At 45.2% G+C, this 288,358-nt stretch overlaps 3 protein-coding genes across 6 annotated transcripts in view; all 3 read right to left on the bottom strand.

Annotated features, from left to right (window-relative positions):
- cep85l (centrosomal protein 85, like) overlaps positions 1–30,390 on the bottom strand; it is a 72,004-nt gene extending 41,614 nt beyond the window's left edge. Inside the window, exons 1-3 of the mRNA XM_056294567.1 lie at positions 30,057–30,390; positions 21,671–21,832; positions 1–625 (exon numbers count right to left, since the gene is read on the bottom strand). The exon at positions 1–625 is cut by the window's left edge and continues 313 nt beyond it. Coding sequence (XP_056150542.1) covers positions 1–625; positions 21,671–21,832; positions 30,057–30,129 — 860 coding nt within the window. The 5' untranslated portion in view covers positions 30,130–30,390. The remainder of the gene's footprint in view (positions 626–21,670; positions 21,833–30,056) is intronic.
- A 20,928-nt stretch (positions 30,391–51,318) lies between these two features.
- On the bottom strand, positions 51,319–67,970 carry mcm9 (minichromosome maintenance 9 homologous recombination repair factor). Its single transcript, XM_056294203.1, has 16 exons — positions 67,806–67,970; positions 67,094–67,256; positions 66,337–66,443; positions 65,531–65,737; positions 65,214–65,295; positions 63,947–64,147; positions 62,330–62,455; positions 59,755–59,874; positions 59,223–59,397; positions 57,772–57,974; positions 56,710–56,913; positions 55,131–55,213; positions 54,704–54,849; positions 52,282–53,620; positions 51,888–51,976; positions 51,319–51,478 (listed from the first exon to the last, which is right to left on the bottom strand). The coding sequence occupies exons 1-16, from the start codon at positions 67,968–67,970 to the stop codon at positions 51,319–51,321; spliced, it is 3,570 nt and encodes a 1,189-aa protein (XP_056150178.1).
- A 9,003-nt stretch (positions 67,971–76,973) lies between these two features.
- Positions 76,974–207,235, bottom strand: fam184ab (family with sequence similarity 184 member Ab). 4 transcript variants are annotated; one of them, XM_056294859.1, is made up of 20 exons: positions 207,143–207,235; positions 206,463–206,702; positions 204,338–204,421; positions 203,666–203,917; positions 198,319–198,454; positions 197,178–197,371; positions 193,208–193,393; positions 172,458–172,580; positions 168,237–168,398; positions 159,999–160,120; positions 146,840–146,990; positions 131,112–131,324; positions 121,502–121,655; positions 118,496–118,623; positions 100,566–100,750; positions 97,897–98,043; positions 93,242–93,359; positions 92,990–93,094; positions 91,065–91,324; positions 76,974–77,070 (listed from the first exon to the last, which is right to left on the bottom strand). In XM_056294859.1, exons 1-20 carry the CDS (start codon positions 207,218–207,220, stop codon positions 76,989–76,991), a joined length of 3,120 nt encoding a protein of 1,039 aa, XP_056150834.1. In that variant the 5' UTR covers positions 207,221–207,235; the 3' UTR covers positions 76,974–76,988. The 4 variants fall into 4 exon arrangements, with proteins under 4 accessions (XP_056150834.1, XP_056150831.1, XP_056150832.1 ...); XM_056294856.1 differs by having other exon boundaries at positions 197,190–197,371; XM_056294857.1 differs by lacking the exon at positions 97,897–98,043 and having other exon boundaries at positions 207,143–207,220.
- Positions 207,236–288,358: the final 81,123 nt, after the last annotated feature.

Raw genomic sequence — 288,358 nt, 5'->3', positions numbered from 1 at the left:
AGCGAGGTGCTGTGGCTCAGACTCAAGCTGCTGGGCTTCAGAGGGGAGGACAGGGCCGAGGAGCGGGCTGAGTCTGTCCCATGTCGAGTACCAACCATCTTTCCACTCAAATTGCAGCGATAACGGGGGTCCGCACCGGGTGAACGGAGCAGCAGTCCGTGAGAAAGGTAGGAGGAAGAGGAGGATGAAGGGAGATAGTGGTCCATGTTTGATCCTCCAAGAGGCTCCTGCCTGTGCCCACATAACAGTACTCTGTCCAGGGAGCCATGTGGGTCTGGGTTGATCCAGCTTCCCGAGCCCCTACCAGAGCTCTTCTCCGCCCCGGCTGACAGCCTGGTGAGCGACGACCACCTCCGGACAGGCCGGGGGTCCTTCATATCTAGAGATTGCTGCCCGTCTAGCGGAGAAGAGGATGTAGGCATTATTAGCTGGAATGAGCTGCTCCAGGGACTGGCGCTGCCGGGCGACGTTGGTACGCTGAGCTTGACTGAGCCTGAGGAGGACGGGGAGGGCGAGGGCATGACATGGGCCGTAGGGATGGGGCCACCGCTACCCGCACCCTGAGTGGAGCGATGCTGGGTCAGTGGATGGAAGGACAGAGGGGTGGTGCTGGAACTGGAGTGGTCTGGGAGGAGATAGAGGGAGAAGAAGAACATGGAATCATTAGAATCGGAATACAGAATCGATCGTATCAGAACACAGAGAGAACCACAGACATCATCACATGTTGGTAATATAACTGTATTATCAATGCCTTGCTTTTAAGATGAGGCCTGGAAAAACTGAAACAACAAGACAAAGAAGACGATGCTGCACCTTAGCTAAGGCCTAAGAAAAAGGGAAAGGGTTGATTATGTTAATGTATCTGCTCTAAAGTGGATATTTCTTTAGATATCTCTACATACAAAACAGAGACTTCAACTCAACCGTGTGGGCCAAGCAACCAGTTTATCAAGCCACTCGTAGCCTTACATGATGCTAAACTTAGCACAGCTGCGCAGTTTCACGAAAACCCACAAAAGAAAACTCTATTCATACTACACGGAGCCGCCTCACAAATTTTGAATTGTGTATCACAAAGCATTGCAGCTCAGAGGAGGCTGTTTGGAATACTGCATTGTGAAAAAATGCAGTTTCAGTTTCAGGAAAGAAAAAAAAAAACACACAATGGAAACATGCAATTAGTTCCCTACGGTCACATACACGTGCTGCTTCAAAGCAGTATCGGCTAAGAAAAGAGCAACACACAACAGAATTAAGCATTATCAAACATTTTTTACTTTGCACCAGTTACACAAGACATGTCATATGATATTCTTATATATTTTTCATGTTTCGGTCTTCAAAGTACTTGACAGCATTTAACTGACGTTATGTGTTAGTTGGAGGATGATGTTTGTAAGCCTCATTCTGTAGGTGTACGTATGTGTGTAGTAAGAAACTAGAGTTGAGACAGGCTGGGAGGACTGGCCAAAGACTGGAGAGGAGCTGTAAAAAGTAGAATTCACCAGTCTTTTTGTCAACACACTGGTGCCGGGGAAACTGGCAAGCAGCTGGTCATGATGGTAACTAGGGTGTGTGGGTGTGTGTATGCGTGCGTGCATGCTTGAGAGTGCAAGATAGACAGATATAGATAGAGCAACATAGTAAACTACTGTAATTGTCTTTATATCGTAAACGACAGTGCTGAATCTTGAGAAAAACACCTATATAGATAACAACAGATAACTCCCTGTGAATGATAAAATGCTTTCCTTTATTCAACGTCTGCCTTTCTCAGCATTCAAGTGTACATCAAACATGCAAGACTGGGGTATAAATACACATCCCAAGCATACATGAATTAATTTGAATCAACTCATTGTTAACATGATTTGATATGTATATCAACTCGAGCCCTTTTGTTTTTCCATTGTTAAATGGCTGAATGAATAACATCTATAATCCTCGGAGGATAACCGACGGCCAAACCAGCTATAAAACCACGAGACCAGTGCTGATGTGGAAAAAGACAAATACAAAGGGGGGGGGGGGGCTTTTGCTGGTCACACCAAACAGACATCTGGGGGCGACGGCAAACAACAGCATGATCGTTTGAGGAGAGAAGTTCAGCTCGCGAATGATTCGGGATCGACTGAAACGGAGAGCTGCAGAGAAGGGAGGCGCTCTTTCCATGGCAAGGGCCGTTTCATCACCAGCAAATTTCTAAGTGGTGACAGCTTTGGCAATGGCAGCAAACAAAACAACGCTGGCGTTGAAAACACACTTTAATGACAAGGAACTCTTCCTTCCTCATGGGTTTCCTGATGGTGTTATGTTCCTACCCCTGCTCAGCAGTTTACTAGAAAGGAAAAAAGTATTCCTTTATCGCTCACAGTAGTGGAGTTTGTATTGTGCAGCACAACTTCCATTGAATGTGAACTTCACAGTACAGTGGGAATTGAATTTGAAATGTCTTGTAGCTGAATTAACTTAAGAGTAGGTGAGAAGGGGCAGGAAAAAATAAGTGTATACTTCTTCCTACTCCTTTTCCAACATGCAAGAAGTAATCTGATGCATACAGAGATTTGTTCACTGAGTTTGACGTGTGGATCACTTCAGATTACTGGCAATGGCTTATCTGTATGTGATATCCTGCTTATTTACATGTTCGAAATAAATCATCTTCATCATCATCTTCGTTTAAAGCGGAAGCTAGATAGACAGACAGACAGAGACAAAGACAGACAGAGAGACACATTGAGAGACAGACGGAAAGACGTAGACAGAGACAGACAGGCAGAGAGAGACAGACAGACAGAGACAGACAGATGGAAAGACATACAGACCGAGAGACAGACAGAGACAGACAGAGACAAAGACAGACAGAGAGACACATCGAGAGACAGACGGAAAGACGTACAGACGGAGAGACAGACAGGCAGAGAGAGACAGACAGACAGAGAGAGACAGACAGACGGAAAGACATACAGACCGAGAGACAGACAGACACAGACAGAGAGACAGACAGAGACAAAGACAGACAGAGAGACACAGACGGAGAGACATACAGACGGCGAGACAGACAGACAGAGAGACACAGACAGACGGAGAGAAGGAAAGAAAGACAGACAGACACAGACAGAGAAACAGAGAGACAGACCGATAGAGAGACAGACCGATAGATAGATACATAGATAGATAGATAATCTAAAAACTCATTAAGCAGCAATAACAAACAGGGAAATAATAAGTCATCTAATCCCACTGCGTGGTTCCGGATGAACAGCATAGAGCAGCTGTGATGTGGTGATGAGTTGTTGTGAAAGAGCGCGGCTGATTCTGAAATAAACACAGCACCGAGACAAACACACGCGGCCAGAGCTTGTGCTTCCAAAAATAATGTTGAGCAATCGCACACACCAACACGTGTCGAGCCCACCCACCAACCCCCTGTGGATCTAGTGTGTGTACGCGTGCAAGCATGTGTGAGACCACTTATGTATTCGTGGAACTGGGGAGTTGTGTGTTGGTGTTGCCATTCGTGCACATAAAAAAAAGGGATAAATGGGAGAGGAATGTTGGGATTTGAATGAAATGACGCACGTGAGAAAGGGAGACAGCGAAATGATGTCATTTAATGCAGGTGTGAGAATGTGTGTGTGTGTGTGAGTGATTGAGTGAGTAAAAGAGTGGGCGAGAGAGAGGGAAAGAGTCAAATTACCAAGGAGACAGTCTCCAGGGAAGAACACATGATCAAGGATGAGCGGCTGAAGTTTCAGAGTCGTTATGTAAAAAGACTTGGCCTTGCCAAACTGTTACACAGTGTAGGTATTCTGTGTGTGTGTGTGTGTGTGTGTACACACAGGGTTGCGTAGGCTACATAAAAATAAATGGACTCAGTTACTTTCCTTGGCTTGTTACCTCATCCAAACTGCAATCAGTAAATGTTTTTGGACTACTCGAGGGCTGCATGTAATTACTAATTTAATTACTTACTTTAATTATATAATATTTGACGTATGGATAAGATTTAGGACAATTTTTTTTTAATTTAAGGATATTTATTGCAGGCTTGCATGTCTGTGTTCTTCGATGATCTATTTTATTAGGATCATAGAAATGATTATGCACATGGAAAGAAATCTGATAATTTTCATTTGCTCACCAAGACACTGTATGTAGCACAATACATAAAAGTGACCGACAGGATGCGATTGCGGATACAAGCGGCTGAAATGAGTTTCCTCCGTAGGGTGACTGCACTCAGCCTTAGAGACAGGGTGAGGAGCTTGGACATCCGGAGGGAGCTCGGAGTAGAGCCGCTGCTCCTTCCTGTCGAAAGGAGCCAGTTGAGGTGGTTCGGGCATCTGATTAGGATGCCTCCTCAGCGCCTCCCTTTGGAGGTTTAACTGGGCACGGCCAACTGGGAGGAGACCCCGGGGTTGACCCAGAACTCACTGGAAGGACTACATGTCCAATCTGGCTTGGGAACGCCTTGGGATCCCCCAGGAGGAGCTGGAGGGCGTTGCTGGGGAGAGGGGCATCTGGAGTGCCCTACTTAGCTTGCTGCCACCGCGAACTGACCCTGGAGAAGCGGCTGAAGATGAATGAATGCGTGAATGAACAATACATAAGGACAGGAAATCATTTTAATTACATGAGTTTGACTCAAACAACATGACAAACAGAGACTGAAAATTAACATTTGATTTAATTGCTTCTTACATGTGAGAGAAGTCTGCAGAAATAACACCACATACTTCAGCTGAGTGTGAAATGGCCCGGATGAGAGTCAGCACCTCCAAGTCTGAGGTCATGGTTCTCTACCGGAAAATGATGGATTGCTCCCTCCGGGTTGGGGATGAGTTGTGGCCTCAAGTGAAGGAGTTCGAGTATCTCGGGGTCTTGTTCACAAGTGAGGGTAGGATGGAGCGGGAGACTGACAGGCAGATTGGTGCAGCATCAGCAGTAATGTGATGTTGTACCGGACTGTTGCGGTGAAGGGGGAGGCGAGCTGGAAGGCAAAGCTCTCAATTTACCAGTCAACCTTCATTCCAACCCTTACCTATGGTCATGAGCTTTGGGTAGTGACCAAAAGGCAGATACAAGCAGCTGAAATGAGTTTCCTCCGTAGGATGTCTGGGCTCAGCCTGAGAGATAGGGTGAGGAACTCGGACATCTGGAGGGAGCTCAGAGTAGATCCTCTGCTCCTTCGTGTTGAAAGGAGCCAGTTGAGGTGGTTTGGGCATCTGATTAGGATGCCTCCTGGGCGCCTTCCTTTGAAGGTTTACCGGGCATGTCCAACTGGGAAGAGACCCCAGGGTAGACCCAGAACTTACTGGAGAGACTACATGTCTAATCTGGCCTGGGAATGCCTTGGGATCCCCCAGGAGATGCCGGAGGTTGTTGCTGGGGAGAGGGGCATCTGGAATGCCCTACTTGGTTTGCTGCCACCGTGACCGACCCCGGAGAAGCGGCTGATGATGAGATAAGATGAAATGAGATATACTCTGAATTACTCCGGATACTCTATCGAAAACTTAGAGGCATTTACAAGCATGAATTTGAATGTTTTTAACTACTAAGGCGGGAATAGAAAGCTTTTGTGTACTGACCATGGCTTAACACGTATTTAGCCTGACCTGTCAGGATAAGTACAGACTCTTCTGTCATGCAGAAACACTACTGGGAAACACCTTTCACTACACAATGTACATTTCCAGGTGGAGGGAAAAACCCCCCACAAAGTAATAATAAATTAGTTCCATTCAGCCCAGTTCAGTTTATGGGCTTCCTGTGTGGGCCTGGGTATATGCCACATCACTACCCAGTCACATCATATACCCTGGGATTCACAGTGCATTATTTGCACAAAGCTACGTGCCTGATATTCAGACTGAATGGCCATTTCGTTACCACTCAATTATTCAGTCTTCTTTTTTGTGTATGTGTGTGTGTGTGTGTGTGTGTGTGTGGGGGGGGGGTGTGTCCAAGATCAAGTTCACTTTACTGTCATATACATGTAAAAAGTACCATGTACCTTTGAATGCAATAAAATGCATGTGCCCTGGCTCTCTCAGCCCTTAAAACTGTACATAAGGAAATAATAATAATAATAATAACAACAATAAGAATAATAATAAAAGTTATGTAAGGAGCCTCCTGTTCATTACTCTGAGGGCCTGGAGGTAAAAACTGTCTTTGGGAAAAGGAGGGAGAACAGACTATGTGCTGGATGGCTGGTGTCCTCCATCATACTTAGGACCTTCCTTCTGCAACAGGTGGTGTATATGTCCTGAAGCTGTGGCAGTGCTGTTCTGATGTTTTGAAGCCGTTTTAGATTAGATTGTTTTATTAGCCACACGGCCAAGGCCGGTGGAATTTGTTTTCTGTACACATTCAGTACAACTCTGCAGTACAATACATACATGGACAGCAACAGACACTCCACATATTATCATGAACACAATACAGTAACACAATAGCAGAAACAAACATATCTGGCATAACAATTATGTGAACGGTGGTATGCATGCTATTGGTGTGTGAGGAGGGGACTACAGGGAGGAATTCAGTCATTCTCAGATGTTTGTGGTCCTGTTCAGTCAGGTTGCCAAACCACACCAGCATGCTTCCAGTAAGGATGATCTCTATGGTAGTCTGATAAAAACTGACCAAGATTCTTGTGGACATTCAGAATTTTTTAAGACAACTCCAAGTAAAGCCTCTTATGTGCCTTCTTAATGACCCAACTGGTGTTTAGAGACCAGGAGAGGTAGTCTGAGATCTGAATGCCTAAAAATCTGAAGTTCTTCACAATCAACAGGGACACACGGTTGATTTAAACTGGTGTCTGAACAAATCAACAATTATTTCTCAACATTTAGGGAGAAGTTATCTTGACACCATATGGATAGGTCCCTCACCTCCTTCCTATAAGCATCTCCATCGTTGTCATTTATCAGTCCAATTACTTTGGTGTCATCTGTGAATTTCCCTATGCTGTTAAGATATTAGATTTTCCCTTACCGGTCACTATCCAGACGCACTTTCAGTTGATGTTAAGACTTAGCAAAAGAGTTAAGACTTAGCAAACAAGGAGGGGAGACATAAGATATATACGGACAGAGAGGAGGACCCTACAGATGGCTACATCTCCATATCTAGTCCCGGCAACGAAGATGTTTGATCGGCTCGTTTTTTTCCTCCAACCTGGGGCAAGATGTTGACGAGGGCAACACCTCACCTGTGAATCAGGACACCCTATTCGTATGTTATTTCACCCAGGGGATAAACATTAGGTGAAGATAACTGTTAAGGCTAGGTTAAGATTAGGGTTAGGGTTTAAGGGCGGCTTGGTCAGGTGTCCCTACAGACACAATTGGCCCTGTCTGCAGGTGGGAAGCCGGATGTGGTTATGTGTCCTGGTCGATGCAATGGTGCCTCCTCTGGTCGGTCGGGGCAAGAGCGTGATCCTCCCACGCGCTCGGCAGAGGAGGTGGAGCAGTGACTGGGACGGCTCGGAAGAGTGAGGTAACTTGCCAAGTACAATCAGGGAGAAAAAACGCCCCCCCCCCCAAAAAAAAGGTTAAGGGTGAGGTAAGGGCCAGGGTTGAGGTGGGGGTTAAGGTTAAAAATGATAAGGTATGAAATGGTCAAGGTGGAGTCATCCGGGTGAGATGGTGTACAAATACGGAGTCCACCTCTGAACCACAAAACAAAATTTGTAAGGATGGCCGGATGAGGGAATAATAAGTGGCTAATAGTGATCCGGGGGTCTGGAGACAGGCTACAAAGCTACAGGTTTTCAGGTAGTGCAACTAAACACTAGTTCAGTTTTTTGTAATAATACATAATACTGGTTGTGTTATTACCATTTAGTGTGTGTGTGTGTGTGTGTGTGTGTGTGTGTGTGTGTGTGTGTGTGTATTTACTAGGAATCTATTTGTGCTATACCTGTATGCTCATGAAATCAGCCAACATCTCTACAAATGCACAAAAAAAAAAAAACTGGTGCCTGATATTTACGACACTGTGCCAAGTTTGGAGACACAATAGTGAGAAACGGAGACATGAATCTGATGCTGGTGAGCACACAAATGTGTGGCAGAATATCCCCAGACAATAGGTAACCTAGTCACAATACTGAAATAGCATGGTGCCAAAGTGGATTTTCCATCCTGTAAAACAGGCAAGTCATGTAGTCTTGTTTTCAGCGGGGCCAGGAATCTTTTCTACTTGGCACAATTTATACCGCGAATAACCACAAAACTATGCTGTTTGTGTAAAAGACATATTGGCCTTTCTCTAGGAAAATACAATTACTCTGGCTGAAATGGATATGAATAGGGATCCTTTGTGTATGGCAGAATTTGCATGTTTGCACTTCAGTTTTACTTCTGTAGATGAGGCAGCTTCACATTTTAAAACAATGAAATAACTTTTCCATTTCCCGATCGAGAGCGACTATCACCGTCCTACTACTTCGATGGTGTTTTAAGCCCCAACGTACTCTTCCAGGCAGCACTGCATGGAAGGCACTCCCCGCCCCAAACAGTTTCATCCAATCACAGCACTGGTTAGGGTTAAGGTTAGCGCCAGTGCTGTTATTGGCTGAAACTGTAGGGGCGGGGACTGCCTTCCATGCAGCGCTGCCTTGAAGAGTATGTTGGGGGCTTAAAACACCATCGAGCGTCCTACTACAACACAGAAAGTGAATGTATTTCTGTCCGTTTGACAGAAGAGAGAGCGATAGAGACATCTGTAAGTAGAAACAGGAATTGCACTTTAAGTGTGGCTGTGTAACCTAAGAGGCACTCACTAACATCCAGTCTTGAGTAATGAAGGCTGGTGTAATGAAATCGAAGCCTCACCGGTGTTGCATCACCAGCGGTAAGTAAGCAACAGCACTGAGCTGTGTACCAAGATGGCTTGAGATCACTTCCCAAACAGCCAGCCAATATTAACCCTCGCAATCTGTGCTATACTTTGACCGTGGGTCTGGAAGGAGCGGGACTTCTGGACTTGTGCTGCTGAGAGACTGCAGCCTAGGAACACTGTGAGGACAGTCGCAGGAAAAGAGAGGGCACAATAAGACCGGCTGGAGATCGGGGCACAATGATGACTGCCACTGAGACAGACAAAAACAGAGAGACCGGAAGTAAGAGAAAGTTGCATTTCTATGGTAACCTATTCAATGGCAGAGGAAGTGCCAAGGGAATGCTGGGTAAATATCAACCAGGCATGGGTCCAACTTGCACATACGTACGTGCACACGCAAACCAGCGCACATACATGCAACTGCTTTAGTATAAAAGCTAGGTCTGAGGCTTTAATCTATATAAATCCTTCTAATTCCCGCTCAGATTATTTCCCACAAAGCCTTTAAAAGACGTTGAAATGAGCTACTCGTGAATATTCGGGTGATATTTCTTGAGAGACCCAAGCTTTGCTCTGAGAGGATTTTTTTTCTATTAAAAGATTATTTAACTCTTGCAATACTTTTGAAGAACACCACTAAAAGTGAGTGTTGAGGTTCACACAACTTTTTCTGATTACAAAACTGTTATATAGCAGCGTGAACACACATAAACCACCTTAAAAAGGATCAAAAATCGGAAATTATTTTAGTTTAATTTAGCACAACTGCTCATGTTATGAAGCATACTTGCTTCACTGTTGACATCTGTTTCACATCAAATGTTCACCCTCCATCTGAATGTCAAGTAACTTACATTTTATTTCATTTTCTATTACTTTTTAAGTGCAGCTTGTAACCGTGTTGGTTTTAAAGCCATCCAGTCGGTATTTTGTTGGTCATCTGCCTGGCAGTATTAGTGCCAAAACCTACCCAGTAACCCACACAGTGGCTGGAGCACCGTAACCTTCGGCACCATATCGGACCCACGCAAGTGCACAGATGCAAGTCCTATCATTCTTTAACAATGAAACAAAAGTCATGTTAAAAGCGGCCAAAAGCATTACACCATGATAAGACCACAAGGCTTCTTCTTTCTCTTCTCAAGTGTGTGTGTGGGAGACACAAATCACAAAAGTCTAAGTCATCAATAAACCGTGAAGAACTACACCACCTCTTCTCTCCCTCTCTCTCCCTCGCTGAGACATGGTTCTTGTGGATAGTTTTGTGAAATAGAGGGATGGTAACGAGCTGAGTCTAGGTTTGTGCATGTGCGTGTGTGTGTGTTTGTTTGTGTGCACGTTGCTTGCGTGTGTGTGTGTGTGTGTGTGTGTGTGTGTGTGTGTGTGTGTGTGTGTGTGTGTGTGTGTGTGTGAGAGTGTTTACACGTGTATCTTTTGCTGAGCCAGGCAGAATTAACAGCAGAACCTGGTGAAACAGAGGACTCTGCTCATTTATGACCCCCCGGTGAAACAAACAACATTAGCCCAACGGGGAGCGCTAGCCCCAAAAGGGATTAGCATACAACACCAGGCTAATGAGGAAACAGCAGGCCATCTGTTTCCTACAGTGCTGGACATTGATTAAAGGCTCATGATAATATGGACATGTGATGTCTGTCGACATTAATATTTGCCAGACTAACACACTGGTTTAGTATTCACAAATTCAAAAATAACGACAAAATAGATACATAATATCGTCACAATTATGTTCCCCAATTTGCCGGGGAGAAATCAAATCATGATCACATCTAAACCTCATTTGGTCTTTTTTAATAACTCAGCTTTCTGTGTGTGTGTGTGTAATATTGTATTAGCTACCCTGCCCCCAACAATACTGCTGAACCAGCTGCTTCCCTCCCAGTGACTACGGATAACTTGCCGTGGTCAGAACACACACACACACACACACACACACACGCACACATATACATACAAAGCACCCCAAAAAACCCTTCAATCCTCATTAGGCAAAGGTAATGATGGCGCTCAGTCATTCTACTAACAGGATGAGGCCATCCGGCGGGGTGCAGAGGACGTGGGGTTCCCGTCAGCTGTTGCCCTTAAATCCACTTTCTGAACCACAATGCTTTGCCAAGAGCCACCAAGGAGGGCAAATGCAATGACAATTTAAGTCAAGGAGACCTAAGGTAGATCTGCTTGCTTGAGAAAAAAAACAAAAAAAAACGATGAGCTCATTGTCCTCTCCCACTGTCTCAGATTTTTCTGAGATTTGTTTGCTAGCTAATCCCCAAAGGGAGGAGTGAGGGGTTATAGGGCTACGGTTAGTGGGATCGCATCACTGCAGGCCAAAAAAGAACAAAGAGGAGAAGAGAAGAGAAGAGAGAAGTGAAGTTACAGAATTTTATTATAATCAGAGACCATTTTTGGAGCTCACAGAAAGTTGAATCAGTTCATCTGGACACTGTTTATTGAGAGAGAAACGTTTCATCAATCATCTAAGTGACCTCTTCAGTCTTGACTGCAGGCGTCCCCACCCTTATAAACAATACAGTGGCATAACGACCGAAACCAATGATCGGTTTCATTTGCAAATTGCTGTGAACATTAACTTGAGTTTCGATGGTCATGTGTACTATTCACAAAGGATTGGGGAATGTTTGCAGTCACAGCATTGTAAAATGGCAACAGATGTACCCTTAGCCCCCCTTGGTTCAGGGATGGTCGTTCCCTCTTAACATGAATGGTCTCTTTTGCCCCTTTTCCACTGCTTGGTACCGGCTCGACTCTACTCGCTTTTTTTGGTTTTCCATTGGGCAAAAGTTAGGGATCATACCTAGTACCAGGTACTTTTTTTGGTACCACCTCCATCGAGGTTAGGGTGAGCTGAGCCGATACCAAAAGGTGACATGAAAATAATGCTATAAATAAATAAAAAAAAATATATGTATACTTATTTAAATATAAATAAAATCTTGAAAAGAAAAACTAGTCAACACACCCACAAATGACCAGCGGGGCTTTACCATGAGGGGATACTATCTGCAGTGGAAAATTAAATCCCAAAAAGTAAAGTGAGTAGAGTCGAATAGAGTAGAGGTCGAGTTGAGCCAGTACCATGTACTTGACTCCAAGTTCAAACCAGCATTCCTCCCATCAAGGATGTGCACACATCCTCATCCTTGAAAAAGTGCCTCTGTCGCCATCTTACAATGCTGTGATTGCAAACATTCCCAAATCCTCTGTGAATAGTACACATGGCCACTGAAACTCTAAGTTAATGGTCACACCCATATTTGCATATGAAACTGGTCGTTGGTTTCGGTCGTCATGCAACTGTACTGTTTATAAGGGTGGGGATACCTGCAGTCACTTTAGACTGAAGAAGTCACTTAGAGGGGTGATGAAATGTAGGCTACGTAACAGCGTGGGATCATGGGTAGACGTATAGCCTGTGTGTGTAGCTTTGTATTTATGAGAAAAAAATTTTCATGTTGATAATGCTTATGTATAATTGCATATGTACATGCATACATAAGATTTGTTCCACTCCCAGCCTTACAAACTCACAAACAAGTATTATATATTTTAATAATGCAATGTAATTATTAATTGAGAATAAAAAGAGATGGAAAGATGGAAAGCATGGTACTATATATTTTTTAAACATACACTAAGATGGTAAATATCTTGAGAGTGATGATAAAAATTAAAAAAAAAACCACCCAAGTTATATCTGCAAGCTCTGTGGCTCTTTGCGGAATGGTCTCACTCATAAGTGGCTCTCCTAAGAAAATTAGTGAGTACCACTGGTCCAGATGAACTGAATCAACTTTCTTTGATTTTCCTACCTGGATTATTAAGCATGTATAAAGAAATGTTTTGGAGATGACAAGATTTTCATTTCAACACCCTAATAAAGAGAAGTTTAATCTCTAAGCTGGTCCAAAATGCAGATGTAGAAGAGTTAAACAGTAATACAGCTTCACTAACTAAATAAGGAGCACTTTGATGAGGCACTACAGGATAGAAGAACTCCTCATTTTTGTGACTTGACGTGAAGTCCGAGTTTTGATGATGGGACCATACTGATCCCTAATGACACGTTACACACTACAATACAAGAATCCTACACCACAGTATCAACAACAGAAGTTGTGACTGATTCACAAATGTAGTACTAAATAAGAGCAAATAGCACCGGAGCACCGATATGCTATTCAACGGCTGCAACAGCCATGCAATCCTTTTGCGATTTCACCAGTGAGTGTTTTGTCAGAGTGATTGTTATTTGGGTTGCTTTAACTGTGCGTTCTCCCAAGTGCCTCTTGACACTCAAATCATGTAAATTCAATGACGTCGTTGGTCACCTGATCCAACTGCCCAATCGTGTCACACATGATCACTCAGTCACACTAAGGTGGTCGCTAAGTCAGTCAGTCAGGTCAGACAGGGGCATTCACATTTGTAGGTCTGGCCTGCCGGCCAGTCCAGCTAAAGAAGACATATTCGCATAACTTGCACATCTTCTGTAGGAGTTTAATTCCAACTACCATTAGCAATGAAACCAGTAGCCTTACATTCCCTGCTGAGCTGAAGAGGGAGCCTTCACCCTGACATGGCTGTAACATAATTCCACAGTTGATGATGGCTGTTGACGTAATGCACCAAGTGAACATGATGGATGGGTTTGCTGATGTGCCTCACACTGATCCTGTACACTGCCCCCTATACACTCAAAGCCTCCTACATGGTATGGGAGGCATCCTTCCCGAATGTCTCCTGCTCTCATCTGTTTCTATTTCTATAACTAACATGTTCCTCTGAAAGATGCCTTGACTTGGTCATTGGCTACCATTGGCTAAAAGATTAATGTGACAGTGTGGGCTCTGTAAAGTGTTTTAACTTTTCATTAGAAAACAAAAATAAAAACAAACATGCATAATTTGACCTGTCTTTTTTATAAACGGGGTCAATTGCCAAAAACTGAAGGGATTTTCTTTCAGCGATTTAAATGTATTTCCCTCTTCTAACCCCCAAGCTTACATCCAGTGAACTCATGCTATACACATGCAAATACACACGCATGTAACCTTGATTGTAAACACTTATGAACCACCCTCTATCTTCTATTATGCAACATAGCCTACAGAGTTGTTGTTTTTTTGGGGGGGATTTTGAACTCTATATGGATATACTTTTTTTGTCCTTTACCCTTTACCCCATGATGGCCCATATGATATTTCAAGATTCATAGCTACTCAGACTAAATACTCTTGGACAGTGTTAGTCTTCCTGATATTACAGTGTTGTGCTATGTCCCTTGTGTCTTTTACATAATGATCACACCAAGTCAGATTTCATCAAATGAGCAAACATAACTCGGCAACCAATGAAACTCGACTCTACTAAAAGAGTGACAGGATGAGCATGATGTTAGTGCCAGAATCTGCTTCAAGACGACAACATTTGTGAAGTGAAATATTGATGGCCTACCATAAATAAACCAAGGACTAATAACCAAATCCTTAAATATACTTCTGTCATGCACTGCAGATGCCACTACCTGTCCTGAGACATTATTCACCTCAAAACACTCGCTGTGAAACAGATTTCAGAGGTAAATGCCTCATCGTTACAGCTATGGCAATCTATAGTATGATTAGTTAGGGAGGGTGACAGGGTTACAAAACCAAGGAATTCCCTTATATCTTTTTCGAGGTCTCATGCACACGCACACGTACAGACTTATAAAGATGCTAGAGACAAAGGGATTCTATAGAAGGACTCTCCTGAGGTACAAAGAACTGTGTCATCATCTCGAGAGAGAGAGTAAGAGGGAGAGTTCCCTTTCAGGAGGGGACAATTCAGCACAAGCGCGCCTCTCTACAGAATTGGACTGAGATAATCACTGACGATAGAGATAAAAGATTCCGACTGCCTCCTGTAATCAGGAAGTAATTATGATGAATAAACTCTGATAGTTGCAAAAGTTTCAAGGTTACCAGAATTCCGAGAGACCCACAAAGTAAATTCCCACTGGGTACATTGTCCTCTTTCTTAGCACAACATAACACTATCACTACTATCAATAATAATAATAGCAATAATAAAGATAACTCCTGCTACAAAACGATTTTAGCATCTGAGGTAGCGTTTCAAATTGCTTGGTTTTCATAATAAAAGCTAAAGAAATGTGAGACCAATGCACAGGATTTCAGCATCTGCCATACATAGGATTTATCTGTAGCAGGCTGGTTGCCAATGTAATCATCAGAGAAACCCTCTGCAAACATATTCCCCACAATGTTTAAGTCAAATTACAAGTGCTCTAGGGGCGCCTCCGTAGCGCAGACCGCAGGGTCGCAACATCACTGGTTCAAATCCAGCCGGCGACCTTTGTTGCACATCATAACCCCCCCCTCCTCATTTCCTGTCTAGCTCTTCTCTGCACTGTCTAATACAAGTAAAATACCCCAAAAAAATTTACAAGTGCTAATATAGGCAAAACCCAAGAACATGTTGTATTTGAATCAGTATCAGGAGCTATGATGCATATCATTATCTCACCTGACCCTCTATCCTTTACCACACTTCTGTTCCATCTAAATAGCAGAAAATAACAAATAATAATGATAAAAAAAGTAAAGTGTTCATTTCACTGTATGCTTGTGTCCTTGGACTGCTTCACTCCTGCACCAGATTGCTAAATGACCTACAACCCACAATCCACCTGTATCTCTTAAATGTTAACAGTGAAATAACTGATTTTCCTAGTGTCTTTAGCAAAGGCTGCATGTTAACATAAAGTGGAATCACACTGTAACTGCACAGTAACTACATATCGGACATTTCTTCTCTACGTGTCGATTTAGTTTTAATCTGCCATTTCACAGAGGAGGTAAAAAGAGCTTTATAAAACCCGCTTGTCACACTCAAACCAGCTTAGGGTTAAACATCTTACATATTGTAAAGGGAGTGAAACTGCCAAAATAAGGATGTTTAAGAACATCCTCGCTGATTGAAACAATCAGACCCCGCCCCCCCCGAAACAAGAGCAGCGTGCAATCTAGACCTACTGTAAGTGTGTCGTGTTCAGTTGACCTATATTTACTTCCACATCAGTTGCTAACCAGCTGGATGACCCCTTTCAGCCACTGGACTGGACTAGACTGGGTTAGACACTGGACTTGACGACTCACGCGGCTGCAGATACACACACACACATCACATACATCAGATGAATGCACATACACAGAGCTCGCTATCGGAATTTGACCCCAAAACACAATTAATCACCAAGCAGCCTACATTTTATATAAACCAGGAATCTACCCATGTTAAGTACGTGATGATCTACAGCAATGTTCTCTTGAAGAGGGATTTGGGTTGGGTCCAAAGCTGCTCAATACATACAGGGCCAACGTAACAACTGCCACAAGACAGTTGTCCTCCATTACAAACATGTAAGGAAGGGATTTCTTTTGGATACTTTCATTAACAGGTTTTACACTTGGAGATCCCAGCTCAGATATATCATATGTGAGACAAGATACAATCAAAAAAAAATTGAGAAAAAAACCAGGGTGATGAGGCTGTGCCTATAGCCACCCAAACTGGCTCAGTATTAAGGCTGCTTATGGAGCGTTATCCCTACGACATATACAGTATATGGAGGTAATGTTGGGAATTGCGACTTTCTCCTTTGAAGACATCCAACCATTTACAAAATCTATGATCTTCTCCAGAGGACAGGCGGCAAGGAGACATCCTCACTCAAGGTCCATGGCTAATATAGATGATTTTCATTTTTTCGCTTGCTCACTCCTCCTACTCATTCCACCGCTTCATCCAAATCCAGACTTCCAAATCATTCAATTGTCATCCCTTATTAAAGCTCCGTATCCTCCTTTTCTCTCTACTCATAGAGAACACTGTCGTAACAGGAGCTGCTGCCCTACTTCCAAGTAGAGCTCTTTTCTTCACTGCTCCATCTCTCTCTGGCTCTCCCTCTCGTTCCCTCTCCGTTAGCTATGCTGCAATTAAACAACCTCTCTGCAGCACAGTCAGCTGTATAAACCACAGGACTGTTAGCTTTCAGATGTAAAATGCCAAGGATATCATTTTAAGTATGGTTTACCTCCGGTTCAAATCCACGACCAGCACAGGGCTGCATGTTTTTCATTTTGTGGGTATTACAGACGCAACTAAGGAATTTGGATTTAAATAAAGAAATTAATAAATGAACAGGGGAAGGGGATGACATCAATTTAGAGGTATGCTTAACAAAACCCAGACTGGAAATCAACAAGAGTAATGCCAAGCTTATTACTGCAATTTGCCAAAATAGAATCGGGAGGGGTGAAAAGGTGAGGTGTAACGGCCGGCGTCCACTGCAAGCCATTTTGACAAGGTGTGTGTGTCGGCATCGAACATGCAGCCATTTCATCCGATGTGGTTTTGCCTACAGGGCGTGGCTGACGTATGGCAAACCGGATGGAACATGCATGGCATTTTTAATGGTGCACTTTTCAGCTCCAAGTCTGGACCCGCATGCATCAGTGAGGTGTGGAGATACACTTGCGAATGTCATCTACCATATTATTCATTAAAAAGACTTTTTAAATAAAAGTTAATAAAAACTTTTTCTCAATCTTCTAAAACAAATGATTGCTATTTATTACCCGCCCCCCCATAGCTTTCTTTGTAACTTTGTTTTCTGGCTTGCTCTGTCTATCCAAATATGGAAGAAATCAATGTAACAGTAAATACAAGTTAACATAACAACCTCTCGAATCACTACTTGATCTCACTTAAGTGCAAAAACACCATAAATAACACAAAGCCTCACTGTTCTCTTGTGTCCCTGCAACTTGGCTAGTGGTCATTACAATTGTAAGCCAGATGGGAGATGACAGCGAGCCAGAGGCAAGCCAGTGAAACACTCAGCTTAAGCCAGACAGACAGCCTGAAAGGAAGATAAGAAAATCCAAGTATAAGGTATACCTGAATATAACCAAGTTAATAATGGCCGACACTTCTGAAGACCGCAGAAGTGTGTGGAGAAGCCCAAATAGACTTGGTACCAACAATGTTGGTTCAGGGTGTAAGGCTACCAGGTCGAAATGAGGGAGGGAGGGAAGATGTGAGAGACAGGAGAGAGGATTGGCACTGAACATGAATCAACGCCAAGCACTGGTGAATTTGTACCAACAGTGAAAAAGTTGTATTGTGCAATCCTACTCAACAATGGGATGAATGCATGCTTTGTTTGCTAATATATTCAATGGCCTTTCAAAGACTTCTCCATGACACAACAACTTCTATGACCAACATGTATTAAGTGCCTATGTTCAAGAGGCCTGTGTAATGCACTTGCCGGGTAGAGGACAGGTAGCGTTATGCTACTGTGTGAGAGTCTGGAGAAGATGAATCGTACCAATATGAACAACTAAAGAACAGAGATACAGCAAGCAGGATGAAGCAGGCTAGCACTTCTAAGCAAGAGTATTCCTATTTCTTATATGACTTATGTTGTGTTGGTAAGTAGCAACATGGACAGCAAATGAAATGCTGCTGTAGTAAACAGTTACTCTCTCAGTAGAAGCCAAACTTGAAATCGATGCTGTCATTGAAAATTATTAGACTGTCTTTTGTCGAGACGGTTGCCTCTAGCTGTGGAGCTAAAGCTAGCTGAAGTGAGCTAACTAATTTTGCTAAGCTAATCCAGTAGGTCTGGTAGAGTAGGTATGGTACTATATGGTAAGGTATGGTGTGGAGTTTGCATGTTCTCCCCGTGTCTGCATGGGTTTCTTCTGGGTACTCCGGTTTCCTCCCACAGCCCAAAAACATGTAGGTCAGATCAACCGGCCGTACGAGATTGTCCTTAGGTGTGAATGTGTTGGCCCTGTGATGGCCTGGCAGCCTGTCCAGGTGTCTCCCAACCTGCCGCCCAATGACTGCTGGGATAGGCTCCAGGATCCCCGCGACCCTGAGAGCAGGATAAGCGGTTTTGATAATGGATGGATGGATGTAGTAAACAACACTGAATGTTTCACTGGATGTTTGTCTTTATACATGCATGCTTAATAATCCAGGTAAGAAAAACAAACAAAGTTGAACCAGTTCATCTGGACACATTTATTGAGAGAAATATTTCATCACTCATCTAAGTGACCTCTTCAGTCTAAATTGACTGCAGGTATCCCCACCCTTATAAACAATACAGTGGCATAATGACCGAAAATGATTGCTTCCATATGCAAATTGCCATGAGCATTAACTAGAGTTTCAATGGCAATGTGTATGATTCACAGAGGATCATCATTCACTGGAGCACAAACTAGGTGTCATCAGGACGCTGTACCACCGAGCTGACAATGTCCCCACCGACACAGTGGCTGGGGAAAGGGAGAAATCCCACATTAAACAGACCCTTGTTAAGTGTGGTTATCCTAACTGGGCGTTTGTCAAAGCCAGGAAGATGCCCAAACAGTGCACCAGCCAATCGGAGAGGAGAAGGACAATGTGGTGGGAGTGTCGGAAAAGTTGAGACGCATATTTTACAAACATCGCGTCTCAGTTGCTTTCAAACCACAAAACATGCTGCACAACAAATTGGTCCACCCCAAGGATCGAGTCCCCCAACACAAACAGAGCAATATAGTGCATGCTGTTTAAGTGCTGGGAGGATTGCCGTGACCTGTAGATCGCGGAAACCACACAGACCCTGGTCAAGAAGATGGCACAACACAGGACAGCCAACATGTCAGGTCAGGACTCTGCAGTCTATACCCATCTACGGGCCAGTGGCCACTCTTTCAAGGATGAGGATGTGCACATCATTGATAGGGAGGAACGCTGGTTTGAACAGGGAGTCAAAGAGGCCATCTATGTTAATAGGGAACGACCATCCTTGAACCAAGTGGGGGGACTAAGAGTACATCTGTCACCATCTTGCAATGCTGTGATTGCAACCATACCCAAATCATCTGTGAATAGTACACATTACCATTGTAACTTTTATTAATGGATTATGGCAATTTGCACATGAAACCAATTGTTTTCGGCCATTATGCCGCTGTTTTGTTTATCAGGGCGGGGATACCTACAGTCAGTTGAGACTGAAGAGGTCACTTAGATGAGTGATGAATCGTTTCTCTCGCAATAAGCATCGTGCCCAGATGAACTGATTCAATTTTCTTTGACTGGATGTTTGATTTCCTAAGCACATATTCATGGTATTCATAAGCACACAAGTATGGTCATGTGTACTTGTTGTATCTGTATGTGTAAATGAGAGCAGGTGTGTTATAGGTTTCTTTTGTGTATGTGATTGGGTGTTATGTAATTTTGATATACCAACTGTACTTTCTTGTTCAATATAGAGTCACAAAACTTTTAAAATGTGTTGTCAAAAATGTGTCCCAATGAACATCCCATCAAGTCAAAAGAATAGTTACGCTAAAACTTACTGATAAAACCAATTTTAAAACCAATTCTGATATGTACATGTACATGTGGGTGAGCAGCTGCACATGTGTGTATGCATCTTGATGTAGATGCAACAGGAAGCACGTCTGAAGTAACGACTGGGTTATCAGGTTACTAGGTTACATAGAGGGCTTTGTTGTATGCAAGTGGCCTGGGGGCAAACGTGTGCTCCCTAAGAGACTCCAGCTGGGAGTGGTTAGGGTGAATGGAGAGAAACAGTTGTGTCTGGATGGAAAAGGAATCGGGGAGGCTGGATGTGAATGGAGATGGGGGTTGGGTCGGGATCCAATGGAGTTAAGAGATGTTCTGTACATCTTCAGGCTGCAGCAAAAACCACGGGGCTAAAACACCATCGACATGGTCCACGACCTATGTGACATTTTACCCTTTCTCACCATCTTCCCAAAAATGTTCTATCAATCATCAAAACAGGCAATCCCAAAAATAAAGCAGAAACACCAAAAAAAAAAAAAGTGTATAAAATACGGGCCTGGTAGTGGTTAGAAGGTTGGCTGCATGACTCGAGCTTGGCATCTGTCTTCTGAACACAAACTACGTTTTAATTACAGCTTTCTGGAACATAGATCTAGTTTTGGTTTGTTGTTCAAGTTTGTTATATTTAGCTAGGTAGAGTTGCACATACCAGAATACTATGGAGTGATGAGTTTCTTTCCTTAAATAGTGAAGCAGTAGCGTCCTAACAACCGGACGGTTAGGCTACTTTCTAGTCCAAAAAATGCTAAATGCTGCCTTGGGGGAGGGGAAAAGGAGGGAAATCAACCGAGAGGCTGGAAATGGAAAACAAAAAAAAACAACCCTGTAAATGAGGCGTAAAGAACCCGGGTGAAAGAGAGCGCGGATGTGGGGGTTGTTCTAACTACCATGTGGCCTGCGGTGCTTTGGAGGTTATGAGGGTGGAGCAAAGCTAGTTAAACTCAAGACTTTCTTGTTAACCAAAGGGTGTGCACACTGATACCACCTAACCTTAAATCAATCCAGAAAACCAAAACAGCCAGATAGACAGAGTGGCAGATGAATATGCAAGCTAACAAGAGCTGAACACTACTTTCTTCATGTGCTGTGCTGTTAAGAGAATGCTGTAAAACTGTGAAAAACCTTACTTGTCGCCGAGGCAAAAAGGTGACTGTATCGCAGGTCCTCACTTGCCATTATGCTTACTCCTTACCTCCTAAATACATACTCTGTGTGTTCAAGTAGGCCTAATTTTTAAGACAAAGTTACTTGTGGGAAAAACGGCAAAATGTGGAAAATGGCAACCAGAATAGAACAGAAAAGAGTAGAATAGGGATCTTACCTTCCACACTGTCGGAGCAGGAGGTGCCAATTCCAGTGTCTCCGCTGTCGGATGCTGTGCTATGGCGACGCCCATGGTTACTGTTGCCGGGGGCAGAGGAGTTGCCCTGCCATGAGGAGTCGCAGCCAGGCACCCATCCTGAAGAGCTGGTGCTACTGGAACCTAAACACAACAGCACCAAAGAGAGAAGGGAAACATTTATCAGTGATACTTGTCGTCAGTTTGGTTTTTAGTCAGGTGCCAACCAAAAAAATTATTCAATTTAAACAAAAAAAAATCAAACGGACCAGAAATAAGCTCTTGAATTAACTTATCGGGTAAATTAATTACTTAGTCTCAGGAAGTGACACCTGTTTTCAAACATTGTTTGATTTTTATTTCTTAGGTTAAATCCTATTCCAGTGCCAATTACAGTGATGCTTAAAAGAGGATTGGAGCAGTTGCCTTGCTCAACTGAATTCATGAAATTGTACAGTCTCTGCAGGACAAATTACAAGTAGGCCTATTAGGCCAAAACAAATCGGTTTAGTTACCTTTAGTACCACCACTCATTATAACAAAACAAACGTGATTCTGGATTGGAATGCTCAAATAGATAGGGCAAAAAACATTAGACTCTTATAATGGGCTTAAGCCTACTAGCCTAGAAATCCCAACTGCGGGTTTAGCTTAATTCTAACCTAATTCCTCCCACCACCCTCAGCAGGGGTTAGGCTAATACACATTATTAGCCGTGTTTCCATTAATTGTCGGACGAATCTTAAGCAAACTTTTGAAATGTAACAAACAAAAGAAGAAGAAAAAAAAAGAAAAAGAAAGAAAGAAAAATGCAAATTGGGCTTTTTTTCTTCTTCCAACAACTGGTTTGAAGCGAATACACTAGATTACACAAAGCGTAGTTTCGTCAGAAGTTGACGGTATATGCTGTAAAGCCCCTTGAGGAAAATCTGTCATTTGTAATATTAGGCTACACAAATAAAATTGACTCGACTTACGCATGGCTGTAATAAACAGAGTAGAAGTAGAGGTTGCGAACTGGAAATGACCAGTAACCTTGGCCATCTACCTGGTTCGCATAACGCGCATTTCTTTCTCTCCGTCTCCGGACAGCATGAAACATGGCCAATAACAGCTGACATGAAAGAACATCCATCCATCCATTATCCAAACTGCTTATCCTGCTCTCAGGAGCGCGGGGATGCTGGAGCCTATCCCAGCAGTCATTGGGCGGCAGGCGGGGAGACACCCTGCACAGGTGCGTTATTAGGAAATGCGTGTTATGCGAACATCCGGTAAGACAGCGGAAACAGCTGATCTTTTTTTTAACTTTATCTACAACAAACAGGCACACAACTGTCACACAGAGGGGAAAAAAACAAATCAGTCACCCAAGTAAAACATTCGCTACGTCAGAACTTTTTCGGCAAAGGTGTTTCTATATCCCATTTAGCTCAATAACTCTTTCGAAATAGGCAAAAACCACCTCAAGCGAGCGTAAAACTTTTTTTTTTGGCGAAATTAATGATGTTTTTTCCTGTTTTTCTTTTTCCGTTTGCATAAACCTTTTCTAATGCGATACTTCAAAATATATATATACATTATTGAAACACGGCTTCTCCCACCAACTTCTCTCTGTCTACCCAAGATCTGCTTTCTTTTATCACTGCCATTTTCAGCAGTGTCGGCAGTAAGCAAGCCAGAGCCATTAGAACAGCTGGCGTGAGGAATCGTTACAGGGACTGTAAAGGCTATTAGGGTTGTAGAGCTCCTTATTTAGCTGAGATAAACAGACGACACACACACACCTGACACGCAATATACTTGGGAGCACAACGGTGAAAGAAACAGAACGATGCCTGAACATAAAACGTACACACATACACACGCAAACAAATATAACAATAATAATATGATGACAATATATATTCTCTGCACCATTGCACTTTATCACCTCTTATTTCGCCTGTGTAAGTCAATGCTTGTGTATATCTTAAAATTGTTGTGTTGTTATTCTATGTTAAGTACACAGAGAGCCATGAAACCGGAGTCAAATTCCATGTTTGTGCAAACCTAAATGGCCGATAAACATGATTCTGATTAATTTTGGTAAAGAGCTGTAATTGTCTGTAACAGCAAGCACATTAGCCCACACACACACACACACACACACACACACACACACACACACACACACACACACACAAAGAGGACATCTCAGTTTGAACTGGTTTTAAATTGTTTTCTGGCCTACTTCTTGCAGCTAGAGATCCAGAAGGCTTTTAGCAATGCAGAGGATCATGTAGATTAGCCTCCGATACGCCAGTTGGCAGCAAACACAGAAAAAGACAGGGAAGTACTTGGTTCCTGTGGTTTGACTGGGTGGCTGGTTGTTTCTATCACTACTGGCTGAATGGTAGAATCAAAATAAAATAAAATAGTAACTCAATCAGTCTATCTATCCAACTTGCAAAATGCAATGTACCAAAGAAAGCAAGGTCAAAGTGAGAAATTAAAAAAAGTGTGAATACAGAGGGTGAATGTAGAGCATAAGAGCTAACTGCGGTAATGTATGTCTGTATGCATGTGTGCTGGGCAGAATACAGACCCAGGCTGGGGTAAAGGAGGGGGGGTCACGGGTAACGCTAGTCAGATACAAACCCCGGTTCAGGAAACAAGCAAGTGTGTGTCTGAGTGAATGTAACCCTGAAATTTACAAAGTCCTGCATGCTAAATAAATAAACTACTGCAACTATTGGCAGCTTAGCAAGCCATTTACTATCAGACATTTAAATGTGCTCAGCCGCAGTTAGCCAATTAGAATACCAGAGATGCTATTTAAGATGGGGGATTGTGCCTGGGCTGTATATGGAAATATGACATCCCTGCGGTGTACACCACTGTGCACAAGAAGACTATGAAGCCAAACGATGTGTATGGTCGCCAAAAGTTTGGGCAGTGAAGCTATCACAGGGCTCCATCTGGTCTGTGGGTCCAATTCACATGTTAGCTCTTCCACAAGAGAGTCACATGGCATGTCAACCTATATCTGCTCCTCACCTCATCTTCAGACATCTAAATAGGATAAAGACAGCGTGAAACTCATCTTGTTTATACTCTTTTGTCTCTCTCATAAAAATAAAAACAGCAACCATGTTTGCGATTAAAATAAAACATGCTTTTCACTGGGTGTTAAAATATGATACACAGCGTTAAATTAATGGCTTTTACTTAAAAAATAAGGGAGGGGTGCAATGGTTATTATTTGCATAATTCCCTCGTTCAGTTTTGCTCTTTCTTTTTTACCTGACAAGGATAAAATAACATATGGAATGTGCAAAAAGCGTGAAATGTTTAGAGTCATGTGTCCACCAGAGTTTACACAAGCAAAAACTATGATGCACTCTGTTGTTAAATAAGATTTGTCGCTTTCTGGGCACCACCTCAAACCTTTAGTAAATCTGGGAGTAAGTGTCAATGGTTGGTGGTGGAGTGAAGGTAAGGGGGTAATTTGTGTGTATAACAAGATAAAATCGTATAACAGGGTAAAGCAGAAAGGACATAAACCAGATTAGAGATAAAGTGGAAGCATCATTACATATACATTAAAACCAGAAGTTTTACAAAGGGCCCAGTGAGATGGAGATATAAGTTGAACTACAGAGTGAAGCGTGATGTTGAGCCAGGGAGCTTCATGTTCCCTGGTCCATCACGTTGTCATGGGTAGAAAATGGAGAGATGGTTCATGAGGTTTGGCTAGCTGGCTGATTGGCTAGATAACTGCGATTGGTTGAATTAATGAATGGTGGACCAGCTGCAAAGACGGCTAGCTGGCTGACTGGGTTGCTGGGTGATTGTCTGGCAGGCTAAATGACTAAATGAATCAATGAATGGATGTTTGGTCAGTAGGGTGGATAATTGACAGGCAGACTAATTTACTGGCTGGCTGACTGACTGACTGGGGCAGATTAATTCAAACGCACTAATGTGACACAGTTTCTCTGACAGAAATGCTGCACTAGGGTGCAGATCAACTGAGATATAAGCCAAGTCATTTTGGAGTTGTACTTGGAAAAAAAAAAGATTAAATGTTTTGGTATTAAACATGATCTAATATAACCTATATGCAATAACATGTGCAGCACATATAAGTGGCCATAGGCCAAAGTCAGCCTCTCTCAGACACAGTGACAAGATGTACGGTCAAAAAGGCTCATTAGATAATCCTAAACTTCCAGCTAACAGAACAGAGAGCAGCAAACCACAGTGCCCTGATTTCATCCAAGAACCGATCAATAACTGGGACAAGAAGAATGAGCACACAAGTTCATTTGGCTGCATTGGTGAACAGGATGTATCAGTACGGATACTGATGAGGGGTACCAAGCTAAAATGGCAAAAGAATTACCTAAATATTAAAATCTGATAGCAGTCACATGTATGATGTCATAAATCAAAGAGAGGCGATGAGGCCTTGATTTTTTTTTAATGCTTTGCGCTATCAAAACCAATTCAATGGCAGATGGAGTTCAGCCGAGTCGGTCAGCTATCCTTAAACTAACAGCCGCTATATTATACAAAAAAAGAAAAAAGAAGAAGAAAAAGGTGGATTGGTACTATATGATAATCAACATTTGGTGCTGAAAATCTGTCGTCAGCAGTGGAAAATTAGTAGCGGTAAAAGCCTGATCAATGGCATGAATCACTTACAGTAATATATTCTCTGACTTCAGTATTCATCAAGAACGCACAAACACAGCTCTGTTGTATCCAAACACAACTGAGAAGTTTGCCATTGTAATGTATGCCCTGTTCATGAAAAGTGGTAATTGAAGCAGCTTTTTGATTTTAACCATTTTTGTGTTGCATACATGTTTGTGTGCGCTCACATTTGTTTGTGTGTGTGTGTGTGTGTGTGTGTGTGTGTGTGTGTGTGTGTGCGTGCATGTGTGTGTGGTTGCATAACACTTCCAGGACAGAAACGGTATGTCTGACAGGCTAAACCTGAGGTCAGGTTAGTCATGAAGTCATGCCAGGCTGACTTAATTAAGGTTAATCCAAAGTCAGAAACCTTACATGGCCTCAACGAAGAAAAGCATCCAAAACTAGTTCATCTCGTATGCATGTTGTAAATACACATTACTAAGTGGTACATCGGAGATAAATGTAAAGGCACAGCCATGATTTTTTTTGGGGGGGGGGGTTAACCCTATAAGCCATTCAATGGTTGTTGTTTTTTTAGCTTATGCATATAGCAGCCTCCTACTGACCAAAAACAGATGGATCAACAGCACAGATTTACTTCATCCACTTAGGAGACCTCCAAAATAACCATCATGAGAGTGAATCACAGGAGAGCTGAGACAACATGAAGGTTATCAGTCTATGCCAAGAAGGGAGCAAACTATACCAAAGCCTTTTGAAATGCTGGCTAAAATCTAACACTGGCAAGCACAGAATGTTCTCCTTGATGTTTGGATCGATTTAGTACCAACTCTCAGAAAAATATATGAGGCCTGCCGTTAAATGTGAGACAATTCAGCTCATCGTTTTGCTCATTTCCTCCCCAACACTATTGAAAAGTCTGCTGCATCTTACAAAACAGAGAGTGACTGTTAGGAAAATCCACATGCGAGAGAGAGAGAGCAACCCAGTTAAATGAAATGTTGAGGGGATTGGATTGTTGCAAGGCAGGAATCTTGCAGGATCTCTGAAGATATCTGGCATAAGCAACATTCCCCCTACAGCACAAAATCAGGCAATGAGCATCAATAAGTAGATCAGCTATGCGCCTCACACAGTAATACACACATAATCCATTAAGTACACATGCAGTGGCCTTATGTGTAACTTTGTGCTTGTTATTTCACATTGTTCTTAATTCAATCCCTATGAATAAGAAATCACCACAGTTGTATATACTTTTCTGCAACTTTATTCGAACCTTGCTCAGAGAGAGGCAGCTGTTAAAACACACATGCAGCGGTCTATTCTGTTGCCTACCAACACAGGGATCGGCAGTTCGAATCCCCATGTTACCGCCGGCTTTGTCAGAGGTCCCTATAAACACAACTGGCCGTGTCTACGGGTGGGAAGCCGGATGTGGATGTGTCCTGATCGCTGCACTAGCGCCTCCTCTGGTCAGTCGGGGCACCTGTTCAGGGAGTAGGGGGAACTGGGGGGAATAGCATGACCCTCCCACACGCTACATCTCCCTGGCAAAACTCTTCACTGTCAGGTGAAAAAAAAGTGGCTGGTGACTCCACATGTATCGGAGGAGGCATGTGGTAGTCTGCAGCCCTCCCTGGCAGAGGGGGTGAAGCAGCGACCGGAACGGTTCAGAAGAGTGGGGTAATTGGCTGTATACACTGGGGGGGGGTCCCAAAACACACATACACATGAAAATGCAGTTTTAAATGTTAACATGAAAATTGCTGAAACATCACAACTGACTGGGCACTGGTGCCCAAATTCAACAAATCCTGACTATGCTTAACCTCCTCCATGAGACAGGCCTTTGTCTTTGGAGGTGGATGTCAATCTTAAATGGTGCAACTTTTAATAATTGTCGATCTGAGGGGTGATGGAGGCTCAACAGCCCAAAGGCTTAAATAGATGGGTGTTAAGAACGGGAAAAAAGTGAATGTACTTTCACACTATTAACCCAATTTTCAGACATTTACATTCTGCATCAACCACCAATAGACCCTGAGTTTATTTCAAACAAAAAAATGTATCAATCAAAATAGTCTTACTCTTTACAGTCAGATTGTGTTGTGGCATAGTTTCTGTGTAACATTCAGTTAGAACAATTTTACATTTCCTGTATCAGTAATGAAAGAGGGGGTGAAAGATGCAAAAGAGGACAAAGAATACTTTTTCTGACTCATCCATCATTTGATCTATCCATAATGAATACTGCACATGATTTTTTTTCTCACCCAATTCCCGAGAATGAGGTTAATATCTGTAAATCTAGACAAAATCAAATAGGTTAAAATGGCCAACAGGGCACATGCAAACAGAATTAATCAAAATAAGATGATAAGTCACTGGTAAATGGAGCCTAACAATCTAGTGGGCCTGGAGGATTAGCGTAAAGTTGACAGTAGGTGAAATCCATTTCAACAAAAGGGGGAAATGTATGTGAGAGCTGTCAGAGCTGTAATCCTACTTGCTGATCTCTACGTCGTTGACATTGTAATGCAATGGATACGGCCTGTCCAGCGGTTACGACACCCAAAGCATCTGATGAGTTGGTAGCACGTGTTTCATAGTCATCCCAAATACCCTTACCATGTAAGTAAGCAAGTACACACACACACACACACACACACGTTCGCTTTTCTATGGTTGTGAGGACCAATCATTGACTACATTCATGACCTAGCCCCTAACCCTGACCTTATCCATCAGAACTACGTGTCTAACCTTAACCCAACTTTAACCTAATCCTAATTCTAGTCTGGCCTCTAAACCCAAGTCCTAACCCTATAATAAGACCCTCGATAAAGTCAGGACCGGCCAAAATGTCCTCGCATTGCAAAAACGACCCCAATATTATGGATGGTTTAAAAAAATAAATCAAAATAGTCCACACAAATATGGCTAAACAAGACCACACACACACACACACACACACAGTCAGCCTTATAGAGTTTTGATGATAAAACTTGCTTTGATAAACATACTAAACATTAGTTGCGTAGTAAAGTATTCTGAAACGTAAAGCTTGTTGTGAGAGGCTGTGCCAAATGACAAAGAAGACAAAAGAATGACATCTTTGAACAAGAACGACAAAGCAATTCTCGTCTGATTCAGCACCGCCACGCACAGCCACGCTCAGTCACGCCACCACACTGAAAGCGACCCCGGGGAAGTTGCAGCGCTCATTCCTACCGCGTTTCCCCGCGAGTCTTCCACATCCTTCACCCTCGGCACTTCCCCGTGCGGAGGAACTCTGACCGCCGGCTGCCTTCAACACTAACAACGCAGAAAACCGAGCCGCTCGCCTGTCGCCATGACGACGTTCCGGCACGCGAACCAATCTATAGCCATGCATAGCAGCGACCTGGTTATACTGCGATGTGCTGAACACTGCCGAGCCGGGCCTTAACGTGGCGAGGCATCTCCCTCGGATGGTGGAGCTCGGCTACGAGAACTGTAGCCGGTCTTTTCCACGACATCTACGGCGTGTTTTCGACGTGAGCCGCGTCACGAAACGATTGGTTAACGTGGTTAGTTACCGCTGCCCTTACGTGACGACGGGCGGAGGCAGCGCGTCCTGCTGGTTTGGCTTCAGCCGCCTTGTGCCAGGTTTACCGTTACGCAGCCTCGCAACGGTGAGCCGCCACGGCTCGCCTTGCGCCTCTATCACAGCCTCCCTCACCTGTTTTGAAAGACTCGTATCCATCCTCAAAATCGCTTCTGCTCCACATTGTTGTTGTTGTTGTTGGTTTCATACGCCCGACGTGCCCCGGCAATTATTATCGATTCGCGGGCTATCCGGACAGAGGAGGTGGGGGGGAGAAGAAAATCTCGAAACGTGATCTCACAAAGACGGGGAGAATTCCTCAAAGACTCGACATGTTTCCATGGCTGGCCGGCGCTGCCGTCCAGCTGTATAATATTAAAAGAGCCGGGAACGGATCCCCTCTCATTAAAACACCCCCTACCCGAGTCCGGTATCGAATACAATGCGGATCGGCGGGGCTGAGGCTGCCTCAATCGACGGGACCATGTAAATCAAAAAAAAAAAAACCCCGCGGCCGCCGACTGACTTGCTGGCAACCGAAACGCGTCAGGACGTGAGCTCACAAATTGGCCCCGCCCCTTGTCTGCATACCGCAGTCGGACCGGAAAGAGTCTCTGCACGGACAGTCTCTCGAAAACCACGTGGCCAACACACAATTTACGATTCCCGCACGACTTGAACTTGAAGTTGTCGTGCGTCGCATACAAAGGGTGTGTTCTCACGCAGTTGCGATGGCGGCCACGGTTGTAGCAGATGGTTTTAGGGTTAAGGTCAGGCAGTGGTTAGGGGTGAAGGATAGGTTCGTGGTCTAATGAGACTGGCGCACAACGGTTCGGCTGTCGTTTAATCACGTGGTGTTCGAGAGAATGTCTTTGGAGACTCTGGTCAGGCGGGGGCTGTATGATCGGCGCCGGCGCTGTGTTTGGTGGGCTGAGAGAGAGAGAGAGAGAGAGAGAGAGAGAGAGAGAGAGAGAGAGAGAGAGAGAGAGAGAGAGAGAGAGCACCTTCAACAACCTAAGCTGATGGTAACCTACTTAGAGAGCTGTGAGTACCACTGCCTCCATTTCTGCTGACAATCAACCAACTGAGTCATAAGTGGACAAAAGCTCATCTGATGTCCCCAGATTAGTATATGACTGATTTTATCACAAGTACAATTTTTGTTGATTCAAATTAAAATGCCCCCTAGAGGTTCAGGTCTCCTTTGCAGTATAGGCGTAGATATAACAATGTGCTTTCTGTACGAGATCGTGTCACAGATACACAAGTGCCCAAGCGCTTCGTACTGCGCTAACACAGCTGCTAAACACAGCTATAGACTGCTGTGTCTGGCTTCAGACATGCGAGAGGAGCAGAAAACTCCCCAAATGACAGCAACATTGTGCTACATAGTTGGTCTCTCTCTCTCTCTCTCTCTCTCCTCTCTCTCTCTCTCTCTCTCTCTCTCTCTCTCTCTCTCTCTCTCTCTCCTCTCTCCTCTCTCTCTCTCTCCTCTCTCTCTCTCTCTCTCTCTCTCTCTCTCCTCTCTCTCTCTCTCTCTCTCTCTCTCTCTCTCTCGTCTCTCTCACACACACACACCATAGTGAAATACTGGTAGGCTAAAGAAGTAAGTTGTGGAGGTTTGCCTGATTGTACATCACATTCCTTACTGTAAATATGCAAATACTCTACTTTCTATCGACAAATCACACCTTATTCATACTTGTGTACTGCTCCCATATAATGGGACGGGTTACAAGCACAGAACACATTTCATTGTAACTGTACAATAACAAAATAAAGTGTCTTTTTTCCGCTTTCTTGTCAACCAAGACATGCTAGTTTTACTTATTATGAATAGAATTTGTTCTAATTTGACACAAGCATTAAAACGCATCCAGAAATCAACATATTGTTACAACTGCTGCAATCAGTTCCCAGAGCACCGTGGGAGCTCACCAAGATTTGCTGAATGAAACTGCCAAAGATTTGATTTTTAAAGATTTCTGAGACGTTCCCCAGCGGTTTTTGGTGAATGTTGCAAAACACGGCCTTTTCATAAGATACGTCAGCACTTCCTCTTGTATCTGAAATGAGCGACTGGTTTCCTTCATTTGGTGACATGCCCTGAACTTAGCAGCTGCACGTTATTATCAAATCAAAAGCAACTGTTTTCATGAGATGGTCACATAGTGAGAGAGCACAGAAACAGATCTTGATCTCATCTTCTTGGAAGAACTGCTCTTTTAACTGGAAAGATAGTTTGCAGATATCGGCCTTGAACAGTTTGTACTTCGTTCATTATTTCCCTCAAAGTACCTTTTTGCATACATCATTCCACGTCAAACCAGTTTGTGGATCGCTCACAGACATTGATTATGCCAATGTACCATGTACTGCTCCTGTTCTAATCACTCCCCCTCCCCACCCTCCCCAATTGTACTTGGCCAATTACCCTATTTTCCGAGCCGTCCCGGTCACAGCTCCACCCCCTCTGCCGAGGAGGGCTGCAGACTACCACATGCCTCCTCCGATACATGTGGAGTCACCAGCTGCTTCTTTTCACCTGACAGTGAGGAGTTTCGCCAGGGGGATGTAATGCGTGGGAGGATCACGCTATTGCCCCCAGTTCCCCCTCCCCCCTGAACAGGCGCCCCGACCAACCAGAAGAGGTACTAGTGCAGCGACCAGGACACATACCCACATTCGGCTTCCCACCCGCACACACGGCCAGTTGTGTCTGTAGGGACGCCCGACCAAGCTGGAGGTAACACGGGGATTCGAACCGGCGAGCCCCGTGCTGGTAGGCAACAGAATAGACCGCTACGTCACCCGGACGCCCGTAAAAATGTTGAGTTTGCCTAGCTCTGCCAGTCATAGTTAGGACGTTCGATAGTCGTGTGTTGGTCCAATGCCTTTATCTAGAGGCCCTGCATCACACTTAAGCTGGCCATTCGGTGTCCCGTCACAAATCTAATTATGTTAGCAGAGGTAACTGGCTAGGGAGAGCTGCATAGGAAAACAGAAACCTTGCTGTGAGTAAGCCAGCGTCTGTTTGAGCCTCAAGGTATTCTTGCTGGGGCCTAATATATTTAAAGTAATGCATAAATGAAGAGTTGCCCTAGTCTGGTAAGTTTATAAGGTGGCGGTGCATGCCTTTTCTAGTTTGGAATAATGCGCTAATGTGAGGACCTGAAGTCCTTGTTTCTGATGTAATAATGGAGAAATAGTTCAGTGTTAAGCTGATGCATTTCTTTCTTAAAAGTCTGCAGCGTTGGTGGGCCGGCTCAGTCTGACCTCATGGATGAAATATTAAAATCTGGGAGGAACTGGTGTATTGCAAGTCTGAGACTAAAACAGCCAGTGTGTTCTGAACAGTGAGGAAGCAGCCTACCTGGACTTCACTATAGATGGCTTAGGAGAGAAGGAGCCGAGGTATCAACCGATTTAGGTTCCCCGGACAGTACGTTGCATCGCCAGTCACTGTCATTTTCCTTAGCGCTTTTACTTCAGCGTTGCATAAAACAAAACGAATGCAACCAAACAGCAGGAACAAAAAAAAAAAGGAGGAGAAATGGGTTGCAGGCAGGTTGCCCGCATTACCTATTTAGTGGCTTGACTATGCACAGGCATGCTAAGTAGAGGGAGCTCCCTGTGGCAAACCAGCCCGGGGCGTCCAAGAACTAAAAAATCCAGAACTGAGTGCCTAAAATTCCAGCTGGGCTCAACACGGGTGTGGCGGCTGTGTCGTTAAAAAACCAAGCTCCATAACCATCCCTGGTACGTTCACCGCTATTTGCTGTGAAGCACAACCGTCTTTGCTTCGGCCAGCCCAGTAATGGGCCCCCACCGTGCTCTCGGCACCGACGTGAAACGGAGCCGGAGGCCCATCCTGTCCAGCAGCACTGTGTAATAAGCGCTTGATTTAAGCGACCCGTCAAAGCCGGCGTACGGAGAGAGTTACAACGCGGTGCAGGCCTATACTTGAGGTGAAAGGTCGTTGGGATGTAATAGGCTTCAGCTCAACAGTTCGGCTTTTGGGGGGAGTCCACTCATCTCCGGGGGTGCTCAGACGGAGGCAGAAAATGGGGAGGTGGAGGGGTCGGGGGGGGGGTTCCGACAGCATTTCAGTCTAGCCGGGGACATATGCATGTGTTCATATTCCTCCAGAGACGGCAGACATATTCTCTCAGCCGTCTCTGGGCACGGTTTAAAAGACAAGCCGCGGCAGTTGGGAGGATGACGTGCAAAAACAAAAAACAGCTTTGCAACGCACGGCTTACTTGTCATCACTCCCAAGTCGACAACTGTTCTACTGGGAGCCATTCGTTATTCATTCTCCAATTAGCTAAGAAAACTATTGCGGGCTGTGGGATTATAGGATTACAAGATTATCTCTTTGGAGTTTTATTCGAACCCCATCCCCTGTGGAAGCAGACAAAGCACCAGTTTAACTTGCGTGTGAAAAACCTTTTACATGTTTTATCCTCGCATTTAAAAACACCACATATTTAATAAAAATCCTTCTTTGCAATGTAAAATTTCTTTTTTTTCTCAAAATATTTTTCTTGTCAGAGCTTGCTGCAAAACTCAGACAAGGAACATTTTGAATATCTTCGATTCATGTAAATCACCATGTAAGAAGCCTGAGAGCGACGCGACGGTGTTTACACGCCCGGCTATGAAAACACACCATCATAAAAGCAGCAGCTGGGACAGAAGGCAAGAGGACGAATAGACAGACCCCCCCCACACCCCCACCCCCATCCCCACCCACACCCACCCAGCCGGTACTGCAAGACACCATCAGGACAACACTGCTTCTTTCAGCGGCAAAAAAAACCCACTCTGTGACTTTTAGAGAGCGAACAAAGAACAGTAGAGAACAACCGAGCAGTCTCTCTCCGGGCCGCCGTTGTGCACCGGCATCGCCGCGGCCCGGGTCTTCAGCTATTTTCAGCTCACGCCTCTTGGTGGCTGATGCCCGTGATGATGATTTCTCTAAAAAAGGGAGAGAAATCACACGGACATTCTCGGCACATGACAAAGGCTCATCAGAGAACAGGCCCAGAAGGGGAAACGCACACCCTTATTTCAGCTATTCCCCGTCCACTTTCTCCATCCGCCGCCGTCCCACCGCTCAAACCAAAACAGGATTTTGGAAACCTGTTTTCAAGACCTGTCCGCACTCCGCTTTCATAGCAAAAGTAAATATGTGGACTACGTTTTTTTTTTTTCCATGAAAGGCATCATTCATCTTTATACTGGTGATGGCTATATTGTTTTTTTTTCTTTTTGGGGTTATTTTTCCTCCCTTTTCCCAGTTGTATCCGGCCAATTACCCCCCTCTTCTGAGCCGTCCTGGTTGCTGCTCCACCCCCCTCGGCCGATCCGGGGAGGACTGCAGACTACCACATGCCTCCTCCGATACATGTGGAGTTGCCAGCTGCTTCTTTTCACCTGACAGTGAGGAGTTTCCCCAGGAGGACGTAGCGCGTGGGAGGATCACGCTATTCCCCCCAAACAGGCCGACCAGAGGAGGCGCTAGTGCAGCGACCAGGACACATACCCACATCCATCCGGCTTCCCACCCGCAGACACGGCCAATTGTGTCTGCAGGGACGCCCGACCAAGCCGGATGTAGCACGGGGATTCGAACCAGCGATCCCCGTGTTGGTAGGCAAGAGAATAGACCTATGTTAATTGAGCTATGCTAGCCGGAATGTAGCAGCTCTTGGGGCTGCAGATCCACCAACCTGCTGCTCCGTGAGGTTATCCGCCATGTGTTTATCAGTGTGTGTGTGTGCATGTGTGTGTGTGTGTGTGTGTGTGTGTGTGTATTGTCCACAGTGTCAATAGTCCTGTCTCTACCTGCTCCCGCCTTTGTGTATGTTTCCAATCACATCTGCCGCTCACTGTGGATAAATATTGCTTCAATGGTTTTCAGGAACATCAGCCAGGCTTCGAGCAAACAGATCGCTCAGCTCAACACCCTTTTCCTTGTTACATCAACACAACGCCGTCTGATAGCACACAAGTGTTGGGTTACGTACACAGGGAAAGCATGAGGCTTTAAAGCGCGCACGCCTTCTTAGTGAATACGCTGAAAAAACTGTCCGATCGTGGCGATTAACCTTTATCACGCGAGTCTTAAGCAGTACACGAGCGCTGCGTTGTGCGCTACACGGCGAAAATACGTGTGAAGGACAGCCGGCTCGTAAAGAAGCTAGCGGAGGCTTGAATCAGTGTTGTTGTGCGTTATCAGCTCATTGCAGAGTGCTGCTGGCCTCCTACTCTCTTCCTGTCTCTCTGCCAGGAAGCTCGAGTCTCTGCCTGAACACACAGCCACGTTAACACATTAACACATGCATACGCTCAGAGGAGGAATGCATTATATAATGTGCAGACATAAACACACACTTTCATATTACTTCTGTACTTGTGAGGACCCTCACTGCCTACATGCATTCCCCCTAGCCCCAAGACCCTTATCTTTTTTTTGGGGGGTGGGGTTCCCCCTTTTTCTCCCCAATTGTACTTGGCCAATTACCCTATTCTCCGAGCCAGGAGGACGTAGCGCGTGGGAGGATCACGCTGTTCCCCCCAACCCCCCCCCTGAAAAAGTGCCCCGACTGACCAGAGGAGGCGCTAGTGCAGCGACCAGGACACATACACACATCCGGCCAATTGTGTCCTGTAGGGACGCCTGACCGAGCTGGAGGTAACACAGGGATTCGAACCGGCGATCCCGGTGTTGGCAGGCAACGGAATAGACCGCTACGCCACCCGGATGCCCCAGCCAAGACTCTTATCTTAACCATCAGAAGTACATGCCTAACCTTAACCCAATCCTAAATGCTAACCCTAAAATAGCCCCTTGAAGAAGTGGGGACTGACTGGTCCTCACGAATATAGCTGCAGAAACACACACAACACACACACACACTGGTACACTCCACACGGGTGCCAAGGAGCCTTCTTATTTTTGCCCACTGAGCTACGACAGGTTAAAGCTCTTGTTATCCGTCCGTCGCAGTGACGAGGATCATCTAGTCATCCTGTGATGCATGACTGATGACTCGCGCGATGATTAAAGCGAGGAAGAGTTTGCGCATCATCAACCCCACTCTCTCGTCCGAGACCACCTGCTACCAGCGGCAAGACTAAGCGAGACGACTGGCAATGGAGACGGATGCAGGTTTTCCCCTCAGGGTTTCATCCCGAAGCCTTTCCCATAGACGAGTGTACCCTCAAGGCAGCGGAGGTTTTAAATCAGTTTTCCTTCTCCTGGATGAACTGCCCGACGAGGCTCACGAGCTTCATCTACCCGGGTTAAAGGTTAAAGCTACAGGACGAAGCAACTGCCGCATCAGCTGCTGTACAGACCACTGACTCAAAACATGAATCTGATAATACAGAAGGAAGGAGGCGTCTACTGTAAAGCCTCGTACCGCCATTTCTACACTAGACAGACACGGCTTCCTATACGTATATCGATTCTGGAACATTTTAGCAACATATTTGCGTACACACACACACACACACACACAAACACACACACGTTACTAGAGTGATGTATGAGTGTGTGCATGGAGGGGATTCTTGAACATAATTTCGAGGTAATCAGATTTTAATCACTCTCTCTACATGCATTACTAGGAAGGTATCGATAACTATCAAAACGTCAATCTGCCAAGTGCAGATTTAATGTGTTGAAAGAAAAAAAAATATATATATATATATATATATATATCAAAAATATTGTAACGATCACGGATGAATAGGCTTGGTAGCCCTTGGCTAACAGATCGGACCCTTTAGTCGACTGGTTAAGGCCGGACCCTTTAGTCGACTGGTTAAGGCCGGACCCTTTAGTCGACCGGTTAAGGCCGGACCCTTTAGTCGACCGGTTAAGGCCGGACCCTTTAGTCGACCGGTTAAGACCGGACCCTTTAGTCGACCGGTTAAGACCGGACCCTTTAGTCGACCGGTTAAGACCGGACCCTTTAGTCGACCGGTTAAGACCGGACCCTTTAGTCGACCGGTTAAGACCGGACCCTTTAGTTGACTGGTTAAGACCGGACCCTTTAGTCGACCGGTTAAGACCGGACCCTTTAGTCGACCGGTTAAGGCCGGACCCTTTAGTCGACCGGTTAAGACCGGACCCTTTAGTCGACCGGTTAAGACCGGACCCTTTAGTAGACTTGTTAAGACCGGACCCTTTAGTAGACTGGTTAAGACCGGACCCTTTAGTAGACTGGTTAAGACCGGACCCTTTAGTAGACTGGTTAAAGTTGTCGAATAATGTAGCGAATTCGGGGGGCAGCCCGGCCGGACCGTCACAGCCGGGACGCGAACTCGGATCTCCCGCACCGCGGGCGACAATGTTAACCAGTCGACTAAAGGGTCCGACCCGTTAGCCAAGGGCTACCGAGCCTATTCATCCGTGATCGTTACAGTATTATGGCGACTGACCTAAATGTGCTGTGTACTGTTGCGGTGAATACATGCCTATCGCCCTATAATTCCTTACATTACTGTATTTTAGATATTTGGACATTTCGATATTCTTATCTATATTTTATATAGACGATGGCGAACGTCCTTATTCATCACATTGAATGAAGTGTTCATGTCCTTGCATCTTGTTCATCCTCAGCGTATTTCAGGTACACGCGAACTTAACTATCTGTCGAAACAAACGTGAAGTTGACAGACTGGAGCTGCACTATACCGAATACACCATCTACCTGCTGACCTACAACAGAGGAACCAGAGGAACACCGCCTTCCTCCATACATACTCACGTACGCATAGCGGACCTGTTCCATCTCAATGTTGTGAATGTTTCGACATAGCCCATTTTAAAAGGCCGTGTCATGATGCAATCATCAACAACGATCTTAAAATCCTTAAAAAAAAAACAAACAACAAACTTCTATTCAAGTGTGTATCAAGCAAGGCGAAAACAAAAGCGGAGAAACTTACTCTTGTTCTTCTTCATGTGCTCGTCAGAAATGCAATGCAGAAGTAGAAGGAGGAAGTGCCTTTCAGGTTGATCTGTGCACTTGTGTGTGGTGACAGGAAGTAGGCTCGCCAGCCAAGCATACTGTGGTGAAGTCTGACTGAAATGCTCGACGATCACATCCCGTGTGTGTGTGTGTGTGTGTGTGTGTGTGTGTGTGTGTGTGTGTGTGTTCCTGAATATAAACTCTTCTGACAGTTACCGACTTACGGCTAAAGGCTTTAGCTTCAGTTCAGCATCTCAGCCTACCTCCTCCTGGTTCTCAAAACGTAACCCTCTCGGCTCTTTCGCCCCGGTTTGAAGTCGGCTTTAACGATGTGACTGTCAGTGTTTAGGGTGATTTTTTGTCTGACCCAGGAAGTAATCACTCGGATCAAAAGCCCTCGTCCAGCACCGTCACTCTAGAGTGACTCTTTTAAGAGGTGTCCGAGGGGCCAGACTGAGGGAAAACAGAAACACGGGGCCAGGCCTGCTTCACATGCACGCCCTCCGCTACAGCCTCGTAAATAACACGCCACACTAATGCGCATGCCACACGTGCACACGCACGCCACAGAGACCTCCTCATTATGTGGGAACCCTCTGCAAGCATTCAATGTTCCCACTGACCCGGAAGTGTACGGTAACTAAAAGTAATCTCTGCTACGCTCAAGTATTCCTCAGTAAGTCCTTCCTTCACAGAGAGGACAGCTCTGGGAAGAGCAGCCAAAAACTGCCAACGCCGGTTAGCCGCATCGCCTCCGTCCCCAACAAAGCGTTGGTTGCTCAGCACTGAGATGTTGCAGATGACCTCAGCAGCTCCGCTTCACCTCTTTCAAGGCGCCGCTTCACTCCCACTTAAAACCGGCTCCGTAATCCTCCCGTTTGACAGACGCTATGCTAACAAACATGATGCGAGAGGCTGCAGGAAATGCTGCAAAAGGTATCTTGGCAAATTTCTGTTTGCTCGCTGAAGTTTTAGAGAAAGCAATCCAAACTCACAAACCGCACTTGGACGCTGAAGCAAACACCATCTGTGAGGAAAAGGCCTCATCAGGGATGCCGCCTACATGACACACAAAACATACATGCATGCACATGATCGCCTCAGCTCAAATAGATCACATGAAGGCATCCAGGTAGCGTAGCGGTCTATTCTGTTGCCTACCAACAAGGGGATCGCCGGTTCGAATCCCTGTGTTAATCCCTTGGTCGGGCATCCCTAGAGACACAATTGGTCGTGTCTGTGGGTGGGAAGCCGGATGTGGGTATGTGTCCTGGTCGCTGCACTAGCGCCTCCTCCGATCGGTCAGGGCGCCTGTTCGGAGGGGGGGAGGGGAACTGGGTGGAATAGCGTGATCCTCCCACGCGCGATGTCCCCCTGGTGAAACTCCTCACTGTCAGGTGAAAAGACATGGCTGGTGACTCCACATGTATCGGAGGAGGCATGTGGTAGTCTGCAGCCCTCCCTGGATCGGCAGAGGGGGTGGAGCAGCGACCGGGATGGCTCGCAAGAGTCAAGTAATTGGCCGGATACAATTGGGGAGAAAAGGGGGGGGTGTCAGATGAAGCGGTTTGTAGGAGGTGCCACGGGGGTTTATCCTGTATGTGCCGAACTTTTCCACTCTTTCAGTACATCTAATCAGTGGAAAGACCACTGAAATAAAGTGTTATGCATTATCTGGAAGTGAAAATGTGATTTATACGATCTCTGGTCTATGTGGCAAAGTGTACATGGGTAAAACTGAGTGCCTTCTACAGGACCAGACTGGACACATGATCACTCTTAAATGACAGGATGGCAATAACCTTTTTCTTTTCAAGGCACTGGAAAGGTCTTGGGAGGCCACTGCTGCATATTTAGTGAGGCCTTGCAGAGGTCTAATTTCTACAGTTTTTATGAATGAGGAATTCAGTATGAAGGACTTACAAATGTGGTCATTGCAACCAGTTGTTTCAAGTGCAATTACACCACTTGCACTGTGCACATTCTGCACCATCCATCCATCTGCATGCATCCCATTCCACCTCCTCCAACCCTACAGTTAGTACATGCACAAAAACACAGCTTCTGCTGTTTTTAGTGGTGCAAATACATTCAGTACATATAATACAGGTTTTATTTCCCAGTCAACCGTTCAAGCTGTACAAAAAACCCCCCATCAAATTATCCATCCATTCACCCATTACCCAAACCGCTTATCCTGCTCTCAGGGTAGCAGGGATGCTGGAGCCTATCCCAGCAGCCAATGGGCGGCAGGCAGGGAGACACTCTGGACAGGCCGCCAGTCCATTACAGGCCCGACACACACACACACACACACACACACACACACACACACACACACACACACACACACACACACACACACACACACACACACACACACACACACACACACACACACACACACACACACACAGCCCTAGGGACAATTTAGTACGGCCGATTCACCTGACCTACATGTCTAGACTGTGGGAGGGAACCGGAGCCCCCGGAGGAAACCCACACAGACACGGGGAGAACATGCCAACGCCACACAGAGGACGATCAGGGACGACCCCCAAGGTTGGACTACCCCGGGGCTCGAACCCAGGACCTTCTTGCTGTGAGGCGACTGCGCTAACCACTGCGCCACCCTCTACCGCCTTAGTCAACAAGTAAATTACAGAATGCGTTTTAGCTGACGCTTTTACCAAAGTTAATCACACAGTAAAACAGTGAATTTAGCTTCAAGATTCCTAGATTGCCAACATTATATATACAATAAATAGTAAAGGCCAAGGCCAGGAGCCAGAGAACAGGTGCAACAAATAGTCATATGTACCTTGACTGATCATTAGTAATAGAGATTAGCTAGGGAGAAAAACACAATATATGAATCACTTTTTCTTTTTTTGTGGAAATATATTCCCTGGAAAATCCATCAATTTGAATGTGTTTTTGCACATGCAGCTGGAAGGGAGGCTCAAATCTCCACATGCATTTAGATTTTGACACATCAGCATAACTCTCAGAGCTGCCAAGTCACAGTTTTATGTTGAAGTGTGAACACAAAACATGGACTCTGTCTTTCAAAACCACATTTTTCCAGAACTCTTGAGAATGGCTGTTGATTTATTTCACCAAATCATGTTGTCCGTTGTCGGCGTGTATTTGTGCTTCATCACTTCAACCGTCTTGTGCTACCAGCTTGCATTAAACTGTCTCTCTTCTCGTTAAAATCTGTGTGACATTGAGAGAGTGTAAGTACTGGATAAAGTCTTGCCACACACAAATACACACAATGCTGAGGAGGCCTGAGAACAGACAAGTCTGAGTCACAGCTTTTCTCCAGAACACAAAGCTGAGAGGGTGGAGATTCAGGGCAGGAACGCGGCGCTACACCAACACGTTAAGATCTTAATGGCTGGCGTGAGATGAGAGAATCTAGATGATGAAGGAGACGACTTGATTGAAATGATACCTCACCGGTTTAGGCCAGAATGCCATCCATTATCCAGACCGCTTATCCTACTGAGGGTTGAGGGGATGCTGGAGCCTATCCCAGCAGTCATTGGGGGGTAGGCGGGGAGACAACCTGGACAGGCCGCCAGGCCATCACAGACCCCCCCCTCCCACACACACACATATACACACCTAGTATCTAGTAGCCAGAAGGCACGCTGTAATTAAGGTAGGCTAATGCTAAATCTATCAAATTTTGCCAAACAAGGTTGTAAGGTCAAATTTACACCTCAAAGATACCAAAATAATAATAAAAACTATTTGCAGCTGATTTTAACAAAATGCAAATACACAAATTTTAAAATTTGCATCTGCGTAGGTCTGACTCACCCTGAAGTGTGATGATGTCAGTGTCAGATGAGCCGAACTGGAACTGAACCCAGCAAGCAGAGCACAATTTAGGCTTGTCTTCACTGTCGTCTACAAAGTCACCTTTAATAGTTTTCGAGTCCTGTTTCATGGAACCACCTGGTTTTAGAACAAAAACACTCTTCTTGTGGTTGTTTCCCTGACAGTCATGTGCATTTGGCATGGAGCACCACAGTCAGCTACTCGAGCCTGCCAAAACATCCTGAGGGTTAGGGGTTAAGGTCAACGCTGGGGCACTGAAACAGACCTATTTATAACGTGCTACCTACCACAAGCACACTGAGCCTGCTTGCCACCCCAATAATTTTACACTCATCCAACTATCAATAACTTATCATTAATCAATGTGTTGAAGCCATTATACAACTAGTTTGCATGATGGTTTAGTGGTTGACAGCAGTGAGGCTCTGGGTTCAACCCGGTGTTGAAGTGTGTTTTCTCCAGACGCAGTCCAGGCATGCACCTTAGGTCAACTGGAGACTGTAAATTGCCTATCGGAGTGAATGGTATGTGAATGATTGCATGCGAGTCCTGCGATGGACGGGTGACCTGCCCAGAATTGTCTCCTGGCCTCTGACCCCAATGCTTTCTGGGAAAGACCTGGCCTTCTCACCCCCAATACTTTCTGGGAAAGACCTGGCCTTCTCACCCCCAATGCTTTCTGGGAAAGACTCCAGAACCCCATGACCTCGTGTCGCAGCAAGCAAGTCAAGGCAATGCATGTAGAAATTAATTTACAAAGCAAACTACGTTTGTTTTTTGTTTTATTGTTTGTTTGTTTTTATCCCCCCCCTCCTCTTTTTCTCCCCAGTTGTACTCGTCCAATTACCCCCCTCTGCCGAGCCGCCCCGGCTGCAGACCACCACATGCCCCCTCAGGTACATGTGGAGTCGCCAGCCGCTTCTTTTCACCCAACAGTGAGGAGTTTCACCAGGGGGACGTAGCGCTTGGGAGGATCACGCTATCCCCCCCCCCAGCCCCCCCGCCCGAACATGTGCCCCGGCCGACCAGAGGGGGCGCTAGTGCGGCGATCAGGACACATACCCACGTCCATGTCATCTACTTGCTAAACAAGATGGGCGCCGTGGGGTTCCTGCCCTGCTGCTGTGTCTACGGAAATACAACCGCGAGGAGTTGCTGTACACCAGGAGGACTAAAGTCTGTAGTTTGGGACTATCTGCCAACATTCCAGAGGATATACTGATAGTAAACAACACTGGATCGCCACTCTGGGCAAACACACCTAGCACAGGGAGACGGAAAACAGGGGTGCTCGCCAGGTTCAGGAGGCGGCCCTATCGGCCCCCACTGCCGGCACTGATCTTATCCAGTGTGCGATCCCTCTGAAACAAAATGGATGAACGTTTGTCTTTAACACGAACCTACAGAGACTGCTCAGCCTTCTGCTTCACCGAGACATGGCTGGATCAATCGGTCCCTAACCAAGCGGTAACCATTTAGCTAGGGGCTAATGCTAGCTAACGGGTCTGACACTTTAGCCGAGCGGTTAGTGGTGTCGCCTTGTGGTGCAGTACACCTCGTATCGAATCCCGCACCGGGCAAGAAAATAACCGGTTACATTACCTTCAGAGCCGACAGGTCAGTCAAACCATCTCACAAGTCAAAAGGCGGGGGTATTTGTCTCATGGTCAACAACCCTTCATCGCTGCTGCTCTTATCTTGAATTCATGAGTTTGACATGGAGACCACGTTACCTCCCGAGAGAATTCGCTTCAGTTGTATTAGTTGCTGTTTACATTCCCACCACAAGCTAATGTAAACTACTAATAAGGCACGTTAGCCCCTAGCTAACGGGTCTGACCCTTTAGCCGAGCGGTTAGTGATGTGGCCTTGTGGTGCAGTACACCCCGTATCGAATCCCGCACCGGGCAAGAAAACAACCGGTTACACTAACGCTAACACGGCCGCTAGCGAGCTCTCGCGACACGTTCCCTCTGTTGAAAACTCCAACCCATCGTGTTAGGTGATTTCAACCGTACTAGCCTGTCCCTCGAACTCCCGAACTATAAGCAACAAGTTACTTGCCATAGAAGAGACAACAGGTCCTTGCACCACTGCCACTGCTACATCTCTACGTCTCAGTTTCGAACGCTTACCGTGCATTCCCGGGGGCTCCACCGGGGAAGCCCGACCACGCCGTGTTACCCCTCAATCCCAAAATAAAGACAGAAGCTTAAATCCATCAAGAAAAAACATCCACATCTGTCAGGTCCTGGTCCATGGATGCCATTGAAACGCTCCGAGGGTGCTTTGGATGCACTAATTGGTTTATATTTAGTGCAGCTTGCGACTCCCTCGATGAACTCACTGGCACGGTGACGTCACACATCAAGTTCTGCGAGGAAATGTGCATCCCTACCAAAACAGTGACATTGTATGGCAATAAAAAAAAAAAACTAAACAAAACTGGTTCTCCAGAGAATTACATCTGCTACACAAAGAGAAGAACTGGGCATACAAAAACGGAAACAGGGATCAGTACAGAGCAGTTGCGTGCTGCAATAAGAAAAGCAAAGTCCAGCTATGCAACAAAACTCGGAACAACAATTCTTTCCCAGTAACTCCAGATCAATATGGAAAAATCTTAAGGAAATGACAGATTACAAAAAAACGCCCCCGCCCCCCTCCAGATAATGACCATAACCTCCCAGATACATTAAATAAGTTTTATGCAAGGTTTGAAAAAGCCTATTCCACCAGCCATCCTCCCTTCTCCCACCCAATGCCACCCTTCTGCATCCAGGAGGATGAGGTGAGAACTACAGTCAAGAAGCTGAACATTAGGAAAGCAGTAGGGCCAGACGGCATCAGTCCTGCTTTGTTGAGCCACTGTGCAGCACAATTGGCCCCAATATTTTCCACCATATTTAACACCTCTTTCAGTCAATGTACAGTCCCACAGTGCTTCCAACCCTCTACCATCATTCCTGTGCCAAAGTCCTCAAAGATCACCTGCCTCAATGACTTCAGACCAGTTGTCCTAGCATGTGGCCATAAAAGCATTTGAGCATATCATTCTGTCATACTTGAAATCTTGCACCTCCCCAATGATGGACCCATATCAATTTGCCTATCAAGCCAACCAGTCTGTTGAGGATGCAGTTAGCATAGCCCTGCACCATGCCCTGCAACACCTGGAATCACCAAACACCTACACATGCATCCTTTTCATAGACTTTAGTTCCACCTTCAACTCCATCAACCCACTCAAACTCTACCATACTCTTGGATATTAACATTGACCCAGCCGTATGCCACTGGATTCGGAGCTTCCTGTGGAACAGGCCACAGAGGGTGAAGGTTAATAACCTAACCTCACATCCTCTTACCCTCAGTACAGGTGCTCCTCAGGGCTGTGTTCTCTCCCCCTGGCTCTTCTAACTTTACACCACCCACTTTACATCCACAGACAGTTCTGTTAAAATAATAAAATACGCAGACGACACAACCATTGTAGGCCTCATCTCCAACAATGATGAAACCCAGTACTGCACTGAAGTAGACCAAGCTGTCACTTGGTGCGCAAACAGCAATGTTCTGCTTAATACAGCCAAAATCCAAGAACTCATTATTGACTTCCAATGTGTGCCGAATCCCAAAACACCCATACAAATAAATGGAGACCCCATCAATACCACCAACTCTTTTAAAGTCCTTGGAACATACATCAGCAATAACCTGAAGTAGAAAATTAACACTGAACACATCATTGCAAAAGCTCAACAGCGACTTTACTTTCTTAGGCAGCTTAAAAAATAACAGATCGAACATCAACTTCTCGTTCTGTTTTACCCAGCCATTATCGAGTCCATTTTAAGATCTTCCATTACAGTATGGTATGGCGACATGGGCAGTCAAACTCGGAAAAAAATGCAGCAGATTTTTAACAAGGCATCCACAATCATAGGCAACCCACTCCCCTCAGTTGAATCTCTACATACTCACCAGACTCTAAAGCGAGCAAAGATCATCTACGATCCCTCATATCCTGCTCATCCTCTTCCAGCTCCTTCCCTCGGGGAGGCGCTACAGGTCACTGTCCACTAAGACTAAACACTTCACCAACAGATTTTTCCTCCTAGCTATCAGGACTCTGAAGTCCTCCCTATAGTCCCCTCCTCACACACCATTGGCATGCATACTATCATTCCGCTAATTATGAATAATATGTCTATTTCTGTTATTGTATGACTGTATTGTTCATGATAATATGTGGAGTGTCTGCTGTTGTCCGTGTATGTATTGTGCTGCAGAGTTTAATGTGTACCGAAAACAAATTCCACCGGCCTTGGTCGTGTGGCTAATAAAACAATCTAATCTAATCCGGTTTCCCACCCACAGACATAGCCAATTGTATCTGTAGGGACACCCGACCAAGCCGGAGGTAACACGGGGATTCGAAATAGCAATCCCCATATTGGTAGGCAACGGAACAGACCGCCACGCCACCAGACGCCCAAAACAAACTAAGGTTTAGATGAGGCAATTAGCAAAGCTGTTTGTAAAACAATTATAGAAATGTTAACTGAATGAGGACACGATGATGAGGTTAAGTTTTTCATAGCCTTGCATTTTAAATGAGTTTGCAAAAAAACAAAAAGGCAAGATATTTCAATGTTAATTTTTCAAAATTACATTAAAAAATGTATTTTCACTTTATCATTAGATACCTTTTTATCAAATGACAGGTAAAATCCCTGATAATAAGGTAGTGACTCAACAAAGTCAGCTAAAGATGCATCTAAATCCTTTTCACTGTCCTTGAGATGTCTCCCCATCTTGATGGAGTAAGTTTAGGGGTCAACTTCATTGGCTAGACATTTCTTAACATTTGCATTTTCTTATATAGTGTAGCCTATTCCGGTGTAGTGGCAAACCAGAGCGTAAACGTTGTAGTTTTCGCGTTCACTTTTCTGCAAAACTGCAGCAGTGTTTCAGAGAGAAACAGAAGACTGCTCAGTATCATGGATGCTAATGGAGCGCTATCCCGGATGGAGCTCTTTGGACGACAGTGCACATCTGGCCAGAAATACTGCCATGAAATCTGAGGAACTGTCTGTGCAATACAGAGACAAAATTGTGTGGTGTCACATGTCCAAATACAAAACGACAGGCGTTCACGTTGACACCATTATTTAGAAATTGTAAGAACTCCTCCCTGAAGTGGTCACTGAATAACCTGAACAACTGGGCAAAAGGGGCTTTGGTCAGGGACATGACCTAGCACCCAAAGACCACCCTGACAGATCTATTGAGTTTCTTGGCTGCAATGTGAGACCCCCACTAAAGGGACAGAAGTCAGTGCGGCACTGGGCTGTCTGATAGGAGCTGTAGACTGGCTGGCAGGAAGCCACTCCTAAAGATGCCTTAAGAGAATGATAGCATGGCCAGGGTGCTGTTTAGCACCAGGGACTGAGACCAGACGTAACCACGAATGGAGCCAGAATATACAAGCAAAGTTACCACGTTCAACCCATCAAAAGATATTTGCTTGGAGGATCAATGATTTTTTCGCCCCAAAAAAGGACAATGATCCAAAGCGTACAGCCAAATTCACAACGGAACACTTTACAGCATGAGTGCTGAGCCCATGGTGAACATCTGTGGACGATAAAGATAGCTGTTCACAGACACCCCTCTCAGCTTACTTGAAAGAGCGGAAGAAAATCCGTAAGGAAGAATGGGAGAAAAACCCCTATGTCCAGATGTGTTGAGCAGACGTGTAGCCAATAAGACAAAGCCAGAAATTCTGCCAAAGTTATTAGTATGATAGTAATATGACAGGGATTCAGTACGGAGCTAAATGTTCAAGTACTCTTTCATTCCAAATCAATTCCCCTTTTTTGATTTATCATTAAGGGTTTTGTTTTTTGAACCATATTATTTTGCGTAGATGTTTAAAATATATATATATATATTTTTCTTTTAGTGGGAATACTTCAAATGCAGAAAACGTGTTGTAACCCATCCTGCATTCATGGCCGTTTGTCTTTAACATTTTTTTTATTTCGAATTTAAAAGGATTTGTAAAATGGACAAAACTCAGATGATGTAATTGCCCAATGGGATATTCACATCTTACATCTCAGAACCCTCCCAAACAGTACTTTGCTCTGATATGAATGACTCATTCATTTGGCTTGTGAGATAACCATTAGACACAAAGACAAGGACAAATCTGAAAGACGACACCACTGAATGGGTCCTAGCAAGAGTCCTGAAATTTAAGACTGGAGTCAGTGGCAGATCGATAAGGTTTCATTATTGATGAAAATCCCACTTTATCTGGAGACATTAGAGCCATTAATGGCTTGTTACCATTACACAAATCCCCTCTCGCACGCTCCCTCTCTCACACTTGTCTCCCAGCTGACTTGGAGTCGTGACCTTTATGAAATACAACACAGGAAATGCTTCAGACCAGTCGAGTTGGATCAATAAGGATGCAATGTGATCTTAACAGCAGTTATCTATATACAGACCTCATTTCCTGGCTTAGTGCTCATTCTCTGCGGATTCAAACCACAAACATACCCATCCCATAAGAAACAAATAGGGCGTAGTGATATGTCACACCCCTGGAGGGTTGACTCCACTATGAGCAATTGCACAGGGGGCAAATTTAGACCAAATCTGGTGTCCCAAAGTTGCAAAAACCTCATGTATTGACACATAACTGGTGAGTAATGTTAAGGTTCCACATTGGTAAATAACCTTTTCCGCAGCAAAGATGTGTATCAGTGCCATCCGTTGGCCAAAGCAGTTTGGTGAAGGCTGCAGTTAATAAAACAAGTGCTCAAGAGGACATAAAAATCAAGTGCTCTGTAGCTTTATTCTTTTTCAAAAACATTATTTCAATTTTCCATTCAGCCATTATCCAAACCGCTGGGTCGCGGGGATGCTGGAGCCTATCCCGGCAGTCTTTGGACGGCAGGCGGGGAGACACCCTGGACAGGCCGCCAGACCATCACAGGGCTTATTGAAGAATAACCACTAAGGTTTATATCGCTATAGCTTCAAACACATAATACTCTCCTTAAAAAAATAAAAGGAAAAGGGTGGACGTCAGGTTTTGGACTAATAAACCATCCAAAATGGACAAACATAATTTTAATGCAAATATATGCACTTTTAAGAGCATTCACGGAGCGGCAAGTCTGCATCTTTTTTTTCCTTCTTCACAAAGTCATTAAACTTTGAAAATCCAAAATGGTCAAAATGACCACCTTGGTCATTCTAGTAAATTTTCAAGTTTTAAAGTGAAGCAATTGTGTTACACAACAAGAAAAGATAACATTTTGTTAGAACTTTTGCACGTGCATTACATTTGAATACGTGCCTTGATAAAGCCAAAGTGTTGGGCCTAATTCTTAAATTAAATACATTTTATTCTCCAAATTTTGACTTAATCTTGCAGTTTTGCCCCAAGTCTCATACTCCCTTTTCCTCTCTCGTCAGGATCTAAACATTTCCATGTTAGGGTTGTGTGTTAAAAAGCATCATAAATTGCAGCATTATTTCATCATGACAAGCGTCACGGTGAAACCGTGCAGTTCAGTTCCTTGTAAAGGTTTATTCCACGAGTGAGGCGAAAGACAACAAACACCATAATTTCTCTTACAAGAGGTAGTAGAGGGTAACGGAACCCATCTCTTCAGGGAAGAAATTAAAGATGGGTCTAGTCTAAACCCCCCCAAAAAATAGACATTTCTGTTGTCTGGTTTTTTTTTTATTTCCCCCCCTTTTTCTCCCCAATTGTATCTGCCAAATTACCCCACTCTTCCGAGCCGTCCTGGTCGCTGCTCCACCCCCTCTGCTGATCCGGGGAGGGCCACATGCCTCCTCCAATACGTATGGAGTCACCAGCCGCTTTTCACCTGACAGTGAGGAGTTTCGCCAGGGGGACGTAGCACGCAGGAGGATCACGCTATTCTCCCCAGTTCCCCCTCCCCCCAAACAGGCGCCCCGACCGACCAGAGGAGGCGCTAATGCAGCGACCACAACACATACCCACATCCAGTTTCCCACCCACAGACACGGCCAATTGTGTCTGTAGGGATGCCCAACCAAGCCGGAGGTAACATGGTTATTTGAACCGGCGATCCCCGTGTTGGTAGGCAACGGAATAGACCGCCACACCACCCGGATGCCCGTTTTCCTTTTTCAGCAGCACAATATTGATCAACATCTCATTTACGCAAATAAAAGCTCTTAAATGCAAATGCAAGAGAACCCCCCCACCACCACTCTCCTCCACAAGGAGACAGAGACATACTACCAAATAAGACAGGGAAAAAACACAATATATTGGACCGGGGTACTCAACCATGTGCAATGGAAGGTCGAGAGTATGCAGGTTTTCCCTCCAACAGGACTCGTAAATAGGCGATTGTTTTGTCTTTCTATTTGATTGAAGGTATGCACATCAGTGAAATCAGCTGGAAGGGAGACCGGATGAAGTGAAAACTAGAATACTCTCAGCCCTCCATGGCATAGGGTTGAGCATCACTGCATTATTACACTTTGGTTCTCTTCCCAGCCTCTTGGTCCCAGTCAACATTGAGATCATCGTCACTGAAGTCTTCACAACTAAATAGAGACAGTCCAGAAAGTGGGGCCTTGCAACCGAGGCTGTCACTGCTGGTTGGAAGACCCAGCTCAAAGCACTTCCTTTTCCTAGGGTTGATTAGGCTTTCGTGAGTGACAGAAGTCTCACCGTTAACACTGCCACCATTAATCTTTGTCATGTTAACATGATTACTAGCTCCAGGACTCCCAGCACTGTGACTTCCAGTCACATGTCCTGATTCAGTGACTGCCCTCATTGCACTGCATTTTGTCAGAGTTTCAGTATTTGTCCATTGATTTGGTGGTTTTGTGGTTTTCATTTTAGATTCCCATCCTGAGGTGAACTTTGTGCCAGCGGACGGCAGTGCTCCTGTCACCCCATCTCTGGTAGCTAAAGATTTGTCTTTTTGTCCATCAACTGCTAAGGGAGCACAACTGTCTTTGGTCTTTGTGAAAGTATTCTCAACAGCAAGACTTATGGATTCCTGTCCTTGAGAGCTTAAACAGTAAACACTACGTATCATAGTTAATGGTTTTTGGATTTCTATGAAACTGGTGGTTGCAGGTTTTGGATCTACAGTTACAGCTATAGGCTTTGGGGAAGCCCTGAAAGAAAACCTTGAGAGTTTGACCAGTGTGGAGGGGGCCACTGTGGGTTTAGGCTGGTCCAATTTGTGTGGTGTTATTGAATCTTGCAAGTTTGTACTTTGTTCAAGTAGAAAGTTGTCAATAGAAGTATCTTCTCTAGTCCCCTTACCCACATTAGTCAGCTTGTTTAGAAGCTGTTGACATTTCTGTTCTGTATCATCTCTGTTTATAGTACCTACCCCTTTCCTTATTCCTGAAAACTGTGATCCATCATCTTTATTGCTCCGCTCTAGTCCAAAGCCAATTTTGTCTCCCCTCATTACCTTATCAATTCCTTTCTCCCCTTCTGCTACATTAGGTGTGCTTTCAGCGCGAGACTCACGCACTCTCTCATCACTGGGAGTTCTAATGTTTGTCACTGCGCTGCTGTCATCTGCTGGTGAATTCTGGTTTTGCCTCTGCTGACTTTTCTCTTTCTTACCTTTCTTACCTTCTCCCGGCCTGCCCCGGCCTATCAGTGAGGTGCCAGAGTCATGGCTGACTGCTTTCTGTTTGTGCATTAAGGCTTTTCTATTGCTGTTGGTGTGTTTATCTGTGCTCAGATGTTCAGGGTCAGCTTTGGATTTTGTGCTGAAATTTGAGCTTGTATCAGGGAAATGACTGTGGCTCGATCTTATCTTCTCCCTGGGTTTGAAGTTGAAGCCTGTGAACATGGTGTGCAAGTCTTTCTTTGTTTCAACTTCAGTTCCACCTCTCTTCCCCATCTCAGTACTGACACTTATACTTGTTGCAGTCCTGATCTCATCCCCTTTATCTGTATTCTGAAATCTGTCTTCCCCTAAAAGAGAGAAATCATCCTCAACTACACTGTCCATTGAAGAGCTTTTTTTTCTTGCCCCAGGTGTGCTGCTAGCTTGGGTGTCTAACAGTGCACCTGAGAAAAGCGATTGCTCTAAATCACTTATCACATCTTTTTGGACACTGATTCCTGAGCCTCCTCTTCCTCCTCCCTCTTTGTCCTGCTGCTGATGACTCATCTCGAGCTCCCTCAGCCGTTTTTCTCTCAGCTTCTTGGAAACCTTCTGGCACACAGAACCCAATACCTCTGCATCTGCTGATGGTGCGATTTCATCTCTCTCATTCTGCCTCTTTCTCTCACAATCCTGTCTGTCCTCTGGTGGTCCACGGGTCTGCTTTTGTCGCTTTTTGTCACAGTTTTTGCTCTCTGCTTGTAAAGCAGTGGTGGTTGTTTTACTAGAGGCATTATTCAGCACATATGCACTCCCATGGTGGAGGACTGAACCAGAGTTGCCTGGCAACAGTTCATTAGAGTGTTTCAGTATGATTTGGGTTTCCTCCAAAGGTTGACTGTCGGGTGGTTTGGATGCCATGACTATTTTTGGATATTTTGAGACCGAGTTAGTCTTTGGGTGTATATTGTTCTTTTGCTGTGTTGATGAAATAGGTGAGGAGGCAATGGCGTTTGGGGAAGTAAATTTGGTGTTCAGCGAGTTAATCCAGTCCAGCCCGCTCTCCATTGGAACATCATCTGCCAGGTGGTCTATGATGATGTTATTGCGGTCCATTAGGTGAGTTTCCGTGTGATGGGACTTGGGGGTCTCTGCAACTGTGGGACAAGAGCCTGGGATAGTCGTTTTCAGCCTAAGGGAAACATATGGATGAAAGAATAATCAGCAACACGATGGTTGGGTTGGTAACTACTCCAAAGAAAGGCATGAACTACACTAATAATGGCTAAAACAAAAGGACATGGAGAAGAAAAAGATGGGACTGTGGCGGGGTGGGAGGTGAAATGGTTGGAGAGGGCCAGGAAGGGAAAAGACAGAGAACTTGTGAAGAACACCAGAGAGCTAGTGTGTATTATGCAATAGAGACAGTGGCAACCTTCCCATTCAGCCAACTTTATACAGTTTACTAGAGCTGTGCGATATGATGATGTACGTATATCGTGTGACAATAGAGCACAATGCGAAACGATGACATTTTTCAATTGTTTATTTTGTTGTGTTGCAAATCACACTCTTTATGACAACGTTTTGTCGTTTGGAGTCCGTTCAACTTTTGCACGGATTATATTAGTAAATTAGCCTTAATGGCTTTTTACTCGTGAAGCTTTTATTGCACTTACAGTAATGTAACTAGTGTAGTGGTCATCAACTCTCCACCGCTGTCTGTCTCTCCTCCACTTAGCTCTGTGTGTGGAGGGCTGACCCGCCACACACACACACACACACTCACACACACACACACACACACACACACACACACACACACACACACCAAGGTGTCCTTGAGTAAGGCACTGAACCCCTAACTGCTCCTGATGAGTAAGTTCGCACCTTGCATGGTAGCTTCCGCCATCAGTGTACGTATACGTATATGTGTGTGTGAATGGGTGAATGCGAGGCATACATTGTAAAATGATTTGAGCGGTTGGTAGACTAGAAAAGCATTATATAAAATAAATCAAGTCCGTTTATCTAATATGAAATGACCGACATCGGGATATGAGATTTTTGTCATATTGTACAGCGCTACAATTTATCATGAAAAAAGTCGAAGGAAAACACTGAAATATAAACAAAAAAATCCCAATATATTACAAGACAACCACAATGTCGGCGTGAGTACAAACCTGACAAGTATTTCTAGTATGATGAGCAATCATATGAATTGTTCAGAGAAAACGAAAAACTCTTTGAAAAATCAATTATAGCAACTCACTTAGCAAGTCTGTCCATCTCCTTGTTTAGGAGGTGGGGGAGGTTCAGTCCTTCCAGCACTAGCTGACATTGGGTTTGGTACTGCTGGCCAGGGTCAGCCGGGAATGAGGTGTGTAAAGCATTCATGTTTCCCAGCAGAGCACCACCCTGAAGACAGGAGAGCAGAATGTACTGGGTTACCACAGCATATCCAACATTCATAAAATGGTGAATAGAGATATGGACCATTAGCGGAATGTATTCATGTGGTAAGTCACCTCTTAATATGGATTGAACATTTGTGATCTAAAATTTAAAGAAAAGCACTACACTACAGTCGTACAATACATGACTTATTAGAGATGTGGCAAGGCCGGTATATTTTTAGCTCATATGGTTTTGACTGACAGGTCCTCATCAGATCAACCTAAGTACATCAGGAAGCTCACCTGCATCGAACACTCCATGACAGAGACGGCCACCACTGCATCCTCTATGGTCACGGTCTGTCTATACATCAGCCTGGCATGGGCTTCAGAAAAAAATAAATGCATGCAAGATTTAAAGCAGTGTAACCAAAGTCCTACAGGCTGCTATTAATCTAAAGTCTACAAATGTGTGAATGGGCAGCAATGCAATAATAATAATAATTTTATTTATATAGCACTTTTCTAAAACAATGTTACAAAGTGCTTTACGAAGAAATAAAACCAGACAAGGCAAAAATAAGAGTAAGACCAAATAACAGTAAAAAATAAAAACACATCAAACATTTGTAAAAGCTTTCATAAAAAGTTTTAAGACTAGATTTCAAAGAAGCAAGAGACTTGGTTTGTCTTAGTTCAACAGGAAGAGAGTTCCATAGTGTGGGGACTCTGACAGCAAAAGCCCAATCACCCTTTGTACCAAACCGAGACCTGGGAATAACCAGCAGGGCTCCATCTGCCGATCTTCATAGTCGAGGGGGCATATACCAAGCCAATAAATCAGAAACGTATGTAGGAGCAAGACCATTTAAAGTCTTAAAAGTAAGCAATAAAATTTCAAAATCAATTCAAAATATAACAGGGAACCAATGCAGAGAGGCAAGTACAGGAGTGAAATGGTCATGCCTCTTTGTCCCGGTAATAAGCTGAGCAGTGGTGTTTTGTACCAACTGCAGACAGTGGGAGGGAGCCCTTGCTGATATCAGAATAATGTGCATTACAATAGTCAAGATGAGAACAGATAAATGTACAATTTTTTGCAGATCGGCAATTGATAAAAATGACTTAATTTTGGAGATTAGCTTGAGCTGGAGAAAGAATGACTGAACAACATGTTTGATTTGATTATCTAAACCGAGGTTAGCAACGAATATTACCCCAAGATTCATAGCAGCCTGCTTAAAACTACCTGACAGATCACCAAGATTATTAAGAAAAGGGCTGATGGAAATTTTGGGACCGAACAGAATGACCTCAGACTTATCAAATTTGGGAAAATTTTCGGACGTCCAGGATTTAACGTCAGAGAGGGAAGTTGTGAGATTTGCTAGGGTGCTAGGATTTGTGGGTTTTAGTGGCATCTATAATTGAGTATCGTCATCATAAATATGGTAGAGCACATCATGATTTTGAATGACCTTGCCAAGGGACAGCATGTATATAGAAAAGAGAAGGGGGCCAAGAACTGAGCCTTGAGGGACACCACAACTCAACTGAGCCATTGAGGAGGTAGAGCTACACAGAACAACAGAAAAAATTTTGCTGGTAAGGTAAGAGCGTAATAAGCTAAGAGCCGAGCCCTTGATGCCAACCCAAGCCTCTAAGCGATGTAAGAGGACGTTGTGATTGACTGCGTCAAAGGTAGCACTTAAGTCTAAAAGAACTAAAATCGAACAGTCACCTCTGTCTGTCAAAACAAGGTGTATAAAGTAAAAAGTAAAACCTGTGCAATAGTTAACAAATAATAGACTTAATCCATGCAACAAGGTCATAAGATTTAGGCAAACTAGCTTGAAAGTGATATGAAATTTGCCATCCATACCCTCAGCCAATCTGCTGAGGCTCTCCAGCATGCGAATGGTGGTGCGTGCTGCACTGCGGCTGTCGCTCTGTCTCTGGAGCTGGTAGTAGCGGGCCAGAATAGTGTTGGCCTCTTCAGATACCTGTGGCTTCAATTGTTTGATCACACAGAAGTAAGCCTTCATCTTTTCCATGGACCATAGAGAGGAAGACTCACTGGGCATTCCTGAGCAGAGAAGGGAACAAGAAAGTAAAAATAATAATAATAAAAAAAGCTGCAACACCCTACTGCCTTCTGGAGCCTTTTAGGGTCATTCTAAGGGTTCGGTTTAATTTCCTTATGTGGTATTTTCATTATTCTTGAGTACAGCAACACAGTATGAAAAATATCAAATCTGCACATCAAAATGCTGTTGAGTAAAGCAAATTAATTCATTTGACACTTAAGAATCACAAGGGTTAAATTTACAAGTTTTAGATTCAGTGTATGTCAACCAACAATCGGAAATGTGGTGGATGCCACAAGGAACCCCCTGCAACAAGACAGTCATGACATGTGAGTCATCAATTGCAATAAAGCCATATTTTAGGTATGAGTCGTATTTCCTTTGGAAGGAAGCCTTTTTTTTTGGCCTCTGCTCTCTCTACGTTATCATCATCGTTAAACCTTTTATCTCTCCTACCTCTTCCAAGGAAACTCTCAAGAGACGTTTGTTGTTTACTCATGATAGCTATCTAGTTATAACACGCACATCAAGTAGGTAAGTGGATGTCGACTGATGACCTCGCATGCATTGCATTACTCAAGTTCAATATCATTATCCTCATCCTGTTTTGGGCGTGACAGGGAATGGTGAGGAAAGGTGCAACACAGACATAGTTTAATGTAATTACCGCACAAATAGTCTATAATGTTGTTTATTTTTCAGGGTTTAATTATTTTCTCTCGCGGCCCTTCTCATACTCTTTAAATTGTTGCTGTGAATAACTGAAACACAAATTTAAGGAGAATGTTGTTTAATCCAATAACAACTCATATCTTTCTGGGGTATGACATTTGCATAGAGGCAGAAACAGTTACAACCTTGCTCTTCCAGAATGAAGGAGGAAATGATGCGGTCCCACTCAAAGTTTTTGGTGTCCAGAAGAACCAAAACTAAATCAAAACGGCTGAGCAATGGGCTGGCCAGGGCTACATTCACAGACACCGGCTCGTTGGGATTATACTGGCCTTTAGGGTTGGTGGCAGCCAGAATAGTACTGCGAGTGTTCAGCTTACACACCATGCTGTGAAGAGGAAGCAGAATTAAATCAAGGATGAGATATATGTTATGAGTCTTAATGTGAATGTACAGGGTATCAGCAGTTTCACTGAGACAGAGACATTTAAGATGGTGTTATTTCAACGTGAAACTATAAACAGGTTTAGACCTACCAGAACACAACTCCACATCTTATGTTTCTTGTACAAGAAATAACGATATATTTTACACTTCTAGAGGTAATTTGCAAAAGTTAAATGCTTTAATTAATCTCATTTCAGACCTTTTGGGCCTTGAGTTAGCATAATACAATTTAAGACATTTTCTATAACCTAAGAGCAAATGGCATGTTTGATTCTGTGGAGATTAATTGATAATCTCTTTCAGCTGTCAACTTGGTATTTGGCATCTTCAGTATCAGGAAGTGGTTTGCAATTATATATGAAAGAAAGAGAGAAAGCCACTTTATTTTGTCATTGTACAGTTACAATGACATTTGTTCTCTGCATTTAACCCATCCTATGCTAGGAGCATTGGCAGCTGCAGCGCCCGGGGACCAACTCCAGCTCTTCTTTCCATTGGTCAGGGGCACAGGCAGGAGTATTAACGCTAACATTCATGTCTTTTTGATGGTGGGAGGAAACCAGAGCACCGGGAGGAAACCCACGCAGACACGGGGAGAACATGCAAACTCCACACAGAAAGGACCTGGGACGATAGTCCGCGGTGGTGTAGCAGTCTAAAGCATCGGCTTTGTGTTGATGCGGTTGCCCACTGGGGACCGGGGTCCGTGCCTCAGTATCGTCAGATCCGACTATGGCCAGACTCGATGAAGCAGCAATAATTGGCAACGCTGTCTTCGGGAGGGGGGTGGGATCAGCTTGTGTTCGTCACGAGTGCATCTCTGTGTGTGTCGGAAAAAGCAGTAGTTCGGCCTGGATTTGCCTTGTCACGAAAGTGGCAAGGCGTCTCCTTCCGAGACTGCCAGCAGTTGGCGAACGCATGCAGTACGAGTGTGGGTGTTTTAACTAAAATAGGGATCGATTGGCCACTAAAATGGGAGAAAAAAAAGGGAAAAATCAGAAATAAATTAAAAAAAGAAAAAGAAAAAGAAAGGACCTGGGATAATACAACCTGGGGTTCGAACCCAGGACTTTCTTGCTGTTTAGTATATGTGTGTGTGTCTTTTGGCTAGAGAAATATTCTCTGGCTTAATGAATATAGGCATCACTGTTTGGATGAGTTTGATAGGATTTCTGTGTGGCGGTCTTACCCAGCTTTAGCTACACTGATAGTCTGTTGCTCCATAGCTTCATGAATGCTGGTACGGTCGTGCTCCTTGATGCTGTTAAATTCATCAATGCAGCACAGACCACAATCTGACAACACCAGAGCTCCTGCCTCGAGATGCCACTCACCTCCATCTCTCACAGCCGCGACTGTCAGACCTATGTGAAATTTAATTGTAATGATGAAAATGGATAAAATTTTAAGATTATTGCCCTGCCCATTTCAATTAAACTGTAGTAAGGAATTCAAATGTTCTAACATATTAACTGAGTTGTTAGACTTGTCTTTGCAAGCAAAAGATTATCAGATTGTCTCCATTTCTCACAACACATGCTTTTTGGTCTTGTTGTGGACTCTATAAATTTACTAATGATTAAATTCCTCCATCAAAGAGTTGCAGGATTTGAGTCAACAAATTCACTGGAATGCTCCTGCATGGCAGATTTGCATTAAATGTTAATAGCATCAAAGGTTTTATGACACAAGGACCCACGAGTCTAACCCCTGGAGTGTACCTGCATTTGTGGATCCGATTCCAGCTGTGAGCACAGAGCGAGGTGTGATCTTAGCTGCATACTTCAAGAACTGAGACTTCCCTGTGCCTGGATCCCCAACCAGTAACATGTGAGACTCACCTGGGGAGGACAATATAAATAACATCTTTAGGGCTGTGTTTGAATGAAGCAGCCTCTATTTGTGGTGGTTTCCAATACAAGTTACTTACTTCATGGAAAAAGTTGATTTTCTACAAGAAACATTACAGTCCTGACTACTGTAGTGTAAATTAAGGGAGTGACGAAGGACAGGATTAGGAACGAGTATATTAGAGGGACAGCTCAGGTTGGATAGTTTGGAGACAAAGCAAGAGAGACAAGATTGAGATGGCTTGGACATGTGTGGAGGAGAGATGCTGTGTATATTTGGAGAAGGATGCTGAATATGGAGCTGCCAGGGGAGAGGAGAAGAGGAAGGCAAAAGAGATTTATGGATGTGGTGAGGGAGGACATGCAGGTGGCTGGTGTGACAGAAGGAGATGCAGAGGACAGGAAGAAATGGAAACGGATGATCAGCTGTGGTGACCCCTAATGGGAGCAGCCGAAAGTAGTAGTAGTAGTATCAAGGAAAATATGTTGCTAGATATTGGGGCTGTTTGTGCATGTTTGTAATCCTGAGGGATTTGGTTGAATGAGATCCTATCTATGCACTTTTTGTGACATAACAGCTTGTGACAATTTTGCTTATCAGGGTGTCTCCCCGCCTGCCGCCCAATGACTGCTGGAATAGGCTCCAGCATCCCCGTGACCCTGAGAGCAGGATAAGCGGTTGAGATAATGGATGGATGGAAAAATTATAGACGTACATAAATGCTCATAATAATAGGGTCTGAATCTGAGATATCGCCTGACAAAGCGCCGTGAAACAGAAGTGCAGAAACAGCACACTAGCGTCAAAAAATGTTAGATCCATAAGATTTATAATTTCCTTATAATTTCTCAGCACTCGCATACACTGAAATGGAATTTGTCCTCTGCATTTAACCCATCATTACACAGCTGAGGTCTTCAGCATTTTGTCTTCCCTTTAACGGCCAAGGTGAACTAAGGCGTGATGTTCACTGTTGTGAGTGAGGGATGTCAGGTGGTGCCCAAGCTGAGATGCTATATGTTTCCACATTTTAACAGTGCAGTTAAAAAATTTAAATATAGTACAAGAATGTGTTGACAAAACGTATTTTGCAGTTCACCTTTATTGATAGCCCACATTTAGCAAAAAAACAAAACAAAAAACAAACCCTAATTCCAAAACGAATACCCACTCAGTGAACGAATACTTGAATAGTCAGGTCCAGCCCTACTATATACACACACACACACACACACACATATATACATACATACACACACACATATATATACATATACATACAGGGGTTAAAGCAAAAAAAAAAAAAAAATCCTGAGCCTGAACTTTTGTGTGTGTGTGTGTGTGTGGGGGGGGGGGGTTGTCATCCTGTGGCGTGGACACATTCACAGGGTAAAAAAAAACAAAACAAAACATTATATGGAAATAAATGATTGCAGATTATGGTGGGCCTTTTGAAACTGCAATAACAACAAAGGTCAGTAGGTGGCCATAGTAAAACGAACAAGGACATTGAGGACTTTTTCTATGTTCTGGTTGGTGGCTTCGTTGACATTTAAGGAAAACCTGCCGTTTTTCAGCTTTTCCGAAATATGACTTTTAAACTCTGGTGTTATGCCGCGTGTGTCAAATAGCTGGCATGCTGATTAGATATTGACAGTTTTGTCAAAGCAATTTGGTCTTCAGCTATTTTTTTGAATAAATTCACCAGGGGTTGAGAGAGCTTGAAAGACAGATCGTGTTCTGCAATGAACGTGCACACACGTATTTTCAAGTCACACACAAGGTCAGTTATTGATGCCGGTACATCAGCTGTGGTTGTTGCTCCCGGTAACCGCGTTGTGTGTTGGGGAGCACAAACAGCTGCTCTATGAGCGGGGTCTGACTCATGACGTGGTAGCACTTTTTCCCCACTAGTTGCATATACTAGCTTTCTCGAGCACAAAGTGCAGAAGCAAGCCCCTGCTTCTCTTAACTTCTTACACCTGCTACCAAAAGGCTTACCGTCCTTCTCTATCTCTTCTATCCACGGCCAGCGCCATTTATTTTTTAATCCTTTATCAACTAGGAGGGCATCTTCCCCAGGATTCATGAACTTACTCTCCATCCTACTCTCCTTCGACGTGACGTCTCTCTACTTGGGCATCTATGCAGCATAGGACTCAGTTGAAGCACATTTTTCCAAGACCCACCCCATTCTACTTCTGATTGGCTAATAATGTTAGTTTGAGAGCGGGAGAGTTGTGATCCTCTCATATCATTGGCAGACGAACTCATAAACTCGAAAGTGATGGTGAAGATATCAAGACGTTTTTTTAAAAATATAAGACTCCCCCCCCGGCAGCCAAACGCCGCACGCTGGAAATCCGGCACGGTGCCGGAATACTTTAAGCCCTGTATATATCAAGGATATTTTTGTTTTTAAAATAAAATAAGCAGGAAACTCACCCCTGACCTTGGTTCCAGATGTATCTGTTCTCTGCACACCACCTGCCAGCACCATCGCAACTGCCAATTTAACCACATACATGCCGAACACCTGCGGGCAGAGGCTCAACAAGATCTGGTTCCTGCCTATGGGAGAGAGTGAAAAAAGGGGTGAATGGAGTGAAAAGACAGAAAGAATAAATCAAATACTGTGAGTCATCAGAGTTGATAGGCAAACAGTGGAAAGTTAAATGTGACAAAGTGTTGGCTTTGGCAACGATTACATGAACTTGAGAGCACCACCAACACGTCTGCATTCCTACTCTTTTCCAAATCCTCTTATTAAGATTAGATGAAAATTGAATGATCCCTGTGGAAAAATTGATTATGGCCTCAGCAGATCAAAAGATTCAGCTGAGAGGAAAGAAGATATTAACAGAAAGAGCAAAGGAGACAAAACATAAACACAACACAGTTGACATAGCAACACAAGAAACATGTTAGTAAAGCAAAGGTTATTGGACCATATGAATTAACAGCGTATGTGCACTGTTACATGTTGATTAATGTATGAATGAACATAAAGCTTATTAGTTTATCAACATGTCCAATTTTCTAGTTCTTTATGTTAGTCAAGTAAGATTTCAATTACGAGCAATATAGCCTGATGGGATGCTCAATGTAAAGAACACTAAGGACATATCTAAGAATACCAAAGACCAGAATATCTAACAGAAAATATCTAGCGGAGGTTATCAAATTGACAGATAAGTAAACACACACACATTTTTTATTGATAAAAAGTTGTTTTTCCCCCCTTGCTTTTGACTTGTTCTTATTTTGAGGGCATTGCATTTAAATCGCCATGTAAAAAGCTTGACTAACCCACTGATCGACTAATCTGGTGCTTTTGCACTTCATTCGGAGTCAACACCGCAACTAACAGTTTACCACAAGGCAACAGGATGAGGCGCGAGACATCACTGTATCTCCTTGTGGCCAAATAAAGAACACCAGTTGAAATCAACCTCAATGCCAAACTTTGTTGATGGTATTTAGGCTTTTACGAATGGCCACCACACAAGTCTAAAATTCTATCTAGGTGAATGTGTAGACATTTAGTTAATCGAGAATATTTTATGTTTTATATTTTCATGTGGCACGGTGGCGCAGTGGTTAGCGCGGTCGCCTGACAGCAAGAAGGTCCTAGGTTCAAGCCCCGGGGTCGTCCAACCTTGGGGGTTATCCCGGGCCATCCTCTGTGTGGAGTTTGCATGTTCTTCAGTCTGCGTGGGTTTTCTCTGGGTGCTCCAGTTTCCTCCCACAGTCCAAAGACATGTAGGTCAGGTGAATCGGCCATACTAAATTGTCCCTAGGTGTGTATGTGTGTGTGTCGGCCCTGTGACGGCCTGGCGGCCTGTCCAGTGTGTCTCCCCACCTGCCGCCCAATAACTGTTGGGATAGGCTCCAGCATCCCCGTGACCCTGAGAGCAGGATAAGCGGTTTGGATAATGGATGGCTGGATGGATATTTTCATGCTAATTTAGCTTTAAGGAAGAAAAAAAAATTCTTGGAGTCCCTGCTGAATCAAATGTTCCAGTACATAAAGTATTAGTGCTGAGTCAAATTTTTTCATACCAGCTATGGGGTCATTTTGGTAGCTCTCCCAAAAGTCATTAAATTCTTTTTGGATGTCCTCCATCAGTAGAGCAGCAATAGCCTGCTGGTTGTTAACCTCTATGTTGTTAGCCTTGAGGACCAGTTCCAAATCACAGGGGGTGTCATCATAAAAGGGCTTCCAGCGTTGGCGCACCACGCCATACACCGTCACATCATCTCCTAGAGAACGTGAGACAAAGGTATTTGTACTGTGAACATTCACTGTCAATAGCATCAGTAAACTACTGTCCGCTATCACACTGAGTAAATAACAAGAGACCATTACACCCGAGTCAGAAACGCTGCCACATCACAGACAATCCCATGAACAAAGATACTACTGTCCATCCATCCATCCATTATCTGAACCGCTTATCCTGCTCTCAGGGTCACGGGGATGCTGGAGCCAATTTCCAGCAATTATTGGGTGGCAGGCGGGGAGACACTCTGGACAGGTCGCCAGGCCACCACAGGGCTGACACACACACACACACACACCTAGGGACAATTTAGCATGGCCGATTCACCTGACTTACATGTCTTTCGACTGTGGGAGGAAACCGGAGCGCCCGGAGGAAACCCACACAGACATGGGGAGAACATGCAAAGTCCACACAGAGGACGACCCGGGATGACCCACCAAGGTTGGACTACCCCAGGGCTCGAACCTTGGACTTCCTTGCTGTGAGGCGACCGCACTAACCACTGCGCCACTGTGCCGCCCAAGATACTATTGTATAAAAAACAATTAGAGAGAATGAACTTCATTCTCATGGGGGAATTCAGGGGTGCAGATACAAGACTCATTACAGCACAACAATGCAGACTTTAACAGCTCAAAAAATTAAAACAATATGATAATATAACTACTTTAAAAATTATACATAGTATAGTGTGGGCACGGATACCTTTCAAAGTGTCATCTTTATCTAAGTAATTAACAGACAGACCCCCAGGAAACAATGATGATGGATACACACAAATTGAAAATAAACAACATCACGTTATCCTTTAAAAACAAGACTGATTGAATTATGTGTACGGAAATATTTTTCAAATAGTTAAATATGCGCCTCCACATTGTCAGTGCTAATGGGAGGAAACAAGTAGTTGTTTTTGTGCTGTTGTCCCGAAGATATCTTGAGTCTCTTAAACTGAAACATTTGATTTTAATCTGGATCATATAACTGGGCTTTCATCATTAAGATAATTAACTCTATGGATCATTGGCATTAAAAGCTCTTACCAGATTTGCAGCTGTCTACCAAGTCATCTTCTAGGACGACCAAAATAGAGCGAGGAATACTGCCCACTGTCAGCCTTTGTGCCTGGGCAGGAGAAAGGGGTTGTGAGTAGTATAAATAAATGTTATATGCCAATTTAATCTTTAACCCTTATTTAGCAAACAAGTTGACTAAAACAAAATCTTTAATAGTAATGGCATTTCAACTGAGGTACAAATACATCAATATCTTCAATATCTAGAAAAGGGAAAGATCATGGCAGAAATTTTCAATATGTTCAAAATTCCCAGTTGTGATATTTCACACAAGCGCTTGTTACCTGCTCCTGTATCTTGATCTCCTGGATGTCCCTGCACACAGCAGGCTCAGATCCTACAGAAAGACAGGAGAACTTGTAGGAGTTACAGCCATTTTCATTAGGGCAGGTCTTGGGTGGGACGAGGGTATAGAACTGGTCGAAGTCAGCCTGAATGGAAAAAACATGACGACACTTGCAGCACATGTAATCCCGCTCGTACTCCAAAACCTATAGATTTAAAAAAAGAAAAGTGTATCATGATCAGAAGAAACTCGTTACACTTTTTAGTCACCGATTCTACAACTTGAAAATGATTGCAATAAAGACTTTGCCCCCATGAAACCAACACTTGGTCTTCTAGTGGTCATTGGTACAGTTTGACCTGTAAGGAGTGAGTTAACATCAGAGATTTGTATCTTTATTTGTCCACACTGAAGTATCTTTCTTGGATTTGTCTTTCAAAAGTATTTTTTGTATTTTTCCATTCGAAAGTTTCTTTCTAAAATTGTTCACTTGAAGGGCGTGGTTGTAAGGTAATAGTCAACGGACAACCCGAGTTTTGTTAAAATAATTCCGATACAACCATCGTCAAAATAACTCCGGTGTGGTAACAACGATTCAGGATATGGTTATGTGGGAATAGAAAGCATAACGCTTCAGATATAAATCAAGTATCATTATTAATTTATGTAGGGAGATTGAATTGTGCAGGAGCGAGAGCATTCAGAGAAAATAAGCATTTATGGGTGATTATGGATAAAACCAAAGAAAAGAGGCAATCAACAAAATATCACATGGAATGAATCCTGCATATGCCACCATGTTACCTTGGCAACACTGGTGCGAATGACAGTGCCAGTGACAGACAGGAAGTGTCCTACATCTCTGGACCTTGGGATGGTGTCTCTAGTCAGCTCTGGACAAACTGGTAGACCTTGAGATACAGATGAGGAGAATACAAACTGAAGAGTCATAAAAAAAGTAAACTGCAATTAGACAACCAGATTGTCTACAAAAATACTACAAGATATTGAACACAAGGTGGCAGCCTTTACCAACACATCTAGACTTGATTATGCTGCAGTTGCCAATTATGAAATACAGTTAGGGGGAAATAAACGGGTATAAATAAAAGTCTAAGCATAAACAAACATAGTAACACAACATACATGTTGATTAAAGTGATTTTAAAGTATATGACATAAGGGCAGATGTCCTTGGTGTGCAAATGCAGAAATATAACTAGTCACCATGAAAACACTAGAACATGAATATGAGCCTGCATGCCAAGCAAACTTGCCTCCTTCGCTATCAATACTAGAAACCCAGCTGTGTTATTGTGTTAAGAAAAAAATAGGAAATATCAGGACTGGTCTACTTTTGTACAACAAACGGCTGTTAAAGTGGCTAGTCAATATTCCAAGTATAGTATTAAGGAAGCTACAAAACAAAAATTGTATTATCCATACATTAGGAATTAGAATTCTAATTGTGGGTGCACCCAACCTTGTGTACATCTTTCTCATTTAGTCAGACAAAAATATGGTTTTCTGCTTTTAACAAACCACCATTTGCCTCTCTAACCTGTGATGCGGGCATGAAGAGTACATTTTCCCTTCTGCCCTCCTTTTGATCTTCCACTTTCCTCATGCGAAGCCTCTCGTCTCAACTCCAGTGCTGCCGAGTTCAGTGCTTCATCAAAAATAGCCAGGACTTCACTGGGATAGGCGTTGAAATAGTCCCCAACCTGCCCAGAGATAGCTAAGGATGCATTGATATGCCACTACCATTTCAAAACATATTGTGAGCATAAGAATCAGGTAATTTCTCTAAACAAATACAAATCTATATTTGTTTACTGATGAAGAAACTCTGAAACATTAGCTGTGGATAATTAGATATAAAATGCTTTATAAAGATCCAATTTTCTTTAAAAACAGATCTAGTACATTTTTAAGTGCGGAAAAAGACAAATAAAGTTAATATTAAGTACTTCTTTTATTCGCCTGACATATATTTAATACTACTTTAATGGAAACTTCTCAGACTGTACAGTGTGGATTGCAAACTGCTATATAAAAGACAATGCCTGGAGATGTAGTTTACTATTACAATTTCAATTGTAAGGTGTCTTGTACCCAACTCTCCGTGGTGCGTTCATGATCACAGCACATCAAAAACACGTCTTATCGCTATAACAGAACCTAGGCCACAATGGAGCAAAGTGCTTCCTAAATTAACTGAAATCTATTTATCTGGTTACTTTTCTAGTTAGGAAAAAAGTAGCTGCCATCACCTCCATATTGGCTTCAAACAGTGTCATGGCATTGACCACAACAGGTTGATGGGCATCTTCGTAAGAATCGGAGATGATTTGTAGGATGTCCCCTCGGTGATGCTCCGTCACATAGGCCTGGAACAACTGGCCAATCAGGGCCTGCTGCTCCGGGCTTATCAACATGCTGAAGGGACGGCTTCTAACTTAACTTGCTGGAAGGGAGGAAAGCACCGATTCACCACCAAGCGGACTGGGATCTTGATTAACACGCTTTTGGGCCAAACAAAATAATCATTCTGTCTTCTGAAGGGTGCAGAATGGATAACTGGGAAATGTGAGACTGAACTGGGTGACACCTTTCCTACGATTTAATCGCCGCCAAACAAGAAACTGACAGGAAATCATTTTCAACTTCGTGCTTTGTCTGAGCGCCAGGCGAGCGCGATGGGTGACGTCGTGAGTTTACCCGCATTTCAGGTCACTTCAAACGCGTAACCGCACATGGCAATTTCAATACAACTACAACCCGGTGTGTACGCATGCTCAGTAACCCAGGTAAGAGAAACCACAGAAAGTTGAACAGGTTCATCAGGACAAACGTTGTGTCCAGATGAACAGATTCAATCTTCCGTCATTACAACCCGGCGTTAGCAACGCCTGAATGTAAATGGAGTTGCTATCATATCGCAATACATAATTCACGTTCAACTTTTTTTTTATATGGGAATTAACCTACTCGCTTCCCACGTTAGTTACCGTTTTACACTACGTCTCTGGAAGGGAGAAATGTTTTCTGGATTTAACCTTGCGTAAACTCTAAAAGATGGCTAACGCTAGCGTCACATGCTAGCTCCGTTGCACTAACGAAACAGCGTTAACCACCAGCAAACAGGTCAGCGTCACCTTTAACTATAGCCAACAGTTACAACGCATAGAAAACAAACACATACCTAAAGGCAAATAGCGGGGGCATCGCCTGTGCGGGGTAAATATAAACCCCGTCCCTGAGCTTCATTCCCTGCTGAGAATCACGAACCGCCACCAGACGCGCTTTCTTTCGTATTTCTTCTTCTTCGTTCCCAACGGCCGACGATAAATAGCGAACTGACGCATTACCGCCACCATCTGGCGACAATGCAACACTCATAAAATATAACCTGTGAGTTTAAATTCCATCAACTTTGTTCGTCGACGAAGACATTGGAACAAAAAGAAAGGAGAAAAAAAACATTGACTACCTGAACTCCTCTGCAAAATATCTCTAAAATCATAGTTTAATTCTTTGCCTTTGCAGTCTCGAAATGGAATTGTGTCTTCCAACATCTTGACTACTTTGGATTATTACGCGATTACTCGTGTTCTCCAACCATCCACCCACCATCCACCCGTTATCCAAGCCGCTTATCCTGCTCCCAGGGTCGCGGGGATGCTGGAGCCTATCCCAGCAGTCATTGGGCGGCAGGCGGGGAGACACCCTGGACAGGTCGCCAGGCCATCACAGGGCCCACACACACACGCACACACGCACGCACACACACACACACACACACACATTTCACAAAATTCAACCCCATTGGTTCTTCTCTTGTGTTCTCTCCGTGGGCCTAATGTGATATTGTGGAGTTAGAAAACAACGAGACAGGAGACGTGAGAGTAGACGTAGTCGAGGTAGTTTACTAGCTCCAACTTTACATGTCATATATTCGACAACGACACTGAACTCCTTGGACCGGAAGCGGAAGTGCATTCTCTCTTAGGTGAATGTCTCTAGTTATATAGATGTGGGTCACCACACAGGCCCCCCCAGAATTCACCTACACAAAACAATGCAAAACAGCAAAAGCGCAACTCATGAACATAAAAATAGACTCTACAACAGAACAGTCAATGACAGTGCAAAGTCACGGGGAAAACAAGTGACGAGTCGGGGGGCGGACCCTGCGGCCATAACGGCTGCGCTTCACAGGAGGGGAAACAGATGGGGCCGAAACCCGGGCCATAGGCGGGGCCGAAGCAGGAACAGAGGCAGGTGCCGGGGCCGACCTAGGAGGGCGTCCCCGCCGCGGGGGTAGGGCCAATTGCATTGGCTCCCCAATGTCCAAGTGAGCAGGCTTGAGACGGTCTATAGCGACCCGCTCCGGCCTGCCCCCCATGTCCACCACAAAGTTCTTATCCCCCGCCTCCAGGACGCGGAAGGGCCCGTCGTATGGGGGCTGCAGCGGGGACCGATGGCTGTCGTGCCTAATGAATACGTACCTCGCCGATGGCAGATCCTTGGGGACGTAGGACCGGGGGAGGCAGTGTTGAGACATCGGAACGGGAGCGAAGGCACCGGCAGCGCTCCGGGACGCACTGAGGTGAGAGGCGGCCGACCAGGGAGTCGTAGCATCCGGAAGAAACTCCCCCGGAACTCGCAGGGGCTGGCCATACACCAGCTCAGCGGAGGAGGTCTGGAGGTCTTCCTTCGGGGCCGAACGCAGGCCGAGCATGACCCATGGGAGCCGGTCCATCCAGTCGCAGCCAGTGAGGCTTGCCCGCAGAGCGGCTTTCATGTCCCGATGGAACCGCTCACAAAGTCCGTTGCTCTGCGGGTTGTACGCCGTAGTGCGGTGGATCTTCATCCCCAGGTGCTCAGCGACCGCCGTCCAGAGCTCCGAGGTAAACTGGGAGCCCCGGTCGCTCGTGATGTCACCCGGTGTGCCGAAACGGGCCACCCAGCAGCCGATGAACGCCCGTGCTACCTCTGCTGCCGTCGTGGAGGACAAGGGAATAGCCTCTGGCCACCTGGTGGCCCTGTCCACAATAGTGAGGAGGAACGTATAACCACGGGAGGGGGGCAGGGGACCCACCAGGTCAACATTGACGTGGTCAAACCGCCTCTCTGGAACCACAAACGGCGCCAAAGGGGCCTTGGTATGGCGGTGCACCTTGGCGCGTTGGCACGCCACACAAGAGCCGGCCCAGGCTCTAACATCCTTACGGAGCCCAGGCCAAACAAACTTGACGCTCACCAATTTGGTCGAGGCCTTCACTCCCGGGTGGGAAAGGCCGTGGACGGTGTCGAAAACTCGGCGCCGCCAGGAAGTAGGCACCAGGGGGCGCGGTTGACCGGTGGAGATGTCACAGAGGAGGGTGGTGTTGGCCGCGTCGAACGTCACGTCCTCCAGCCGTAGCGCCGTAGGGGTCGACCGGTAGTCTTGAACGGTCGCGTCCTTGGCTTGGTCCGCTGCCATAGCGGCGTAGTCGAGTCCCAAGTGAACGGCGTTAACAACCGCCCGTGAAAGGCAGTCGGCGACGGAGTTATCCTTGCCCGACACGTGTTGTATGTCCGTGGTAAACTCGGAAACCGCCGCGAGATGACGCTGCTGACGCCCAGACCACGGTTCTGAGGTTTTGGCCATACAGAACGTCAGCGGTTTGTGGTCCACGAAAGCGGTGAACTGTCGGCCCTCCAATAGGAACCTAAAGTGTCTGGTTGCGAGGAAGAGACCCAGTAGTTCCCTATCAAAGGTGCTGTATTTGCGCTCGCTCTCACGGAGTTGTTTACTGAAGAACGCCAACGGCTGCCAGCCCCCCCCCACCCACTGCTCACACACGGCCCCCACGGCGTAGTCGGAGGCATCCGTTGTAAGGGCTATGGGGGCGGCAGGCGACGGGTGAGCTAGCAGCGCAGCGTTGGCCAGCGCGGTCTTGGCGGCCACAAAAGCCTCGTCCATCCCCGAAGACCAGTGCAGCTCGTCCTTAGACTTCTTACCCCGCAGGGCCTCATACAGGGGACGCATGATGTGGGCGGCACGGGGCAGGAAACGGTTATAAAAGTTCACCATGCCCAGGAATTCCTGCAGCGACTGTACAGTGCGGGGGCGGGGGAACATGGTGACAGCCTCAACCCTGGCAGGGAGGGGAACGGCCCCCTGTGGAGTGATGTGGTGCCCGAGGAAGGTGATGGACGACTCCCCGAACTGACACTTAGCTGGGTTGATGATGAGGCCGTGTTCGCTGAGCCTGTCAAACAGCTGTCTGAGGTGCGTCATGTGTTCCTCCGCCGACGCGCTGGCCACGAGGATGTCGTCTAAGTACACAAACAAAAATGGCATGTCACGGAGCACAGAATCCATAAGGCGCTGAAACGTCTGCGCCGCCCCTTTAAGGCCGAAAGGCATACGTAAAAACTCAAAGAGCCCAAAGGGTGTGATGACAGCCGTTTTTGGGACATCCAGTGGGTGGACCGGCACTTGGTGATACCCCCGCACTAAGTCGATTTTGGAATAGATGGCAGCGCCCGCCAGGTGGGTAGAGAAATCTTGTATGTGCGGTATGGGGTACCGGTCGGGGGTCGTGGCATTGTTTAGGCGACGGTAGTCCCCGCACGGGCGCCAACCCCCGTTGGCCTTAGTAACCATGTGAAGAGGGGAAGCCCACGGGCTGTCAGAACGGCGGACAATGCCGAGGCGCTCCATAGTCGAAAACTCCTCCCTGGCTATTGCGAGCTTGGCCGAGTCGAGGCGTCGGGCCCGGGCGTAAACTGGGGGCCCCACTGTGGTGATATGATGTTCCACGCCGTGCTTGGCCACCGCCGAGGAGAAGGTGGGTGTGGTCAGCTCGGGGAAATTTGCGAGCAGGCGTTGGTATGGATCCCCGGTGGAGAGTGTGTTAGCGAGGCACAGCGCTCCAGCGCCCCCAAGCGTGCAGGGGTATGACGCAAAAGAGACGGCATCAATCACGCGACAGTTTTTAACATCCACCAGCAGGTTGAAAGCACAGAGGAAATCCGCACCTAGGAGCGGGGTGGATACAGCAGCCATCACAAAGTCCCAGCCGAAACGTCGGCCGCCAAAACACACGTCCACATGTCTGATACCGTACGTCCGAATGGACGTGCCGTTGGCGGCGTCCATCTGGGGGCCGTGACTGTCGGTCATCGTGTCCACAGCTTGTGCTGGTAGTATGCTGCGTTGAGCGCCAGAGTCAACCAGCAGCCGCCGGCCCGACAAGGAGTCTCTGATGAACAACAGCTTGCAGTCACGGCCGGCGCCCATAGCCGTTAACGAGCGCCGGCCTTGGCGTTTCCCTGAACCCTGTAACTGCAGGGTTTGCGACACCGTTTTGCTTTTGCCCCAAACCTGGCATGGTAATAACAGAGCCCGTCGTCAGGTTGGCGGCGGGCTGTCACCGCAGCCGCGGTGTCCATATAGTCGTACACAGGTGGTGGTGGGGCGGTCTGGTGGGGTAGCAGGACATGCACAAACTGTTGCCGGTTGGCCAGGAAAACCCTGTCTGCTTCAGCAGCCAGAGAACGGTAGTCCTTGGAGGCGGCGAGAGGAGAACTGGCCAGTGCTGTGCGTACAGGTGCGGGGAGCTGCCTCAGAAAAATGTGTGTGAAAAGAAAGGCCGGATCAGCCGATCCCAGCACAGACAGCATTTTTTCCATTAACTCAGACGGTTTGCCGTCGCCGAGGCCATTCGGGGACAGTAAACGGTCTGCCTTCTCCAGCTCCGACAGTTCAAATAGCTTCAGGAGGAATGTCTTTATAGCATCGTACTTGCCAGCAGCTGGCGGAGCTTCCAACAGTGTCATTGCTCGCGCCGTTGTCGATGCGTCTAACGCCGCCACTACGTGGAAGTACTGCGTTGCATCCTGCGTTATCCCTCTCAGCTGGAACTGGGCTTCCACATGTTGAAACCACGGCCGTGGATTATGCTGCCAAAAGTCGGGTAGCTTCACAGTAGCGGTGTAAATGCTAGCGTTAGCAATAGCCATGTTGTTAGCACCGGCGTCGTCGTTGTCAAACATACTCGTATTAGTTGTTCGATCACGTCGGGGTCACCAATGTGGAGTTAGAAAACAACGAGACAGGAGACGTGAGAGTAGACGTAGTCGAGGTAGTTTACTAGCTCCAACTTTACATGTCATATATTCGACAACGACACTGAACTCCTTGGACCGGAAGCGGAAGTGCATTCTCTCTTAGGTGAATGTCTCTAGTTCTATAGATGTGGGTCACCACAATATACTCTTAACTTCATATAACCAGCACCCTGCCCTTTCTTCCTCCCGTAGTTTCTGCCATCTTCTCGTAATCTTATTTTTAATCAGACTTGACCTCTACCTGACAGAGTTTCACATTATTAACGAGAACCTTACTTGTTGCTCCCTTTGCAAGTTTATGTGTTAACTCAGGCTTGGTCAGGATTGACTGACCTCACCTATTTCAGGGGTTTCCAAAGTTTTGCTGTGACCCATCTGTGCAGATACTTTTTGCCCCCCCCCTATAATAAGCAATAAATTCTCATTACCTGCCAAAAGCCAATTTCATTAGCAATCTTCTCTATATTGTTCATTGTTGCAGTAGTCCTCTTCAGTCTTCAGCCATGGCCCAAATGAAACAGACATGTCAACATTATCCTTATATTTTGGAATAAATTGCATGTTTTCACTGACCCGAAAAGTGTAACAAATAAACAAAATGAAAAACAAAAATCTGTTTACAAAATTTGTTTATTGACATCATGGGACCTACCTGCTGTGACCCTCTTGTGGGTTGTGACCAAGAGTCTGAAAACCACTGGCTTACATGAACAACAGCAAACCACCCCTGTAGAAAAGGCTAAGCCAATATGATTCATATTTCTATTAGAATAGAATCGAATACACTTTATTTGTCATTTGTACATACAATGAAATTCACTCTCTGCGTTTAACCCATCCTAGCTGTGTAGCTAGCAGCAGCGGGCAGCCGCTGTGCAGCGCCCGGGGAATGGTTTACCCTTTCCGGGTACTGACAGCTGGGTAGACTGTGCCCGGGGATTTGAATTCAGAGTTTCCTTCTCCTAGCCTTTCCCTAAAGAGGCATCAACCCACAAGGTAGCAGATGGTTTAAATCAAGAGTTCCCTTCTCCTATCCCAATGTGTTGGCTGGACTAGGCACCATGAGAAGTACCGTACAGGCATGCAGGAGGACCAGATCTATCAGTAGAGACGTCATCCTTAGCCAAAGGGCCCTTGCTGAGGTAAGGTGCTACCCCTCTACAGCCTGCGGTTGCAGTTTAGTGTCTTACTCATTAAGCTCAGTGTTATCTTGTGGTCATTTTGCCTCAGCACAATCCTGTGAAAGAACCTCCTCATTTCTTCTCCAGCAGTGCATCTCTAACAGAAAGAAGAATATTCTACAGTTGCTTTCAGTTTATATTAACCTTCAGTTTATATTAACCTAAGGGTGTGTGCCCTTTCTGGCAATTTCATGCATCTGATCTGTAATAATGAGATATAAATGCTTCCACTAAGTGCATCAGAAGTACAGATGTAGTGACTAAGGCCAGTGCTCTCCAGTTTTAATGCCAATCTGCAGCGGTATGTGTCAGCTTTAAGAAGCCGGATGAACATCACTTTTCTCAATGAAGACAGATGCGGTGAGGCCCAAAGAAGCCAAACAGTCTGCGCCAATGGGCATGAGTAACCCTCAAGCATATCCCCCATATCAGCTCCAATGCTGTTGGGTAGTTAAGCTGCTGTATGTAGATTCCTTTCCATTGCATTATCCAAGCCGCTTATCCGAATTCGGGTCGTGGGGATGCTGGAGCCTATCCCAGCAGTCCTTGGGCGGCAGGTGGGGAGACACCCTGGACAGGCCAGGCCACTAGTCCATCACAGGGCCGACACAAACACACACATTCACACCTAGGGACAATTTAGTATGACTGACTCACCTGACCTACATGTCTTTGGACTGTGGGAGGAAACCAGAGCCCCCAGAGGAAACCCACCACAGACCCGGGGAGAACATGCAAACTCCACACAAAGGATGACCCCAACAGTTGGACGACCCCGGGGTTTGAACCCAGGACCTTCTTGCTATGAGGCGACCGCGCTAACCACTGCGCCACAATGGCGCTGTATGTAGATTATCATATAGAAAATATTAAACACTTACCGATGCACAAAGATAGAGAATCTGTTTGGCTAATGCAGACCTGTCTCACTATATCTTATCTGCAAGTGGTCTCACAGTTGACTGCAAACTTGAATATGATTCAATAACACATGTAGTCTCCTCTTTTTCCCACAATATCTCCGGCTAATACTGCATCAATAGCCTAATCATTTCAAATTGTTCGAATTCAATTAAAATAAACAGCCCAATCGTTGAAACACATGACAGGACAGCGCTGATAAATGTCACAATAATTATTTATTATTTAAGCATACACATTATAATATAAATATAAAATGCTATTTTTATTTTTAAAATCGGTGAGACATCATTATATCTGTGTTGAGACAGACGACCATACAAACAGTTTTTAGTATTCTACCAAAGTCTGAAATTTCTATGCAGCTGTAACAAATCGGTCACGATGGCCACCCTAAAGTCAGCGCCTGTGTTTCATGAAGCATCTGAGAACGAGGTGGCCGATCCAGGGGGGTCAAATGTCATGACCGTGTACATGTGGCCACAGCGCGAGGTGGTAAACTGGTCCTAGAAGAGCCCCTCTATTCCAACATGCTTTATGAAATGGGCCTATTGGTACAGAGAGAGGACAACGTTCACCTACTGTGTACTTCTTTATTCCTACATGTACCTGTGTGTCTTACCGCTTCCCAACTATGGTAATCAGCAGCATGGTAATGTGCGACTAATTGGTGTACAGTTTCAAGAAAACGGCAAAAAAAAAAATTCATTAACTGAACAAATAAAACAAACATCGAACATACTCATGGTCGTTTTGCTGTACAAAGAGAAGAACTTATCCACAGTGGGGGGGGGGGGAAATTAATGAACAAATAAATAAATAAATAGATAGATAAACAAACCAATTGATTTGAGAGAAGAAAGTGATGATGTCTGGTAGGCAGGTTTGAGTTCAATCCAATTTCGCTTCAGTCAAATCCCAAAGTGGACCATTGATGCGTTTCGACGAAGTGTAAAAACTTGTGACATCATATTCTTTTACTGTGTGCTCCAGTGACAGAGAGATGAGGCTCGATACTAATTTCGGATGAACTGAACTGCAGTTTAGGTTGACTGAATTTAAAGTGAATCAACCCCCAAATCTGCCAATGACAATAAACGACAATTAGCTTTTACAATTTTTTGTCTTTTTTTGTTTTTGTTTTTTTTGTTTCGTTTTTCCTCTTCATGTTTTTTGTTTGTTCAGTTTGGTTGACATGCTGAATCCTCGTGTTTGCAGGGTTGTGGCCGTTCAAAAGGAAAAGTACTGGGCAAACCACTCCTGGCGCTGCGTGTCCGGGGAACTGATGGGGGAGTCCTTCGTTTCAGGAGGGCTGAAAGAAACAGGCGCACAAAACCACCACCGCAGCAACAACAACAACAACAACAACAACACCGACAACAACAGTTAGGGACCAGGTTGAGTTCCTCCAACATTTCCAGCCTCACACTGGACTATGGGGAGTGTTTGGGTTGTCTCTTCCCCCCTTTCCTTGCCACGTGGCCTTGGTCTTGCCTGGACAGATTTGCTGGTAGGACCAAGGAACGTTGGAAAAAGGAAGAGCGTCTCGACAACTCAAGCACGACCAAATATTGTCCACTGAAGACTGCCAATTGTACCGCATCAGCCTCCAGCTTTTTCCGTGGAGACCAACATTAATAACTTAACATGACGTCTCTGTTAGAGACCATTCGGTTCCAGAAGAGGGCTGTAAAGAGGCGTTGACACATCATATAAAGCTGACGCCGTTTTGGAGCTTGTGTAAAGGTAACCGAGGTGATGTGCGTCTCATTACTGTGTCTTGGATGCGATACTTGTGCTTCTCACACAAAGAAAATAAGGTTTTCAATAGAACGTAATACTTCTGATGTCAGTGGAAACACTTTCCGGGGCACAGTAACTGGGTTATGCAAACCTCAATAACATTAGTTTTCTTTTCATTGCTCCCAGGTTTTCTTTTTTTAATATTATGTCAAACCTTTATCTCTGCTGGAGAGCCCTGTCGATTATTACCGAGCCCTGTAATTCAATGTGAGACCATGCGTTTCCTGTTGTTGCACACAAGGTAATGGGGGGGAAATATCGGCAAGTTTTAAATATTGTAGCGAATTCGCTACAATATTTATAAGTTTGTGCATTTCTCTAAAAAGTAAAACGCATTATGGCGCTACATCAAAAATCTGTATTTGGCTAGTTTTGAGGTAACAGTCACCAACTACTGAGTCACATACGTCTTTTTAAGAGGTATGTTGTGCCGACCTACTCAAGCATTAGGGGTTTCACAGAATAGTCGACTATCAAAACCACTAGTCGACACCGTGCGTAGTTGTAATGCCCCTTTTCCACAACATGGTACCGGCTTAACTCGACTCGAATTTTTCGTTTTCCATTACTGGAAAGCACCGGCATTTTGGTAATTGTTACCACTTTTCTGGTACCACCTTTGTCGAAGTTCCAAAAAAACTGGAGCGGGTAACAAAATCAATGCAGACCAGCTACACTGAGGGGGTCCTGTTACGGTAATGGAAGACGACACTCTGCAAACGAGTCCAGTCGGTACCATGTAGTGGAAAAGGAGCATAATTGTCCATCTGTGGTTCAGCACTGTGCAGTGATAAAGCAGTGGCCATGCATCTACAGCAGATATGCAGCTGGGGGCGCTGTGGTTCCAACATAGATTTGTTTGGTTTGAATAATTGCTTTCTATGTTACGTCATGTTGAATAAACAGAATATAAGTTTTTTTTAGAGAAGGACAGACTCCCGCTATCCCTGTGTTTCGGTTTAATGAGTGACCATGTTAACTGGTGACTTTAGTGACGGCAGCTGTTGAAAACATGAACAGAACATGTAGTGTCCTCCTATATGCCTTTACTACTACTACTATTACTACTACTACTACTACTACTACTACTTTCGGCTGCTACTGTTAGGGGTCACCACAGCAGATCATCTGTTTCCATCTCTTCCTGTCTTCTGCATCTTCCTCTGTTGCACCAGCCACCTGCATGTCCTCCCTCACCACATCCATAAACCTCCTCTTTGGCCTTCCTCTTTTCCTCTCTCCTGGCAGCTCCATATTCAGCATCCTTCTCCCAATATACCCAGCAACTCTCCTCCACACATGTCCAAACCATCTCAATCTTGCCTCTCTTGCTTTGTCTCCAAACCGTCCAACCTGAGCGGTCCCTCCAATATACTCGTTCCTACTCCTGTCCTTCTTCGTCACTCCCAATGAAAATCTTAGCATCTTCAACGCTGCCACCCCCAGTTGCGCCTCCTGTCTTTTCATCAGTGCCACTGTCTCCAAACCACATAACATAGCTGGTCTCACAACCATCTTGTAAACCTTCCTTTTAACTCTTGCTGTTACCCTTCTGTTGCAAATCACTCCTGACACTCTTCTCCACCCACTCCACCCTGCCTGCACTCTCTTCTTCACCAGTCTTCTACACTCCCTGTTACTTTGTACAGTTGACCCCAAGTATTTAAACTCATATGCCTTTGTCACCTCAACTCCTTGCATCCTCACTATTCCACTGTCCTCCCTCTCATTCATGCATAGGTATTCGGTCTTGCTCCTACTGACTTTCATTCCTCTTCTCTCTAGTGCATACCTCCACCTCTCAAGGCTCTCCTCAACCTGCACTCTACTCTCACTACAGATCACAACGTCATCCGCAAACATCATAGTCCATGGAGACTCCTGCCTGATCTCATCTGTCAACCTGTCCATCACCATTGCAAACAAGAAAGGGTTCAGAGCCGATCCTTGATGTAATCCCACCTCCACCTTGAACCCATCTGTCATTCCAACCGCACACCTCACCACTGTCACTCTTCCCTCATACATATCCTGCACCACCCCTACATGCTTTTCTGCAACTCCCGACTTTCTCATACAATACCACCTCTCTCTCGGTACCCTGTCATATGCTTTCTCTAAATCCACAAAGACACAATGTAACTCCTTCTGACCTTCTCTATACGTCTCCATCAATATTCTCAAAGCAAACATCGCATCTGTGGTGCTCTTTCATGGCATGAAACCATACTGCTGCTCGCTAATTGTCACCTCTCCTGTTAACCTAGCTTCTATTACTCTTTCCCACATCTTCATGCTGTGGCTGATCAACTTTATACCTCTGTAGTTGCTACAGTTCTGCACATCACCCTTATTCTTGAAAATCGGTACCAGTATGCTTCTTCTCCACCCCTCGGGCATCCTCTCACTTTCCAAGATTGTGTTAAACAATCTAGTTAAAAACCCTCACTGCCATCTCTCCTAAACACCGCCATGCCTCCACAGGTATGTCATCTGGACCAACTGCCTTTCCACTCTTCATCCTCTTCATAACTGCCTTCACTTCCTTCTTGCTAATCCACCGTACTTCCTGATTCACTATCCCCAAATCATCCAACCTTCTCTCTCTCTCATTTTCTTCATTCATCAGCCCCTCAAAGTATCCCTCCTCCTTCTCAGCCCACCCTCCTCACTTCTCAGCACATTTCCATCTCTATCCTTGATCGCTCTAACCTGCTGCACATCCTTCCCAGCTCGGTCCCTCTGTCTAGCCAATCAGTCCTTTTCTCCTTCCTTAAGTGTCCAACCTCTCATACAACTTAAAATACGCCTTTTCCTTTGCCACCTCTCTCTTTGCCTTATGCCGCATCTCCTTGTACTCCTGCCTACTTTCTTCATCTCTCTGACTATCCCACTTCTTCTTTGCCGACCTCTTCCTCTGCATATTTTGCTGTACTTCCTCGCTCCATCACCAAGTCTTCTTGTCTTCCTTCCTCTGTCCTGATGACACACCAAGTACCTTCCTAGCTGTCTCCCTCACTATTTCTGCAGTGCTTGCCCAGCCATCCGGCAACTCTGCACTACCACCCGGTGCCTGTTTTAACTCCTGCCTGAACTCCACACAACAGTCTTCCTTCTTCAACTTCCACCATTTGATCTTCGGCTCTGCCTTCACTCTCTTCCTCTTCTTGGTCTCCAAAGTCATCCTAAAGACCACCATCCGATGCTGCCTAGCTAAGTTCTCCCCTGTCACCACCTTGCAGTCTCCAATCCCTTTTAGATCACGCCTTCTACGTAAGATATAGTCCACCTGTGTGCACTTTCCTCCACTCTTGTACATCACCCTGTGTTCCTCCCTCTTCTTGAAATATGTATTCACTGTAATGTATTGGGACTTATGTTAATGCGCATGCTCTCCGGTTAGTCTTTGATGGGGGGCTCTCGCGAGACGAGACCAGGAAGTAATGTTAAATATGAGCCGAACTGGAAGAAATGCAGATGTAGCCTGATGGCTGAGTATCCTAAATTTGCTAAGTTCTAAGTAAAGAGTTCGTTTACAACCAATGTCTCTCTCGTCTCTAAGTCGAATCTTACACTGGCGACGAAGCGGATCCGAACTCCAACAGTTCTGAACAGTTGATTGATGGAAATCAGCAACCTCCGATATTCCACTACAGCTTCGAGGAATCTGTGAGTAGCCTAACGACATCACCATGACCACGCTGGGTCGTATAGAAGAGTTTGATGAAGGCTCCGGCACTGCCATTGAGGAGTATATTGAGAGACTGGAATGTTTTTTCCTGGCAAATGGAGTAGATGGGGAGGAGAAGAAACGCGCTATTTTGCTTAGCGTCTGTGGGGCTGCAATGTATTCTACACTACGTTCGGTGGTCGCTCCCGTCCTTCCTATGGCCGTCACCTATGAAAACTTAATATCAGCCTTGAAGCGCCACTACAGTCCTTCTCCATCACAAATTGTTCAGCGTTTTCAGTTTCACAATTGCAAACAAAAGCAAGGCCAAGGAATCTCCAGCTACATTGCTGAACTCCGTAAACTCTCAGTGCATTGTGCTTTTGATGACCAACTGGAAGCCATGCTGCGTGACAGAATTGTCTGTGGGGTGCTAGATGAAGCGCTGCAGCGCCACCTGCTGGCTGAAAAGGAACTCACATTCAAAGCAGCAGAGGAGAAAGCCCTTGCAGCGGAAACAGCCACGTTAAATGCGCGAATACTACAACCAAACCAGCTGGGATCACCACAGCCAGCAGAAGTTCATCAAACTGCACAAAGTCAAACCGTTTTGAAAGTGAAACAAACAGTAGCAGAAGGTGGTGCAAAGCCATGTTTTCGTTGTGGAGGCACACACAACCAACAACATTGCAAATTTACCTCTGCTGTATGCCACTATTGCAAAAAAGGGGGCACATTTCTCGTGTTTGTTTTAAAAAGAGCAGGGATGTCGCATCAGCGGATTCTTCTGACACAGTTCCTCAAGCCGAACAACACACACACACTGTTACGCAACAAGAAGAGGAATATGACATTTACACCATGGGCAGGCAGCTGTATGCTCATGTAAAAAAGCCATATCAAGCCACTGTGATCCTGAATAACAAAACACATGTAATGGAGGTGGACTCTGGAGCCGCATGCTCCTTGATCAGTGAGGGCAGTTACAACACCTTGTGGCCTGACCAGCTGCCTTTACTGCACAAGGACAGTAGTGTGCGTAGACAACGGTCACAAGCAGAACTACAAGTTAATGGGAAGATTTTTGTGGATGTGCAGTATCAAGGCAATCACAAGACCTTGCCACTGATTATTGTTCGAGGTCAGGGGGCAAGTCTACTGGGCAGGGACTGGATTGAGGCACTGGGCATTTCTGTAATGGGGGTGCGCCGAGTATGCTTACAATCTGTGGAGTCCATCTTAATGGAATATGCAGAAGTCTTCCAGGACCTCGGGGCTTCACAAACCCCTCCAATTGCTATTGATATTAATACGACAGCATCACCCAAGTTTTTTAAAGCACGTTCGGTGCCCTTTGCCCTTTGACCAAAGCTAGATGAGGAGCTTGACAAGCTAGTAGCTCAGGGTATTTTTGAACCCGTGAGACACTCAAGGTGGGCCACACCCATCGTACCAGTAGTTAAAAAGGATGGCAGCTTAAGAATTTGCGGTGACTATCGCTGCACTGTGAATACAGTTGTGAAACCTGATGTATACCCCATTCCTACGGTGGCTGAACTGTTTTCCAGACTGGCAGGGGGGGTGCTTTTCAGTAAATTGGACCTTAAACAAGCTTACCAGCAGCTGGTGCTGGACGACGAGGCTGCAGAGCTTCTCACTATAAACACCCATCGCGGGCTGTTTCGGGCCCGCCGCCTGCAGTTTGGAGTATCGACAGCTGTGTCCATATTTCAGCGTTTCATGGATACATTCCTCGCCGGTATACCAGGCGTGCAACCGTACCTGGATGATGTCTTAATAGCAGGAAAGACTGTTGACCAGCACAATGACCGTCTTCGTACAGTGCTGGGGCGATTCGCAGAAGCAGGATTGCGGCTACAGAAGGAGACGAGTGTGTTTGCTGCTGACCAAGTTGAATTTTTAGGTTTTCGTGTGGACAAGGATGGCGTGCGGCCGACTATGGAGAAAGTTGAGGCTATTCAGAAGGCACCTTCACCCCGGAACAAAATGGAGCTTCAGTCATTCCTAGGCCTACTCAATTTTTACAGCTGTTTTTTGGCAAACAAGGCTACCATCTTAGAACCGCTGCACCGCCTCCTGGATCAGTCTGCACCCTGGCAGTGGACTGATGCACATGAAAAAGCTTACACTGCTGCAAAACAACTGCTTCAGGCTGATGGCGTGCTCATGCACTATGACGAAACAAAGCCATTAGCCGTTGTTTGTGACGCTTCGCCTTATGGCTTGGGGGCGCTGCTCTTCCATATGGAGTCTGATGGCCGGGAGGCTCCCATCGTCTTTGCCTCGAGGACACTATCCTCCACTGAAAGAAATTATGCTCAAATAGATAAGGAGGCCTTGGCGGTCATTTTTGCTGTCAAAAAATTTCACCAGTACCTTGCTGGTCGCCACTTTGAGGTTTTTACTGACCACAAACCTCTTTGGGCCTGCTACACCACTCAAAGCCCATGCCACCTGTCCTGTCCCCAAGCATTCTACGCTGGAGTGTTCTTCTTGGGGCCTACGATTACGAATTGTGCTACCGCCCTGGCAAACAGCTAGCAAATGCTGATGCCCTCAGTCGCTTACCACTGCCCGCTGGTATGCGTGAGACCCCTCCACCCATGGAGGTGCTCTTACTGGAAATGGCGCCTGAAGCCCCACTGAATGCAAAACACATTGCCGCCCTTACTCGGAAGGATCCAGTTCTGTCTCGGGTGCTGCATGGCTGGCCAGTGGATACACCCGACAGCCGTTTCAAGCCGTTTTTCACCCGGCGCCATGAACTGTCCGCACACAAGGACTGCCGATTACGGGGGAGTCGTGTAGTTATTCCTAACCTGGCGAGGGAGGAGGTACTAGCCATGCTGCATGATGCACACCCAGGCATTGTGCATATGAAGGGCCTGGGGAGGAGTTATGCCTGGTGGCCAGGTATGGATTTAGCAATAGAACAGACAGTAAAATCCTGTGAAACCTGTCAGAGAACTTGTCATGCACCACCAACAGCACAGCTGCACCCTTGGGAGTGGACAACTAAGAAATGGTCCCGGCTACACATTGACTTTGCTGGTCCATTCCAGGGGAAGACATTTCTCATAATTGTGGACTCACACTCTAAGTGGTTAGAGGTTGCCATGGTGAGTTCAATGTCCTCCTCTGCAGCGATCAGCACACTGAGGCTCCTCTTTACAACTCACGGGTTACCAGATGTCATTGTTTCTGACAACGGTGCAGCCTTCACATCAGAAGAATTCAAAGAGTTTGCCAGACGGAATGGCATCAGAGCAGTGACTATGGCCCCTTACCATCCTCGTTCAAATGGCCAAGCAGAACGTATGGTCCAGACAACCAAGGAGGCCCTGTCTAGGATCACTATCGGTGACTGGCAGACACGCCTGGCTAGGTTTCTGCTGTCACAGCATGTGACTCCCAATTCAGCAACAGGAAAGAGCCCTGCCGAGCTTCTCATGAACCGGCGTCTTACCACGGCCTTTGATCGCCTTCATCCTGACTATGAAAATGAGATGCACCTCAAGCAGGAAGTGAGTGCAGAAAAGCTGCAAGGCCCAAACAGATGTTGTAGGCCACAGGACACTGTGTACATGAGGAGCTACACTGGGGGACCCAAATGGGTCCCTGGTGTGATAGCCGATCCTACTGGCCCAGTTTCATATAGAGTGCAGACTCCTGATGGGCAAATGCATCGACGCCACGTGGATCAGCTGCGTGGTAGAGCGACTGCACGCACGGATGTGGTCGCTGGAGAATCCATTGTTCCTGGTGAGCAGTCACCTGAAGATGGGCCGCTCGAGTCTACCTCATCTGAAATGCCACGACCAGAGACCAGCGGGTCTGTTGAAGATCCCTCTGGTCCTGTGTCCATTCCTGTGCCCGCTACCCCTCTACAGCGTCCGGCAAGAGACCGGCACCCTCCACGCCACTTGGCGGATTTTGTTGACTGGGGGAAAGGGGTGTAATGTATTGGGACTTATGTTAATGCGCATGCTCTCTGGTTAGTCTTTGATGGGGGGCTCTCGTGAGACGACACCAGAAAGTAATGTTAAGTATGAGCCGAACTGGAAGAAACGCAGATGTAGCCTGATGGCTGAGTATCCTAAATTTGCTAAGTTCTAAGTAAAGAGTTCGTTTACAACCAATGTCTCTCTCGTCTCTAAGTCGAATCTTACATTCACCACAGCCATTTCCATCCTTTTCACAAAATTCACCACCATCTGTCCTTCCACATTTCTGTCCTTGACACCATACCTATCCGTCACCTCCTCATCACCTCTGTTCCCTTCACCAACATGCCAACTGAAGTCCACTCCAATCACCACCCTCTCCTCCTTGGCTACCCTCTCCATCAAGTCATCCAACTCACTCCAGACTTCTTCTCTCTCGTCCATCTCACACCCAACTTGCTATAAGCAAGTCCACCTATAAGCCTTTAATTATACTTAATCAGTTCAAATACACACTCATCTGTGTTTAACATCAAGCTAGCCATTTACATAAGTTAGATTGTGCTCTGCAGAACTCATTCACCTCTTGTAACATTTCTTATAATGTGGGAAACAAATCGCAGCTGGAAGTGCAGATGTATTTCATGACACCCACGATCATTTAACCTGTAACGTTACAGTGTCAAATTACCCATTAGAAGCTACCTGCTCTGCAAATCTGTTTTCCCCCCACATCAAAAGTCCATCCATCCATCCATTATCCAAACCGCTTATCCTGCTCTCAGGGTCGCGGGGATGCTGGAGCCTTTCCCAGCAGTCATTGGGCGGCAGGCGGGAGACACCCTGGACAGGCTGCCAGGCCATCACAGGGCCAAAACACACACACACACGCACATTCACATTTAGGGACAATTTAGTATGGCCGATTCAGCTGACCTTCATGTCTTTGGACTGTGGGAGGAAACACTGAAAGTAACTTCAACAAATGTGAATACCTTGTTGGCGATGCTGTTTAATTTACACAACGTAGGGGGGAAAAAAGGACTAGATGAATTTAACATTGAATTTAAGATAATTTAAGGCTTTTCAACAGTTGCTGTCACCACGACAACCACGGACGAACTCGGCTGAAAGTCGCCAGTTAAAGTAACATTATGCAACTTTTTTTTTTTACCTTGAAATAATTTCAGGATCATTTTGACGGTACACTGACTTTGCCATCCTAGAGGGAAAAAAAATATCGCTTGCGGGAGATCATACCCACTCAACCAAAGTGCAAGAACAGGTGTTTGGGGCGCGGAGTGGAATGTAAGAGAAACCATTCTCCCTATCACAAGTCAGTGTACCATCAAAATGATTTCGAAGCTGTTATTTTTAAGGTAAGAAAGTTGCATAATGTTGTTTACACGGGGTCAGTAGTTAATCCAAAATACCCGCGAGAAATCAGCTGCATATCTCCAGCTCAGATGAGCGTGCTGGGGTTTAGTCCAATCAGATTGCGGATCATTTTAAACAGCATCTCAGAGCCAATCGAGGACTCCGCTATTTCCTCTACCCCCAGTTTGGACCTGCCTACATTAGTCAGCCCTTTACTGGTTGTATATGAAACCTTTTAGACAAGAACTGATAGTTGTTATTGGGTGAAAAAAATATATCTCCTGCGATTAATCGACTATTTGACTACTTTGTACTTTTAGGGAGTAGTGGACAACTACTAAAATGGAGCAGTGGTGAATGTCCTACCAGGCATATATGTTTTGATTCATTTACTGGGTGGTGAATCCTGGATCTGATAATCTTTTACCTGTATATATTTAGAGTTAAGCATTATAACTTTAAACTTTAGGCCAGTTGTGTCATATTTTTCTTTGCGTATAAAATATTGCTATAGAAAACGTACAGACCTTAACAGTAATCTGGACTCCTTGTTTTATTTCATACAAAACAACAGTGTGAAGTCTTCCTCCTGATTTGTTCCGTCTTGCCTGCCTGCCTGTCTGTCTGGGTTAAGTCCTGATCGTCTCACTGGTTTGACTGACAGCTGTCAAGGCATCTCATCTCCTGTCTCCGTGCCCTAGACTTTGGGAAGGGACGTTTTACTAATTGCCACCAGCCGCTTTTTGTCAAAGGGGATGCTTTAAGTCTGGGATGAAAAGGAGGAGGAGGACAGGAGTGGAAAATGAAGAGGAGAGGGAACGGCGGGGGGGGGGGGGGTTAACGGTGGAACAGGAGTCCAGAAAATATCTGGAAGAAGCACAGACAGAGAAGACAACAGAGATGGGCAGAGAATGAGAGAATGACTCAAGGTCAGAGGGAGAGGAGAGCGAGCGAGCGAGAGAGAGAGAGAGAGAGAGAGAGAGAGAGAGAGAGAGAGAGAGAGAGAGAGAGAGAGAGAGAGAGAGAGAGAGAGAGAGAGAGAGAGAGTGAAGCGAGAGAGGCAGGAGATGAAGACAAGACAACCAATTATGAGAGGAGGTAATCCCCATCAGATGTGAACACCCACCAGCCCTCTCTGTACTATGTTCCTCTAGAGGGATGCTGTAGCCTTTAACATACTCATGTACTTTGCTGTGGGTAACACAACATGCTAGCAGCCTCTTTTTATTTCATCTGTTCACAGCACCGCAGCTAAGTTATTAACATGTCAGCTAACCTAACGACTGAATCAGGATCGTTTAAGTTTTCATCTTATCTTCATGTACCGTATCCTATCTCATTATCGTTCCTTTTTCGTGTTGTATTTAAATCTAGACAAAATATAAAAAAGATGATCCGTTTTTGTTTGGATGAGAATGTAAGAATTAAAGACAAGTGTGCCTCAACCATGACTTTATTATTTTTCCCCACTGTATTTTTTTTAAAATATATTAATCCCCATGGCGAAACTCCTCTCTGCATTTACCCCATCCTAGCTGTGTAGCTAGGGGCAGTGGGCAGCTGCAGCACCCGGGGACCAACTCCAGTTCTTCTTTCCATTGCCTCGGTCAGGGGCACAGATAGGAGTATTAACCCTAACCATGCGTGTCTTTTTGATGGTGGGAGGAAACCGGAGCACCCGGAGAAAACCCACCGCAGACACGGGGAGAGCATGCCAACTCCACACAGAGGACAACCTGGGATGACTCCCAAGGTTGGACAACCCCGGGGTTCGAACCCGGGACCTTCTTGCTGTGAGGCGACAGCGCTAACCACCGGGCCACCGTGCTGCCCACCAGATATCGGTATTTCTTCATGTAATTAACTTGTACTGAGAAAATTCATTCTCATTTGTGTATTCATACACAGAATATCTTAATAATCAATTCAATGTAATCCATAGTTACATTATTTCTAGTCATAACAACAGGCTTTGTCTGCTTCAGACACTTAAGTGAACTATCCTGCTACATCTCTTCTCATTTCACCCCATGTCCATTCATTTTCTCATCAGTCCCGACGGCCTTGGTTCCTGCAAAACTAATCCACCGCTCAGCTGAGCAGGCGGACGAGCCTTTAATTAATGCGAGGAGGTCTTCCTGTAGCCGAGCCAACAATGCACGACGGCGGTAATACCCGGGCTATGATGCGTTTCGCTGCTACTTAGTTTCCCAGACGTATTCATCACCGCTAATAACATCGGTAAATACCCCACTACAAGTATTAGTGGGAATTTTCGCAAGGGAGGCTGAGACGGCGTGCTGTACTGTGTACACTGTTTGCCGAATCACGTAAACTCGGTTCAGAGTAGTCGCATCAACAAATTGCTAAGTTATTTGCCAACGTGGCTTAATTTTTCTTCAGTGTCTGATAGCAACACGAAAATTCTGGTGGCCGGGTTGTTTAACACTGAATTAGGGGTGATGTAAAGGACACCGCGTGCACAGGGGTGGGAGAGGGATCTGGCTTTGATAGAATATGAACACGTTTCAAAGCGCGCCTACGGCACCTGAGCTCACACGTTCGGCGCTCGCCTCTGTTGCATGTTCCTGCTGCTGGCCTCTTAACAGCTATCAAGTGAGACTGGTTGGTGTATGTGTGTTGTGTGTATGTTTTGTGCGAGCATGTGCATGAGCGTGTTTGATGAACAGCTATGGGACAGTCCTGTTATAATGAAGACCAGCCCACAGGAGACACACACACACACACAAACACACAAGCAGCCACCTCATCTGCAATTTATTCTCATAAATGGCAGCAAAACATGCAGTAGGAAAAGGCCTTTAAAAAGAAAATCGCCAACGCACCCTTAACACGAATGCAAACACACACACACACACACTGCAAAAAAAAACATAACAGCCCAAATACAAGCCACTGTGACAGATGTAGAAATTACTTCACATGTCTCAGAGCATGCACAAAAACACACCCCCACATACTACACGTGTACACACTGGCAGCAAGTTACACACTGTGCACACAGTACACTCATGTTCACTGTCAGCGTTGTAAAAAATATAGTGAGAACTCAGCCATTGTCAAAGTGCAACAGAAGCATTTTTGCGATAGGACGGAGTAGTAAAAGTGGTACCAAAAGCATCCCACAATAACACACCACCACACACAGAGGGTACAGTACACGTCACGTATGCCGTTAAAGGAGGCTGGTTTTCTTTGTGTACAAAAACAGCCAATCGCACTGCCACCGAGACGCGGAGGGAAGTGCAGCTTGTGTGCAGCATGCCGAAAGATGGATGATGATGAGGGCGAAGATGTGAGTCAAACTCATCACAAAACAGTTCCAAAGGGAATGATACAAAACAGAAAGACCGCCCCCCCCCCTCCCACCCACTAATATCACCAGTGGGAGTTGTATAACTTTCTGAAAAGAGCAGAGGAGACAATTATATCCACAACAGCAGACACGGAGACACACGGGGACGCTCAGCATGCAGACTGTTAGGCAGGGTGTTTGGAGTGAGGCGCACACACACACAGCCGTGGATAATTTTTGTTTTTACCATGCCCCTTCTGCATTCCAAGGCCATTCTTAAAAGCTCAAGTCAAATATGGACTCGACATCTATGATGTGTATGTTTGTGTTAGCTTAGTATTGAAATACCCCCCCATTTTTCTCCCCAGTTGTACTTGGCCAATTAGCCCGCTTTTCCGAGCCGTCTCGGTCGCTGCTCCACCCCCTCTGCCGATCTGAGGAGGGCTGCGGACTACCACATGCCTTCTCCGATACATGTGGAGTCGCCAGCTGCTTCTTTTCACCTGACAGTGAGGAGTTTCACCAGGGGGACGTAGCGCGTGGGAGGATCACGCTATTCCGCCCCCCCCCCCCCGGATAGGCGCCCCAGCTGACCAGAGGAGGCAGAAACCAGGACACATACCCACATCCAGCTTCCCACCTGCAGACATAGCCAATTGTGTCTGTGGGGACGCCCGACCAAGTTGGAGGCAACACGGGCATTCGAACCAGCGATCCCTGTATTGGTAGGAGACGGAATAGACCACTACGCCACCCAGATGCCCAATATTGAAATACTTTTTGTTTTCCTCAACCTTTACTGGCGTCCTAAGTGTTGAAATGCTAAAATGCCGTCAGGTCCTTTAAAACGACAGCAACCCCCTCGCTGCATGAGCCACGGCGCCCCGCGCTGCTGGTTTGGCAGGACGCCACGTTTATCTACTGTTCCTTTCTTAATTTAACTCCAAAAAGCACAATGTGTGGAGACTTTCATTTTTCAGTGTGTCCCGGACTATGATGTAATCCTGGTTAACTGGCTGTGGGCAGACGTGGCATTAAGTGATGTTTAACTGAACACTGACGAAGGGTCACATTCAGAGAGGAAGCCTCTTTTTTTTCTTTTCTTTTTTTTTGTGTGACGGCTGCCTGTGTCAGCGAATCACTAGAGAGCAGGTGGCGACTGACGAAGGTCTCACCTCATGAATTTCTTGGGCTCGTTGGGAGGGGTCGGTGGGGGAAGAGGTTTGCTCGAGTTGAGCTCGAGGTGGTGGAGAGGGGAGTTGGGGATGGGCTCAAGACGGCCAGGCTGGGGTGGGGGCTGCGGGAGCTGGGGCTGATGCCCACTTCCTGTGCCCGCCACGCCCGCGCTCATGCCCACGCCCGCTGCCTCGAAAGCCCTGAGGTTAGGAGAGCTGCTGAATCGGCCGGCTGCCGTTTTCTCATTCTTTCTCTTTTGCTACACAGAAAAAAAACAAACAAACAAAGAGGGGTGGGGGGGTGGGGGTGGTAACTTGGTCAAAAAAAATGATCAAACGGGAGGTTGAACATAAACAAAAAAAACCCAAAAAAAGAATGGAAAAAAAGGTTAGAAGGAGAGGAGGAAACAAAAAAAAAGAAGGGCATAGTGTTGGGAGTGCTGAAGAGCATCGTGCTAACGCCATAATAACCTACAGCAGTTTGTATGCAGGGTGGATGGATGTGCACTGAGGGTGAAGCTGGCATCGCTCAGCCCCGCTCGCTCTGAGGTGAATGGAGGTTTAAATGAGCAGAGAGGAGATGTGCCAAAAGGGAACATCTCCATCGAAGAAATGGCTTGAAAAGCAAAGGAAAGCTGGCAAAGGTCTAAAAAACGATCAGGGAGAACACACAGACACTGGGTAAAAGAGTAACACACACACACACACACACACAGGACAACCACGCACACATTAAACACAAAAAACACACATATGTGTGACAAAATAACAGAGAAATAACCGAGACAGAACCAAAAGCTGAAGGTTACACAGCTGGAGAGATGGAGTTAACACTCATGTGTCGGCTATGAAGGGTGAAACCACTGAACTTGAATGTACTAAAAAACAAAAAACAAAAGACACTTGATGCAATTGCAAGTGTTAGTGTTACGAAATGAATCTGACAGTTGTAACCTGATTGATAAAGTGTGATTCTGAGGTGAAACATCTTAACAGTATAGGGTAAGGGGCTTAGAGCTGAGTCTGCGAACGGGAAGCGATGACTGAGTAAAATAAACGAATAAGTCCAATTGTGAGCGAGGGCAATTGTGTTGGGGGAACTTTGTATTCTCACTTTTTGGTCTTTGTTGGATGTCAAGCTCAGCTGTTTGTTTAGGTTCAAGTCTGTCAACGGGTGACCTGAGGCGAGGATGGAGACCTATGTGTCAGTATCAGTTAACAGAAATAATCCATCCATCCATTATCCGAACCGCTTATCCTGCTCTCAGGGTCGCGGGGATGCTGGAGCCTATCCCAGCAGTCATTGGGCGGCAGGCGGGGAGACACCCTGGACAGGCCACCAGGCCATCAAACAGGGCCAACATACACACACACACACACACACACACACACACACACACACACATTCATACCTAGGGACAATTTAGTACGGCCGATTCACCTGACCTACATGTCTTTGGACTGTGGGAGTAAACCGGAGCACCCGGAGGAAACCCATGCAGACACGGGGAAAACATGCAAACTCCACACAGAGGACGACCCGGGATGACCCCCAAGGTTGGACTACCCCAGGGCTCGAACCCAGGACCTTCTTGCTGTGTGGCGGCCACGCTAACCACTGCACCACCGTGCTGCCCTAACAGAAATAATAATGAACAAAAAGAAAAAGGGAAAAAAAAGAGGAAAGGAATCCAGCAACAACATTTGGCAATGGACTGGACTGAATTGCTATGAACCACTGGTACTGCAAACCCCAGGCACTGATGCATGTGAAATGAGGTGGAATGGACACCATCTTTGCTGTGACGTCAAATTAAATGCTGCCTTTAGCCTTTTCGATCTTGGACTCATCAGAGACTTATCAAAGCGCCCTTGTGTGTGGTGTGTAACAGAACAGGTTCAAGAGGCCAGGGATCCAGGCTTACCTTAATGAGAGGGTTGATGACTCCTACGTTGGGGCTGGCGTTGAACACCTTGTTGAAATTAGTCTCCCTGTTGACCAGTTCCAACTGGTAAAACTTCTTATCATCCTGTGGGGGGCGATCTTGTTAACTGTTGCCCAATAACAACACATCTGGCTGATGTAACTTATCTCAACGGGCCAGCTCCCGATAGGTTTTTTGTCTTGAGCGCGAACAGGCAAATAACTTCACTGCCTGGTTAACAGCAGTACCTACCACCAGTTTCTTGACCAGAGCCTCTCTCTCGGTGACCATTTCCTTAAGCTCAGCGATGACCTGCAGGTCCTCGGGGCGGCTCTCTCTGTTCCTGAACTTGTCCTCTGTCCCCTCCAGCCTGTGTGGTTACAGACAAAGACAAAGCTCTAATGGTACTGGAAATACGTCAATGGCCATCTGGTCTCTGGCATGCCCTGCCCAGTTACAGTGAGGAAGGACTATAAATCAAACTCATCTCCGCCCCCTACATCTACACCATGTTTTTTTTTTAATCCTTTTTCTAAATGTGAGTTTGTAGAGACAGGTTAAAACCATACAATGGTTTCGGCTCTCTTTGTCCAGTTACATGGTTTTTAAAGAGCGTCTCTGGAGATCCTTCCCTGAGCCTGGGAGTCAAAATGAGCAAAAACATTCACGCCTCAAGTGTCTGGTGAACATGTCACTCAAGATCGGAAATATCGATGTTTTCTACCAAAACAACACACTCAGCTAGAAATATGAATTTTCAGTGCATTTCCTCATAGTTAAAGTAGTAGTATCGCATTAGAATGTTTTATCACGGGGCGTCCGGGTAGCGTAGCGGTCTATTCTGTTGTCTACCAACACAGGGCTCACCGGGTCGCATCGCCCTTATCTCCAGCTTGGTCGGGCGTCGCTACAGACACAGTTGGCCGTGTCTGCGCGTGGGAAGCCGGAATGAGGGTATGTGTCCTGGTTGCTGCACTAGCGCCGCCTCTGGTCGGTCAGGGCGCCTGTTCATGGGGGAGGGGGAACTGGAGGGAATAGCGTGATCCTCCCACGTGCTATGTCCCCCTGGTGAAACTCCTCTCTGTCAGGTGAAAAGAAGCAGCTGGCAACTCCACATGTATCGGAGGAAGCATGTGGTAGTCTGCAGCCCTCCCTGGCTCAGCAGAGCGGGTGGAGCAGCAACCGAGACGGTTTTGGAAAGTGGGGTAATTGGCCAAGTACAACTGGAAGAAAAAAGGGGGGAAATCCCCCCCCCCAAAAAGAATGTTTTATTACTTGATTATCACTGGTCGGGGTTGAGTAGGATTTGTCGGTTGTGGTCTGTAAACACAACATTCAAGTTGGCCCCTCCCCCCAGCTCAACAACACCAGAAGGAGGCGCCCCCCTGACCGCAGTTACCAGAGCACATTCCAGTCCCAGTGTACAGGTCAACTCCGCGTCGCTCTTAATCCCCATCCTCTCCTTCAGTGCTCGCCAGCGGGTGAAAGCCAACCCCAGATCCACTCTCAGTTTGGAACGAGCTTTGTCCCCTTCGCATTTCGCCCTGCTATTGTGACTTTTCGGCACTGTGTCCGCCATTGTCATACCTCCCTCTTGGATGCGTGCTTACGATCTGGATCAGGCACCTGGTCGCTACATCTTTATAGAGTCCCGCTTCCCAAAGGTTAACGCCCAGAAACGTCCCGTACACAGCAAAATAAGACAAACAAGAAGACACAGGCAGAGGACAGGGTCTCTGCAGATACAGACACCGCCACACATGTCTAGTGGGTCATACATGGATTTTTAGGAAAATCCTACCTGTTCTCCCTTTAAGTAGAGCAAAATTTTCATGAGTCATCCAGGGACTGGGCAGGAAACTAGGCCGGTGTTGTCATGTCGTGTTGTCATGGTGTGTAACAGAAGTGAGAGGGGTTGGGGCAGGTGGTTTTAGAGGGATCCGCTCTAAGTTTCGGTTAATTAGCGGGAAGAAAGTGGGACATCTTAGAAGAATGTCCCGAAACATCTCCTGACAGCGAAGTCCAAAAAATTAAATATATAAATAAATAAAAGAGGGATAAAAATAACATCAGAAAAATGAGGACTGCTTAATATCAAACTGCAAGTGTCCCAGAAAAGAGGAAAAAACAAGGTGAAGTGTGGAGAACCAGAGTTGGTACCCACTGAGCGATCAGGAATTCAGTCTCAATTCGAGCCAATTAAGCATTGTCCTTTTCTTTTCTTCCTTCAAAATACTGACGCTCTTAATAAATGTATTGATTTCCAGAGCTTTAACTCGAAGGGCAGAGGCTACTTCTAAAGTTTCTTGGCTGTTCTCAGCTTCTTCAAAAATCACCTCTTAAAGTCTGCAGTGTGTGTTGTGGGTTGCAGTGCTTTGCAAAAAAACTAAGCGCCTCTCAGGAACATCTCAGGGGAAGAAACCGCCGCTCTTTCTAAAATGTGCAGTCAACCGCGGGACTGTTGGTCTCTGTGTATGTACCAAATGCAGTGCTGCTGCAGTCTGAAACAACATGAGAGAATTATGGGAAAAAAGCAGCAATCCAAGAAAGAGCTTTTGTGGAATTCTTCTTTAACCATGTTTCCAACATCTACCCACTTGTCCTGGCCAGCCGTGGATCTTGTGCAATGTAATGGATGTCCACGCCACTTCAGAGTCCTCATAGACGTAACGGATGACAGAAGCCGGATCTGACACAGGACTCTGCTCTGTTTGGGTCTGTGAGGACTACAGGTGGCGCTTTGCTCTCAGCTTAGTCAGACAAAAAGGAGGTCAGCTTTTATGGGAGAGCCGGCTAGCTGTAAATCCGGTCCATCGACTCACGCTCACAACAAAACATCTGCCGCAGAGAGCGACCAACACGGCTCCGCTCCTTTCTCCCTCACTTTGCTCCACAAAGCCTGTTTTTCTCAATCTCCCCCCATCTTTCACTCTCGCACAAGCCTCGCCTCTGTTCTTTTCCCTCGTGCCAACAGAGGAGCTGGCGTCTGCTGCCAACAAATCAGGTTCATCTCATCTTTAACTGTCAAACATTACTTCAGTCTCTTTCGCTCGGTCTTTCAAAACCTCTGCTCTTTTCTTCCCCTCTTCTTTTTATTTTGCTTTGTTCTTGGTTTCTGCTGCATCCCTTCTGAACCCCTGCTTCTTACTCTAGCCCCTTTATCTTTCCGCTTTATCATTCGTCTCATGTACGTACAGCCTCTTCATCACCACGGTAGGTCGGCAAAATGATTTTGAACGTGCACGCCGCTATTTTCAGTCAGTTGATCAGGTCCCGCACAGGTAGTCAAAGAAGGAAATTAAGAAAATCAAGCAACACTCCAGTAATAAGGAGTTTCCTCTGCAACTGTAATCAAGATACCAGATGTGCAAGGCTGTAATTATGAAAAACACCCAACGTTGAGCTTCACAAGATAAAATTACCTGAAGAGAGTCAGAGTAGAGTCAGATTCTAGCAGGTAATTCCAGATAGAAACATTCACTGAGGTAGCCCAGGAAGAGGAAAGAACCCCCCCCCCCCCCCAAAAAAGTTCTTTTTGGATATTATGAAGCTTCAGGGGTCCTGAGGTAGTAATTACAGATAATTAGCAATCTGCTAGTTATACTAATGCCATCTGGAGAGAGCCCAGAGATAAGATGAACTTCATTCATCCCTGTAGAGAATTCAAATTGTGCAGACGAAAGCAGCCTTCAAAACGATGCAACAGCGCACACTTGAGCTGTGCGAGGGACCAAAATGATGTAAAAATACCACTACTACTGTAAAAGGTATTCATAGCATGCATAGTATATCACACAAGTTAAGTGTGTTAGCCTTCAGTTATAGTAGTATACTATATATAGGCAAGGAAGATAATACCCAACACTGTCGATTAAGATAACCTGCCTGCGACTATCGAGAACAACCCGGTCACGCCATTGTAAGACATGATGACCGAGACTTCTGCGGTCAGAAGGAAATTCTCTTGATGGCAAAAACAGCAACAAAAATGCCAGTTACTTTACTGGGTGTTAGATTGGACTTGGTAAAGAACGGCAAGAATACACAGATGTTGTGAATGTGGTGGTATGTGAAAATAATAAAAGGCTACCCATTAGGTTAGAGTTAAAGACTCATAAGGATCAATTGTTTTTGGATTTCCCCCCCTTTTTCTCCCCAGTTGTACTTGGCCAATTACCCCACTCTTCCGAGCCATCCCGGTCACTGCTCCACCCCCTCTACTGATCCGGGGAGGGCTGCAGACTACCACATACCTCCTCCGATACACGTGGAGTCGCCAGCCATTTCTTTTCACCTGACAGTGAGGAGTTTCGCCAGGGGGACGTAGCGCGTGGGAGGATCACGCCATTCCCCCCCAGTTTCCCCTCCCCCCTGAACAGGCACCCCGAACGATCAGAGGAGGCACTAGTGCAGCGACCAGGAGAAATACCCACATCCGGCTTCCCACCTGCAGACATGGCCAATTGTGTCTGTAGGGACACCCGACCAAGCCGGAGGTAACACAGGGATTCGAACCGGTGATCCTCGTGTTGGTAGGCAACGGAATAGACCACTACGCTATCCTGACGCCCCGTAAGGACCAACTTTTCGCACATTTTGGGCATTTGCAATCATCATAAACATATGAGCACACTCCCGGAAAATGTGCTTTCCCTGTGAAAACCTATTTCCTTGTAATCCAACATCAGTAATTGAATCACTCTAAATGGTGTCAGATAGCGTGTACAAATTCACATTTTCAACAAGTTTAACTGTAAGAATATTGGAAATTCTTAGTGGCTTATGTTTTTGACATCTAAAAAAGTAAAACTGGAGAATATATGAATCTTTTTCTGAGGACATTTTAAAGATGGCGTCTTGTTTTGCGTGTGACTTGTGAACTGAGCCCATTGTCATTTTGTACATACAGTATCTGCAGGGCGGAGATCTTGTCTTTGAGCAGCTCCTGGGCTTTGTTGAAGTCCGACAGCATATTCTGGGTTTCTCTGTTATGGACAGTGCTCAGATCAATCATTTCCCTTTCATGCTTCTTCGTCAGCTCCTGCTCATGAACCCTGAGGGTGAAGAAGAAGAGGAAGAGGAAGAGACATATGGAGGGAGGGATGGTTACATTTATAGAGGAAATACAATCAATAATAGCAGATTGTGTATCTATATAGTATCTAATAGTTACTTAATATAACAGGTCACATTCAGTCGTTCATTCTCAATTAACCCAGCCTAGAGTTAAAGAGAAGGGGGCTGGAACCTGACCATGACATTGGATGGAGGGCAGGGAGACACCCTGAGTGGGCTGCCAGAGAGAGAGAGAGAGAGAGAGAGAGAGAGAGAGAGAGAATAAAAGGAAGAAAGACAGGCACAGGGAAAGAAAGCGTAGTGTGAGGGGGGGCAGATGAGGAGTGTGTGTGTGTGTGTGTGTGTATGGTTGGGTGGACTGAAACAGCAAACAATACCAGAAGGAGGAGAGTTTGGAAAATGACAGGAGAGGAGAAAGAGGAGGGAGGGCGGGAGAGAGAGAGCGAGCGAGAGCAGACTCACTCTCCCTGAGGGATTCACATCTTCTCTATCACTGCTACTTCTTTCCTTATTTATCACTCTATTTTTATCCCCGCTCGCAGGATTGGGGGGAGAGGTTACGTAACGGGAAGAGTAATGTGCTCTGCATGGGCCTGCCAGCCATGTGAGAGTGTGTGAAAACGCATAGTCTTAGATGCAAGTAGCGCAGCATGCAGACGTGCAACGGAAACAAAAACGCCAGGGGAGAGATCCTCAAACACGAGTGTGCATTTACTCACACACACACACACACACACACACACACACACACACACACACACACACACACACACACACACACGTTCATACTCGCACACAAATACAAGGAATAGATGTCATAAGCCTATGCAAGACAGACATTTCTACACATAGAGAAATGCAAACGCACACACACACACACACACACACACACACACACACACACACACACACACACACACACACACACACACACACACACACACACACACACACAATCTTTGACTACAGAAAAAGGGCAATCTACTTTAATTTCCTACCAAAGTGTTTCAGATTGTAATGAGCATCCCTTAGATCCCACTACAAATACAGCACTTTAAATTATTCACAACGTGCTGCAGGCAACGACATGATGAGGTATCCTATTTTGACTCGGCCCCTAATAAATCTCCAATCTGCTAATCAAACGACTCGGCCATCGGTAGCGACAAACTCAGACAGAGACTGAGAGGCAGGGGGGGAGATTTCCTGCACTTGGCTCTCTCTGTTTCTCTCTCTCTCTCTCTCTCCCTCTCTCTCTCTCTCTCCATCTCGGTAAATTTCCAGGAGCTCTCACTCAAAGTCATGGATCGTACCAACCCCCGTGATAGCAGGAGGTATAAACTAGCACTTCAAATAAGTATAAAGGTAAATGTATATACACAGTAGGGGGAGGCCATAAACTGTACAATTTACCTCCCTGTTCCAGGTTGTTTATTTTTGCCTACTTGACATCTCTGAATATACTTTCCCTAAATTCCTAAACAGCACAGCTAGAGAAGAAGAAGGAGAGGGTGCACCTGAATGCTAAAACAAACAATACTGGACAAGATATCGGACATTTTAGACACTTAGGTAAAGACACGGTTCATTCTTAGGTAAAGACACGGTTCATTCTTGTGTTCATACAACAGTGTTTGAAGGAGCGTTTAAAAAGGCTCATTTCAGATGTCGCGGTGGTGTAACGCTATATCGACTCCTTATATCATCACTATCAAGCTTTTCTTGAGGTAGCTCAGGTATGTACAGCAACAACAGGTTAGTCGGGCGTGAGCGGGAGACAGGAGCAGTCCATTTGGGCCACAAGCAACCAGTTTCAAAATCAACCAGTGCGGAGAGCATCCCGTGTGAATACCATCTCCCAGCAGGCCAGAGAGCAAAGGTAGTCACATTAACAAAAAGAAGAAAAAAACTTCTCTCGGAAGCACAAACCTCTTATAACCCATGACTAAAGCTTCTTCAGGGGAAGCAGCGTAGCTCTTCAATTAACTGAATGCAATATGAAGTTGTTCAGGCAGTAATGAAAGCAATGTTGGTGAGCCTGAGTAACTTCCGAGTCCCATAGCGGCTTGGTGTGGCCCAATAGTGCTTGTCCTGAAGCTTCACAACACCTTCTTCAGTTCTCAGTGGAATATTCTAGCAGGCTGGAAACCTATCCGACATAAAGCACTGAGGAACGAGTGCTTCTAACCCTCGCCAGTGGGAGTGGTAGGGTTATGTAGCACATGGGGCTGAAGAAACGAGGAACGGTATGACAGAAATTTTGAAGGACAGAACTGAATGAAAACACCAAAATATTGGAAAAAAAAATCCTAGGTATGAACTGTGCCCTGGACAAACTATACGGGAAGGAGACAACTCCGTTTAAAACGGCCTAACACATGAATAAAAAGTTAGGTGGCATCAATACAGTATCGGTGACGGGTTTGATAAACAAAGGCATGTACGTGTAAATTCCCTTCACTGTAATTTCCTTCTTTTCTATTCTGCTGTGACCCCCTACCTGATCTGCTGGTTCGCTTCGCTGCGGATTTTGAGCACCTCCTTGCCCTTGAGCTCGAGCTCCTTGGTGAGCGTGCTGATGTTCTCGTTGAGGGTGTGGATCTGGTGGTCCAGCTGGGCGATGTGGTTCTTCCTCCTGGACACCTCCTCCTGGAGGTCCGAGATACGACCCAACAACTCCCGCTCCTAAGAGAGGTGGGAGAAGAAGGAGTCAAAATGGCAGTAAATGCATTTTTTCCCCACAGCTTTGCTGCTACGGGGGCGAACCTGTAGGTGGACAGCCGTTTTGAATTTAAGAGCCGAAACTCCCGGCGTTTCAGAAAAGCGAAGAACAAATGTGTCCCATTTGGGCTCTGTCTGAGGGTGACGGATTCCCGATGCGGTTGGTGACTGGTGCTTTGGCAGATCAATTTAATAGAAACGGACTCAAGCGCCCTCTGTATGAGTCATAGTTATGGCACTCGCAAACGCTGGGACTATGACGTAGGAATCAAACCTTGGCTATGGGATAAAGACTATCTCTAATTTACATTTCACAGTGTTATTTTTATTTAGAAATTCACATCATTGGCCTGTTTTATGTTCAAAGCAGCAAAATGTATGCAAAACCATATTCAAATTGGAGAGGTCTTTATTTCTGAGCATTTCCTGCCCACAACACATCATGAATAGCGTGTATAGACATTGCGTTATAACCTCCGTGAAGGCGGTTATGTTTTTGCCCTCACTTGTCTGTCACTTGGTCGACAAGGTATCCCAAAAACAGATGGACAGATTCTCACAAAACTGAATGGATGGGCCTCCGGCAGAGGACAAATTGTTTAGATTTGGTGGTAAAAAGGAGTGATTGTGTGCCGAAGGGACCGATTTTGTCGCAGTTCAATCCAAATAGCGGTGTAAAGCAGTGTGACCACCTTTCCAGCATTTTCAGATAACCGGTACTTTTTTCTTCGGGATTGCTTGGGGCTAAGGGTTCCCGTCTTGGTGGAGGTTCTCGCTCTCCGAGTGCTCGTTTCATTTTTCATTGTTGTCTGGTCTGTTCAAGTCCACGATGTTACACTGTTTTGAGTCAGCATGTCACTGCACAATACAATTTCGCCGTGGAGATAAAATAAGAACAAAGGATGGACGAAGATTGACTGGTAAATTGAGAGCTTTGTCTTCTGAGCTGGAAGGCAAAGCTCTCAATTTACCAGTCAATCTTCGTTCCAACCCTCATCTATGGTCATGAGCTTTGGGTAGTGACCGAAAGGGTGGGATCATGGATACAAGCGGCTGAAATGAGTTTCCTCCGTAGGGTGTCTGGGCTCAGCCTTAGAGATAGGGTGAGGAGCTCGGACATCCGGAGGGAGCTCGGAGTAGAGCCGCTGCTCCTTCGCGTCGAAAGGAGCCAGTTGAGGTGGTTCGGGTATCTGATTAGGATGCCTCCTGGGTGCCTTCCTTTGGAGGTTTACCAGGCACGGCCAACTGGGAGGAGACCCCGAGGTAGACCCAGAACTCGCTGGAGGGACTACATGTCCAATCTGGCCTGGGAACACCTTGGGATCCCCCAGGAGGAGCTGGAGGGCGTTGCTGGGGAGAGGGATGTCTGGAGTGCCCTACTTAGCTTGCTGCCACCGCGACCCGACCCCGGAGAAGCGGCTGAAGATGAATGAATGAAAGATAAAATAAGATTTAATCTAATGTTTTTATGTTTTCTACAAACAGTAAGCACACAAACAAGAGGATCAGCCAATGTGTTTGCAACAGGCTATGAACCCACACACAAGCTACAAAACAGACAGGGAGGCCTCACACCCCGGACGCGGCATTTCTCCTCCAGACAAAACACGGCAGGACTCATGTTGATCATCGTACACACCGCTTCAACTGCTAAGAAAACTGCAAATAAGGCTTCTGAAACGACAAAGATGGATTTTATTTCATCCCTACTAGCTAGCACACATGGTTTTGCTAATATTTCATGTCCTGCATTTTTATACACAAAGAAGTGAACGCAGCTCTGTTTTCTTTCTTGCTTTCTTTCTTTAGAACAGCTATGTTTTCTTTAACCGGTTTATTTCTAAGCATCCCATCTAAGTAAACTAGCTGTGACACGATGCATTACATGTTCACCAAATTTAAAATGTAAAGCAATGGAAAAACAGTTGACACAATTTGCAGAGAATTGTGTTGTAAAAATAACTGATGTATTTCAATCATTTAAAAGCAACTGTGAAATCAACTAATCTAAAGAGTAAATAATGATGAACACTTTTGGGGAGAAGGCGATGGAAGCTTCCGGTGGTTTATTCTCTCTTAATATAGCATTGTTAAATGGTTTGACGGCACCGTTGTGTAGATGTCCATCAGCATATAATTCCATTATTTCCACTCCCACACGGCTTACAATGTGCCGTCAGCCACAGGATGTATCCTAGTGAATGAAATTAAGTGGAAAATCAAAACCTGTTTTTTGTTTTAAGAGTACTTTAAGAGTTACTGGTCATTGGACTTGTCCTTTGACCTGTTTTACCCTGCCGGGTTTTGTTTGTGCTGTTTGTTTTGTGCAGCGGTAGTGCAGTATAGACAGGGTGTTATGTGCACCATGCTTGTTTATATAGTTTGTTCTTATTTCTATTTCTTACTCCATTCATCCATTATCTGAACCGCTATCCTGCTCTCAGGGTTGCGGGGATGTTGGAACCTATCCCAGCGGTCATTGGGCGGCAGGCGGGGAGACACCCTGGACAGGCCGCCAGGCCATCACACAGGGCCCACACACACACACATTCACACCTAGGGAAAATTTAGTACGGCCGATTCACCTGACCTACATGTCTTTGGACTGTGGGAGGAAACCAGAGCCCCCGGAGGAAACCCACACAGACACGGGGAGAACATGCAAACTCCACACAGAGGACAACCCGGCCCCCAAGGTTGGACTACCCCGGGGCTCGAACCCAGGACCTTCTTGCTGTGAGGCAACCATGCTAACCACTGCGCCACTGTGCCGCCCTCTATTTCTTATTTAATCTTTTATTTCTATTTGTTTCTGTTTTTCTTGTTTCTATTTTCTTGTTATCTTGTATCTTGTTAGTTTTAGTTTTTTCTTACTAGAGCGCGAGTGTCTGTAATAGAACCCAATTGCCCCTTGGGAATGAATAAAGTATTCTGATTCTGATTCCATTTTAACCATTAGCACAACTACAGATCCCATTTAGATTGCAGATTGTAGAGCCAGTACCTGGGCCAGCTGGACTTTGTTGTGAGGCCTTTCACTGAAGGTGGGCTTCTTAAAATTTGACAATTGAGCTGATCTGACTAAATAAAGGTTTCATTCTTCTGTTATTAGTGTCTCTACTCTTGCCGGAAACTTGTTGAGGTGAGGCGAGTGTCTGAATGGATCAACACTTCATAGTGGAACAAGTCCCATTTAGACTATGAGTTTGTTAGCTCCCCGAAGATAAGCCATTATTCTGGAGTATTTTCCTCCATCTTCAAAAAAAAAACAAAAACAAAAAAAAAACCACTTTAAACGTGGCTCCCTTGCAGTTTGGGAATTTTCTGCCTTTGAGTTGCTCAAGTTTAAAAGATCGATCCTGGCCTCTTTATCTTCCATCTCCAAAACCAGATTCTAGTTAAATGTCAGATTTTTTTTTCTTTTAGAAAACCTGTCCACTACTGTAAAGACTGCTACCAGATCTTATCAGCATAATTAGACTGCCTCTTCAATGAGAGCTCTCCGACTCACTGAACACTTTATTAGGAATAATAATAATACATTAAACTACTATACTAATAGTGTGTAGGGCCTCCCTTTGTTCCCCAAAAAGCCTCAGTTCTTCATGGCATGGATTCCACAAGATGTTGGAAACATTCCTTTGAGATTCTGGTCCATGTTGCACAATTTCTGCAGCTTTGTCAGCTGCACATTCATTCTGCAAAGCTCCGTTCTACCACGCCCCAAATAAGTTCCACTGGATCCAGATCCGGTGACTGGGAAGGCCACTGAAGAACACTGAACTCATTGTCATGTTCATGAAACCAGTTTGAGACGACTTTTGCTTTGTGACGTGCTGCATTATCATGCCTGAAGTAGCCACTAGACGATGGGTAAATTGTGGCCATGAAGGGATGCACATGGTCAGCAGCAACACTCAAATAGGCTGTGGCATTCAAGTGATGATTGATTGGTATTAACGGGCCCAAAGTGTGCCAAGAAAACATTCCCCACACCATTACACCACCGCCACCAGTCTGGACCGTTGACACAATACAGGTGCCTCAGCAAAAACTCTGTCCAGTTTTGGTGAGCCTGTGCCCACTGCAGCCTCGGCTTTCTGTTCTTGGCTGACAGAAGTGGAACCTGACGTGGTCTTCTGCTGCTGTAGCCCATTCGCCTCAAGGTTCGACGTGTTGTGCATTCTCAGATGCTTTTCTGCTCACCACAATCGTACAGAGTGGTTATCTGAGTTACCGTAGCCTTTCTGTCAGCTCGAACCAGTCTGGACATTCTCCACTGACCTCTCTCATCAACAAGGCACTTCCAACCGCAGAGCTGCCTCGCACTGGGATTTTGTTGTTTTTCACACCATTCTGAGTAAACTCTCGAGACTGTCGTGTGTCAAAATCCCAAGAGATCAGCAGTTAGAGAAATACTGAAACCAGCCCATCTGGCACCAACAATCATGCCACAGTCAAACTCACTAAGATCCCCCCCCCCCCCCCCATTCTGATGGTTGATGTGAACACTGACAGAAGGTCCTGACCTATATCGGCATGATTTGATGCCACACAAATGGCTGATTAGACAACTGCACGAACAAATAGGTGTACAGGTGTTCCTAATAAAGTGCTCAGTGAGTAGTAGTAGTAGTAGTAGTAGTACTACTACTACTACTACTACTACTACTTTCGGCTGCTTCCGTTAAGGGTCACCACAGCGAATCATCCGTTTCTATCTCTTCCTGTTTTCTTTGGCCTTCCTCTTTTCCTCTTCCCTGGCAGCTCCACATTCAGCATCCTTCTCCCAATATACCCAGCATTTCTCCTCCACACATGTCCAAACCATCTCAATCTTGCCTCTCTTGCTTTGTCACCAAACCGTCCAACCTGAGCTGTCCCTCTAATATACTCGTTCCTAATCCTGTCCTTCTTCATCACTCCCAGTGAGAATCTTAGCACCTTCAACTCTGCCACCTCCAGCTCCGCCTTCTGTCTTTTCGTCAGTGCCACCGTCTCCAAACCATATAACATAGCTGGTCTCACAACCATCTTGTAAACCTCTTTAACTCTTGCTGGTACCCTTCTGCCACAAATCACTCCTGACACCCACTTCACCCTGCCTGCACTCTCTTCTTCACCTCTCTTCTGCACTCCCCGTTACTTTGGACAGTTGACCCGAAGTATTTAAGCTCATATACCTTCGTCGCCTCTACTCCTTGCATCCTCACCATTCCACTGTCCTCCCTCTCATTCACGCATATGTATTCCGTCTTGCTCCTTCTGAGTGAGTGAGTGTAAGTTGAAAAGTTGTACCACCAGCTATTAGCTATATTTGACAGATTACAGTCACATCTACTGCACATATTCCTGTTTTCTGCATATTGTTAAGAACTACAAATCCCTAGGAAATCAAACCACAGTGCATAAACGTCTTACTAAGAGGCAAGCATACTGCCAGGAGCTTGCTAAGGGGAAACTTTTTGCTGTCACGTCATACAAAACTAAGTTTACAGAATATGAACAGGAGAGCTCGACAAACTGTTAGTCCTGCAGCTTGATGTCTGTGCTGAAAAGTTTGCTGGCATATTGGGTTTGTTGTCTGTTGTTGGCGGGATGGTTTGGCGGCAGAACTCCCCCCTTCTCTCTCTTTCTCTCTCTCTCTCTCACACACACACACACACACACACACACACACACACACACACACGGTGGTCAGTTGTTATGGTTTTCATGTTACTGTGGCAGGGTCTGTCTCCTTCCTGCTCGCCATCCTGCAGATAGACGACACATCGATAAGTAAGGATGTGACGGGACTGTTTATATGTGCTGACACAAACAACAGAATACAGACTTCTGCTGAGCCACACAAACAAGGAGATAAACGGATAAATTTCATGCCAAACTCAAGATGGCACTGAACCGAAGAGAACGATGAATTTGGGAAACATCTCGGCAACAACTGAAAAAAGAACCATCTCACAATCAAATTTAGAAAACATGATATAAAACAAGGAAATATGCACACGTGCACGCAAACACACAGGGGGAAAAAATGGTTTACCGATATCTTCCCTTCCTAATCTAAGCTTGCATGGCTAAACGTTAAAAACAAAAACAAACTTGCCATCAGAGAGTATCTTCGTCACGTAATGTCTCAACAACCCAAAGATTTGCTGCACGAAACCAGCCGAGGGCCAACAGGAAGAACTGATTTATTTGGAAAGAATGAGTGAGGCGTCGTCGAGCTCCTGTCCTACTTTATAAAGTAACAGTTCCTTGGCAAGCTCTCTTGCCGGATGCTGCCAAACTGAATGAGGAGGCTAATTATAAATAGCGATGTATCACAGGCTTGGCCACCGTGGCTCAGACAGGTCCACAAAACGTGAGCGCACAGTTTCGGTGTCTGAATTATAATCCGCAAGATTGGAAATTCAAATCGGGAAACAAGATTCCCAAATTACGCTACACTGTTACATAGCCTCATTTTCCACCTTATGGTTTAAGGGCCATTTTAATTCAACATTATTAAATTCAAAAGTGGGAATCGTGTTAGTTTGCAGCCATATGCAAGGGTTTTCTTCATTCAAAAGTTGGGAAGATGAAAGACTGGGGGAAATGAGGATTACAATATGGTGTATGATGATTAACTGATTTAATGGCCTACTAACTGCCAACTTTTTTTTTTTTTTGGATTTTTTCTCTCTCCCTTTTTCTCCCCAATTGTATCCGGCCAATTACCCCACTCTTCCGAGCCATCCCGGTCGCTGCTCCAGCCCCTCTGCCAATCCGGGGAGGGCTACAGACTACCACATACTTCCTCTGATACATGTGGAGTCACCAGCCGCTTCTTTTCACCTGACAGTGAGGAGTTTCACCAGGGGGACGTAGCATGTGGGATGATCACACTATTCTCCTCCCCCCGAACAGGCGCCCTGACCGACCAGAGGAGGCGCTAGTGCAGCGACCAGGACACATACCCACATCCGGCTTTCCACCCGCAGGCACGGCCAATTGTGTCTGTAGGGACACCCGACCAAGCCGGAAGTAACACGGGGATTCGAACCAGCGAGCCCCATGTTGGTAGGCAGCGGAATAGACCCACCACGCGCCCGGACGCCTGTTTCTGAAAGCATTGTTTTTGCCAACATGTATCCACAGCCTACAAAATAAGGTGAAAGTACACTGGCTGGTAGCAAAGCAAGCTGCCATGATGAACTCTCTGTGCCACACCAAGTGAATACCAGTTTAAGAGCAAATCCTACTTCAAAAAAATGTGTTATTTGGCGTACCAAAATGATCAAAATTTCAACTGCACTGTTACATAAATGTACCAACCACCCCCAAAACTTGTCCAAATCGCTCACCTATTATAGATGCTCTTAGTACCCCAATTGAAAGGATGATTTGCATGTGAATAATGACTGTCTACTGTTGAGTTACCACCCACAACCATTTTCTACTGACCTGCAATCAATCTGATTCACAGACAAGTATATGAAGTGATGTGAGTCATCAGAGGGCGGCAGCGTTGCGAAGGACGAGTCAAATGTCCAGACAGAGAGAATATGTGTCCTTCCTGCCTTTCCAAATTACTGCACTACATCAAATATTGCAAAGGGGGTTGTGCGCAACGTCCCCTACACCACTATCTGATCTGCCAAAGTCTCATTCCCCTCCCATCTATGTGATAATTTCATTCAAGGGGCCATGTTCATAAACCTAGAAACCATAATCGTGTAAATTGAGCGTCATTTCACAAAAGACTTACCTCCTAAACCGCCTATATGAGTCTCTCTCTCTCTCTCGCTGTCTCTCTCAGCACCTTACATAAGTGTAATTAGCCGTTTTTGCACAAGTGAACACAGTTAAGGCCAGATTTATTAGTATTAGTTATAATAAGTTCTACTTGGTTGGACAAATGATTGCTCTTACACTCTGCCTCATTTACTCTCTCCCTACTTCTAAAAAGAGAGAGAGTGAGAGAGAGAGAGAGCAAGAGAGCAACAAAACAAATTTGTGCTGGATCTGTATATCGTATTGTGTGCTGTATTGGGACTAATAAGACTGTTATCTAGAACCAACCACTCGGTTCAATACCCTCCAGTATTCCCGAGGTATGTATTTGTGTCAAAGGATCGGTTCAGTTATTTTGAACCCGGACCTCATTAAAATATTGTTGGGCATCATTTAGAATCACATAGACAAAAAAACGCCACCGCTGCTTCAGTATTGAGACTCATCTCTGCTGAACGTTCTTGCGGGACAAACCCTTCAGAAATCATGATATTATCTCCTTTAGAAAAATGAAAGGCTTGCAGTACAGTCAGACATATCTTACGTTCCACTAAAAAAGTAGACATGGGTAGCGTAGCAGTCGATTCCGTTGCCTACCAACACGGGGGATCACCGGTTCGACTCCCCGTGTTACCTCCGACTTGGTCTGGTGTCCCCACAGACACGATTGACCGTGTCTGTGGGTGGGAAGCCGGATGTGGGTATGTGTCCTGGTCACTGCACTAGCGCCTCCTCTGGTCAGTCGGGGCGCCTGTTCGGGGGGGGGGCTGGGGGAAATAGCGTGATCCTCCCACACGCTACATCCCCCTGGTGAAACTCCTCACTGTCAGGTGAAAAGAAGCGGCTGGCGACTCCACTTGTATCGGAGGAGGCATGTGGTAGTCTGCAGCCCTCCCTGGATCGGCAGAGGAGGTGGGGCAGCAACCGGGACGGCTCGGAAGAGTGGGGTAATTGGCTGGGTGCAACTGGGGAGAAAAGGGGGGGGAGCAGACATGACCCATACTTTCTATCAAGATAAAATTACTTCATCATATTTACTTCCACCAGTTTTCCTCACTACATCCATGCCGGTTTACCGTGGAAGTACACGTGGCTGTACTGCGTCCTTCCCTCTTTGTGAAAAAAGCAGATACGTCAGTGTTTTTCAAGGGTTTAATGGTTGCCCGGCTGAAGTGTGTTGAAGCCCAGTGAGATCCAGCAAGGTGTTAAAATTTTTCAAACACTGAAGCGATCCTTGAGGTTTTTCCTCTGTACAGTTCCAAATGATGATCGTCGAAATTTACTGAGGCCTGGGTTTAAAATAGGGAAGGTGTCCTTCAATTGTTTATTCACCTGCCAGTGCAATGTATATATGTATGCACTTCTAAAATGTGCGAATACTGTATATCAGAGACCCCCTATATGCAGAATTTTCCTTTTTGTGAAACTGTTGGATCTTGATTTTTTGCTTTGTTCACAGAGACATCTGTCATTCCCTGATTCCTGTGCTTTACTGTCAAACAGATATTCTTGAGTAACATAATCTCACATGGACAATCCCGTTTCTTTAGTTATTAGGTCCCGTTTATATCCTTTGTGGGGTTTTTTGTGTTGAGCATCCAACAAATTTAAATCCCTTACAAGTGCAAACTTGTTTGATAATAGAACTTAAACCTGAACAAAAAACGAGGCAAGAAAGAAAGGATGGAAAAACGAAAAAGAGAGGACAGGAGAGTTGCTTGCAGTTCAAGAAGGGTTCAGGCCACAGTTCTCTGGGAGCATCATCAAGTTGCTGTTTGTACTGTCACAAGATCAAGTCACAGCAGAGGTCCTTGTAAATACAATTTCATGGTGGAAGATCATCAAGATAATACTGTGAGTTTTGACTCTGAATGCTGGATGCTGAATATGGAGCTGCCAGGGAAGAGGAAAAGAGGAAGGCCAAAGAGGAGGTTTATGGATGTGGTGAGGGAGGACATGCAGGTGGCTGGCATGACAGAGGAAGATGCAGAGGACAGGAAGAAATGGAAATGGATGATCTGCTGTGGCGACCCCTAATGAGAGCTGCCGAATGTAGTTTTAGTAGTAGTAGTAGTAGTAGACTGTGAGTTTTGACTCTGGGTTGTTTCGGGAAACTCTCTCCTCTTCTTCTCACCCCACATCCTTTGAAACTTTAAAGAGTGCTAAAATATTGTTGGCTGCCCCTCTCTGGCTGTTATAAATTTTGAATAAATGTGAATAAGTTGGACAAAGAAAGTCAGGCAAAAGGGAGTGTGTCTCAAAGATGGAGGGAAACAGTGGAGATGGTTAAGTAACCTACCCTCTACACTATGGAGAAGGACACAGTGTCATGGGACTAAAGCCACTGAGGGCCATTTGAATCTGACGATTTCTCTTCTCTCTCATCTCCTCCATCTGATATTGAATGGAAGCACCAGGAGGTCCAGGAGCACCAGGAGGTCCAGGAACACCAGGAGGTCCAGGAGCACCAGGAGGTCCAGCAGATAACTGAGCTGTCAGCCTTGTATTGCATTGTGGCCTATGGGTTTTGGGCAAAACGCTGACTAATGTTCACACCGATCATAACCTGAGTTTTCTGCTTTGATAGCACTCCACCCCTGATAGCTCAGTCTTGGTTGTGAACAAGGGATTGGTGAACAAGATTACAAACGTTACACCATTCTCACCGCTTCGTAAGCCATCGTAGAAGCTCTTTGTTCCCTGTGTTAAATTCGCAGGTTGGGATTTAAAGATTTAAATCAGATTTAACTTTTCAAGTCTAAAAACCTTGAACACAGCATACAAAAACATAAGCAATTTTTGTTTGTTTGTTGGAACGATGGTTTGGCAGCAAAACTGCCCCCTTCACACACACATACCTTTTTTGTATATGACTAAAATTGTTTTTTTATGCCTCAATCCAGAAACTATTAATTGTCTCAAGAACTCAGGGAGTGAGTGGTCTAGAACTCATTATAACTCAATATTCATGAGCTGACCTTTGAGTGACAAGTACAGGCAAAGGCTGGTGATAAAGGTGGGCGGGGTTTCATATTTTGATGATTTGATCTGATAGGCTGTATGCAAATGAGTGTGTCTGATGACATGATTCTCAGAGAAAAAAGATTGGCTTGGAGAAGCTCAACTAAGGAAACCTCTTTTAAAAACAGAAAAACTGAATTCAACCTTTCAAACTTTTTTTTTCTCTGTAAAAAGACAGGACAAAATGTATGACAGCTGAAGTAATAAGTGATGTTGGATAATATCAGTGTTTAAATTTTAATCCAACTTTATCCAGCACCCGGACAATCAGCACTGACGCCCCCGAGGGATGTGTGCGCTCCCCTCGATTCTCCTCCCTCTACACAAATAACTGCACCTCAGGTGACCCGTTTGCTAAACTCCCAAAGTTTGCGGATGACACAACCATCACTGGCCTTATCCGGGATGGTGACGAGTCTGCATATAGATGGGAGGTTGAACAGCTGGCCATCTGGTGCGGCCATAACAACTCGGAGCAGAACACGCTCAAAACTGTGGAGATGACAGTGGACCTCAAGAGGAGTCCCCTAACACTGCCCCCCCTCACCACTATACTCAATAGTGAAAACCTACAGATTTCTGGGTTCCACAATCTCCCAGGACCTAAGGTGGGCATCCAACATAGACACAATCATCGAAAAGGACCAGCAGAGGATGTACTTTCTCTACTAGCTCAAGAAATTCAACCTGCCTGTTGAATTGAACTGCTGATTCAGTTCTACACTGCAATAATCCAGTCTGTCCTCTACACATCCATCACTGTCTGGTTTGGTTTGGCCACCAAACAGGACAGGGACAGACTGCAACGAACAGCTAGGTCTGCAGAGAAAATCATTGGTGCCAAACTGCCCTCCATTCAGAATTTATACACCTCCAGACTCAGGAAATGGACAGGCAACATCAGTGCAGACCCATCACACCCCGGTCACAACCTTTTCCAACTTCAGAGCATTGTACCCCAAAGTAACCAGATATAAAAACAGTTTCTTTCTGAAGGCTGTCATTCAAATGAATGCTGAACACTGTCAAATAAATCCAACCATTTTGTATATACTGTACTGTATATTGTACGTATACTGGTACACTCTCTCATGTCCATCTACCTCAGGCATGTATGCAAGTAACCTGCTAACATCTATTTCAGCATCTCTTATATGTTCTCTGCACCATTGCACCTGTATAAGTCGATCCTTGTGTAGAGGAGATCCCTCCTCTGTTGCTCTCTCTGGGGTTTCTTCCTATTTTTTCTCCCTGTTAAAGGTTTTGTTTTTAGGGAGTTGTTCCTTATCCAATGCAAGGGTCTAAGGGCAGGACGTTGTGTTGCTGTAAAGCCCCTTGAGGCAAATTTGTAATTTGCGATATTGGGGTTTACAAATTAAATTGACTTGACTTGTGTATACATCTGAAGATTGTTGTTTTGTTATTCTATGTTAAGTACACTGAGAGCCACGAAAGCGGGGTCAAATTCCATGTAGTGCAAACCTACATGGCCCATAAACATGATTCTGATTCTAAACCTAGACTTTTTCCACCAGAAAGTGTGTGCTGTGGACATGTAGCCAGTTTATTTTTAAATAGGCTAAACTGGGGGGAATAGTGTGATCCTCCCACGCGCTACGTCCCCCTGGTGAAACTCCTCACTGTCGGGTGAAAAGAAGCGGCTGGTGACTCCACATGTATCAGAGGAAGCATGTGGTAGTCTGCAGCCCTCCCCGGATCGGCAGAGGGGGTGGATCAGCGACCGGGACGGCTCGGAGGAGTGGGGTAATTGGCCGGATACAATTGGGAGGAAAAAGGGGGCAAATTTTTTTTTGATTCAAGGTTTAATTTCACTTTATGGTCTGAGCCTCTTGTTTTGTGACCTAAACTGTCCCATTTTCCTCCCCCTTTTCTCTTGCTTTGTCTGATTACGTATCCCATCACTCCTCCGCTCACTCTCTCTACCACTTCCTTTTCACCAAGTGTAGTCCGGTCGCACCTCACATTCACAGAGGACTGAGATGGATGGCGTTTTTCTTTCTTTTTTTCACCCCTCCTGCTGTGTTTCCCAACAAAATGGAGGAATAAACGCTGCGCCCCGAGGTTGTGTAAAACCACGACAACTCACCACTAGAGGCGCTATAGACCCAAAAGGAAAAACACGGGCCAGAGTAGCATTCTCCCCCTCTCTCCATCTTTTCTCTCCGCCCAATAAAAGAGAGAGGGTGTTCAGACATCTGTCAAGACACCATATCGCAGGGACTCGTACAGCTCGCACTGTTCAAAGGTGTTGCACAGCATCTGCTCGGGACGCACAAAGAAACCAAAACAAAACACACATGAACACAAACCAGTGGCGTTCGGCTGTCATCCCGATCATCCTTTCATCATCTTTTTAAATTGGATGAGTTACCTGCTTAGCAAGGTGGAGAGAGAGTGGTGGGAACGGGGGGAGGGGGAGTAAAGACAGAGAGGGAGATAATGAAAGATAATGAGGTAAAACACTGGGACGGGGAAATGTGAGTTAATGGGGGAGAATCTGAAAGAACAAGATAAGAAAACATCAAAGATCGGCACCCGAAATGATGTACAGGTTGGTAATTGCAGACACCGGACAGACTGAGGCTGAGCGACAGACAGCACGGACACCAATGCAGTCTATCTTCACCAAACACAGAAGCTATTTGGTGTCAGCATAATAAGAGCAAGTCTTGTTTTTCGTTCGAGAGAGGACGGTTTTCACAGGTCTATGTGGACTTTCTTTGTGCTTTTACCTATCTTTACATGTTCGGTGGCTGGAGATACTGCTGATTCCCCCCCCCCTTTTCCTCCCAGTTGCATTCAGCCAATTACCCCATTCTTCCGAGCTGTCCTGTTGCTGCTGATCCAGGGAGGGCTGCAGACTACCACATGCCTCCTCCGATACACGTGGAGTCGCCAGCTGCTTCTTTTCACCTGACAGTGAGGAGTTTCACCAGGGAGACATAGCGCGTGGGAGGATCACGCTACCCCCCCCCCCCCCCCAGTTACCTCTCCCCCCAGAACAGGCGCCCCAGACCTACCACAGGAGGTGCTAGCGCAGCGACCAGGACACATACCCACATCCGGCTTCCCACCCTCAGACACGGCCAATTGTGTCTATAGAGACGCCCGACCAAGCCAGAGGTAACACGGGGATTCGAACCGGCGATTCCCAGGTTGGTAGGCAACGGAATAGACCGCTATGCTACCCGGACACCCGAGATACGGATGAATGACAAACTGTTCAGACAGCTACACAGAAGTGGGGCTGGGCGATATTTCTATTAAATACTGATACTGTGATATGAGACCGGATATCGTTTGGGATCATGGTTATGACAACATGGTGACATAGCGTTAAAGTGCTGTAAATGATTTGTAATAAGCCAGCATTTCTGGATAAGGTTCCAGTTTGCAGCAGGTTTGAATTCATTAGAGTAGCAGCAGTTATTCTGTAAAGGGGCTACACTTACTTACTTACTTTCCATGCAGAAATTGTTTTCATTTTCCTTAATTTTGATTTTCTTTATCTGATTTTACATTGTATTTCATCAAATTCATATACCTTTGTTTATGTTGTGTTACTGTTTCATCTCAAATAAAAAAAAAACACACAACTGGAATGTTTTTCCTGTGCATACTATGTACCTCCTAGTTATTAATAGTTAAAATAATTCTTTGCCATATAGTATTTATAAAAAGGCTCAACAAATGGGAATTCAGAATTTTGTTTCTTTTATATCGCGATATCATATCGTTACCCTCTACACAAAAGAAACTACTGTGATATGAATTCATATTGCCCACCCCTATAAACAAGTTTTCCATGGGGTAGAAATAATGTACATATGCATATGCATGCATGCACACACCTTTCTTCACCCCCATCTACCTCTCCACCTGTTTTTTAATAGAGGTATCTTAGAAGTATTTAGCAGATGGTCAGCCGCCTAACACAGCGTTCTTCCACTGTGAGGACCCAACTCAGAAAATACCACCCCATTGTCCACCCCATCACAAACACATGCACACATTACAAAAAAAAACCAAAAAAAAATCACACACGGGTGTCCAGGTAACATAGTGGTCTATTCCGTTGCCTACCAACATGGGGATCGCCGGTTCAAATCCCTGTGTTGCCTCCAGCCTGGTTGGACATCCCTATAGACACAATTGGTCCTGGGTATGTGTCCTGGCCGCTGCACTGGCGCCTCCTCTGATTGGTCGGGGCGCCTGTTCAGGGGGGAGGGGGAACTGGGGGGAATAGTGTGATCCTCCCACGTGCTATGTCCCCCTGGCGAAACTCCTCACTGTCAGGTGAAAAGAAGCGGCTGGCAACTCCACATGTATCGGAGGAGGCATGTGGTAGTCTGCAGCCCTCCCCAGATCGGCAGAGGGGGTGGAGCAGAGACCGGGACGGCTCGGTAGAGTGGGGGTAATTGGCCGGATGCAATTGGGGGGAAAAGGGGGGGGGGCAAAATCACACACTTGAAACTCTGAATAAACATCTATCTTCCAGCCAGTTCAACATGGTCTTGCATCTGAAATCACATCATAATCTGCATTCAGTGTGTTATTTCTCTTTAATGGTCATTAATACAAATTATCACTGACACATCAAATTATTTTTTCGACACACAAAATAAAAGCAAATGGATAACTTGTTGCCTATAAAGCAGGGGAACCTGCATGTCACCAGTCTCCTTTCTGAAGCGATAATGAATGAAAGTATGAACACTGAAATGATTGACATCTGAACTTTGCTTTTGCTGCATTGGTGAGAGAAACAGAACTAATGGGCAGTTGGACTGGAACGTTCTACAATTAGCCTTTGATGGTCCTGTTGCCTGGCAACAGAAAATGAAGGTGATTGATGGGAGGGGGCATTACATCGGCAAGCGGCTGCACTCCTCTGCTGGGTGGTTACAGTAAATCATCAGGGTGAAGATGGAGAGAAGATCGAGGAGGTGATTAGTGAACTTTACAGGGAACAATGATGGCAAGCCCTCTGGGTATTGGTGTGTGTGTGTGTGTGTGTGTAGGTGTGTGTCAGTTCGAAGAAAGGCTCGATGTGTGGCAGACTATCTCTGCCATCTCAAACTGTCTCTTTTCCGGGGGCGTGTGGGTGGAGTAGCGGTCTATTCTGCTGCCTACCAACACGGGGATCGTCAGTTCGAATCCCTGTATTACCTCCAGCTTGGTCGGGCGTCCCTACAGACACAAGTGGCTGTGTCTGCGGGTGGGAAGCCGGATGTGGGTATGTGTCCTGGTCGCTGCACTAACGTCTCCTCTGGTCGGTCGGGGCACCTGTTTGGGGGGGAGGGGGAACTGGGGGGAATAGCGTGATCCTCCTATGCACTACGTACCCCTGGCGAAACTCCTCTGTGTCAGGTGAAAAGAAGCAGCTGGCGACTCCACATGTATTGGAGGAGGCATGTGGTAGTCTGCAGCCCTCCCCGGATTGGCAGAGGGGGTGGAGCAGCGACCAGGATGGTTCGGAAGAGTGGGGTAATTGGCCGGGTGCAATTGGGGGAAAAAAAAGGGGGGGGCTGAATTTTTCCCCATGTAAGCTTTGCCAAAATCAAACTAAAGCCAGTCTGGCTAATAGACACAGTGGCCGAGAAGAGAGAAAAAGAGAGATAGGGATAGAAGAAGAGTTGCAGGAAGAAAATGAAAAAAAAAAGAAGAGAGAAGCATGTGTGTATGTGCACTGTACAGACCGGGGAAAAAAAACCTTTTAAGCTCAAGGCAAGATTCCTTAGAGGCTCTGAGCTAGCTTGGTACGTGTTGAGAGGAAGTCATGAAATTGTATTGCAGCATACCTACACAGAGCAAGAATATGGACGTTAACTGGGATCAAATCACTTCCCTTTTTGCCCAGTCGAGGGAACTTTCCAGCGCACTCAGCTGGATTCATACTCGAAGGTCATTTGTCAAAATGGCAGTCCGCGGTTCATAACACTTCTCTTCCAGAGGACTCACGAGTTGGGCAAAGTTAATGAACAGACGCACCGTCCAGCAGTGTTCATGACACTGCTGCAGAACAGAAGAATATTAAAGCGGGCATGTTGCCATTTAGAAAAAGCAAAGGCTCTTGTGATTGTTGGAGCACAGTTAATAAAGCTTGATGAATAGTGTCCACATCAGAAGCGTGCCACATCAAAAAGCCTCAAAAAGCAGTGTTAAACATTTTGCCTGATGACCACTTTTCTTCAGATATAAACCTCTCAGGGTTCAGATTCAGCCAGCGAGCTGTATAGAATAATTGCTTTGCCTTGCCTATATTGCCTGATCTACCTTGCAGTACTCCATTTTACAATATGACACTTCAATCACCTCCACACTGATCTGGGACAGTTGGACTAGTTTGTACTACCTGGTATTTGTGTGTGTGTGTGTGTGTGTGTGTGTGTGTGTATATGTGTGTATAGCCCAGTATCACGCCAAAGCGTGTAATACACCCGCCGGTCCAACGTGTCAGTGTCATGGTTTGCCTCGCTCAGGTGTGAAAAGTACACGTGTATGAAGCTGCAGTGCCAGCAGGGGGCGATGATTAACTCAATGCCAGCAACTCCCCACAGAGGAAAAGAAGCAGACAGCATTTTCCAAAATCCCTCCCCTAACCCAAACCCTAACCTGCCTTCACCGCTTGATCATCGCCCCCTGCCGGCACTGCACCTTCATATACGCTTGTACTTTTCACGCTTGAGCGAGGCAAACCATAACACTGACACGTTGGACCGGCGGGTGTATTACATGCTTTGGCGTGATACCGGGTTGGTGTGTAATGAGTGTGAAGCAAGGAGTCAATAAAAGAGAGAGTGCACAGCTCAATCAACCTTCCCTAGATTAGTAAATGTTAAAATATTATTCTGTAATCCTCCATTCCAGCATTAACCATGTACCCACCTGTATCCGGCTATTCTCCAGGGCTGTCTCAAGCTCCAGCTTGGCCGCGGTGCTCTCCTGTTGGTGGGTCTGTCTCAGGTGCTCTATGGCTGATGCGTGGATGTGGTTCAACTCTGAACGAAGAGAGGCTGGAGGAGAGGTGGAAGGAATTAGGGGGAGAAACATGAGAGTGAAAGGGAGCATAGAGAGTGAGAAAGGAGATGGGAACAGGTGAGAACAGAGAGATAAAGAAAGAAAAACAGTCATAAAATTCCCAAAGGGATATCGAGAGAGAGAGAGAGAGAGAGAGAGAGAGAGAGAGAGAGAGAGAGAGAGAGAGAGAGAGAGAGAGAGAGAGAGAGAGAGAACAAGCGATGGAGGAAGAAAAACAGCACATTTGTTTAGGAAGCTCTCAGGTGTTTTGAGCATGCAATGCCAGTTTGGAAGGCCATAACATCACAACATGCGCTGATTCATGTTTTTTTAAAGAGCAACTAAATCATATGTAACTTTTTGCTATGATCCTAAAGGTGAAAAACTACCTGTATGTTCAGCATGGGCTGTTTTTGGGACCAAGTGGTGTAAGCATAGCAGGATAAACATAGCTGCAGCCAATAAAATTAATGAAGGGTCTGTTTGATTTAGGTGTGCTAATGACCCCACTTCGACAAAGCTATTGAATAATCCATCATTAATTCTATATCTGCAGGCTTTTTTAATACATCAATTGATCCCGCAATCAGCTCACAAAGCACCTATATATGTTTTTTCACCTATGATGATAGCAAACTCACACAAGTGACATAGGGTTTAGTTGCTCCTTAAAACTGTGATGCAACATTCTATAGTTGACCTTTTCTTCTACATGTTAAATCTCTGCTTGCTTATTATGTTTGCAATCCTCGTTGAAATAGGCAATTCGGGCATCCGGGTGGCATAACGATCTATTCCGTTGCCTACCAACACGGGGATCACCTGTTTGAATCCCTGTGTTACCTCTGGCTTGGTCGGGCATTCCTACAGACACAATTGGCCATGCCTGCGGGTGGGAAGCCGGATGTGGGTATGTGTCCTGGTTGCTGCACAGCTGTTCGGGGGGAGGGGGAACTGGGGGGTATAGCGTGACCCTCCCATATGCTACGTCTCCCCTGGCGAAACTCCTCACTGTCAGGTGAAAAGAAGCGGCTGGTGACTCCACATGTATCGGAGGAGGCATGTGGCAGTCTACAGCCCTCCCTGGATCGGCAGAGGAGGTGGAGCAGTGACCGGGATGGCTCAGAAGAGTGGGGTAATTGGCCAAGTACAATTGGGGTGAAAAAGGGGGAAAAATAGGCAAGGTGACTAAGAACTGTTGCTTATTTATTTCAATTAGCCTGGGGGAACGGGTTGAAGTGAAAGAAGGGCTTCACAAGGGCATGGGCGGGAGGTGTGTGTGTGTGTGTGTGTAAAGTAGGCAAATTTGCCCCCCCCCCATTATTAATTGGATCTATTTTCAGCTCTACGCACCAAGTTTTGCTGTGATTGTGCGGGCGCAATGCGAATACACTTCTTTAACAGGTGACCCAATTTTCTGATTCCTGTCCACCTCTCAAATCTGTTTCGCCTGTGCTCTAAGCAAATGCCCATCTCTCCAGAGTATAGACCACTGTCTTCTCCTTGCTGCTGCTATAGTTTGTTTCATTTTTGTTGAAGTACGGAGACACTCGTCCATCTCCTTGGCCCTGTGTCACTCACTTTAAAATGGAGACCTGAGCTAACACTGAACAAGAGATGAAATGACAACAGCTACGAAAATAACCATTGCCTTCATCAACATTGAGGAAACCGAGGCCGTCATCTCTGTAATTTCCTTTTTAATAGATGCCGAGTGAAAGTAGAGTTGAGAGATAAATAAAGCAGGAGATAATCTTGACCTCCAACTAGAGCTGGGCAATATCATATCAATATTGTGACATGAGACTAGATATCATCTGGGATTTTGGTTACTGTATTATGGTGATATAACTTAAACGTTGTCATTCCCTGGTCTTAAAACCTGCATTACAGTAAAGTCATGAAATTTCCTGAACATATTAGATTGTTTAGCTGAGTGAAATGACGCCTCTACCTGCTTTGTCATCAAATCCTCATTATTCATGATCATTTCTCAAAATTGTCTTGCATGTAAATATCTTATGAAAGCACCAATAGTCTCAAACAATCCATCACCTTGTCAATATCAAGATATTCAGTCAAAACTATCATAAGGGGCATCCGGGTGGCGTGGCGGTCTATTCCGTTGCCTACCAACATGGGGATCGAAGGTTCGAATCCCCGTGTTACCTCCGGCTTAGTCAGGCGCCCCTACAGACACAACTGACTGTGTCTGCGAGTGGGAAGCCGGATGTGGGTATGTGTCCTGGTTGCTGCACTAGCGTCGCCTCCTCGAAACTACTCACTGTCAGGTGAAACTCCTCACTGTCAGGTGAAAAGAAGCGACTGACGACTCCACATGTATCAGAGGAGGCCTGTGGTAGTCTGCAGCCCTCCCCGGATCGACAGAGGGGGTGGAGCAGAGACCAGGACGGCTTGGAAGAGTGGGGTAATCGGCCAAGTACAATTGGGCGAAAAAAATAGGGAAAAAACTATCATGATAACTGATATTGTCAATATTACCCAGCCCTACTTTCACCCAAAATGCAGAAATACTGTTTTACCAAAGACTGTTGCTACCGCTTAGCTTGACAGTGCATCAAAAGAGTGAAAAGGGCATCAAAAACCATGTAGGATTGCAGGACAGCTCTGCGATGGCTAGTGCCGTCCCTCCAATGTGCAATCGACCATTTCCCCTGTAGTTAAACCGAACCACTCTTCTACTGTTGGCGGCTTACAAGCTCGACTTGCTAAATGGAATTATGACTGGAGGGGAAAGCAACACTTCCAGTAGATAAAGTATATACATGCACGCATTTGCATACACGCGAACACACAATCAGGCAGAGACACACACACTCACACATGAACAAACCCAGACCATAAACCCCATACCCAGCATGGCTTTGCCCTCATCCTCCAGTTCAAATCGAAGCGTTTGCAGCTCCTGTTCTGACTGCTGTTTGAGTGTCTCAATGCTCTGTCTGTGGGCCTCTCTCAGGGACTGGAGCTCGGCATGGTGTTGGTGGCGTAGACGCTCCTCCAAATCCTGGTAGACGGGCAGACAGGAGGGAGCAGAGGGGAAGGTGGAGGGGGGATTTGCAGAGATGATGAGGAAGAAAGTAGCACAGGATATTTTAGTTAAGGAACAAACTCAACCGGCACAACACAAGAGGGTTTGTGGAGACTCATTATAGTCGTCTCACGATCAGCATCGCTCACGTAATAAACAACAAACCTTTCTCGGTAAACGAGTATACCCCCTATACCTCTCCATCGCTGCTTCTTTTCTACTTTCTATGGCTTGTTTCCTACTAGTAAGCGAGACAGTGAGCAAGACACAATCCAGATGAATAGCCTCTATTATAGTTAATAATGAAATATTCAGACACAAGTCGAACTGATATTAGAGATGCACGAAATATTGATCAGCTTATCTGTATCGGCCCATAGGTGCTTACAAATGTATTAGCGGTACCGGGATGGATATTAAAATGATCCCAGATATGTCGCACTGATATGATGAAACATTAATTCTGTGCCGGCGGCGACAACAGCCGTTGATGAAGAGATGGGTCATGCCACAACCAACAAAGCTGATATTTACAAAAGACTGTTTTCGTGTAAGGCAACAGTTTGATGGTCAGTCAACATTTTATAGCTAAAACTTTCAAGGATCGTCCTGTCATATGTTTGATGTTTATTATAGTTTTTAGATGAATAATAATGACAATATGTAAACTAGGGCATCCGAGTAGGCTATTCCATTGCCTACCAACACGGGGATTGCCGGTTCGAATCCCTATGTTACCTTCAGTTTGGGCGGGCGTCCCTACAGATACAATTGGCCGTGTCTGTGGGTGGGACGCCGGATGTGGGTATGTGTCCTGGTCGTTACACTTGTGCCTTCTCTGGTTGGTCGGGGCGCCTGTTAATGGGGGAGGGGGAACTGGGGGGAATAGCGTGATCCTCCCACGTGCTACATCTCCCTGGTCAAACTCCTCACTGTCAGGTGAAAAGAAGCAGCTGGCGACTCCACATGTAACGAAGGAGACATGTGGTAGTCCGCAGCCCTCCCGGATCGGCAGAGCGGATGGAGCAGCGATTGGGACGGCTCGGAGAATGAGATGATTGGCCGGGTACAATTGGGGAGAAAAAGGAGGGAACATTGCTGCCCCCCCCCCAAATACATTAACTAATTCGGATCGACTTCAATTTGAACACAACTGTTGAGGTATTTTTGTAATCCAGACTCAGGTTTCAAACAAGGACGATATTCAGCACCTCACATCATGGTATACTACCAACAATCTTGTCCTCAATGTGCAGAAGATGAAGGAGCTGATTGTGGACTTCAGGAGGTCTAGAAGCTGCAGCCACTCCCCCATACACATCAATGGGGTGGAAGTGGAGTGTGTCTCCAGCTTTAAATTCCTTGGAGTCCACATCAGCGAGGAACTTTCCTGGACATCAAACACCCAGGCCTTTGTGAAAAAGGCCCAACAACGCCTGCATTTCCTGAGGAGGCTGAGGAGTGCCCATCTATCCCCCCAAATTCTCACCAAGTTCTACCACTGCACCATAGAGAGCATCCTGACCAGCTGCATCTCAGTGTGGTACGGCAACTGCACCTCAGTAGACCAGAAAGCTCTGCAGCGGTCGTCAAGACGGCCCAGCATATCACCAGTACCCAGCTCCCAGCCATAAAAGACATTTATCACAAACGCTGCCCTCGAAGGGGTCTCAACATCAGCAGAGATCCTGCCCACCCCAACCATGGACTGTTCTCCCCCCTGCGCTATGGGAGGCGCTACAGGAGCCTCAGAGCCCGCACTACCAGGCTCAAAAACAGCTTCTTTCCCCAAGCTGTTGCCCAGCTGAACCTGGCTACCCACTGAATGTCTGTGGATATTTTTAAATATTTTTGTACTCGTGCTCTTTTTTAACTTATTTTTAGCTTTTGGTCTTCATCTGTGTATATCTTATACTGTGTTTGTCTATGTCTGTCTTGCACTGTTTGGCCACATTGTTTTAATGACAATAAATTGAATTGAATTGAATTGAATTGAATATGGCAGAGAAGATGGAGACTGATGTGATACGACATCTAAAATCCTTAATTGATCTGGTTTACAACAAAAAAGGGAAGCTTTCACATGCTCTCCATCATGGTCGGTGCTCTGCATCCCTCAGGGAGGGGAGGGAGGGGGGGGAAGCGCTCACTCCGGTCAAAGTCAGACAACCAGAAATGTTCTATTATGTCTGCCGTGCCCCTCTGTTACAATAACCCCCAAACCAGCACCAGAGACAGCACTGAAGGGGGGTATCTGTGACTAGCCTAACACTGAGCACTCTCCTCTCCACTATACCGGCCTTCTTTTTTCCACCCCCACCCCCCTTTTTTTATTTGTGTTTGGAGGCCTGGCTGGTAAATCTTCATTCCATTGCACAACAGTCAATAATCATTAATAAGCTTGTGGGGGGAGAACGTGAGACTGGAGCAACAATTTGCCGGTTGAGAGGCTGATAATGATTCCCTTGAGAGTGAGAGGGAGAGAGGGAGAGCGAGAGAGAGAGCGAGACAGACAGACAGACAGAAAGAGCGAGAGAGAGACAGACAGGCAGAAAGAGAAGAGAGAGCGGGAGAGAGGGAGTGCGAGAGAGAGAGAGACACACAGATAGAAAGAGAGAGAGAAACAAACACAAAGAGTGGAATAGCAGTAGACAGAAAGGGTTCAAGATGGAAACAGGACAAGAAATAGAGACAGACAGTGAGAGCGAATGGAATTGGGCAAGAGTCTGTAAAACAAGATAAGTGAGGAAAAATAAAAAAAGAACATTTATAGCCGGACGACTTGTCAGGGAAAACAGCCAAGCACTCACTGCCTTGGCAGGGCCAGCGGCGGCTATTTGTGGGGCAAAGACATTTACTCTGCAATAACTTCACATTATGTAAAGACCACCAGCAATATTCATGACATGCAGCGATGCAGATGCCGTTCCAAGAGACTGAGCATCTGCTGGGCCACGCAGGAGTTTCATCTGCATAGGAGACAACTGCGTTTGATCCTCAACGAAAGGTAACCAGGAATGAATTTGGCTTTTGTGGGGTTTTTTTACAACATAGTGAAAAATGCTTTGGGAATAATTGACCCTTCCTTTGGTCAGCTGACCCACCAACCAACCAAAGGGTTCGTGCACAAAGCAGCCATTGCTAATGTCCTGTAATGTGTATGTTTGTAAAGTATTAGCAATGTCTGAAATAAAAAACATAATTTAATATCATATACTATATATATATATATATATATATACTTCAAGACACATCAATAGGTAACACTCTGGATATTAAAGAAAAATGGGGGCTAGAAATGAATATTATAATTGAAGATGAAACCTGGGAAAACTCATGTAGAGATGGACACAAACCAACAAATGTGCAATATGAAAAGAGTTCGACTGGAAGGTCAAAATGAGGGTTTTCAAAATTCCCCTTGTTATAGCAAGATATAGTGGGGCATCAAACTTATGCTGGAGTGAGTCTGGTTTTATTAGAGACCAGAAACAAATTTTTTGGGACTGCCCTAAACTATCTAAATACTGGAAAGATGCCCAGATGGAAATTCAAAATATTATGGGACTTGATTTACCATTAAACCCAGCGTGCTATATTTTAGGTGTGGTTCCAGATGACCTTGTAAGAAATCAAAAACATATCTTCTTGGGGTACTACTGCTAATTGCAAAAAAAATTAACAACTATTAACTGGAAAAATACAAACTCTCCAAACATACAAGACTGGAGGGTGAAAGTAAAAGAATTATAAATTATGGAAAGCATAACTGCAAAATTACAACTTAAAACAGATACATTTTATGTTAAATGGGCCCCGGTCATATCTTAACTCCCAAGACTGTGTGAAAATATGTGATGTACACGAGTATGACCACCAGCCTTACCGCTCCTGAAATACATAAAGTTCCATATAATGTATGTTAACATGTCGACCTCTCTATCAGTGGTGATGCCACGCTTGATTGACAGTGAAGAAACTGTTAAATGTGAATATAATTTCTATACCTTGTAATGCCTCTCTATTTATGTAATTATATCATAAGAAACTGTTAAATGTGAATATAATTTCTATACCTTGTAATGCCTCTCTACATATGTAATTATATCATAAGAAACTGTTAAATGTGAACATAATTTCTATACCTTGTAATGCCTCTCTATTTACGTAATTATATCGTAAGAAACTGTTAAATGTGAATATAATTTCTATACCTTGTAATGCCTCTCTATTTATGTAATTATATCATAAGAAACTGTTAAATGTGAATATAATTTCTATACCTTGTAATGCCTCTCTATATATGTAATTATATCATAAGAAACTGTTAAATGTGAATATAATTTCTATACCTTGTAATGCCTCTCTATTTATGTAATTATATCATAAGAAACTGTTAAATGTGAATATAATTTCTATACCTAGTAATGCCTCTCTATATATGTAATTATATCATAAGCTGTAACTCTACTGTTTTGATTGTAGAGCCTGAGTACCGATGATGTAAAAGTTTGCTTAAACATTAAATAAACTGTTCCAAAAAAACATAAATGCAGCTGTGAATGTTTATCACATTTATAAGATATTTGAGGCCCCTGGACCCAAAAATGTTCCTAGATTTGAGAGGTATATCTGCCTAGGAGAGACAGTTAGCAGTAGCATCCCGGGCGGCAGCCATGAGTTAGACGTCAGAAACATGATCTACGGTTTTTCACCAGCTTTATGCAAATTTATGTGATGCTCAATCACTGTACAATACCCACGCTGTTTCTAATGACAAAGTTCTATGTTTAAAGAAACGAGTGGATTAAACAGAAATAAAAGTCAATTAATTCAAACAGGTTTTTTCGATAAGTTTTCAGTGGAAACAGAGTCTCTGAGGCTATGGTTGGTCTTACTTGGCAACAGTTACTAAGGAAGGATGGGAAGGGCGGGACTTGAGAAAGGGTGAATTAAGGGAATATTCTTTTTGCCTTTTGATTTTTGCCTTCCTTAGACAAACTGCACAAACAAGCCATAGTAAACAGGAGGTAGAGGAGTGAAGAGGGAGCTCTCGGCGGGGTGAAGATGAATGGTTGGGCAGTTGGGTTGGCAGTGAGAATAGCGGCTAAACACAGAGACAAGAATTTGGATTTCATCACTGAACTCTAATATCAGTTATTCCATTAGGAGTAGCTTGTCAAGCCTTTTTTTTGGATCCCTCCCTTTTTCCCCCCAATTGTATCCGGCCAATTATGCCACCCTTCCGAGCCATCCCGGTCGCTGCTCGACCCCCTCTGCCGAGCCGAGGAGGGCTGCAGACTACCACATGCCTCCTCCAATACATGTGGAGTCGCCAGCCGCTGCTTTCAACCTGACAGTGAGGAGTTTCGCCAGGGGGACGTAGCACGTGGGAGGCTCACGCTATTCCACCCCCCCCCCAAACAGGCACCCTGACCAACCAGAGGAAGTGCTAGTGCAGCAACCAGGACACAAACCCACATTCGGCTTCCCACCCACGGCCACATGGCCAAGTGTGTCTGTAGGGACGCCCAACCAAGCCGGAGGTAACACGGGGATTCGAACTGGCGATCCTCATGTTGGTAGGCAACGGAAGAGGCCACTACGCCAGCCGGATGCCTCATTGTCAAGCCATTTCTAACAGTGAGAGAAGAGTGGTTGTTTTTTGCCACCAAAAATGTTCTCAAAAAATCCTTCACTTCTTTGATAACAAACACTATCATTGAACAGTTATTCTGTTAGAAATCGCTTGTTTTGCAACACATCTCATTGTGTTCAGTTAGTGATGTGTTCTGATTTAAAGTTACACTGGCTACACTTTGCTTATTTTTTATTTTAAATCAATTAATTGTTCTTGAGTGTATACAGAACCAATTGAACCCACAGGTGATCCAGTACACAGTCTCCTTTTGCTGCTATAGCCTCAAGTGGTCCCGGGCAACCAGTTGGGGGGTGGTTCGTAAATTCACTCCGAGGGTGTCTTCAACTCCCTGGTATCAAGAGACAGTTGCCCAGAAACTGCAAAGGACTATCACTGAGAGCGCTTTCTCTACTTGACTTATCTACCTGTCTCCTCTTCTACTTGTTCATCATCATCATCATCAGTTCCGTAACCTATGGAGGTCGCAGGAGCACAGCCTCAACAAGTCTCTTCCACCGTTCCCTATCCATCGCAGCTCTCCCCGCCTCCACTACGCTCATCTGTCGCCATTCTCCAATGTTGTTTACCCAGGTTTTTCTCAGTCTCCCTCTCTTCCTAGCCCTTTCTTCCAGCCCTTGCAGGGTGTCCTTTGCAAGTGTTCTTTCCGTGTGGCAAATGTGCCCAAACCAGTTTAATTTCCTTCTTTCTTTCTTTTTTTTTTACCATTGTCAGTTGTTCACTATTACAAAAAAGATTTCACTACTAAAGGCTGGGACAGCATCTACTGTGAGTCAGAGACCCACTCAGGAGTCACAGCATTGTGTGAAGATGACAGACACTCTCTCTTTCATCCCTTCGATGAGCAGAAAATTCAGGAGATTGTTCTGACTGTCAAAACCATCATCATTCATGAAAGTCAATGGATTCATCACAAATGTTCATGGCATTTGCATTCTTGTTTTAATTAAAAGTTAACTGCTTATCTTCAATTTGGATATCTGATGAACATTTCAATGGCGTGCAACTGACACTACGAGCCCTGTTACCGAATGCTGACTACTTCACTTCCGATCATCTGTCTCCACTCCAATCCTCCATCTAGACGTGCCGCCGTCTTCTAATGTGAAGACTACTCATGACAATGGAGATGTTGTGCCGTCTCGCTTCATTCTCATTTATCTCCGGTCAATATTCTCTATTTATCCTCCCCATACACGCTCTCCTTATTCTTCCTTCTCTCCTCTTCCAGTTTTCAAAGAAGCCTGACAGACATGCTAGAATATGTAATTAATCGGCGGCTCGAGCAGCAGAAAGCTCCTTTATACATGTAGTATTACATAAAGCCAAATCACGATAATTACGAAACCAGAGGCCACTGGGAGCGCACAAAAGCAATTTGGAGAAACTCACGATGAGCCGCGGGCTACAACTGAACTTTTCACTGGATTTTCCCAAAGTGATAGGTCTATAATATTGTAGTTTCCGTCAGCTTCCCTGACAAAATAAAATTAATTGGAAGACTAACGAGTCCTTGTAAGTCAGCAAATGTTGACCAAGCTTCCTCCATTGCTTGGCCGGCCTTGGGCTGAAAATGACATCTTTTCAGTGCAATTGTGTGTGTGTACATACACACAGGGTGTTGTGATGCGTCTAGTGCAGCAGTGTGTAGTTGGAGGGAAGGTGCATGTGTTCTTCCAACCCGCTTGTGTCCTTCCTGCCCTTAGCTTGCTGCCGCTGGCTAGCCTTTGTGGTGAATAGGGAAGCATCCTAGCGTGTAAGCCTTCCCTTGCCGGTACATAGCCTCTCCTTCACCAAGACTCCTGCCAGGCCTCCCCGTGGCCACACATGGTAACTGGGGTCTTGCGGCCCCAGGCTAACTTGGCAGGGGATCTCGGAGTAGCAGTGGGCTCCAGAGATATGGCGAGCAGGCCCACCCTGGTGGACACGCCCTGGCACCTATCAACCACTGCCCCACTGCCTTGTGGGTGAGTCTGGAAGACATAAGGCTAAGGGAGCTTACCCCAACAGAAAAGCAAGCTGTGGCGGCACGCTTCGAGGCGGTTTCCGAAAAACTGGATTTCCGGCAGCCCCCTGCAGTTGTGTGGAGGTGCCGGTCGTCTAGGGATCCCCCTTGCCATCGGAACCATCTCCTCTACAATCAAGTCATGTGGCGTTGGGAGAAGCGCACCCCCCATACCACTTTAAAAACCATCTCTGCGCAGGTATCTTCTGCTATCTGAGTCCTCAAAGGACCCACAAATAGAAGATGGTCATCATCGGGCACGATGGACAACCAGCAAGCAAGCAAGCTATGCTGCCTTGCATGCTCCAGGTGCTGCAAAGCACATCACTAACCCCCCCCCCCAGGGCATAACGATCTGTGTATGTGTTTATATGTGTGTGGACATCTCATTTGTGAGTGTGTACACATAATTGTACCATTTCTGACCATTGGTTAACAAGCAAATTTAACACAAACGCATTTCTAATGATGGCAGCAGGTTGGCGGGGTAGCTTAAATAGCAGCGGGGGATTAAACAGAAACATTCATATCTGGGAGTTGCTACAGCTCTCCGGTGCTAGCACAGTAGTCCATCCCTCTTTGACCACTGATCACTCCCACTGGGGTGCTGGAGGATCAGGGCCTTGGTCAACATTATCCAGAGAGAGATGAACAGTTTGTCTTTGCCACCAAGAAATGCTCAAAAAATTCTCACTTTGACAATAAATTGTATTAATAACACACTTGTACATGCCATTATTTAATATGCTTTTGCACATTTTTTTTTGTAGACAGTATGTCTATGGAGTAGGAGATTGACAGGCGGATTGGTGCAGCATCAGCAATAATGCAGACATTGTACTGGACCGCTGTGGTGAAGAGGTAGCTGAGCTGGAAGGCAAAGCTCTCAATTTACCAGTCAATCTTCGTTCCAACCCTCACCTCTAGTCATGAGCTTTGGGAAGTGACCAAACGGTGAGATTGTGGATCCAAGCTGCTGAAATAAGTTTCCTCCGTAGGGTGTCTGAGCTCAGCCTTAGAGATAGGGTGAGGAGCTCGGACATCCGGAGGGAGTAGAGCCGCTGCTCCTTCGTGTCAAAAGGAGTCAGTTGCGGTGGTTTGGACATCTGATTAGGATGCTTCCTGGGCACCTTCCTTTGGAGTTTTTCCAAGCACGTCCAACTGGGAGGAAACCCCGGGGTAGACCCAGAACTCGCTGGAGGGACTACATGTCCAATCTGGCCTGGGAACGTCTTGGGAACCCACAGGAGGAGGTGGAGGGCGTTGCTGGGGAGAGGGATGACTGGAGTGCCCTACTTAGCTCGCTGCCACCGTGACCCGACCCCGGAGAAACGGCTGATGATGAGATGAGTATGTCTAAGCCTTTTTTTTTTAAAAATTCTATATTTTTTGAGTGTTTGGATTGATTGTCGGGTTTATGTTGCCTGTTTCTTCTGTTTTACTGTTTTCTGGTCAAGCTCCTGTGTCCAAAGTTCTAATCAAAGTGATAGATAATAATGTTTTTCTACTTCTGTATACTTTTCCTCTCAGATATCCTCATAATGCCCTTGTGTGCGCCCCACACGCCAGTGTTTTTTGTGTACATTTGTGTGTATGTATGCATGTATAGTAAATGCCACCTTTGCATTTTTTTCATCCCTATTGTACCATCAGATGAGGATGTCCAGGTGTTTGTGTGTGTGCTCCTCACATCCAAGCTTCACATTGTGCTGACCACGTTTGTGTGTATATTTATGTGAGTATTTGTTCTAATTCCCTGTTGCACTACCTTCAGGTTGTGCTGCCTGGCGTGCTCCAGGTCCTGCATAGCACAGCAGTGTGCCTCCTGCAGGCGCTGCTGCCTTCTCTGGTGCTCCGTTTGGAGTTCGTCCAGCTGCAGCCGCAGGTGCTCCCTCTCCTGGGTGAACTGGTGCTGCAGCTGCTGCAGGGATGACTGGGACTGGGACAGCTGCATCTCCAGACTCTGCTTCAACAAGGAGATCTGAGGAAGGACAGACAGAGAGCGAGGGTGACAGAGATAGAGAGAGAGAGAGAGAGAGAGAGAGAGAGAGAGAGAGAGAGAGAGAGAGAGAGAGAGAGAGAGAGAGAGAGAGAGAGAGAGGTGAACTTCTGAACTGCTGCTGAGCTGAAACAGACAAGAGGGTGAGGGAGAGAACCGTTGAGTCCAGTGGTTGACTGGTGATGTATGAGCTGGGGGACTGGCCTCGACATCTTGATTTACACACACATACTAAGATATTTATGAAGAGAGACAGATGGGAGACCAAAAGAAAAGGAAAGATGAGGAAAAATAAAGAGAAATCAAGATCTCCATGGAGTATCTCCAGTCAGCAGTATGGTGAGGGGGTGGTGTCTCCAACACTAGAACTACATACTTACACTACACTTAAGAGTGTGCGAAAACCTTTCTTTAAGCCCCCAGGAAATACGCATTTTACTTCTATGATGTACATTTTGTCACCACCGAGTTGCAGCCAAGGTAGCAAACCAGCCCTGCAGGCTTATTAATATTGGCTTGCAGAGCAAGTAAATTTAACCTCACGCGTTAACACAGAATCCCTTTCAGAGGTGCAACTCCTCTTAACACAGTGTCAAAGGAGGTGGCAAGGTGTGCCAAACCAGTGTCACAAGCCAAGCAGGGACAATGGATGAACCGGAGAGTGCAAAAAGCTGGAAGAGAACCCCACATTATTGAGGGAATCTGGAATAAAATTCACTGTTGGAGCGAGAAATACTGTGTTGCGAGTACCCTCAAAACCTGAGCCAACAACGGTTGGCTGGAGGCTTCACATGACCTTTGTACTGTAGTCTGAACAGGCAACCTTTCTTAGACCGATCCTTCTGGGATGCAGCGTTGCTCTTGACCTTCAGAAACACACTTGGCAGCATAACCAAGTAATGAGATCGACGAGGCATTCACAAAACAAACAAACAAAAAGGAATGAAGTCTTTACCTCTTTAAGGGCAAAGAACTGTTTGCATAAAACTGGCTTTGTATGTGAGATTAGAAGGGAGGTACTACTGTTGAGCAGGCACCGGTCACAGAAAATAAGAGATTTAAGATAGCACAGAGGTATCCAGCAAACAGCCGAGGCATAACTGAGACCGGGATGCTACAGTACCCCGGTGAAAATGGATGCCACGGATTCATAACTACTAGTTAAGCGATTAGGGGGTGTGGTCCAGGTTTGGGGTGAGCCACAAAGACATTATCTGAAGCAACCCGAGGGATCAGTCAGCGGCTCTGATTGTGTTTCAAACACACTAGATGAGGTCAACAGCAGGGATGTGTCATCACTAAGATAATAATAATAATACAACATGCACGAGCAGGAATTCATACACAAGAACTACCCTCAAGTGCTTGTATGGTAGTTTAAAATAAAGCCTACCGTTTACTGTTACACTTTATTTTCTGATCTGATGAGCTGCTAAAGGGTTAGCTTTCCCCTTAGCATATGACTGTTGGTAGAAATTGTTCTCTAGACAGTTGAAAGGGGTCAAATATCAGGCCACGCCAGGCAATTTCTAGTTCCCCCTTTTTCTCCCCAATTGTATCCGGTCAATTACTCCATTACCCCACTCTTCTGAGCTGTCCCGGTCACGGCTACACCCCCTCTGCTGATCCGGGGAGGGCTGCAGACTACCACATGCCTCCTCCGATACATGTGGAATCGCCAGCCGCTTCTTTTCAACTGACAGTGAAGAGTTTCACCAGGGGGACGTAGCGCGTAGGAGGACCAGGCTATCCCCCCCCCAACAGGCACCTCGACCGACCAGAGGAGGCGCTAGTGCAGCGACCAGGACGCATACCCACATCCGGCTTCCCACCCATAGACACAGCAAATTGTGTCTGTAGAAATGCCCGACCAAGCCAGAGGTAACACGGGGAATTGGAACTGGTGATCCCTGTGTTGGTAGGCAACGGAACAGACTGCCACGCTACCTGGATGCCCCAGTTTCTAGTTTTAATTACCTCGAGGACTGACTGCCATTAAATCAGAGTTTTCTTCGTATTAGTTTAGATATAGCAACCAGTCCAGTCCAAAAAACAAAAAACAAAACTCGTTCCTGACAAAATATCAAAAACATTCAATAAAATAAAAAATCACATTGGTGGTAAGTAGGAACACCTCATATTTTGTAGCTGGATATTTGATATTTTGTTTGTGTGGACAAGCAACGCTCAGAGGCGTCAAGCCTATCTAGCTTTACAACACCGACACTTGTTCCCAACGCAGCCTAGTGCACCAAACAAAATAAACTCAGATTATGTTGACAACATCAGGGCAACAAAACCGAGAGCAAGAGAATAAGAAACACAAAGAGGCAACAACTAACGTGAGGGGAAATTAACGTAAATACAAAATCGCCATTCTTCTTACAGATGACACCACCGCTCCCAGCTTATTCCTCTGACCCATACACATCTTTAGAGAATTTAACGATACACAATTCAGAAAAAAACACTGTCATCTCAGGTGGAACATTTGTTTAAGGTGTTGAACTTGCTGTTTCGGTGAATATATCATATACAGAAAACTTATCTCAAGTGTGAACATGGTTTTGATAGTGTTAATGGTGCTCATGTCAGTCTATGCGACAGCCATCTGATTGAATTATTTTCCATTGAAATTTGTTTCACACTCTCTCGATCCATTTCTGCTACAACTGTGTGCAAAATGGAACTTTTTTCTAAAGTAAATCTTTACACTGATACTGACCATGTTAGAAGATAACAGCATACTAACCATGTTTAAAGTATGCAGGCAAGCTGGCCTTATACAAGCAAGCTGGAAATGTTAGATGTATAGAAGCAAACCAACCATGTTCGAGAGATACTATAAGCAAACTGGCAGGCCACTTTTTTCCACAACTACCTGGCAAATTCACTCAAGTTTTGATCTTTCTGGCGTCCGGGTGGTGTAGCGGTCTATTTCTTTGTCTACCAACACGAGGATCCTGGTTTGAATCCCTGTGTTGCCTCCAGCTTGGTCGGGCTTCCCTACAGACACAACTGGCCGTGTCTGCGGATGGGAAGCTGTCATGTGGGTATGTGTCCTGGTCGCTGCACTCGTGCCTCCTCTGGTCAGTCGGGGCACCTGTTCGGGGGGAGGGGGAACTGGGAGGAATAGTGTGATCCTCCCGCGCGCTACGTCCCCCTGGTGAAACTCCTCACTGTCAGGTGGAAAGAAGCAGCTGGCGCCTCCACATGTATCGGAGGAGGTATGTGGTAGTCTGCAGCCCTCCCCGGATCGGCAGCGGGGGTGGAGCAGCGACCGGGACAGCTTGAAGAGTGGGGTAATTGGCCGGATACAATTGGGGAAAAAAGCGGGAAAAATCCCCCCCCCCCAAAAAAAAGAAGAAGAAAACAAAAAAAGGGATATTTCTGGAATATTCTGACCGGGACATAAAATTAGACATCACACATAAAATTAAGATAAATTAAAAACCAAAATTTCTTTTAAAAAAAAAAACATTTCAGCCTTAAATTTTGCTTAAATACAATACGAAACAGAGAGATTTTGGAGCGCGATGCCATTTAAACGGCATCTTTCCATCGGGGGAACATCCAAGTGCTTTGGCGCTAGCGCTGAGTAAACTGACGGGACTGGGCACCGACTGGGTAGAGGCGATGGGTCTCGTCACTGCGAGAAGACGGACTGCAAGGCGACGCACAGCATGATGGCCGGTGACCGCGATACAAGTGCTGCGCAGGAACGAACATAAATAAAGCTGTTGGAAGTTTGTGTGAGTGGGTGTATGATGACCACCGGAGAGCTTAGTCACGCTGCATTAATATTACTGAGAACTCATTAGCTACTACCGCCGGTTGCTCCGCCATGCCATGGATCACCTCAGTGTTGAATAATGACTGTGAGCGTGTGCATCTGAGAGGAGCAGGAGTCCTTGCTGGGAGGAAACACAAGACAAACACGGATGCAGTTACTCTTATTGCCTCTCTTCTACCTCTTCTCTACCTCCCTATCTTTTTACCCATTGATTTTTTTTTTTAACTATCCATGTAATTGCAAACCGTCGGACAGCAAACCCTCGCGCTTAGGGAATTTCCCCCGTGCAGTTAAATATTAAAGTAATCTCAAGAAGGGATAACGCCGCTGAAGCTCCTCTAAGTACAGAACCAGACTTAGTGTCGAGGAAACATGCTCTGTACATGTTCTATGTTTGCTTTCAAGGCTGACTTAAATTTTCTAATTAACACGAAGCAACACAATATATAGTTAACAAAAATGTGAATGTATGACTCTCTCAGTGCCACGTCATATTGTACCACTGATGTGGAAACAGATTGTACACCAAAGCAAACCAAGAATCAACTTGTAGTAGCAACGACTTGCAATATGTTCATATAAGAACAGGATGAAAACTGTTCTTCGACCCTTCACTTCCAGTTGAAACTTTTAAACCGCGGTGTTGTGTGCTGTTTCTCTATGCACTTTTCCAAGTCTTCGTCCATCAAGGGTTTTTCTTTTTTTTGTTGCAACGGTTCAATACAGAGCCCTTACTCATACAATATGCACAACATGCAGCTATAATTTACTCAGATAAATGGCTGAGGATCCATAACTGGGTAGGTGTGTGTGTGTGGGGGGGGGGGGACTTGGGACAAACTATTCCCAACTCCAAAAATCAATGCAAGTTATTCAGGTGTTGTGACTCCTAATCAACGACCACTGACAGATGATAATGTGAATTATGGTGCTCGCCCACTGGTGGAGCACTACTATAATCACAGCTTGTGTGTGCGCGGACATGTTTCACAGCTTCAAAGGCAAATCTAAGGCCAAAATCAACAAAAATCACTTACACCAATGGCAAGACTAGAATGATAGGTCCTTTAGTAGGGACAACGCATTGTTTCTGTGACCATCCAAATACGTATTTGAGAACGGCGTGTGTTTGAAGTAGGATGATATAGTAGGGTATATGATGTATGTATATATAGTATGGTGAAGAGTGATACAGTATGGTAAATAAAGCCCTTTGTGACGTGGGTGTGGTAAGGAGCTAAATATATGAACTTGAATTGTCTCAGTATGGATAGCGCTTTAGAACAAGTCATTTACATCCCACCGACAGCTGAGATGGTGTTTCCATACTGTTCACATAAACATAAAACTGGCCAAGAAATCTTCCGGTGTGGGAAATTCACGTTTGCAGCGGCCTCACCCAGTACCATCTATGCAGTGTCTTTGTCCACGTCTGCGTTTAAGTTGTGTCTTCGTTTGATGGCTGGGACAGCTGATGCTGGATCGGCTGGGGGAGGCTGGTCTGCTGCATCCTGTGGGCCCAGGGACCACGGCCCTGCCTGGAGCTGCAACCGAGATGGAAACACCGAGGGCGGTCTGACAGGACGCAGAAGCGGGGCAGACTAAGCTAACTGCAGACCGGCAGTTCCGACAGTAATCCTGGGTGGCATTCGTTCCCTTAGACAATGATTTTTTATTTATTTTTTTTAGTTTGGATATACGTATGTGTTAGTTTGGATATGTGTGTTCTGGAAGTTCTTCTAGTTTTTGGATATGCGTTTTTGTCTTTGTGTTCCACGGTTGTGGGCTGGGGGAGACGATATTCCGTTTCATTGGAAATGGAAATGGAAAAAATGTTGAAGGGAAAGCTTTCTATTTGGAAAAACGGGACAAAAAGGTTGAAAGCTTCTTTCATCTGAGCCAAGAGTGAACAGTAAAGTGAAAGACAGCAGAAGTGCTGCTTACTGTAAGAGGCTAGAGAAAGCTAACAACTCAATAAGTGTTGAGTCGAATTTACACTGAGGGCAAACTTATCTTATCCATCATTAAGCTGATAGTAATATTTCAGCGATGGTCATCTTATAGAGTGTGATGTGAATAAACAACAACAAATGAAGGCGAGCAAGGCATCTGCCATTTTTGAATGCCCTAAGCCCTAAACATCATTCAGGGCAATTACTGGACTGTGAGGACTGCGACTGCGAGTCAAGTCTTAGGACTTGTACCACGTAAGGACTCATCCTAAGAAGTCAGCCTGATATGTAGTACGTTTTCTATCAGGTGAGCCACCGGGGCACCCCCGAGACAAGTCTTTTCAGGGGTGGGGCATCAAACAACAGCAAAAACAACTCGGCCCGCTCGGTTCCTGTGTTTCTGAATGCAGCTATCAGAGCAGTGGGGGTATGTGTGTGAGTCATTTACTCGGTTTCAGTCAATACCCTTCAACAGTCCCCTGCTGTTTATTTACGAGTGATGTCACGCTTCACGGAAGCCGAAATATTATACACAGCACGTTTACACTTCCTGCCTCCCACTTTAGTGACAAATAAGTCAAGATTATTTAAAAAATGTTCAACTTTGATGGCTTGACTCTGGCAGAGTCTCCATACATAAGGGTGTATATGTCATCAGAGCCATTCGGAAAGGCAACCTGCGACAGCCAATCAATTTACCAGGAGACGGGGCTGGGTTGCAGCAGCTGGGTGGTAAAAAGCTGGATGTAAGTGCAACCCTGGGCTGAGCTACGTCGAACAAAACGTTGGACACTTACGTCTGTTGAACCATATAAAATACATCTGGAAGCAGCAGTGTCTAATGTAGGCAATGTGTGTTGATGATGTGTTCCAGTTGTGTGGATGTTGCTTGACAGAGTGCATTGCTAGGTTACACTATACTGCTACTGCTAAGCCACTATTTGCACCAAACACACAACTTGTTTGTTTACTGACATGGGAAATGAAATAAGATAAAGGAAAATGACTTCCGAGCCATATATCCATCCATTATCCGAAATGCTTATCCTGTTGTCTCAGTTGTGGGGATGCCGGAGCCCATCCAAGCAGTCACCAGGCAGCAGGCAGGGAGACACCCTGGACAGGCTGCCATTCCATCACACAGGGCCGACATACATACACACACACACACACACACACACACACACACACACACACACACACACACACACACACACACACACACACACACACACACACATTCGTACCTAGGGGTAATTTAGTGCGCCCGATTGACCTGACCTACATGTGTTTGGACTGTGGGAGGAAACTGGAGCACCCAGAGGAAACCCACGCAGATATGGGGGGGCATGCAAACTCCACAGAGAGGACGACCCGGGATCCCCCCCCAAGGTTGGACTACCCCAGGGCTCGAACCCAGGACCTTCTTGCTGTGAGGCAACCGCACTAACCACTGCGCCACCATGCTGCTACTTCCAAGCCAACCTGTCTAATTGGCAAGTTTTTCAGAAGTAATTTTCAAAAGTATGGCTAGCATAGAATCTTCAGCCTATTAAAAACTGTAATGCATGAGACACTGCACCGGTCCTGAATGAGACATGCACTAACTGAGGTTTGAATGCATCAATTAATTCAAACAGCCCAACCCTACTGAAATGAAAGTGTTCAATTAACTCCCGATCCCCATATATAAACGGAGGATTTGTCTGGTCCCTTGATATCCTCTGCTGTCTGAAGGTGTACTGGTTATGTAATCTCTGAACAAGGTGCACCATGGTCGAGAAATTATATTCTGTTTTATAAAGAGTGTTACCTCAGGGGACTGGTGTGAGAGTTTCACTTTATGTCTAACCATCACTAGGCATTATGACTTACACCCAGTTGTAGTGCTATGCCCATGTGGTTGAAGAGGTGTACTTCTTTTTTGGCGTCCTGACTGACCAGAGGAGGCGCTAGTGCAGTGACCAGGACACATACCCACATTCGGCTTCCCACTAGCAGATACGGCCAATTGTGTCTATGGGGACGCCCACCCAAGCCAGAGCTAACACGGGGATTTGAACCGGCGATACCCGCGTTGGTAGGCAAAAGAATAGACCGTCATGCTACCCGGACGCCAAAGAGGTATAGTTCTAAACTTGCATCATCTATGTTGAACCTAACCCTATGACAAGACAGAAGTGGTCTGAAGGGGTCTGAGGGGCAACTATTTGTATTTGTATCTGTGTTTGTTGAGACAGCAAGATTATCTGTATTTATAAAAAACCAGAAGAGCGCACGACTTTAAATAGAAATGACTGTGACTTATGCAAACTTACAAACTCAGCAGACATTCCTGTTTTTTATTTGTTTGATTTTGAACCATCGACACTGCTGTGAGAATATAAAGACATTACAGTCATTTTTCTACAACTACTTGTTATAAAAAGGAAGTCTGACAACAGACGTGGGTTATAGCTTTAATAAAGTGAGGGTTTATAGCTTTTATAAACCCATCAATGAACATCCCAGCAGACCCAATAAACTACTGAATCCCCTGAATGCAAACTAGGTCAAAACCTAGTATACGGCTGGACTGTGTATGGTCAGTGTTCAAAACTGTGCAAGTTGTGTCAGTTGCAAGAACATTAATTTCTACACATATCTTGGTATATTTGATTTTAATTAGAACTTAATTCAATTGTAATTACAATTATTCTAATTATCTGTTAACGCCCTCTCCTCTTTCATCTGTTTCTATCTGTGGATGTCTCTCATTTTCTAAGACTCACTCTGTATTGGCAGGTGAATTCACAAAGAATGGATTGCAGCGGCCGATAGCACCATGAAATGCCCATCACTTGCAACCGCTATCTGCCCACCCTCAAGGTCCGATTCACAAAAGATATTGTGCGAATGATAATACAGTGCAAACACGGCCATACATTTCTGTAGCTGGGTACAATTCGCCCTTGTTTTGTGTCTGTCTGACTGCAATTATCCATGTGGAGAAGTATAAATGTGGCTTTGTGCCAAGAACACGGAAATAAATGAATCGAAGGAAATGCAGATGGGGCGGCACTGTGGCACAGTGGTTAGCTCGGTCACCTCACAGCAAGAAGGTCCTGGGTTCGAGCCCTGGGGTAGTCCAACCTTGGGGGTCGTCCCAGGTTGTCCTCTGTGTGGAGTTTGCATGTTCTCCCCGTGTCTGCGTGGGTTTCTTCGGGGTGCGCCGGTTTCCTCCCACAGTCCAAAGAACATCCGTACTAAATTGTCCCTAGATGTGAATGTGTGTGTGTGTGTGTGTGTGTGTGTGTCTACCCTGTGATGGACTGGCGGCCTGTCCAGGGTGTCTCCCTGACTGCCACCCAGTGACTGCTGGGATAGGCTCCAGCATCCCTGCGACCCCGGTTGGGATAAGCAGCTTGGATAATGGATGGATGGATGGATGCAGATGGCAAGGAGAAAAGAAATACATAGATGTACAAAAAAAACAACCATGTTGACAAATGGATGGGTACATGACCAGACATCCAGCCAGTGAAGTGTTATGATATACTGCTTGATTAAGACTCATGTATGAGCCTATCTAGGGATGTCTGTCCAGATAAGTCCATAGAGGCCTCTCTGCAATGTGCACTCTCTGTTCCGATGTAATTTAAGGGGCCTCAAATGTTACGGAACATTTAATAGCTTCCACAGGGATGACTTCTACCATACCCTGTAACCACTATGAGAGCTCGGGAGGTTCCCCCTCCCCCCTTTTACTCCCCAGTTGTACTCGGCCAATTACCCCACCCTTCCGAGCCGTCCCGATCTCTGCTCCACTCCCTCTGCCGATCCGGGGAAGGCTGCAGACTACCACATGCCTGCTCCCATACATTAAATGCAGAGTGTAATTTCCCCACAGGGATCAGCAAAGTATATCAAAATCATATGGAGTTACCAGCTGTTTCTTTTCACCTGACAGTGAGGAGTTTCGCCAACGGAACATAGCGAGTGGAAGGATCACACTATTCTCCCCAGTTCCCCCTCCCCCCCGAACAGGTGCCCCGATCGACCAGAGGAGGCAGTAGCACAGTGACCAGGACACATACCCACATCCGGCTTCCCACCCACAGGCAGCCAATTGTGTTGGTAGGGATGCCCGACCAAGCCGGAGGTAACACGGGGATTCGAACCAGCAATCCATGTGTTGGTAAGCAACGGAATAGACCTCTACGCTACCCGGACGCTGAGCTTGGGAGGTTTGTCAGAGACCCACTGAAGTAAGATGCACGGTCTAGCACCAAACCTAAGAACATCAACCAGTTTTAACATATGGGGTCTAAGAGCCAGAGCAGAATGTAATCCAAGAATACAGCAGAGGTTTAAGGTCTAGATTTTTTTTGGGGGGGGGGGTTATCCTCCTTTTCCTCCCCCTATATATATATAAAAATCCAGTGAGTCAAGTAAATTCTTTATTTGCCTCATTGGGCGGCAGGCGAGGAGACAACCTGGACAGGCCACCAGACTCACACACACACACATTCACACCTAGGGACGATTTAACACGGTCTTTTTAGTTTTTTTTTTTTTTTTTTTTACAAAATACAAACATTCGAAGGAATAATGGAAACGTGTAAAAATGAAAAGGAAAGAGAGATAATATCCTGACAAAACACGCCAGTGGCACAGTAAACAGGCACACATTTTCTGCACTGCTACACTGCGTCGCTGCACCGAGTGATAACAGTTTGCTGAACAGTTTGTTGAACAGTTAATTTGGCAAGCCAGCCTTTTTCAAAAGAGATGACTCACCACAAAATAATGGGCTGCAGTGTGATACACGCAACCGCCTCAGTCCCAAATGTGAAGTCCAGAGATTTCCACCTGACTGACCTGGTAAACGGACCCTGGGTGAAGAAACAGGGAAACCAGTGCAGAGTTATCCATTAGAGATAATATCCGACTCCGGTGGCTGGGCTGGGGTAATCCTATCCTTGTAAAGTTTTTCAGCAGCCTCTGGTGCATAGAATAGGTGCCTCTTGTCATTGAACGTGATCTGCAGCCGAGCGGGGAATAGGCCGCATATGACATCAGCAGCCCGAAGTTTCTGCTTGACACTGGTGAATGCTGCCCTCTGTTTGGCGACGTCCACCGTAAAGTCCAGGAAGATGCACATCGGTTGGCTGCGGAAGCTCAGAGGGGCCTTTTCCCTCGCAAGCCAGAGGATTCGCTGTTCAGCCTGAAAGTGATGGACCTTAATCATCACTGCATGTTGGACTGTAGAGTACCAATGGAAGAGCGAGTCTCATTCCAAAAGGATTCGATGAGCCTGACCACGGAGGAGAGTGAAGGTTCCTAGTCTTCATCAACGGGCATCGCCAATTTGAGGCCATGGATTCGTCTCATTGGTGTTCCGTGCTGGGCAGCTTCTATCTGCGCATTCCTGACGCGAATCATCCTGCCCTGTCATTTCCAAGTCCTTCCTGATAAAACCTGGGATAACTGAGGGAATGAATAAGTAGTTTGCTATTTCAACAAAATATTTCAGGAGCTGGTCGGGATGCATCTACTCCCTATCCATGCTCCACAGTGCCCCCAGTATAGCAAGAATTGTTTGACCTGGCAACCAGCACCTGCAAATGATTTTGGTCTCGGTTAAATCAAAAAGCGATAACTCTCCTTCGAAATATCCGCTCATGAGCACGCCCGGCATGACGATCCCTTCGCCTGGCGACAATCACTGCCGCAATGGTAACTGGACTGTCTGGGAGTGATACCCCTCCCTTATGAGTGCACTTCAGTTACCACCAACTCTCTGAAGATGCTAATTATTTTCTCTCTTACTGCATGGCACTGGTGTTTTGCAGTGAGTCTCATTTGCATAGAAAGGGGCCAATGTTGCGCCAAATGTATTCTATATTAGGGGTGGCACGGTGGCGCAGTGGTTAGCGCGGTCGCCTCACAGCAAGAAGATCCTGGGTTTGAACCCCGGGGTAGTCCAATCTTGGGAGTCGTCCCGGGTCGTCCTCTGTATGGAGTTTGCATGTTCCCCCCGTGTCTGAGTGCGTTTCCTCCAGGTGCTCCGGTTTCCTCCCACAGTCCAAAGACATGCAGGTCAGGTGAATCGGCCGTATTAAACTGTCCCTAGGTGTGAATGTGTGTGGGCCCTGTGATGGACTGTCAGCCTGTCCAGGGTGTCTCCCCGCCTGCTGCCCAATGACTGCTGTGATAGGCTCCAGCATCCCCACGACCCTGAGAGCAGGATAAGTGGTTTGGATAATGGATGGATGGATATTATCTGACTTAAATACGTGCAGATAGCACCGAAGCACTGAGATGCTATTTGCTTGGCAGCGCAGTTAGGGGTGCATTTCACCCTTTGCGGGTGCTTTGCAAATGACACGATTTCTTTTTGTCTTATTTGTGCAGGTTTAGTGGCTGCAAAAGCCATGCGACCCTATTGTGGATTCACCAGTGAATGTTTTGTCAGAGTGATTGTTACTTGGGGGGCTTTAATAGCGCGCTCTCCGTGTAACGTCAGTGACGTTGTTGGTCACCTGATCCAGCGGCCCAATCGTGTCCAACATGATCAATCAGTCAGTCAGTCCGTCAGTCAGACAGTCAGTCAGCGATATTCGTGTTTGTAGGCCTGGCCCGCTGGTCCGGTCCAGCCAAAAATTCAGTCCAACTCGATTCAAGTGGCACCATAGGAAACAACCATAACCTATCCAAATAAAATTTATATATTTAAAATGAACACTTGAATTCACTGTGAGCGATAACTGTAGCGTTAGCTTTGGCAGAACTGTACTGAGCCAGGATCACGGATTTGTCTCCCATTAACTGCACTGAAGTCCAGATGACAAACAGGAGCTGCTTGTGCAGAGTGAAGAACAGAATGGATGACTGTGAAAGTGAAACCTGCCCATATTCTGCATGAGGGGTGAGTTATAATGTGGAGATGCACTTAAAGCTCCACATTATAGCCCTTTTATGGTGAAATATTAACTTCTAATTGTTATTAATGTTGTAATCATGCTGATACGTTCAGCTTGAGACCCTTTGCCAACCACTGCCTATTCTAATCTCCGGTGTACTGGTAAATACACTGGTGGGAACTGTTAGTGTTGCACGGGAAGTGATGCGTTCTACGAAAAATTCTATTACCTTTAGTAAACGTCAGAGGCCTGGTGAGCACTAATGCAAATTTGTCTGGTAGTTTAAAATGTCACGTCATTTGTTAATGTAGTTTATATATAACACAAACTATTTACACGTTCATTTGTCTGATGCTGTTCGAAGTGTGACTGCCGTGTAAGACTGCAGTTACAAATTCTGATCAGGGTGCCGCCATTGTGGCAGGTTATCACATGGGCATGCAGGAGTTATGGTCCACAGTCCATCAATAGCGAAGGCATTAAAAAATTTTATTTTATTATATTCTGCTAATTTAGATAATAACATTTAAAACAACTCAGAAATTCAAAACTCTAGAAACTGCAGCTCCACTAAAACCCCATCATTACTATATCGTCCAGTGTGATCTCTCGATCCAGACCTGCTGCCATGAGTGCGTTGCCAAGAGTGCACTAAGTGGCAAAAAAAAAAAGAAATCGGTGAAGGCCAGCCATTAAGTGTACAGTGGCCATTTTTCACAATCTGTTAAGTGCAGTCTGTGACTGCACTTAACAGATTGTGAAAAATGGCTGATTGACAGTGGAAAATTCAAACTGTCGGTGGCTCTTTTCCGAGTTACTCTCAAAGAGGCAACAATCCAGCACAAAGCATAACAAAAGACAAAAAAGGTTTCTCCCTTTTTTCTTTTTTTTTCTATTTAAAGATTTTCACTCCCCCTCACTCAGGGCTTCAACGCCTAAACACTTCACATCCACAACAGCAAGAGATCCCTGGTTAAGAATTTAGCAACAAAAATAAGAGATTTCCCTGAGGGTGTCTGGGTGGTGTGGCGGTCTATTCCATTACCTACCAACACTGGGATCGGTGGTTGGGAAGCCAGATGTGGATGTGTGTCCTGGTCGCTGCACTAGCGCCTCCTCTGGTCGGTCGGGGCACCTGTTCAGGAGGGGGGGACTGGGGGGAATAGTGTGATCCTCCCACACGCTATGTTGCCCTAGCGAAACTCCTCACTGTCAGGTGAAAAGAAGTGGCTGCCGACTCCACATGTATCGGAGGAGGCATGTGGTCGTCTGCAGCCCTCCCCGGATCGGAAGAGGGGGTGGCGCAGCGACCGGGACGGCTCGGAAGAATGGAGTAATTAGGCCGCATAAAATTGGGGAGAAAAAGAGATTTCACTGCAACAGTAACTGATGGCATTTTGAAAGATTATTAAATCAAAGTAGTTTTGATTCAAAGAGAGCGAGGTCGTCACATAATGGCCGAGGGTCCACATGGCAAAAGACAAGGCACCCAAGTTGATCAAACATGAGCAAACACGAGCAGATGGATTAAGTGAGAACAACACCAATTATGCTTAAGGTGCTTATGTGACTATGTAGTGTGCCAAACAATGAACAAAGGCAGCAATATTACGCATGTTGCCAGAGACTGGACAATGACTGATCTGTGCTACACCGCTATCCAAGGAGCAAACCACCCTCTGTGAGGTTGCCCATTCCAAACCATTCCAGCGCCATTAATCACAGACAAGGGCCACAGACTGAATATCTCCAAGTCTGCTGTCAGTGTTGTGGAAAGGTGGATCATCGGAGGTCTACAGAGGAGTTGAGTAGCCGCATTGGCTCTACAGACTGCAGTGTTTTTGGCAGATGGGACCAGCGAGGGGAAGAACATTAAGACACTATGATGATGTGCATCAGGTTCTTTGTGGCGTTTTGTGTGTGTGTGTGTGTGTGTGTGTGTGTGTGTGTGTGTGTGTGTGTGTGCATCCATATGAACCCCCCAGCAACATGTCTGAAGCTGCTGTAAAATTCAAAAAAGCTGTCCCTTCAAGCTGGATAAATATGGAGAGCCATTTCATCCAAAACCCCACCCAAACTGCACACCACCTATCCAGTTACCAGACACCCAGCACCCAAACCACCCATCTGGGTAGCGCGCACTGTCGACTGGATGGCGCGCGATGGCGCTCTGCGCTGTCGACTGGGTCACGACCAGGTCACGCCGACTGGGTCATGCGCGATGTCCACTGAGTGGCAGCGCAGGATGACTGGATCGGTGGTGTCTGGTAACTGGATAGGTGGTGTGCAGTTTGGGTGGTGGGTGTCTGGTACCTGGATAGGTGGTGTGCAGTTTGGGTGGTGGGTGTCTGGTACCTGGGTAGGTGGTGTGCAGTTTGGGTGGTGGGTGTCTGGTAACCGGACAGATGGTGTGCAGTTTGGGTGGGGTTTTGAATGAAATGGCTCTCCGTAGATAAAAAAAGCCCAGGGAGGTTGTCAGTTATGAGCTGGCTTGGTCAGTCAGAGAAATAGATTGGACTGCAGCCACAGCTCTTTTCCCATTATGGGCCTTGGAGGGGGCAGTCGAACAGATAGAGCCACACACCAAACAACTCCTGTACAGGATTTTATTATCTACTGTGACGTTTCCAGCACAAGGCTGTTTCTCATAGGATACCAATCTAGCTGTTCAACTCCGTTGGATTTTTTTTTAAAAATTCAGCACCCATCCTCTTGGGACTGGGACGTGTGTATCTTCTTTTTTATCATTTCTCTTCGGATAGGGCAAACAGTAGCACACGGCTAGCACACGTGTACACACACACACACCCATACACCCACACACACTCACATGGACCATGGTCTTACCTGCTCCAGGAGGTCCTCCACTTTCCTCTGCCAGCTCTCCCTGGCATTGCCCAGTTCCTGTTCCTTGCTTTGTGCCAGCTGGGCCAATGCTGCTGCCTTCTCCTCCTCATGCTCCTCTCTCAGCTCCTCACGCAGTTTCTTACACTCCTGCCTGCAGGTAGACACACACACACACACACACACACAATGATTTTGCACACACTGTATAAAGATAATTAATATTGCTCCTTTGCCTACTTGGTAGTCCAAGATCCTTTTCTAGATTTTACAATTAACTCCTCGTCTTTCTACTTAGCAGTGCATTATGTTTCTTGTGTCTTTCGGTTGAGCATTTCACAGAATCTTCAGCTGGGATGACTGCGACTCACAGGGACCCTTAAAGGCGTCAGAGTGTTTATAAGATGTCGTGCCGTCGGTGCCATTATCTAGACTCTTACCTCCCGAACGCCAAACGTTTTGTTTAAATTGTCAGCAGAATCTGAAAAATGCTGCTGCAGGTGTACGAGTGCAGGTGCATAATGCGCCGTCTCCTCACGCCCGCTGTTGTGTCCTGCAGGAATACCTGCTAACATCAACACCACTTAGCACTTCGTGGGTCCCTGCATCTTTTATAGGACACAGCACTTTGGTCAGCGTTGGTCGTTTTTTAAATGTGCTTTATGACTAAACTGACGACACGAGCTTTTGTCTTTATGGGGTTATTAAACTCTAGTGACTCTAGCGATTTAAAAAACACAATTCTAGGTTTACTTTGGTAGAGCTTTTGTTACCATCACAGGCTTTTTTTGTGGTTCTGTTACCAGAAAGACTGCATGAGGTATGCACAGAGTGCGTGTTCTGCATTGTGTGTGCACTTTGCTGAACAGGCCTCTGGACCACGGCCGAGTCAGAGAGGAGAGCCGAGGGGACGTTTGAAGTGAAAAGCAACACAAGCGGGCGTCCGGGTAGCGTGGGCGGTCTGTTCCGTTGCCTACCAACACGGGCATTGCCGGTTCGAGTCCCCATGTTACCTCCGGCTTGGTCGGGCATCCCTACAAACACAGTTGGCTGTGTCTGCAGGTGGGAAGCCGGATGTGGGTGTGTCCTAGTCGCTGCACTAGTGCCTCCTCTGGTCGGTTGGGGCGCTTGTTCGGGGGGGAGGGGGAACTGTGGCCTTCATCAGAGCGCCAGACCTTACAGAAATGTGGGATGTTGTGTGCACAGTTACAATTAAAACTGTGCCTGTCTCTTAAAGGTGTGTTTCCAAGAATTGCGTCTTTCTTTTCCGTTTTATTTTGGCCGCATTCCTGAAGCATCTGAAAACAAAAATAGAAAAAATACCTCTCCTCTAATTAATTTTTACACACGTCCCTGTCTGTACTCTGTCGTGTCAGTTTCCTCTCTTTTCTTTAATTTTCCTCATATTTTTCCTTTTCTCCACTTTCCCCTCACTTCTTCAAAATATTCTGATTCTGATTTTCCTCTTACTTGACCCTCGCTCATCGCGGACATTGATGCTGCTGCTTGTGCTGCCCCCCCCTTTTCTCTCCCTAATTGTACTTGGCCAATCACCCCGCTCTCTGAGACACCCGGTCGCTGCTCCACCCTCTCTGCCGATCCAGGGAGGGCTGCAGACTACCACAAGCCTCCTCCGATACATGTGGAGTCACCAGCAGCTTCTTTTCACCTGACAGTGAGGAGCTTCACTGGGGGGGTGTAGCGCGTGGGAGGATCACGTTATTACCCCCATCCCCCCCCCCCCAAACAGGCACCCTGACCGACCAGAGGAGGCGTTAGAGCAGCAACCAGGATATATACTCACATCTGGCTTCCCACCCACAGACACAACCAACTGTGTCTGTACGACTCCTGACCAAGCCGGAGGTAACATGGGGATTCGAACCGGCGATCGTGTTGGTATGCAACAGAATAACGGAATAGACTGCTACGCTACCCTGACGCCTTGGATGGAAAGTTAACTGGCTATGCAGATCACAAGGAGTAACTGTACTGATTTTACTAGGCGGGACTGACACACGCACACACCTCCAAATCACTGGTCACAGTTAGAAGTCCTGCCAACACAACCGGGGGGTGGGGGGGGGGCACCAACCAGCTGCAGTTCGCACACATACACTAGTGGTAGGGTGTTCATTTTATACCAAAATTCAAATAATTTGAATGATGTAATTTGAATGATGCCCCCCTCCCCCATACACACACACACACACTTCTGATGCTGGTGGAAGAGATGTCGGGGGCTTCTGAGATCATTCTGATGCACAGAAAACCCCTAAACTAAAGCTTATCAAACTCCTAAACTAAAGATTATCAAACCCCTAAACTAAAGCTTATCAAACCCCCAAACTAAAGCTTATCAAACTTCTAAACTAAAGCTTATCAAACTCCTAAACTAAAGCTTATCAAACTCCTAAAGTTTATCAAACTCCTAAACTAAAGCTTATCAAACTCCTAAACTAAAGCTTATTAAACCCCTAAACTAAAGCTTATCAAACCCCCAAACTAAAGCTTATCAAACCCCCAAACTAAAGATTGTCAAACTCCTAAACTAATGCTTATCAAACCCCCAAACTAAAGCTTATCAAACTCCTAAACTAAAGCTTATCAAACCCCCAAAATAAAGCTTATCAAACCCCCCAAACTAAAGCTTATCAAATTCCTAAACTAAAGCTTATCAAACCCCCAAACTAAAGCTTATCAAATTCCTAAACTAAAGCTTATCAAACTCCTAAACTAAAGCTTATCAAACCCCCAAACTAAAGCTTATCAAACCCCCAAACTAAAGCTTATCAAACCCCCAAACTAAAGCTTATCAAACTCCTAAACTAAAGCTTATCAAACCCCCAAACTAAGGCTTATCAAACCCCCAAACTAAAGCTTATTGGGCGTGTTACTTTTGCTTTTAAGTATAAAAGCAATAGTTGGGTTACCATTCATGAAAAGCAAATTGAAGAGTGAGGGAAGTAATGGACGACGACTTGGGGAAGAACCTGCAGTACGTACTGCGTTACTGAGTGCACCATACCGGCTTAATGGGTGCAGTAAATGATGTTCTTACTCTATTATGATCTCCACCCGCTGTCTACTACATGCCAGCCACCCTCTAACGTGGCTGCTAACAGTTTACTGCATGATGAAGGTCTGTGTGTGTGTGTCTATGGGTGTGTTAGAGAGAGAGAGAGAGAGAGAGAGAGAGAGAGAGAGAGAGAGAGAGAGAGAGGAGAGAGAGAGAGAGAGGGAGAGAGGGAATGAGAGAGAGAGAGAGAGAGAGAGAGAGAGAGAGAGAGAGAGAGAGAGAGAGAGAGAGAGAGAGAGAGAGAGAGAGAGAGAGAGAGAGAGAGAGAGAGAGGGAGAGAGGGAATGAGAGAGAGAGAGAGAGAGAGAGAGAGAGAGAGAGAGAGAGAGAGAGAGAGAGAGAGAGAGAGAGAGAGAGAGAGGGAGAGAGAGAGAGAGAGAGAGAGAGAGGGAGAGAGGGAATGAGAGAGAGAGAGAGGGAGAGATGTGTAAGCTCTTTGTAACGGTAGTGTGGGAGGTGAACTGGTAGCTGTAAAGTAACCGGGAATAAAGGACTTTAGTCACTCTGAGTCAGAAAGCACCAGGCAGAAGGCTTGCAAGCACATGAGCGTTCACGCAGAGAAACAAACGCAGTGTCCCCCCCCCCACACACACACACACATAGAGACAGACAATGGTACACAGACAAGGAAACACACACAGATGCACAAAACACTGTGACACCAGACCGCCCCATTAATCCAGCAGCTTGTCTGCCAATGACCCTCATTTAGATCAAGTGAAAACATACGTAACAAATCTTGGGATAGATAAATTTATAGATAGATAGATAGACACACACACACACACACACACACACACACACACACAACATGTGCCACAAGGAAAAGCACACACAATCACACACCGTCTTCAAAGGGCCTCGATCTCTCTAATAAGCCTGTAAACCTCTGCAGCAGCGGGTGGGCTGAATGACTGATGAGTGGGAGACAGGGACAGAGGTAGAGAGATGAAAAGAATGGCAGAGCAAGGAAAGGAGAGAGAAGGAGAAGGAGAGAGAGAGAGCGAGAGAGAGAGAGAGAGAGAGAGAGTGGGTGAGGAATTAGGAAGGTTTGTAGATAAAACATGGGCTTTCTGTGATGGGCTGAGGAGCATTTCCCTTATATTTTACATCATATATCATTGGGGCGACAGTGGCTCAGGAGGTGGAGCAGGTCGTCTGGTAATTGGAGGGTCGCCGGTTCGATCCTCGGCTCCTCTTCCTTGCAAAAATGTCGAGGTGTCCTTGAGCAAGACACCTAACCCCTGTAACTGTTCCTGATTAGCTGGTCATTACCTTGCATGGCTGATACCGCCGTCAGTGTGTGTGTGTGTCAGGGTGAATGTGAGGCATTAATTGATGGTAAAGTGCTTGTACTGGCTGTTGCAGCTAGAAAAGCACTATATGCAACCCATTTACCACTATAAAGCAAACAGACCTTGACTTGATATGATGCAGTTCAGCATGGATTCGGTGTAATTTAGTCACTGTAAATCAAGTTTTGGTTTTACAGGCTTTGGAAAAAAAACAGTCCTACTTGTAATCATCTTCAAGCCAAGTCACTTAATCTCAATAGACTCGAGCCCAAAACATAATGTTGTCTGCAAAATTACTGAAATGCTAAAAAATCTGATAAAAGAACCAGATCTGGGCAGGCATCTGGTCCTGCGGATAGTCTAACTACCCGGCACTCACGGCGGTATGGAGAGGTACGCCACAAGGCCGGATTACAGAGGTCAGCAGGCGACTCTGATTTAGATTTGTTTTGGTCTTTGTGTTTTGAGGTTTAATGTGTAAATTTAAACCTCAACATTTGGTACCTATGGTAACGGAAATTTGCGACCACGGATGAGAGAAGTCAGTCAGCGCTTCAGCAGCGGTAACACAAAAACAACATCTGCCAACAGCAAAAACAGGATATAATAAGCAGCTGTCATAAAGCAAAGATGGTTTTCGAACACATGAGATTGAATGATTTTTTTCTCCCCAATTGTATCCGGCCAATTACCCCACTCTTCCGAGCCGTCCCGGTCGCTGCTCCACCCCCTCTGCCGACCCAGGGAGGGCTGCAGACTACCACACGCCCCCTCCAATACATGTGGAGTCGCCAGCTGCTTCTTTTCACCTGACAGTGAGGAGTTTCGCTGGGGGGGGGGGGTGTAAGGTAGCGCGTAGGAGGCTCACACTATTCCCCCCTGTTCCCCCCCGAACAGATGCCCCGACCGACCAAAGAGGCGCTACTGCAGCATCCAGGACACATAACCCCATCTGGCTTCCCACCCACAGACAAGGCCAGAGATTTAACAGTTCTACAGGAAGGCAACACAGCTGTTATTATGTATGATAGCCAGGTGAAGTTATAGCCAGGTGAAGTTAGCCTACTAGTCACGCTACTCACTCAATTATAGTTGCATTAGAAAGACCTACAACTCAATTTCCAATATATTACCCTCTGTCACTGCGATACCCCTCTGGTAATTTAAAATTTAATTTTTCTCTAATGGAGTTGATAAGGAACAAAAATTAAGGAAAAAAAACAAGTTTACTTGCACCCTGCTCGTTTGAGTTGATCCACCGTGCATGAATGTTTGTTGACCGACATAATCACAACTGCAACCGCAGCGTAAGACTGAGTCCCACCACGGTACTGCTACAGTGGCAAGTTATCACGTGAACTTTTAAGCTCAATACGCTGTGCAAAATGTCACTTCTTCACATTAGGGATACAGAGATGCGTACAAAACCATATTTTGCTTGTTATCACAATATTGTAATGTAAAGACTTTACTAAACACTATGTGACGCTTCATGGCAAACTAGTCTGTTATTTCATTTATTGAACAAAAAACACAGTGAGATTTCAAAGTCGTAACCAGTGATAACTGGCCTGCACCGCATTGTGTGTAGAGTGCTATCTGCTTTTTTCTCTGTTTAGACTTTATGTGATAAGTTCAAAGAAAATGCAAGGTCTGCTGCCACTGTGCTTAAATACAGAACTGCATGGTTAATATTCAGCAAAATTATCGTTCGAATGTTCGATACTGTCTGAGCAAAATGCAAAATATGTCCAACCTTTGGACAGGATGCAGACACACTGAAAAGTCAGTGACCCTGATATTTGCTGACATCAATTCTGAGAGGCTGAGAGTTGCCTCATTAGTCTGTCCATCTTTCCCACTTTCAGCATGTCATGAACAAAAAAACCCTACATGAGCAGCCATATCTGCTAACCTACATATGAGCATGCCTACATAGCTACACTCCTTTGAGCATATACACTCACTGGCCACTTTATTAGGTACACCTTGCTAGTACCGGGTTGGACCCCCTTTTGCCTTCAGAACTGCCTTAATCCTTCGTGGCATAGATTCAACAAGGTACTGGAAACATTCCTCAGAGAGTTTGGTCCATATTGACATGATAGCATCACGCAGTTGCTGCAGATTTGTCGGCTGCACATCCATGATGCGAATCTCCCGGTCCACCACATCCCAAAGGTGCTCTATTGAATTGAGATCTGGTGACTGTGGAGGCCATTTGAGTACAGTGAACTCATTGTCATGTTCAAGAAACCAGTCTGAGATGATTCCAGCTTTATGACATGGTGCGTTATCCTGCTGGAAGTAGCCATCAGAAGATGGGAACACTGTGGTCATAAAGAAATGGACATGGTCAGCAACAATACTCAGGTAGGCTGTGGCATTGACACGATGCTCAATTGGTACTAAGGGGCCCAAAGTGTGCCAAGAAAATATCCCCCACACCATTACACCACCACCACCAGCCTGAACCGTTGATACAAGGCAGGATGGATCCATGCTTTCATGTTGTTGACGCCAAATTCTGACCCTACCATCCGAATGTCACAGCAGAAATCGAGACTCATCAGACCAGGCAACGTTTTTCCAATCTTCTATTGTCCAATTTTGGTGAGCCTGTGCGAATTGTAGCCTCAGTTTCCTGTTCTTAGCTGACAGGAGTGGCACCCGGTGTGGTCTTCTGCTGCTGTAGCCCATCTGCCTCAAGGTTTGACGTGTTGTGCGTTCAGAGATGCTCTTCTGCATACCTCGGTTGTAATGAGTGGTTATTTGAGTTACTGTTGCCTTTCTATCAGCTCGAACCAGTCTGGCCATTCTCCTCTGACCTCTGGCATCAACAAGGCATTTTCGCCCACAGAACTGCCGCTCACTGGATATTTTCTCTTTTTCGGACCATTCTCTGTAAACCCTAGAGATGGTTGTGCGTGAAAATCCCAGTAGATCAGCAGTTTCTGAAATACTCAGACCAGCCCGTCTGGCACCAACAACCATGCCACGTTCAAAGTCACTTAAATCACCTTTCTTCCCCATTCTGATGCTCGGTTTGAACTGCAGCAGATCGTCTTGACCATGTCTACATGCCTAAATGCATTGAGTTGCTGCCATGTGATTGGCTGATTAGAAATTTGCGTTAACGAGCAGTTGGACAGGTGTGCCTAATAAAGTGGCCGGTGAGTGTATGTGACATATGGCCCATATTGCGATGTGTGGAGGTGTGGGAAGATGGCGGCGCGAACTCACGTTTGCGGTGGCCTCACCCAGTAGCGACTATGCAGAGTCCCTGTCCACATCTAAGTTTGTGTCATTGTGTGGAGTGCATGGGAGGTGTGTCTGGCTGGGAGAGCTGGCGTTGGATCGGCTGAGGGAGCCTGGTCTGCTGCGTCCTGTGGGCCCAAGGACCACGGCTCTGCCTGGAGCCGTGCCCGAAGAGGAAACACCGAGGGCGGTCTGACTGGATGCGAAAGTGGGGCAGGCTAAGCTAAATGCTAGCCCATGCAGACCGGCGGTTCTGACAGTCATCCTGGCTGGCGTTCGTTCTCTGGACAGAGGAATTTGTTGGACTGTGCTGCACTGAGTGGACTATGTTGTGAACTGTTTGTGTGTTTTTGCTTTGTTCTCTCTGTTTTTGCATGCTTTTGGTGGTGTCGTTTTAGGGAAATTTTGGATGTGTGTATTGTCTTTGTGTTACACTGCTGGGGGCTGGGAGAAACGAAATTTCATTTCTTTGTTTATGCAAGTACATGTAAAAAATGACAATAAATTGTTCCTGATTCCTGATATCCATCTCTCTGTGCAAATACGAAATGAGGATCACTGGGGACTTCTTGCTTTTTAACCCCCTCAAACTAAATCAAACGAAGAACAAAGCCACTTTGTTTTGCTACGTGCTTAATACCCAATCCCCACAGGAAGTCCCCAATGACGAGGGGGAAGAAATTGGTTGAGATCAAGTCAAAGAGTCGAGGAGGTCAAAGAGTCAAAGCTGACGTTGGTTTAGTATAATAATAATACAAGGGAGCACAGCAAAGATGCCATTATTTCTGCCTCTCTCTCCTGACCTGACAGCTTACAGGGGGTTGACACAACCTCTACAAGGTCTGCCAACAGACTGCTGCCAGGATTTGTGTTTTATGGCCAGGTGCCCAGTGATCTACAGAGATGGAGGGGGACGTTTTTGATGGAAAAAGCACCAAGCATCGTCCTTCCTAAACTCGCGCCAGAAAGCTGTTATCCCCGGTCCCTGCGTGTCTTAAGGAGACAGGGGAGCTTAGACTGACCCCATTCCCCTTTGCTAGCAGTTAGTGCTTGGTGGTGGACCACCTCCAGCCTAAACACCACAACATCCCTGGGACAACCCAACCCCACGCAAGCCAAAGCACCACTCATCTATCATTTGCAAGAGGTTCTGCAAGAATACCATCTGTGTGCTCAAGTCTGGGTCTCCTGCCCTTGCTGGGTTCAGTCCATCTCACCAACTCCTCCCCTAATAATAACAAAAAAGGGGGAAATGAGTTGGAGGAAACACTTAAGCAGAGACTGTTCACCCAGTTTACAGTTTGAGCAAATTAAATACAGAGTAGGTGCAGCAGTACCTCAGGAGGTAGAGCGCGTCAAATGGTAACTGGAGGGTTGCCGGTTCGATCCTCGGCTCCTCCTGGAAAAAATGTCGAGGCGTCCTTGAGCAAGACAACCCCTAACTGTTCCCGATGAGCTGGTTCTTACCTCGCATGGCTGATGCCGCCGTCGGTGTGAGAGTGTGCGCGTACATGGGTGAATAAGAGACACTGTTTGTAAAGCGCGCTGAGCGGCTGTTGCAGTGAGAAATGTGTTATATAAAACACAGTCCATTTACCATCTAGTACTCAGCACCATCTGCCATTTTGACAGATGTATTATAGTTGCCATGGTTGAATTGAAATCTATTCCCATGGCAATAACTTTCAAAGTGGTACGACACTATAGAATCAAGCTCTTTCATAATTTGATTGGCAATATCAAGCAGCAGTATTTTTAATGTTTGGTTGTTGGTTTGATTGAGGAAAAGTTTTTTTTTATTTTTTATTTTTTATCAATGTGGCTTGTTCAAAAAATTTTTTCTCCTGAACTGGCCATGTCTGAGTAGTGAGTACCACTTATCTAACAGCTGAATCTGCAGAGGGAATGGAAATATTGTGTTATACCTAACTAACAGCCTGTTTCAGGCTGAGTGAGCACAGCCCGTACAGCTGTGACTGGGTGCTTTTTGACCATAAAAACATTCAAATGTTTGTAAATAGGCCACGAAAGTGAATATATTAAACTGGGAAATAGCATAATATGGGCTCTTTAACGCCTCTGTTTTGTGTATGTGTGCATGTGTCAGGCCAGCACTCCAGCTGTTAGAACAGAAAGTAAGATGAAAGATAGAAACTCCTCGGTTGGCACTTGAAATCTTTGTGTGTGTGTGTGTGTGTGTGTGTGTGTGTGTGTGTGTGTGTGTGTGTGTCTGTCTATCGATCTATCTATTTATCTATCCCAAGAGTCAAGATTACTTTATTTGTCCTGGGGAATATGTCCTGGACATACAGATCCAATACACATAAAAATACATCCATTATCCTGCAGCAACAGACATAAAGTGCATAGCACAGACAAGTGCAGACATAAAGTGCATTCAAATACGTGCAACACCGCCCCTCATTTCACGCACTCCTTCTGTCCTGAGTGTAGGAGATTCACTGACAGAGGGATGAAAGAGTTTTTACACCTGTTCAGGTATCCTTCCTTGTATTTAATTGGAAGCCTGCAGCATCTACCTGATGGGAGCAGTTTGTATTCTGAATACAGGCCACGAGAGGGGTCAGCGATAATGTTCCTAGCATGTTTAGTCTTCTCAAACAGCATTTAGAGGAAAGGATGCTCCCTAATTCCCTTCACTTTCGTTGCTGTGTTGGACTGTTCTGTTTATTTGTGATTTTAACTTAACTGATATGTTACCAAGCCAAACTGAAGCTCTGTAAGGTAATATACCCTCTATCACAGCACGGTAAAATAACATCACTACTTTCTATCTATCCAACCCCCCCTCTATTCGGGTTCTTTGAAGTCCCGGCACATCTTAGTAGTTCACCCAGTTGACACCACCATGTCAGCTCCGGCCTAAAATAGGCCTCCTCTTCTTTAATCCCATTCTGGGATCTTTGTAACATGACTTCCCTCCTCTCTCTCTGCCACATCCTTCCTGTCTGCCCCTTCACTATCCTATCCAATAACGGCAAGAAATAATCTTTTTTTTTTTTTGGAGGGGGGTTCCCCCCCCCCCATCTTTTTCTCCCCAATTGCACCCGTCCAATTACCCCACTCTTCCGAGCCATCCCGGTCACTGCTCCACCCCCTCGGCCGATCCGAGGAGGGCTGCAGACTACCACATGCCTCCTCTGATACATGTGGAGTCGCCAGCCGCTTCTTTTCACCTGACAGTGAGGAGTTTCTCCAGGGGGACATAGCGTGTGGGAGGGTCACGCTATTCCCCCCAGCCCCCCCCCCCCCCGAACAGGTGCCCTGACCGACTAGAGGAGGCGCTAGTGCAGCAACCAGGACACATACCCACATCTGACTTCCCACCCGCAGACACGTCCAATTGGTACTGTAGCGATGCCCGACCAAGCCGGAGGTAACACAGAGATTCGAACTGGCGATCCCCATGTTGGAAGGCAGGCAATGGAATAGACTGCTACACTACCCTGACTCCCCCCGACAAGAAATAGTCTTAGAAAAGAAAAGGCCCTGTGTGCACTGTTTATTTCCAGGGATAGTGGCAGGAGACATGAACAAGAGAGCGAGAGAGGCGGGGAGGTCATGAGCGGTACTCGACCTCACGAGGTTGAAAGGACAGGGTGCGCGCCTTAATCTGCTGAGCCTTCAAAACGTTTCAACTCGCTTGAGAGTTCCTTTGATGATTACGCTACCACAGAGAGACCGTCTGTTTTCACTGTGAAAAAGTGATTAAAGGGAACATTGTCCCGTGCCCGGCTGAGAGTGCTTGCTATCCTCATTGTATGTCCTGCAAATAAATAGAGTCCTCCTCGAGAGGATAACAGTGCTCTGTAAGAAGACAAGGAGAGATAAATGAAAGTTAATTAAAACAGGAGCAAGCGAGAGAGAGAAAGAGAGAGAGAGAATACGGTTGAATATGTTTCAGCGATTTCTTCTACTCTGGGCGGACCTCTTTTCAAGATCTACTGTAATCACCAGTCTTCTGGGATGCACTAGTTTTCCTTCTCTACACATTTAATCTATTCTTAGCCTCCAACTTCTTGGATCAGAGGTTCGAAATATCTTAAAAAGATTACTACGTAACAGGTATTGTTACCAAAACCTGAATTTAGTTGGGGATTATTTGGTTGGTTGGTGCTAGTTTCACATCGCCGGGACCTGATGCCTATCTTCAACGCCCTCTGGGAAGGCCTTAGACAGCTGCATAAGGAAGCAGAGTGCAAACAGGAAGAAGAGAAGAAGAACATGAGAAAGAGAACATGTTTGGATGTTGGATCGGCCAACATGCTCAGTAATACAGGGCTCTTCCTCCATTTCCAATCATAGAATTCCAGGCATTTTCCAGACTTTGTCTTCCAGACTTGGAGAAACAGCACTTTTCCCTGACAACTACGGGGAACATCACTGATTTCTTCATAGCTGCCGTCTGGGACCTGTGATGCCATTTGTGCAGTATGAGGGTTTCATTAACTCATTTCTGCAGTGTTATTCTATCCTCAGCTTTGTGTAACATGGTTAAAATAAGTGTTTTTTCATACATTTCCATACTTTCCAGACCCTGTGCAAGAACCGGGGTAATAACCAACCCACTATGTCTTTGTGGGAACACAGCTCTGATATTTGTTTTGTTTCACCAAGACAAATCGGTCCTCATGATGCAAGAATTTGGACGAAAACAAAATCTTTGTTTTTTTCTGAACTAGACAAAACCACAGCACATTGCCCATAAGCGATCAGTCTGATCCCATTTGGAAAATGTTAAAGACTTCGTAAAGGTGTTTGAGGAGGAATACGTAATCACAGCTTTACGGCTCACGGTATGTAAATCACTCGAGGCTTTGGCTGCTAAATAAAATGGGTGACATGATACATATAAAGGACAAACGGCTAAAACTTCAACGGATTGCCTCGATAAGGAAAAAAATCCAACATATTCTGCCCCAAGGTGTAAAATGAGTCACTTGTGTGTCACTGATATGGACTATGTAAGCCGGTGAGTGAGGCTTTAACAGCAGGTACATCTATTCAGATGTCAATAACAGCACTGTCTCTCTCTTTTGGCCTTCTTTGGAATAATAATCCTGCAAATGTCCATGGAGGTGTTATATTCGGACGTGAGGGCTTTAACCATGGAGAAGGACTGGACTGAGCAGGGGTGCTGCACAGCCATTCAAGGGTAATGCACTCTGTCATGGTCAGACTTATGAGTTGCATGATTCCTCTGTGTGTGTGTGTGTGTGTGTGTGTCTGTGTCTGTGTGTACTATGCAGTATGTGTGTGTGTGTGTGTGTGTGTGTGTGTGTGTGTGTGTGTGTGTGTGTGTGTGTGTGTGTGTGTGTGTGTGTGTGTGTGTGCTCTAATGAGTGTGAGATTTCACAATTTAACGCTCAGTCCTTGGTGTAATGCAAACAAAGCTCTGCACTGAAAGACTTTCCAATTTTCTTGAGCCAACATCAAATTTGCATGCCTACACAAACTCGGGCAAATGGCGAGACAAACAGAGCTGCAGGCAGAGGCACGGGGAGCTTACCTGAGGGTCTCGGTCCATTTGAGCTCCAGCTCAAGGGCCATTTTGTCCATCTTGAGTTTCTCCTCCTCTTTGGTGGAGATGAGTTTGGCTTCGTGCTGTCGCTTCTGGATCTCCATCTCAGCCTGAAAGAGAGACAGAACGATAGGAAGGAGGGAGGGAGGGAGAGAGAGAGAGAGAGACAGACAGACAGACAGACAGGGGGGGGGGACACGAAGATGGACACAGACAGAAAAAGAAGATAGAGGGAAAAAGAAAGGAGGCAGAGGAAGTGAAAGACAGAGAGGGAGAAGAAAAGTCATTTTTCATTGTTATCTGAAACAGCAGACAAATTCCAGAGTACAAGTGCCATTTAATAGGACTAAATAAAAACGGGCAAAAAAAAAAAAGCTAAAAGAAAAGAAGCCATGGACTGGGCTGTAGGGGCAGTTGCTATGGTAACAGGACATGTGAAAGAAAGGCAGAACAGAGAGTGAGAAAAAGAAAGAGAGAAGAGAACAGGTAGACGCAGAGACATATGAATGACATTATGATTAGAAATGGCCTCAGTCTGCCCACTGCTTCACACACACACACACACACACACACACACACACACACACACACACACACACACACACACACACACACACACACACACACACACACTTTTAATCCAAACCACTAGCAGGGCTGTTTCATTATGCAAAAGCAGAATGTAAAGGGGGGGAGAGAGAGAGAGAGAGAGAAGTGGAGGAGAGAATGAGAAAAGCAGAATAGCCAAGGTCAAGGGAGATACTAGCCTGTATCAGGCTTCAATGGAGTGGACTGCCATCTGTTTTTTTGGGGGGGGGGGTGAAAAGCCCCTTTAAAGAGATTCATTAGCAATTTGGATTTTCTGAAACAATACTTGCATATTCAAAGGGTTTACTCCATTCTATAATTTAACAATCTATAATCATCAGAACGTTTAATATGATGTCATCACTGAAAAATGGCGGATTATGAAACCTGGTTCTATCAAAGGCAGAGAGGTAGATCGAGGATAACCACTAGGGTAAACAGCTATCTACTGGACCATCCCCCCCGCCCGCCCGCCCGCCCGCCCGCCTGCCTTTTTTCTCCCCAATTGTATCCGGCCAATTACCCCACTCTAACGAGCCATCCCGGTCGCTGCTCCACCCCCTCTGCCGATCCGGGGAGGGCTGCAGACTACCACATGCCTCCTCCGATACATGTGGAGTCACCAGCCGCTTCTTTTCACCTGACAGTGAGGAGTTTCACCAGGGGGGACGTAGCACGTGGGAGGATCACGCTATTTCCCCCTCCACCCTGAACAGGCGCCCCAACCAGCCAGAGGAGGCGCTAGTGCAGCGACCAGGACACGCACCCACATCTGGCTTCCCACCCGCAGACACGGCCAATTGTGTCTGTAGGGACACCCGACCAAGCCGGAGATAACATGGGGATTCGAACCGGTGATCCCCGTGTTGGTAGGCAATGGAACAGACCGCTACCCTACCGGGACCCCCCCCCCCCCCCACAATCTTTTTTTAAATATACTGACTAATTAACAGGTTAGGCTCCCATGGTTTTATAAGGATTTAGTGGCTCCACAAAGTTTTGAATTATCAGAAGACTTGTGCGAGTAGATCATCTCTGTATGGATTTATGAAGGCAGTCTCTCAGGTACGCCAAATCCCCCACTAAAACCGACGGCTGATAACAAAACGTTTCGGTATTAGCGTGGCCTGTTAGAACAACCGGTCTCGCCAGCTCCATCCTTTTGGGGTGGGCGAGAGGAATTTTGACACTGCTGTTTAACCTTACACGAAAAAAAAAACGATATATGAGGTTTCTTTTAGCGAGCCGCCACCGAGTACTCACGGCAGGGAGAGCTAGCCCGCTGCTAATCCGTCACACCCTGCAAAAAGCAAATGCATAATTTACATGTTCAATTAAAATTATGTTCATTCAACCAGTGTCTCGCTTAGCTGACATTACTCGGGGATTTTTTTTTTTCAAATTCTTTTTACATATGCATGACTGCTCTTGAATAATAGGATAATAACTAATGCTCCGAAGTGCTCGAAGATATATCCTACAACAGGAGGTGAACATCCTCACCATCAGTTTATGTGATCCCTGCAGGTTTTTTATAGATTTTACATTATTGATCACAGTATGAGGTGTTAGGTGTTGAAATTCACCAATACAATTTCATTTGAAAAAGGCACTACGGCCCAGTTCAATGCCTTAAACTAAACATTTGTTTGATTAGAATAAATACAAACTGACATGAACCCACGTGGGTTTCATTTGTCTTTGTTTCTAGGGCACCACAGGCGCCTCTCCTTGCCTCCCTCTACAACTGATGGAGTTACCCGAGGGTTTGCTTGAAGCCTTTAACGGAGACCCCCCTCAGTAAACTGGTGCAGGCAGCGGTTCAGGGGAGGTGCTGTTGACTTTTAATGTTCGGATTATACTAAACTCTCCTCAGCTCCTAAGAGTCTCCCGTAGTAGGTCCTTTTATACCCGGGGTTTATTTCGGTCCACACTGCAAAAGTGCCGTCTGTGGAGGCCTCCGAGATATTATGAAATATCGACACTGACTGCCGGGCCGTCATCCCTTACCGTGTGTATGTGATCTGGACCAGAGCCAGGCAGTCCCCTCCTCCTTTAGTTCTGCTTATAATCCAGAACGACATCCGACCTTTTGTCCCCTCCACCGTTCAATGCGGTATTACTGAGGAGCACACTCATCATGATGATATCTTTGCTCCACCCCCCACCCCCCTTTTTCTCCCCAATCATACATGGCCAATTACCTCACTCTTCCGAGCTGTCCCGGTTGCTGCTCCACCCTCTCTGCTGATCCGGGGAGGGCTGCAGACTACCACATGCCTCCTCTGATACATGTGAAGTCGCCAGCCACTTCTTTTCACCTGACAGTGAGGAGTTTCGCCAGGGGGACGTAGCGTATAGGAAGATCACGCTATCCCCCCGACCAGGACACATACCCACATCTGGCTTCCCACCAGAAGACACAGCCAATTGTGTCTGTAGGGACGCCCAACAAAACCAGAGGTAACAAAGGGATTCGAACCGGTGATCCCCGTGTTGGTAGGCAATGGAATAGACCGCTACACTACCTGGATGCCCCTATCTTTGCTTTTCTTGGGACAGTATTGACACTGTTCTGATGGCAAAAGTCCAATACCCAAAGGTGAGAGGTTGCACAGTTAGGAGTTAGGAGTGCAACCTCTCACCTTTGGGTATTGCACCTTTGACATGTATAATGTGTGGTTAGCATCACAAAAAAGCAAATATTTGGGAAACGTATCCAACCATCTACCAACTATCCTGGTGACCTCCAGCCCTGGTGCTGAGCAGTGCAGGGTGAAGCTCAGGGTTTACGCCTTTCTGACCTTCCCCACCATAGTCAGACTCCTCTGTAGATAATACTAAAGGGCATAAAATGTGCTCACATGTGACATTGTGCACCTGAAGATCATCTCTCATATCAAGCACCGTGCACATGCCCTGACTATTTCCCAGCATCCCACTGACACTGCTCCGTATGGGTACATATCTTGTATGACAGGGACTTTGAGTCCTTATTTTCAGGTTTATTTATTCCTTTGTGAGCTTGTCCTTCTCAAAGTGAGCAGAATAACTCTGAGGAGGATATAAAACAAGTAGCTGCAGGTGACATGACAGCACAAAACACGGTCCGGCCTGTTTGGAAGCAGTCTCATAACTGGATCTGTACTCTTCACCAAGAAGCAACAGCCTCACATTAGCTTGCACAGAAGTCTGTTTTATCTGGTTCCTTTCCAGCGTTTGCCAAACACCTGTCTCGTCTCCCTGCCGTGGGCATCTTCTCCAGCCTGATTATTTGAGACGCCTGGTGTATAAAAAGCTCAAAGCCTTGAGATTGAGCTATTGCGTCTTGTATATGTGACACCGTGGACACTTAAATTATGTTCTCAGTCAGGGCCCTGCTTTTGCTTCCATAAAAGAATGAGGACCATGATACAAATGCCTCCCTCTACACATACAAAATGAAGATTTCATGCCTTTGAGCCTCTATCCTACTAAGAAGAAGAACACACTTTATCATTGTACACACATGCAACAAAATTTGTTCGCTGCATGTAACCCATCATATTGCATAGGAGCAGTGGGCAGCTGCAGCACCTGGGGACCAACTCCAGTTCTTCTTTCCATTGCCTTGCTCAGAGGCACAGACAGGAGTATTAACCCTCACACGCATGTCTTTTTGATGGCAGGTGGAACCTGGAGCACCCGGAGAAAACCCATGCAGACATGGGGAGAACATGCAAACGCCACAAGGAAAGGACCTGGGACGGCCTGGGGTTCGAACCCAGGACCTTCTTAATGTGAGACAACAGTGCTAACCACCATGCTGCCCAAACACAGGCATTACTAAGGCATCTCTTCATCATCAGAGCTCTCCTCATCACGGTCAAGAACATACACAACACAGACCTCCTTTAGTTCACATCTGGGGGGCAAGCTTGATCTACAGCGCGCCAGAAATAATAACTAAAATTAACTTTGACATTTCAAATTCAGTAAAATGATGAAAACTGGTTTTGTTGGGTTTGAATACCTATTACTGATGTTAGAATAGAGGGAAATCGAAATGGTATGCTTGACATAAAACATGAAAACTGGTCAAATGTGACCTCAACGCAATTGAAAGGTTAAGGCTCCTTTTCACACATAAAGGATGTGAGCTCTTTCTCTAATGTGCAAAACTGATGTATCTATAAAGTACCGATCATTCCCATGTGGGAGCTTTGTTGTGTTAGCAGCAGACAATAGAATATAGTCAAGACATACACTCACTGGCCACTTTATTAGGTACACATGGCTAGTACCGGGTTGGACCCCCTTTTGCCTTCAGAACTGCTTTAATCCTTCGTGGCATAGATTCAACAAGGTACTGGAAACACTCCTCAGAGAGTTTAGTCCATATTGACATGATAACATCACGCAGTTGCTGCAGATTTGTCGGCTGCACATCCATGATGCGAATCTCCCGGTCCACCACATCCCAAAGGTGCTCTATTGGATTGAGATCTGGTGACTGTGGAGGCCATTTGAGTACAGTGAACTCATTGTCATGTTCAAGAAACCAGTCTGAGATGATTCGAGCTTTATGACATGGTGCGTTATCCTGCTGGAAGTAGCCATCAGAAGATGGCAACACTGTGGTCATAAAGGGATGGACATGGTCAGCAACAATACTCAGGTAGGCTGTGGCGTTGACACGATGCCCAATTAGTACTAAGGGGCCCAAAGTGTGCCAAGAAAATATCCCCCACACCATTACACCACCACCACCACCAGCCTGAACCGTTGATACAAGGCAGGATGGATCCATGCTTTCATGTTGTTGACGCCAAATTCTGACCCTACCATCCGAATGTCACAGCAGAAATCGAGACTCATCAGACCAGGCAACGTTTTTCCAATCTGCTATTGTCCAATTTTGGTGAGCCTGTGCGAATTGTAGCCTCAGTTTCCTGTTCTTAGCTGACAGGAGTGGCACCCGGTGTGGTCTTCTGCTGCTGTAGCCCATCTGCCTCAAGGTTCGACGTGTTGTGCGTTCACAGATGCTCTTCTGCATACCTCGGTTGCAACGAGTGGTTATTTGAGTTACTGTTGCCTTTCTATCAGCTCGAACCAGTCTGGCCGTTCTCCTCTGACCTCTGGCATCAACAAGGCATTTTCGCCCACAGAACTGCCGCTCACTGGATATTTTCTCTTTTTCAGACCATTCTCTGTAAACCCTAGAGATGGTTGTGCGTGAAAATCCCAGTAGATCAGCAGTTTCTGAAATACTCAGACCAGCCCGTCTGGCACCAACAACCATGCCACGTTCAAAGTCACTTAAATCACCTTTCTTCCCCATTCTGATGCTCGGTTTGAACTGCAGCAGATCGTCTTGACCATATCTACATGCCTAAATGCATTGAGTTGCTGCCATGTGATTGGCTGATTAGAAATTTGCGTTAACGAGCAGTTGGACAGGTGTGCCTGATAAAGTGGCCGGTGAGTGTAATACAATATCAATATAAACTGAGCAAAAGGGAAGCAAAACATGAACCTTGCTTAACTAAAATAGCACAAGTGAAAGAATATGAACATATATGAACGAACAATGTATTTATATGTATTTCCTACATCTTTCCCTTTTGTTGTAATGGAAGTGCAGTGTATTTTAATGGTAAACACTTGTTTTGCCAAGTCAGATTTCTTTTTCTTTCTTTTTTTTTGTTGGATTCCCCCCCCTTTTTTTGTTCTCCCCAATTACACTTGGCCCCCACTCATCCGAGCCGTCCCGGTCGCTGCCCCCTCTGCCGAGGCGGGAAGGGCAGCAGACTACCACATGTAGTCCTCCGATACATGTGGAGTCACCAGCCGCTTCTTTTCACCTTACAGTGAGGAGTTTCGCCAGGTGGATGTAGCACGTGGGAGGATCACATTATTCCCCCCAGTTCCCCCTTCCCCCTGGACAGGTGCCCTGACTGACCAGAGGAGGCGCTAGTGCAGCGACCAGGACACATACCCACATCCAGCTTCCCACCTGCAGACATGGCCAATTGTGTCTGTAGGGACGCCCGACCAAGCCGGAGGTAACATGGGGATTCAAGCCGGTGATCCCCGTGTTGGTAGGCAACAGAATAGACCACTACTCTACCCGGACACCTAAGTCAGATTTCTTGTTTGGTGAATAATAATTTCCTTCATAGCTTCTAACGCTGTGAATGGGACATGTGGCTCTCAGTGGTCAAAAAGTGGGAGAAGGTTAGCGCTGGGTGGAGGAGGGGGTATAATAATATGATGGCCTTCAAAACTCATTTCAACTAAATTCCTGGAAAACTTTAACCTTTACATTACATTTATCCTGAAATCCTTTGAAAGTGGTTGGCTCCCAAATGGAAAACAAAACATCATTAGATAATTGTTGTGTTTCTGTCGTGAATGGTTGGATACTGTGTTTCACCTCATTGTAATCAAGTTATCCCTAATGATGACTCTGCAGATAAGCAGGATTGTCTGTTTCTCTCATGCCAAAGCCGTAGAAAAGCTAAAATGTACTGGATGAAAAACATTGTGCTCGCTATCGCCACTCCCTCTCTTCATACACACTGTAGCTCGTTCGACCAACACTGCTCTCCTACGGTGCCCGATGTAAGCCAACAGTGTGTATGCACGACTTGCAGCTATGGTTGAGTTGGCTGGCGCAGTGACAATGGCAAACCCAAAACATTTTGTATTTGGGTGTGAGTCTTGAAAATAAACAAGAAGTTGATCGTATTTTACAAGCCGGCAAATCACTCACTGCTGACCTCAGCACAGGAGAACCGGAGGAGCACTGGATGAACCGAAAATAATTCACCTTATTCGCCTCACCACCACACGGAAGTGCCGTAGTCTCCAATGTTAAAACTCCACAATAAAAACACAATTTCAAGAGCATGAATAATCACAGTCACAGCTGGAAATCACCTCAGTAGCCACAATAAAACATTTCCCATGGCTGAGCTGTGTTTTTACTGTTATTTTATGAATGGAAGTCAACCAGCAGAGCAGCCATTCACCTTGATTCATTTTATATCATAAAAACCGTGACCTTTCACACACATTTGCTTCATATATCACGAGACGAGTAAATCCCGTGTTTTGCTTAAAAAGCCCAGTTACTTTGGCCATTAATATAATATTTACCTTGAAAAATCAATATTCTAATTTTGCCCCTCCAAAGCGTCTTACTCGGCATTCTCAAGCGATAGTGGTTAACACATTTCTTATAGTGTGTCACTGGTGTTTGAATGTGTATCTGAATGTATAGTGTCATGGGTGGTAGGTACAAGCACAGCAAATCACACTGACATGACTCTGATCAACCTCATTTCAAGCAACCCACACTTCTGCACAAACACCTTTATATCAAGTCTCCACTCACATGCTATAGATGCAACAGGCTAAAAATTTGATTAAATTAATTTTAGCGCAATCAGTGAAGTTATGTCCTTGCAGCAGCACAGGGTGAAGGAGCCTGAGGACCAGAGAGGAAATGGCTTGGTCTTTATCCTGCCAAAAACAGTGGCTATATGATGGCCTGCCTGTGTGTGTGTGTGTGTGTGTGTGTGTGTGTGTGTGTGTGTGTGTGTGTGTGTGTGTGTGTGTGTGTGTGAGAGTGCGCGCGTGTGCGCGCGCTCTAACCTGCAGAGCAGTGAGCAGGTTGCTGGTCTCTCTAAGTCTGGCCCTGGTAGCGTCAAGCTCCTCTAGCAATTTATCCTGCGCCTCCTTTAGTGTGGAGATCTGTCCCTCGGCTGCACCGATACCCTGCTCCCCTTGACGCACCTCCTCTTGTAGCCGACATACCTAGTAGAAGGAAGGAGGGATGACAAAACAGGAGAAACAAAAGGTCAAAAGGAAGTGTGAGGGAAAAAATTAACTATTTGCAGGATCACCTATGAAACTAGGGCTGTGCGACATGACCACATATATCGTGTGACGATAGAAAACGTTTATTGTTTCATATTAAGCTCTATCGTTTATTTCGCTGTGTCGCAAATCACACACTTTACGGCAATATTTTTCGTCATTTGGATGACCCTTTCGACTCTTTGCACAGCACGGACGCAGGCAGGAAATGTGCATGAAGACAATACAAACAAACATGGAGGACAGTGAACGTAAGGCAGAACGGGGGTAACTCCGAACAGAAGGACGCCGACCAGCCAGGACAAAATGAGGAGCTTGTACCTAGAAGAGGGGCTACTTCTATCCTATGGACGTGGTTTGGGTATGGAAAGTCTGACACGGACCAGAAAACTGTACTTTGCAGAATATGCCGCACGCCAGTCCCCACAACAGAATCAAACACCACCAGCCTCTTTTACCACCTACGCAAGAATCATGTCAAACAGTATGGACAGAGTCTACGGATGAGAACCGCAAAAGCACAGTTGCAGTTGTGCAGAGGTTCTAAATAAAAGGAGAAAAATAATCAAATATGAGTAAGTAACTTGTATTTGTCGAGTATCTACTTCAAAATGTAATAAGAAATCGGCCTTTCCATGTGGTCATTTTATATAAACTATCTATTTGTTGACTTTACAGAAAATGTGCTATATCGTGATAAGTATCGTTGTATCGTGATATGAATGACCTATATCATGATATGAGATTTTGGTCATATCGCACAACCCTATATCAAACTATTTGTTACAGCACGCCAGCTTGGAAACTCCAACAGCATTTTATGCTTTAAGAGCTGAATTTACATAAAAGATGCTTGCATATTTCTATATATCCATCCATCCATCCATCCATTATCCAAACCACTTATCTCACTATAAGATATATACATTGACAATGCAGGGGCACACTTTTCAAAAGCGTCAGCAACATTAGATATTTATCGCAGTTTATACAGGTACAGTGTACTTTGAATGAATCTGCTGTGCATTTTAGATGCACAAAACTGTCAAAAAGGGGCAGATTTAAAGCCAAGTAGCAAGACTAATGGTCAGAGGGGAGGCTTGTAGAGAGCAAAGCTCTAGTTTCAGAGTCAATTGAAGAGTGATTGGGTGAGGATCGCAACATCCTTAGTGCCTGAAATAAATAACCCCAGCCGAGAGGAACCTTTTCATCCAGAATCGACCCAGTTGAGACAAGTGAGGGGGACTAAGGCTGGGCAGACTTGCTCACTTTTGCCATGTTCACATCATGTGGAAGTTACTGTAATTGGGTCAAAGATTATACGTGTAAATTTGGCATCTTTAGGCCATTCATTTGACATAAAAAGATTAAATACTTGTAAATATAATATTACATCCCTCAACTCTTACCCTTCTTTTGACCTGGAAATATTTGTGTTGCAAACTATTAAATTAAGGGAGCAACTGAGCTCTAAAGTGCCAAAATGTCCTTCAGTGTTAAAATTCAAATGACAAAAGTGTTTTTAAAATGTAGAAATTCATCCTGAAAATACAAATGAACACCCGTGACGACATAATTGTGTTAGTGTTTGCAATAAGATATAGAATAATGGGTGACATACAGTATCTAAAAAATATTTAAAAACTTGAATAACTGGTCTGGACTTTTGCGCTTCATCAATGCCATTCATTATAACAAAGGTAAAAAGACATTTTGAAGCATGTCACATGATGATGATCATGTGCCCGTATGTGACATCACAAAGAGGACCCTCTATCAATGTGGTGAGGTGTGTAAATCTCTGGAATATTTGATGATTTCACCTTTTCACCCTCTAGTACCCTTTGTGAAAAAAACACGCGTCCTTCAGTACAACACAGAAAACGTATTTTTAATATTATTATTTCATAAAAAACTATTAAATATGAAAAGGATGATCTTTATAGGTCAAGCTCATGACTTTATATAGGTGGCCAAGAAACTGCCTGTTAAATATGTTTATGTATGAAATCCATCCTTCAGTATCACACTTCCACAACGTCACCCATTATGCTGAATGACAGTAGCTTTGTTATCCCATGTTTTCACTAGTTTACAACATTTAATCATGCAATTCATGTTTACTTGCTGTATGAATACTGAATGTTATAATTTGAAACTATTTTATGTCATTTTAAAGTATTTCAAGGCACATTTGTCTTTATACTGTAGATGTCATTATCTAATAAGGAGAGGGCTGCACGGCACGGACAAAAGATTAATGCAGATCCAGTTGCTAGGGAGGAAAGACCAGCCAGAAGAAAAGCAAGGCATTGTTTTCATGGTTTCATGCTACTGTCAGCAACTGAATAGGATATAAAAGGATTTAAAGCTAGGTGGAAAACACTTAACATTAATTTGCACTATTACACTGCCGTTAATGTTTTACTGCACTGCAATTAAGGTATGACTAATTAATATGTTAGTTAATATTTTACACATACACACACACACACGCACACACACACACACATATTTGGGGCACCTTATGAAAAGTCGAGACTGTACAGGTTTGAATTGAAGTAGTCTGATGGGCATTTTATGTAGCTATTTTGTGTAGGTATATTCAAATTACATTTGTGTACTTGCATTGAATAGAAATTTACCAGTTACAGTGTAACAATGCATAATAATGCATGTAATAACTGTGTAATAATGCAACTTAATGCACCATTAAGTGTTGCCGCAGGCTCAAATATAGCAAAATGATCAACATTAGCAATGAAATAGTAACAAAAAATGTTTGAGAGATAAAGGGAGAGGGAGTTGATTTAACTTTGTAAACTTATCATTGTATAGCCTACTATTAAATAAGTAAATCAGTTAATTATGTTCAGCTAGCCTGCATGTTTTAAACATCTCATCCTGTTTTATAGACAGTTTTATAACTTAAAAAATAGCTAAAAGAAAAATACTATTGCTGCTACCAATAATAGTTCATAGGATCATTGACATTATTGATAAAATTTAATCAATAATCAATCAATATCAATATCAATGATACGAGTCATTCAAGGTAACAAAATATTGTCATACAGTATAACACCAGTATTTTATATTAAAATACAATTACTTTATTTTGTTGACTCAGAGAGACAAAAACAAATCTCAATGGATGAGGTGATAGTTTCATAGATTTTTGTATTTTTTCAGTGTAAAGCAGGATGTCTTTGTAAAAAAAAAAAAAAAAAACAACAACAAATTTTGAGTTGTACCTGTGACACATCAAATATGTCACATTCAAAATAAAATAATGTATTTATGCCAGTCTAAGCGTGGATATATAACCTTGTGATTATGAAAAATGGGCATAAAATTAAATTTTTTGAAAAAAGTGTTACACTGAATGACATTTTAATGGGGTACATTTGTATGAATAATAATTAAAAAATGAATTATTGCCTTTATTATTGAATATAACTAATATGAGGGCATAGGTGACACGCCAATGGACATAAAAAGCCTTTTAGGGGATTGTAATTGCTGTTTTTTTTTTGCTACTTTGCAAACCTCATATATATGTCTTTGACCCAGTTATGACTGGAGAAACTGCCTACATCAGCCTGCTAGGGAGACTAACAAGTAGGACACCCGGGGAATTTTCATAGACCCCGATTTCTCTCACTTTGCGTCATTAAATGCCATAAGTGCCAAAAATATGGTCTCAGATATGATTTGAAAGTATTGCTGTCAACCAACACCCAAAATACTTCCCTCCACCTCTTGCGACAAGATGTGAATGTAGTAAGGGATCCGCCAGGTTTGAGGCTGATGCTGAAAACTGCTGTTCTTGATAAATTTGACTTGAAAAGTATTGACAGTGTCGGGTGTTTGTCAAGTTTGAGTTCTCGAGCAGCGGCGTTATTTGAGCAACGTTTGGATTTGGACAATTGTCTTGGCCATCGCTGAAGCCATGCTAAAATCTGAAGACCCCAGTTTGAGATCTCCGTGTCCTACCTCCTCGTTGGCTGTGTTGAGTTTGGAGGTCAGTTCCTCCCTGAGCTCGTCCAACTGCTGCCTGAGGAATGCCTTCTGCTCCTCCAATGAGAGGCGCTCTCTCTCAAACTGCTGCTCCAGCTCCTGAGGAACAGTCAAAACACACATACGTTAAAACGTATAGGACAATCAAAAAGCCATTTTCAAATCGTTCTTTTCATCTGGAGCTCTAGATTGTAAATTAAAAAGGCTCGCCATGAACACGCCATACCCCCACGAGTAGCTGCTAATCCACATGATAATCTGACATTTTGGTTTCGTAGTGATGAGGGGCTCATTTTTCTAATACCTGTTGTTTTGCACACGACTTACTAACCGAGCCCAATGATGCTCGGTGTCAGAAGGACGCATGGTTACAATTTTTTTTTCTTAATTTCCCCCCCTTTTTCTCCCCAATTGTATCCAGCCAATTACCCCACTCTTCCGAGCCGTCCCGGTCGCTGCTCCACCCCCTTTGCTGATCCAGGGAGGGCTGCAGACTACCACATGCCTCCTATGATTCATGTGGAGTCGCCAGCCGCTTCCTTTCACCTGATAGTGAGGAGTTACGCCAGGGGGACGTAGCGCGTGGGAGGATCACGCTATTCCCCCCAGTCCCCCCCCCCCCAAACAAGCGCCCTGACTGACCAGATGAGGTGCTAGTGCAGTGACCAGGACACATACCCACATCCGGCTTCCCACCCACGGACACGGCCAACTGTGTCTGTAGACGCCCGACCAAGTGCGTGGTTACAAATATGAAATCAGGCGTGTCGGAGGCTCAGGTTGGCGTTATGGTGCAGTAAAAGACCTGGGTTCACAAAGGGAACGTGTACCTGAGCATCAAATGGAAGTGTAGCATCACACTTCTCTTGCCCAAACAAAACTGTAAACAACTCGTACATTCACTTAAAAGTTAGCACTTTGACTCCATCGCTTTCCATCAGAACTCAAGCCTCAGTCCGGGAGATCTACATACAAACAAATTCCTTCACTGAAGAGGGAAGAAAAAGGAAAACCTGGCAAACAGGAAGGAAAATGATTTAGATAAAGCAGCAACTTCCTCTTCGCTCCCACGTGAGGACAGTCAGAGCGGCAGCAGGTTAACTGGGTTGACCTAATTCACTCATACTATTATGGACCAAGAGTTTAATGTTGTAAAAAATCAGTCACTTAGCAATCAATAAATGACACTCAACACATTCGCAGGTTTGTAAGGAGGTCATTTCACTTCGAAATATAGTCGAGGGAGTAATTTCTAATGACAGCCGTTGGCTTTCCCCATTAAAAGTAATGACTACTGGGCAGGTGATATTTCTGAAATATCTAGGCAGAGACATTTGACAGAGTATCATTTTTTAATTTACTGTGTATAAAATTATTTACCATTCACACGATTAGCGACAAAACAGAGACATACAGAAAATAAAGCGCAGGCTAAATTAACCGCTGACCGCTTTTGCCTCAGCAGTGAGCGCTTTGTGATTTTCTAGTGCGTTCCACTTGAGAAAATCCTTTCTATAAATCATGTCAGTTCCTCATTGAGCAACACATTGATTATTAAAACGATGTTGTACCACAGTGAAAAAAAAAGAAAAAGAAGAGCTGTAACTCTGAACCTTTATGCTTCCAAGAGTACACGTCCCAAACAACCTCCGCAATCTTCTTCCGGCGTTCAGAGAGGCCGTGGGACCATGCATAATCTAGACCTGCTCTTCCACATTTGAAACACAAGGCACTCGGGATTTTGCAACAAAAGGAGCTCACCGTCCAGCTCGCTCTCTAGAGGACGAGACCGAGGGTGTTTTAATCATGAATGGTGTCTGGCAATTGGCCCGTCCAAAAAGCAGACAGAGACAGATAAGGAAAGAGCTAATAAATGATGCAGCTCTGGAGCAATAAAGGCTTCCAATCATACCCTGCCACTCAATTTGCAGGCAGAGACTGAGAGAGGGGGAGGAAGAGGATGACAGAGATGAAGAATGACGGAATAAGAGTTAGATAGAGTGCGCCTTGGTGATGGCGACTGAACGCCAGACCCAGCCTTCTTCTCACAAAAAAACTCTCATTATGAATTGATATGATAAAAAGATAGATGGATGAATAGCCACATGCAGTGCCATTCCCTCCTATCCAGCCCACCTCATCTCTCTTACTTCATCAGCGAGAAATGAGCAGGTGAATAGCAAACGAACACAGCCTCCATTTCTACATGCTCTCCAGAATGATGGATGGGATGGAATGAAATGATGGAGAAATAGTTTGATGTTCTCCATGTGGTATTATTACAAGGGGCTATGTTTTGGATAGTCACTACATCCCCCCTCCCATGGTAAGACCAGGACCTATGGTGACCAGAGGAGAAGCGTCATTCTTATATAATGGTCTTTTCTTCAACTCAGAGAAATACAGCATCTATTATTAGGAGACTGAATAAGTCACTTAGACGAGTTATGAAACATTTCTCTCAATAAACGTTGTGTCCTGATGAACTGATTCAACTTTCTGGGATTTTCTTACCTGGATTATTGAACATGCAATAAAACAGATCATTTTAAATCTATGACCCTGAGGGTTGTTGTTTTTACACTGATATTTTTTCGTTTAGCAGACACTGTTATCTCAAGCAATTTACAAAGAGATACTGCAAAAGCAAATATATTCCTGTGTCAACCTACAGGCACCTTAGAGCACTAGATATTGATATAATAACCAATATTGCATGTCCCTTGAAGTGCAGTAGCATAGATGCACAACTGGTAAGTCACCATTAGAGAGTAATAGGGGACGCCAAAGAAACTGGGCAATACCAACATATCAATATCACAGTCGTGTTTGGAGATCAAGATCTACATTATGGATTAAGACAGGCGTTGAAAAAGAAAGTTTTTACTCCCTTCATGAATGAAACAAACATGTAGGGTCTGCGGCCCTGATGGATGATGGGATTTTATCCAGTTTTGGGGTCTGATTAGAGGAAAAAGTCAGGGATTGGAGCACATTTCTCTTTAACTTACTGATAGCTACTCGATAGTGATTACAGAGAAACTCCAAACCCATGAGGTTTCTTTGAAAGAGTTGCAAGTGCTGCATATTTAGCACCTTCTTCACTGCCAAAAAACAAAAACATGGTTGAACTGGGGTTTTAGCTATTGTTATCGTACTATCTGTTGGTAAAGGCCTTAACAAGCTTGTTCTGCCCTTTCTGCTTGCCAGACACAACTTTGCTCCTTCTTCTCTGTCGCCGCTACCTGCTCCATTCTTTCATAAATGATCGATTTTTTTTTGTTCTTCCAAGGAAAGTGCTGCCCAACGGTAACCATTGAAATTTACAATGAATAAAGTATTCATGATTTGGATACTCAAGATTGGCTACTTAGATACAGCAGTGATAGAAAGTATAAAGGGGAATGTTCATTTGCATATAAATCTTTGGGATCGTAACTTTTAAAAGCATTCTGGGATTAAAAGGGTAATATTTCAGAAGTATGAAAAGAAAGGTCCAAGTCTCACGTTGGCATCAAATGGAGCTCTGTCGTGTCTGGGAGAAGTGTGTGTGGGAGGTTGCGGGATAACGATGAGATGTTCCGAATGTTCTTTTCTTTTCATCTGGGGCAGCTTGGACAAAATGACCGCCAGGGGCAAAAGGATGGCATGGTGGCCCAGTGGTTAGTGCTGTCGCCTCACAGCAAAGAGGCTGTGGGTTCGAATCCCGGGGTTGTCTGACTTTGGGGGTCATCCCAGGTCCTCCTGGGTGTGGAGTTTGCATGTTCTCCCCGTGTCTGCAGTGGGTTTTCGGCGGTTGCTCCGGTTTCCCCCACCATCAAAAAGAAACATGCATCCCTGTGTTACCTCCGGCTTGGTCGGGCATCCCTATAGACACAATTGGCCGTGTATGTGGGTGGGAAGCCAGATGTGGGTATGTGTCCTGGTCACTGCACTAGCGCCTCCTCTGGTCAGTCAAGGTGCCTGTTCAGGGGGGAGGGAGAACTGGGGGGAATAGCGTGATCCTCCCATGCCCTACGTCCCCCTGGCGAGACTCTTCACTGTCAGGCAAAAAGAAGCGGCTGGCGACTCCACGTGTATCAGAGAAGGCATGTGGTAGTCTGCACCCCTCCCTGGATCGGCAGAGGGGGTGCAGCGGAGACCACGATCGCTTGGAAGAGTGGGGTAATAGGCCGGGCACAATTGGGGAGAAAAACGAGGAAAAATCCAAAAAGAAAAACAAAAAAAGAAAAGTGCATGTGAGGGTTAATACTCCTGTCTGGGCCCCAGACCAAGGCAAAGGGAAAAGAACTGGAGTTGGTCCCCGAGTGCAGCATGAAGGCGGCGGCCCACTGCTCCCAGCTACACGGATCACAGCTAGGATGGGTTAACTTGCAGTAAATGAATTTCCCCAAGGGGATTAATAAAGGAAACTTAATTTAAAACTGCAATTCTCAGAGTACTTCACCCGTCAGAAGACAGGTGTAGGCGCTTGAGCCATCTGATTTAAGTGGGAAAGTTGGCGCTCACAAACTCCACACATAAAATGGACCAAAGTACAAAAGGCTGGATGAGAAACACACGGACAAGCAGGGATTGAAACAAAAAGACTGACCAGAGACAAGGGAAAAATGTTTAGGCTGATCTTGTCACACAATACTGCATATTACATTTAAGTTGGGATTTACTCTTAGACTCAAGTACTCGTCCCGCAACCTCCTGTGGATTTGAACGGGACCGTTTCATTTCCAGATTATTTTTTTTGGCTGATTAATGTTGGCATCTCACTTGTATTCCTCCTCGTTTCTGCGCCGCCACAGCTCACACAGCACCACTCATCCTGTCATGACATCACATCCCCAACCTCTTTACAAATCATTCACCGACCCCGGCTTGTCTCCATACATCCAGATTATTCTGCCAGGCGAGAGGACACATCATTGACAGCATAATGACAAATCTTTCACTACAGGGCAGCAACGGTGCCAAGTGAGGAGCGGGCACTGAGTCAATGGTGCCATTTTTTAGTGCTGAGCGGAGCACCGTGCGAGGGGGATTTAAGGCTGCGGAAAATCATACCGGGGCAGAAAGAGACGCTCTTTGGGTGCGGAGCTCATAACCGTTTCTATTAATGTGGATGTCAGCGTTCATCTACTGAGGAATAATAAAACACATCCACATTATGCAACTTTGATGCAAGAGAATATTTGATCAGCTTGCTCGATGTGCGCTACGCTGGAATACAGGGGCTCCGTGGAGATAGGACATCATCAAACGCTATTTCAGACTAGTGGGATTGCAAATCCTGGTTGCTGTCAAATTAGGATTTGACCATGGAGTCATGGCTAAACTTCAACTGCATCAAACCCCCGAAGGTTCCCCTTTAATCCTGGGGGCCAATGTCGCTGCCTGAAATTTGTATTTTCTGCAGAACAGAAAGCATCTGTACTGGTTATGTCAACGAGTTGGTTTTTTTTTTTATTGAAATCATTGTTTTAGCACTACTGGGGGATATACACTCACCAGCCACTTTATTAGGCACACCAGTCCAACTGCTCGTTAACGCAAATTTCTAATCAGCCAATAACATGGCAGCAACTCAATGCATTTAGGCATGTAGACATGGTCAAGACGATCTGCTGCAGTTCAAACCGAGCATCAGAATGGGGAAGAAAGGTGATTTAAGTGACTTTGAACGTGGCATGGTTGTTGGTGCCAGACGGGCTGGTCTGAGTATTTCAGAAACTGCTGATCTACTGGGATTTTCACGCACAACCATCTCTAGGGTTTACAGAGAATGGCCCGAAAAAGAGAAAATATCCAGTGAGCGGCAGTTCTGTGGGCGAAAATGCCTTGTTGATGCCAGAGGTCAGAGGAGAATGGCCAGACTGGTTCGAGCTGATAGAAAGGCAACAGTAACTCAAATAACCACTCATTACAACTGAGGTATGCAGAAGAGCATCTCTGAACGCACAACACGTCGAACCTTGAGGCAGATGGGCTACAGCAGCAGAAGACCACACCGGGTACCACTCCTGTCAGCTAAGAACAGGAAACTGAGGCTACAATTCGCACAGGCTCACCAAAATTGGACAATAGAAGATTGGAAAAACGTTGCCTGGTCTGATGAGTCTCGATTTCTGCTGCGACATTCGGATGGTAGGGTCAGAATTTGGCGTCAACAACATGAAAGCAAAGCAATCCAATAGAGCACCTTTGGGATGTGGTGGACCGGGAGATTCGCATCATGGATGTGCAGCCGACAAATCTGCAGCAACTGCGTGATGCTATCATGTCAATATGGACCAAACTCTCTGAGGAATGTTTCCAGTACCTTGTTGAATCTATGCCACGAAGGATTAAGGCAGTTCTGAAGGCAAAAGGGGGTCCAACCCGGTACTAGCAAGGTGTACCTAATAAAGTGGCCAGTGAGTGTAGATCTGGACTGAAACATTTTTTAGATTTTAGTTCACTTAGTTTCCTTTGCACAGTGTTTAAACACAGAAACAAGGTAGGAAAAGCACTGATACAATCTGAAGTTAAAAACACAGGAGTCAAAAATTTGCATGTTTACACAAAAAAAACGGGAGTTCTGAAAAACTTGGATGACCTGATCGAGAACAGAACACCGCTTACTGAAAAACAGAGCGGTGAGCAGCACAAGAAACAATCCTGATGCATAAGTGTATTCATAGTGGAGGGTAATGAATGGGGGCAGCACGGTCGCACAGTGGTTAGCGCGGTCACCTCACAGCAAGAAGGTCCTGGGCTCGAGCCCTGGGGTAGTTCAACCTTGGGGGTCGTCTCGGGTCGTCCTCTGTGTGGAGTTTGCATGTTCTCCCCGTGTCTGTGTGGGTTTCCTCCGGGTGCTCCGGTTTCCTCCCACAGTCCAAAGACATGCAGGTCAGGTGAATCAGCCATACTAAAGTGTCCCTAGGTATGAATGAGTGTGTGTGTGTGTGAGCCCTGTGTGATGGCCTGGCGCGCTGTCCAGGGTGTCTCCCCGCCTGCTGCCCAATGACTGCTGGGAGAGGCTCCAGCATCCCTGCAACCCTGACAGCAGGATAAGCGATTCGGATAATGGATGGACGGATGGTAATGAATGAGAGAGTGTGGGTATGTGAGAGTGTGTAAGTTTATGTGTATATTTGAAATAAGAAGAAGACGAGGCTGGGAAAAAAAAAAAGATAATTTGTCTGACGAGTTACTGCGGGAAAAGCTCAAGCAGCGAGAGCAGAAAAAACCTTAGCCACGCATTTTAAATTGTAAAGAAATATTGATGTGTTGGCAATGTGACAGTAACTATGCATAAATCAAAATCCTCTATATCGTAAGTAAAAATGATAGTTGGTGGTCTAGGATCTAAGAAGGTCCAGGTTGGCAAAGGGTCTCACGTTCTAACCAAGGAAAGGTTTCTGGTTGTTATCAATAGATTAGAAATACAGGCTTATTCTCATAGTGGCAAGGCAAAAAAAAAAAATCTTCTGCAAAATGTGAGAGCAAATGTCGAAGCCCAAGTAATAGGACTGCAGAATGTGAATTTAAAAAATGTGCAGAATCTAACAAGAAAAAAAACAAAACCATTGTGTCAGTGAAAAAGGAACGAAGGAATGTCCATAACCAAGTTTGAAATGTGCTTAAAATGCAAGCCACGGGGACGTACTGTGGACACATGCACAGTGGAGCAAGATAAGCTTGTGTAATTCACCAAGAGACTCAATATAATAACCTGCAGATGGAATATGATTGAGCAAGTTAATGTGCATCAAATAGGGGCACTGGCACGCCCTCTTAGTTCAAGTTCAAATCTCACTTTATCATCATATACATATAAAAAGTACCCTGTACCTTCAAATGCAATAAAATGCATGTGCCCTGGCTCTCTTAGCCCTTAAAACTATATATAAGGCAATAACAAAAACAATAAATAAGAAATCAGAAATCCCACAAGACAATAAATCAATGAAAGTTATGTAAGGAGCCCCCTCTTCATTATTCTGACAGCCCGGGGGTAAAAACTGTCTTTGAGGTGGCTGGTCAGAGCTCTGATAATCTTTAAGCGTTGTCCTGAGGGAAGGAGGAGAACAGACCATGTGATGGTTGGCTGGTGTCCTCCATCATACTTAGCCTTCCTTCTGCAAAAGGCGGTGTAAACATCCTGAAGCTGTGGCAGTGCTGTTCCTATGATGTTTGATGCTGTTTTTACTATCCTTCTCAGTTGTCTGTGGTCCTGTTCAGTCAGGCTGCCAAACCACACCAGCATGCTTCTAGTAAGGATGCTCTCTGTGGTAGTCTGATAGAAATAGACCAGGGTTTTTGTGGACATTCTGAATTTTTAAAAACATCTCAGAAAGTAAAGTCTCTGTTGTGCCTTCTTAGTGACTCAACTGGTGTTTCCAGACCAGGAGAGGGAGTCTGAGATCTGAATGCCTAAAAATCTGAAGTTCTTCACAATTTCAACTGAGACATTGTTGATGTAAACTGGTGTCTGAACCGTTTTGGACTTCCTAAAATCAACAATTATCTCTTTTGTTTTCTCAATATTTAGAGAGAGGTTGTTATCTTGACACCTTCTGGATAGGTCCCTCACCTCCTTCCTATAGGCATCTTCATTGTTGTCATTTATCAGTCCAATTACTGTGGTGTCATCTGTGAATTTCACTATGCTGTTATAGTCATGTGTGAACAGACTGTAGAGTAAGGGACCAAGGCAACAACCCTGCAATACTCCTGTGTTGAGAACTATGGTAGATGAGTAGCTGAGACCTGCTCTCACTGTCTGAGGTCTTCCCCTCAGAAGGTCATATAACTATGCAGAGATGGAATTATAAAGACCAAGGACCCTAAGCTTTAACGCCAATTTAGATGGTACTACTACTACTACTACTACTACTATTTTTGGCTGCTCCCGTTAGGCGTTGCCACAGCAGATCATCCGTTTCCATCTCTTCCTGTCCTGTGCATCTTCCTCTGTCACACCAGCCACCTGCATGTCTTCCCTCACCATATCCATAAACCTCCTCTTTGGCCTTCCTCTTCCCCTCTTCCCTGGCAGCTCCATATTCAGCATCCTTCTCCCAATATACCCAGCATCTCTCCTCCACACATGTCCAAGCCATCTCAATCTTGCCTCACTTGCTTTGTCTCCAAACCGTCCAACCTGAGCTGTCCCTCTAATATAATCGTTCCTAATCCTGTCCTTCTTCGTCACTCCCAACGAAAATCTTAGCATCTTCAACTCTACCACCTCCAGCTCTGCCTCCTGTCTTTTTGTCAGTGCCACTGTCTCCAAACCATATAACATAGCTGGTTTCACAACCATCTAGTAAACATTCCCTTTAACTCTTGCTGGTACCCTTCTGTTGCAAATCACTCCTGACACTCTTCTCCACCAACTCCACCCTGCCTGCACTATCTTCTTCACCTCTCTTCTGCACTCCCCATTACTTTGTACAGTTGACCCCAAGTATTTAAACTCATACACCTTCACCACCTCTACTCCTTGCATCCTCACCATTCTGCTTTCTTCCCTCTCATTCATGCATATGTATTCCATCTTGCTCCGACTGACATTCATTCCTCTTCTCTCGAGTGCATACCTCCACCTTTCCAGGTTCTCCTCCACCTGCAACCTACTCTCACTACAGATCACAATGTCATCTGCAAACATCATAGTCCACGGAGACTCCTGCCTGATCTCGTCCGTCAACCTGTCCATCACCACTCCAAACAAAAAATGGCTCAGAACCCATCCTTGATGTAATCCCACCTCCACCTTGAACCCATCTGTCTTTCAAACCGCACACCTCACGACTGTTACACTTCCCTCATACATATCCTGCACCACTCCTACATACTTCTCTGCAAGCCCCGACTTCCTCATACAATACCACACCTCCTCTCTTGGCACGCTGTCATATGCTTTCTTTAAATCCACAAAGACACAATGTAACTCCTTCTGGCATTCTCTATACTTCTCAATCAACATTCTCGAAGCAAACAGCGCATCTGTAGTGCTCTTTTGTGGCATGAAACCATACTGTTGCTCGCTGATACACAGCTATAGTCAATACATTCTGAGTTTTTTCCTTCGAGGTGTTTTAACACAGTATGCAGAGCCAATGATAAAGCATCTTCCACAGATCTAGTGATGATTCTATCAAGGTTAAATTATTTTGCTGCTTCTACATATAATAATTCTTTTGTCATGGGAAAAGAGCTCAAGTTAGTGGCAGAGCCCAAATTTATGAACAGTTGACAGTTGGAGTCTAGGTCGGAAGAGAAGGTGAAAAAGATAAAGTGTATCCTCAGATTGTGCAGCTGCTTGGAAATATAGACAGCATTATAAATATAATGAGGCTACCCCCATTACAGAAAGGTCCAATGACATAGCCTTGCATCCACAGTATGACTCCCACTGAATGAGGATAATTTAGGTACAGTCAATAGCTGCCAAGTAACGTTCAATACAGTGTCCGAAGGAGGAGCAACCTTCAATTATATTGCAATTACAGTGCGAAATGGCACTTTGAGGAAATATCCCATTTTTTTTGGTAACAAGAGCAAGTTTCTTCTAAAGCTACCAGAATCCTTAGTATTATCAATCAGTACAGCAGACGTTGTGGTTATGCAAAGGGCTGTGAAGTGGACTGTTCTTTCCTGTATGTGATGACATTTTGCTCAGAAAAGGTTCTCTATATACAGAGTTACTGATCTAGCGTGCCACGACATGTACTTCACTTACTTGTGGGAGAATATTGCCAATTTGCCTGGAAGATGGTTTAAAGTATTTCAAAGGTGAACTCTAAATGGGAACAGACAGTGTAATCTCCATTTAAAACAAAACAAAGACTGTCCGCGGTGGTGTAGCAGTCTAAGCATTGGCTTTGTATCGATGCAGTTGCCCACTGGGGACCGGGGTTCGTGCCCCGGTCTCGTCAGATCCGACTATGGCCGGACTCGATGAAGCAGCAATAATTGGCAACGCTGTCTTCGGGAGGGGGGCGGAGTCAGCTTGTGTTCGTCACATGAATGCATCTCTGTGTGTGTCGGAAAAAACAGTGGTTCGGCCTGGATTTGCCTTGTCACGAAAGTGGGGAGGCGTCTCCTTCGAGACTGCCGGCCGGAGCGATGCAGTTGGCGAATGCATGCGGTATGAGGGTGGGTATTTGAACTAAAATAGGGACCGATTGGCCACTAAATTGGGAGGAAAAAAAAAGGGAAAAATCAGAAATAAATCTATAAAAAAACAAAAAACAAAACAAAGACTAACTTCTTTGATAAATTAGAGGCTAGAATGGTATCAGGTGTCTGTTCAGCATCGTACTGGGCTACCGTGAGCAATGACAATCAAAGTTACCCGTCAAGGTTACATATCAATTCGGGTGTTCCGCTTCCTTCTCCGCCATAAACTCTACCTCCACCCCCTTGAGAACTGTGTCAACGAAAGAAAAGGGACTATTATTCTGCTTTTACCCAACAGGAGTGGTGTGGGCTTCATAGTGTGGGCCTCTACTTCAATCTACAGCATCCTGACAGCCCGGGGACCTTTGCCAGGATACTGTGGATCACTACACTTTGGACAGACAGGAAAAGGCATGTGAGGCTGGGTGAGCACATATCAGCAACATTGTCATTACAAGAGAGTGAAGGCTTCTCATTCTGCTCCACTGCCTCCATACCAATAACTGCTCCACCAAGGACTCCTCTGTGAAGCCCCTCATGGCATGACATGGATTGGCCTCACATAAAATGACCACGACAAATTAGCTTACAGCAGGGACATCATGCGGCAGGCTTCCCAGCTGCAGACATAGTAAAAAAACCTAGAGCTCAAACTATGATGATGACTTTAGTCTTTAGGAGAAGCCAATAGGTTTACGGTTTGCCTAACAAAGTGTCTACTACTACTACTTTTGGCTGCTCCCGTTAGGGGTCGCCACAGTAGATCATCCATTTCCATCTCTTCCTGTCAGGTCAGGTCAAGTCAATTTTATTTGTATAGCCATCTTCCTCTGTCACACCAGGGACCTGCATGTCCTCCATCACAACTTCCATAAACCTCCTCTTTGGCCATCCTCTTTTCCTGTTCCCTGGCAGCTCCATATTCAGCATCCTTCTTCCAATATACCCAGCATCTCTCCTCCACACATGTCCAAGCCATCTCAATCTTGTCTGTCCACTGTACTCCCTCTCATTCACACATAGGTATTCCCTCTTTTTCCTACTGACTTTCATTCCTCTTCTCTCCAGTGCATACCTCCACTTCTCCAGGTTCTCCTCCACCTGTCTTGAACCCATCTGTCTTTCCAACCGCACACCTCACCCCTGTCACAATTCCCTCATACATATCCTGCACCACTCCTACATACTTCTCTGCAACTCCCAACTTCCTCATACAATACCACACCCCCTCTCTCGGCACCGTCACATGCTTTCTCTAAATCCACCAAGACACAATGTAACTCCATCTGGCCTTCTCTATACGTCTCAATCAACATTCTCAAAGCAAACATCGCATCTGTAGTGCTCTTTCATGGCATGAAACAATACTGCTGCTCGCTAATCATCACCTCTCCTCTTAAACTAGCTTCTATTATTATTTCCCATATCTTCATTCTTTGGCGGATCAACTTTATACCTAAGTTTGTTAACTTTATTGCCTAACAAACTGTACTGTACTGTAAATCAAATAACCTCACCTGGCTGAAAGTTCACACTCGTGTCCTCAGAAGACTCTGTAGAAAATCAGAACGACAATGGAAGGTCGACAAGTCCGAATTAGCAAACAACACCCTTAAAGCCAAATGTTAATTTACCAGAAGGCAGTTAAGGATGCAATATCAGCGTACTTCTCTGAACTAATATCAAGAAATAACCACAATCCCAAAGTTCTCTTTAGGGTAACTGATTCTGTTATCAATGGTCCCTCCACTGCTCTTTTTGAACCTGATGAGTTGTCCAAAAAAAAAAAAAAATTCTCACTCATTTTGGAAGTACGGTGGAGAATATCAGGTCCCAAATGCAGCCAGGCTCTTGCATTCCTTCCATTCCCCATGTTATTTCTGCCTCTTTTACCCAGTTTCAACCAATTACAATTTCAGTATTAGAGAGTACAGTCTCTAATATGAACTCCTCCTCCTGCATCTTAGACATGATTCCCACTGAGCTGGCCAATGAGGAATTTTCAGCTATCAGCCTCATTATTCTGCAAATTCTTAATAATGATCTGGCCTCTGGTTCTTTTCCACAGTTTTAAGCATGCCATTGTTCACCCATTGCAGAAGAAACTCAATTTAGATCCCCTGTCCCTAAGTAACAACAGACCAATCTCCAAATTTTCTTTTCTATCTAAGGTTCTCCATAGTAATTTCATCTCAATTGGTTTCTTTTATGAACATAGTGTTTTTAACAGTTTCCAGTCTGGTTTTAGAGCACTTCATGGTAGCGAGACAGCTCTATTTAAGGTCACTATTGACCTACTGCTGACTGGAGATAGAGGTGACTGCTCGATTTTAGTTCTTTTAGACTTAAGTGCTGCCTTTGACACAGTCGATCACAACATCCCCTTACATCGCTTAGAGACTTGGGTTGGCATCAAGGGGCCAGCTCTTAGCTTATTATGCTCTTACCTCACCAACAGAACTTTTTCTGTTGTTCTGGGTAAATCTACTTCCTTGATGGCTCAGTTAAGTTGTGGTGTCCTTCAAGGCTCAGTTCTCGGGCCCCTTGTCTTTTCTTTATACACGCTGTCCCTTGGCCAGGTCATTCAAAATCACGATGTGCTTTACCATTTTTATTCTAACAATATTCAGTTATACATGCCACTAAAACCCACAGATCCTAGTGCCCTAGCAAATCTCACAACTTGCCTCTCTGACATTAAATACTGGATGTCCGAAATCTTTCTCAAATTTAATGATAAGTCTGAGGCCATTCTGTTCAGTCCTGAAAATTCCATCAGTCCTTTGGTTACTAATCTTGGTGGTCTGTCACGTAGTCTTAAGCAGGCTGCTAGGAATCTTGGGGTAATATTCGATGTCAACCTCAGTTTTGATAATCAAATCAAACATGTTGTTCAGTCATGCTCAAGCTAATCTCCAAAATTAGGTCATTTTTATCAATTGCTGATCTGCAAAAAGTTGTACATGCTTTTATCTATTCTCGGCGTGACTATTGTAATGCGCTTCCTTCTAGCATCAGCAAGGGCTCCCTCCCACCGTCTGCAGTTGGTACAAAACGCCACTGTTCGGCTCATTACCGGGACAAAAAGGCATGACCATATCACTCCTATGCTTGCCTCCCTGCACTGGCTCCCTGTTCTATTTCGAATTGATTTTAAAATTTTACTGCTCACTTTTAAGACTTTAAATGGTCTTGCTCCTACATACATTTCTGATTTATTTACCTGGTATATGCCCTCTCGGCCATTAAGCTCTGCAGATGGAGCCCTGCTGGTTATTCCTAGGTCTATGTTTATTACAAAGGGTGATTGGGCTTTTGCTGTTATAGCCCCCACACTATGGAACTCTCTTCCTGTTGAACTAAGACAAACCAAGTCTCTAGCTTCTTTAAAATCTTATCTTAAAACTTTTCTTTTTAAGAAAGCTTTTACAGATGTTTGATATTTGTTTTTATTTGGTCTTACTCTTATTTTTGCCTTGTCTGGCTTTATTTCTTTGTAAAGCACTTTGTAACATTGTTTTAGAAAAGGGCTATATAAATAAAATTATCATTATTATTATTATCATTACCGTGTGAGTACAGGACAGCACAATTTGGATACTCTCTGTCCCCCACAGGGTTCAAAATGCACTGAAAATTAGGGGTTGAATAATTATTTCATACAACAGCTGTTATTGTCTATCAGGGGGACAATTAAGAGAGGACACAGCAGTCCTGTTTATTCATCTGATGCATTGGGTTTCCAGGTAAATTGAGTAAAAATCTGCCAAGTGCTGAAGCAGACCATGTGCATACCTAGGAATGAAAACAGACTCAAATCAAGCCACAAGGTTGGAGAAGTAAATAAGTTCCTATCAACCCTTTCCTTTATGTCATTTAGGGTGCATGGCCTTGCTCAGAGCATGCCTCATGGACTCAACAGCATGGATAATTTGGGCTGTTCCTCTCACACTGAAAAGACCAATCATCATCATCAACAGTCACTCAGGATCGAGTGTGACTGTCCTCCCTCTGGGTCCCTCTGAGTCCTCAGGTGGGTGTACAGGCTGATCCTGGAGCTGCAAAATGGGAGGACACCTGCATGTGACAGTTTTTTACGTGGAGTGGCTGATGAACCTGCAGCCACCACACGGTCCTTGGCAGGGGGTCCTTGGCACGGGGTGGCCAGAGTCCAATGGCATGGAGAACCAAAATGATTGGGGACCACCCTCTGTTGCAGCCTTCAACCACCTTCATTGTTGTTGTGACCTGGAAATATCTTCCGACAGTTCTGCCGTTGAGGTCTTTGTTGGATCATGCTTTGTCTGGAACCAGAGGTGTAAAAACCAGGTCCAGAAAGTAAAAGTCCAAACCACGTATTTGCACCACTCATGCACTACACCAGCCGACTCTAGTCAACACCACTCCTCAACTAGGTAGGGAAAACTAGCTAATGAAATCAGCTGGCTTAGTAACATGGTTGGAGAAAATACACGGTTTGGACATTTACTTTCTGGACCTGGTTTTCACAACTCTGTCTGGAACCTCCCCTTTGATCAATCCGCCTTGGGTGACCCTACCAGGAGCCAAGCTCCGGACAGCATAGCTCTTGGGGTCATTGGTACATGCAAGCTTTTCTACCATGGCAAGGTGGCAATCCAGGAGAAGCAAGACCAATGCAGTGCTACATTACAGCCTGTGCCCAACACCTTAATGCCATCATACACCGATGTTCTCCACAGACTACTTCAGTGCTGTTACTCGACACATCTAGCTCTCTGTGATGTAGGTGCATGTAGGAGCTGTGTAACGAAGCAAAGTGGTAATAGCAGACTTCAGCCTCACAGGCTGGTGTGGGGTTTCTGGTGGGGGATGGACGTGGATGTTGTAAGGAGACGGCAGTGAACAGCAAACAGCCATTATAGCTCCATCATGGCCACATAAATTACCTTTAATTATTGATGGCTTTTCAAGGCCCTGAAAACACTTCCTGCTCTCTCTCTGGGGTTCCCGTGCTCTTAAAGCAAATATTACAGTTGTAGCCAATATCAGCAGCTGGGAGGGTCTTGCTCCTCACAGGGAAGAACTTAAACTGATAATGTCATTTCCTAAGCAGTCTGAATATATGAGCAGACAGCCACAGTGTACAGGGAATGGATATGTCAGCCTGATTTGGCAGAGATACAGCCGGGCCACTGTACAACTCTTTTTATCATGACTAAATGCTCGTAAATACTGAATAAATTCTCTGTCTCTTTAAATTTCACTGAAGACAAAAACCCATGTCTGGCACAACTTTTGCATAGCAGGTTAGAGAAATACAAAATATTTCAGTATTTCCAGCCTGCATGCAATTTTCCCCCAGGGGTGTTCTCCATCCCATATAAAGTGAGACTAAATCCAATTCACACTGCTTGCACACTGCATCTGTACACAGTTTAAGGAAGTTAAAGAGAAATGTTCAATGTTTTGTGTCATGGACAACCCCTCAAAGAGTAAAGCCCCATTTCTCATCAGTGTCCCTCCCTCTGGACACCGAGGCTGAGGTGTTGATTTATGAGATGAGGTTAGGGCTGGAGCAATAATTCAATAATATTGTTTGTCGTCTTTCAGTAGTATTGTATAGGTATGGAATTTGAATAATGTCATATCATAATACACCGTTTTCTTGTTTAAGTTAATGATAACACGAATCTATTACCTAAATTTCCTCACAAAATGAGGTCTGAAATATCTGAGGGAGTATTTTTTGAAGTTTGATGTTCTAGTTAACATTACCAAAAAGCTCAATATGGCATTTTTGCATATGTAAGCATGATCTATGTCAATATCGAGTAAAACGCCAGTGATTATTGGGATGATGTTTTCCATATTGTCCGGTATGAGATGAGGGACAAACTCCTCAGGTGCAACTTGTTGTTTTCAACTCTGACCCAAGAAAAGAGGGCTACATAATGCTAAAATGCACCAGATATTGAGGATATTATTAATAAGGGTTGCCTTCCTCCAATGTGTTTGTTTACTGATTGAATGTTTTTCTCCTCAACCAACTCTGCATCTATCCATGATGCTATTCTAGAAGCGTGATTTTTTTTTATCCTCTCCTTGCCGGCATTCTGTCATTCCTTTGTTTCCCTCCTGAGCTCCCTTAGGACAGACTTGGCTATCTGCCTGTCCCCATATCCAAAAGCATTGTGTGTTCCCCCTTTCAGGAGGGATTTACAGTCTTTGGTGAGCAGGGGCACACTGATGGGAACACAGAAAACTGTTTTCACGGGAATCAGTGTCCGCATGTAAAAATGATATACCCTGAAATGCACTGGAAGAGCCTTTCGCCATTTCCTTATTGCGTCTCCACCAACACAAAAAGACAGAAACACACACTCACACACAAATGAAAGCAAACAAATTCACACACACTTTATATTGACTTCAAACTACCTCCTCTCGGTTCGAATCCCCGTGTTACCTCCAGCTTGGTCGGGCATCCCTACAGACACAATTGGCCGTGTCTGCGGGTGGGAAGCTGGTTGTTGGTATGTGTCCTGGTTGCTGCACTAGCACCTCCTCTGGTCGGTCAGGATGCCTGTTCAGGTGGGAGGGGAAACTGGGGGGAATAGGGTGATCCTCCCACGCACTACGTCCCCCTGGCGAAACTCCTCACTGTCAGGTGAAAAGAAGCGGCTGGCGACTCCACATGTATCGGAGGAGACATGTGGTAGTCTTCAGCCCTCCCCGGATCAGCAGAGCGGGTGCAGCAGAGACCAGGACGGCTCGGGAAATACGGTAATTGGCCGGATACAGTTGGGGAGAAAAAAGGGGGGGGAACTATCCCCCCTGAATCAGTCACCTCTCTTACTGGACCCACAAACTGATTTCAACAGGCTCTTGCCTTCACAGCGAACAAAAGTTTTGCACAGAAGTTGTCAGAGGGGGCAAACAGGAAATACAGTTTGTCACCAGACTTGTTATTGCAGAGCTGATAGTTCAATAAAGTTACAATGTTCATTGTGATTTGTTGTATTATCACAGCTTAGCCTTTCAACTCAGGAATGTAAGCAGATCCCAAAAGTCGGTGAAAACCCTAGCAAAGTGGAATAGTCTGTGGATTTTCTACGATGTAATTCAGTTACTGCTAGAAGGACTGGCAGAAAGGATGTACAAAGAGGTGCACCTGCTTCCTGTTTCCTAAAACCCCACGATATTTAGGATGATAAAGGACGTAGTGCCGGCTCACTAAATTCAGCCTTCTATTTCTCCCTTTAGGTATGGATCACGCAGACTCACAAACAGCACACAACGGACTAAAATAGCTTACTCCCTGTGGTTGGAGTCAGTCATTTTTCATTACCGCTCCACAATGCGAAGACTCTGGGGCAACATCCCCCCTGGTCAATTCAAATGAAAAATGACATGACGCAGCAGGAACAGCTACATGAACGTTCAAGACACATGAACACCAAGTACTTTAATGTGTAATGATGGGATTTTCCAAAAACCAGTAGGGGGTGATCAACATCCTGACTGCAACAACACACAATACAAGCTATTAGCTTGATCATGGAAAACTAAACAGACAACACAACAGCAACGTCTGTTGGTGAGCCACATTTCTCTGAATGATCTAGGACCAAAGCCAGTCTTGACGACGCCTCCTAATGGCCAAGTCTAACTGGGGAAAAGGCCTTATTTAAGAAATTTCAGATTGGGAATCGAACTTTAATTCCTAATCTGAAGGCGCACACCTCCTTGAACTCAGCCTGTGTACGAGCAGGTGTTTATTTATTGTGCTCAGGAAACAGCCGGGAAACTTTTCGGATTATATCAAAGCAGGTTGAATCAGGGCATCCGGGTAGTGTAGTGGTCTATTCCCTTGCCTACCGACACGGGTTCGCCGGTTCGAATCCCCGTGTTATCTCCGGCTTGGTTGGGCGTCCCTACAGACACAATTGGAAGTGTCTGCAGGTGGGAAGATGGTCAAGGCACCAACGTTTACTTTAGAGGGACACTACATTACATTTCTTCAGCAGTACACTGAAACCTCATTTCCCTGCTGTGGCAAGTATGATGCATGCACATGCACACATGCAGCATTAACACACACTTCCAATTTAGTGTTCTCTGTCTTTGTAAATGATGATGCGTCTAATTTCATTGTTGTTGTTGGGGTCTGAGATCACCTCCACTTTTTCATCCCAATTTGACAGGTCTGATTTCCTGTTCTCCCCAAGGTGCCACTACAGCTCAACCCCGACAGTGGTTGTGGAGTGTGTTGACTTCCGCGTGGTCAGTCAGTTAGTCACCACCACCACCTCAGGTGCACGAGAGCATCAAGCATGGGCAGGATCATGCTATCTCTGTCAGATCCGCTCATAGCTGTGTGGGCGCCCCGCCATCACAAGTCACTAATTTGCAATGGCAGAACACATCATCCCGACCCGCTCCTCACCCAGGAGCACTGTCAGCTCTGCTATCTGTGATGTTCAGCCAAGCCGGAGGCAACAATGGCATACAAACCATGAACCTCAGCACTGGGAGTGAATTCAATAATTTTCTCTGCTCACTTTCTGAGAGGTGCGTATGCAGCGCTGTTTGGGGGAGGTAGGATGTGGGGGGGAGGATGTATTCAGACTCTGATTAAGATCCCTTCTGTGCTCATGGTTGTCATACTTGAATAGTCTACCTTTAATTTTCAAGTTCAGTTGCTGCACTCACAACATCCCGAACTACAACTCAACTCACAATACTCAGTATAGCTTTGCACAGGAACCAAAGGCCGGCTCCCGTTCCAACAACCGCTACCGTCACAAGTTCTGACAAGGTGAAAACTGACATCTGTATAATGAGCAATTTCTTTTTTTTTCCTCCCCAATTGCACTTGGCCAATCACTCCGGTTGCTGCTCCATCCCCTTTGCGGATCCGGGGAGGGCTGCAGACTACCACATGCCTCCTCTGATACATGTGGAGTCGCCAGCCGCTTCTTTTCACCTGACAGTGAGGCGTTTCACCAGGGGGACGTAGCGCGTGGAAGGATCACGCTATTCCCCCCAGTTCCCCCTTCCCCCAAAACAGGCGCCCCAACCGACCAAAGGAGGCGCTAGTGCAGCGACCAGGACACACACCCACATCCGGCAGCTTTCCCACCCACAGACACGGCCAACTGTGTCTGTATGGACGCCTGACCAAGCTGGAGGTAACACGGGGATTCGAACCAGCGATCCCCGTGTTGGTGGACAACTGAATAGACTGCCACACCACCCGGGCGCCCTTATATTGAATACTTTCAGTGGATGACAATGAGGCACAGAACTGCAAAGCTGCTAAAACCATACCCTGCAACAAAAAACGTCCTTCAAAAAAAATAAAACTGTCCACTTTGTTCACTGATATGTCCCCCCGACTGCTTTGTGTTAATAAGCCCTTCTTGTTGCTACCAAGATATTTGCTTGAGTAATTGTTTTTCTATGAACATGGCTGCTTCTGCCACAAATTTCACATCTCACTCGATGAAATTCTCACACAAAGGCGAGTGTGTGTGTGTGTGTGTGTGTGTGTGTGGGTGTGTGTGTGTGTGGTCTCTCACAGAAAGTAGATGGTTTTTGTCCTTCTCAGCATTGTTAAGAGCATTCTCCAGGGTCAGTCTGTGTTTCTTGGCCAGCTCCTCCAGAGCCCGGACCTGGCTCTCCTTCATGTGACCTGCCTCCTCCTCATACCGCGCCCGAACGTTGTTCATCTCTTTCTCATAGGATGCCTTCTCCTCACGCAGGGCCTGACAGGGGCAAAAAAGCATATGTGCACGCATGCGCATGCATGCACACACACACACACACACACACACACACACACACACACACACACACACACACGCAAGCATGCACACACAAGAAGATGTGGGTCAGTGTTAATTTTCTTTCACTGAAACTATTATGCCTCCATGATACCTGTGGAGTCGCCAGCCGCCTCTTTTCACCTGACAGTGAGGAGTTTCGCCAAGGGGACGTAGCATGTGGGAGGATCACGCTATTACTCCCAGTTCCCCCTCCCCCGAACAGGTGCCCCAACCGACCAGAGGAGGCGCTAGTGTGGCGACCAGGCCACATACCCACATCCGGCTTCCTACGCGCAGACATGGCCTATTGTATCTGTAGGGACACCGGACCAAGCTGGAGGCAACACGGGGATTTGAACCAGCGATCCCCGTGTTGGTAAGCAAGGGAATAGACTGCTACGCTATCCAGACGCCCCCAATCGTATTTGGTTTTAATCCCAAAATATTTCTCGACAAAAACCACAAGGGACAGTGTGAGTCATCGACTGGACAAAAGGGAGATAACAGCGATGGAGAGACAATACAGAGAAAGCGAGAGAGAGAGAGAGAGAGAGAGAGAGAGAGAGAGAGAGAGAGAGAGAGAGAGACACACACACACAAGGACTGTCGCTTACTGGGGTGATTGTAGGTTGGTAGGTTTTTTTTCCAAGTTATGATTGATAATGCTCTAACGGTGAAAAAAAGACATGTAGAAGGAAGGGATGAGGTGATAAGGTGCTGCTACAGCTGTTTAACAGATTATTATCCCAGGCAACTGGAGGGCCATGCAGTTATTCCCTTCCTCAAATCTGACCATCATTAAGTATGTCATATAAATCAGGTACAGGTACACCATCTTCTAAATGGGAAGTTCGCTACGCTCAGTGTGTGTATTTACAGCATCAATTAGATGCTAAAATAGTGCAGTTCATCTTGAAACTGTAACAAAGTGTCACTTCCATGCATCCGGGTAGCGTAGCGGTCTCTTCCGTTGCCTACCAACACGGGACTCGCCGGTTCGAACCCCCATGTTACCTCTGGCTTGGTCGGGTGTCCCTACAGACACAATTGGCTGTGTCTGCGGGTGAGAAGCCAAATGTGGGTATGTGTCCTGGTCGCTGCACTAGTGCCTCCTGGTCGGACGGGGGCGCGTGTTCGGGGGGGAGGGGGAACTGGGGGGATTAGCTTGACCCTCCCATGTGCTACGTCCCCCCTGGCGAAACTCCTCTCTGGCAGATGAAAAGAAGTGGTTGGCGACTCCACATGTATCGGGGGAGGCATGTGGTAGTCTGCAGCCCTCCCCGGATCAGCAGAGGGGGTGCAGCAGTGACTGGGATGGCTCGGAAGAGTACAACTGGGAGGAAAAGGGGGGAGTCACTTCCAATTCCAGCAGTAACTAAAGGAGGCAGGATTCCTGATGTCAGCTGCATCCCATTACTTGACATTGTGCACATTTAAGAAACTTTAAAACAGAAAAAAAATAAAAGGTAACACTTTCTATGAAGCTTGCATCTATAATGCCCTATAAGCATCCATAACGCCCTATAAGCGTCTATTGCATCTATAACACCCATACTTTCCTATAATGTGTATTACAATGACTAATGGCTATGGCTGAAGACTGAAATAGCACTGAAGTCTCATTATGCATCTCTAGAACTTCAGCAAAACAAGTTGCCTATGATGCATTATGACATTTGACAGATAAACAGGCTAATGATGACATATTTATAATGCATAAATCCGTTTTAAATTGACATAAATTATCATAAAGGTGGTTATGAGGTGTTGTGAGGGCGTATACATGGTTATGATGAATCTTACAATGACTTATAGCTACACTTATAGGGCGTTATAGATGGTTATAGGGCATTATAGGTGCTTACAGGGTGTTATAGATGCTTATAGGGTGTTATAGATGCAAGTTTCATAGAAATAAAGTGTTTGAACACAGACAGGGAGGTTAATGATAGGGGGAAGAGAGAGAAAATAGAAAGGAGAGACAAGAGAAAAGAGAGCTAAGTTGAGTTTATTTCAATAGCCCAAAATCACAAAGTAGGAAGGAAGAGATTTACAGTCAGTGCAATATACAATGCCCCCTATCCTTTGACCCTCGTCTCAGATGAGGAAAAGCTCCACAGAAATACCTTATCCGGAAAAAAAAGCAAAAAACAAAAAAACAGGAGAAACCTAAAGAAGGAGCGATAGAGTCCTCTTCTAGGACATGCGGTAGGTGTCGAGCGCACAAGAGTAACAGAATTTAAGGGAAGCTGTCACAAAAAAGGTGCGGCGGAGTCGAAGTTGAGCGACGTCTGCCGACCTCCGCTCCCGTACCAAGGAAGACGCTGAAAATCACAGCGAGCTCCGTCGGCGGGAGAAGTCTCTCGGCTCCCGAAGGATTACGCCGCACAAATGTCAAAGGCAGCGACACGGTCGAGCACACATGAAGCAGTTACACTTGACATTTACTGTGGGCTGCGGCCAGCCTGCTGATTCTGCTGGTTCTTAAATTATCTGACCTTTAAGCATCACAGGGTTTTTGTGGGGTTTTTTTTAGGAAAAGAAGAGCCGGTTGGGTTTCTGATGGTTTTAAATGGTGTACAAGACAGAGTCAACCCTTTCTGCTTGCTTCTCCTTTTTAACTCCCCAGGCCGGTGTTAATGAAAGGTTGGGTTTAGGGTTGTTCCTTATCTGATGTGAGGGTGTAAGGACAGGAAGTTGTGTTGCTGTAAAACCCACTGAGGCAAATTTGTCATTTGTGATATTACGCTATACAAATAAAACTGACTTGACTTGACTTTCCATAAAAATTTTAGTCTCTGTCAAGCACTTCCACACAACCGTGTTAAGTAACTTCCAAACAATTGTACTTGGCCAATTACCCCACTCTTCCGAGCCGTCCCAGTCGCTGCTCCACCCTCTCTGCTGATCCGGGGAGGGCTGCAGACTACCACATGCCTCCTCCGATACATGTGGAGTCACCAGCCACTTCTTTTCACCTGACAGTGAAAAGAAATTCCCCCCAGTCCCCCCCCCCCGAACAGGCGCTTCGACCGACCAGAGGAGGCGCTAGTGCAGCGACCAGGACACACACCCACAACCGGCTTCCCACCTGCAGACACGGCCAATTGTGTCTGTAGGGACACCTGACCAAGCCGGAGGTAACACAGGGATTCAAACCAGCGATCCCCATGTTGGTAGGTAATGGTTTATAGACTGCCACGCCACCTGGACGCCCTACAACGTGATTTTTTCTCCCCCAGTTTTCCCCCTTTTTCTCCCCAATTGTATCCAGCCAATCACCCTGCTCTTTTTGAGCCATCCCGGTCGTTGCTCCACCCCTTCTCTGTCGATGCGGGGGGCACTCCGACCGACCAGAGGAGGCGCTAGTGCAGCGACCAGGACACATACCCGCATCCGGCTTCCCATCGGCAGACACGGCCAGTTGTGTCTGTAGGGACGGCCGACCAAACCGGAGGTAACACGGGGATTCGAACCAGAGATCCCCATGCCGGTAGGTAACGGAATAGACTGCCACGCCATCTGGACTCCATACAACATGATATTTTAATATGCAGCCAAGGAATTAGAAATGACTTAACGCAATTGTGTGGAACCACTTAACATTTTTAAGTAAATCCAACATTTCAGTTTTTGAGTGTACATTGTTCTCCTTATTGACATTTTTCAAACCAACACACACACACACACACACACACACACACACACACACACACACACACACACACACACACACCTTTTCCAGAGACTGGATCTGTTGTCGCTGCCTCTCCTCCATGGCCTGGCTCTTACTCTGCAGGGCGCCCCGCTCCTCCTCCATCCTGAGCACCTTATCCTTCAGCCGGCTACGCTCACTCTCCAGGTCCCTGATGGCAGCCTCCTGGGTCATCTGGGTAGCCTGCAGGCTGCCTATCTGACCTGCCAGAAGAGACAGGAGCAAGAGGAGAGGAGGGGATTATGTAAGGGGGTACTAATTGTGAGGCACTGTCGTTTACCTTGTTGATTCATCAAAAAAAACAAACAACATTTTAACAGGTTGACAAAAAGCAGGTTGCGTGTTTTATATCTGGAATTATTTCCATAATTCAATACATTTTATGTTAGAAAAAAGTCAAATTCTTGGATGACCTGACTGACAGACAGACAGAGAGACAGATGAGACACACACATACTTGCACAGAGAGATACACACACCCACACATACTAGACAAACGAGTATCTCCTGTGTGTGCCGTGTGGATGTGGTTAAAAATAAATAAATAAATAAAAACCTGGAAAATGGAGGGCAAAGTTAATCTCCCTCGATACATACAGCCCAGAGGGGATGAGGAGGGAGTCGGCCATATTTGAGCATGAGGGGCTTATACGTATAGCCCCATTTAACTGTGCACGAGTCTCTGCTAAGCTGCAGATCTTGTTCCTGAATTACAAGCGAAAGGATTTGTTTTAGTGAAGCAGCAGTGGCCCGTCTCACTTCCTCCTGTTCTTGGTTCAGTCTTCTAGCGGTGTTGGTGGTGGTGGTGGTGGTGGTGGTGGGGGGGTGGGGGTGGGTGGGTAGATACACACACATGAGTGTACACGTGCACATGCACACACACACACACACACTGGGCATTAATCAAACACGGATGAGGTTGATGAGGGCTCGGTCCGGCGATAAACTGTTCACCTTTTAAACTGTTTGCAGATTAGAACGATTCAGAGGAGGAAGAGTGTTTAATGGGTCTTCATCAGGGGTTATGTTTGTATAAAGAGCCCAGATGGTTCCAGATGGTGGCTGTGTCGGTCTACCAAACATGCCGGGCAGAGTGGAGGTATATAGCTAGACAGAGACAGAAAAAAAAAAGAGGGATGGAGTTTCTTACTGGCTTTCAACAGTATTTCGGTGGCCTGCTGCTGAACTCGGTCCCTGGCCGCCTCCAGTTCGCACTCCGCTTCCTTCTGGCGAATCTCCACGATCTCCGAGTCCTGCGTCACTTCATCCAGCTGCTTGGAGAGGTCCTGGAAGCAAGGAGGAGGGGGACAGAAGATTTTTATTTTATTTTTGAAAAAGAGATTTCATTACGTGAAAGAGATCTTCCTGACGCGTCATGAAAACTATCGCTCGGCAAGAATGAAGACGGACGTCCTCGACTTCAAACGAAATCGCTGGTTGGTTGGTTGGTTGATTGACAGGGCATGAGGACCAGAAACAAGGCCACGACACTGCAAAGTTAAGCGAAACTCATCCTACCTGACAACCATAAATCAACAGTCCATGGCAGGCAATCATGTTGTTGAGTGTGTGTGTGTGTGTGTGTTGATTTCCCAGATGAGCCCTGAGCAGGTGCATGTTGTGATGAGGCAGTTAGGCTTATAAGACGTCCACTGATTGAGGATTGGGATGAACTGTTATTAACCCTTTCTCTCTCATTTTAGCTAAATGGTGAACACTAGTGACAAATAAACACACGGAGAGCGACAATGAGCACACTCCAGGGAACCGACGCGCACAACTACTGTTACTCACTCTTCTGATATGCACTGTCGTCCAAGGATGAAAGGTGGAAATATCTGCCACCCCCCCCTTTTTTTCTTCCCAATTGTATCCGGCCAATTACCCCACTCTTCCGAGCCGTCCCGGTCACTGCCCCACCCCCTCTGCTGATCCAGGGAGGGCTGCAGACTACCACATACCTCCTCCAATACATGTGGAGTCGCCAGCCGCTTCTTTTCACCTGACAGTGAGGAGTTTCACCAGGGGGACGTAGCGCGTGGGAGGATCACGCTATTCCCCCCAGTTCCCCCTCCCTTCCGAACAGGTGCCCCGACCGACCAGAGGAGAAGCTAGTGCAGTGACCAGGACACACACCCACATCCGACTTTCCACCTGCCGACACGGCCAATTGTGTCTGTAGGGATGCCCGACCAAGCTGGAGGTAAAACGGGGATCCGATTCGGCGATCCCCGTGTTGGTAGGTAACGGAATAGACCGCTACACTATCCGGACGCCCCCTGTAATCGCACCTTTCTGAACAGCGTTACAAGGTGCCTTACACAACAGGATAAAATAATGCACACGGTCAAGATAAAACAACAAAATGCATTAAAAATACAGGACACAATGCCAGATCCACTCCACGGAAAACATGGTCAGGATAAAGTCACAAGAGCATAATTAAAACGAAGAGATAAAACAAGGATTATGATAAAAACAATTAAATTAGGTGATGAAAGAAAATTATAAAAATATAAAGAATAAAAATGTAAAATGATAAGAGTATAAGATAGAAACAATACAAAAAAAAACCCTTTCTGTAAAAATAAGTTTTAAGAAGCGATTTAAAAGAAGGCAGTGAGCTTGCTAGCTTGGTTTCCTCAGGTAGGAGAGTTCCACAGCTGTGGGGCTCCTACAAAAAACAGCTGGTCTTCTTTAGTAAGGAGGCTGGCTGAGGGACCAGTTAAAAAGAACCTGCCTGAGCAATGCAGGCAGTGACCAGGTCTCCAGGTGTGAGTAAACCAGTTATATATGTAGGAGCGAGGCCATGTAAGGCTTTAAAAGTAATTAGTAAAAGTTTAAAACCATCCCACACCTAACAGGTAGCCAGTGAAGTGTTGCAAGAATAGCAGTGATGTGTTCATGTCTCTTGGAATTTGTTAAAAGTCTGGCAACTGAGTTTTGGATGAGCTGGATGCAGGAGATAGACTTTTGTCTGAGCCCTGAACACAGGGACTTACAATAATCCAGACATGATGAGATGAATGCACAGATGACTTTTTCAAGGTCCATTTGAGACAGAAGATTTTTAACTTTTGCGATGTTCCTTATTTGGAGAAGCAAGACTGTACTTACTACCTTGGTGATTTGTGTGTTAAAATGCGGCTTGGAGTCAAAAAAGGCACACAAATTGAGGGCAGAGTGCTTAACATTGGAGGACAGGTTCCCTAGACTCTTCTCCAGCTCGCCAGTTAGGTTAGGGGGGGCTGAATAAAAGGACCTCAGATTTGGACTCACTGAGCCGGAGGAAGTTTTGTGACATCCAGCACTTAATACTGGAAAGACAAGCCATAACACGAGAAAGATTGTGTGTCATAACCAGTAAGCGGGACATAAATCTGGGTGTTGTCTGCATAACAGTGAAAATTAATACAATTAATATTGATTAATTAATATAAATTAATATTATGATGACGGATGATCTGACCCAGGAGGAGCATGTAAATGAAAAATAATAATGGACCAAGAATTGACCGCTGGGGTACATCATGTGCCAGGGGGGCTGAGGATGAGGCGAATTCTCCCATTATAACAGATAGGTAGGATCGGAACCAGGCAAGAGCAGTATCCTTAATGCCAACATAGTTTTCCAGGCGATTTAAATGATAAGATAAGATAAAGGACTGAAAAACCTATGAATGAGGGCAGAAAAACCTATGAATGTGCAAGGAGTCTGATTTAAAGCAAATCAAAACCTGACTCAACACATTTCCTTGCTCCAGAGCTGAAAGTGAGTGGAGAACATTACTGAAAACAGTAACAATTGAAAAAACATGCACATTATTATTTACAGAGTGAAAGACAATCCTTATACTCTGAACTGGAAGTATTCTGACTTTGGAGGAGGTAGATCTTGCTTATAATGATTACAATGGCTGGACAATGGGAAGCCACCAGCAGTATGATTCGATGGCTCACCAGTCAGTCGTAGAGCCACACTTTGACAGCGTAACGGGTGCTAAGTAGCTAGCCAGTTATTGGTGTGTTGGTGGTGAAAAGTGGGCATCAGCAGTTCCAACACTCTCTACACAGTTGATCAGGGCTGCACCCCATACTGTCAAAGCCCTTTCTTTGTCCAAGGCTATTTGGGAGGCATACTGTTTTTTTTTGGGGTCCATCAACAGGACTCTCTTCAGCCACTCTCGGAACCCACTAATCTTCTATTGTGTGAACTCAAACACTTATAAAGAGGGTCAGGAGCTCTGCAGAAGCAAGCTTCAGTGGGGGAGCCACTTTACTGTCGAATCTTCCACAACAGAAATGAATACAGGCCACAAAAACAAACCAAATGTGGGATAAAATGGGCAGAGGGTCACTTCACGAACATAAAAAAATAAAAATTAAGAGTCCGCACACTAGATAATGCTCCCATTAAGATTTAATGGTATACCACCAAATGATGTTTCGAGCGTTTACGCTCTTCTGCAGACACGTCAGGAACACATTACTACACCTGTGAGATCAAACAAGCAAGAGTTATGTGAAAATCCTGCATGGCGCACCTTTATTACTCACAGCAGCAGCAATAACTGCATCAATTACAGGCATTTTGATAGGTTAAATTGAAGCCCATCAGCGAAACCCAAATCAAACTAAGGATTACAACCTCTACTGTAAGCTTTCCAAGGTTAAATTTAAATCCACTTAATGACAATTAGCTCTGGGTAGGCCTGGAAGGATTAAGAGACAAATTACAAGACTGAGGCTGTAAAGGAGAAATTATGGTGACACCTGAGCTATGAAGCAACACATCAGATACATCTGAAAGACCACAATGGGAGCCATATTGTCTCTGTATGAGGCCCAAAGTTTTCTTATACTATTCCTAGAAGATGTACATTTTGAGTTATAACTTGAATTTTTGAATATTAAAAGTAAACTAACCATAATGGATGAGGTGGACTTTAAATTTAACATTCAATGTCTAGAATAATCAAATCAAATCAAATCAATTTTATTTGTATAGCCCAATATCACAAATTACAAATTTGCCTCAGTGGGCTTAACAGCAACACAACATCCTGTCCTTAGACCCTCTCATCGGATAAGGAACAACTCCCTAAAAAACCCCTTTAACAGGGAGAAAAAAATAGGAAGAAATCTCAGGGAGAGCAGCAGAGGAGGAGGGATCTCTTTCCCAAGATGGACAGCGTGTTCACACAATTTACATAATACAACCTTGAAAGAGGATAACAGAATTATAATGGACATAAAATTTATGAATAACATGATGCGCAGGATGCCAAGCAGCGTCCACATGCCAACGGAGCAGTCCAGGACCCAAGCCATGCGACCAGCATCATCATGTAGTAAAAGAAAAACTTATGTGAGGAGTGGAAGGGCAGGCAGCAACCAAATGACGACCACCATCACCAGAATAGGCTTCGTTCATTTTTTATTTTTTTTGGTAATTGTGTACTGTTGCTTTAAGACAGCGCACCCTCACACATTTTCTTCAGTTAAACTGTTGAACTGGAGTGGAGGCTGGATTAGCTATGGAGTCATACAGTTTTCATACCGTGTCCTGTCAAGTTTAGTTGTATATTATCCAGCAAATAAAAATTCAGTGGATTTGACCTGCTTGTGACACGTGTGGAATAAAAGATGTTTGTGTTTTTCCAACTTTACAATGAACGTCGAGTGGATGATTGCAAAACTACATCAGTTGGATACGTGTAAGCCAGGACTACCAGCTACGTCACATTTTTTTGCAGCGCCAGTCTCCCTTCATGAGTAATTACCAAGTGGCTCACCCCTCCTCTTTTCATCCCAGCTTCACCGAGAAAACATGAGAATTTATTTTTTTGTCTTCACTGAGTGACTCTACAGAAACCATCAACTTGTTTTTCTCCTTCGTTGCCTTGTTGGCCTTCCCTCCTCTGGACAGCTCTGAGTTGACTGATCAGTAGACATAATACAACATCTCATTACACCATCTTTGTCTGACCTTGGGCTCGTCTCGGCAGCTGTGGGACCTGGAGATCGTGGGACTCCTTGTGGTCATTTCCCTGCAAGTTCAGTTATATAAGCTCCATTTTCATCGAGCAATATTTATGAGAATTTTGAGGTTTCCAATACAAGAAAGTTGAACAGAAATAGTTGAATTGCAACGGGATTTTCAGGCTATCTATCTCGGAGGTGGAAAAGAGTCATGGAAACTGAATTTTCGAATTTCCCCTGTGGCACGTCATTCTTGTTCCTCTGAATTGCACCTGGATGGCAGTTCTCTTAAAATTTGCTTCACATTTTGAAGGAAACAAAGCTATAGTTACAAAACTAATGTACAATATCCCTCTAACTGTAAATCTCCCTCTGATATTCTCATCATTTCCAAATGGCAATTTTCAAGCATCGTTAAAAAACAACAACAACTTTAAGATCAAATTAATTGTCTCAACCTATCTCACTCAGGGTGGATTTTGACACCTTCAGTCCTGACTCCAGCCTCGTTATACCTTGATGGTGCTCTCGGTGGCGGTGAGCGAGGCCTGCAGCTTGTGGGACTTCTCCCGGTTCTCACGGGCCTCGTCTGTTACCCGGGCCAGCTCAGCCCTCAGTTTCCCAAGGGTCTTCTGGAGCGCCGCCTCCTGAGTCTGAAACTCCCTCCGCAGCTCTGCTTCGGTGCGTTTCCACGCCAGCAGGTTGTCGGCAGTCAGCTGCTGGGTCCTCTTCATGGCTTCCAGCTCGCGCTCATAGAACGCCTGTGCCTTGGAAGAAAAGGTCGGGTGTGAAACTGATGCAACTCAAAGTGTCTGACCTTAACATGAGCAGTGCTGACCTTCTGATTTTTCCTCAGAAATGTACTTTATGCTAAGAAGACTATTTTACTCATTTTGCTCTTATTCACTTGCCAAACTTTTGCACAGGTACACACATTCTACTGTTGGCCACTGAGCAGCTCTGTTGTAATAGCTGGTAGTCACATGGGAATTACACAAGCACACGGTATTGCTAACTGTTAAATAAGGCGAGATAATGATGACGACAAAACCAGTCCAGGTATTTGGAAAAATGGTATTTAAGTCCAATGCCAATAAATAAAATACAGGCAGACAGAACGGGATCTGCTTTGTCCAAGCCTTTTCAGAAGCACATTGGTGTTTGTAGTGTTTACTTTGGGCAGCTACCTTGCTGAGTTTGGCTTCGTACTCCTCCACCAGTCTCTTCTTATCCTGTTTAAGCTCCTCCACTCGCTCTGTCAGGGAATCCACCTGCGACACATTGCAGGAACATATGAAAGGGAGCTTACACAATCAGATACACAATACCCTGAAGAGATGAGCAAAGAGTGCATATTTATTAAAAAAAAAATGTTTTGTGTGAATTTCATATTTGCGAACAGATTTATTCTAAATTCCACTTTGGGTAAATTAGACAACGTCACAATTACTTTGAGCTTATTTCTTGCTACAAGAATATGTACATGAAGTTATGTTGGCTGAATATTTTAAAGCCACTTTACGAGCTAATTGCAGTGGCACATAAACTGCCTGAAGGCATTTCACTATCTCGACACAGGGCATCCAGAATGCAAAACACCTGGAGCAGAATTCATTTTCTCCATCCTTTCAGAGACATCCCACTTTCTCAAAGCTGTTCAGTCAGTCAGGTAGTAGTCAGTCACTAGGTTACTTATTTACCACTTTATGGAGGAGCAGTGAGAGTCTCTACTGGTCTCTGCTACAGTTAGCCTTGTGTAGCTGTCCTATGTCTGCCCACCCTTCACTGTGCTTACTTAAAGATATCCAATGATGTTTTTCCCCCTTTTCCCCCCCAATTGTATCCAGCCAATTACCCCATTCTTCCGAGCCGTCCCGGTTGCTGCTCCACCCCCTCTGCCAATCTGGGGAGGGCTGCAGACTACCACATGCCACCTCTGATACATGTGGAGTCGCCAGCCGCTTCTTTTCACCTGACAGTGAGGAGTTCACCAAGGGGACATAGTGCGCGGGAGGATCACACTATTCCCCCCAGTTCCCCCTTCCCCCTGAACATGGCACCCAAACCGACCAGAGGAGGCGCTAGTGCAGTGACCAGGACACATACCCACCCGGCTTCCCACCTACAGACACGGCCAATTGTGCCTGTAGTGATGCCCGACCAAGCCGGAGGTAACATAGGGATTCGAGCCGGCGATCCCTGTGTTGGTGGGCAATGGAATAGACGGTACAATACCCAGACGCCCTCCAATGGGATTTTTGACCAATATTGGCACTACAGGGCACAATAAAAAAAGTGGGTCCCTGTACTGTTTGCATCACATTTTCTCACAGCATCCGCATGTGAAGAGGAACAAGAGGAACACAACAATGACATGTCATCCGGCATGATGAATCACGTAATGAACCGTACCCGCCGATAAAAAGAGAAGAAAAAAGATCGCAAGCTAGCATAAATAATGCAGCTTTCAAAACATTCCAAGAACAATGTTTTTCAAATGTTTTATGAGATGGGAAATACAGTCAACTTATTTGCTAGACCTAAAGGATGCATAAAATGTGTTTTGGTGAGAAACTCTGAATGCAAACAAAACCGAGTTGTTTACAGGGAAAACTCCATTGGACACCTTTACACATCTTTTCCCCCTGCACCCTGATCCTAAGTCTCTACAGTGGGAGACTTCAAGGACCACCAGGGCATGTGTTGGTTTCTGTTGCCACTGCACATAATGAACAATAACAATGAAGGAAAACAAGGTACGGTGACGATTACCATGTTTGACATGTTATGTAATGACAATTAAACTGTTTGTTGTCGGCTTAACTCTAAAATGTAATCTAAAGATGGTGGTTTCTCTCCAATCGTACTTCTTTGAGTATTGCCTTCAACCAATTGTCAAGGTTTACTGCAGCTAGCTCCACCCAGTGGGTCTATGGGAACCCCCATTCTGGTAGCATCTCCTGAGGTGAGGCGAGTTCCCAGACCTATGTGAGAAACTGATTGGTTTGTTGGTGTGGGACAGTATGATACGGGGCAGCAGTGGAAAAGGGGTTTTTGTTACCGCAGCCTTATGGAGCTATCCCAGTTTCTCCGTCTTGTCTTTAGTCGGTTACTTATTAATTTACCTCTACCCTGTGAAGTAGTGTCAGTTTCTACTGATCTATGGAACTGTTCTCTAGCAAGTTACCCTAGTTTCATGGTTTCTCCTCATCAATTCTGCAGTCACTAAGTCAGACACTTACTTCCCTCTCCCTTGAAGATCTTCATCATTTCCTGCTGGATTTCACCACTGTTAGTTCCTAAGTTAGTTACCTCAGCCTTGTGGAGCTGTCCCAGTTTCTCCTGATCTTTGCTGTAGTTCGCGTTCTGGCTCTGGTGGCTACGGAGCAGTTCCTGGATCTCCTGTCTGTGTTGGGCCTTCAGCTCCTCCAGGGCCACCCTCTTCTCCTGCTCGAACTGGGTCTGGGCCTGGCTGAACGTACGCAGCTTCTCCTCAAAGGACCGCCGCATCTCCTCTACCTCCTTTGACATGGAAACGACACGCTGCGTGTGCTGTTGGGTGTGAGAGGGGGGGAATGGGGGAATTGGGGCAGGGTTGTCAACAGGCTCCTCGTATAGTCATAGGTGGAATCCCATAAACAACCACTTCTTTATCACATGCACATCAGTGAAATAATACAAAACATAGACCTACAGATGAGGAGGTGGGTACACGGAGAGACCCATTTAATACAGCTTAAGTGGGCTTCATCTCAGCTGATGGTGCAGTACACTCTGATCTGTACACTCTACAGAGTATCCGCCTTGTTGTGTCGAGGTGACTGCATGCTTTTTTTATGGGTGTTAGATGGACTGTATGTCCTTCCTTGATAATACAACTGTACACACATACATACACACAAGCACATACTGGTTTTTTTTTACAATGACAGTGGTCAAACTCCTTGGCCCCCACTAATACACACACACACACACACACACTCCGTCCCTACCTGGGCCTCAGTACAGAGCTGCATGTCTTCTACCCTCTGGCGGTAACTCTCAAACTCTGCCAAGGCCTGTCTCTTCATCCTCTCATGCAGCTCCATGGATTCCTCCAGGGACTGGATGCGCCTCTTCAGGTCCATTTCATCACTGATTTTGCTCTTGTACTGAAACAAGCATATATTGGCTGGTAAAACACACATGGCTCAATTACTTGCACTCCATTAGGCCGCATTCACACAGAATCAGGCAATGTGGCGCCTTGCTGCAGTGGTGTGCAGCGGTGTGGGAGCATCACCACATGGCCCATTGGAATCAGTGATCACCGCAATAGGCCGTTGCAGCGATCGCGGCCCATGTGGGCGTCTCCGGTCTGATCGCCGGCTTACTTGATTGGCCACAGCAGTGTTCCGGCAAAAGCTGAATCTGGCTCAACTTTCTTGCTGGATGCCACGGCATCCCCCCCCCCCATTTTATTTATTTATTTATTTTGCTGAACCTGTTGCGGCACGCACTGCGGCAGCATAAACGCACTAACCCTCATTCAAGATGAATGGGAGGACTTGCGTTTTTGACACGTTGCCTGATTCTGTCTGAACGCAGCCTTAGGGGCAGATAACAAGCTGCAATGTCTTTTAAAAGCTGATACGAGGTGTTTTTCCACTGATTATTTATTAGTCTCAGTTTAATTTTGACGCCTCTAAATGACCGACATAATCAAATGAGGCCATCAGCAGTTAGATGAGATGTAGCGATACCGTGATTTTAAATGCTTGTCTACAGGTCGGGTTCCCCGCAAAATTTTACGAAACGATTTGCGCCACACAAACACGATACAAAGCCGCAATGGGGCAGCGTCCACGAGCTGTTTTAGCCCTTCCCGGGCGGAAGCAGAAGCGGAAGCTTCGCAACTAACGGGAAGTCAGACATCGGATGCACCAGACTACATTAGAAGGAAGCAGTTTGTTGTAATTTTCTCCGTTCTTTTGCGTAGTTTTTTTTGTTGCCATTTTCACCTATTTTTCTAGTGTGTCATGGTGTACATAAAACACTGCTGTACTGTCTAACGTGCTCCGCATGTCTGACTTCCTGTGACGCGTCCGTAGCGACAGTGATGCTGTGACATCACTCGGACGTTGCCATCGCTTCATTGCTGTGTCTCTTATAAACACCTGTTTTTCCTCAACATCACTACATCTCTCACTCAACCTCTCGAAATAAATGCAAAAGCTACCAAATGGTAGATATCGATCTTTACAAGAGGCAATGCGCACACGAAATGAAGTAGCTCTTCCACAAAACACTATCACTTTTGTCCACAGGGAAACGCAAAGTCAACAAAAAGATCCAAAGCACTATATGGCATTTTTTGAGCTTTTTAAGAAGGAGTCCAATACAAACTAGAAAGGTAAAGATTAAACACTGAGTTAAAAGGATTTGAGTTTCAATAGAAAGGAATTCACGAAACATCGAGAAGACTCAGGATATGCACCTTGCTTTTTCATTTGAGGTAGACATATTGTCAACTGCATTACAAACCAACAAGCAAAATACCTCACATGAACAAGCAAAGCCAAATGTTCATCATTAGGACCATAACCTCTAGGCGTCACAGATTATGGTCTCCAGGCTCTGATGGCTCAGAAGCCTGGCCTGGAAACAAGGGCTGACTGGACTTTTGCCGCCTCTTAAACTTTACAATGACCTGACTAAGGAGCTTAGGATGGATAAATCGGTATAATCTTTTAAATCATTTTTGAAAGTTTACTTTTCTAAGTTTTTAATCCATCACTGTTTTAATGGCTGTTCTCTTTTCACGGCATTCATCTTGATGTCTCACTATAGGGTATGCCCCCTCGCCTATTCACAGAAGCACTTTACCATTACGCCAGCCCTGAGTGGCTGGTAGTCATGTCTACGTCAGGGCGCTGCACCTAGTATATATATATATATATATATATATATATACACACATATGTATATGATCCAAACTGCTTATCCTGCTCTCAGGGTCGCGGGGATGCTGGAGCTCATCCCAGCAGTCACTGGGCAGCAGGCGGGGAGACACCCTGGACAGGATGCCAGCCCATCACAGGGCCTTATTTATTTGTTTGTTTGTTTGTTTATTTATTACCTTTTTTTCACCTGCAAATTATGTCCCCCAAAGGAAAACTTTGTCAACATCTGTTTTATCTAATAAGCAAGATTTTCAGTCTGTTCATCTTCGCTTCAGTCATTTTTATTGCAGCAAAATGGGATTGGCAAGCATGAATGTTGCATGCACCTGACAAACTGAACTGTTTGTATTACAGTCTACATAAGCCAACTTAACTGAATGCAAATGTGTGTGGACTACTGTACAATATAATAATAATAATAATAATAATAATAATAATAATCATTACATGTGGTCTTTTGAACAATGCAACTTGTACAAAAAGTTATGTAGCCCCTTCAGTAACTGGGGAATTTGAAAATAAATTACTGTTAAATTGAAAATAGGGGGTAGTCAGGGTAGCGTAGCGGTCTATTCCGTTGCCTACCAACATGGGGATTTCCGGTTTGAATCCTCGAGATACCTCCGGCTCGGTCGGGCGTCTCTACAGACACAATTGGCCGTGTCTGCGGATACATATATGTATATATGTATATGTGTATATGTATGTGTGTGTGTATATATATATATATCAATTTCACTGGGTCCATGGTAGTCTCATAAGTGCTCAACAGGGTAAGGAGCAGAGATAGTGTTTTTTCCCGAAATCGTCAATGGTGTTGTTATAAGTGCTCAACTAATGAGAAGTGGAATATCAATTGAGGAGCGGAATATGTTGATATTCCGCTCCTCAATTGATATTCCACTCCTCATTAGTTGAGCACTTATAACAACACCATTGACGGTTTCGGGGAAAAAAAACTATATATACATATATATACATTTTCTATGAGACAGTAAAAGCCTGTTTCATGCTATAAGCAATCATCAGCTGTCCAGTCACAGCTGATGATTGCTTATAGCACGTTGCTGTTATTAGCTACACAGGAGATCCGTGTTATTGTTTCAGCGATGTGGATGATGTCAAAGAAACTGAAAGCAGGTGGGGAATATATATATATTCCCCATCTGCTATATATATATATATATATATAGATATAGATATAGATATAGATATATAATATAGATAGATAAATATATGTCGATAAATATATTTAAAACAAAAAATAAAATAAAATAAATAGAAAAAACGTAATATATATAGATAAATGAATATATATGTATATGATATACATATATTTCGATAAATAAATATACATCTGCACTGTGATGGCATGGCTCCAGCATCCCCGCTACCCTGAGAGCAGGATAAATAGTTTGGATAATGGATGGATGAATGGATGGATGGATATATATATGACTAATGCATTGTCAATCATCCCTTCTCGCTTCAGAAGCAATATATTAAGCTATATTCTCTACCAGTGTCTACTCTAACTACCTTAGCTGTGCTCAAACTGGAACGGACAACGGGCACTAGTTTCTGGAGATACCGGTCCGACTGCCTTCACCATAGTAGGTAGTTTTCTCATGGAGTATTTCTGCTTATGTGAGCTAGCTAGCACATTAACTTGGCTACTCTGAGCAAATAAATGACACCGGGAGCCTTCTGCCACCTCACTGCTTGCCCACCATTGAAGCTAGGTAACAGAGATTATCACTCCAGATAATTATTTTTCTTCCCTTTAGTACACAAGCTAAATGGATACAGCTGCCAGCGAGAAGAGGTGTGCTTGTTTTGAATGAAGAGTAACACTGCGTCAGTGATATATAAAGGTGCAGGGCCCTGACATAGACATCATGACTGCCAGCCACTCAGAACTGGAGTAATGGTATAAGTGCTTTTGTGAATATTCAAGGGGGTATATCCCATAGTGAGACATCTAACTCGTGCTACTCAGAGAACCAGGTTACGAGAGTAACCTAAAGTTCCCTTTTTGTTGTGTTATTGTTTTAGATACAGTACTTAGAGATTTTCAGTTTCCTCTAAATTTTGTTTTGATTTGGTTTTAACTTTTTTTATTTTGATAGCTGTTTTGCAAATAACTGACTATGAAGACATTAATATATCAGTTTAGTAATAAATCAGGTCAGATACTAATAAAGAAGGCCTTTTTAGATGTCTGCATCTGTATCAAGTATCATTGTTACAGTATAAAATAAGTACACTCCATTGAAGTATTGCAATGAAACAATCGGTACCAATATCAACCAAAATGACCACGGAAATTATAGGTTTTTGGATATCAGCAAACATTTCAATACAAGGTATCTTTATTCAAGTAGTTGCTGTTATTGAGAATATGGAAAGTAATTTTGAAACAAATGCAGTGGGCCACAAACACATGCACCTGAGTTCCTGAGCTCGTAAGAACAGTGAATCTACTGTTCTAACAAATGTACTTTTACTAGGAACTAATTTAGTAATTTCTCAGACTTCCATCTATTTTAGTCAAACATTAATCTGACTCACTCCATATAATTTTGTTATCCTGTTTTAATGCTATATCCTTCTCTCACTAAGATGCATGACTAATTTTTTTTAACATGGTGATGACTGCTGGAATAGGCTCCAGCATCCCCGCGACCCTGACAGCAGGATAAGCAGTTCAGATAATGGATGGATGGTGATGCTGGTCATGTGGCTCGGGTGCTGGGCTGTTCTGGTGGCATTTGGACACTGCTTGGCATCTTCCTCATCATATTCTTCATATATTTCATAATTCAATTATAATTCTGTTATCCTCTTTCAATGTTGTATTTTGTAAATTGTGTAAACACAACATCCATTGTACACTCTCCGTCTTGGGGGAGAGATCCCTTCTCTGTTGCTCTCCCCAAGGTTTCTTCCTCATTTTTTTTCCCTGTTAAAGTGTTTTGTTTTTTTAGAGAGTTGTTCCTTATCCAATACAAGGGTCTAAGGACAGGATGTTGTGTTGCTGTAAAGCTCATTGAGGCAAATTTGCAATCTGTGATATTGGGCTATATACTAATAAAATTGACTTGACTTGACTTGACTCACTGGATGTACGCTGTATAAGCTTGCCATTGGTCGACTACTTCAGTTGGAATTCTCCTCCCCTTCCACTATCTGCGTGTTACCATTTTCAAAGTCCTCATTGACATGTGAAACAACAACAACCTCCGAGCTAGCAACCTACATGCTGAAAATGACAAGTCCCCCCGACACTATTTTGCAAGGGCGCCATCACTGGATCCGTGGCTTAGCGCCACCTAAAATGACTGTGATTGGTTTAAGGAAATACAAAGAAGCCCGAGCATTTTTTCCCCCTATACCAGCATGATAATGGGTTGAGCCAGCCCTTTCTCCAGTGCTGACACAGTGCTACCATCAAGTGTGGCGATAGGTCTGGCTATGTGAGACTAGTCAAACATAAACAACATAAAAAGAAAAAAACTGGAAAAATGCAACAGTGACCACTGTATAGACATTTCAAATACCCATCATCGAAAATCTAAAGCCTCATCCAAAATCCTCTTTCATCATCATCAGAGACGCATATCAATTAAACATTAAATATGTTGGCTGACAATGCATAAGACATCAGCAAAAATTATGTGCACCTGTAAAATCTTTTCCCTGGTCTCAGAGAGGATCTGCTGGACCTCCTCTTCATGGGCCTCCTTCAAAGTAGCAATGGCTGCCTCGTGTTCATCATTCTTTGTGTTCAGTGCATATATAACCTGGGACAGAGAGAAAGGAGAGGGATTAGCTGTTGTAGACATTGATGGTAACTTTCCAGGGTGGGGGACAATCAGCATCCATCCAAACCTATAATCATTTGTTAGGATGAAAGAGGAGCACAGGAGGAGGAGACATATTCAGTCTCAATAGTACTAATACATAAGATCAAGCCCATCCATCCATCCATTATCCGAACCGCTTATCCTGCTCTCAGGGTCACGGGGATGCTGGAGCCTATCCCAGCAGTCATTGGGCAGCAGGCGGGGAGACACCCTGGACAGGCTGCTAGGCCATCACACAGGGCCGACATACACACATACACACATTCATACCTAGGGACAATTTCAATATGGCCGATTCACCTGACCTACATGTCTTTGGACTGTGGGAGGAAACCGGAGCCCTCGGAGGAAACCCACACAGACACGGGGAGAACATGCAAACTCCACACAGAGGATGACCCGGGACGACCCCCAAGGACTACCCCGGGGCTTGAACCCAAGACCTTCTTGCTGTGAGGCGACCGCGCTAACCACTGCGCCACCGTGCCGCACCATAAGATCAAGTTCACTTTAAAATTCAGGAGACTTTGTCGAGTTTGCACGCATGACAAATTTGCTTTGGTGGGATACATGATACACTGAAAAATAATGAGAAACGGCATTTGAAAGTGAATAAAACAGAGTATCTAAGCACATCTATGAGAGAGCATCTACATATCTGAGAATATGAGGTTCTGTAGTTGGCAAGAAAGTAAATGAATTATGGGTATCAGTGTAACATTTGTAATGCTCTGGCATAAAGCAGCAATGATAAGGGATGAACGAGGATGAGGGATAAATGCATATCACATACAACATCTTTACAAACAAGCAAATACAATCTTGAAACAGTGAAGGTCTTTCCTTCTTCGTGTGTGCTGCAAAGCATTGGTACTGCACCAAATATTAGAAGCCGGTCAAACCGTAATACTGCTGGTGTGAAAAATTGCCAAAGCTAACTGTTGTGCATTAGATTGACCTTTAAATCTGACCCAAAAATACAAGCAAACAGCGAGACAGCCATAATCTGACAGGATAATGATCCTCTGCTAACACTCGGCTTGGCTCTGGGAGAGAGACGGGGGGAAAATGGATTTTATATCACCACATGAAAAGCCATTCAAAACACCAAATCTTTCTCACTCACTCGCTCGCCTCTCACCCTGAGAAAACACAGCGATGTGTTTCCTGTACGCATAAACAAAGCCGAAAATTTGGTGCATTCAGATCTAGGACACTTTTGAGAAGCCTGAGAGATGAAGGAGGGTTAAAAAAGCCATCTCTGAAACAATAATGTCCACGTCTGTGTTCATGCCTCGTCAACGGCCCACATGTTTATTCCCTGTACATTTCACCCTACCTTGCAGACAGCTTTCATTCGCGGGGAGAATAAGACACTCGGTTGTCTCTTTGGGATCAATTGCTCCAATTGTAAAGTTGCTTATCCAAATTACACAAAGCAGGGCTCTACAAGGCAATCTCAGGAACACAATTTGTCGCTACATATTGTTTCCCCCAGCCCACAGTAGTGCACCACAAAGACAAAAACACATGTCCAAAAACTACAAGAACACATATATACAACCTAACACATATATCCAAACTAACACATATATCATACCTAACACAAAAATCCAAACTAACATATATATCATACCTAACACATATATCCAAACTAACATATATAGACAACCTAATACATACACTCACTGGCCACTTTATTAGGTACACCTTGCTAGTACCGGGTTGGACCCCCTTTTGCCTTCAGAACTGCCTTAATCCTTCATGGCATAGATTCAACAAGGTACTGGAAACATTCCTCAGAGAGTTTGGTCCATATTGACATGATAGCATCACGCAGTTGCTGCAGATTTGTCGGCTGCACATCCATGATGCGAATCTCCCGGTCCACCACATCCCAAAGGTGCTCTATTGGATTGAGATCTGGTGACTGTGGAGGCCATTTGAGTACAGTGAACTCATTGTCATGTTCAAGAAACCAGTCTGAGATGATTCGAGCTTTATGACATGGCGCGTTATCCTGCTGGAAGTAGCCATCAGAAGATGGGAACACTGTGGTCATAAAGGGATGGACATGGTCAGCAACAATACTCAGGTAGGCTGTGGCGTTGACACAATGCTCAATTGGTACTAAGGGGCCCAAAGTGTGCCAAGAAAATATCCCCCACACCATTACACCACCACCACCAACCTGAACCGTTGATACAAGGCAGGATGGATCCATGCTTTTATGTTGTTGACGCCAAATTCTGACCCTACCATCCGAATGTCACAGCAGAAATCGAGACTCATCAGACCAGGCAACGTTTTTCCAATCTTCTATTGTCCAATTTTGGTGAGCCTGTGCGAATTGTAGGCTCAGTTTCCTGTTCTTAGCTGACAGGAGTGGCACCCGGTGTGGTCTTCTGCTGCTGTAGCCAATCTGCCTCAAGGTTCGACGTGTTGTGCGTTCAGAGACGCTCTTCTGCATACCTCGGTTGTAATGAGTGGTTATTTGAGGTACTGTTGCCTTTCTATCAGCTCGAACCAGTCTGGCCATTCTCCTCTGACCTCTGGCATCAACAAGGCATTTTCGCCCACAGAACTGCTGCTCACTGGATATTTTCTCTTTTTCGGACCATTCTCTGTAAACCCTAGAGATGGTTGTGCGTGAAAATCCCAGTAGATCAGCAGTTTCTGAAATACTCAGACCGGCCCGTCTGGCACCGACAACCATGCCACGTTCAAAGTCACTTAAATCACCTTTCTTCCCCATTCTGATGCTCGGTTTGAACTGCAGCAGATCGTCTTGACCATGTCTACATGCCTAAATGCATTGAGTTGCTGCCATGTGATTGGCTGATTAGAAATTTGCGTTAACGAGCAGTTGGACAGGTGTGCCTAATAAAGTGGCCGGTGAGTGTATATCCAACCTAACACATCTATCAAAACTAACATATATATTCAAACTAACACATATCCAACCTAACACATATATCCAACCTAACACATATATATCCAAACTAACACATATATCCAAAGTAACACATACATCCAACCTGACACATATATCCAAAGTAACACATATATCCAACCTGACACATATATCCAAAGTAACACATATATCCAACATAACACATATAGTATCCAACCTGACACATATATTCAAACTAACACATATATCCAACCTAACACATATATCCAAACTAACACATATATCCAACCTAACACATATAACAAAACTAACACATATATACAACCTAACACATATATCCAACCTAACACATATCCAGCCAAACACATATAAGAAAACTAACACATATATACAACCTAACACATATATCCAACCTAACACATATCCAACCAAACACATATATACAACCTAACACATAAATATACCCAAACTAACACGTATATCCAATCTAACACATATAAATATATCCAAATTAACACATATATCCAACCTAACATATAAATATATCCAAACTAACACATATAGCCAACCTAAGACATATATCTAAACTGAAAAAAAAAAATCACTGTCCAAGGGAACAAACACCAGACAGGATGACTGCCCGAACTGCCGGTCTGCATGGGCTAGCTTAGCCTGCCCCACTTCCGCATCCTGTCATTTTGGTGGATTTGTGACATTTACCAAAGAGTGCAACCAATTTTTTTTTTTTAGCCACATTTGTGCAAATAACAGTGAAACTCAAATTTAGAATTCCCCCTGGGGGGAGGGCAGATTTACGTTTTGAGTTGGTTTAGCTAATAGGAATATGGCCTAGTTTGTATAAAAGCTAGTCCTTTTTAGATAGGACAAGCAGAGGGTTTTTTTTTTTTTTTTGAGCTACCCCGTTACAAATTACTTTCATGCTTCGCTCACCTAAAACTCAATTTTCTCTTGGTGGTTAAACAGCGTCTTTGTAAACTGCCTCATGACAGCAATTTGTCCGAATCACCATGCATTTAAGACTGCGTAAGCTGACAAGGGTTCAAATTAAAGGAAACTGGTGTGCAGTATAAGTTTACAAGACCTACAGAAGAAAACCACTGACTTAAATGTATTTCATCAGCATTGTCAGACCGGACAGCACCTTGATCCATAATGTAAAATAGTCAAATACACAAATGAATAATTGGCCCGTTGCCTTCATTGCCTGCCATGTCGGCCTATTAAATACATCATTGCAATCAAGTGGTTCGGCTGTGTGTGAAATAAGCTTTTTCGGTGAATTTTAAGGCTCACCGGTTTTAATTCAGTTGTGTGTGACAGATCTTGCAGTGAAGAAAAAAATAAATCATTTCGTGATCTCAGATAGTTTTGATTCCACAGCAGAGATGAGAGGCAAACCAACTGCTGGAATAAAGAGACCTTAAAGAGAGTTGCCTGAACATAACCTACTTCATTTCTCCATTATTAGCAGCACATCATTTATATTTATAGTTTTGTTGCTATTCCATTATTTCAGTAGATGGCATTATATTTAGGCTGTTCTGTGTAATCTCTGGACCAAAATATTGGTCCTCTACTGGTACCATCAGCTGAAAAATATTAAAACCTTAATGTTTTTCAGCGAAACATTAAAACATTAACCTAACAGAAACATTAAAACATTAACTTAACAGACTTCAGTCTGTTAGGTTAGGTGACCACACCTCCTCCACCCTGATCCTCAGCACAGGTGCCCCTCAAGGCTGTGTTCTGAGCCCCCTCCTTTTCTCCCTCTTTACCCACGACTGCCTGCCAACTCATCCTTCAAATGTAATAGTTAAGTTTGAGGACGACACCACAGTCATTGGCTTTATCTCCTGCAATGATAAGATGGCCTACAGGGACGAGATTCAGCACCCCACATCATGGTGCACTACCAACAATCTGGTTCTCAATGTGCAGAAGACCAAGGAGCTGATTGTGGACTTCAGGAGGTCTAGAAGCTGCAGCCACTCCCCCATACACGTCAATGGGGTGGAATTGGAACGTGTCTCCAGGTTTAAATTCCTCAGGGTCCACATCAATGAGGAATTCTCCTGGACATCAAACACCCATACCCTTGTGAAAAAGGCCCAAAAACGCCTGCATTTCCGGAGGAGGCTGAGGAGCGCCCATCTATCCCCCAAAATACTCACCAACTTCTACCACTGCACCATAGAGAGCATCCTGACCAGCTGTATCTCAGTGTGGTACGGCAACTGCACCTCAGTAGACCAGAAAGCTCTGCAGCAGGTCGTCAAGGCGGCCCAGCATATCACCAGTACCCAGCTCCCAGCCATAAAAGACATTTATCACAAACGCTGCCCTCGAAGGGGTCTCAACATCAGCAGAGATCCCACCCACCCCAACCATGGACTGTTCTCCCCCCTGCACTCTGGGAGGCACTACAGGGGCCTCAGAGCCCGCACTACCAGGCTCAAAAACAGCTTCTTTCCCCAAGCTGTTGCCCACCTGAACCTGGCCACCCACTGAATGTCTGTGGATATTTTTAAATATTTTGTACTCGTGCTCTTTTTAACGTATTTTTCGCTTTTGGTCTTCATCTATGTATATCTTCTACTGTGTTTGTGTATGTCTGTCTTGCACTGTTTGGCGAAGCCACAGCCCATATTTCATTTTTAACATGTGCCTGCACATTGTTTTTAAAGACAATAAACTGAATTGAATTAAAAAAAATTGCTTTCCAGTGCAAAGCATTTTCCTATAACAAACTACCTGCCTGCTAAGAAATGTAATGAACACAAATGTGTTTCCATCTGACTTCTGAGTTTATCATCTATTACAACTGTCACTTTATTCTGCAGAGTGCAAGAGAGAGGCCAGGGTGGGATGGCTAGGTCAGACCAGTGAGTAGAAACAGAGAGGAGGGGATGAGCCCATGCTGGAAAGCAGGCGGAGAGAGGAGGACTCAGAGAGACACGGGCATTGAGAGAAGATAGGAGTGTGATATGAGCTGCGAACAGCCAGACAAGTTCTGTCCAGGAACACCCTTAAACCTGAATACAGCTGGCTCTGACCGGCACATACAAATACTACAGGCCCTCATTGGTGGCATATTGCAGTTTAACGTCTAGTTAGAATTGTATTGAGCCCCAAACAGCGGAATCTGAGACAGCATAACGCTCACATAAAACACAAGGGGTACAACATGGCAGTATTAAGCTAATCAGAATCAGAATTGTGTTTATTGGCCGTGTAGGTTTGCACATACATGGAGTTTGACTCTGGTTTCGTGGCTCTCTCAGTGTACTTAACATAGAATAACAACACTACAACACAACAATCACAAGGATTGACTTATACAGGTAAAATAAGAGTTGATAAAGTGCAGTGGTGCAGAGAATATATCACAGATGCTGAAATAAATTCTAGCAGGTTACTTACATACATGCCTGAGGTAGATGGACATGACAGAGCGTACCAGTATACGTACAATGTACAGTACAATATATACAAAATGGTTGGATTTACTTGAGAATGCTAAGCTTTAATTTTTTCAAGGACACTAAGACTGTAATATCTAAGAAAGACGAGCGTCTACGGGCATCTGGGTAGCGTGGCGGTCTATTCGGTTGACTACCAACACGAGGATCGCCACTTCGAATCCCCGCGTTACCTCCAGCTTGGTCGGGCATCCCTACAGACACAATTGGCCGTGTGTGCAAGACGGACGCTGGATGAGGGTACGTGTCCTGGTCGCTGCACTAGTGCCTCCTCTGGTCGGTCAGGGCACCCGTTCAGGGAGGAGGGCGGGGGGAATAGCGTGGGCCTGCTACAAGCTATGTCCCCCTGGTGGAACTCCTCACTGTCAGGTGAAAAGAAGCAGCTGGCGACTCCACATGTATCAGAGGGGACATGTAGTAGTCTGAATCAAGGGGATGGAACAGTGACCGGGATGGCTCAGAGGAGTGGGGTAATTAACCAAGTACAATTGGGCAAAAAAGGGGGGGACCCCCCCCCTCCAAAAAAAAAAACAAACAGGTTGCACATAGATAGAAATATCAAGTTTGCTGAGGGAGCAAAGTAAGAAAACTGACAATTGAAAATTTGCATATCAGAATATGTGTCTGACAGAAAAACAGTGCATTGTGGGTCTCCAGCATAAAATCTGGATATTCACATATTCAGAATGTGCCTTCACTGTTAGGAATCATATTGCCCTGGTGAGAGAGCATATTAAAAAATATACACAAAACTGGGTATTGACCTATTAGGTAAATGCGGCATGAAATGCATTTTCATGCACTATGAATAATTGTGTCACTACTGGACCGGTGCAAGCTCACTGACGGCAGGCAGGCAGCCTGATCCTCTCCAGCTGCCTCCTGTTCCGAACACAGACATTAATAACTTACTGTACCAATTAACAACTCACAGCCATTTGCTGTTAGGGCCTTGCACACTTACAAATCCCTGAATGGTTAACGCTATTCTGTTTGAGCCAGCGAATAAAAGCGGCTGATGTTCCTGACAGCCTCTGGTTGCATTTTACCAGCAGGTTTTATTTCATCGCGGTTTTACTGGAGCTACCCGTAGCACATAAAGGGCAGGGCTGGAAGGGGCCTGCTTCTATACTACTGACTGCTGGGCTCAAAGGTAAAACCTGTTATGTACTCTCCTGGATGTGAAATGCAGAAAGAATATGAAAATAATACACAGTTATCCCATCCATCCATTATCCAAACCACTTATCCTGCTCTCGGGGTCGCGGGGATGCTGGAGCCTATCCCAGCAGTCATTGGGCGGCAGTCGGGGAGACACCCTGGACAGGCCGCCAGGCCATCACAGGGCCGACACACACATTCACAGCTCGAGGCAATCTAGTATGGCCGAGTCACCTGACCTGCATGTCTTTGAACTGTGGGAGAAAACCGGAGCACCCAGAGGAAACCCACGCAGACACGGGCAGGACATGCAAAGTCCACATAAAGGGCGACCCGGGACGACCCCCAAGGTTGGACTACCCCAGGGCTCGAACCCAGGACCTTCTTGTTGTGAGGCGACCGCGCTAACCACTGCACCACTGTGCCGCCCAATACATGGATATTGCACTATAAAGATACACAGGCACTAAAAAAAAACAAAAAAAAACATTTACACAATTACTTCTCTAAAGGGACAATGTGTGACGCAAGTCTGGCACACCAACACAGCCGAGAGTCAAGACAAAGAAACTCTTTTAACCGAGAGCACTTTTGCTTTTCTCTGACGAGAGCGTGACATTTCTCGCTTGTCCACCGAACTTGTGCTTCATCCCCAGAAAGATTTCTGCATCTTGACTCGTCTTTTCTGCCGTCCACTCCCACAGTCTCAGCCAACAGATATCAACAGTTGGATGACGCAGGCCGCTGCTCTCAGGCGATGATGTAAATGGGATGCAAGGTCAATTGTGAGACACAATGTCTGTGTTGTACAGTTGAAATAACTGAAAGAGTTCTTGCCAGTCTGTAATCTCTCCCGTCACACCTTCGTGACTGTGAATACTGGGATGGATTTCTTTTTTTATCACCCATCTTGTTTTCCGTAAAACTCATATCCTCTCTGCAACATATCTGGCTGTCGAAAATAATATCTTCATGCAGCTCTCTTTGCCTCTCTGTGTGTGTGTGTGTCTCATGGTGCTATAGATATGTTTATATCCTGTATTTGTATTAAAGAATGACTCTAATGGATTGATGCTGTAACCAAGCATTGCCTCCAGTGACCACTTCCAGTGGTGGAAAATTGTAGTCGCGTGTGAATTTACTGTTGTGTTATCAAATATTTTTGGCAAACTCACAGGTAGAGACTAAAAGCAGGGTATCCGGGTAGCACAGGGATCGCCGGTTCGAATCCCCGTGTTACCTCCGGCTTGGTCAGGCGTCCCTACGGACACAATTGGCTGTGTCTGCGGGTGGGAAGCTGGATGTGGGTATGAGTCCTGGTCGCTGCACTAGCGCCTCCTCTGGTTGGCCAGGGTGCCTGTTCAGGGGGGAGGGGGAACTGGGAGGGAATAGCGTGATCCTCCCATGCGCTACGTCCCCCTGGCGAAACTCCTCACTGTCAGGTGAAAAGAAGCGGCTGGTGACTCCACATGTAACGGAGGAGGCATGTGGTAGTCTGCAGCCCTCCTCGGATCAGGCAGAGGGGGTGGAGCAGCGACCAGGACCGCTTGGAAGAGTGGGGTAATTGGCCAAGTACAATTGGCGGGGGGGCGTAAAAATCAAAAAAGAAAAAAAAGAAAAGAGATGGAATAAAAGCATTGAATGACATGATTTCTTACAAAGGAAATTTTCCGGTTGTTGAGGAGTTTGCCGAATTAAAGCTGATGTCAGAAATGCACCAAGCCAATGCTCATCATCAGACAGTTTGTCTGGTAATGCAAAACCCATATGGTCTAGATGTGGAAATCCATACTTCAATTTTTCACCCTCAGTGGGTGTTGGCGAATGACAACGTCGATCATCTTTAGCTGTAACTGAGCAAGACTGCTGTCAACAAGTGCCATTTTCAATGAAACGTGAGGAAAATCGATAGCTGGCAGCCACATTCTTTTTTAAACAGAAAAAAGAAATACCAGCAACATGCAGCAGGGTAAACACACTTTAAAGGTCCAAATACATCTGCCACTGATTTTACATTCTTTTTGGATTTCCCCCCCTTTTTTTTTCTCCAATTTTATCTGGCCAATTACCCAATTCTCTCAAGCCATCCTGGTTGCTGCTCCACCCCCTCTGCCGATCCGGGGAGGGCTGCAGACTACCACATGCCTCCTCCTATACATGCGGAGTTGCCAGCCACTTCTTTTCACCTGACAGTGAGGAGTTTCACCAAGGGGATGTAGCGCGTGCGAGGCTCACGCTATTCCCCGCAGTTCACCCCCCCCCCGAACAGGAGCCCCTACCGACCAAAGGAGGCGCTAGTGCAGCGACCAGGACACATACCCACATCCGGCTTCCGATCCGCAGACACGGCCAATTATGTCTGTAGGGATGCCTGTCCAAGCCGGAGGTAAGACGGGGATTCAACCCAGCGAGCCCCGTGTTGGTAGGATGCTGATTTTACATTCTGTTATCGTTGAGGTGGGGATAGAGGGGGAAATTAATTGGGGGCTTTTTTAATGGGAGATTTTTAGCATTTAGCAAATGTTAGTTAGCGGCATGCTTCGCCGTTCTTTTGTCTAGGATAGATTTACCCCCCCCCTCCCCCCAGGTGTACTACCACAAGTATCATTTCATCAGTAACAACAGTTCTATGTTAATCTCTGGCATGTTCTGCCAGGTCCTATGTGCTGAAATGTACTGCAGAGTTGCCCTGCTGGGCGCCATCTGCTTTGCATTCCTGCACAAGACCTGTTCCCATTTCCCCCCACATTCTTATTTATGTGAGAGTAATCCAAGCCAACAGGACACGTTTATTGCATAATTAACACAGTGCAACTTCAATGCAAACTGTTTGTTATCATCCTCAATTTGTTGTTTTTCTTTTTTTTATATATGGTTATTGACTTTTGATAGTTTTATGTAAAGTAAATATTTTTCTTTAAATCCCCCCCCTTTCTCCCCAATTATACTTGGCCGATTACCCTATTTTCCGAACCGTACCGGTCGTTGCTTCACCTCTTTTGCCGATCCGGGGAGGGCTGCAGACTACCACATGCCTCCTCCCATACATGTGGAATCACCAGCCGCTTCTTTTCACCTGACAGTGAGGAGTTTCGCCAGGGCGATGTAGCGCGTGGGAGGATCACGCTATTCCCCCCAGCCAGCCCCCCCCCCAAACAGGTGCCCCGACTGACCAGAGGAGGCGCTAGTGCAGCGACCAGGACACATACCCACATCCGGCTTCCCACCCGCAGACACGACCAATTGTGTCTGTAGGGACGTCCGACCAAGCCGGAGGTAACACGGGGATTCGAACTGGCGATCCCCGTGTTGGTAAGGCAACTAAATAGACCGCTACGCTACCCGGACGCCCAAAGTAAATGTTAAAGTATATCTTCAAGTGGACAGCTCTCAAAACTTCTCATCTATTCTCTACGTAACTACGTGCTGTTCTTTACTGGCGCTGGTGGAAAGACCCATTCTCACCACAGTGACATAAATCCAAAAAAGTGAATCTAATCTAAAATAAACAAGAAAATATAGTTCAGGAGTTTAAATTTCTCGACAAAACAATGACTGCTGGTCTGAGGTAGTGCAACAGTAGCGAGGTTCCTAACTTTACAATAACGTGTGTGTGTGTGTGGGGGGGGGGTCAGTGATGATAGAAGTGAAATATGTACTTTCCTGCCCTGGTCGCAAAATGACGACAGCACAAAGTGGCTGGGAGTATTCTAGTACCGGTCGGCCTATTGACATTATCGCCTTTATTGGTCCAATACCGGAGAGATTCTTTCCAATATTCTAACAAAACGCTCATCAGTTGTGAGCTTTCTGAGGGCTTACAAGGGCCTCACTGTTCCCCGGCTCTGCCTCTCGCTACGATCAATGCGGTAATGACAGCAGCGGGTGTGACATTTTGACATTTGGAGCAAGACAGTTGTGGATAGGATCTTCGCTGTTCTGGGCTCACGCCTGAGGCCTTGGCATCTTGAGAGAGAGAGAGAGAGGGTAAAGGAGAGAGAGAGAGAGAGAGAGAGAGAGAGAGAGAGAGAGAGAGAGAGAGAGAGAGAGAGAGAGAGAGGAAAATATGGAGCGACATGTGTGCATGCGTGCCCCCAACAGGAACTAGGCAGGATTAACTCGATAGATCTGCTGAACGCTAGCAAGCCAGTACAGTCATCCCCCCCCCCCCCAAGCGCCTCACTCACATCCACTTAGGTCCCTCTGTCAGCTGATGGGACCTTGATGATGACCATGTGTAACAATCGCCATTTACCTACTTCACTGCTGGCTAGCACATCGTTTTTACGTCCTGCGATAGACGCCACAGCTGGTCTTGCAACGTGACACTCAGCGTAACGGATGTGGCGTACAGAGTGGGTGTGACCGAATGCAGCTGAGCCAAAGCACCGCCAAAGGAAAAGCAAGGCAATTCTCGTTCAGCCACTACGGGCGCTGCTGAGCACCGGAAATCAGCGCTGGGAGACTTGTCCCCACAATGGCCATTTACACCACTCTTTATCATTACGATCCACATTACGTCATACATTCTTGAACATTTATGCGCTATTCAGAGGTAGCCATCCCCCTTAATATATGTAAAAAACAAAAAAACAAAAAACCTGTCATTTTTGTGTTTTCGCTATCTAATTGTCATGCAGCGTTATAACAAATTGCCTTGGATTGGCTGTACATTTTAATATTAATGTCAATCACAACTTTTGCTGTCATGCTAGCGCTGACGTATTTGAAATTGTCACATGAGAAATTGGTCAGGCTGAGAAAAAGTATTTACATCAGTTAATACGATTTTAATGATTACCCAACTGAAACTGATGTAAAACTTTGTAATAAACAATTTTAGCAATTTTTAGCCCAATAGGCGCTCCCTAACTCAGCGACACCTAGCGGCTAAAACTATAGATAGATAGATAGATAGATAGATAGATAGATAGATAGATAGATAGATAGATAGATAGATAGATAGATAGATAGATAGATAGATAGATAGATAGATAGATAGATAGATAATTTTATTAGCCATATGACCAAGGCTGGTGGAATTTGTTTTTGGTACGCTTTACACTCTGCAGCACAATACGTACATAGACAACAACAGACACTCCACATATCACGAACAATACAGTCACACAATAACAAAAATAAACATATCAGGCATAACAGGTGAATGGAGGTGTTTATGCCAATGTCGTGTGAGGAGGGGACTACAGGGAGGAATTCAGAGTCCTGATGGCTAGGGGAAAAAACTGTTTGCGAACCGTTTAGTTTTAGTGGACAGTGACCTATAGCGCCTTCCTGAGGGAAGGAGCTGGAAGAGTTGATGAGCAGGATGTGAGGGGTCAGGGGTGATCTTCCCTGCTCGCGTTACAGTCCAGTGAGTATGTAGAGATTCAACTGAGGGGAGTGGGTTGCCTATGATTTTGGATCTTGTTGACAAGCCGCTGCAGTTTTTTCCGTGTTTGACTGTCCACGCTGCCATACCATACTGTAATAGAAGATGTTATGATGGACTCGATAATGGCTGGGTAAAACAGAACGAGAAGTTGATGTTTGATCCGATATTTTTTAAGCTGCCTAAGAAAGTAAAGTCGTTGTTGAGTTTTTGCAATGATGTGTTCAGTGGTAGTTTTCCACTTCAGGTTATTGCTGATGTATGTTCCAAGGAATTTAAAAGAGTCAGTGGTGGTGATGGGGTCTCCATTCATTTGTACGGGTGTTTTAGGATTCGGCATGCACTGGAAGTCAATAATGAGTTCTTGGATTTTGGCTGTATTAAGCAGAATGTTGTTGTTTGTGCACCAAGTGACAGCTTGGTCTACTTCAGTGCGGTACTGGGTTTCATCATTGTTGGAGATGAGGCCTACAATGGTTGTGTCATCTGCGTATTTTATCATTTTAACAGAACTGTCCGTGGATGTGAGGTGGGTGGTGTAAACTGAGAAGAGCCAGGGGGAGAGAAAACAGCCCTGAGGAGCACCTGTACTGAGGGTAAGAGGATGTGAGGTTAGGTTATTAACCTTCACCCTCTGTGGCCTGTTCCACAGGAAGCTCCAAATCCAGTGGCATATGGCTGGGTCAATGTTAATATCCAAGAGTATGGTAGAGTTTGAGTGGGTTGATGGAATTGAAGGCGAAACTAAAGTCTATGAACAGGATGCATGTGTAGGTGTTTGATGATTCCAGGTGTCGCAGGGCATGGTGCAGGGCTATGCTAACTGCATCCTCAACAGACCGATTGGCTTGATAGGCAAATCGATATGGGTCCATCATTGGGGAGGTGCAATATTTCAAATGTGACAAAATGATGCGCTCAAATGCTTTCATGGCCACAGAAGTTAGGGCAACAGGTCTGAAGTCATTGAGGCAGGTGATCTTTGAGGTCTTTGGCACAGGAATGAGGGTAGAGAGTTTGAAGCACGGTGGGACTGTACATTGACTTAAAGAGGTGTTAAATACGGTGGAAAATATTGGGGCCAATTTTGCTGCACAGTGGCTCCACAAAGCAGGACTGATGCCAGATCAGACTGGCACATACAGGTACTTCGTAAAACGTCATGGCCACACCCCTTTTTTGGGGATAGAAAACCTCAGGTCCTAAAGATGTTAATGCAATTTAATGTTTGCTTAGCTAAGAATTTTGACAAGTTTGTATTTTGTGTTAAACAAACCTCTGTTTTACAGACGTATCTAGTAATTATTTTGGGGAGTGTGTCTATGTTCCCTCAACACTATTTCATTGAACCTACCTAAACATAACCTAACCTACCTTAACCTGCTTAAACCTCAAACTCTACCAATCCTAACCTTAACCCAACGTTTACCTTAACCTAACCTTAACTGATCAATCAATCAATCAATCAATCAATCAATCAATCAATCAATCAGGTTGCATTAGCTAACCTATTCGATAGCTAACCTATAGGGCTGAGGGAACATGGGGCTGACCTCATTATTTTGCTATCTTGCCTGAACCTGAGCATTTGCAATGCCTTAAAGTGGAAGTAGATAACTTTTTGTTTTAACTTATCATTATGAAGTAAATATTGATTGCACGGTGTAATGGCTATAGAATAATGACACCATCAGCATTTAGACTGGTTCTCTATAAGCATCGCTTTCACTATGCAATTCTTTCTGCCACCGGGCACAATTTTTCCTGGCAAATTGATTTACGGCACAGGAAGTGCGTCAACAACCCAGTAGCAGGCTAGGCAATCGCGGATGATGGAACAACTTAAGTAACTCTGGAACCTCTACCCGGTGAGAAGAAAAAGGCGCCTTTTGACAGAGGAGGCAAAGAGGGCGAAGAAAGAGAGTGATAGAGTACAAGATAAAACAAGAGTGAACCTCAGACGGGTATTCACTTGATAGAGAGAGCTCTGGGACTTGAGAGGGTTCCAAACTGACTTTCAGTTGGCATTTTTTTTCTACTTGATCAGCGACACAACCCGCCTCCTTGAATCAATTCATCTGGACACAAAGTTATTGAGAGAAACGTTTCATCACTTATCTAAATGACCTCTTCAGTCTCAGCTGACTACAGGTATCCCCACCCTCCTTATAAACAATACAGTGGCATAGCAACCGAAAACAATGACCGGTTTCATATGGAAACCGCCGTGACCATTAACTAGTTACAATGGCAATGGTCATGGCAATTTCCAACAAACGGGATGCTGGAGCCTATCCCAGCAGTCATTGGGCGGCAGGCGGGGAGACACCCTGGACAGGCCGCCAGGCCATCACAGCGCCGGCACATTCACACCTAGGGACAATTTAGTACGGCCGATTGACCTGACCGACATGTCTTTGGACTGTGGGAGGAAACCGCAGCACCCAGAGGAAACCCACACAGACATAGGGAGAACATGCAAACTCCATGCAGAGGATGACCTGGGACAACCCCCAAGGTTGGACAACCCCGGGGTTCGAACCCCGAACCTTTATGCTGTGAGGCAACCGCGCTAACCACTGTGCCACCATGCCGCCAGATCTTGAGTCATGTGAATGTTTTACATCCTGCTACACGACAGCTTTCAGCATTTTCCTGTTTCTCCTCTTTTGTGAAGGCACGATTCTTTCCCCCATAAGGAGGCATGTCCTTGGCACTTGCTGAAGCAATACCAGTCTGGTCTATGGTTGGGTGGACTGCTCAGTTAGCATCTTGCAAGCGATAGCTTCCTTGTAAGTAAATTACTGCTTCTAAATTCATATGCATGCTATCAAAAGAACATTTAACTCATCGGGGGGAGGGGAAAAAGTGGTTGGTGGCTATTTCCTGTCATCTTATATGAGGACACATTGTTGTTGTTTTTTTTGTTTTCTTTAATGGAAAAAACAGAATAGGGTTCGAGACAATGAAACATCTGCCATCTTATAATGACCGTATGTCACTACAAGATGACATTAGACTGCATGGGCCACTCCATTAACTTCAGGCCGATAGCTGTGTGGGCTTTTGTAGCTGTGAGAGCAGTCACTTAAATCAACAGTGGTGTTATCACTCTTATTTCATTTACGACAGTATTTTTCTTGCACTCTTAATTGTACCAACAACGCCAAGTAAAATTGCCAGTGTATGTTATGCACATGGCAATAAAATAATTTCTGGTTTTGATTCTGAATAAAAGGGCTAACATGTGCCTAATGCCAGAGTCCCCCTATTATGCCAAAAAGACCCCCCTCTTTGCTCTTTCTCCTTTCTTGCCTTTTGTCACTCCATTTTTGTCATCTCTCCATCCCCTTCACCTCCGCCATGTCTATCCATCCTCCATCATCACCTCCACTACCATCAAGGTACTGCGCTGTCTCTCCCATGGCTCTTGAACATTATTAATTTATCCAGAAAGCGTTTAATGAAGTAGAAGTGATAGGAAGCCAAGTTACTTCGATAATAATATGTAGCCGCTATTTATTCAATTCCAAGGTACACTTTAATCCATCAACTAATTAAGTGATCTTCTTCTTCTTCTTCTTCTGCTGAGGTTACTCATCGTTGGTCTTGATTAAAGACATGATCTGCAATCAGGGGGAACAAGTTCTCCAGCGTCCTTTAAAAGGCTCTTGCATCACGCTCCAAATGAAAAAAAAAAAAAGATGGAAAAAGCAAGAGCCTGGCATTTCATTTGTTTTTTTAATTTGCATGCTGATGAAGTAACTTAACAACCACGATGATTAGATGGAGTCTGGTGGGAGGGGGAATTATCACCACCGCCAATAAATACAGATTTGCTGTCCTGGTTTTTGAGAAACTATTTCAATTACCGGTCTTGGTATAAACGGCAAGCGACACGATTTCCAAAGCCTCATTAGTATTTGGCCGTAATAAAGCTTGCACTGGTCCTAGAAAGTCCAACCGATGCAACTAATGCCCACAACTTTAAAATGTACTCCTTCGGTGTCCATATTTGTGTGTGAGACGTTACATAATCCAAACAGTGAACACATGTTTAATTGAATACCTCTGCAAAGAACCATCTGGAGCCATTAGCCATGTTCCGAGTACACAATATTTCTCTTTTCTACACACAAATACGCACATGCTCTTTCTCTCATTGTTATGCAACAATGAGCAAAGGGCAATCGTCATTACTTGTGCAGAGGGGTGAAGAGACAGATGAAAGTACAGGTAGACAGATATTTCTCAGATTATTTGGCATTTCACACCAACCAGTTCCTACATCTATATAAAAATGTATACCCCCTCCACACACACCAATCCCACACACACAACACAGAGGTTGTGTGAAAAGAGGTGTGGACCTTCCTCATTGCTCTGACGCATAATGGCTGGCGAGATATGGATTTTTACATATTAGGTTAGTGCACCTTTAATTCTAACTACAAGGGGCGGGGGGGTGCTTTTGTGCAACGTACGGACTCACAAGCAGCTTAAACCCTAGCTGGTGAGTGCGGGCAGGCCATCTCTCTCCAGCTGGCAGCAAATGACCCTAAACATTTAGTACGACAGTGGTGGATTTTTTTAATTTTTTTTTTATCCGGGGTAGCCAACAATAAACAGAAATGAGATGAGAGCGATGCTGCTGCGGCAAACAAACCCGATAAGAGAAATAAAGAAACGGCTGATAAAGAATAGAATAAATCAAATCAGCCAAAATGGGCAATACAGAGTAGAATAAGCAGAGAGATGTATATTTTGTTTTCAACATCTCACAAGATGCTTTCAAAGCGTCAGCCGTACGACTGCATTACGGACGAACGCACTGTTCCAGAGAGAGTCAAGGATCTAAACAGCTTACGAGACCATACAACTTTTGCAGTGTGATTTACACAACAGGAAAAGTGAATGCACAGCACAGGTTTGGGCTCTTTTTTTTGCTTTGGGAGCAGAATCAATTGGGAGGTGGCTGATGGGCTGTCTCATGGCCCAGGTGTGTGTCTGAGTTAGTCTAGGAGCCCCAGACTTGATTACAGGCTATGCTCTACCTCCTTTCATCTTTCAGCCAACGCCGCCATTGTCTGTCTTTTACAGCAGCTCTTTAGCGAGGATTCGTTTAAGGTTATCTCTTTCTTCCCCTCTCTCCCCAATACCCTGCCCAGCTGTCTCTCTACCTCCCTCCGGATTTACTTTGCTTGCTTGTGGCCAGCTATTGTGGGCTTTGTTGTGAGGTGTCTGCGGGTATGGCCTCCTGTCTGTTTAAGATACCGTCCCGATCCAGACACCTTCCCCTCCCCACCAAAATCTCGAGGAGGTGGAACAGGTAAAACTACTGAGCACCTCCGCAGAGACTACTTTGATCTACTGCAGCAAATTTAAGTTGAAGCCAGAGGCTGAATACAAATGTCCACCCTCCACATTTGTGGACTGAGCCCTCCTGGACTTCAATCATACGTACCGTGTGTGTTCACCATCATCACATCAACGCAACACTGCAAAGCTATAAAAGCCACTGATAGACAGACCTCAAGTGTGTTTCACCCATTGCTGTGGAGACGTTCTCTTAGTGACTGCTCATCCGTCCCTGCAAACAACATTTGCCGGCAGCCATACCAACGTGTACCCTGGCTCTGCCGAGTGACAGAAGCTAAGCAGGTATGGCTTGGCTAGTACTTGGATGGGAGACTTCCTGAGTTGCTGCTGGAAGTGGTGTTGGTGGGCCAGTTAGGGGTCAGTCTTCCCTGTGGTCTACAAAAAAAAAAAAAAAAAAAAAAACAACAACAAAAAAATCCCAATGCGCCATTGCAGTGACAGGGACACTGTGCTGTAGGAGATGCTGTCCTTCAGATGAGATGTTAAACCAAGGTCCTGGTTCACTGTGGTCATTGAAGTTCCCATGGCACTTGCAGAGTAGGGGGTTCCCCGGTGTCTTGGCAAAGTTCCCAACCTGTCCAGGTGGTGTGCCAGTCTATTCCGCTGCCTACAGACATGGGGATCGGCGGTTCGAATCCCCATGTTACCTCCGGCTTGGTCGGGTGTCCCTACAGACACAATTGGCCGTGTCTGAGGGTGGGAAGCCGGATGCAGGTATGTGTCCTGGTCGCTGCACTAGTGCCTCCTCTGGTCAAGTGGGGCGCCTGTTCGGAGGGGGGGGGGCAGGGGGGAATAGCGTGATCCTCCCCTGGTGAAACTCCTCACTGTCAGGTGAAAAGAAGCGGCTGGTGACTCCACATGTATCGGAGGAGGCATGTGGTAGTCTGCAGCCCTCCCTGGATCGGCAGAGGGGGTGGAGCAGAGATTGGGATGGCTCAGAAGAGTGGGGTAATTGGCTGGATACAACTGGAGAGAAAAAGAGTAGGGGGGGGATTCCCAACCTGGCTCTCTCCATCTGGCCATCTAATCATCCCCAGTGTTGGCTCATTGATTCCTCCCTCTCCACCTCAAGCTGATGTGTGGTGAGCGTTCTGGTGCAGAATGGCTGCCGTGCATCACCCAGGTGGGTGCTCCACATTGGTGGTGGTTGAGGTGAGCCCCCCCCCCCATGAAGCGCTTTGGGTGTCTAGATAAAGCGCTATATAAACGTAATCCATTATTATTATTATTTATAGGCTTTAATTGTGAGTGAACAAAATGATATGCATACATTTCTATACTAACCCAGTCGCCAAGAATACAATATAGTCATTTTACATTTCTGCAAACCATGGACACATGAAAATCTCAACGTTTCTGAACCAAAAATACCATATCAGCCTTTCAGCTTAGGCTGATATTGGTGGAGCCTGCGTGCACGCCACGTGACTCAAGTTTCTGTCTGTGAAAACAAGAAAAAAGGCTGACATTCCTTTCATTCTCAGTAGAAAATGCAATATTTTAAGATAGTTTCGGCAGTAAAATGCGTTTTTATAACATTTCTAACAAGAAATGTGCATTTTATTTTCACAATCTTCGGTCAGTGAATGGATATGATCTTTCGTTTGTTAGTTATTATGAAGATCCTTTCAGGTCTCGCCAGAAAATTGTTGGAATGCAGCGTTTGTGACATTGAACACAGCCCCACATCGCATTTCTACAACACTAAATGCAATGTTTTAAGAGAGTTTCGGCATTAACATGTGTTTTGTTAACATTTCTAGTGAGAGCCTGATTTTCCCAATGGAACCAGACTCTCCTTTGGTTGTTGTCCCACATTAAAATCATTGCCTACCAATATGGAGATCGGCGGTTCGAATCCCCGCGTTACCTCCGGCTTGGTCGGGCGTCCATGGAGACACAATTGGCCGTGTCTGCGGGTGGGAAGTCGGATGTGTATGTGTCCTGGTCGCTGCACTAGCGCCTCCTCTGGTCGGTCAGGGCGGCTGTTCAGGTGGGAGGGGGGAACTGGGAGGAATAGCGTGATCCTCCCACGTGCTATGTCCCCCCGGAAAAACTCCTCACTGTCAGGTGAAAAGAAGCGGCTGGCGACTCCACGTGTATCGGAGGAGACATGTGGTAGTCTGCAGCCCTCCCCGGATCGGCAGAGGGGGTGGAGCAGTGACCGGGACGGCTCGGAAGAGTGGGGTAATTGACCGGACACAATTGGGGAGGAAAAAGGGGGCAAAAATCCACAAAAAAGAAAAAAATCACTGCCTCTGTGAGTGATTTTAGTGTGTGTGTGCACGCGCACACATACATACTCATCTATCTCTTTGAACCTGACAGCACATAGTCACAGCAGCAGCCCATTTCCAATTCAATGTGACCTAACACAGACACGCCATAAACAGATGCCCCAAACTAATTACACGACATCAACAGTTTTCCTTGGTTCGGATTTACGGTCGTCTTCTTCATCATTCAGCTCTGTCGGTCGCCTGTGATACTTTCTGGCTTGTCACCGCAAATATCCTCATGATATATTGTTATGGGCTCAATATGTAACGCCTGCTGTGGCATTACTGTCACGTTCTACCCCCCCACCCCACCCCCCACACACATGCCCAATATACTGTCACAAATACCATCAAAATAACTCGGAAGTCAAGGCTGCCTATTTGCCTTCTGTCTTCAGCGGCGAGGTTGGCTTCCTTCTGTATCTGCAGCTGTTTACCGCAGGAGCTAATCTTGCATTGTGCCCACTGAACGGTGAACACTCGAATCATATTTGCTTTGCGTCTAAAAACTCTAGATATCAGAACGGCTGTCGTTATGCCAGCAAAGCTGTTTCGCCCTGCATCTGCAGCCATTGTTCCAGCAGCTGGACTGATGCTATCAAATGGCTGGAGTCACTGGCTTGTTTTGTAGTGAGCCAACTCCAGTTGAGCAGCGTTCACGCGCTGAAAAGAAAGAGAGAAACTATCCTGCTCCAAATAAACGTCATGTGAAATTATGTACACGTCAGTTCTGTGAATGCATTCAGACCACTTCAAATTGCTTTTCTGCATAAAAATGTGTTCTTGAGGCGTCCGGGTAGTGTGGCGGTCTATTCCATTGCCTACCAACACGGGGATCGCCGGTTCGAATCCCTGTGTTACCTCCGGCTTGGTCGGGCGTCCCTACAGACACAATTGGCCGTGTCTGCTGGTGGGAAGCTGGATGTGGGTGTGTGTCCTGGTTGCTGCACTAGTGCCTCCCCTGGTCGGTCGGGGTGCCTGTTCGGGGGGAGGATAGCGTGATCCTCCCACACGCTACGTCCATCAGGTGAAACTCTTCACTGTCAGGTGAAAAGAAGCGGCTGGTGACTCCACATGTATCGGAGGAGGCATGTGGTAGGCTGCAGCCCTCCCCGGATCGGCAGAGGGGGTGGAGCAGCGGACGGCTCGGAAGAGTGGGGTAATTGGCCAGATACAACTGGGGAGAAAAAAAGGGGGAAAAACCCAAAAAAGAAAATGTGTTCTTGGGGGAGATCACTTCTTTTACATTAAAAGCATTTAAAAAATTTTTTTTTACAAATATCTAATCCCATATCTCTGAATGGAGGCGTGCAATTTATTTGTGTGCATCCACACAAATAAGTTGTATGATCAAAGTAGAGAAATACACACACTGAGAGTCTGTATTTCTTGCAGGGTAGTAACAGAGGCCATTTCTTTAACGAAGCATAGGTCATCATTTTTTAGGAGGGTGCTTGATGGAGTCTAAACATGTCTGGGATGTCCAGCCAAAATATCAGGGGGCCCACCTGAGCTCATTCAATGGTGCGATGGTGGGCCGCACGCCCCGGATTGAAAAAGGCTTGAGCATAGTCTTGCCTTCGTCTGTCTGGGTGCATTGTGATCTAGAAAAAAACAACTGACTGATGACGAAGTGAAGAGGAGAGATCGAACGGCCACGCGTAGGTGGAACAACGTTGCAGGGAAGTGAGAAAGCTCTTAGTAAATCAATAGTCTCTTTAGATGGTTGGCCTGAGATTAAAGAAATGCAGAGTTTTTCATTTATACCACCATCTAGGGATGCACCAATATAAATTTGTTTTCAGACCAAATACAAGTACTTAGATTTGGGTATCTTCCGATGCCAAGTACCGATATGAGTACTTAATAACACCATTATAGTTCTAACAATGAATTTGAAACCATGCTTTATTTTCATCAGATGTTCCTCCCATTCTGACTGTAACAAATTGAATATACAACAGGATGATGTTGCTGACATTTTAACATTGGACTTTGTGTTTTCCTGAACAAACATGGCACATTTCACTAAAATGTAACTTGTAACACATTCAATGGATTTCAGTACAACTGAAATGATATATTATCAGTGCCAGGCACAGATGCGGTGCATCACGTGGATGGGGCAGAGTGGGGTTTTTTTACCCGCTACACCAACTTTCGTCTGTGTTGCATGCCAGTCGTGTGTTCTGAGGAGCTTTCTGCATGCACATTGACTTTCGCCAAGTGATAATGTAGTTGGTTATGCAAGGTTTAGAAGTGTAGACTATATTAACTGGTACTGAAGTAATTAACTTGATCATTTTAACTACAGGATCATGGACACACATCGATTTGATTGCAATGAAAAAGAAACACAAGGTTGCACTGTCTTTATACATGCTCAATAATCCAGATAAGAAAATCACAGAAAGTTGAATCAGTTCATCTGGACACAACATTTACTGACAAATTCGTTTCATCACTCAACTAAGAGATGAATCTTCAGTCTCAACTGACTGCAGGTACCCCCCCCCCCACAATACAGTGGCATATCGACTGAAACCAACGATTTGTTTCATATGCAAAAGGTATGATCTCTAACTAGAGTTTCAAAGGCCATGTATACTATTCACAGAGGATCAAAGAAGGTTGAATCAGTTCATCTGGATACAACTTTCTTTGATTTTCCTACTTGGATCATTGAGCATGCATTAAGACATGGGTCTCAAACTCGCGGCCCGCGGGCCACAATTGGCCCGCGGGACGTTATTTTGTGGCCCCCTACTTGACATCAAAGTTTAGTGTTAGTGTGGCCCGCGCTTGCCCTGGGCTTTTATTTTTCACTTATGAGCTACCATAGCGCAGGCTCATGACAGCTTCCGGTGTCGCGTTTGTTGTCAAGTCACGGTGCGTTCCCGTTACGTTGGAAGTTGTAAATTGGAACGACTCGGATTTCAGACTTCCAGTTGAAATGTCCAACTCGGAGCTCAGAAAGTCCGACTTCCGAGCACAACTTGAACGCACCATAATGGGCAGCGCGAATTAGCAACGGTTGAAACTTGGTTGAAACTTGATTCCGGAGCGACACCAAGTGGAAGGAAAATATATCCTGTCAGCAAGCCCCAGTTATGTCTTTCTCAAAACCTGCCGTGAAGAGAAAAGTTGGTGACGAGCACAGACAATTTCAGGAAAAGTGGGAGACGGCATATTTTTTTGTTGAGCACAGAGGCAGCCCGACGTGTCTTATATGCACCGAGAAAGTTACGGTGCACAAGGAATACAACATCAGACGTCATTACTCGACTAGACATGCCGATGATGAGTATACAAAATACCAGGGAGATGAGAGAGAGAAACGGGTCGCCAATCTTAAAACATGTTTACTGAAGCGACAAGATTTCTTCAAGAAAGCTAGCAAAGATAATGATGCAGCAGTCGAAGCTAGCTACGTGGTGAGTGAGATGATTGCTAAGTTGGGAAAGCCATTCAAAGAAGGGGAGTTTGTTAAAAAGTGCATGTTACAGGCTTCAAGTATAGTCTGTCCGGAAAAGAAGGGTCAGTTTAGCAACATCGGCCTTGCAGCCAACACAGTGGCAGAGCGCATTTCTGACCTGTCAGGTAACATATATGATCAACTGCGTGAGAAAGCCAAACGTTTCTGTGCATACTCAGTCACTCTTGATGAGAGCACAGACACCATTGACACTGCGCAGCTCGCAATCTATGTCCGTGGTGTTGACGACAGTTTTGAAGTGATGGAGGAGTTGCTCACAGTGATTCCAATGCATGGCCAGACCACCTCTCAGGAGATATTCCGCCAGCTGTGTGATGCCATTGTGGATGCGGGTTTGCCATGGAAGAGGTTTGCTGGAATAACAACCGACGGAGCGCCATCAATGACAGAGAGGAGAAATGGAGTGGTGGCACTTGTTAAAAAAAAACTGGAAGAGGAGGGTGTGGAGGAGGCCATTGCTCTGCACTGCATTATCCATCAGCAGGCCCTTTGCAGCAAATGCCTGAAGTTTGACAATGTGATGTCTGTCGTTGTAAAATGCATCAACCATATCAGATCCAGGGGTTTAAAGCACCAGGAGTTCCGCGCCTTTTAGGAGGAAATAGAGTCAGCATATGAGGATGTGCTCTACTTCACTGAGGTACGTTGGCTCAGCAGGGGAAACGTCTTGAAGAGGTTTTTTGAGTTGAGAGCAGAAGCGAAAGCCTTCATGGAGAAGGCTGGGATGGCTGTACCTGTGCTAAGTGATCCCAAATGGCTCATGGACTTAGCTTTCCTTGTTGACATCACACATGAGCTGAACTTACTGAACAAGAAATTACAAAACCAGGGGCAGCTTGTCAGTGCTGCCTATGACAACGTGAGATCATTCTCCACAAAACTTGTGTTATGGAAAGCCCAGCTCTCTCAGACAAACCTCTGCCATTTCCCAGCATGCAAGGCACTCATGGATGCAGGCACACCATTCAGTGGTGAGAAGTATGCTGATGCCATTGTGAAGCTACAGGAGCAATTTGATCACAGGTTTGCAGAGTTCAAGACACACAGAGCCACTTTTCACATTTTTGCTGACCCCTTCTCCTTTGATGTGCAAGATGCCCCTCCTGTGCTTCAAATGGAGCTCATTGACCTGCACTGCAGGTCAATGAGCTTATTTGATAGCTTGTTTATTTTTGTTGTTTTGTTTTGTTTTTTTTTAGCTTATTAGCTTATTAGTATTCCATCTTGTCATAACAGAACCTGGTGTCCCCTTTTTGTCTCACACTGTTCGTTTTTGTTCCTGCACTTGTACTGTTACCTGTCTTGTTTTGATCACCTGTATATATAAATAAAAAAAATTTTTAAAAAAAGATTGAGAACATTGGATTGGTTGTACTTTTTTTTTGGAATACTTGCGGCCCAGCCTCACCCAAACTCTACCTCCAGCGGCCCCCAGGTAAGTTGAGTTTGAGACCCCTGCATTAAGACATTCACAGAGGATTGGGGAATGGTTGCAATCACGGCATTGTAAGATGGCAACAGATGTACTCTTAGCCTCTTTGACTCCCCATTCAAACCAGCATTCCCCCCTATCAAGGATGTGCACATCCTCATCCTTGAAAGAGTGGCCACAGGCCTGTAGATGGGTGTAGACGGCAGAGTCCTGGCCCGACATGTTAGCTCTTTTGTGTTGTGCCAAGAGGTCACTTGGATGACTTTATGCATGCTCAAAAATCCAGGTAAGAAAATCAAAGACGGCTGAATCAATTCATCTGGATACAACGTTTATTGTATCTGTCAATTGAAACATGTCAATAAACTGTATCCAGATGAACTGATTCAACCTTCTTTGATCACTTGGATGAGTGATGAAACGTTTCTCTCAGGAAACATTGTATCCAGATGAACTGATTCAACCTTCTTTGATCACTCGGATGAGTGATGAAATGTTTCTCTCAGGAAACATTGTGTCCAGATGAACTGATTCAACTTTCTGTAACAAGGTTGTATTGCTGTGTCGCATTAGGAATGTAGTTATGATGGTTAAGGTCAGGGTAACGGTTAAGGTTAGGCATGTAGTTATGATGGTTAAGGTTAAGGGCTAAAGAATGAATGTAGTCAATGAGGGGTCCCCACAAGTATAGGGTGATATTTTGTGTGTGTGTGTGTGTGTGTGTGTGTGTGTGTGTGTGTGTGTGTGTGTGTGTGTGTGTGTGCGCGTGTGTGTGTGTGTGTGTGTGTGTGTGTGTGTGTGTGTGTGTGTGTGTGCGAGCGATTTAAGAGTAAATAAAGCCAAAAGATCTCCATTCAAACCGGTTCAAATCTGAGGTAATCATACAATAAATCCTTTCCCATTTAAAGCAAATGCAGCATGACTGAATGCCCGATGCTACAGACTCCCAAATAAGTGAAAGGGCGTGATTTAATGACACGGTCTATAACAATGGCTTTCATACCTCTCACTACACATTGATGTCGGGGTTTTGAGTTTATGGTCGGTGGGTTTTGTCAGCTGCATCTCTAGATTCCTCCAACTCACCTCACACAGTCTCCAATTGAGTATCTGTTGTCACTGACCAGGCTGACTTGGGTTAAACTCTGGTAATGATGCTTGGGGCGGGGGGGGGGGTTCTCTCTCAGGCAGCCAGCTAATGAGGTGCACCTAGATCGGGTGGGATTAAATAATTTATATATAAAAAGCTACAACGACATGAGAATTGAAGCCAACCACCCACACCCACACCACCTCCACACAAACAAATGGAAATGTGACTCATTCATTTGGTTCCACAGCCCCAGAGCGAGTGTTAAGCTGGTAATATTCGGTGTGAATTTAAAGGTCATCTGAGACAATTGGACACCTCAGTGAAAGATATTGCTGAAGTTATGGAGTCCAGTTCTGATGCACTTTACTCTCCTCAGGTCTAATCTTCTGCTCCGCTCCACTTTGGGTTTCTCTGCTCTGCTGCTGGAAATGATTTTCTGTCGCTCTTCCTAATTCCACTGTGCCATACTGCGCTTTCATAGCTCATCTTACAGTATCCCATTTTAAGCTCTCCCCGCGAGCTGTTTTTCCTTCCGTGTGGCGTCTGGAGAAATGAGGTTGGAGAAGTCGAGTAAGAGACATGGCAAACCGAAAAAGAGACACCGATGAGAGTACGCAAATGCTGAAGCTGTCAATAAGAATGTTTGAGCGGAAACACAAAAATATTGAGAACAAAATCCGCAATATTGCGCAAAAAACAAAAGTTATGCTCTTACTGAGCCCTCACTTTCATGTTCTTACTTTTTATACTTATTAATCTTGTGTACAGAAAAACATACCAAGTCAACTTTCTTGCTTGTGACTTTTTTCTTTTTTTCGGGGGGGGGGGTATTTCCCCCTTTTCACCCCAGTTGTATTCGGCCAATTACCCCACTCTTCTGAGCCATCCCGGTCGCTGCTCCACCCGCTCTGCTGAGCCGGGGAGGGCTGCAGACTACCACATGCCTCCTCCGATACATGTGGAGTTGCCAGCCGCTTCTTCTTTTCACCCAACAGTGAAGAGGGGGATGTAGCGTATGGGAGGATCACGCGATTCCCCCCAGTTCCCCCTCCCCCTGAACCGGCGCCTAGACAGACCAGAGGAGGTGCTAGCGCAGTGACCAGCACACATACCCACATCCGGCTTCCCACCCGCAGACACAGCCAATTGTGCCTGTAGGGACACCCAACCAAGCCGGAGGCAACGCGGGGATTCGAACCGCTGAGCCCCATGGGTACGCAACGCAATAGGCCGCTATGCTACCCGGACGCTTGTTTGTGACTTGGCCAGTAAAAACTGGCTTGACTTCACTCTTGAGGTGGAAAACCTAAAATGCATGTAAACAGATTACAAGATTAAAAGTAATAGAATGGACACCTTTCACTTAAACCAAGAGATTATTATCAACCCTGACTTCCTCCTGAATATATATGTATGTGATGTGATGGTCTCGTCAGGTCCAGGGCACCGTGAGATTGTTCATTAACTCACAATCAGCTAAAACAAACTCGCCCGTATTAAACGTTTGCTGAAACATCGTTTAACATTTGGATCGAAATCTGGCTCGCCTCTTTGCAATGCATCTTTCTGTTGCTGTAGCATTTCACCGTGTGGGTACGGACACCAGTGTGAGACGGATGCAGTATTTCTGTCAATAACTTGACCCCAAAAATGTCAACACACAGGATGGGAGGAGAATTCTAAGATACAGGACGAAGGAGTGAGCCAGACAGACCGATAGGGAGAGGCACAACGTGAAAAAAAGAAAAAAATCCAGCCTGGAAATTTGCCCCGGAAATGTCATTGCTCGGTCCTCTGGGTCCAAAACAAAGGACTGCTATCAGCCACCTGCTGCTCTCCAGGCAAAATTGTCTAACTGGGAACCATTTCCACTCATGCTGCACAAAAACTTTGATGAGAAACACTGACGTTTCACAGGAGGGCCTGACTATTTTCTTGTGGAGTGTTAGCAACGGATAGAAATGAGGAAGAGGAAGATGCTTATATCCAAAGGAGTTGAATCAAGTGCAACTGGACTTGGTATATATCCATGAAGACGTTTCGCCTCTCATCCAAGAGGCTTCCTCAGTTCGTGCCTTTCTGACTACACCAAGCTAGTCTGACTGGCTGGTGGTGAGACTCAGAATTTATCTTCTTTGGAGTCGTTGTCAGAGCTATTGATGTCCATGGCTCTTTGTGTTCCGATGTTTACCAACGCCCATCGCTAACAGAGCCATAGATATGAGTGGCTCTTTTGTGTACCAATGTTTGACCGCGCCCGTTGTTATCGGAGCTATTGATATGCGTGGCTCTCCTGTGCCCCAATGTCCAGCCACGCCCGTCACCATCGGTACACAAAAGAAAACATCGGTACACAAAAGAGCCACTCATATCTATGGCTCTGTTAGCGACAGGCGTTATTAAACATCGGAACCCAAAGAGCCATGGACATCTATAGCTCTGACAACGACTCCAAAGAGGATAAATTCTGAGTCGCATCACCAGCCAGTCAGACTAGCTTGGTCTAGTCAGAAAGGCACGAACTGAGGAAGCCTCTTGGATGAGAGGCGAAACGTCTTCATGGATATATACCAAGTCCAGTTGCACTTGATTCAACTCCTTTGGATAACCATGACCTGGTTGAATGAGAACATTCACAGACAAGATGCTTATATCTTTATGTGTGTGTGTGTGTGTGTGTGTGTGTGTGTGTGGGTGGGTGGGTGGGTGGGTGGGTGACTGTGTATCATGCATTTAGCATGGAGAATATTATATGACTCAGCAGTAAAAGCAGATATGCTGGGAAGAAGAGGGCGTAGACATCCACTACTCACGTTGCAGAGATTTAACCCCCCCCCCCAACCTCACTGATCCCCACTCAGATCACACAGTTTAGTACTGGTGAGCAGTGGGGGAAAACCAGAGCGCAGATATTAATTATATGGTTCCGAGTGCACTCCCTGAAAAACTTTTTTTGATTGGTCAACAGCTGGAGCCACCTAAAAAACGGATTCTCCCTCAGACGCCGACCCCACCTGCAAATGAGAGCAGTTTCCTCCGCCTTGGCATACGGAGCACTCAGGTCGTTACGTTTCTGTTCACTCTGCATTATCTGGCTGTGTCTTTTTAAAGCTCAACAGCCGGGACCCGTCGTAGCACATCGGGTTGTCTTACCCACATTCTCGCAAGCATCAGTGGGAAGTCAGCAGCAGCAGCAGAAATTACATATGGTCAAAATTTGATGTGCAATACTGAATCATCGATCTGTTGTGACGGGGGGAAAAAGAGAAAAGAGAAAATATGACTCATAACAAACAGTCCAAATTACAGAGAGCAAAACTGCCCCCCCTCCCCCCCCCCACACACACCTGTCATTCACTGTGTGTTCTGGGCTATCATATTGTATTAGGATAAAAAAGAGAGCCAAATTGAATCCGGGTATAAATATACACTTCCATCATGCAAACCGCCTCCAGAAGTGGTCAGGGATGCATCGACAAGAGCAGCTACAACTCATCTGAATTCCCCAAATAGCAACCCAGGAGTCGGCCTTTGCAGAATATCCAAGCCATTAATTCAGAAAAAGGGCACTTGTATTAAATTTTATTAGCTCGCACTGATTGGAAATTTACCCATCTGTTGAATATCAGGCATTTTTCTTTTTGTTTATCTGTCTCTGGAGACAGCAAAACATTTGGTTTTTACAGAGGGCCCCGAGATGCCTGAAAGTAGCTCAGAGGCTAGCAGATATATAGCTTTTCTTCCATTAGGACTTTTTTTTTTTAAGTTATCAAAGACTGCATAAAGAATCAATGGAGAAAAATGACTTCACATCTGTTGAGAGAAAATTCCTTTTGGGCTTGTATCCTCTCTCATCTCCACAAGGAACTTGGGAGAACTGCATCTTTGAACGGGTCCAAAGTCCTTTTTCACATTGGAAATTCCGCCCTCCATCACTGACTAATCTCAATCAGTCATGGATAACTGACGTGCTATTGTAGAACAAAGAAGTGCACAGAGTTAGGAAACACTGCCAGTGCTGGGCTAGCTACGTACAGAGTTGAGAACACATAGAGTCGGACTTCATATGATGTTGAATGGAGAAATTTCAACAAATGTAACCACAAAATATAGCCTGAATTTCTATAATGGTCATGATTTCTTTGGGTGTCGCAGCTGGAGTGAGAATTCTGCCATTGCTTTCATGATTCTATGTTTAATGGTAGTAGAAATATCTCAGTGGCATGAGAGGTTGGACACTAAGGAAGGAGAAAAGGATTTGTACCGATTGGCGAGACAGTGGGACCAAGCTGGGAAGGATGTGCAGCAGGTTAGGGCGATCAAGGATAGAGATGGAAATGTGCTGACAAGTGAGGAGAGTGCTGAGAAGGTGGAAGGAGTACTTTGAGGGGCTGATGAATGAAGAAAATGAGAGAGAAAGGTTGGATGATGTGGGGATAGTGAATCAGGAAGTACGGTGGATTAACAAGGAGGAAGTGAGGGCAGCTATGAAGAGGATGAAGAGTGGAAAGGCAGTTGGTCCAGATGACATACCTGTGGAGGCATGGAAGTGTTTAGGAGAGATGGCAGTGGAGTTTTTAGCTAGATTGTTTAACACAATCTTGGAAAGTGAGAGGATGCCTGAGGAGTGGAGAAGAAGCATACTGGTACCGATTTTCAAGAATAAGGGCGATGTGCAGAACTGTAGTAACTATAGAGGTATAAAGTTGATCAGTCACAGCATGAAGATGTGGGAAAGAGTAATAGAAGCTAGGTTAAGAGGACAGGTGACGATCAGCGAGCAGCAGTATGGTTTCATGCCATGAAAGAGCACCACAGATGCGATGTTTGCTTTGAGAATGTTGATGGAGAAGTATAGAGAAGGCCAGAAGGAGTTACATTGTGTCTTTGGGGATTTAGAGAAAGCATATGAGAGGGTGCCGAGAGAGGAGGTGTGGTATTGTATGAGGAAGTCAGGAGTTGCAGAGAAGTATGTAGGAGTGGTGCAGGTGGAGGTGGGATTACATCAAGGATCGGCTCTGAGCCCTTTCTTGTTTGCAATGGTGATGGACAGGTTGACAGACGAGGTCAGGCAGGAGTCTCCGTGGACTATGATGTTTGCGGATGACATTGTAATCTGTAGTGAGAGCAGGGTGCAGGTTAGTTGAGGAGAGCCTGGAGAGGTAGAGGTATGCACTGGAGAGAAGAGGAATGAAAGTCAGTAGGAGCAAGACAGAATACATATGCGTGAATGAGAGGGAGGACAGCAGAATGGTGAGGATGCAAGGAGTAGAGGTGACAAAGGCATATGAGTTTAAATACTGTCAACTGTACAAAGTAAAGGGGAGTGCAGGAGGAAGATGAAGAAGAGAGTGCAGGCAGGGTGGAGTGGGTGGAGAAGAGTGTCAGGAGTGATTTGGGACAGAAGGGTACCAGCAAGAGTTAAAGGGAAGGTTTACAAGATGGTTGTGAGACCAGCTATGTTATATGGTTTGAAGACAGTGGCACTGATGAAAAGACAGGAGGCACAACTGGGGGTGGCAGAGTTGAAGATGCTAAGATTTTCATTGGGAGTGACGAAGAAGGACAGGATTAGGAACGATTATATTGAAGGGACAGCTCAGGTTGGACGGTTTGGAGACACAGCAAGAGAGACAAGATTGAGATGGCTTGGACGTGTGTGGAGGAGAGATGCTGGTATATTGGGAGAAGGATGCTGAACATGGAGCTGCCAGGGTAGAGGAAAATAGGAAGGCCAAAGAGGAGGTTTATGGACGTGGTGAGAGAGGACACGCAGGTGGTTGGTGTGACAGAGGAAGATGCAGAGGACAGGAACAGATGGAAATGGATGATCCACTGTGGCAACCCCTAACGGGAGCAGCCAAAAGTAGTAGTAGTAAAAATAGCTCGGTGGCATCAGGGTAGCGTAGTGCTCTATTCTGTTGACTATCAACACGGGGATCGCCGGTTCGAATCCCCGTGTTACCTCTGGCGCGATCAGGTGTCCCTACAGACACAACTAGCCGTGTCTGCAGGTGGGAAGCCGGATGTGGGTATGTGTCCTGATCACTGCAATAGTGCCTTCTCTGGTCAGTCAGGACGCCTGTTCAGGGGGAGGGGGAACCGGGGGAATTGCGTGATCCTCCCATGCGCTAAGTCTCCCTGGTGAAATTCATCACTGTCAGTTGAAAACAAGTGGCTGGCGACTCCACATATAATTGAGGAAGCATGTGGTAGTCTGCAGCGCTCCGCGGATCAGCAGAGGGCATGGAGCAGCGACCGAGACTGCTCGGAAGAGTGGGGTAGTTAGCTGGACACAACCGAGGAGAAAAGGGGGGAGGGTGAATATTTTGGTGAATTGACCCCAGGAAAATCATAAATATGCACGATGTTAGAAAGTGAAGGGCAATTTAAGACCGTTGCATAATTGAATAGAATTTAATTTAACAATTTAAGCTTTGGTTGTATGTTGGTAACAGTCCGGGTGGGGAGTGAAAGAGGCAGAACACACTGGCCGAAATGTCGACTAGACCTAAAATACCTACAAAAAGTATCGATGTTTGTGTATTGTGTGGAGAAATGTTTGACTCGTGTCGACTGCTTGTGAAGTGATCCGCTCTCTCAACTCCAGCCTCACATATGAAGTTGCTAATCGGACTGTAAACAGTGACAGGCGGACGGAAGAGGAATTCTTCATAGGAAATAGAATCGAGCAACCAGCACCTACAGCGGAAGCCCCCAAAAATTAGCCATCATCTCCAGACGATTTAGCTAAATACTATGCAATTACCATACGATAGTAATGATATGAATAATAATACTGTTAACCAATCAACAGGCTTTCTGTAAACAACAAAAATGTGGGCCTTAAGTAACTTGGCTCCCACAATTCTAATCATCATCATCATCACTATCAGTATTATTCACAAACACTACCCCAAAAATTGTCAATCATCCTTTATCGAGTAAATTAACTTTGAAATTCTCATTTATCACACTTCAGCCTGTGAATGTGTATCTGATCAACAATGGAATAGCTAACGGCACACAGTTTGGCATGAAACCAAGCAAAACGAAACGATACAAAGACACAAATCATCAAGAGATAACGAATGATGGTCAGGAATTGTTTGATGGCAGACAGCGGAGACCATCAAAAAGGTCAAATGACATCCGAACAAATTGATTTGTCTGTTTGGGTTAACGATGATTTGCACTCGCTCTTCTTTTCAATGTGCACTTGTAATTGTGATACATCAAGATAAAAGATGAAAAAGGACACAACAGACAAGTGGAGAACGACCCGTCAAACATGCCGGTGTCAAAATAACATGGACCAGTAGTGAAAGGCAGAGAAATCTTATTCACCCCAACAGTTAAAGACAATGGATAGAGAATCTAAATGAAAATCTAAATAAAAATAATAATAATAAAAATAAATCCATCCAAACATTATCTGAACTGCTTATCCTGCTCTCAGGGTCACGGGGATGCTGGAGCCTATCCCAGCAGTCAATGGGTGGCAGGCAGGGAGACACCCTGGACAGGCCGCCAGGCCTTCCCCCAGGGCCCACACACACACACACACACACACACACTCATACCTAGGGACAATTTAGTACGGCCGATTCACCTGACCTACATGTCTTTGGACTGTGGGAAGAAACTGGAGCCCCCGAAGGAAACCTACGCAGACACGGGGAGAACATGCAAACTCCACACATAGGACGACCTGGGACGGCCCCCAAGGTTGGACTACCCCGGGGCTCGAACCCAGGACCTTCTTGCTGTGAGGCAACCGCGCTAACCACTGCGCCACCATGCCGCCTGATAAGAAATAACAATAAAAATAAATAAATAAATGAAATCTAAAATGGATAGAAAATGGGCTGAGAAAAGCCCCATGAGCTTTTCCCCTGGATGGAACTGTAACAATGGCAGACAAGCCACTGCTCATTGTTCGTGCACTATTTATAAATTGTGTACAAAACAATGTCAAGTCTGCTAATCCAACCAGCCTAAATGCAGAGCTAGGAGATATTTATGGTGGAGGACTTGCTTCTCCCTGCAAGACCTCACCGATAACAATCTTGCAACATGCTGCAGAAAGGAGGGCTGCCGCAATGATGGACACAAACAAGGGATTCAACATCCGCTTGAGGCAAAAAGACCCTACATGTTTGAATTCCCACCATATTAACTGATTAAACATCAGCAAGAACTGCTGAGTAATCACAAAAAAACATGAAAAAAGAAAAAAAAAGCTCAGTGACACACTTGTGTATGTAGTCAAAGATTTACAATTTATTAATTCTTGCCCCATTAACAAGTTTTGCTGCGTTATGTAAGGATGCAGCAAAATGGTGACTTGTATTTCTGCACACGGTATTGGTTATCAGATGCCCAGGAGCTTCATCATTTCCTCAAACGCAGCAAAAAAAGAGGAGTTCCAGCTGGCCCGCAGCCATGGACCATGGCACCGAGGCATTTTGAATCAAACTGTATGCCTGGCCGACATGTTCACAATGGGTACTAGAACCAGCAAGCTGCACCATGCTGAGGCACTCATCATGCAATGTTAAGTCACACTGTGCATTCACAGCAATGCAAAAACAACAGGACTGAAAATAAAGAGAGTGGGGAATATGCAACAGTGAATTAAAATCCCAGTTTGCAGACAATTACTTGGTGAAGGAGTTGTGTTTGATTAACAACTCCTTCCTTCCTTCCTGGCCATTCATGCGAATGTGGGGTTCCTCAGCTGTGAGGACGAGCCTGTTGCAGATCAATGGAGGGGAGATATTTCCAGGAGAAAGGACAAAAGTAGACCTGGATCGCCAAAGGACTTACTCTTGCACACTGACAACTGTTAAATGCCACAATGAGGATGAGTCTCCAATCTGCATGTCATACTTTTAAAAGACAACCTCCAAGTGGGCAAGTGCCAATTAAAACACCATTAAAAGGGGCGTCCGGGTAGCACAGTGGTCTATTCTGTTGCCTACCAACACGGGGATCGCCGATTCGAATCCCCGCGTTACCTCCAGCTTGGTCGGGTGTCCCTAGACACAATTGGCTGTGTCTGTGGGTGTGTTCTGGTCACTGCACTAGCACCTCCTCTGGTCGGTCAGGGTGCCTTTTCGCGGGGGGAGGGGAAACTGAGGGGAATAGCGTGATCCTCCCATGCGCTATGTGCCCCTGGTGAAAATTCTTACTGTCAGGTGAAAAGAAGTGGCTGGTGACTCCACATGTATCAGAGGAGACATGTGGTAGTCTGCAGCCCTCCCCGGACTGGCAGAGGGGTTGGAGCAGCGCCCGGTATGGCTCGGAAGAGTGGGGTAATTGGCCAAGTACAATCAGGAGAAAAAAGGGGGCAAAAAACCCCCACCCTTAAAAGCACCAAAATGAGAATACATGGGATCACACAGGTTCTTTACAGAAGAACCTATGAGGGATATTTATGTGTTTGATATGTCAACAGAAAAAGTTTTGCCTTATTTATTTATATGGGAATTTCTATGGGAGTGGTTTATTTCTCTATTTATATGGGAATTTATATGGGAATGCTGATCTCTGTCCTTTGGGAATAGGTTTCAAACCACGTGCTGAAATAGACAAGACAGGAAAATTCAAAAAGAAAGGTAGCACATGACCGTGTCGGCCATTCAGCCTACCTAGCTCCTGTGTTTTAAATAAAGCAATCTAGGGCTTGAATGGGGGGGGGGGCTGTGAGTGGCCTTGTTTCAATCTCTACAATCTGGCAACCCCTACTGATTTTCTATAGTCATAGCCAGAAGTGTCCCGTGGTTTACGGTGTGGTCAAGTCCTTATGTAGCAGAAAAGAGCCACTCTGGCTGACAGAACTGACATGCACTTGCATTTTTACTGACATTATGTTGTCGGTTTGCATGTTAAATCAGTTTCTCTGTGGATATGTTGCTGAAAATTTGAAGCAAGTATATTTTAATGTTTTAAATTAGACATGATTATGCCTCAACAAATATGAAACAAAGTGCACACACACACATACACATACACACACACACACACACACACACACACATGGACACGACTTCCCTTATCTTGCAGTGTTTCTGGAACAGCGACTGAGAATACCATTACCCTCTCTTGTTATCTCCCCTTCCCACTCCTTCCTAATCCCTCATTGCTGCCTACCATTCCTCGTGTCTCAGCAGATTTCAAAATGTGACGGGAGTTCTCCTCTTCTCCTGTTCTGATGAGAAAATGAAAGGGCAGGATTCGCAGGAGTCCCACCTGCAGCTTGACAGGGAGGCGGCATGGCACGGGAAGAAGAGGGAGTAAAAGGAAAGGAGATCGAAGGCATGGGTCTTGGTAGTTGTGTTGACAGCGTCAGCATAACCTGACACCATCTGTATCTGCAACACACATACCCACATATATACATACACATACACACACACACACACAGACGTGCAAAGACCAACTCATCTGGTGAGCAATAAACACGGTTGTGTTGTAATTTCTTCGCTACTCTATCTTTCAAGTTTTACCCCGGTCTGTCCCCCCCATGTGCTGCATTTGGGAACTATGGTGCCTCAGAGATGAATAAAATGAATAAATAACAATTTCCATCAATCTAGATGATCTTTTTTTACATTTTGCTCTACAAGGCTGGGATGCAGCCTCTAGCCTACCAGCGATAGCTCTCTAACTCACACAGATTAGGGTTGGCTACAAAATAAGTGAAGGATTCCACCTATGAGATGAGATTAATTGGCCGAGCATCTGTTGCAGCTGCACTTCAGTAGCGACACCAGTAAATTCTGTATGGGGCATCCATAGAAAGAATGTTTAGATCTGGTTAATTAGCTGTGAATCTGAATGTGATCTCAGCTTGCCTGCCAGTTGATCAAATGCCTTGATATCCGCTTTCCGCTTCTGGTGTGGGAAGATGGCGGCGCAAATTCACGTTTGGAGCAGCCTCACCCAGTACCGGTGTGGGATGATGGCTGTGCGAATTCACGTTTGCGGTGGCCTCACCCAGTACCGTCCATGCAGGGTCTTTGTCCATGTCTGCGTCTAAGTTTGTCTTCGTTCGATGGCTGGGAGAGCTGGCACTGGATCAGCTGGGAGAGCTTGGTCTGCTGCATCCTGTGGGCCTAGGGACCACGGCCCTGCCTGGAGCTGCGCCCGAAGAGGTAACACCGAGGGCGGTCTGGCAGGACATGGAAGCAGGGCAGGCTAAGCTAACTGCTAGCCCATGCAGAGTGGCAATTCCTATAATGCCGTGGGCAGTCTGGCGGCAGCATCGCCTAGAGTTGACTGTGTTTTTAGTGTCATCGTGTGGAGTGCGGAGAGGTGTGTCGAAGGTGTCTGGCTGGGAGAGCTGGTGTTGGATTGGCTGGGGGAGCTTGGTCTGCTGCATCCTGTGGGCCCGGGGACCACGGCCCTGACCAGAGCTGTGTCTGAGGAGGAAACACCGAGAGCAGTCTGACGGACGCGGAAGCGGGGCAGGCTAAGCTAACTGCTGGCCCATGCAGACCGGCAGTTCTGACAGTCATCCTGGCAGGCGTTCCTCCTCCTGTACAGTGATTTTTTTCCCCCGTATGTGTTAGCTTGGATATACTATGTGTTCATGCAGTTCTTGGATATGTGTTTTTGTCTCTGTGTTGCAGTGCTGTGGACTGGGGGAAACGATGTTTCGTTTCATTTCATGTGCACAAATGCATGAAATGAAACGACAAATAAAGTGTTTCTGATCCTGATCCTGATATCTGCTGTGTGGAAAGGGAAGGTCTGCTTCCAGAAACGTCTCCTTGCTTAACTGGCATGCTGTTTTTAGCAATTTAAGTGGTGGCAAATATAGCTCCCTACATGAGTACACATTGCTTAAACACACTGTAATGGGCTTTATGTGAAAGAGGGTTTTTTTTCTTCCTTTTTTGCTCTGCGATTCATTATAAAGATTTAGCTATTTGGACAGCCACAAATAACTGCATTCGCACACGTGCAAGCAAACTCATCCCGTTAAATTAGCTTGCATTTTGTGGCACAACGGCAAGGGTGGTTAAATGCAAGAAAGAAGACCGTGGGAGTTGTGTTGGAAGTTGTACCCTTGGATGTGAAAATTGAGTCCATCAATCACAATAATAAAACTTGCTTGCTTTAATGAGAGGCTCCTCATTAATAAACGCACAAGATCTGTAGGAAGTGTAAAAGGTTGAGAGTGAACTTTTGCAGACCGACTCAATTTGCCACTTGATGAATTGGACAGCGTGGGGGACATTACGAGGGACAAATCATCTTGTTGCTACACTATTAGCTGTGCACTAGGGAGTTAGTGACTCTCCTCTCTTGCTCAAATGGAGGTTTGCTCGTTTTGCTCAACCAACATGTGGTATGGCATGTGTGGCACACCACTGTGATGTGAACATCGCCGCTCATGGTTCAGACCGGGGATGGTAAATCATATATTCATAAGTTTAGATCTGAATAAAAGCCCGTGTCAGTTTGACTACGCTCTGCTGAGGATGATAACTGCTCATCATAAGAAAACACAACACATCACAGACCAGAGTTATGTGTGTGTTTGTGTGTGTGTGTGTGTGTATGTGTGTGTGTGTACGTGGGTCACAGTTTACAGTGAGCCGGTGTTTAATGACATTTCCTCTACTGTTTCTCTGTTCATCTTTTCCATCGCAGGGAGTGGAGGCGGAGAGACTGATGGATACACAGATGAAAAGAGGTCAGCAAAAGAGAGAGCGAGAGAGTGAGAGAGAGCGAGAGCAAGAGAGAGGACTGACTCAATATATGTATGTAAAATATTTTGAGGGGGAGATTTAACCTGGCTGTACATCTTCAGAAACTGCAGGGGACATATTTTTGTGGATTTCTCGAAGATTATGGCCGCTGTGCATCACCCAGGTGGGTGCTACACACTGGTGGTGGTTGCAGTGAGTTACTCCCTTCAAGTGAAGCACTTTTGGTGTCTTGAAAAGTGCTATATAGATGTAATTATTATTATCATTAGTATTATTATTATTATTGCTATGTCTTATTTACCACACAAAGCTACGAAATGCCATTGTATCGATATTGCCAGTCAACACACACAAAATTAAAGGCTTAGTTACAGAGTCACTCTCTAACCAATTGCAAAACACCTTAAAAATTGCAAATTTTTTTTGTTTTTCCTCTAGCCTATAGTCAGTGGCGACTCCTAACGGGAGCAGCCGAAAGTAGTAGTAGTAGTAGTATAGTCAGTGGGAAACCTTTTTTTGGGGGGGATCCCCCCCCTTTTTCCTCCCAATTGTACCCAGCCAATTACCCCACTCTTCCAAGCCGCCCCGGTCACTGCTTCTCTGCCGATCCGAGGAAGGCTGTAGACCACCACATCTCCTCTGATACATGTGAGGTCGCCAGCTGCTACTTTTCACCTGACAGTGAGGTGTTTCACCAGGGGGACGTAGCACCTGAGAGGATCACGCTATTCCCCCCAGTTCCCCCTCCACCCTGAACAGGCGCCCCGACCAGCCAGAGGAGGCGCTAGTGCAGCGACCAGGACACATTTCCACATCTGGCTTGCCACCCACAGACATGGCCAATTGCGTCTGTAGGCTGTAGGTAACACGGGGATTTGAACCGCCGATCCCCGTGTTGGTAGGCAACAGAATAGACCACTACACTACCCAGACGACCAAGTGGGAAACCCTTTAGGCAGGGGCACTTACTGAAGCCTAGGAGAGCCTGGGTATTCCACTCTCTCACCCTTTTGTGGTGTGTGTCTTCCTCAAGCTCGGGTCCTCTACCAGAGGCCTGGGAGTTTGAGGGTTCTGTGCAGTATCTTAGCTGTTCCTACGACCACACTCTTCTGGACAGAGACCTCAGATGTTGTCCCTGGAATCTGCTGGAGTCACTCTCCCAGTTTGGGGGTCACAGCCCCTAGTGCTCCTATTACCAATGGGACTACTGTGGATTTCACCTTCCACATCCCATCTAGTTCTTCCCTCAGCCCTTGGTATTTCTCCAGCTTCTCATGCTCTTTCTTCCTGATGTTGCCATCGTTCAGGATTGCTACATCAATCACTACTGCTGTCTTCGGTTCCTCGTCGATCACCACAATGTCTGGTTGGTTAGCCAGCACCTGCTTGTCAGTCTGGAACTTGGAAGTCCCACAGGATCTTAGCTCCGCCATTGTCAACAACCTTTGGAGGTGTCTCCCATTTGGACTTGGGGACTTCCAGTCTGTATTCAGTACAGATATTCCTGTACACTATCCCAGCCACTTGGTTATGCCTTTCAGTGTACGCTTTCCCAGCTAGCATTTCACACCCTGCTACAAAGTGCTGGACTGTCTCAGGGGCGTCTTTGCACAGTCTGCATCTTGGGTCTTGTCTGGTGTGGTAGACCCCTACCTCAATCAATCTGGTCCTGAGCGCTGGTTCTTGTACAGAGCCTCTGTGCTACCCTTCAGTCCAGCCTTTTCTAGCCACTGGTAGGATTTCTGGATATGGCTTCTATCTTTCAATGGTACATCCCATTAGAGGGGTTTGGTCTTCCATGATACCTCCTCTTCTCCTTCCTCTCCACTTTCTGTCTTCTGCTGCCTCAGGTACTCACTCAGTAGTTTGTCCTGGGGGACCCTCTTTCTGATGTACTCGTGGATGTTCCTTGTGTCCTCCTTGATAGAGGCTTTTACACTCACTAACCCTCTGCCCCCATCTTTTCGCTTATCATACAGTCTCAGGCGGCTGGACTTCAGGTGGAACCCTCTGTGATAGTGAGAAGTTTTCATGTCCTGGTATCTCAGGGCCTTTATCTCCTTTGGCTAGCTTATTATTCCAGCTGGGCATCTGATGACTGGTAGGGCATATGAGTTGATGGCTTGGATCTTATTCTTCCCATTGAGCTGGCTCCTCAGAACCTGTCTCACTCGCTGGAGGTATTTGGCTGTAGCTGACCTCCTTGCTGCCTCCTCGTGGTTTCCATTCGCCTGTGGAATATCCAGGTACTTGTGCGCGCGCGCGCGTGTGTGTGTGTGCGTGCGTGTGTGCGTGCGTGTGTGTTTGTTTGATCGTGGGGTTGTATGTGTGCTGGGAATGCCCAGATGCTTATATTAGTATTGGTTATTGGAGCAACACCAGGCTAAGATGGGAGATTTTACCCTAGACTTAAAGTGTCCTACAGCAATTCCCATTTTCTGACTCTACATGTAGTCTATATTACGGATCCCAGTAAGTTTCAAAACCAATGTGGCTTTCAAGCAGTTAATCTAAAAATTGGTTTCCCAGCTCTCCGTGTGCTTGACAGATTCTTTTAGAAACTTCATGTGTCTCACAGACAGATGACAGCTACCGAAGCAAAGACCAGATAAAGCTAATGGAGGAAGTATCGATAAAATGCTTTGCAAACGCAACTTCTCTTTGCTTCTTTCTGCAAGGCAAATAAACAGCTGGACTTTGGACATTACAGAATTATGAAAATGTAATTTGGAAAAGGAGGCTAAAGACTGAGACAAGTCTTTTTAAATTGAACGTTTAGTGTACATTTGCACGGTAATTTAAATCTGTTCCTCAGCATCAAATCACTTGCAAAAATAGATAAATAAATAAATTAATTAACCAACGATGATTCCACAGGAAATTCAAAGGAAATTTTTACATTTTCTTGGCCGCATAAATACAAACTCTTCACGGACAAGATGAGATGTACATGAGGAAATGTGTTTTTGGCATCTTAACTAAATAGACAGGTCATGCATTTGTACATTTATTTTGAAATAAACTAATTTCTTTGGCTATGAGAGGGAAAGGGTGGCCAACATCTCCACGTAACAAAGAGAAGAGGTCAGTGGATGTACATCGTCAGATGACCCTCAGACCCCCGGTAGAGGCGAATAGAATAGAACAAGTTTTTGACGCCACCATTTTACTGACAGTGTCTAACACATACAAAAGAAAAAAAGAAAAAAAAGAGCGCAGCACAATTAAGGAAGTTCACTTTCCTTTAATAAAATAGAATTTCCCTGCGAAATACTGCAGTGAAATTCAACATTCATTACCGTTGTTATTGTGCCACTCCTGGACCGAACTTATCAAAAGCAAAAGAGCCAGACTTTTTACCTGTGCTATACTCTCCTGCAGAAACACACAAAAAAGTACAAACGCAACAGGCTGGCTTATGCAGGAAATGTATACATGGACTGGGAAAAAAACAAAAACAAAGAAGGAGAACTTCCACTTTCTACACACTCCAAATGTAGCACAGGTAAACTTTCCAGATGTGTGTGTTGAGGGCTGAATGCATTTACAGCCGAGTGGATAAATTGTAATTACACCCTAGTGTACATTACAGGGGGTAGTTCGAGGGATAATGCTAGGGATAATTCAAACATCGAAATACCCTTTTAACACACACACACACACACACACACACACACCTGATTGGCGAGGCCTATCCAGATGACACACAGAAAGCGTTTCTATGGTAACCAGACAGCTGCCTTTACACAGATAGCGGGGGGGGGGGTGATGGTGGAGTGTGCGAGTGGTTGACTGAACAAATGAACAGAAATACAAAACAGAGAGGTAAATGGCTGTGAGTACTATTTTTACTTCGAATCCTATCATTTAGCCTCAGGTGCTGATGCACACACGAGAAACAGCGAGCGAGTCGGGGAGCTTGGCAGGGACACAGCCAGCCGGGCACACTGACAAGGCGCAGAAGCAGCCCGTTATTTCAGCGGGCTTAGGAAATGCGGTTGTATGCAGGCAGCTGTTGACTGAGCTAATAGATGTTGATTATGGCCATGAAGACGCACACTAATTGAAATTAATTGTTCAGCTATCTTCTGCGTGTCTGTCAGAGGCAGATGGCGAGGAACAGTTGCGGTATCACCGTGGGCATTAATGCTAATAGTCTTGTTTGGGAATTTGCGTGAGTAAAGCTCAATACAGAGAAGTGCAAATATTGGAAAGGAAGAGAAAGGCTAAAGGGCCCGTGCTCGTTCAATCTCCAAGGCTGTGCTGTGTTTATTCAGCAGGCGGTTCGAAAAGCTTGCAGTTCAAAGAACCTTTCCCCTGTTTAATGACCGGGATGAGCACGAGCATGTCTACTCCCTTGGTCCTTTCTAAAGAGCAACCGGGTGTTAGATGTCAGAGGGGGGAGGAGGGGAAACCCATCTTGTCCCTGCTTTGTTGTCGAGTCATCCTGACGATTTTTGGCTGGGGTTTTTTTGTGTGGATTTTCCCCCATCTTTCTTCCCAATTGTATCCGGGCAATTACCCCACTCTTCTGAGCTGTCCCGGTTGCTGCTCCATCCCCCTCTGCCGACCCGCAGAGGGCTGCAGACTACCACATGTCTCCTGCAATACATGTGGAGTCGCCAGCCACTTCTTTTCACCTGACGGCGAGCGGTTTCGCCAGGGGGACGTAGCGCATGGGAGGATCACGCTGCCCCCCCCAAACAGATGCCCCAACCGACCAGAGTAGGCGCTAGTGTGGCGACCAGGACACATACCCACATCCGGCTTCCCACCTGCAGACACGGCCACCTGTGTCTGTAGGGACGCCCGACCAAGCCGGAGGTAACACGGGGAATCAAACCGGCGAGTCGTGTTGGTAGGCAATGGAATAGACCGTTACGCACCCTGGACGCCCCCCGATTTTTGGCTGTTTTGAGCTACAGGCAAATTAAATACTGTCTGAGTCGCTGGCCATGTGATTCTTTCTACTTGACCGTTCACAACCAGGGGCCGATCAAGGCGGCCATGTCCGCTGGAGTGGGCAGACACAAGTCAGCGCATAATCCAAACTTTGATTCGGCATAAACCTCGATTTGCAGGCATCGGCTTATTCGCCCAGTTGGACATTGTCTGCAAAAAAAAAAGCAAATTTGGTCTCTTCTTGTGGTCAGCCTTTCATCTTTGTCTGTCTGTGGTGCCCCCGGCCCTCTCTCCTCTCCCCGGTGCTTTTTTTAAACCACTCGAAACGATCGTCACTTCGGTGCTCGTCTGGGAGCCGGGACTCCAGTTATGTGGAAAGGACATGGTGGGTGCTCTCAGTCGTGAAAGTGAAAAGACAACTCAACCTTTTTTCGTCACGTAAGCAACAGTTTCCTCAGCCTGAACCTGATGAGCCCACACCTGCAATGATGTCTTTTTTTTTTCTTATGAGGAAGATGACTCACGCTGGCTCATTCTTAAAAGGCAGCGACAATTAATGCAAATGCAGCCGATGCTGACTGTAAGGCCTGGCTGCACCTGACCTGACAACCCTTCATGAGGACAGAGGAATGAAAAGACTCAACAGCTTTGCAACTTTTCACTCGTTTTTGCCAAAAGACAAAATTCTACACATGTAACATAACATGAAACCACAGTTTTCATAAACCACGCAAGCAGAAAGAAGTGCAGGAGAAGGGAGGAAGGCAGGATTCCGGCCTGAGAACCTGATATACACCACTCAGCGCTCTGTCATGGATTTCATCTGACAGGTTGGAAAACTCAGGCGGCACGGTGGCGTGCAGTGGTTAGTGTGGTTGCCTCGCAGCAAGAAGGTCCTGGGTTCGAGCCACGGGGTAGCCCATCCTTGGGAGGTCGTCCCAGGTCATCCTCTGTGTGGCGTTTGCATGTTCGCCCCGTATCTGCGTGGGTTTCCTCCGGGGGCTCCGGTTTCCTCCCAGTCAAAAGACATGTAGGTCGGGTGAAATGGCCATACTAAATAGTTCCTAGGTATGAATGTGTGTGTGTGTGTGTGTATGTTGGCCCTGTGTAATGGCCTGGCGGCCTGTCCAGGGTGTCTCCCCACCTGCCACCCAGTGACTGCTGGGATAGGCTCCAGCATCCCCGCGACCCTGACAGCAGGATAAGTGGTTCGGATAATGGATAATGGATGGAGATTGGAAAATTGGCTTTCTTTTGGCAAGGGACAATGTAACATCAGCACACGGGAAAAGTATTTCGCTCATGTTTTATTTTTCTGACTCCTTGCGTTTTTTGGGGGGAGAGAAAGGGGAGAAAAAGGGCCAATTACCCCACTCTTTCGAGCCATCCCGGTTGCTGCTCCACCTGCTCTGTCAATCCAGGACACATACACATACCGACATCCGGCTTCGCACCCGCAGACACAGCCAATTGTGTCTGTAGGGACGCCTGACCAAGCTGGAGGTAACATGGGGATTCTATCCAGCGAGCCCCATGTTGTTAGGCAACGGATTAGACCGCCACGCCACACGGACGCCCCCTGACTCCTTGAGTTTTTCCAAATAATTTCTACAGTCCCAACTGTTTGCCTGTCACTGACCACCCAACAAAGAAGTTATATTGAAAACTGGATCAATACTGGCCCGGGAGGCTCGGCCAGATAAGCCTGCACCACTTCAGGTTCAGATGTGATGGGTTTCCTCTCGCTGCGTGTCTTCCCCTCTCTGCAGGCGATGTTCCCGGTATCACAAAGGCTGATTTTGCCCCAAAAACACAAAAAAATTAATGTGGGCCTGAAATTTGACAAGAATGTTTATTAGGTTTCAATGCATATGTTTGTTTGTCTGTCTCTCTTTGTGTTTGTGTGTATCCAGTCGGCCGGCTTGTCCACTGGCCCATCTCTCTTCTGATTTCTCTTGCTAGGTGGACAGACATGGGCTGACCCTGACTCTGCCTGGAGGCCCAGCACATGTGTGCTGCGCTGACAGTTTGACTCCTCCTCGGGCGTCTCTGTCTCAGCACAGCCCTCTGTGTTTGCTCTACCAAATAAAATATATGGCAAAAAAAAAACAAAAACAAAAACAAACAAAAACCATCGGCAACTTGTGCCCGCTGTTCATTTGTGTGAATCTATTTGACTATGTTAACACAACACGGTATGTCAGTGCCAGGTAAATATGAAGTCTGATGTTGCCATAGTAACAAAATCGACATGGTATGACTTGACGTTTTTTATATTAGTGGCAGATAATGCATTTCTACTCAAGAAGTGGAGTGGGTTGTGTTAGACTTTTATCCTATCTCCATCTCATCCCCTCTGTCTACAAAGCTCTCCCTTATTAAAAACCTGTCTTTCTTCCTCTCGCTTCACTTTCATACTTCATGCCTTTTTTTAAAAGCATAACAGCTTATCTCTCTCCCACTCACTCGCACCCCCATCTTCTTGTTTTAGTCGCCGTGATGATGCCACTCTGTCCTTTCCTAGCACTCTCTCCCCTCACCAGTCATAAACACATAGTAGCTCCTCTTCTCAACGGGCTCCCGCTTTGCTCCATTTTCTGTATGCAGCCGGTCTCTTCATTTAATGAGGACACAAATTGGCATGAATAACCGATACTATCATCACTCCTGAGAATATTCTAGCAAATATGGTGATGTTTTTTTGTTTTTGTTTTTCCTCTCACTCACACTTGAGTATTACTTTAGCATCCAAACTAAGACACTTAGTTTGCAGGAAAGTGGTCGTGGATGATGGATCATGCCAAGTGGGACTCGCCCCTCGGGCCAGATGAGCCTGGCCTCACCATTCAGGAGGATTTGAAAGCAGGAAGGGATGGGGGAGGGAGGGGTCCCAAGCCTTGGGGGGCTGATCCAAGAGAGACATGAGAGGACACAGCAGATAGACAAATGACAATAGCAGCAATCCGCCACCGTTAACATTGGTGAGCACAGATTCATCAGAAGAGCGATGTTGAGCACAACAAAGCTTTCAACAGAGAAGGTTTTCACCGCTTTCGCCAACCAGATGCACCGACAAATTGATTACAACTGCAGCTACTTTAATGATGATGCAAATTGTACAAAGGGAGAATCAAGAATGTGCCAAAACTAAGAATAAAAACCAAGAAGCATGGTATTAATGACTTGTAAGTCCGCCACGGACGGTGCCAGATTATTTTTACAAGCCCCGAATCAGGGCTGCTGAATAACAAGTAGCGAAACAAGCTCTCATCTGCAGTTTAGCAAGAACGTCTCAATGGAGTCAATGCGCATGTGGACATGCTACATATAAATGAAAGTTGCGGGCGTCCGGGTGGCGTGGCGGTCTATTCCGTTGCCTACCAATACGGGGATCGTCGGTTCGAATCCCTGTGTTACCTCCGGCTTGGTCAGGCATCCCTACAGACACAATTGGCCGTGTCTGCGGGTGGGAAGCTGGATGTGGGTATGTGTTCTGGTCCCTGCACTAGCGCCTCCTCTGGTCAGTAGGGGCACCTGTTCAGGGGGGAGGGGGAACTGGGAGGAATAGTGTGATCCTCCCATGTGCTACGTCCCCCTGGCGAAACTCCTCACTGTCAGGTGGAAAGAAGCGGCTGGTGACCCAACATGTATCAGAGGAGACATGTGGTAGTTTGCAGCCATCCCCAGATCGGCAGAGTGGGTGGGTGGAGCAGTGACCGGGATGGCTCAGAAGAGCAGGGTAATTAGCCAAGTACAACTGGGGAGAAAAAAATCCCCCCAAAAAATTAAAAATTCAGGTCTTATGATGCAGAGAGATTTCCATGACAACAGCAAACGCATGCTTGCACGTGGCAGCGCAGCATGCCAGTCTTTTGACTCCACTCCCCGGAGGGACACTGTAAAAGCAGAGATGATAGGGCATGCTGGCTCGACTGTTGAGGCAAATAATGACCAGTACATTTTTGTATTCGATTTCAAGACGGCCTTCTCTCACAGCTATCTAATCTATCTATAGGCTATTACACTGTAAATAAGTATCATCACTTTCAACTAGATTTATGCATCGCTTCTTTCTGCCTGCATCTGTATGTGGGTCAGCATCCTTGTAAAAACCGATTGTCACATATTTAAAGTCGAAATTTCCATGCAAAGTGTATATTTGCTTACTGTAGGAAACTTTGGAGAGGATTTTTCTTTTTATGGGGGCTGTGACCTCCATTAAGGTAAGTAGTAATAACTCAGTGGAAAGATGAAATGAAATGGCTATGGACGTTCTGTAGCACTCCTTAACCATCTTCTCTAAGTTACAGTCTTGACCTTTCCCAGTCTGTCCTAAGATGTTCAGCCGCTGGGTCACAAAAATCGTTCCAGATGCAATCATTTGGTGCCGCAACACAGATGGAGCATGGCAGCCGTCAATTGTCATGAGTCATTCATCCCATACCTTAACATCCGTTACTCTAGCGCTGTATGTTAAGATGAAATGTCATAAATTCCACATGCAAAAGATACTATAGATGGCTGCCAAATATGATTGTACCTCTCTCTGTCTGTGAGTCAGACATCCATTTGAGCTCATGGTAGGACTCACAGAAAGGCTTGCTATGGCCTTGGGCAGACTAAAATGGGATATATGAATGGGACACTCATTACGAGGGGAGGGGGCTAAAGAATAATAGTATACAACTTGATCCCTGTGGGAGTGTCATACACTAGAAAGCCCACACTAAATGAAATACACTGAGAAAGTATTCCATTAGCAGTGACATCAGTGTCTGTGGTACTTACCGCCCTGCAGTGCTTCTTTGTGTGTGTGTGTGTGTGTGTGTGTGTGTATGTGTGTACATTTATAGTATGCAATCTGAGAATTACTTGTGTATCAGAGGCAATGGGAATAAGAGGACTCTTGTTAAATTCGTAAAATGAGACCTGAGAGACACCTTTATTCCAAAGGTTCTCAAAACGAACTTCCTAGAAATTTAAGATATTTTATTAAAAAACAAGGAAGTATTTTTAACGTATCTTGGGTGAATAAACATAATATTAATGAACTGTGTATGTGACTGTACTGTGAGCTTTCTGATTTGAAAATTGAGATGGATCTTTTTTGAAAATTGAGATGGAACATGGTCTTTGAGGGGCTTTGAAGGCTGCCTCATTGGACTGTGTTGACGCCCAGAGAGAAGATCCAGCGAAGTGGAAAGTTTCTCCACACTGAGGCAATCACTGAACCGACGATTTGACGTTTTAATGAGGTCCGGGTTCAAAAGAATGAATTTACTTTTCAAATAACCATTTGTAAGGTAAATTCAAACCTTGAACACAAACTGTGCCTTGAGGGTTAAGTGTTAGCCTTCTTTGGGTACCAAGGCAAGTTTTTCTTTTACTAAGACAAGCATTTCTGTTTTTTTACAACGGCTCTCCTCTGTAGTCCTCAGCAAACTATGCAGCAGTCGCAGCATACTAATATCCAAAAAAGCAGATGTCTATATCCAGCATTCGCTACCTTTCATTTTCAATATATATGTGGTGTCTTGTTTTGATTATTTTTTCTTTTTGATTTTGATATACTTTATTCATCCCCATGGGGAAATTATGCTCTGCATTTCACCCACCCTAGCTGTGTAGTTAGGAGCAGTGGGCAGCCGCTGTGCAGCGCCTGGGAACCAACTCCAGTTCTGCTTTCCATTGCTTTGCTCAGGGGCACAGACAGGAGTATTAACCCTAACATGCATGTCTTTTTGAAGGTGGGGGAAACTGGAGCACCCGGAGGAAACCCAAGCAGACATGGGGAGAACACACAAACTCCACACAAAGGACGATCTGGGATGACCCCCAAGGTTGGACAACCACAGGGTTCGAACTCAGGACCTTCTTGCTGTGAGGTGACAGTGCTAACCACTAGGCCACTGTGCTGCCCTAGTAGTAATTAGCTGTGTTTACTCACATCATTGAACAATGTGTAGCAATCAGGAAGACATTTTCACACAGGCCCATTAAGATAAGCTTATGTGTCATATTCCTTGCACCTATGGTAATATTTTAAGGTGTGGGAGTGCAGGAATGAGGAGACGGAGCGATCGAGTCGAGTTAATTCCGTTTACTCGCCACACAAAAACAACACCAATACAGCACAATCTCTCGTGGCAACAAGTTAACAGCTAGGCCGTCGAAAACATGGCTCCACCCTGGAAACTCTAAACAGTGCCTACGTCAAAACATATTCTTTAAAGAAGCAGCAGCAGCAGCCCCTGTTGAATCTATCCCCCATTGTGTATCACCACACAGGCAACATTCAAAAATTGGAGGAAATTTGATTGTGGCAATTCGTGTAAACTTTTCTTGTGAGAGTCAGTTGATTGGAATAACGAGTTTTTCCAATTGATTACTGCTGATGTGATTGCAGCATCACACTGCAGAATGGCATCAGCTGAAGCTGTGTGATATCACTGTTGACTTGTTTTGATGGCATTCAGATGACACAACTCCGGTCTGCTGTAATATACATCGATGTCTCAGCAACAGCAACAAAAGAGCAAGATCTTTTTTTTTTTTTTTTTTCTTGGGGGGGTGGGGGTTTCCTACTTTTTCTCCCCAATTGTACTTGGCCAATTACCCCACTCTCCAAGCCGTCCCGGTCGCTGCTCCACCCCCTTCTGCCAATCTGGGCAGGGCTGCAGACTACCACATCTCCTCCGATACATGTGGACCCACCAGCTGCTTCTTTTCACCTGACAGTGAGGAGTTTCACCAGGGGGGTGTAGCACGTGGGAGGCTCACACTATTCCCCCCAGTTCCCCCTCCCCCCCAAACAGGCACCCCAACCTACCAGAGGAGGCGCTAGTGCAGTGACCAGGACACATACCCACATCTGGCTCCCCATCTGCAGACACGGCCAATTGTGTCTGTAGGGACGCCCGGCCAAGCCGGAGGTAACATGGGGATTCGAACCGGCGATCCCCGTGTTGGTAGTAGACTGCCACACCCTACCTGGACGCGCAAGATCCGTTTTAGCAGCATCCCCGGCTTTTTGCAAACATGGAAGTAAAGAAACCAAGGAAAAACCATAAATTGGTATATGAGGCCTGAAAGTGTAAATGTAACCACGTGCTATAGTTATGCATTTTTGAAAGATTTTGCCACAGGTCACCAATATCATTGTATTTCAATTCATTCATGAGCTGAACCATTTTAAATCCACTGTTGAGGCTGTGGCTGCGGCACGATGGCGCAGTGGTTAGCACGGGTCGCCTCACAGCAAAAAGGTTCTGGGTTCGAGCCCTGGGTAGTCCAACCTTGGGGGTTGTCCCGGGTCATCCTCTGTGTGGAGTCTGCATGTTCTCCTTGTGTCTGCGAGAGTTTCCTCTGGAAGCTCCGGTTTCCGCCCACAGTCCAAAGACATGTAGGTCAGGTGAATCGGCCATACTAAATTGCTCCTCGGTATGAATGTGTGTGTGTGTGTGTGTGTGTGTGTTTGTGTGTGTGGACCCTGTGTGATGGCCTGGCGGCCTGTCCAGGGTGTCTCCCCACCTGCTGTCCAATGACTTCTGGGATAGGCTCCAGCATCCCCGCAACCCAGAGAGCAGGATAAGCGGTTCAGATAATGGACGGACGTTGTCGACTTGTGCATTGAAAAGTTAATTGAAATTTTCTGGACTGGTCCTCTAGCTGCTGATTTGCATTACCAACAGACCTGATGCTCTGACAGAGATCTAATGTAGCCTTGCAAGACAGTGGTGGTGGCAGAGGCACCAAAACGATGGCAGTGTTATGCATGTCAACAACACAGCAGTGCTTTGTACTACAGCTTTATTCAAATGAAATCTATTGCACACATAATTACACACTCCGCTGCCCTCTGTCTCACCTACCCCCGTGAGACACGTCCTTAAATTGAATTCGATGGTGCTGATGGCACAGGCTCCCCATTAAACCAAGGATGGGGTACTTTGGTGGCTCCACCAGATAAGTGCATGTCATAAGAGCTTGGGCCTAATCGCAGTCACCTGGGTTCAAATCAGTACAGGACATTTGCTGCATCTAACCTGAAAGGAGCAGAGATTGCTTCGTAATCTACCGTGGTGCTTGTGCAACAGCCGGACCACATTGGTGCCATACAATCATCTGTAGCATCATACGTTCAGGTCATGTATCACACGAAGACGAACAAAATTGAGAAAATAATAGAGGCACATCTGTTGAGGGGATAAATGGAGTGGAATATATAAACTTAAAGAAACAGCATGCCACACACTCTCCATCTACCCTTCTACCCTTCTCTCTCTTCACCATACATATGACTTCACTATTCTGCCAATTAAGACAAAAATTGCCTCAGTGAAAAAATCTCAATAAATAAATAAAACAAGATATCTTCATACTGCCCTTCAACTTCTGATGGGATAGATATTGTGTGAGTGCAATGTTTTCAACAGGGCCCCACTGGTTTACACTGAAAGAGGCCTAAGAAGAAGAGGGAGAAGAGGAAGAGGCAGAAGTTCTTCCAAATGATCAACCAGACTTTTCATCACATATAATGAATGTACTATTACATTATTTTGGGATGCTCTGTTGGAGCATTTTTTTTTGTTTGTCCTCACATCCAACTCTTTCTATATCATGTAACAGAGTTTCAAGTGTCCAACTAATTTTCTACTGACAGCCACAAAGTAGGCAAAGCACGCTTTCTTAGTGTTTTTCACATGAAACTAATAGTTTCTTGCACTACAACAATGGAAAGACCGCTCTTTTGAATTCTGTTTCGTAGCCTTAGTGAAGTTCAAGATTGAGATGGTTTGGACATGTGTGGAGGAGAGATGCTGGGTATATTGGGAGGAGGATGCTGAATACGGAGCTGCCAAGAAAGAGGAAAAGAGGAAGGCCAAAGAGGAGGTTTATGGATGTGGTGAGGGAGGACATGCAGGTGGTTGGTGTGACAGAGGAAGATGCAGAGGACAGGAAGAGATGGAAACGGATGATCTGCTGTGGCGACCTCTAACGGGAGCAGCCGAAAGTAGTAGTGGTAGTAGTAGTAGTGGTAGTGGTAGTAGTGGTAGTGGTAGTAGTAGTAGTAGCCTTAGTGGAGTTCAAAGGTGTCAAGGCATTACTCAGCATTACAGCATCAACATCTGTATTTGTAGCAGCCTTGCAGACAAAATGCTCCCTGGATGACAATGCAAGACGGCAAAACTACGCGAAAAGGCAATAACCCATATGACAGAGTAATAAATATTAAAACTATTGTTGTTATACTAGTCTTTAAGCCATTATGAACACATACTAAATCCCTTGTGGTATAAAGCAGTTATTCATTTAATGTCTTCCCCTCTGTAGGCCTTTTTCTCTGAATGAAAAAGTTTGAGATGTTTATGAGCAAGTTTCATATGCGAGTTGATTAATTTCAGGCTGTTTGACATCAACTTATCGCTTGTACATCTGAAACTGTTTCCGCACGCACCCACCCCCACCCCGAGAGTGATGTCTGCATCACTGGTGACAATATGCCCAAGTCACAAAGACGAGGAAAAGTGTCATTTGCACTGACAATTTTGTGAAATGACTCAGTCCTTTTTGGCTCCATGACAATGAAATCTGACAACAGTCTACCAGATCAGCATCGCCTGCCTGCCTGCCTGCCTGCTCTCAATTCAGATGCCTTCCCATACCATTTCCCTTCATCATCCGTCATCTTCATCAGTATTGCTCGCAGGGCATGAGAATAATCACTTGTGTGAAATTGTGTTGATAGAGCGTTCTTTGATGGTGCTCTTTGTCTTAATGGGTAAATCCAACAGCCGTGTAATGACTGAATGGTGGCCCGGTTGAAGAGAGTCAGAGACATTCACACTTGGGTACCAGTGCCCAACAGAATATAACATCACAAAGGACGAGAACATAGCATTTACGATGTCGCATTTAAAAATAACATTCTTAAATGTCAACTGGGTTTAATTAGGTCCCTGGGTTTTATGGTGACAAGCTGCTAATCAAAGTTCGCTTCTCGGGATGAGCACAGATGGTGGAAAAAAGGCAACACTGCATACCTAATTTCCAAAGGCCTGGTCCCAGATGGGAGAGCAACTCCAAACAGGATGAATGCAATACTACAGCTATAACAGGAGTTGCAGCACTCTTTATTACTAGTGACCCAATTTTTGGGGAGACAGAACTAATGCGGCCCCTAGCATCTCAAAAAGTGTGTCTCTGAATAATGTATTACCCATGTTTAGTGTGTGACCGCGTAAGGGAGACGGAGACTGAGCTGTTTTAATGAAGGTGGTCAGAAGGTGGGCTGGACTGATGTGATGGAGAGATCCTCTGGGGTCAGAAACATTTTTTTTTTAAATTTAGAAATAAAAATGGGGCATCCAGGTAGTGTGGCAATCTATTCCATTGCCTACCAACACGGGGATCACCGATTCGAATCCCCGTGTTACCGCCGGCTTGGTAAGGCATCCCTACAGACACAATTGTCCGTGTCTGTGGGTGGGAAGCCGGATGTGGGTATGTGCCCTGGTCGCTGCACTAGCGCCTCCTCTGGTCAGTCGGGGTGGGAACTGAGGGGAATAGCGTGATCCTTCCACGTGCGACGTCCGCCTGGCGGACCTCCTCACTGTCAGGTGAAAAGAAGCGGCTGACGACTCCACATGTATCAGAGGAGGCATGTGGTAGTCTGCAGCCCTCCCCGGATCAGCAGAAGGGGTGGAGCAGCGACCAGAATGGCTCAGAGGAGTGGGGCAATTGGCCGAATACAATTGGGGAGAAAAAAAGGGGGGGTGTCAGCAGAGGGATTTCAGATATCCCAGACAAGGCCAGTAGGAACCGGGTGCTGGGTTTGGCTGAGTTCGCCAGCTCATTGGACAGTTGTGCCCATTCACATGGAGTTCAGTTGTTTCATCAGTGTTTCATCTGGCATCAAATTCACACCACTGCTCTGATTACCAGAAGTAATTAGGGACAACATTTGGAATTTCAGCTTTTCTTCCAGAAGACGTATTTAACATAAAACCGTCTCTTGCTGCAACATTTAGCGCAACAAATGAGCACAAAAAAAAAAGAAAAGAACAGATGCCGAAAATTGAAATCACTCAAATACCTGTGGAAAGAGAATCAATGAGAGAAGGATAAACTTGAGCTGAGAATCCTTCAACAGATAATCCTTGGATACCAAACCGAGAGGGAGGGGAGGGATTTGCGGTGATTGTGCCTTATTGATTGGCCATAAAGCACCATGTACATAGACAACTAATTAGTCTAAAAGCAAGGCTGCTGAGGTCATCAAAAAGACAGCTGCCGGGAGCGGAGGGAAAAGTCAAACGGCTGGTGGGGCCAGTATATAAATAGACGCAGAACTGAAAGACAAACTGACAGATGACAGTCGTATAGACAAACATAGGAGAGGAAGAGGAAGAAGAAGAAGAAGAAGAGGAAGACTAGCGAAATTAAAGTACTTTTCCCAAACTCAAAGAAACTTGACAATTAGCAGGCCACACATAGCATTTAAAAAATACAAACAAACCAACAACAACAAAAAGAAATACATAAATGCGACAGACGGGGTGTCGGGGTAGCGGGGCAATTTATTCCATTGCCTATCAACACGGGGATCATCGGTTCGAATCCCTGTGTTGCCTCCGGCTTGGTCGGGCGTCCCTACAGACACAATTGGCCGTGTCTGCAGGTGGGAAGCCAGATGTGGGTATGTGTCCTGATTGCTGCACTAGCGCCTCCTCTGGTTAGTCAGGGCATCTGTTCGGGGGGGGGGGACTGGGGGGAATAGCGTGATCCTGACATGCATTACGTCCCCCTGGCGAAACTTGAAACTCCTCACTGACAGGTGAAAAAGAAGCAGCTGGCGACTCCAGATGTATCAGAGGAGGCATGTGGTAGTCTGCAACCCTCCCCGGATGGGCAGAGGGGGTGGAGCAGCGACCAGGACAGCTCGGGGATAAATGACCGGATACAATTGGGGAGAAAAAAAGCAACAGACCGGGAAATATCATATAAGAATGAAAAGAGAACGACTGAGAGCAAAAAAAAAAAAAACAAACAAAAAAAACAAAAACAAAGATGGACCACATAAACAGGAAAAAACAGGTACACAGTTAATAGAAGACAAGACTAATTTAACTTTCAGATTCCGCGAAGGTGCGCGAGTGAACAACAACCTTCTTTTTCCCAAGTTTTATTTCAAATGTGGGGAAAAGTGGCAGCCTGTTGGATCGGTGCCAGCACTGAAGAAGTGGTCTGTGTGTATCTCTAGTAAAAGCGCTCTCCTCTTACCCTTGCCAATTCTTACCCTATCTGTCACATATAATTCTTTCAACCCACTGATGGGTAGATTTGATTTCGCTGTCAGCAGCTCTGGCAGCAGTGAAAGGCTCACAAGTCTGAGCTTCATTTAATGTGGTTCAGTCTGATGTGAGCTGCAAAAAAAAAAAGAAAAAAAGGGGGACTCCTTTGCCAAGGTCAGCCTGGGCAACCAACATCACTTAGCATGCACAAAGGCAGCCCATTAAAACGTCCGAGTCTCATCATGTCCACACCTGTACTGTGCATGTCTGCAATGCAGTAGGTTGCTCTAATGCTTTGTTTGTTTTTTTCTGTGTCATCCCTCGAATCTTGCCTGGGACTCTTAGGCCGCATTCATGATACAGCAACGACCCCGTCAGAGTGCACCGGGTCAAACAGCTGGCTGCGCTGGGTGCATCTTAGCATCACGAATGAGTGACATCGCCTGAAATGTGTAACAACAAGGATGGTAAACTCATTTACATAAAGGGGTTTGTGATTTGTCATCTGCCAGAGTTCCATGTGTGAGGACAGCTGCATATGTCTCCTGCCACTGCACTGAAACATACGACAACAAGATGAGCTGGGATAAGGGTTTTGGTTTACGCTAAGGGTTGATTTACATTTTGAAACACTGTGCCTGTGTGTGTGTGTATGTGTGTGTGTGTGTGTGTGTGTGTGTGTGTGTGTGTGTGTGTGTGTGTATATATACATATATAGCGTTTTTTTTCTGAAACCATCAATGGTGTTGTGAGTGCTCAACTAATGAGGAGCGGAATATCAACACGGATACAGGAAAAAAGATTTTAATACATAGCAGTACAGGCCTGTTTCTGTGCGTCTCGCACTGTCCAAGAATTTACTTGAATCACTGGATTATATATACTCTTGTCAATATGTTATACTGCTGTACCACCTGAATTTTCCCAGTGGGGATCAATAAAGGCGTATCCTATTTTATCTTATAATTTCTTTTGTGTCTGTCTTGGACTATATCGGTATCCTTTCACCGCTATAAAATTACAGAAAGTAGACTGACTGCCGGTGTCTCACGATTTGATTTTTATTTGTCGATTTTGTTCCGTGGAGGGCTGCAGACTACCACCTATCTCCTTCAATACTTGTGGAGCCACCAGCTGCTTCTTTTCACCTGACAGTAAGGAGTTTCGCCAGGGGGACGTAGCACGTGGGAGGATCATGCTATTCCCCCCAGTTCCCTCACCCCCCCGAACAGGCACCCTGACCGACCAAAGGAGGCGCTAGTGCAGCGACCAGGACACATACCAACATCCGGCTTCCTACCCGCAGACATGGCCAATTGCCTCTGCAGGGATGCCCAACCAAGCTGGAGGTAACACGGGGATTCGAACCAGAGATCCCCATGTTGGTAGACAACGGAATAGACCGCCACACCACCCAAGTGCCCCAAACTAAACCATTTACTTATTCTAATTTAATTCAGAGGCTAGCCCTCGGTCATAACAGCTGAGGAGGTTTGTAGAGCCTTTCAAAAGATCAATCTAAGAAAGGCAGCTGGTCCTGACAAGATCAGAGGTAGAGTTCTGAAGAAGGGTAGGGAAAAACTTAGCCCGGTGTTTGGACAGTTTTTCAAATGTCACTTGATACACACCATATCCCCAAGGCATGGAAAACGTAACCCACGGTGCCGATAACAAAAATGTCAAAACCGTCTGTTTTAAATGATTATTGACCAGTTGCTTTGATATCAATTGTAATGAAGCGCCTCAACAGGATTGTTTTAAACCATGCCCTTAGGGAAGTGCAACATGAACTTGACCCCTTACAGTTTGTATATAGGACCCACACAGCTACTGTGTGTGTGGGTACATCGGTTTGTTGGTTAGTGCAGATCCAGTTTTCTTCATTTGAACACCAAGAAAACTGAACAAGTCATCTTTGACTTTAGAAATGGGAACAACACCCACCAACAAATGACTACCGATGGGGAGGGTATTGAAGTGGTAGATGACAACAAATAATTAGGAACAATAATAGATGCTAAACTGCTTACCCAGCCACTGAGGATGCACAAGCCAGTGCATTCTTAGTACCAGTCCCAAGTGTGGATAAATGGACAGCGTTGCGTCAGGAAGGGTATTCGGCATTTAAGCTTTGCCAATCAAATATCCATCCATCCATCTATTATCCAAATCACTTACCCTACGCAGGGTGGTTGGGATGCTGGAGCCTATCTCACCAGTCATTTGGTGGGTGGCAGGCAGGGAGACACCCTGAACAGGCCACCAGCCCATCACAGGGCCAAGACACACATTCACACCTAGGGACAATTTAGTATGGCCGATTCACTTGTCCTACATGTCTTTGCACTGTGGGAGGAAACCGGAGCACCCGGAGAAAACCAGTGCGGAGACGGACAAATCAAATATGTGGATCATAAATCAGATTTCCATCCTGGATTGGTCGAGGCCCAGGTTACCAATGACTGCCACTGGTACTGTTGGCCAGCAGGTTACCGATGGAAACTATGCTACTGTTGAACGAAGGGAGAAGGAGAGGGGGAACGCATATGCAGAGGCAGCGGGAGAGGAGGAAGGGTAAGAGTGTGGAGGTGAGAGTTGGAACGCTGAGAGTCGAATGTTGGCACTTCGAATTGCTAAGGGAGAGAGATGGCTGATATGATGGAGAGAAGGAAGGTAGATATACTGTGTGCAAGAGAGTGTGCGGTGGAAGGGGAGTAAGGCCAGGAGCATCGGAGGTGGGTTCAAACTCTTCTACCATGGTGTGAATGGGAAGAGAAATGGGATAGGGATAATTCTGAAGGAAGTGTATGTCAACAGTGTGTTGGACGTGAAGAGAGTGTCAGACAGAGTGATGAGTATGAAGCTGGAAATCGAAGGTGTGTTGATTAATGTTATCAGCGCATATGCCCTGCAATTTGGTTGTGAGATGAAAGAGTAAGGAGAATTCTGGAGTGAGTTGGATGAAGTGGTGGAGAGTGTACCCAAGGAGGAGAGAGTGGTGATTGGAGCAGACTTCAATGGGTATGTTGGTGAAGGGAACCGAGGTGATGAGGCGGTGATGGGTAGGTATGGTGTCAAGGAGAGTAATCTGGAAGGACTGATGGTGGTGGATTTTGCATAAAGAATGGAAATGGCGGCAGTGAATACATATTTCAAGAAGAGGAACACAGGGTGAGATACAAGAGTGGAGGAACGTGCACACAGGTGGACCATATCTTATGTAGGAGGTGCGATCTGAAAGGGATTGGAGACTGCAAGGTGGTGACAGGGGAGAACGTAAGTAGGCAGCATCGGATGGTGGTCTGAAGGATGACTTTGGAGACCAACAAAAGGAAGAGAGTGAAGGCAGAGCCAAGGATAAATGGTAGAAGTTGAAAAAGGAAGACTGTTGTGTGGAGTTCAGGGAGGAGTTAAGACAGGTGCTGGATGGTAGCGAAGAGCTGCCGGATGGCTGGGCAAGCACTGCAGAAATAGTGAGGGAGACACCTAGGAAGGTACTTGGTGTGTCATCTGGACAGAGGAAGGAAGACAAGGAGACTTGGTGGTGGAATGAGGAAGTACAGGAAAGTATACAGAGGAAGAGGTTGGCAAAGAAGAAGTGGGATAGTCAGAGAGGTGAAGAAAGTAGACAGGAGTACAAGGAGATTTGGTGTACAGTGAAGAGAGAGGTGGCGAAGGCAAAGCAAAGGGTGTATGGCGAGTTGTATGAGAGGTTAGGCACTAAGGAAGGAGAAACTGATTTTCTGAAGGAGTATTGATTTTCAAGAATAAGGGTGATGTGCAGAGCTGTAGTAACTACAGAGGTATAAAGTTGATCGGCCACAGCATGACAATATAGGAAAGGGTAGAAAAAGAAGAAAAAGAAGAAAGCCACTTGATTGGACATTGTATTCTTTAAACAAATTATATTCTTACAATGAAATTGTTCTCTGCATTTAACCCATCCTATTGTATAGAAGCAGTGGGCAGCTGCAACACCCAGGGACCAACTCCAGTTCTTCTTTCCATTGTCTTGGTCAGGGGCACAGGCTGGGGTACTAACTCTAACATGCATGTCTTTTGGATGGTGGGAGGAAACTGGAGCATCCGAAGCAAACCCACACAGACAAAGGGAGAACATGCAAACTCCACACAGAAAGGACCTGGAACGGCCTGGGGTTTGAACCCAGGACCTTCTTGCTGTGAGGCAACAGTGCCATTGGGCCACCGTGCCGCCCTAGTAGTGGAAGCTAGGTTAAGAGGAGAGGTGATAATTAGCGAGCAGCAGTATGGTTTCATGCCACAAAAGAGTACAACAGATGCGATGTTTGCTTTGAGAATGTTGATTGAGAAGTATAGAGAAGGTCAGAAGGAGTTACATTGCATCTTTGTGGATTTGGAGGAAGCATATGACAGGGTGCTGAGAGAGGTGTGGTCCTGCAGGAGGAAGTCGGGGGTGGCAGAGAAGTATGTCGAGTGGTGCAGGATATGTATGAGGGCAGTATGACAGTGGTGAGGTGTGCGGTTGGAATGAAAGATGGGTTCAAGGTGGAGGTGGGATTACATCAAGGATCGGCTCTGAGCCCTTTCCTGTTTACAATGGTGATGGACAGGTTGGCGGACGAGGTTAGGCAGGAGTCTACGTGGACTATGATGTTCGCAGATGACATTGTAATCTGTAGCATGAGTAAGGAGCAGGTTAAGGAGAGCCTGGAGAGGTGGAGGTATGCACTGGAGAGAAGAGGAATTAAAGTCAGTAAGAACAAGACAGAATACCTATGCGTGGAGAAGAGGGAGGACAGCAGAATGGTGAGGATGCAAGGAGTAGAGGTGACAAAGGCATACGAGTTTAAATACATGCGGTCAACTGTTCTAACGGGGAGTGTGGAAGAGAGGTAAAGAAGAGAGTGCAGGCAGGGTGAAGTGGGTGGAGAAGAGTGTCAGGAATGATTTGTGACAGAAGGGTACCAGCAAGAATTAAAGGGAAGGTTTACAAGATGGTAGTGAGACTGGCTATATTGTATTGTTTGGAGACAGTGGCACTGTCGAAAAGACAGGGTGTAGAGCTGGAAATGGCCAAGTTGAAGATGCTAAGATTTTTGTTGGGATTGACGAAGGACAGGATTAGGAATGAATATATTAGAGGGACCGCTCAGGTTGGACGGTTTGGAGACAAAGCAAGAGAGGCAAGATTGAGATGGTTTGGACATGTGCAGAGGAGAGATGTTGGGTATATTGAGAGAAGGACGCTGAATATGGAGCTGCCAGGGAAGAAGAAAACAGGAAGGTCAAAGAGGAGGTTTATGGAAGTGGTGAGGGACATGCAGGTGGCTGGCGTGACAGAGGAAGATGCAGAGGACAGGAAGAGATGGAAATGGATGATTCGCTGTTGCGACCCCTAACAGGAGCAGCCGGCAGTAGTAGTAGTAGTAGAATAAGACACTAAACTGTCATGGAATTCAAATACAGATGTTATCTATAAGACAAGTGTGCCACATCTATATTTCATGTGTAAACAGACAGTTTAGAGTGGACATAGGCATACTGGTCCTCTTCTATCGCTCCTTTGTGGAGAGCATCGTAACTTTTTGTTCTATTGCCTGGTATTGTTCCCGGTCAGTGAATAATAAACTGCATAAGACAGTCAATATGTCCAGTAAGATTGCTGGACAACAGAACATTTGCATGATAATGACATGTGAGTCCTGAATGGTGAGAAAAGGGCAGATGATTATTAGAGCTGTATCACATCCCCTATTTAGTGTTTATGAGCTTTTACCATCAGGCAGACAGTATAGGATGCCATTTCTCCGAATCAACTGTGCTCGCAAGTCATTCGTGCCTACCAGTACTGCATTGCTTAACACAGTGAAACACAAAAAAAAAAAAAAAAAAAAAAAATCAACTGAACTTCTGTGTGTGAAGATGCTGCACCTTACAATATGTAAAGCACTTTGGTGATATGTTGTGTACAGGGATGTGCTGGGAAGAAATTCAGGGGGGTTGATTTCATATGTACAGTAAATATAAGTCAGTTACACTGTGTGTATGTGTGGAGGGGGCAATGTAATTACAGAACATAGCCCACTAGATTTAGTACCCTAGTCCTTGCTGGTAATGATATAGTGTTTTATTGTTGACAGGTGATTCTGAACGTATTCAAGGGCTTTCGCAATGAAAAAATTAGCATATATATATATATATATAATCCAGTTAGTCAAGTAAATTCTTTATGAGGCAGTACAAGCCACATATATATATACATATATATATATATATATCTGCTCCTCATTAGTCGAGCACTCACAACACCATTGACAGTTTCGGGAAAAAAATCGCTATATATATATATGTGTGTGTGTGTGCGTGCGTGTGTGTGTGTGTGTGTGTGTGTGTGTGTATGTATGTATGTATGTATGTGATGGACTGGTGGCCTGTCCAGGGTGTCTCCCCATCTGCTGCCCAATAAGTGCTAGGATAGGCTCCAGCATCTCCGAGACCCTGAGTAGGATAAGCGGTTTAGATAATGTATGGATGGATGTCTATATCCAGGACATATTTCAGTGGGCACAGACTTATCTTGTAACACGCCATCAGCATGGGTTGAATAGCAACAAGTAGCCTATCAGTGGAGTCGTTTTGTAACCACAAGTTACAGCTATTTTAACTGAACATGTAGTCTAGTCTTTAATTTAACGTCATAATTTAATATTGATAAGATGTCACACAGGCTCTGGGGAGGTTAAAAAGCTGTAGACAGAGACACAAATCAACTCTAACTAAACATACAACCAAGAAAGTAATGCCAGAGTGCAACTGATGTGGTTTTGGTGAGTTAACAACCAATCATATCCAGTTCATTGCTGCCATCGGCAACAATTGGGGTACTTGTGGTAATCTAAGTGAGAGGATGTTAAAAGCTTGAAAGATTCTCTCTGGATTGCTAAATGATTAAAACGACTTAATATTGGAGGTTTCTTAACTAAGCAAAACATGACTGTGCAACTCTCTCTGCCTGAACATCAAAGGTAAGGTCAACATCAAAGGTAATTCCTCGGTTTCTGGAGGCTAATTTTAAATTAGCTGACAGAGTGCCGGGTTCATTTTGATTCAGCGTTATAGTGCTATATTGGCCATAGGATACTATTTCCAATTTATCCACCTAAAGTTGGATACATCAATGTCAGCAAAGGCATTCTTTAAAGCCATGCAACTGGAGTTTCGGGATATCAAAGGAAGGATATTGTCAGCGCAGCAGCGAACAGAGGTGCATGGAAAATAATACAATTAATAATAATACATTTTATTTATAGAACACTTTTTGGGGTCTTCAAAGATGCTTTACAAAAGTTAAGATTAACATAATAGCAACACACCAAAAACGTATAACAAACAAAAGCAATTCTGAAAAGGGGAGTTTTGACTAATGATTTGAACATGGACAGATCTGTGCAGTCTCTGATGTGTTTGGGGAGAGAGTTCCAGAGGAACGGGCAGTTATGGTGAAGGCTGTGTTGTCTCAGGTCCGGTGCTTGGTCCTGTGTCCCTGTGTGGTGGAAACAGGAGGTTGGCGTTGGAGGAGCGAAAGCTGCAGGAAGGAGTACGGTAGTGGAGCAAGTCGGTGAGGTAGGAGGGAGCCTGGTTATGGAGGGCTTTACGAGTGAAGAGGACTTTGAGTTGGATCCGTTGTGGGACAGGGAGCCAGTGGAGGTTCTGGGTGATGTGGTCACAGAGCAGGAGTGGGTGAGCAGGTCAGCAGCAGAGTTCTGGATGTACTGGATTTTGTTTATGACTTTACACGATGAGCTGTAAAGAATGCTGTTGCTGTAGTCAATTCTTGATGTGATGAACTCATGGATCAAAGTTTTGGCAGCAGAGGAGAGTGATGGGTGGAGACAAGCTATGTTTTTTAAGTGGGAAAAGGAAGTTCTGGTGATTTGATTGACGTGGTGTTCAAAGGAGAAGTTGCTGTCGAAAATGAGTCCAAGGTTGCAGATGTGTGGGAATAGAGACAAAGTGGAGTTATTGCAGTTATTGATGGTGAGGCAGAAGTTGTGGATGGTTTTGGTAACGGATTTGGGACTGATGATGATCATATCAGATTTATAACAATTTTGTTTGAGGAAGTTGGCTTGCATCCATGATTTGATTTCAGTAAAACAGTTGTTCAGACTGGAGTAAGTTGTAGTGGTGATGGATTTAGTGGAGCTGTAGAGCTGGACATCATCGGCATAGCAGTGGAAGTGGAGACTATGATGACGTATGATGTTACCAAGGGGGAGCATGTAAAGCAGGGGTCGGGAACCTTTTTGACTGGGAGAGCCATAAAAGCCAAATATTTCTAAATATATTTCATTGAGAGCCATATAGTATTTTTAACGTATAATAAATTAAATATGTCTTACTTTTAATGCGACTTCTGGTGCTGCATGGTTTTGCTGATGGCCTTGTAGTCTGGTTCATACGTGGTGAGGTTGAGCTTCATGCAGGCGTTGAGGCTTCCATCAGTTAAACGTGAGCGTAGGTTGGTCTTAATGTTCCTCATATGCGAGAAAGACTGTTCACATGCATATGTAGAGCCAAACATGGTCAATACGGCAATACTCACACGCTGCATTGTGTGGTATGTCACAGGAAGCTTGTTCCAAGTTTTAAGAATCAGTTGGTCTTCAGGTTGAAGATTTTTAATTTCTGTCCACTTGTGTTCCCTCGCCAGCTCTGCTCGCTGTCACGCAAGACTTTCCAACTCTCCATTAAGTGACTTGAACTTACTCATCCACATGTCTGATGCCTTCAGGTCAGCAACTTCCAGCTCAAAGTCTCCGATAGAGACCCCGGGGATGCATGTCAGGTCGATTTTGTCCACTGCACACTCATGTGGATGAGTGATGAACTTGAAAAGACCAGTGTGCGCACGAAATTCTCCAAAACGTGCTTTGAATGACTGCAGGAGATTGAACGTAAAGCCAGCTAGCTGCTGGAGATCCAGATGTTGAGTGGAGTCACTTGCTAAGCATGCATCTCTAAATTGTTGCAGTCTTTCAAAGTGCAGAAGACGACCTGTTTCAATGTCCCTGAGAAAGACTTCCAGCTTGCTTTCAAATGCAAACACTGCTTGTTGAAGGGATGAGATTGTATTTCCAATACCTTGCATTTTCACATTGAGCTGGTTCAGATGGCCAGTTATGTCCACGAGATAGTGAAACTGCAGGAGCCAGTCAGTGTTGTCTAGCTCAGGATGCTTGACGCCTTTCATTTCAAGAAAAGTCCGGATTTCACTCAGGCAAGCTGCAAAACGGCTGAGCACCTTCCCCCTTGACAACCAACGCACGTTGCTGTGTAAAAGCAGACCGGGATAATGATTCCCAACTTCTTCTAACAGAGCTTTAAACTGGCGATCATTTAAAGCTCGGGCAACAATAAAGTTGACCACTCGAATGACCAGCGACATCACCTCACCAAGCTCCTGGCCACACGTCTGAGCGCAAAGCGCCTCCTGGTGCAGGATGCAATGAAAACTTAGGATGGCTCTCTTTTCATGTTCACGGAGAAGCGCTAAAAATCCTTTGTTCTTCCCCAACATACAGGGTGCACCATCAGTACAGACAGAAATAAGTTTATCCATCGGTAGTTCTTTTTCTTTAGCAAACTCCATGAAAGACATGAATAAATCCTCTCCTCTTGTTGTCCCTTTCATTGGCAAAACGGCCAAGCTTTCCTCACGCAGTGTGTCACCTGCAGCATACCTGGCAATGATACTGCACTGAGATAGATGGCTAACGTCTGTTGACTCATCTAACGCGAGAGAAAAGTATGTCCCGGCGTTTATGTCCTTAATTTGTGTTTCCTCGACTTGATTTGCCATCATGATGCTACGATCGTGCACAGTTCTTGCTGACAGGGGCATGTCTTTTATTCGTTTTATTATCTTGTCTTTATTTGGGAAGTCATCAAACAGTTCATTGGCCACATCAAGCATGAATGTTTTGGCATACTCGCCATCTGTGAATGACTTTCCATTCCTTACTATTGCCAAAGCCCCCGCAAAGCTAGCGGAATTCCCGTCACCTTGCTTGGTCCACACACGTAGTTGCTGCTGACTCGTCTGCACTCTCCGCTGTAGCTCCTCGCATGCCCTTTTCCTGCTGTCCCCCGCTGGATATTTCGATGCAAATGAAGCATGGTGCGTATCGAAGTGCCGCTTTATATTTGACCGTTTCATCGATGCAATTTTATCATTGCATATTAGACATACCGCAGATCCTGCTCTCTCTGCAAATGCAAATTCCTCTGTCCACGCAGCCTGGAATGCACGGTAATCATCGTCTTTTTTTCTTTTCGCCATCTTTTCCGTTACAAGGGTTGAAGCGGATAAACTAGTTGGCTATCTGATAAAATTGATTTCTTCACCTTTACAATGACCCGGACATGCTCGCGAGCCATTGGTTCCCGACCCGACCCACGGGTGACCCGTGAAATTTATCTTCAAAACTAATTTCTGTTTACTTTAAAATGACACAGTATTATTAAGAAATATCACAAGTATTTTAAAATCAGTTCCAAACTGATTTTTTTGAAAAAAAAATAATTTTCAACTCAAAATTGTCTGGGAGCCATATGCCGTCACCGGAAGAGCCATATATGGCTCGCGAGCCATAGGTTCCCGACCGCTGATGTAAAGGATGAACAGGAGAGGACCAAGCACCAAACCCTGGGGGACACCTTGGGACAGAGGAGTGGTGAAGGTGGTGCAGTTGTTCAAGCTGGTGAAGTGTTGTCTATTTGTGAGATATTACTTTAGCCAGGAGAGGACAGTACTGGTGATGTTGAGAGAGGATTCAAGGTGGGAGAGAAGAATGGTGTGGTTGATGGTGCTGAAAGTTGCAGTGAGGTTGAGGAGAATGAGAATGCTGAGATGGCCAGAGTCTGAGGAGAGTAGGTTTTGGGTGACTTTAAGGAGGGCTGTTTCTGTACCGTTAGAAAAAATTGTCTAAATGGGCCCATAAAAGGATGGGTAGTACTCATAGGGAGCTATTATCAAACCTTAACTATGAAGAACCCTACCGACAACGTCTGCTGAGGATGATGACGATGATGAGTTTGCAATTTGAACTGAGGGAGTTTTATGGGGTTTACCTATTGGAAATAAAACATATTTAAATGATTTCCTGATTAAAATCTGGGTGTGTATATATATATATATATATATATATATATATATATATATATATATATACACTACCGTTCAAAAGTTTGGGATCACCCAAACAATTTCGTGTTTTCCATGAAAAGTCACACTTATTCACCACCATATGTTCTGAAATGAATAGAAAATAGAGTCAAGACATTGACAAGGTTAGAAATAATGATTTTTATTTGAAATAAGATTTTTTTTACATCAAACTTTGCTTTCGTTAAAGAATCCTCCATTTGCAGCAATTACAGCATTGCAGACCTTTGGCATTCTAGCTGTTAATTTGTTGAGGTAATCTGGAGAAATTGCACCCCACGCTTCCAGAAGCAGCTCCCACAAGTTGGATTGGTTGGATGGGCACTTCTTTGAGCAGATTGAGTTTCTGGAGCATCACATTTGTGGGGTCAATTAAACGCTCAAAATGGCCAGAAAAAGAGAACTTTCATCTGAAACTCGACAGTCTATTCTTGTTCTTAGAAATGAAGGCTATTCCATGCGAGAAATTGCTAAGAAATTGAAGATTTCCTACACCGGTGTGTACTACTCCCTTCAGAGGACAGCACAAACAGGCTCTAACAGGTACTATTTAATGAAGATGCCAGTTGGGGACCTGTGAGGCGTCTGTTTCTCAAACTAGAGACTCTAATGTACTTATCTTCTTGCTCAGTTGTGCAACGCGGCCTCCCACTTCTTTTTCTACTCTGGTTAGAGCCTGTTTGTGCTGTCCTCTGAAGGGAGTAGTACACACCGGTGTAGGAAATCTTCAATTTCTTAGCAATTTCTCGCATGGAATAGCCTTCATTTCTAAGAACAAGAATAGACTGTCGAGTTTCAGATGAAAGTTCTCTTTTTCTGGCCATTTTGAGCGTTTAATTGACCCCACAAATGTGATGCTCCAGAAACTCAATCTGCTCAAAGAAGTGCCCATCCAACCAATCCAACTTGTGGGAGCTGCTTCTGGAAGCGTGGGGTGCAATTTCTCCAGATTACCTCAACAAATTAACAGCTAGAATGCCAAAGGTCTGCAATGCTGTAATTGCTGCAAATGGAGGATTCTTTGACGAAAGCAAAGTTTGATGTAAAAAAAATCTTATTTCAAATACAAATCATTATTTCTAACCTTTTCAATGTCTTGACTCTATTTTCTATTCATTTCACAACATATGGTGGTGAATAAGTGTGACTTTTCATGGAAAACACAAAATTGTTTGGGTGATCCCAAACTTTTGAACGGTAGTGTATATATATATATATTAGGGCTGGGCAAGTTAATGCGTTATTATCGCGTTAACGCCGACAATTATTTTATCGCGGATTAACGCAGTTTTTTTTATTATTATTATTTTGAAAGACTGTTTCTCACTGGCTCTGAATACACATACAGACAAACCATGGGTCACAGGAGGGGTGGGATGTTGATCAGTATTGGCTTGGGGTGGGCCAATGAGAGCATTTGGGGTGGGCCTAAGACTGCTGCAGCGCTCACATGAACCGGAACAGAAAAGAATTGGCGTGGAGAGAAAAAAAATGGAGAAAGGTAACGAACTATTACATGGACATTTTCATTTTAAATCCATTCCAGACGGCGGAGTTGATAGAACTAAAGTTATTTGTAACTACTGTAATATTGAATTTTCCTATCACCGGAGTACTTCAAGTCTGAATTATCACCTAAATGCAAAACACACCGTTGATGCCAGCAAATCACCCACCAAAGGGAGGCTTCGGCAGACTACATTAGGTACGTTTGGGAGAAGTATAGATAAAAAGAAGCAAGACAAGCTAACCGATGCCACAGCGAAGTGGATAGCTACAAACTGCAGGCCGGTTAGTATTGTGGAAGATGTCGGTCTGAGGAATATTCTTAGGGTCGCAACGAATGATGGCACGTATGAGCCTCCCTCAAGACGCACCATCATGAGAAGAATACACGAGTTGTACGAAAAGGAGAGGACTACAAAAGTGATGGCGTTACAACGTGCACCAACTGTTGCTCTCACTGGAGACTATTGGACATCGCTGGGTAACCATAATTACCTTGGAGTTACAGTGCATTATACTGATGAACAGTGGGAGCTGCATTCACATGCTCTGACTGTAATGAAAACAGAAGACAGACATTTTGCTGAAACGTGCGCGGGACATTTTATTCATGTTGCACAGCAGTGGAACATTTCAAATAAAGTCAGCACACTTAGCACAGATAGTGCAAGAAATATGATCGCTGCTGCGAGACATCTGCCTTTTGAACACGTTCCCTGCGTTGCGCACAGTCTCCAGCGTTCTGTCACAGTATCTCTGCAGAACAGCGCGTTTGACAATGTCCTGGCCAAATGGAGAAAAGTTGTGGGCCACTTTAAACACAGTCCAGCAAGTGCTGCAGAATTAGAACAACAACAAATTGAACATGGACAAAAGAAGGAGTCGCTTATACAAGACATTCCAACCAGATGGAATTCGACTCTGGACATGATAAAAAGCGTCCGCAGAAACAAACAGCCACTAAGGGATGTCCTCACCATACACAACACCAAGACTGCCATGCCAACTACAGCTGAAATGGACAAACTACAGAGGTTGGAAACGCTACTGGAGCCCTGAAGGTATATTTTACGTCATATATTTCTCACTGTCCTGTCTGAGTGCATGTGAGAGAGAAATAGTGTCTGTATGTGTGTGTGTGTGTGTGTGTGTAAATATAGCATGAATATGTAGAGGACATTTTAGTAAGTGAATGCAATACATTTTGACTGAAATGGGTTTGATTTTTTTTTTGTAGGTATGTGACTGAACTTCTGGGAGGAGAAAAGTATGTTTCATGCTCTGTGGTTCTGCCTGCTTTTTGCCATCTCTCTCGGGTGATGGAGAGCTCAGATGATGACCCTGCCTACGTGGTCAAATTCAAGTCTACATTCAGAACAGACATGGAGACACGCAAGGAAAATGCCAACATTGCATATCTGAAGATTGCTACAGCATTGGACCCGAGATTCAAGGACCTCAAGTGTATACCCAGAGCTGAGAGGGGTGAGGTGTGGGCCTCAGTCACGAACTTACTCAAGGAACAGAGGGTTGTTGCAGAGAAACCTGAGGAAGCAACAACATCTGAGCCACCAAAGGAAAAGTTAGCCCTATTGGCTGCTTCATCAGAGTCTGATTCTGAACAGGCAGAAGACTCAGTTGAGAACTGTGTGCGTCGATACAGAGCAGAGCCCACCATCAGTACAGAGGCCTGTCCGTTAGAGTGGTGGTCCAAACATGCAGGCTGACACAGCAGGCTGGCCTCCATTGCACAGAAGTACTTGGCCACACCTGCAACATCCGAAAATGTATATCTTTATCATCTGAAAATGTAAATGACCTTGTGTGTCTTAGCAACTGGTTTGGTGAAGAGGAGTAAGAAAATGTAAAGTCGGAGGAATGGATAAATGCAGTTGTGGCAGACTGGAGGGAGGGAGTGGGTGAGGCGTGGGCTGGGTCCAGGTGAGAGTCGAGACTGATTCTCCCCTGGGCCCAGGTTCATATAGCACCTTATTTGTTAGTGTTTGCAAATCAAATGTTATTGCACTTTTGTTCATATAGCAGTACTTCTAAAATAAAAATGGGCAATACACTACTTTTGAATTAATTATTGAATTTTGCGCATAACAATGTGATTAATCGCAGAAAATATGCGATTAATCGCGATTAAAAATTTTAATCGTTGCCTGTGTGTGTGTGTGTGTGTGTGTGTGTGTGTAGGCCCTGTGATGGCCTGGTGGCCTGTCCAGGGTGTCTGCCCGCCTGCCGCCTAATGACTGCCGGGATAGGCTCCAGCATCCCCGTGACCCTGAGAGCAGGATAAGTGGTTTGGATAATGGATGATGGATGGTCAGAGTGCGAATTATACAATGACAATCGGGGGGATCCATTTTTTTCCTCCAGGGTGTAAAGGGAATCCAGTACAGCACAGACATGTGCTTCAATGAACTAAAGTCTTACAATTCTTACAGTATCTTGCTTTTCTAACGTAAAATCTGTAGTCTCTAGATGATGATAAATCAAATCCATTACACCAGCTCACGGGGCACATACCATACAACAACTTTTGTAGTCTGGGGTCACAGGGATCACCAACAAAGTATTCTAGAGCAAAACTGCCAGAAAGTCATACCCACAGAAACACACAACAGCAGCAGATCATCATTTCTGCTCACACACAGACCCACACAATGCTGTAACTGAACTTTCTTTACTATCCTTAGCCAACATTGTATTAAAAGTCCTAGCATATTAGCTGAGAACAGTAGGGCATGATTGTTGTGCATCCCATCAGTTTCTGAAAGTGCTATTTGCCTAAATATCTGGTATGATGGCATACATCTTTAAGTGTAGTCTCCTTTGTAACTCACCTCTTTGCTACAAGGTCCTGCCTGCTCACTGTCCTTCTGACTTCCTCCTGCCTGCTGACTGTCCTTCTGACCTCCCTCTGCTTCCTTAATACAACATCACATAAATATAAAACTCACCATCATCCATACTATCCTGCCCAGTATTAAGCCTGCATGACAACCACAGAAAATACAGGTTGCATTATCATCTCTAAGTCCTAATTCCTACAAGTTTCAGCTTACTCACACAAAAGACTTTTAAAATGAAAATAAACTTCATATTGATGTCAAACATATCTCTACAACAACTAATCCTCCATTGTCTCACTGCTCATGACTGAGCACCATTATAGCTAACATTATAACATATGACATTTTATATTGATCATGAAATGCCAAGTCATAGGCACACCTAGCTAGCTATTTAACCAACACTGGAAATAAAAGGGCGCGCTATCAGCTAGCTGATATTAGTTAGCTAATGTTAAGTAAGGCAAACGTTAGCTTTAGCTAACTAATGTTAGTTAGCTAAACTGTAACTTAAGGCAAAAGTTAGAAACTAGCTAATGTTAGCGTTCATCCGTAGACACAATCTAATTCAGAAACTCTGAAGGCAAGAAAATGTATTAACCTACAGTGTCTCCATTGGCTTGTGTGACACACACGAGCATAGACTTCAGTGAGGACACAAGCCACTGCAATGATAGTAGTGAGGCAAGCAGACGAGACATTCAACTAAGGTCAAAGTTAGAAATGGTATGGTCCACTTAGGGGTGTCTGAAATCGTAATACACGATTCTTCCAGGCATGAATATTGTGAATTATGTTGTAATATTTACGATTAGGTAAGAAGGATATATAAATGCATCAACCCCCCCCCCCGACCTTTTCTTTTTTTTTGGGGGGGGGGAGTCAAAGTCTTAATTAGGGGAGTCACACCCTCCTAATCCCCCCCATAATTGGAACTGTGTTTATGGTCTTGATGCAATTACCAGGATAAATAACAATAGGACTTTTACTCAATAATTACCCTGGCGAAGGGAGGATTTGTGCTGTACATTTTTGGCAGCAGTATCAATATTACTTCAGAGTAGTTATAATCAACTGTAGAGAAATTGAGCATATATATATATATAAATAGGTTAGATTTGCAGTATATAGTAAAATCCATATCAACTGAGGCGATCTAGCATCCGTTCCGCATATAAAAAGGTGGAAAATAGTGTCTCCGTGTTCTCTGGATTGTTAAATGTGGCTCTAGACGAAGAGTTTTAATAGTGATCTGAGAGCAAAACCGTATTTTGAACAGTTGTTAGTAATATTATACTGTACTATTATGTGTGCATATCATCACTCATTGGTGAACACATTCAATTCAAGCTAGAAAAAGGAAAACAAATTGTGGTGGTGCAGATGTCTAGTCTTCATAAGCATGGTGCTATGTGTGTGTGTGTGTGTGTGTGTGTGAGCACACGTGCATGCATGTGTATAAATAATAAGGAAGAGCTATTAGCCTACTTGTATGTTGTGACTACACTGATATTTGTTGATTTGACCCCATACTGTGTCGCCCCTACCTCCCGCGTCTACTCCCCCTCCTCTCTCTAATCACCCACCTATTTAATTTGTAAGATCCGACTATGGCCAGACTCGATGAAGCAGCAATAATTGGCAACGCTGTCTTCGGGAGGGGGGCGGAGTCGGCTTGTGTTCGTCACATGAATGCACCTCTGTGTGTGCTGGAAAAAGCAGTGGTTCGGCCTGGAGTCGCCTTGTCACGAAAGTGGCGAGGCGTTTCCTTTGAGACTGCCGGCCGGAGAGATGCAGATGGCGAACGCATGCAGTACGAGGGTGGGTGTTTGAATTCAAATAGGGAGCGATTGGCCACTTAATTGGGAGAAAAAGGGAAAAATCAGAAATAAATTTTTAAAAAAAAAAGAAAAAAAGTAAGCTTCCCTGACTTGTTTATTTTGGACCGAAAGATACAAACCATTTCAGAAAGAGAGCTTTGTTTTCCAGATTAGAGAGCGGATAAATCAAACAACTGGCACCCCAGTTGCAGGGCACCAGACTTACTTTTTCACTAGCAGCACTTCTTTTTGTACAGCAGGGTATTCATCAATGACCTTGCACGCTGATGAATAGTTTTCTTAATATGCATTCCCTAGTTTTGCATTGATGTGAATATTAACATTGACTCGAGACTTGATTGCTAAATATTTTCATCTGAATATTAAGTTAGAATTTGATATTATTAAAGTCCCCCCAGTCATGTTTTAAGACATAAAATGTTCTGCTTGATATAATAAATTGTTTGATTTGTTTTTTTTCCCTGCAAAATAAGTTATCTTGGTAAACTCCTGAAAATCACATCTACTCCTTCTCCCTCATTAAAAAAAAATCCAGAATCTATTAATATACAAATTATGAATTTTCAAAACAGTACTCTTAAAAATGGCTACTGCAAACCCATATTTTCTTTGGAAGTTTGTCTGGAACATTATGATTTTTCCAAATAAACTGCACCCATTTCTGTCATATTTTCAGATCCTTTGGTAATAAATGAAGGCTACTTCTGTAAATTTGAAGCCAAAAACAAAATGTATAGTTGGCAAAATTACGATAAGTAGCTACACCACTTCTCCTCTGGCTTGCATCACTAAAGCGGGTGCACATAATGATATGTAAAGCACCACCCCGTCCATTAACGGGACTGGTTCCTTAGGTTTGTGAGGTATGAAACCCCACCTGTCGGAATCAGTTTTTTTGAGACTGTCCTTGGTACACTGCAGTTTCAAAGCAGATATGATCAGCCATGGTGTTAACTGCTTATTTTGCTCTTGATATGTCTTGTAACATTACCCTAACGCCACACATCGGTCTGACAGGACGTGGAAGCGGGGCAGGCTAAGCTAACTGTAAGCCCATGCAGACCAGCAGTTCCGATAACACTGAAGGCGGTCTGGCGGCGGCCTCACCTGGAGTTGACTGTGGTGTTTTTGCTGTCATCGTGTGGAGTACGAGGAGGTGTGTCGAGGGTGTCTGGCTGAGAGAGCTGGCGCTGGATCAGTTCGGGGAGCCTGATATGCTGCGTCCGGTGGGCCCAAGGACCACGGCCCCTGCCTGGAGCTGTGCCCGAGAAGGAAGCACTGAGGGCGGTCTGACAGGATGCGGAAGCGGGGCAGGCTAAGCTAACTGCTAGCCCATGCAGACCAGCAGTTCTGACAGTCATCCTGGCTGGCGTTTGTTCCCTTGGACAGATTTTTTTTTTTTTTTTTTAGCTTGGATGTA

This window comes from Lampris incognitus, chromosome 15 (assembly GCF_029633865.1).
Source record: "Lampris incognitus isolate fLamInc1 chromosome 15, fLamInc1.hap2, whole genome shotgun sequence".
In the NCBI taxonomy this organism is placed as follows: domain Eukaryota; kingdom Metazoa; phylum Chordata; class Actinopteri; order Lampriformes; family Lampridae; genus Lampris; species Lampris incognitus.
The sequence above is the reverse complement of the archived record's forward strand: the minus strand, read 5'-3'. Positions and strand labels throughout refer to the sequence as shown.

Excerpts from the sequence above, each read along its gene's own strand:
- mcm9 (XM_056294203.1), bottom strand. The coding sequence starts at position 67,970 with ATGTTGATAAGCCCGGAGCAGCAGGCCCTGATTGGCCAGTTGTTCCAG. Across the intron at positions 59,875-62,329 it reads ATCTGGAACCAAGGTCAGGG|GTGAGTCTCACATGTTACTG; the intron begins GTGAGTTTCCTG and ends TGTCCTCCCCAG. Across the intron at positions 57,975-59,222 it reads ATCAGTGTAGCTAAAGCTGG|CATGGTGTGTAAGCTGAACA; the intron begins GTAAGACCGCCA and ends TCCTCTTCACAG.
- fam184ab (XM_056294859.1), bottom strand. The coding sequence starts at position 207,220 with ATGAAGAGACAGGCCTTGGCAGAGTTTGAGAGTTACCGCCAGAGGGTA. Across the intron at positions 168,399-172,457 it reads TCAACACAGCCAACGAGGAG|GTATGTCGGCTACAAGAGGA; the intron begins GTAGGACACGGA and ends TCCTTCTACTAG. Across the intron at positions 77,071-91,064 it reads GAGCCCAAGAAATTCATGAG|CCCTCCTGAAACGAAGGACT; the intron begins GTGAGACCTTCG and ends TGTTTCTTTCAG.